General features: G+C 31.0%; 3 protein-coding genes and 2 long non-coding RNA genes across 19 annotated transcripts; 2 read left to right on the forward strand and 3 right to left on the reverse strand.

The window, feature by feature from the left end:
- Positions 1 to 940: 940 nt before the first annotated feature.
- LOC142333395 (dynein axonemal heavy chain 12-like) lies at positions 941 to 125,067 on the reverse strand. Of its 15 annotated transcripts, XM_075380435.1 has the most exons (9): positions 124,673 to 125,067; positions 99,189 to 99,360; positions 84,487 to 84,705; positions 29,465 to 29,564; positions 17,677 to 17,916; positions 11,537 to 11,724; positions 8,124 to 8,280; positions 6,150 to 6,351; positions 1,060 to 1,805 (listed from the first exon to the last, which is right to left on the reverse strand). In XM_075380435.1, the coding sequence occupies exons 5-8, from the start codon at positions 17,911 to 17,913 to the stop codon at positions 6,265 to 6,267; spliced, it is 669 nt and encodes a 222-aa protein (XP_075236550.1). In that variant the 5' UTR covers positions 17,914 to 17,916; positions 29,465 to 29,564; positions 84,487 to 84,705; positions 99,189 to 99,360; positions 124,673 to 125,067; the 3' UTR covers positions 1,060 to 1,805; positions 6,150 to 6,264. The 15 variants fall into 15 exon arrangements, with proteins under 15 accessions (XP_075236547.1, XP_075236543.1, XP_075236548.1 ...); XM_075380434.1 differs by lacking the exon at positions 29,465 to 29,564 and having other exon boundaries at positions 1,062 to 1,805; XM_075380440.1 differs by lacking the exons at positions 84,487 to 84,705; positions 99,189 to 99,360; positions 124,673 to 125,067 and adding an exon at positions 84,138 to 84,480.
- Positions 125,068 to 126,527: 1,460 nt separating this feature from the next.
- On the forward strand, positions 126,528 to 144,927 carry LOC142332957 (uncharacterized). The gene is made up of 3 exons (XR_012758453.1): positions 126,528 to 126,663; positions 136,464 to 136,585; positions 138,894 to 144,927. It is a non-coding gene; the product is annotated as an uncharacterized LOC142332957 (long non-coding RNA).
- A 9,993-nt stretch (positions 144,928 to 154,920) lies between these two features.
- On the forward strand, positions 154,921 to 179,557 carry LOC142333335 (uncharacterized). The gene is made up of 6 exons (XM_075380356.1): positions 154,921 to 155,030; positions 156,552 to 156,701; positions 162,709 to 162,858; positions 163,632 to 163,781; positions 169,642 to 170,110; positions 179,465 to 179,557. Exons 2-6 carry the CDS (start codon positions 156,555 to 156,557, stop codon positions 179,479 to 179,481), a joined length of 933 nt encoding a protein of 310 aa, XP_075236471.1. The 5' UTR covers positions 154,921 to 155,030; positions 156,552 to 156,554; the 3' UTR covers positions 179,482 to 179,557.
- Positions 179,558 to 199,140: 19,583 nt separating this feature from the next.
- LOC142333449 (uncharacterized) lies at positions 199,141 to 217,155 on the reverse strand. Its single transcript, XM_075380558.1, has 6 exons — positions 217,055 to 217,155; positions 211,991 to 212,142; positions 208,233 to 208,361; positions 205,772 to 205,913; positions 203,300 to 203,428; positions 199,141 to 199,511 (listed from the first exon to the last, which is right to left on the reverse strand). Exons 2-4 carry the CDS (start codon positions 212,039 to 212,041, stop codon positions 205,785 to 205,787), a joined length of 309 nt encoding a protein of 102 aa, XP_075236673.1. The 5' UTR covers positions 212,042 to 212,142; positions 217,055 to 217,155; the 3' UTR covers positions 199,141 to 199,511; positions 203,300 to 203,428; positions 205,772 to 205,784.
- Positions 217,156 to 247,787: 30,632 nt separating this feature from the next.
- On the reverse strand, positions 247,788 to 251,537 carry LOC142333242 (uncharacterized). Its single transcript, XR_012758564.1, has 2 exons — positions 251,251 to 251,537; positions 247,788 to 249,017 (listed from the first exon to the last, which is right to left on the reverse strand). It is a non-coding gene; the product is annotated as an uncharacterized LOC142333242 (long non-coding RNA).
- Positions 251,538 to 266,954: the final 15,417 nt, after the last annotated feature.

The following is a 266,954-nucleotide window of genomic DNA, read 5'->3' on the forward strand; positions in this document are numbered from 1 at the left end:
TATGGAAAAAGTAATTTTAACAGTATTATATAATTACTATATTTAGAGAAGTTAAATAGTACTATTTGACCTACTGAATTCTACATCTTTTTAAAAACCTTTTTTTCCTTTTCTTCTTACTACTCTTATCCTTATCCTCATTATCATTTTCTTATCCTCAAAATACAGTATCATGCAGCCACCTTCTAGCAGTTGGTAAGCCAGCTGGTTCTTTATTGGGGGGGGGGGGGGGTCTATATTTCCTATCCAGGAATTGAACAAGAAGCCAAAATAGTGGCCAAGATGCCAACTGGGTAACCTACGTTCCTCTACATCCCAAAATATTCAGCGGTTTAGATCTTCATACCTAATGGGTTAATAATATTCTTAACATTCTCTTCAGAAATGCAAACTGTATTCTCTAAATGTCAGTGTCTGAAAAGATTAAGGATGTTACTTAAGACATATCTAAGCATTAAATAATATCATAACATTATAACCATTAAATTATAATTCTGATGTAATTATTTACCCATATAATCATCTCTGGTTCCGTCAGGTGGTATAACATAATCACAGTAGGATCTCTGTAAAAATGGAATGGTTGAAAGAAATCAAATAAGAAATCACCCATATATTCATTCATATATGTTTTTACTATACGTCTATCAAAATCATCTATTACCCGTCCACCATACATAACCTGAAAAGAAATTCATTATATAAAAAAAAATATACAGTAAATAAAATCAACCATCGTTACAGTGTCACTTTTTATAGTTCTTCGGATGGTTTCAATCATCCTTAATTATCTTTGATTATCCTTTCTACAATATCATTTCTTCCACATGAAGAGCTTTGTGAAAATTTTTACGATTTCTTCAACTGAATTGTCTTATAAAAAAACAAAGATCTATGAAAAATTTTTAAGGATAATTAGTCATATAGTTTGTACAATTCAGTTGTGCTGAATTTTATTAATTATGTTTTATATAATGAGAAATTACATGTAACTGTTATAAGGATTATAATATACTTCAAAATAAAACATTAAAATTTTATATATGAACAAAACCTGAAAAAGTTACAAAGGTAATCCTACAAAAAAACAATATAATATCCATCTCTACATAGCAACTAATTAATTACTTTGTTTTCAGAACTTTTAAAGTAAATAAGTTAAAATTTGAATACTTAATAAAACTTATTATTCTATATTACTTTTCACAAATATAATAAGATAAATTTAGGAAAACTTATAAAATTTAACAATATATCCTACTCAGAGAGTATTAAATATAAGAAATTATTATATTTGCTATTTTCACATTATCAAGAATATTATAAATAAATACAATAAAAAATATAGGGCTTCATTACAACAAAAAATATAGGAACTCAGTAAACTTAAATAGCGGCACAATGAGTACAAGTATATATTTGGCAATATTTTGGTAAATATTTGGTCTCCAATCTGGAGTGACTAGAAGGGAAAGAGAAATTGTAAAAGAATTCTTAATATTAAGAGATGCTTTTATATTTAAATTTAAAAATAAATAATTAAATTTCAGTTTTGATAATAAATTTAATTTACAAAACATAAGATAATGGCAGAAATAAAAAAAATAAATTTTAAAAGTTATAAGATAAAATAATAAAGTGACCTCTCCAATTAGGTATTTGAGGCTAGCCCATGGTATTCGTTGGTCTGTACTCATCACAACTCTTTTCAGATATGTTTCAATTATTTGAGTACATACAATAAAGTCCATTTCACCAAAATCGTAGGCAATATTCCATCCAATTTTACCATATTTACGTCGTTCCTAAGGGAAAAAGTGAAAATTAATATTATAACTGTAATCTGAAAACAATTTTATTGCCATGTCATTATTATGATATTATTCATAGAACTTTCATTATTTCAATAACTACAATGTCCCACAAGGAAGCTGATGTGCTTCGGTTTATTAATAAAAATACTAAAAAAGTGAATTTTTAATTTCAATTTTTTTATGATTTATAACATTTATATTGGAAACTATCAAACACAGTTCTATGGGCCCAATAAAAAAATGTTCTCGGATCAAATAACATACAAGTCACTAATTTTTCTTCATTTATCTCCATTCCAAGTATTATATAGCATAGCATCACTTCACCTTTGGAGCAGTAATCAGAAAAGATTTTCCGCAAACTAAAACTTGAATGTTTAGCATTTTTGCACCTACATTCATTTAAGACACGTTTTTGTTTATTTTGACCTTATAATGCACTCCTGAAGTTTATCCTCTTAAGTCATGAGAAATTCAGTATAACTGTATGAAAAATACAATAGAATATATCATTATTTTAAATTACAACATTCTTATAATATAAGAACTTGTCCTTCTGTAGCCATATTATATGTAGTGAATATCTGTATAAATATATTTCATTAACTATATGGCAATGAAACAAGTTCAAATAGTATGATATATACATAAACGTATGAAGTGTGTTGACTTATATTTCAGTCTGCTCAATAAATGAAGAACCATGCACAGTTACAGTTTTTGCAGATGTAAGTTTGCTGTTAAGAATATGATGAGAAATAAAAGACCAGTGGTCTCATTTCAATAAAATTCATTAATAATTACTGTTAATTTTTGTAAATATATCTTTACATTTATGTTTACTTTATATAGACATATCTTTTTCTAAAGGCTGTGCTTAAGGTAAGCATAAGAATAAAGTTGTAGTTATTATTGGTTTTATTATGAGACTAACTCATAAGAAGCTTATTTGTACTTCTGTTCCTTAAATTAAATTAAGAAAATTTATAAAACATAGAAGCAACAATAACAACGAAAACAATCAATAAATAAATTTATTTATTTCTAGTAGTGAAAGTCATTTGATTCAGTATATTGAAAGATATTTCTAGATAGTGTATCTTAATAAAAAATAAAATATTCACACTACCCATCTTGTTATGACCTAGCTGAATAAATTTTGAAATTTGTATTGTACCTACTTTGTCTTTCTACATACTCAAACTTAAGACAACGCAAAAAAAAAGGTTACTATTGCTTGAAAAACACAAAAAAGTGAATTACATGCTGCTTCAAACTATTCAAAACTATAATAAAAATTTATGTAAAAGCTGTAAAAGATTTAAATAAAACAGATTTTTAAAGCATAAAAAAGGGAAAACAACTGTTAAAAAAGAAACAATTTTTAAATGTATAAACTATATTTTTAAATTAATAAATTAATCATGAATAACATTACCTGAACAATAGCATGAAAAAATGCTAATACATAAATTATAGTTTTAAATTTTGGATGAGAACAGCTATCCAATAATTCAGGTCTCAATTTAAAGTAAGTATTTCGTAAATTCAATTGAGACCATTTGGAGGCTAAGTTACAACTATAAGAAAAATTAATACGAAAATGTTAATTCCAATTACAATAATCAAATGCAATAAATCAGTCAAACTATAACTGCTATCTATAAAATATTTTTAACAATTATAAATTTTTAAATACACACTGTCTTGTGTTTCTAATAATCTCACACAAAATCTGGCTCTAGTGTACTAATCTAAAACAGGACCCAATTCAGAACTTTGGAAGGTAAATAAATTAAAGGTAAACAAAGATAAATAAAAAGTTAAATAACTAGGAGCCGTTTTTGTGGAAAACTAAAAACAAGGTAAAATCCTAATTTAAAGTTAAAACTTAGTTTAAGCTAAACCTAATTCCTAGCTTTCTATCAAGAATAAGAAATGTAGAAGTACTTCCAGTTATCAGAAGAAGTTCAGGATTAAATATTTATTAAATGTAATATTTCCTACTTTTTGACAGCAATTTTATCATGGACTTATTTATTTTACAATAATTCAGTTTTTAGAAAACCCTTCCAGGTTACACATATATTGTAACTATCAATTAACTTTCTGTTTTTCTAACCATAATTGAGCGGTATAATTAATCTTTTCACCTTCACATAACTGTACAAGGAAGATGGCAGAGACTACTTTATTCAAGTCTCAAGTAACTAAGGTTGTTCATGAATTTCAACTATGCAGTAGTTTACCATTATATTTCTTTTATTTATTTCTTTGTAATTATATTTACTAGTGCATTTAAATTCCTTACCGCTTTCATAAATTAAAATAAACTCATGTCTAAAAGATCATCTGCTAACTAGCAACAAAGTTAGCAGACGGTAACCTGTAATTTTAATTAATGCAGTTTACACAAGCTGTTCAAAGAATTTCCCTTTTGTTGACCATCATTGAATGTTGGCATTTGTTCTATAACCACCGATACTTAAAAACCTTTTTCAGGTTTCAAAAATATATCCCCCCTAACTGAACAAGTAAAATCAAATAATTAAGTTTGTGTAAGAATTTTATGCATCTTGGTATTTCCAGCTATTTGCCTGTAATTGATCGATACCTATAATTTCTTAGCAAGAAATTTAATAGATAGTATCCTAAAATCGTTAATACAATCTGTATATAAATTTCAACCATCCAACTGATCAGTACCAGTTTATTTCTTAACCATTCATATTTTTTTTTTAAATCACTACCAATTTCTTATTCAGTTGATTTTATCTTGAAAATCTAGTAACTCTGGTTGTATATAAATTACATATATACTTCAATATCAATACTTTTTATTGATAAATTAGCCTAACATTATATTTTTGTGACCAATAGCATATTTAAACAAATTTGTTGGTAAATTAGGTGCTAATAAAACAAGTTGAAGATGGTACCCTAAAACAATCCAAAAAATTACTTTTTACATTCCAAGGAGAAAGAAGAGAAGGAAGTGATAGAGGAGTTCTCCTTCACCAGTTAACATGGAATGAACAACCAGGTGAGTTATTATCACATAAAAGTCATTAACAATAAAATACTGTAAGTCAGATGAACTACATCTAATAAAAATTTTCAGAAAATGAGTAAGAGAATAAATAAATATAGTGATAAAAATAAAATCTTTCAAAGTAAATGATAAAAAATAATATATAATTACACATTACAAAGAAACCACCACAAACAGACATCAGTAGACAGAATGTTGATCAGTGATAACTAATGTTTACCTATTTTTAAGTGGTTATACAATTTTTAAATTTATATAACTCCATAGTGTCATAGTTAGCTATCACAAAATGATATAAATTACATAATATTACATCATCATCATCATCATCATAATATCATTACATGATATTACATCACAAATGATGTAATATCCTGAATATTACAAAGTTTTAGCAAAATTTGCCATAGTAGCATTGTTTAATGCATTCTGTCAATGTACACAAAGTAAAAATGTGAAGAGTATAGAAAAAAAATATTGTAAATGGTGTTATAATACTTACGTATTGTACAAATTACAGACTGGTTTTTTTTATTGGCAGGAAATGAATCATTTTACTAGGGTATAAAAAATCATGCAAGCAAACTAGGGTTACTGCCATGGTAAGCTGAATTTTTCTGTTCAAATTCAAATGAACAAAAAAATAATAATTTAGATCCTTCTTAACAGGTGTCATATAAACTTATGTTTAAATATTAATTTATTTATTCACACATCAATGTTTTCTTCAGTACTTACATGTATATATTTAAGTAAATTACATCTAACTGAAGTTAGAGCATAAAAGACTTTCACCAATTGCAAAACTAAAATAGTACAAAAATTTAAAAAAAAAAAAAAAAAAAAAAGATTTTGGGAATTTAATAAGGTTGAGGAGGAGAAAATCTATCCATCATTGGAACAATATCGGGAGATAAGGGTCACGCCAACTGTGACATGACATTGTAAAATAAAGGAAAACCATATATATTAAATATAGAATTATAAGATAAATGGCTAACATCTTTTCCCTTTTCCTTAGAACCACACTAACAAGTTAATTTTTATAAGTAAATATGCTGATAAATAGTTACCGGTAAAACAATATAACTAATTTACAGGGTAAAAACATTACTTATGGCACTATGGTTTCCACTACATCAAACAGCATCCAGAATCATATCATATCAAGAGCCATTTATAGTTAATATGTATTTAAAAAAATTATAGTAGTTTTTCCAAAAAAAAAGGAAAAAATTGAAAATGAAATACCATATTGATAAGTCAGTTTTAAGTAAACTTACCTTTCGTTGACCTCTGAAGGACACTGATAGGAAATGACGGAGTTGGATCAGTTGTAAGCCATAACCTAAAATCAGGATGTGGTTTTGTATTTTTGTCTAATATCTTTTCTAACGTTCATATAAAACTGATCGGCAAATGACAGTTTTGTAACATTAACCAATTCCCACGATTTATTGCATTTACTAAAAGCAAAACTGCCGCCTATAACAAAAGAAAGTAAATTTATACAAATATTTATAAGCAATAATGCTTTTTATAAGTAATAACTGCAATTTATAAGCAATCATATACTTTTAGTAGGATAAATAAGTCATATTGAAGAGAAACTGGAAAAATAAGAATTGGAAAGGAAGCAGTAGGAGAGAAGATAGCTCAAGTATTGAAGGAAAGAAATACATAAAATATTAACAAAAAACCTGACCACAACAAAAAGTACATTAGTTTACAAGAATTTATATCAGGTGCCCCAAAAAAAGTAAACACTATTTTACAGCTAATAACTATCATCTTGATTTCAGGTGTGATTAAATAATGACTGAATCAAGGCTAAGCTTTGAGGAAAGAAAATTTATCCTTAAGGCTTACTGGTAGATAGAGAACATAGTTGCACTACAGAGAGAGTATAGAAATCAGTTTCAACAAGATGCTCCAATGAGATCCACTGCCTGTAACTGGGATAACTTTGAAACAGAAGGAACTACTAACGATGCTCACAAGAAGCATTCCTTAACTCTGGCTCCTTAATTCAGTGAATGAGGATAATCCTTGTTTGACAGTGGAACACCATGTGAAAATTAAATCAACAGAGACAAGCGAAAAATTAAGTGGAGAGTGAATGTATAAAATTAAATAAAGATTCTAAAATAATTTAAAATTACTTTTGGCGGTATACTTCATTAAATTACATCTCAGAAATTTTACCAAACAGTTTAATCTAGTGCTTGGTAAAGTACAAAATTAGCTTTTCTATCTCTTTAGCTTTTCTTCAACTCACTGTAATCTAGTATTAAAAATAGTAAGCAGGAATCAAACATCTATTCTGTATAACCAAATTCCTTTTAGATCCTGTAGCAATTCTAGTAAACTAAATTCAAAAATAATCATTTTAATGCAATAAGCCTGCATCTTATCAGTATAGAACTCTATCATACCTGAGCTTGAATTAAATTCAAATAAAAAAGATAACAATAAACATACAGAATGTTTTATAATAATATTGTAAAATAGGAATATATGAACATAGTTCATATTCTCATTTTACACATGAAAACACAACATCATGCACATACTTATTGTTTAACCTACTATTTATTTATCTTAAATATAGTTCTAATTTATTTGAATATGCTTATATGTAAAGCCAAAATTTTGTCTGTTTGTTCTCGCACCATTTGAGAACAGATATAAGTTATGAATTTTTCATCGTCAAAGGTGTGTGTACTTCAGTTACCATAATTACTAATAATCTGCCTTTTGTAAATAAGTTTCTTTTTCAGGTTTCTATGCCTGAATACTTTAATTGTTATTTATCAGTATTATTCTCACAACCATGATGATAATGAACACTGCAGGGTCCAGGGGGCAGAGCCCTCTGGGTAGATGGGAATGACTAGCAAAGCAAGCTCTGTGGCAGGCCCTGTGGCCCTGGGAAGCTCCTGGGTCAGCTTTGGGGTTTGTCTGAGCTAATCTGGGCCCTGTAGTCCAGGGGGTAGAGCCCCAATAGGCTAGTAATAATATATTTTAATATAATTCTTCTTCTTCAATCTTTGCTACGCATGAAGAATTTTATTTCTTAAACAAATTTTTTTTGTTTGAAAAAGATTGTTAAGGAGTTTTAATATCTTTTACAATGTTCTAAGTAACATTTATTTCAATAGACAGTATTTGTAACATTTGTTTTCATTTTTGTGAAAACTAATTCATAGTAATATTATTATATAAACATACATCACAGTATCTGTAATATACCTTACCTTATCTTGTCCTTGACCTAAAGAAAGGTACTTAAATTTTGGTCCAGCTCCCCATCGATCAGCTAGTTTCATTAGTTCACTAGTTGGATCTGACCCTGGACTTAAAATGAAAATTACTGGGGTGCCAGGAGAACTTTGATCATATATCATGTCGAAACTGGAAAAATAAATAGCTTATCAGTAAAGAATTTAATAAGAATATTGATGTTCATATAAAATGACAAGATAAAAATATTAAATGAATGGTATAAAATACTTATAAAAATAAAGGTATGCACAATAAAACCATAAAATGATCACTGCATCAGCTGAAAATCTGCTCTCAATGAAAAGATCCAACCAAGTGTACAATATAAATACCTTTGAACACTTTCTGTTTGGATGTATGCCGTGACAAACATCCAACCAAATCTATCATCTCATACTTAGAAGTATGAAATCCAGATTCCTAAGTAATGGAATAGTTTGTACCACACTTCAACCAGCATGTCTAGAGCAATGGAAGCGACAGCTACTTCAATCCAGTGCATCAAATTGAGTAGATCGGTTGGTAACAGAGGCACATGCACGAGATCCTTTAAAAACCCCAAAAAAAAACAAATCACAAAGAGTCAGATTGAGTTATCTAGGCCACCAAACAAGCTCTGTCATCAGGACCACACTGATCGATACAGCACTAGGCGAAAAGATCATTCAACCAATCCTATACAGAGTTATGCCAGAGAGTAGGCGCCCCATCTTGTTGTCAAATAAAATTCTCAGATCCATCTTGTAGTTGAGGAAAGAGCCATGTACACAGCATATTCAAACAAGCAACTCCTGATACGCTTGCATAATGCATACTTGCATTAGTGCTAATGTTACGCATAATTTCCATTTATAATATTTCATGAGTTTTAACTCATAATATCATTTCCCACTAAGATGAAATTTTGATTCATTTTGATTCATTGTTAATTTTTTATGGCACAATATCCTATAGTCATAAATATTTAGTTTTTAATAAATTATTTAGATTAACAATTCAAGTTATAGAGTAAAGATCATATCTTATTCCCTAAAAAAACTATTATAAAAATTTTACTGCATATACCTTTCTCTTTGTAAAGTTATTTATGATCTCATGCAATATTAATTTTTAGAAACAATAGACTAACCACCAAAATTACTGTTACATATGAAATATAAAGTATGGTATTGTTTGAAAAAATGTCTGACCAGGAATCAAACCATAACCTTCTTGATTAAAAGCAGAGACACTACCACTCTGCCAAAGCGGTAGTGTTAAAAATAATTACTTGTGGAGTAATGTGAATACTACTTTTCATCCCACACTGCAGTGAAGAGAAGCTGAAGTGTTATCCATATTGAATGAAGAAGGTTTTCCATGAGCTAACTAATACGATTATGCTAAAAGGGTTCATGGCAATCAATGGTTCAAGAACTTCATTAGAGGCTTCACTGGCTTTTTAAATCAAGTGTTTTTAACAGATGAAGCATGGTTTCATCTAGTTGAGTATGTTAGTTGTCAGAACTACTGAACTTGGGATACTGAAAACCTGCACATTTTCTTTGAATCTCCCCTACACTAAAAAATAGGTATATTGGTGTGTGGTTTCAAGGGGATGAAAATTAAACCCTTGTTTTTTGAAAAAAAAACTGTGGATGCTGCCTTCTACCAAGAAATTATCCAACAGTTCCTAGCCTTACTGAAAGAGAATAAGCGTGACTGTTGGTTGCAACTGGACAGCACCATTTGCCATATTGCTTGCCCTTCTATGTAGATGCTACAAAATGTTTTCTGTGGAAAAATCATTTCTAAAGGATTGTGGCCATCAAGATCCCCTCATCTGACTAGTCTACTTCTTTCTGTGAGGTTATGTAAAAGAAAAATTTTTTATAAGAGCAGTCCTCACATCTTGCAGGAATTGAAAAAACATTACTAATGTCATCCAGGAAATAAGACAGGATAGAGCTAACAAGAGTAGCTGCAAACATGGTCAAACATGTTGTGCATAGAAGTAGATGGATATCATTTTTAACACCTTCTTTAAATTATTATGCAAGTGTTTGATAATAAACTATTCTTTATAGACTAAACTAAGTGAATAAAACAGTGTTCAAGTTAAAAGAGGCCACTTATGTGGAAGATGTTGGTACGACTGAAGCTGAATGGGGAGGACTGGTTATTGCCTGTACATTTAAGTATTGCCACTCTGTTGAGCAATAGTTTTTGAACAAGGTTGCATAATTATGTGTAGATTATGGGATCTCCTTTAACTTCAATACTGTAGAATAAGGCTGGCAAATAAATGGCACTGAGTGCCAGGCTTGGGAAAACTTTATGATGGGATGTACATATGTGTAGAACTTACCTCCACATTCAATGAAAATTTGTAAAAAGCACAGGCTATTCAAAGCAATCCTAAATAAGAAGTCAGTAAAATTGAACGTAATAACAGACATTTATCTTTGGGGTTTAGAGCAAGTTCTGTGGCTCATTTTTCTAGCTTAATTTTTTATTAAAAATATATCTAATAAAGACGTAAAAATATTTTATCATTTCTAGTGCTCATTATTTTTTTAGTTTTAAATGGTTTTTTGATAATATAATTATAGGCTCCAAAAAAATAGCAAAAAACTGGAAGGTATATTTGAGAATGATAAATGTGTTTTTGATGAGTGCAAGTTTTGGCTTAAGAGAGAGAACAAGAAAGTCCTTTTAAAAACCTGCAAAACAAAGAGAGATGGTAAATTTAATCATTGTAAACTAATATACAAAACCAGGTAGCAGCATAATGACTGATGGTAAGTGAGTTTTCAATGTTTCACTCATTGCTAACTTCACAAACAATGCTATCCAAGAGTAGAACCAAACTGGTAAAAATAAAAATAAATACGAGGAGGACTAGGTCAGAGATAATTAGATTAGAGAATTATTTTGTAAAAAAATTGGTAAAGAATGCACAGCTAAGGTAAAATTTTGTATTTTTCACTCATTCTAAAAACAATGTAAGAAATGCTTATTTTATAGTTTTGTAGGTTCTACTTATTTGCCAAAAGTATTATTAACATTATTTTATTTCTCATTACTTATTAATTTATTTAATCTTTTATGTATAACATTTTCCCATTATCTATTATTTTTTAACAATTGAAATGGACATTACTTTTATATTTTAAATCAATTTTTTGTAAATGTTCTTTTGTTCTCCAGTTTACTTCAATAATGTGTAGCATAGATCCTTTTTTCTTACCACATTATAAAAAATCTATTTATTTATTAACTGCACAAGACAATGTTACAACTGAACATAAAAACTGATTTAATGCCTACCCATTATCATTATGTTGATGATAAATTAGATGTTGACATTATAAGAGCAATATTAATTTAAGAAACAAAAAATTACCGTTTATTTACAGAGCTAAGTCCAGTTATTAATTTATCAGCAGCAATAAGACGTCTTTGCATAATTTCTGTTTCCTCTTGTAAAATCTGACGTTCTCTCATTGCTTCTACATAACTGTAATTCAGACCTTTTAATGTATTTTCAATTCTCTGCAGTTCTTTATTAATATTGTCTAAATATTTTTTTGCCTACAACAAATAATTTTAATTTATCAGTTCCACACACTATTTTTAGACATTAATAGTAAAGGACATGATAAAATATCCTGACATATAAAATGAAGGCAAGAAAAGTCCTGTACAAGCTGAGCAATACTTGATGGTTTTAATTTATAATTGAAAACAGTATAAAATTTTTGGTGCTTTTTAAAAAAAAATGTTTTTGAGATAGAGTCTTGTTTAAGTTTTATTTATTTTAAAACTTTATTGCAAATAATATTTAAGACAAGTATATTTTTATTATCTTTATTTTTTTTTTTTTAAATAAAAACTAAAGAAGTCAAACTTACTTACAAAAAAAAAAAATTGTATTCAAACTGAATCAGAACTGAAATACAAAACAAAATAAATGAAAATGATACATTATGAAACAGCTGTAATTTAAATAGATTACATTAACTATAAATTCAATGGCCTTTAACTTTGATTAGTTATTCCTCAAACTTGTGAAACACAAAGGATAAAAAAAATTTAAAAGGTGGCAGGATGTGTGACTATAATTTTATAAGCATGAGTGGATATCTAGTGTGTGACAATGAGGCACAGCCTGAACCTCTGCCACGGCAAATTATCTGCAAGACACTAGAGTCCTTGATAATGGTGGTGCTGCTGTCAACATCACAGACCCACTCACTCCCAGTGGCCAATGCTATACTTAGCTCGTTGCAGAGCATGAAGTCTGGTTTTTCCTTTCTTGCAATCTCTGATACCAAATCATAGACTCTCCAGCTCCTGTTTGTATTGATTTGGAAGATTTTCATTTACTTTTATGGCACTCTTTACTACCAGTCCTGTAGCTCAACTTCCCAGGCTGCACATTTTGTATTTCTTTGCACTTCGACAAAAAGTGCTGGTTGGTCAGGCCTCTTGCAGTTTACAGGCAAGATGGCTTGTATCCCAGCATCTAAAACATTTGGATTCTTCCTCCTTCTGGTGACATGGCAACTGGCTTACCAGATTTGGATCCTGCCAATAGTGTGGAGCTGACGAGCAGCATGCAGCATCCACTAGCAGCTCCATGGTTGTCTTCTGGGTACTGCAAAGAGCCAGCCTGAGGGACATAACCAACACTGAGGTTTTATCCCCTAAATCACTTGCACATCTCGGTACATGATCTCACCAATAAAGTCCTTTATGTGGGTGAAAAACTTCTAATCGACCTACCCTTTGAAGGTCACATCAGCTCTCACAATCTTTTTCTTTATAGTTTTCCATAATGACTCGGCAGCATTGCCCGCATATCTTTAAACAAGGATACTAAAATTTCAAAATACAGAAATCAAAACAAAAATTTAGTTAAATATTTTAGCAGAGATGGTTTAATTTGTTCCTGCTATGATATTAAGGGGCCAATGTCTGAACTGGACATTGAATATGTTATTCATGATTGGTGTTTATCTATACTCATCAAAAAGAATCTTAAAGGCAGTGTTGTTGCATTACTCGAATAAGTTTTCTTCTATACCAGTAGCACATGCTGTAGAAATGAAAGAAACAAGAAAAATATCAAAAATTTTAAAACTCATGGCGAATTCATTGCTGACCTAAGTGATATGGCTTCTCATTCTCTTTATAAAATATATATTTCTTGTGTTTGTGTGGTGGTCTGGCTGGAGATAAACGTTACACAGTTAAAGACTGGCCAAAAATAAATCAGTTTACCCCACGAAAGGAGAATGTTGTCAATATCCCCCTTGTCAAAGCAGACTATTATTTTACAACCTCTTTACATAGACTTGAGGATTTTGTAAAAGCATTAGATAAAGATGGAAGTGGGTTTAAATATTTAACTGAGAGTTTTTCACAATTAAGTGAAGCCAAATTCACTCTTAGTGAACTACAAAAATTTAGGCTACAGAATGTCATTGAAAATTCTTTTTTTACATTCTGGATTTTTTCCTTTTACACTTGGAGAAGGTTCCACCATGATATATTGCAGATGGAACAACATTATCAAGGCAGATGGGATGAATCTATGATGAATGACTTGTTGCTTGATAAAAAGAGAATTCACTCAACACAAAAAGAAAATAAGAAAAAAGAAATGACAAACATAAATGTCTATAAATAAAGGTACGAATTTTACTGTAATTATTATTTTTGTATTCTATTATGTCAGGGAGTAATACACCCAAATTAAAAAAAAATTTCCTTCAATGCAAAACACCTGTAACCTTGGTAAATAATTCCTATTGTACAAGCATATTACTCACCAGAAAAATTTCAACAACTCTTATAATTTCAGAACATCATATGTTACTTTTTCACCAGGTCTAATGATTTTTTTTTTGAATGTAGGGATAATGTATAAACTATAGTATATTTTTTTAATTTCTACCTGTATTAAAAAAAAAATTACATAAAAAATAAACTAGAAATGACTAAAAATGAAACTAGTATCCACATTACTAAATTACATTTTAAGATTTTTCACTGACATTGTGTGCGCCCTTGGGTATATCATTCCAACAATGAGATCAACTAATCTGATATATTGGGGCAACATATCTTAAAAACTATTGTGTTGAGTGGTGTGTGGATATTGTCATTATGACTTCCGGGTTTTTCACAATTAGCCAAGACTCATGTAGAAACACCTACTCTCATTGCCTACAAACATTTCATGCGCTTTGATTCTTGTTCAGTGGAGGCAGAGGTGTAAGGTAGCCATTATTACCTGTTTCACGTCCTTACTAATATTTGAAAAAACTGCAGTTTTATAAAATCTTGTTAATTTAATAACATTGCTTTCTTTTAAGTTCCCATAGGTTTTACCAGCTATGTTACTTTTTGAGCACAAGTTTTTATTAATTTTCTCAGAGGTGTAGCCAGATGTACATGCCTGTTTTTTTTTTAATTTAGTTTTGCTACCATACACATTCAAACTGAAGATTCGCCAACAACAGTGGATTACCGTAACTTATAGGAAAAAAACAGCTTCCACAGAATCTCTGCAGCAACAGTCTCCATATTTGGGGACTACCCATCATAATTTTGGATACATTTAGGATGATGCCCCTTATACTTAGAAGAAAAACTCAGGCCTGTTTTCTCCTAACTGATTTTTAGTTACGGCACAACTTTGACAATAGTGTAACACTATAGCATAGTGTTAACACTAATTATATTATGTTAATTATTAATCAATTAACATACACCCAACTCCATAATTTGATGTACCCTCTCTTATGCCATGTACCATCATAGCTAATAGCAACATCTAAAGTTTTGTTAGCAACAAGCTAACAAAGACTGGATTCAAATTAAATTTACAAGCTGAATAAATTACATGCGATTGTGAAAAGTTTGGTGGGGAATTATTTGACAAAATTTCTCTACACCATTGTGGTTTATTTTTCTCAGAATTATAAGTATTCTTTTCTTTTTTGGTCGATTGTTTTTGACCCATAATGAAAGAGCAACTGTACTACTACCAAAAACCTACTGATATGTTAGACGAAAAACTAAATCTGTAAATAAACTACAACAAATATTTAGTTTGGTAATTGTGGTTGGCAGTTACATTTGAAAACACATGAGGACCAAAAAAAAGAAAACATGCCTACCAAACATAACCTAACTTGACTACTTTCGTTTACAGTTTAGCCTCTGGAACCACCATAAGGTATTACTTCAGAGGATGAATGAGGATAATATGTATCCATATAAAAGGTCCATTATAAGGATTTGAACCTTTAATTCTTGACTTTGAAATCAGGTGATTTGTGATGAGTTCACCAGTAGACTAACCCCGTGGAGTGGGTTAACCTAATTTACTAACGCACTAATAATTGACCACGAATTAGAAAGGAAAGACCTCGAATTACACAATACACTATTAACATTCACAATAAAGAAGAAATTTTGCTATTTTCGACAAAAAACAATATGTTTTGCTATCCAATACAGTAAACAAACAGATGCAGAACAGTAACTGGATGCTAAACTAATTCATAAAGAAACAATCTTTAAAATGATTTTAATTAAACCACCTGTCTTATCCTAGATCAAAAATTAGACTTCAAAAATCTGTTTTTTACTGTTTTTACCGGATCTTTTGACTGTTTCTGATCAGTAATTATTTTTTGTCCTTGAAATATTAATTTAAAAAATGAATCTTATCACAAGATTAAGTACACAAGTATGATGAAAATCAATGGAAAAATTTTATGAAAAAATTTTTTGCAAAATATCAAGGTTGATTAGTCCCTTAAGAAGTTATTTTAAAGAGTCATAATTAAAAATCTCAGGGCGATGTAGAATAAAAATTTCATTTTAAGAATCAGCATAAAAAATACATTCTGATTCACCTACTTTTATCAAGTTCAATTATTTTTTTTTTGTTGACTTGTGTGTAAACTTTTACAACACAGATCAATGTATTCACCTGATCAATAGCAAAAGACAAACTGGGTATTAGTTTTTATTTGCCTTTACAAATTACAACCTCTGTTTTAATGTAAATTATTTTTCAATATTAATATTATTTATTATTATACATTTTTATGGTTTCAATACGATCTTACTGTACTACAATATTTTCAATATATTATAATTTATTATATAACATTAATAAAATTATCCCAGTTGAGATTGCTTCAAGTTATTTAATTTTATTCAGAACGAAATGAAAACTGGTTTTTTAAACTAGTGACTTACTTCGAGAAAGTTACTTCATCAAAGTTTGTTTTAACTTTGTTATTTATGAATGGATTTGAATAAATAAGGTGTTATTTTCTTTATCATGAGAGGCTTAACATTTTTTTTTAACAACATTTAAATAAACCAGTGGTTGTAAATATATTAATTAAAAAGTTTTTGGAGCCATAATTTGTAGGTTCAAATGAAAAACCCATTTTTTTCTTTCATTACACATTAACATTTGTACCTAGAGAACTTCTAGGTACTCTAGCAGTTTTCAGCTTAATACAATTAACCGCTCAATTTATATGTTTAAAATACAAAATGGCAGATTTTGTATATGTTGGGAACATAATATAACTTTGGAACATAACATCCTCTGAATTTCTGAAGGTTTTTTCTTACAAACCAAAAATCCTATATAAATATATAAACAAAGTTATTTTATTCCAACCCAAAAATGTCTATTTTCTGACAAAACGGTTTTGTGTTCTACCTTCTTAAAACCTAAGCAGGACAGAGGTATGGGACCACTTTATTCAATTTCTTAGATAAAAAACATAAGGAAGCACCAAAATTATCCCTAGATTTGTATTGTAAGAATTTTAGTAAAATTGTTTAATTTCACAGAGCGAACAAAAAGCAGAGCTAAATTTTTTGCAAGCCAAAACCCACTAATGAACAATTTTCTAGCCTACGTTTATATGAACATTTTTCCTATTTTTGGCTATGGAATCATCTTCCAAGAGACTGATTTGCAATTTTGAATCACTCTGTTTATCAAAATTTCTTTAATAAATGACTAATTAGCATTAAACAGTAATGATGAAATAAATATACTATTTACAATGTATGTTATGCCTCGAAAAATGAAAGTGAAGAAAAACCAACTTATTTATACAGATATAAAACAATAGAAAATAAAATTCTAAACATCGAATGAAAAATAATTACTGAACAACTTTCAATATCATGTAACACTGTTTTCAGTACAATTTGTCAATCTTTCAAACTAGCAATGAAATGAAATACTGATTTGCTGTCATCTAGATTAAGTATGACAAAGTCTGCAATCAAGGCGCTCAGATAAACCGGGTACTTGACACAATGTAAGAGATGGATAACATTCCTGTGGTTGATGCAGTAGGATATCACCCAAGGAAATGTACACACAGAATGAGATTTATAGTGGTCCAGGAAGTCCACTTGGCAGGAGTCAAAGCTCAGGAAATACGATACTTAATTTAAGCTCAAAATTAAAATAAATATATATTTACTTACCACAAAACCATAGTTGTGCAATATATCACATTCAACCACAATGCCATATTTAGCAAACAAAGCTGTCACTTGTGGTGCTTTAGTTTTATCAGATAGATTACCGACGAACAATTTAGTAGTAGCAGTCTGAGGTCCCTTACAACTAGTAGCAACACTTTTAACAATCATAGCAGTTCCCTTTATTAGATACACTTTAAGATTTTGAATGGCATCATAACCAAATTCCTGATTTTCCATATGCTGTAACACAATCACAGTATAACATATAATTCTTTATAATCAAATATGAACTGAGCAGCTTTTTATTTCTATTTTTTTTTTATATTATTATTTTTCCAAAAAATGTAACTCTGCATTTTCATTTAACAAAGATGGAGGCACCTTCCTTGGTAAAATATTCCAGAGGTAAACTAATCTCCTGTTTGGATCTCCAGATAGGGGACTACTAGGAAGGGGATCACCAGAAAATTAAAAAATTAACATTCGAGTCGGAGCGTGGAATGTTAGAAGTCAAAATTTAAAGAGGAAATGTGTAGGATAAATGTAGATATAGTAGGAATTACTGAAGTTCAGTTGGAAGAAGAAAACGACTTTTGGTCAGGTGATTTTAGTTATCTCAGCTTGGGCAGGCAGGCAGTAGGTTAATGAACAAGAAGGTAGGGAGAAGAGGGTAGGGCATTTCAAAATGCCTAGTGATAGAATCATTGTAATAGATAAAATAAAAAACCTAAACCGACATTATTAATTTCTATATGCCTACAAGCACCCATGATGATGAGGTAGAGTGTGCAGACAAAGAAATTGATGAAGCAATTGAAAGGGGATGAAAATTTAATAATAGTTGGAGATTGGAATGCAAGCATTGGGAAAGGCAAGGAAGGAAATAGTGGGTGAATACGGGCTGGGCAAAAGGAATGAAAGAGGGGACCTCTTTGCTAACATTTACAGGAACCAAACAGCAACAGTAATAATTATTATTATTAACATAAAAAACATAAAAAAGAAGCCGTAATAAAAAAAAAGTGTCAAGGATGTTCCCTATCCCCCATTACTTTTTAAGAACAATTTAGATCCAGAGTAACAGTACAAGGTGAAAAGATAAAGATGCTATGATTTGCTCATATAGTAATTCTAGCTGAGAGCAAAAAAGATTTAGAAGAACAATGAACGGCATGGAAGAAGTCCTACTCAAGAACAACTGCATGAATACAAACAACAAAACAAAATAATGAAATGTAGTAGAAATAACGAAGATGTATTACTGAATGTAAAAATAGGAAGAGAAGATTATGAAGAGAAGAATTTTGTTATTTGGCAAGTAGAATTACTAAAGATGGATGAAGCAGGAGCAATATAAAATGCCGAATAGCACAGGCAAAACAAGCCTTCAGTCAGAAATATAATTTGTTTACATCAAAAATTAATTTAAACGTCAAGAAAAGATTTTTGAAAGTATATTGAGTGTAGCTTTATATGGAAGTGAAACTTGGAACAACCTGGGTACCTGAGAAGAAAGATTAAAAGCTTTTGAAATGCGGTGTTACAGGAGAATGTTAAAAATCAGATGGGAGGATAAAGTGACAAATGAAAAGGCGTGGCAAATTGATGAAGAAAGAAGAATTAGGAAAAATATAGTTAAAAGAAAAGCAAGACTTATAGGCCACATATTAAGGCATCCTGGAATAGTTGTTTTAATATTGGAGGGACTGGTAGAAGGAAAAAATTGTGCAGGCAGGCAACGTTTAGAATACGTATAACTGTTAGGGATGTATGATATAGGGGATGGTATATACCAAAATGAAACGACTAGCACTAAATAGGGAATCTTGGAGAGCTGCATCAAACCAGTAAAATGACTGAAGAAAAAAAAAGATAGAAGTTAAAACCGTTGAAGTAAAATTTATTTTAATCACATCAGAAAAAAGAATGTTATTTTATGAATACCTGAAGAATCTGAAGGGTACTGAGAGAAAGAAAAAGAAGCATGTGGATATGCTTTGGGAAAACATATGGGCATTTGGACTTGCATGTTGATGTTAAGAGAAAGACTTTGGGAAGCGGCTCTGTAAATGTTACACTGTAACTTTGTCTATTCTTGTGGAATTAAACTAGTTTTCATATGAAGCTCATAATATTGCAGAATACGTATAGCCTTGAAGGAAATTTAAATCATGAGACTTATGAAAAAGGTAGTTGCAATTAAAAAATTTACAACCATAACTTGTTCAAGCCCAGTAGGAAGGAAAAATGGTTTTTTGCTCTTGTTCAAGAGTTTCTTTTTATACAGTTTCATTTATCATAAATCTTTATTCTGCGCCTAATTAGGCACAGGGTTCACACATCCACAAATGGTTGATAAATTATTCATGTCTGAAGAAGCCTAAGGAAATGTGAAAGCTGATAATAAACCGCTGATAAAATTGTCTACTGAGGTAGGTTTTGCATCAGTAGCATCCTGAAAGAGGTCTAGCTGATGAATCCAATATGTAATCGGTCTTGACTTGTTTTGCTGACCCTCAGTCAATAAGTTGTACTGTACTATGGTGTACTGTCAGGCTGGCTCATTAGGGTTAGGAACAGAGGTGATGTAGAAATCAGAATCACAACAAGGTGGGGGTATCTTCTCCCTAAGGAGTCAGGATGGTGACTATTAATCCAAACATATATTACAACATACCACTGGTTTTTTAACATCTAATCACAATATATTAATGTTTATATTGCTATTATTTAATGGCAGTATATCTAATGAGCAGATACTATCAAGTTGTTGATTAATGCTATTTTTGTTTAAGCAAGATTTTTTTTCATTTATTATTATTATTAATTAATACATCACTGGAAATTCTGTAATCAAAGTATGAAATTTCAATTCCCTAAATAATAAAAATCACACATTTTCAATCAAGTGAAAGTTGCCAAAACATTTTCTGGCTAAACAGATAAGGAAAAGCAAAGCAATCACTAATAATATGTAAAAACATGTTCTTGCAAACAAAAATAATGAAAGATTACTATTAAAATTAATGAACATTGTAAAGAAAATGCAAAAGATGAAAGTACATGTCAGAAAGGACAATCCAATTTTTCACAGTAAACATAGGTACAAATATTTATTAACATACCTGATGTATTATTTTCACCAATACCAGGCAACAATACAAATTACACTATGTTACTGAATCGGTCAAAAAAATGAATTATATTGATGAAAACTTAAAAATTAGTAAATCATCTACTTAGTTGTGTTCAATCTATTAAGCTGTCCCTAATCATCAGGGAATGCTACATGGCTTCACTTTAAGCATGCCAAACATTATGCAATAATTTTGGATAGGTAGCAGTAAACTGTTGTATTAGTAACTGAGGAAAATAAAGGATATATCAAAGCATATTTAAAAACTTACTAAAAAATATATATCTGAGACTACGCAGCTGATTTTTTGGTATTTTCTGGCCGAAAAACAATTCTATGCTATCAGCCAAACATGATATATTTCTTGTAATAAACAAAGATATATCACAGTATATATCTCAAAATAATAAAAATACCATCTGCTTTATGGCAAATGGTATAAATAGCTGAACGTTACAGTAATTCAAATATCTGAATATAAACGTACAAGAGCAAGAGAGAGAGAGGGAGAGCGCTATCTGTCTCGCTCTCACTGTGAATAAGACACATGTACTAACAGAAAGCTCATGCACCCTTGTCCAACTGGATGGTGTGCAAATTGGACAAGTGCAAGAATTCAAATATTAGGGCTCACTGGTCCAGAAGAAAGTAGCTACAGTGAAAATCCAGTCAAATTGGTCAAGCAAATGCTGCATTTGCTTCCCTTTAGTGGTGTTTGTGAAAACAAAGCAACATCTCGCTGATGAACCAAGTGTGTCTTTTCCAAACCCTGATCCTGCCGATTTTATTGTATGGAACAGAAATCTGGACATTATTTAAGAAAGACCTGAGCAAACTTTAAATGTTCCAAATGCGATGCCTACACCAAATCATCAGTCTCGCTTCATCGCATTAAAAATGAGGATATCCACCTTTGCTGTGAATAGTAGCCAACAATCGAGGAACAGATTCAAAAACAGACTGGAATGGTTTGGCCAAATCTGCAGAATGAGTGGAAACCAACTACCATACAAACTCCACTGGCATAAACAACCCGCCCGTTGGAGAGTCCAACAAATAGCTCCAAAGAAAACATGGATCAAGCGCATCAATGATGATATAAAAAACAGTAGGCTAAACCTTAATGAGGCCAGGACAACAACAGCTATGGACCACCATGCGTGGAAGTGTTTTATTTGTTGAAATCAGAAAAACATTGGCATCCGCAGCAGCATACAGGCTGTATGCTGCTAGTCAATCCGATCCAAATGCCAGCTAGGGATAAAAAACCCAGTAATTATTTTCTGTGAGCAAAATTCAAGTTACCATTGAAAGTTATTATTTTTTTTTTTTGATGTTATTCACATCCAGTAAAATAAGATGTATGAGTATTACACAGCCACATGAAAACTAGACAGTGTAATCTCCAGAAAAAAACATGACATGAGAGTACACGGTCATACCAAAACAAGATTTGCAGAGGGTTCATTTTTGCTTATATAAATACTTTTGCTTCATTTTTTATTTTATTTGAAGAATGCGTCTTTAAATGCCCAAAATGACACACTTGAAAGTTTTCACCTTTAAACTACTGACCTCTCAATAGTCTGGAGTGGTTCAAGCAACTAGTCTGGAATGTACTGCAATTTTTTGTTTGATTGCTGCAGCAGTGTGTGATTAAGCATTGCTGTATAACAGGGACATGTTATAAATGGTACACCAAGCTACCTTGATCTCAGTTAAAATTTCACTACAGCATGCAACATATATATCACTTCATAAACAGAATCATCGTACATAAACAATTTATAGTTATAAAATAGAAGATAAATAGATTATAAAATGGAGTGATAAGTTAAGAAATAAAAAGCCAAAATACAATAGCAAGGATAGCTTAACCAACATCTTATCTCCTGATACGCCTAATTGATATTGTAATATAAAAAACAAGAATATTCCTATTAAAAAACATGCCATGGCTGGGAAACATCAAAATTAACAGATTAGAAAATATCTAAATTAACAGAAAATATGAAAATGCCTTAAAAAATCAACAGCTCCACTTGTCAACAGTCAATACACAAAGAAAATTTTGTTAATGTCAAATCACAATAGTCATAAGTAAGTTGCAACTTAGAAAAGATTGCAACTTATAAATTGCAAAAGATTGCCAGATTAAACTTTTTTATCATTAGTGGAGGTAGATGCAAACTTTGCTTTTTTTTTAATTTCTGCATCAAATTACTCATTAAAACATCAGTGTTGTGTACATTTTACAATTAAAATCTTATCTGTAGTTTTATGATTTACTATAGCTCTGAACTTGGTTCTTATCTTATTGACCTTGTAAGGAACTCTCATACTCAATGTTCAAAATTGAAAAAGCTGATATTTTAATGTATTTTAAACTATTAGCTGGTATCATCTTTTTTCCCACTCAAGCCCATTGCATGTAGATCCTTTGCAATTTCTCCAGAATCTTCTTTCTGGTTGAACGTTTCAGAAATAGAATACCAAAATATTGATAGTTACATAAATATTTTCCTGAATAAATAACAGGTGTTTAAAAAAGGATGCAACCACTTTGACATGTATTGATTACAAAAATATTAATGTTAATAAAAGGCATACAACAATATTCAAAATTACCTATAATAACTTTGCAGTAGATGTTCAAAATGGTTTCCTGTGATTGCAATGCAGGTTCATACACATTTCATAACATTTGCAACCACTTTTCAGAATGTTTGCTTAGTAATGTTTGAAATCTCGCTTTCAAGTTGTCAAATGTATGAGGATTATTTTTAAAAACTAAGGTCTGCTGGTGTAAGATCTGGGAGGCCACAACACTTTTGATATCAAACTATGGCCAAAAAATTATCAAGCGTTAAAAAATATCCGTCATTTCATTAGCAGTATGACACGTTGCGTTACCCTGCTACAACCAATATTCTCATTCATGTAAATCTGATGGAAATTAAGTTGCAATAAACCATACCGTCTACAGATTGTCAAAAAATAAAGGGTTATATAACACGATGCCACAAGATCGCACACCAAACACCAATTTTACATACGTGTAACATGTGTGTTATGGTAACCCATGAAACGAGTGAAGATTTTCAGCGCTACATATCCGGAGGTTTTGGCTTTAATGTAGCTATCTGAGGGAAACCATGCCTCATTACTGAAATAAACACGATCCAAAATTTCAATACAGTTGTCATCAACAAAAGAACAAAACTGTAAACAATTTCCACGGTCTACTTTCTTTCAGTTCTTGAACAACACAGATACAATAACCCTTTGTCACGAGTTTTTTAGTAGCCCTGAAAGCAGTAGATAGTGAAAGCACAGCCTGAAGATAACTTTCTGAGCGACATAGTGGGCAAGCAAGTCAGACAACATTCTTTCACATCCTCCAGAACTTCTACCTTAACAGTAACAGTCGTCCTGTGCTTTGCCAATTGTGTACACTTCCCAGTCTCACAAAATTTATTAATTGAACGCAATACCTTATTAAGAACTGAGAATTGGAAAATTCTATCCGAAACTCGCCTTTTACTCGTCTATAAGATTTATATGTGCAATAAGTCTCAATATTAAACACGATAAGTCTTTAACACAATAGATGAATTTATACGGTAAAGCACTTGTGCATAATAAGTATGTTACAACAGTTTTACAAGCTGTTAACTTGAGTACATAGTTGCCAACTGACAAGTAGGGAGAAATAAAATTTACCTAAGTGTGACTTCTATCTTAATCTAAGGGTTGTATTCTTTTTGAAAAACCTGTTATATTAAGAGGTAAATTTTTAATAAAAAAAATAGTCGGGAAAACAAAGCTTCTACAGAAAACAAAGGTAGTCCTAGAGAAGGGTTGTGAGTGCAGGAGCTGATCTCCAGCAAAGCCAGCTCGTTCATTGGAATCAGACCGAGCTTCCCCTCAGTGGCAGTTGGCAATCATTATGTTCAGTTCATCATCATTTAAAGCACTAATAGACATCAATGAACCGACAACCTGCTTGTTCTTCATACTGTAATTTCTAACAAACAAATATAATATGGCATCAACTTTGTTACTATCATCCATATGCAAACAATGGAACACTTTTAATTAGATTGAGATATTTTTGGGTAGAAGGGTGGTTTTTTCATATCTGACAACCATTTTCTCTTATCTCACTCTATGGAAACATCTAATAAATGAATGAATCCATATCATCATAACTACTGATCTAATGAATAATATGTTCTAAAAGAACTAAAATAAACTAAGCCTTTGTACTATTATCTTCCTTTAAATACTAAAATTGATTTGCTTTTTTTATATGTATAAATACTGTATGTTTTCAACCAACTACCTCTTTAATAATTTCTCTTTTCCAACAAGGGAAACCAAAAAATCAAAAACAGTACAAAAACATAAGACCTCCCTACTCTAGATTCAATATAAATAAAAGATTTGAACACAACCACATTCAAATGAATGAACTGTATAAAATTAACTCTCTACTTGGTACTCCTCAAAATTAACTGGTACTCCTTGAAAAGATTAGGGAAAAGTTTGTATAATGCACCATCAACAGTAAATCAATAATTTTTTTTTTTAAATGCATTAGTCATAATATTTTACTCTAATGATGAACACAATTTCATCTGCAAATTAAGCACAAAAGAATTTGCATTTACAAAGTTAAAATGAGAATTTATCAATAATGTAAAAAATTATAAAAAACAACTAATTTTTAAAAATTGCAGGAACACACTTGCTAGTTGGAGAACTAGGATTCTTCTGGTACACATGCCCAGGTTACGTTCAATGTGTTGAATTAAGATTTCTTCTTCACTAACAGAATATGGTTCTTGCTATGCAGCAGTATATGAAGTAATATTAAGGCAGTGATGAAGTGGTATATAAGCACAAAAACATTCAAGCAAATTTTCTGTGGCTGGAAATCCTACCAATCCAAAATCTTTGATGATATTCTCTCTGTGCAACTCATGCATGTATTACCGCTGCACAACACAGAAATAAAGTGATGTATGTGTATTTGTTCAGTGGTGTTAACTGCGTTCATCATAATTGTCATATTTGGGGTAGCAAGAACCCTTATGCCATTTTACAAACACAATTTGATAGCCTGAAAACTAATAAAAAATATTTTTTGGCCACTACAAGGTAGGTTAGTTATATACCAAATATAATCAAAAATAGTGATGCATTGATCATTTGTTGAATTAAAATGGAATGCACCAGCAATATATATTATTTACAGAGTAAGTAACTTGGTTTAAGTGAAATTCAACTGAGTTTAGTTAGGTTTAGGTCAAGGTTGAGTTAGTGACATTAAATTTGTACAAAATACATTATTTTCGATTAAATAATGTTTGTGATATATAATTATGAACTCGACGTAAGAATTGGTCAATTTAATATTTAAGGTTAATTAGATGAAGTTGATGAGCAATGCAAGCATTAGGGTTATGTTTATATTGTACAAAGTTCAGTACACAGAATCACCTAACCTAACCTATCAATTGAATTTTCAAGTTATTTACTTTGTAAAACAATGTATTTTACAGTTATGCACTGTTAAATTACAAAATATTTGGAGGGTACTGTGTAATTTAGAGGGATGTAACTTGTGAGAAAGGAGTTGATGAAAAATCTCAATTGTAACGAATAACTTGGTTCTAAATAATATATATTCCAAATTTCGTCAAAACTGGAGGTGAAACTGTAATTGTAAACAATTACCCTATGACTAATTACACATTATTATTGATAAAGTATATTTCACAATTGTTTATTTGCATACATTTTTTAACTAGTTTCTAACAAATTTTATAATAGTTTCAAATAAATGTAGAGCTACAGTCAACTGATCTGGTTTTCAGTATTTATGAGCAAATTCTACTTTATATATTTCTTTCAGTTCGACCATGTATCCTTTACTGAATTTACAGCACCTTATAAAGCCCACTCTTTTGACTAAATTTAATTTCATCTTTGGCACTTCTAGTGACAGAAACCAATTTCCTAAATCTAGCCAAAGTAACATTAAAAATCTTATTGTGAAAGTTTACAATCGTGATATACAAAATAATATCCCATCCTTTACATTTTATGATAGGAATATTTCTTTAGTTTAAGGTTCTTTTTTTTATCTACTCGAGTGGTATGCATTAGATAATGGCAGGCAATCTGATTTGCAAGTTTCAATGGTTTAATGATTTTAAGCTAAATTTTTTTTGATGATTAAAATATAATTATAAATTTTTCCCTCTACTTATTCCTTAATTAACTGAAGACTTAACAACTGAAACAGTTTTCAGTTTTAAATTCTATGAAATATTTTTAATCCTTTCTGAGATTATAATGATAATTTCAATTCATTTTTAACTGTTTAGCATCCAGCTCTTTGCTTGTAATATGTGTAATGCTTCAATTCGACATGATATTAAGTGAATTAATTTGTTAAAAAATGAGTGGAAACAATATATTAAATGTGTTATGTTAGTTATACTGTTTTCATTAAGTTGAGAATATATGTTTCGTGAATTTATCTGAACACTTTGGGTTTGCTAACATTTCACTTGAATTATTCGCTGAACCAGCTTTATAAAACATTATCCCCACAAACAATCAACAAAATAAATTTAATAAAACAAAGTTTGAAATGAAACAAAACCATTGTAAATTAATCGAATAAGTACAATAATAAGAAGCACAACGCATAATACATTAATGTTAACCACTGAAAAAAAACCATAGTTGGGTTAGATTTACAAAAATATTTCCAAGTAAAATTATTTTCATCAGCCTACATTATTTTTTTAACAATACGAGGCTTTCAAAAATCATCTTTGGTCAATAGTTCTGAACTCACTAACTTGAAAATTTGATGACCGACAGTCGTTTACAAAATGTTTTAAGGTGAAAAATTAACTAATCAAAGTCTAATGATACAAAACACATCAACTTACTCTTTGCGAAAATTTGTTAAAACTCACTTTATAACAACTTAACAAAGTACCCTCTGACAACTGCCTAAAGTCACAACAGATACCAGCAACGCACGGGAAGAAACGACACAATGCTTTCTTATCCATTATCAACATTATTTCTATAAATGTTTCATAACAAAATGGTATAAATCTCTGAAAAATGTTTTCTAATATTCAAAAAAATATTTAAAATTTCAAACCTTCAAAGAAAAAAATACATTTTTCAGGAAAAAACAAGGAAATACTAGTTGAGGTTATATTAATATATAGACTTACTATCCTAAAATAAATATAACTGTAATAAGAACTAATCTGAAATTAAATATCTCAACAAAAAAATTGTCTTCGATAGTATTACAGCTTTGTCATGTTGGTAATGATAATAAATAAATATCAGCTGATATCCAATGTAATTAGTACAACTTGGGACTAAGCCGTTCATTTTCTTTGTTCTTGAATAGTAAAATTCGTAAGAATTTTGGCATTATATTATTAATCGAGAAGTCATTATTACTTTTTTTTTAATTATGACGAAACAAAAAATTTGATTAAGATTATATTTTTAACATCTTTTAATTCAACGTTCCGTTCCATCATGACTACCATTTCATTAAAAAATATGTTTCTTTTAAATGACTGAAAATTGTTACGTTCTCGCTTCTACTTTTAGAACCACATAGTATTCCAAACTGATTCATATAATTTCATTGTTGAGAATTTAGTCACTAAATCTGTTATAATTTTCTTCATATAATAACGATTTAGTTTGACCCTACAAATAATAGGTCATTGGTGATATATCCATTGGTTTGTAAATTCCATATTCAAATAATTCCTGACTAATCTATGTTTATATGAACATGGAGTAATTATTTATTTCCATTCGTAAAACATGCCCTGGTATTCTTTATTTTTTAATGATATATATATATATATCTACCTCTATTAATAAAAAGCCAAACCAATCGTCCCAGAAAGCTCTGAAATGAATGGTTGACTTAGATGTACTCTTTCTACTTTTACTCCCTACTCAGGCTAGTCATGCTTACTAGTGTTAAATAAAATATAATCTCAATAAAGTGAGGTAACAAAAATTTAACTACATTACCCATATTAATTATGTTAAAATTTAAACAAAAAGGTGTTTATTTTTCTTTCTCAATTAATATTTTTCTGAATATATTTAAAATTGAAATCCTGAGGTTACTGAAGTTTCCTGATTGAGCCTATTCTTCAATGACATTTAACTAAAATTTGTATCTAATTAATCTATTTTAGAACCAAATTATCTAGCAATATTGGTCTCCCTTACTTAAAATTGTCAAATTCCCATTAATTCTATCTTCTTTCTTTCTTTTACACAGTTCTTGTATCCTAAATTTTAGTCTTTGTCTTCATAAATTAATATTAAAGTGTCTGCTGTTTTGAAAGATTTATTTTTATCCTTACTGCTATTTAGGAAAGAGGCCAATTTTCTATACATAGTTACTAAAAGAGATATAATATGAGATAATATAGAGATATATTTATGTTAAAAACATAAATATATCTCTCTCAAAATAATTTTAAGCAAAGATATATTCATAAATATAAAAACCTGGAAATTTTACATAATTTTTTTACAATTCTTTGCTTAAAAAACATAAATTTTAGTACGTACTTTGCTTCTAACGGTTTGGTCAGCGCGTTTGACCTTTCTTCTTGCAACGTTATCCAAATCTTTCTATCCTGATTGAACAAGCTCCGTTATAGCTGCTGTACTGTAATGAAGAGACTCCAAAATTGCTTTAATTTTTTTATATTTAAATTACTCTTTTATCAGTTTAACATATTAACAACAGATATTCAAGCAACATTAATCATATCAGAATAACTGAATAGCACCGCAAGTTCTCAGTGCAATCCTGCATTTAGAATTTTACTGTCAATTTTGCCACACCGATTCTCTGTTATTTGTCATTACCGAATTAAATCATGCACTTGAACTAATAATGCTTTCATGAAATCTATTCTCCATTTAACTATACATCAGTACGTTAGATAACAATACATACAGTTTTATTGGAAGTACATTTTACCAAAGCTTTTTCTAAGATAAATATTAAGCTAATTATTTTACGTTTTTTGTTAATATTATTTTAAAAATAATATTTATTATATGATAAATTTTTAAATAATTAGCTTAATATTCGATGTATACTTAAAATGGAGTTCTAATTTTAATGAAAACTTAGTTATGTGCATGATTAAATTCAGTGGTGAGAGATAATGGAGAAGATCAAATGCTTATATACTGAAGAAACGGTTTTCATATTTGGAATTTCCCTTTCAGGAAATCTCTCCTAATATTCATGTTGAGCAGCTTCTAATTTCCATTAGAAAATCCATAAACAAAACTTACATTGGCATATTCCTTGTTAGAAAATTGAAATGGCCATCGTAGTGGTTTTACACTATGATAGGATAAAACTACACTTCTTTAATCTGTATGATAATTTATGACAACAGATCCAAACAAAGTACACAATTTTCATTGTTGACCAGCTTTCCCATGCATTCCAGTACACATTCCCGTACATTCCAACTTAGTTTTTATGTATTTATTCATTTTACCTCTGTAAATTATTGATTATACATAGATAAAATATTGTTTTATAAAGTTTGAGTTTCTTTTAAAATTATTTTCAGTAATTAACTTTTTTGGTTTTTAAAATAAATGGTTTTTAAGTACAGAAAGAATATAATATGATGTTCTGTCTATTTTACATCAATAAAAAATAAATTTTTAAAAGTTTTTATTGGGTGTATTTATATTAATTTTCTCAGAATTAAATTTTCTGGTTTGTTACTAAATATTCCGCATTTATTAGTCATTTAACAAAGCTATTGTTCTACAAACCTAAAAAAAAACCTTGTTTTTTGACACCGAATTTTGAGTTTTACATTGAATATCTTAAAAACTATTGTGTGAATTAAAATAACTTTCAAATTCTTAAGTCATCATGTAGCTGATTTTGATTCAGGTAGCTCTGTCTCCTTACAGACTTCTGTTTTTCTGAAGCAATTACCAACAATACTTTTTGTGATGACCTACATGCTTTGTCAATCCATTCTCTTTTCTGAAGAATATTTTTTTTCACAAAATCTTATGCTGCAAGATGTTTTTGTATTTTTTGAAAAATATTTTTGTTAAAACCTTTTATGACAATAAAACTTATTTTATATACTGCACTGTTTTGCTTAATATAAGTTAAACTTTTTGAATGCAATAATGCTTTTTTCCAATAAAAGCATTTGTTTTGTCTGCATTAAAAACATTTCCAGATAAGTATTCTGACAATTTTGGTGTGTAATTAACCCATTAATTTACATTTTTACTGCAGTTGCTTCTCTTTGACATTGTTTTAAAAGAAATAAAATGCCTATTTCAGTATTTTTCTTTGAAGTCACTTTTCCTTAAAAACATCAAGGGCCCTTTTTTTAAGAAATGGCTTAGAAAAGGAATTTTCTGTCTTACATATTACACCTACAATTTATATCATGAATATTTAAAAAAAATTTCTTTTGTAATAATTCAACCATGTTTTACCAGTCATAAAATATTCTGCTACTTTCCAAACACTACTTTTTTTTTCAATTACTAATTTTTCATTGCAATTTAAAAATGTTCACTTACTTTTTTCAGAGCAAAAAGTATTTCTACTACAACGAAACTGAAATTCTTCTCAGATGCCACTTTGAGTCAGAAAAAGAATTCAACTGTTACAGATTTTTTACTTGATTATATCAACAAAGTGTAGCTTTTAATTAAATTTAATAAATTTTCCCTTTATGTGGATAAAGTTTTATACTACCTATGTATTTGGCAGAATAGAAAGATTTTACGTCGCATAAGAGAATATTCTAACACCAAATTATGACAACATTCTTAAAGAACATGGAACATTTAAATTATTAGGAAAATACTGGAGGAGTTTTAAGTTAAAAAAAAAGAATGTAGTCTATGCTGACGATGAAGCTCCCAAATTTTTAATGTGGAAGCAGCAAGTTTCATTAATAAAAAAAGGAATAAAAATTTTTTTGACATGAATTCTTACCAGCTGACTTAAATAAGTAAGAAATAAAAAAAGACTTGTGTGAAATTGAAAGAACTGCTACAGACTGGTGAACTACATATAATAATATCAGTACAAAGAGTAAAAAGGATGACAAAGAATTTCTAAATTTTGTATCAAGTTGAAAGGCACAATTTTTCTACACGAAGCCTTTTAGTAACATCATAGTAATGACTCCTTGTCATATGATGACTCACCATCCAGCAAGACTACGAAGATAATTTTTTTTTACGTAAAAAGACAAACTTAGGACCACACAAGTATCACATATATACATTTCTCATTTTTTTGGCTTGGATTTGTTTTTGCTCATCTGTCCATTTTCTTCCTGTTTTTCTTTCTTCTGCCACAAGAACTTTTATACTGTAAATTATTCTTCAGATATTATCTCAATCACAACAGTCCTCTTCTTTCAAGCCTATCCTTTGAAAGTCACCTTCAATCTGTTTCAGGTAATTTGATTTGTAATTTACGTTCCATAGCTCATTACTTATTTAATCTATTTGGATTGATCCCAATTGTATGCTCCAAGAAATTTAACCTTCTTTTCTTCATCCCTGTTTCTTGATATCAGTAATATTCTTGTTAGATTTCAGTCTGTACCTTTTTTCAGTTCTTATGGACCATCGATTTTCCTCAGTAATCCTCTTTTGATCTTGAACAATTATTCAAGGTCAGTTAGGTGCAATGTTTCAGTGCCATATACGATTACTGGTATTGGTACAGTTGCATACATCTTAATTTTGTGATCTTAGAGAGATTTTTCTTATTTTAGATTTTTTTTGGTGATAAATCTAGACTTCTTCAGTTTTAATATTCTATTTTCAATTGATGATTTATCTATTCTGCTTATAATCTCTCCTGGTTACTAAAATTAGTTTGTGACATTTATCATTCTGTATTTAATCTCTATTGTCGTTATTGTTAATGAGTTGATGTTCAACTTGATTTTCAACTTGGAAAAGTATACCTGTAGGCCTGTTTTTTTGGGTTATCTTTATTAACTGTATGTTTCTTTGTTTCAAGTAAAACAGCCGGGTTATCAAAAGGACTAGGCATCTTATTTTGACATTTCAGTTTTTGGATTCGATTCCTGAACCCATATCATTCATCTACCAAAACCAAATTAAAGAGGATCAATGACAGTGCATCATATTGTTTCAACTTTGTTGTGGCTAGAAAAGATTTGCTTATTTTTTCCATAAATTTAAATTTAGACTATGATTGTGAGTTTAATGTGATTTAAAGTTTTCCAGTCAACCCTGTATTCTCTCAAAAGTTTGAAAAGGAGTCGTCACTCTGTTTTCTGAAACTTGATAAAAGATAGGTTTGTTCCTGGATATATAGTATTTTAGATCAGCATTCAAGTCCTAGTAAAGTCAGTTATTTTTATATGGATTTGAATACTAGATTGTGGATACAGGTGTTCTTTGAAGGTTGGGTTTCAATTAACCACACATCTCAGGAATGGTCGAACTGAGACAGTAAAAAACTACACTCATATATATTATCCTGATTCATCTTCTGAAGTTATACTTGAACAGTAATTCCCGGAGGCTAAACAGGAAAAAAAGAAGTATTTTACATCAACTAGAAACTTTGTATCTGTTCCAGAAATGATTGTCCCTTTCAAAAACGTCCTTGATACTTCCTATTTTGTGATCTATTTGGGGTTCTAACCTATTCAATAGCATTTTTAAACCGCAAAATAGAGTAATTCATATTTATGTGTTTGTCATTAATTTTCATTTAGAACATGTTTTTTTCTTTTTAAGAAGAAGACAAGTTATTATTAAATGGCTTTTATTTGTTACCAACTGTCAGAGTTGTTCTAGAAGATTTTCAAGTACATTAATATATAATTTATATAGACTGTAGAAGTGCGAATATATATATACACAAACACACACAGAAAAACACAGATTACCTGGGTTGACTTTTTGCAAGAGTAAATTCGTAAAATCAGAAATAAAGATAATTATAAAATTAAAAAAGGTTTATCATAGAAATTAATTAAAAGGTCATATCATTATAGTGTTAAATGAGTATTTAATAAAAAAATAAATATTTTCATAAAATCAAAAACATTCTCAGAACATTACATACAATGTAATATGATGTACAAACAAAAATTTATGTTCCCATTACTTTATGAATACACATCACATTATGTATTAACAACAATGGCTACTTCATAATCTAATGCAGAACTCTTTTTTTTGGGGGGGGGGGGGCGAAAAACGCTATTCCGTTATCATCACCTGAGTCAAAATAATAACACGAGGCTCCTTCTTGGACATTAAAATATTAGTGAAATAGCATTAAAACTAAGATTTATTTGTAAAACTAAGATACAATTCATTGTAAGAAACTGGACTTTAGGTTGTCACATCATGACAATGCTTCTCTCCATTCCTAGTGTCCAATTCATGATTTCTTTGCCAAGCAAAAATTTCTTTCGGTTTTGTGGGCTCCTTACTTTTCAAATATGATTTCTGATTCTTCCCCAAGGTAAAGAACCCTATGAAAGTGTTCCAATTTGAGGGCTGAGAGGACAAAAGTAAACGTGACAGCACAATTAACAACGTTACCAAAGGAGAACTTCCAGCAATGGAAGACTGGGTTAAGGAAATTATTTTTTCCTTGGCCTACAGCTAGTTTTTGAACAGAATTTGTATGTATTAGAGTAGAAATAAATTTAATAAATAACTCGTAGAAACAAGATGAATGACTTATATATAAATAAAACACTAATTTCATACGAAAATTTATTTAAAATAAAAAAATATAACTAATTTTAAATCATGCATCATATCTTAATCTTGGGTGAATTATATGTATACAATCTTATGAAAACAATTTTACACAATTCGTTTCTTCATTATGAAAATCAATATGTTTTAAAAATCTATCTTTTCTATTAAAAGACTTATCACAAAAATCACATGTAAATCTTTTCTGACCAGTATGAACAGAAAGATGTATTTTTAATCGATAATTTTCAAAAAATGACATTTGACAAAAATTACATGAGAATTTTTTCTCACCAGTGTGAATAGAGAGGTGTCTTTTCAAAGTATCACAGCGACTAAAAGGTTTCAGGCAAATACTACATGAAAAACTTTTCTCATTGTCATGAGTAGATAAATGTGTATTTAATGTACACCTCTGACCAAAAGATTTCAGGCAAATATTACACGAGTACTTTTTCTCACGAGTATGAGTGGAAAGATGTATCTTTAATAATCCATTCTGATTAAAAGATTTAAAGCAAATATTACATGAATGTTTTTTATCACTATTATGAATTGCAAGGTGTTTCTTTAAAGTACTACTCCTATTAAAAGACTGTAAACAAATATTACATGTAACTTTTTTCTTCCCTGTATGAATTAGAAGGTGTCTCTGCAAATTACGATTATTATTAAAAGATTTTCCACAAGTGTTACATTTAAATCTTTTTTCAGCGATATGAGAAGAAAAATGTCTGTTAAAATCACCTCTCCGATAAAATGATTTTTGACATATTGTACAATGGTAACTTTTTTTTTCGATATGAATATTATTATGATACTTAAGATTATATTTTGACTTGGAATGTTTTTTCACAATGATTACAAGTATATCTCTTAGCGTCATTAATATTTTGTTTATTACACTCCACTAATCTATCACTTACATCATTATTATTAATTTTTATATCATGTTCAAATACTAATGATTTGTCATTACTGAATCCATCACTACTAGCACTGTCAATTTCATTGAATATTTTATGTAGACGATTATCTAAAACGTTATCTTTACACTTGTCGAGTATCATATATTTTGCATTCTGAATATTATCCTCAATATTTTCTAAAACTGAATCGTCAATAGTCTCATCAGCAAGATCCATGGGGGAGTCCCATGTTGTCATGGGACTCCCTTTCTTATTACGGTTTCTTTCTTATGTTCTTCAATTGCTACTGTTGCTGTTTGGTTCCTGTACATGTTAGCAATTGTTCTTCTATCTCTGTATTTGAACCCTATATTTTTTTAAATGCTGAACATTTTATTCCAGTCTACGTTATCTTTTTAGCCTTTTCTAGGTCTATAAACGCCAAGTATGTCGGTTTGTTTTTCTTTAATCTTCCTTCTACTATTAATCTGAGGCCTAAAATTGCTTCCCTTGTCCCTATACTTTTCCTGAAACCAAATTGGTCTTCTCCTAACACTTCCTCCACTCTCCTCTCAATTCTTCTGTATAGAATTCTAGTTAAGATTTTTGATGCACGACTAGTTAAACTAATTGTTCTGTATTCTTCACATTTATCTGCCCCTGCTTTCTTTGGTATCATTACTATAACACTTTTTTGGAAGTCTGACGGAAATTCCCCTTTTTCATAAATATTACACACCAGTTTGTATAATCTATCAATCGCTTCCTCACCTGCACTGCGCAGTAATTCTATAGGTATTCCGTCTATTCCAGGAGCCTATCTGCCATTCAAATCTTTTAATGCTCTCTTAAATTCAGATCTCAGTATTGTTTCTCCCATTTCATCCTCCTCAACTTCCTCTTCTTCCTCTATAAAACCATTTTCTAATTCATTTCCTCCGTATAACTCTTCAATATATTCCACCCATCTATAGACTTTACCTTTCGTATTATATATAGGTGTACCATCTTTGTTTAACACATTATTACATTTTAATTTATGTACCCCAAAATTTTCCTTAACTTTCCTGTATGCTCCGTCTATTTTAGCAATGTTTCTTTTCAATTTCTCTTTCCACTTCTGAACACTTTTCTTTAATCCACTCTTCTTTCGCCAGTTTGCACTTCCTGTTTATAGCATTTCTTAATTGCCGATAGTTCCTTTTACTTTCTTCATCACTAGCATGCTTATATTTTCTACGTTCAAACATCAGCTGCAATATATCGTCTGAAACCCAAGGTTTTCTACCGGTTCTCTTTATTCCGCCTAAGTTTGCTTCTGCTGATTTAAGAATTTCCTTTTTAACATTCTCCCATTCTTCTTATACATTTTCTACCTTATCTTTTTTACTCAGACCTCTTGCGATGTCCTCCTCAAAAATCTTCTTTACCTCCTCTTCCTCAAGCTTCTCTAAATTCCACCGATTCATCTGACACCTTTTCTTCAGGTTTTTAAACCCCAATCTACATTTCATTATCACCAAATTATGGTCGCTATCAATGTCTGCTCCAGGGTAAGTTTTGCAGTCCACGAGTTGATTTCTAAATCTTTGCTTAACCATGATATAATCTATCTTATCAGATAGATTATATCTGATTGCAGTATCGCCTGGCTTTTTCCAAGTGTATATTCTTCTATTATGATTTTTAAATCGGGTGTTGGCAATTACTAAATTATACTTCATGCAAAACTCTATAAGTCGGTCCCCTCTTTCATTCCTTTTGCCCAGCCCGTATTCACCCACTATATTTCCTTCCTTGCCTTTTCCAATGCTTGTTTTCGGTCAAGGTCGCAGAAACAACATTGTTTGGGAACCAACAGTTTAGTCGATGTCGCAATACGGCTAGAATAATTCAACAAACCCCGTTGTTATCGAAAACATACCACGAATTACATCATCGACGTAACGCAATATTATTTATTACTATATCAATACTGTGCAGAGTGGGGAGTGACGATGGAGCTCTCGGTGTGCAGTCAGATTACTTATCGGTAAATCGTTTCGGGTGTGTTTCATAATAATTCTGTTTCGTTTTTAAGACGTGCTCGCATAACTGTTAACAAAATTAAGCCGGCAGTACAGAAAATATTTTCTGAGATGTTTCTTTAATTATATTTTTCTGACCCGATACATATTATTCGGCAACTTGACTTTATTTAATCGGGTCGAGCGATACGGCGGCTATCTTAATATGTTGTGATCGCAATCCTGTATTTTGTTGAATTTGTACTTTTCATAGCGGTTCTTATTTAATCGGAGTAGGAAAAAAGAAGAAAACCCCTTTTCTACCGATATTTGAAGGTTACTTGATTTTTCGTGTGAAATACGCCCTATTAACTAATCTTTCTCGTTTTCCTAGCCAAATTTAGGCGCTTTTAGACCTAACATTTTCCGAACATCGGCTATTTTAGTCAGAAATGGCTATTTAAAAAAAAATTAAAAGACTTTTTTCTTATTTTTTATAAGTCGAGGAAGCGTTTTATAAGCTAATTGATATTTATAAAAATCCATTAACCGATAACGCTAAGCGTTAAAAAGTATCGGTTATTTTAAAGGTAGCGTATTTGATTCTGGCTTGGACCGGTTAAATTTAAACCGCACGTATAATTTCTTTCCCCGATCAAATGTATCAAAAGTAACCTAATATAATACACAAGTAAGGGAAGCAAAGGAGGTCGTATACGGTGTTAATCGCGTCTCCATCGTGTAACTTTTCAAACGAGGTCCTTTACCTTACTCGTTTTCGTACTTCCGCAGAAGAGTGAAATTTTATATTTCAAGATATAACTAAAACCGTCTTTTTACAGTATATATTAAATCTAGCGACTTGCAAACTTTATGTGAATTTAGGTGCACACTTAAATCGACCCACCGGGTCGGTCTAGTGGTGAACGCGTCTTCCCAAATCAGCAGATTTGGAAGTCGAGAGTTCCAGCGTTCAAGTCCTAGTAAAGCCGGCTATTTTTACACGGACTTGAATACTAGATCGTGGATACCGGTGTTCTTTGGCGGTCGGGTTTCAATTAACCACACATCTCGGGTACGGTCGAACTGAGAATGTTCAAGACTACACTTCATTCACACTCGTACATGTCCTCTGAAGAATTATCTAAACGGTAGTTACCGGAGGCTAAACAGCAAAAAAAAAAGAAAGAAAGGTGCACACTTAAAAGTTTAACCGAGGTAATATGCACACACGCGCGCGCACACACACAAATTCTTACACGAAACTGAAGTAACATATTAAGAAAGCGTAGCAGTAGCAAGTTGTTATTACGTTCAACAAATTTTAAGGAGTATCAAACTGACAGAATAATAGCGATCACAGTGACTTAGTAAACTGCTAAATTGCTAACTCTACTTAAAAACTCTACTCTAAAAATAGCTGAAAGATTACTTTGAAAGTTATAAAAATAGTGTAGTACACTGTTCTTAACTAAAACTCGATATCGATTATTAGTTAAAAACAAAATTCTGATAATAAGAATAGCTAATATACATTTTAAAAGTTAAATTCTCAATCCCGTATGTATTTTTCAATAAACTTTCAAGCCTTCTCTTCATTAAACTTAAATTTTTTATTCTGTAAAGGAAATTCCCGATTATAGTTTTCTCCTTTTAGCGGAAAAATGTCTAATCGGTAAATTACATTTTTTAGATAGACGATGTGGAGATATTATTTTTTTTTTTATAACCGTATTTTCTTACGATTATCATCAAATTGTTTCAGAGTAACGATAAAAACCCCGATGTCGTTCTGATATAAATGGCGCGAAAACTCGAGAAACTTTATCGGAGGCGTTAGGGTAAACACGTTCCACAAAATTGTAGCTGACGCTTGTTAGAATTTTATCATTGATTTCTTTGCATTTGTTATTTCTATTAAGACGCCGGTTTAGGTAAGAGTAGGTGTTGCGATATATACGCGTGAGGTAGAGTAGAACGTGAAAAAATTTACTTTCGTAAAACGTTTGTGTTATTAATGTACAAAATACCGTAAAAATTAAAAACGGTAATTAATTAAAAGCGGAGTTTGAATTTGTTATTTGCCGCGATGCGGAAAATTTAACGTGAAAAAGATCTACTTACCGTTACATAACACAGAGTTTGTCATAGAACAAGATATTAAGTCTATACTGTACTCTCCTACCGTCATCTTTTTCACATACGTAGTACATATTTTTTTGCGTTATTATAATATACCTTCACTTTGTATTCTTTTCTTTTCAAAATGTCGATCAGATATCCCGAGCAATAAAAAATCACAAAACGATACGTTATTTAGAAATTCATGAACATTAATCCAGTCGATACGAGCGAATAGTAAATTTTTTTTGTGATCGAGGAATAAATGATATTAATGAAGTTTACAACGTACACAACTCGACTTGGACTTGCAAAACAGGAAGGCTGCAAAATGTTCTGTTTTATATGTATAAATTAAAAAAATATCTTATATTTATTTCAAGTACATAAAATAATTATACATCGTAGTTAGTAAATGCTATTAGGAATAAAAAAAAATCTTTAGGAAACAGTAAAAAAACCCAAATACGTAACGCGAAAGAAAAACTATTAAAGTAATAATTATAATGTAAATCTAAAATCGCAGCTTTTAAGTGTAATTTGGTTTTAGGACGATTCGAGTCGAAAGCGAAATCAGCTAAAAACAGTCTAAAGCTTTAATATTGGAAAGACAGGTAGAAGGAAAAAATTGTGTAGGCAGGCCACGTTTATGAATATGTAAAACAAATTGTTAGGGATGTAGGATGTAGAGGGTATACTGAAATGAAACGACTAGCACTAGATAGGGAATCTTGGAGAGCTGCATCAAACCAGTCAAATGACTGAAGACAAAAAAAAAGTCTAAGGATTAAACATTTTATCTCGTAAGATAGAATCGAGGTCGGGATTACTTCACCCTTTAAGTTTATTAAAATCATTTCCTTTATTCGAGCGATAGGAAACGTTTGTCCATTTTCATTAACGGTACAATTTTTTATTAATCGATACGTAATACAGCCGTTTGTTTAAAAATGTTTCCGTTTAATTGCCGACTAAAGAGAAAACCGTGTATTGTGACCGCTACTTAATAGAAAAGTATAATTTGTTTAAATAGACTTCGATAAATAATAACATTATTAGTTATTAATTTTGTCGTTGTTTTATATTAGTAATTAATTATCGTTTATTATAATTTTACATTTTGTAACAGTCGAGTGTCGCCGTACATATTTTCCAATGTTTTTAAAGCTTAAAAACTCGCCCCATAATGATGATAAAATAACAAGGTTGTTATGTTTTATTTTCTGGTTGTTTTTCTGCTTACCTATGCGGTTTCATTACGTTATTGAATCGCGTAAAAATTAAAGGAAAACTAAACAAAGAAAAATAATTACGTTTTAGTGTTCTTTTTAACCCGATTCGACTTTACGCCTTTGTAAAACTTGAACGGATTTTAAAATGTTAATAATATAATTAAAATTTTCTCATCACCCGATTTTTATGTTTCGGGTCGTTGACCTTTTGGCTACCGACGGTTATTATAGTGATAGCTGTTTCTGTCGGTTATATTTACTTTTAATAAGAAAAAAAACATCTTTATAAGCCGAGTAAGAAAATCTTTTTCATTATTATGATCGCAACAGCAACTTGACTCTTAAGTCAATACTTGGTAACTGAGATTCTACCTTTCCTAAACAGTAAGTATAGCTATTATTTTAAAAGAATTTAAAAAAATAGTTTCATTGTTTCCGTAATAACAGATATTACGAAAAGAATGAAACTATATATAAAAAAAAATACAGTAGGCAACTAATATTTATTTACCGAAGTCATTTTCTCATTCTGTTTATCTAAAAGAAGGTATTTTTTAAATTTAAAAATAATTCTGATCGAAAGTTATCGCTCGATAAATGGCCGGATTTTGATCGCCGTTCCTCTGAACAAACAGGAATAAAATTAGTTGTTAGACGGTTAATAAAACATATTTTGGAATTCTTTTGCGCGTTTCAGACGTACCTAAACTTCAACACCGATCGACAAACATTCCAAGAGTTATTATTGTTTCGTTTTCACTGCGCGAGTTGATTTTTCTGGAGGTTACTACGGAGTAATACGTCGTCGGAGAACAGCAGACTCTGTCCCTACATAATATTATGTCATTGTTAAAAAAACCGCCAAAATTACTACGAGTAATTACGTTGTTTTGTTCCGAGGTGAGGTGAGCGTTTTATAATTACGATAATAGCGCTTTGTATGTCACGCCGCTTCCTCATCTATTCCACCGATTCTGCTTATTCCCCTATTTTTATTGTAATCATTGATATATACCGTATATATATGGATTGCTGGCCGAGAATTGTAAATCTGGTCCTGTACATAGTTTCCCCCGTTCTCTTACGTCTAATCAGACAACAACCGATCAGGTTTTATTAGAATCCCGTTATTTACGAGTATTAATTTTCGTACGGTTTCTAAACTTCCGTTTGTGTAATATATTTACGTTTTAAATATTTAGTAAAACCGGTAATTAAATTCATTTATCCGTCGACCTCACGTCGAATTAGTTATTCGTATAAATAAGCGCTTAAATAATTTATTAAATTCTTACCGTAGTTTACCGTGTAAATAACTTCACAAATCTTTTTCGTTGTAGTTTATCGAATACCGATGAATACTACGTAAAGATAGTACAGATGAATAATTAAATACAGATAAAGCTTTCAGACTTTATATAACAGCAGTAATAATCTTTTCTTAAGCTAAATGATTGTATTCGATTAAAAAAATTATATTATCGATTACCTTGAAAAGTATGAATTTATAAGTCGCCTATTTTTTCAGGTAGTCGTTGAGTTACACGCTCGAGTTCACTCGCATCGGTTGCTGTTCTAGACAGTGTAACTGAAATCTCTTATACGTAAACTAAACGGTCTTCTGTAGGCCTTGATGAGCCTAATCGATCTACCTTTAGCGATAAAGTCTACCAAACTAGTGAACGAACTAAGATTTTTGTTGTCCGGTACAAGTTGAGAACTACAATTCTCGCACTGCAACTCGTCTTGCTGTAAATCCGCAGATATAACGTAGAATGTTATCTTGATAGTAAGAATGTTCGTAATTTTTTTTCAAGAAACGGCCTCAAAATCATCTTCATCTTTATTACCAAAGTAAAATGTAATGCACGCAATCGTAAAATAACTTTCACAATGTGTGTTTTGTGTGCTTACAGATGAAACGATATTCCGTTCCCGTTCTGTTTTTCTGTACATTTTTATAGTACAGATAATAACCAAGATAAGAAGTTATCGGCGAGTGTTGTCTTATCATCATCGATAAATTTATCGTTGAGAAGTGCAAGAGTAATTCCGTAAATGCATTCGGTAAAATTGTTTCGACAGTGTTTAGCTCTGTGAATTGTACGTTTCTCAGATGTACAAATATTCGGGCAGATGTTCAAATTATTTATTACGTAGTTTTTTCTTTTTCGTATTTAGCCTCCGGGAATTACCGTTCAGATAATACTTCAGAGGATGATATGTATGAATGTAAATGAAGTGTAGTCTTGTACAGTCTCAGTTCAACCTTTCCTGAGAAGTGTGGTTAATCGAATCCAACCACCAAAAAACACCGGTATCCACGATCTAGTATTTAAATCCGTATAAAAGTAACTAACTGTCGTTACTAGTATTTGAACGCTTGAACTCTCGACTTCCAAGTCGAGAGTACTTGGGAAGACGCGTTCACCACTAGACCGACCCGGTGGGTTTATTACTCGGTTTGATCAAATTATTTATTACGTATTCAATATTATTATTACATTATTACGCATGTAAGATTCGTTGCAAAGATTACAAACGGTTTGAAGGTAAACACAACACATTGGCAACATCATTGGATCGTTGTAGTTTGATGATTCATATTCTGTCATTCTTTTTTTAAAGGATTTTGCGCAAAACTCGTACATTAATTTATTGTTTTACATATTATTTCTATTTTTTCTAATGACTGTGATGTATGTAAAATATGTGCTACTATAATATTACTAATTAAGAGTAATATTTACTATGAAAGTAATGATGTTTATTAATTAGATAACCATTTGGCGATCATTATAAACATTTTGAATCGGTATATAAAATGTATATTCGTGTTTTGGTGAAGACAGAAATCTATTTAATTTCTCATTCTATATTCCCTATTAAGCCTGAAAAAAAGTTTTATTTATTGAAATTTTTTTTGTATTTGTTCGTACAAGAGTTATGTATATCTATCTATAAAGGAATTGATGAAACAACCGTAAAACTTTAACATATATTTATATATATGTTATATAAAACTCTTTTTATATTTACACTGCCGCTTGTGGTAAAAAAAAAAGAATTCAGTTAAAACTGACAATAGTTTAAAACAAAAAGACAGACGCTAGTATTTGTAATGCTTTCAAGGACAAGTGATACTATAGAAAAAAACTTAACAAATGGAGTGTACGTGACCGCTGCGCGCGCGCTCTCTCTCTCTCACTCTCTCTCTCTCCCCCACTGTTCATGTCGATTAGAGGGTGAGGCATGAAAATATTAATCATCGTATAAGTTTTTTTTTTCATCAGCCCGTAATGCTGTCTAAAGAGAGAGAACTAAAATTAAGTTGTATATAGTTAGCAAAGATAAATCATTAATTTTAAAATTAATCTTTTTCTTTTTTTTTGTAACAGCCTTTAAATGATTAAATTAAAATTTATGTATTTAAAATAAAGTAAAATAAGAATTTGAATTATGCTGCTTTTGGATTGCAAGTTTTTTTTAATATGTTTAATTTTCATTAGCGTATTTCCTTCATTAATGCGATATACTGCGGTGAAAGAAAGTTTTGTGATGAAATGTTTTAATAAGCGACAAATAAAATTTTATAAATGGATATCAGGCAAAACACGACTTTAATAATGTAAGTAGAATATACGAAAATATTTTGATTTTATTTATTTAGAAAATATTTATTACGTAAATGTATGTATTAATTTATTGATTCGTACGATTTCCTCGTACTGACGACACTCAGTCGTGTCACACACCATCGAGATATCCTTTTGATTTATTAAATCGGAAAACAAATACGATCCATTATTTTGGAAATTATGAACACCGTTTCCAGTTTATTCCATAATAATTTTTAATTACCATTTTTATCGCTAATACAGTAAGTTTGCTTTTTATCGCATAAGTATTATTGTTTAGTGAAAATATCCTTGTATATTCATTAGTCGGAATAAGAGCTAACTTTTCTAGTTTGTTATCTGTTTTTTAATCTTTAATTAAAATTAATAATTATTAATTTTAATTATGAACGTCTAATTTTGAAAAAAATAATAAAAAGGTAGAAGAATTTGAAATTGGTTTACTTATACTCAAAATGCCGTTACCGTATCAAATTACACTAACGCAAATCCATTTATCGAAATATACGTAGTCAATTTATAAATTTGCCTTTTGATTTTGAAACGAATTCATAGGTTACAGATTGTTTAACTAATACGCGATTGTTTTGTGCCGTTGAACCTAAATAAATCGTTCCTTGAAATTTCAAAATCCTTTACCGGTCTCGTAATAAAATCGATTTAATATTACACGTTTGTTTTTTATTTTATTCGAAATCTAAATATTATCCCAAAAAACAATATAATAATATACACCAGAATTAGAAACACTACAATAAAATATGCCACATTTTTTTTTTTTTTTTTTTTTTAATCGGTAGATTGTATACGGATAGATTAATTAAATATTTTAAATTGAACTATTAATTTATTACCTTAGTTATTATTTTATTATATAAAGCTACCACAAACATTAAAAAGTACAGTATAAGTTGACCGATCAATAAATATATCTGTAACAAAATGCAAAAAGGAGCCCTTAAAAAAAACAATTAAATTAAATAGTAAAATAATTTTTGCGTCTAATTATCGACATCGTAAAACACATTCGCTCGTAGACACACTCAACACTCTCTCTCTTCTACCGAATAGATTTAATGAGGTTTTGTGAATTAAGTAACCGTACCTGATTAAGTAAGTTTTCATCCCTAAATGCAGCGTTCACTTTCAGTAAATCTTTTATCTTTTCTCGTACGTTAAACAGAAATAGAATGCAAATGTTACGTAAAATTAGTATTGCGATATTATTTGATAAAATGACCCGAAGAAAACTATAAACAGATATAGATGTTTTTATAGCGAAATAGTATTATCCCCTATAAAGACTGTAAAACGGATTAAAAAACCCAAGTAAAAAACGATGAATATTATTTTTTTTCAATCGGTTGGTTCAATCTGATGCAATATTAATAAATAATTCGAAAAAAATGGATTGTTTGATTCTCCCTTGTCCAATGGAGACGAAAAATCAACCGATTTATAGTCAACCGACTATTTGTAGCAACTTTCAATTGTTTTTTTGTAAACTGGTTTTCGTTTACTAGGTAGGAGGCAAAATCCGATTAGAAATTATGTTGAATATTCCTACCGTTAAACCGATCGATTTAAAACTTATTTAATACGTACTTTCATTCTACTAAATCTCAATTTTCTACAATCGCTATATAAAAATTCAAAATAACGAAAACTAGCCCTCCCTCGACTTTGTTTTTCAAAAATGTAATCCTATCAATACCTCATAAAGAACATTTTGAGTCGTTTTCCAAGTGTTTATGTCGAGTCTGTCTGAAGTAATTAATAAAAATACAGGTATGCTACGAACATACAATTCCAGAAATTTCTATTTTGAGTTTTTTTATCTAATAGCGCTTACAAACTTCAGCATCTACAAAAGCCCCAAAACCCAAATCGTTATACTATTTGTTTATAGCTATGCTGTTTCAGCATCGACAGAATTTTAGTCGGGAAGTTAAAATACAGATGAGTTCAACGGTATTACTAAAATAGTCATTAATACGTGAACGTAGAAAGGAAATCGACCAAATTTTTTTTCTACAAACAATCTTAATTTTAAAAAGATTGTAAGGACAGAATAATAATCAAAAAACAACCGCTTACACTTTTCGTAAAACAAAAGAATACAGACACTGAAAAAAATAAATAAATAAACGTAATTTTAGCGTTAACGAGATCGCGTTAAGCAAACTAATCTCTAAGATTGGAAATATTAAACGTAAAATTAATTTTGTCAAGACGGTGCGAAATTATTCTTTAAAGAAAATAAAACCGGTTACAGATTCCTACGGAAAATTTATATTGAAATTAGAATAAAAACCAATTTGGTTCGTTATAAGAAAAGAGAAATACGCCTTTGCGCTAGGCGACTGAAAAAAAAATAAATTTAAGTTAGAAAACAATTATCGGAAACTTATTGTAACAGCAATGCAGAAAACTATCGTTAAATAAAAGTACGGAAACACCGTTTAAAAAACTTTAAAATTAAAATTTTTTTCTTTTAATTTTTCTTTCTCGCAAAAGCTTCTAGAACGCTAAACGTTACTCTTAACGGTTGACGATATTGAATCTTCATGTCATCGAGTCTTGAGTTAAAATCTTTTTTTATAATACCAAACTTAAAATAAGAAAAGTGAAGTGTAGCGGCCGGTTACAAGGTATCATTTTATAAATTCATTTTTTTAAATTTAAATTTCTATCTTTGCATTTACAACGCTTATTACCGATGTATATAAATATATTTTTATTTAATTACGATTATTTTATTCGGCATAATCTAATTTTTATTAATGATCACAAAGATTAGACGCATAATAAATTGTTGCCGGTATCGCTTTTGAATAATAACTGTAAATTCTATTACGCTGGAATGAATCTTCATTAACATCGGGAAACATTGTTTCCCTTTGTAAAGCTATAAGGAAAAAAGAAATTGTGGAATAAACAAATAGATTTTGAATATTTTTTTACAAACCAATTTCTATTTTTTGTTATATCCGAACACTTATTTAAATAAAATAATTATTAAAAAAGAAAATATAATTTTATAACCAAGAAAAATCCTTTCCGATCGTGGATTTATTGCATTTCATTACTTTTAGTTGTAAATGCAGTAAATTACAGAACGTTTTAAATTTTAAATATTTTTATAATCTACTAAAGTATATTTTTTTTGGCATTGAACACATTTAAAACATACGAGGTACAAGAACCGTCATTCAGATAATACTTTTTCTGATAGTAATGATGTTCATTACATCCGCGATCATAGCGATCATTCGGAGAGATGTCATTTGTAGAGCTGATAATCACCTGCATTTTATTTTAACGCAGGTATATAGCAGAAGCTGTTCGTTCAGCTTTAACGAAGAAGGAAACAGGAAACCGCTTCACTCCTGAGGTTTCCTACGTAAACTTGGTATGTTTTGATTGTTGTTCTTAAGAATGTATTTGAAGTTGCGGCTTTTGGCCGGTGTCAGGCTGTTTTAATATTTTCGTGACACCGGTTAATTATTTCTATATAGTGAAAAAATAATGATTCAAGAAAAAAGTTTAAAAAATTCGTTATTTTATTACTTTTTCTGCTTTCCTACCCCCAAAATCACATCCCAAGAAAATGTTTAGGTTTATTTTTATTTAGTATGTTAAATGGAAGAAATAAGAAAATTTCACTGAAAAATGTACAACAAAAAGTTATCTAAGGTTTCTTTTTTACGGGTGGGGGTGAATCATGATGATTTTTTATTGTAATATTATTAATAAAGATTTAAATAAACTAGAAACTTTTTTAAAAATTCCAGAATTTGATATTTTTAAACTTTGATCGATTCTCCCATCACCAATATTGTTTCCAAAGTTACGAAGACAAAAAGAAAAAAAAATACCGTGGACACCGCATGACTTAATTGTACGCCTATTAAATTACATATACACATTTTTTTAGAATGAAAGGTAAATAAAATTTTATTTCATTAATAAATTCGGATATTTTTTCATATTCTTTATTTTATTTAATTATTATTTATTGTAAAAATCGTTTTACAATCAGAGGTTAATAATTGTTTATAAATCAATGTATTTAAATTAAAAAAAGAGATGAAGTCGGATTGGAACCGACCCGATTAAATAAACAATTATTATTAATTAAATTCTGAATAAGTGCTCTGTTTCTGTCCAACCTATGGGCCCAAACGGACGCAGCATAAAAGACCATACTTTCGAAGACACCTCGGTACACCGTGTACAAATGACGGCCCGATAGCCCGTAATCCTTCCCAGCAATCCTCCTAAGCTTGTGCATCAGAGACACTTACGTACTTATGAACTCTAACTCGGCTGATCACACAGCCTTTATACTTAATGTGAGGGTCGCCTGGGCCGTGACCCTTTCTGCGAATGTCAGTCTCAGAAATCCGTCAAATACCAGGTTGCACAGCAGGTGAACGAGAACAGAACCCTGCGGGCTTCCCCTGGTGACGGACGTTTCTACAGCCAGGTATGTATCTCTAAACAGAGCCGTACGCTTATACAAATAAGCACTACGGCCTGCAGGGCTACGGGAACATTGCGGCGTTCCAACTCATAGAGGACTGAACTCCAACACATGCCGGTGTTCTTTGGTGGTAGGGTTTCAATTAACCACACATCTCGGGTACGGTCGAACCGAGAATGTATAAGACTATACTTCATTTACACTTATACATATCATTCTCATTCATCCACTGAAGTATTATCTAAAAACGGTAGTTACCGGAGGCTAAACAGGAAAAAGGAAGAGAATTCCAACATAAGGATGGAAATGCTGCTTCTATGTCAGTAAAAATTGCCAAAACATATTTACAGTCGGCGCTTTCCACTTCGGCAAGAGCATTTAAGATGCGATCCTTGGTTCCAACCCCTTTAACGAAGCCGTACTGGCCTCGATTAAGAAGCGAGTTCATATCGATGCTTTCCAGAGCCGTTCCACAACCAGCCTTTCAAGCAATTTGGCTGACGGGTCGATAACTGCTGATCTCACTCGGATCCTTTCCTGATTTTAAGAGCACCCTCACCAAAACCACCTTCCAACAAGTCGAAAAGCAACCCTAGCTTAGGCACCCCGAGAACAGCCTGCCAAGCGGCTCTGATAGAAAATAGCAACATATGATAGAAAATATCCGAGTCAAGTTGATCAGTCCCCGGTGCCTTTATCTGTGTTATCCTGATTTTTGAGCAAATTAGGGTTAAACTAGACAATAACTCGATCAAAATTTTTATGAATGTTAAAGCCACCAAAGGAAAAACTGAATAGCAACCGCATTCGTGTAATTTGAAGCCTACAATTTTTAATTTTTTTTTAAACAAAAAAACACGGTATTTCCTTTAAATACAAATGACCCGAACAATTTCAAGCTTTTAAATATTTGTTCTGACTTTATAAATCAGAATGAAACTTTATTAAAAATAAAAGATATGTACTTCATCGGTTAAACGCTGTATGAACTCGTAAGAACAGAAAGACAACACTCTTAACACTTCTTCCGATGTGAATTGGACATAATAAAACCTTTCTTTATTAACTTTTTTCTAATTAGTAAATAGTGAAACAGAATTTTTGTTCACCTGGTCTAAGATACCCGCCTCAGAATTGTTTCATACTATCAAGATGTATTATTTACACGCTTAATAACACATTTCAGCCAGGTTTCTATGTTGTTTGCACGTACCGCCTGTAATTTCATGTAAAAAATGTTACATCACATCGATTATTATATTCAGCATTCCTGATGCTCAGTATATATACAAAATTTGACTTAAACTTTACTGGATGACCGATAACTAGATTTTTGAAAAAATCTTTAGATTCGACCAAGTCGATATTCAAAATGTGCGTTTTCAATTTTTTCTAAAAATCTTAATGAATATTACTAACACCGATTGTAAATGCCATGTTATTTCATAAGATATCGATTATTGAAATTTCCAATATTAATATTTTTAAATTATTTTATTTTTCATGACAGTACATGACAGGTAAAGTCGATAGATGGGTGGAATATATTGAAGAGTTATACGGAGGAAATGAATTAGAAAATGGTGTTATAGAGGAGGATGAAATGGGAGAAACAATACTGAGATCTGAATTTAAGAGAGCATTAAAAGATTTAAATGGCAGAAAGGCTCCTGGAATAGACGGAATACCTGTACAATTACTGCGCAGTGTAGGTGAGGAAGCGATTGATAGATTATACAAACTGGTGTGTAATATTTATGAAAAAGGGGAATTTCCGTCAGACTTCAAAAAAAGTGTTATAGTTATGATACCAAAGAAAGCAGGGGCAGATAAATGTGAAGAATATAGAACAATTAGTTTAACTAGTCATGCAACAAAAATTTTAACTAGAATTTTATACAGAAGAATTGAGAGGAGAGTGGAAGAAGTGTTAGGAGAAGACCGATTTGGTTTCAGGAAAAGTATAGGGACAAGGGAAGCAATTTTAGGCCTCAGATTAATAGTAGAAGGAAGATTAAAGAAAAACAAACCTACATACTTGGCGTTTATAGACCTAGAAAAGGCTTTCGATAATGTAGATTGGAATAAAATGTTCAGCATTTTAAAAAAAATTAGGGTTCAAATACAGAGATAGAAGAACTTGCTAACATGTACAAGAACCAAACAGCAACAATAACAATTGAAGACAATAAGAAAGAAGCCCTAATAAGAAAGGGAGTCCGACAAGGATGTTCCCTATCTCCGTTACTTTTTAATCTTTACATGGAACTAGCAGTTAATGATGTTAAAGAACAATCTAGATTTGGAGTAACAGTACAAGGTGAAAAGATAAAGACGCTACGATTTGCTGATGATATAGTAATTCTAGCCGAGAGTAAAAAGGATTTAGAAGAAACAATGAACGGCATAGATGAAGTCCCATGCAAGAACTATCGCGTGAAAATAAACAAGAACAAAACAAAAGTAATGAAATGTAGTGGAAATAACAAAGATGGACCACTGAATGTGAAAATAGGAGGAGAAAAGATTATGGAGGTAGAAGAATTTTGTTATTTGGGAATTAAAATTACTAAAGATGGACGAAGCAGGAGCGATATAAAATGCCGAATAGCACAAGCTAAACGACCCTTCAGTAAGAAATATAATTTGTTTACATCAAAAATTAATTTAAATATCAGGAAAAGATTTTTGAAAGTGTATGTTTGGAGTGTCGCTATATATGGAAGTGAAACTTGGACGATCGGAGTATCTGAGAAGAAAAGATTAGAAGCTTTTGAAATGCGGTGCTACAGGAGAATGTTAAAAATCAGATGGGTGGATAAAGTGACAAATGAAGAGGTATTGGGGCAAATAGATGAAGAAAGAAGCATTTGGAAAAATATAGTTAAAAGAAGAGACAGACTTATAGGCCACATCCTGGAATAGTCGCTTTAATATTGGAAGGACAGGTAGAAGGGAAAAATTGTGTAGGCAGGCCACGTTTGGAGTATGTAAAACAAATTGTTGGGGATGTAGGATGTAGAGGGTATACTGAAATGAAACGACTAGCACTAGATAGGGAATCTTGGAGAGCTGCATCAAACCAGTCAAATGACTGAAGACAAAAAAAAAAAAAACAGTACATATATGTATTATTACACATCCATAATATTTGATTTAATATTTTACAGCAAATACGACTATGCGTTCTTTTGTACGATTAAATTAAAGGGCATAAAGTTGTAGATGACCTGAAATGAATCCCAGTTACTTCTAAAAATAGTAGAGCCATCCTCAAGAACAATAAAAATCATGTGCCAGATTTACCAAAAAATGCGAGAAATGATATGTTTCCTACGGCCTTCTTCATCGAGTCAAACATATCAGCGTGCAGAGTCTGCAGAAAAAATTCAACTAATATTTAGCTGACAATGGATTTTAGTAAACATCACTGCTCTCATAGAAGGCTGCTCTAACCGGTATCTCTTGTGCTTTGTTATCTTTACATGCATTACAGTTGTAAAAAGAGACCGGGACAAACAGTCCAACGCTACATGTTAATTTTTTCCTTTCTATTTTGAAACGATTGATTATAAACATTGCTTTAACTCGGTAGGAAATATTCATGCGCTCCTGCTATAGCACTACGTAGATGGGAAAGTGAAAACGCTAATATTGCACAATATTAGCGTTTTCACTTTCCCATCTACGTAGTGCTATAGCAGAGCTGTAGCTCTACAAGGGAAAGTATTATAATCGGTCCGATTCGGGCATATGTGATTTTCAGCCGATCTTCAGGTTTTGACATCTAAGGAATCCAAAAAACCAAAATCCAAAACAAATTTGATTTTGGACTTTTTCTTAACCGCAGTAATAAGCGTTCATCGAGAGCTTTTCAATGATATATCACAAGTGATACTTTTTCCATCGGTTCTAGAGTTGAACCTAAATGAAAATTCAATTTATGAAATATCTCGATCTATAACGGGAAGGCATATCGGTTCGATCAGACATCTCCTTTTCCATTTTTTAACATTTTTTTATTTAATTAAATATATTGATTTATTAATAATTATTAACCCGTGATTGTAAAAAGAATTTTACAATAAATAATTATTTTCAATAATAATAAAAAAATATGGAAAAAAAATTAAAAGTTATTAGTGAAATAAAATTTTATGTACTTATAAAAATGAGTAGACTATATGTAATTTCACAGGCATTATTACATGTGTGTGTACGTAATAGAGATGGTGAAACATCTGATTATTTAATAATAATTGAAAATTATAATTTAGAATCATATTATTTTTGGAAAGAAAGGAATGAAAAAGAAAGTGTAACTAAAGTAAACTGGTACAAGGGATTTATTTAATAAATTCAAATATAAAAATATTCAAATTAAAAAAATATTTAAAAAAAAAAATGATTGTAGATTTTTTAATAATTCAAATAAGTGAAGATATTTTTGAAGAAATGTTATTGTATTTATTATTAGAAAGAATATAACTGATTTAAGTACATTAGAAAAGAAAGATATGAAGCAACTGCAGACTACAGTAGTATAATACATTGCCGTTAAAAAACAAAGTGACACCGCATACAACCAAAAGACATAAATCATTATTAATAGACAAATAACGACAGCTGTCCAGTATATTAAAAACAGTTTTGTAACTCATGTTAGAAAGAGAGAGATGATAGTGAGTGAGCTAGTAATATTATGAACAACTAACAAATCTGTTCGTTTCTTTTATTCTCTTGGTCTTTTGACTATGTAGGCAAGGCAAATAAAATGTTTAGACTGCAGAATTAAATGAAATAACTATTTAAAACTACATTATCTATACGAATATAATTTTGTCTTTGATTAAATGTTTTTAAAATTTTTACATTTCCAAGCATATAACTTAGAAGGGATACGAGGGCTTTTAAAATATTAAAAGTTGATAATTTTTATTACATTTAAAGGAGGTAATAGAAACAGAAAAAATAATTATCAGCTTCCATTACGGTCCAAAAGCGTACTGCCCCGGGTTGTCTGCTACAACTTGATTGTTTGTCAACGGAATTTTAAAAGTGAGGTGTCATTTTGTTCAAAATAAAATGCTTAATAAATTTTGTAATTAGTAAAAATGTTATCAAACAATTACAAAGATATTGACGAATAAAAATTATGATGGCCGCCATTTTGAAGGTGAAGTTTTCAAAATTTTTATTTTGTAAAATAAAAAACTAGATTTTCTAAATTTAATTAATGTAGGTTTACCCGCTCCTGAGAAATATTTTTTTTTTTTTTAATATCACAAACCGGCGTCCGAAGGAAAACAAAGCTGAGCAAGACTTATGTTGATATGATTATTAAAAATTTGAATCTGAGAATTTGGAATTTGAATTTTATCTTAACATTTTACTTTTAACAAGTAATTGTGAATAGCGATAAATCTTGAGATCAACAGTCCACACGTAATTACTAAAAATCTATTCCAAATGTTTGAAGTTCTTTACGCATATAGTACGGGCGAACCCGCGACGAGGGATGCTAGTAATCAAATAAAATTTGAACGCGAATTCTTTTCGTAAAAATACCATCACCAAAGAATAAAAAGTAAATTTAGTAAACAGTAATAAATAACATTGTACGAATTAACACGCAAGATATATTAACAAAAACTACTGATTGAGAATGAGATAATTAAAATGAAACCGCAGCATTTGCTTATTGCGGCGCCAATAACCCGTAGACGGTCAAAACATTAGAGTATTATTCAACAGTAATTAATCTTATTCGATGTTTGTACTTGTGAAAAAAATAAGTAACATTCATATTTCAAATGAGCCGTCCGATTAACCTCAATTCGATTATGCCCGTCGCTAGACGAGAGTAATAAAATAAACAATTAATAGTGGAGTTCGTAGTAGCAGCAATGTTAAAAGTGACACTAATAATTACAGTTCGAACCGGGTCGGTTGGGTTTTAAGTCTGTCATCCTGTACATATGAAAGTAATTTCGCTCACTAGTAGTTAATTTTCGGTACGGTTTTGGAATAAAATAAAATTTAAAACAATCGCATACAGAATTCGTAAACCAAGAGTAAACTATGCGAGGTATATGACAACTGAATTTCGTCGTAATAAAACAGGTTTAGCTAATTATCCTTTGAATTATTTATTAAATTAAAATCTATCGGGAATTCGGTAAAAATAGCGTTTGATAAATTTAGTACGTATCACATTCTACCTTCATTATATAAAAACTAACAAAATAGAAAAATTCCAGTACAGTACTTAACATACAGTACATATTTAATACCTAACGCAGTATTTGGAACTATCTTGGATTTAAAATGCATTACGATTTTGATTCGACAAAGTAGATGTCCACATTACGGCGGTGAAAGAAACTAGCACCGCGTGAGAATTCAGATAACCGTACTAAAAGATCAGCGAAATCGTAAAAATATAATATAAACAAACTTTGTTGCACAGTTAAATTCCTCAATTAACAAAATAATCTGCTAATTACGCAAAAATGGTAACGTAATTTTTTCCATACAAAAGTAACAAGTGAAATCGGTCAGCCGAATTCAAAAATTAGTCGGATCCAAAGTTCTTTAATAATAAACTCCACTGCCCGGTCAAGGTAACCCAAAATATATTTTCATCATCGCTTGAGAGGCGAAATAATAGTAAGTACAAAACCATAAAGTTAAATCGAGTAAATCAAATAACTATAAGAAAATTCATAAACATTAAGGACTTGGAATTTAGCGTTTGAAATAAATTCAATGCTTTTTTTATCGCATTTCATTCAACGTACACGTGTAAAAATTACTTACGGCAGAAAAGTAGAGAATAATAGAGGAAAAACCTTCGCTACATCAAAGAGGTTAACGAATATATATATTTATTATTTGTAACCCGATAACAGGAACGTATAGTAAATTTCATTACATTCTGATAGTTCATTTAAAATAATTAAAATATTAATAATAATAATCGACGTTTTATTTTTTTAAACAAAATCAGAATTTTGATAATTTTCAAAATTATGTTTTAACAGTAGATTTAAATTACAATTTTACTGCACAAAGATAAACGCAGTATTTACATCTACATTAGTAAACCTAAAAAAAAAAACATAAATAATAATAACACACACCTCATCGGGTGCAATAAAACTAATTTTTATCTTTCTTTAAACAAAAATATATCGCTTAGAATAAATCCTTTTCTACTTCAGCCTATCACCTTGAATTGATTTTCTTTATTTGTACAAATATAATTTCAAGAAATGCGATTGCAAATATTTTTTTGGAAATTTTGAACCGAACCGAAACTTTTTTCATATAATACTTTGAAAATAGATTTAAAGAACATTTCAAAGGACATAAATTAAGAAAATTAATTTTTTACAAAATTTGTTTAACTTAAAACTAGCGTTTACCTCATTTCCTCTTCTCAAAGAAATCCAAAAAAAAATTATCTTATAGAAAAAAAAGGGTCTTACACTTCGAACGGCGTTCTCCTCCTTTAAACAAAATATTTGTTTAACAATTAACTCGTTGGATATACATTATAGAACAGTTACTAAATAAAGACTGAACTATTGCGTTAAAAGCACGAAAGCGTTTTCATGGGGTTTTTTAACCCTCGAAAATACAACCTGGTTCGCGAATGAAGTTTTTTTTTTACAAATCTTACACTTTTTTGTAATGTCGTAATAAATGTTACATTTAAAAAAAATCATTCGGTCGTACTTCGACTGATTTAAACATTAATTTTTGATGAAATTATTACAAAAGTTGATCGAATGACAAAAATGGTGTCCGATTCTGTATTCGGCTCAACGAGTAGGGAACGGGAAAGTCACGCGCTACTCTTCTAGTACTCGTGGTATGAAATATTAGAGATACTTACGCTTTTTTTTTAATAACTAAAAAAGTTTAAAATCATGGCACCGTCTACCGTTTGGTTACAGAACGTAACAAACAAAACTTTCTTAGATTTTAAGATACCCTGACAAAAATGCTCAAAATATTATTGAAAATTTTCTGGCAGGTCCTTTAAAAAGTAATATTTTATTAATAAAGAAACACTTGAGGGCACAAAAACACCGACCGATTGTTCTCGAGAAAAAAAAGAAACAAGCAAGCGATCGCGGTAAAATTTAGACGTTAAAATTAGCCTAATTTGATAGTCAACGGTACACAAGGAACTATTTTTAGTAAAGGAACATGCCTGATCTTAAACTACCACCATCAATGTACCCTTTGTGAGTTAGTCGGAGAGTTTTCGATTTGGTTTACAAATTTTAACCTCTCGCAGCAGGTAGTACTTGAACCGGCAAATCTCACATCATAAAACTAATTATTATAGATAAACCTTCATTCTGATCGAGACACAATAATACATTATATAGATTACGTCTAAAAAAATTACAAAAACAAATTATAAGATAAACAAGAGATGAATATTAAAAATTAAAAAACACGACTGCCCAAAAGAAACTGCTGACAAACGTTGTTCTTTTTCTTTTGCTTTGGTTCCATTATGATTTTCTATACTAGTAAACACCCCGCTTGAATTCTGAAAATCGGAAGATCGGTTGCGAAGATGTAATATTTCCGAATAACCGTTATTTGTTAAATCGAAAGTATTTGATAAACGCAAAAGTTAGCTTTCAATCTACTAAGTAACAAATTTTGAAAATCGGACGATTGTTTGCAAAAATATTATAAGAAGATCCCATTGCACCTCCCAAAACAGCACCCTACGAGCATTATACGTGTATTACCAATCGATGATCCACGAGGTTTCTGCATCACTTCACCAGTAGCCTTACACTCAGTCCCCCATTGGAAGCCATATTATTAGATAGATAGATCTATTTATTTTATTTTTTTCTATTTTAATATTAAATAGAAATCTTTATTAAACAGAATTTTTTTTAATCTATTTAATATTAGTCTATTTTATTTAACGTAATTTTCTTTCTTTCCTGTTTAGCCTCCGGTAACTACCGTTTAGATAATTCTTCAGAGGATGATATGTATGAGTGTGAATGAAGTGTGTAGTCTTGTACATTCTCAGTTCGACCGTTCCTGAGATGTGTGGTTAATTGAAACCCAACCGCCAAAGAACACCGGTATCCACAATCTAGTATTCAAATCCGTGTAAAAATAGCTGGCTTTACTAGGATTTGAACGCTGGAACTCTCGACTTCCAAATCAGCTGATTTGGGAAGACGCGTTCATCACTAGACCAACCCGGTGGGTCAGGAATGGTCGAACTGAAAATGTACAAAACTACACTTCATTTACACTCATACATCCTCTGAAGAATTATCTAAACGGTAGTTACCGGAGGCTAAACAGGAGAAAGAAAGATTAAGTTCATCATAATTTATTTTATCGATAATATTATCGGTTGTTGTCTTATCTTTTACAAAGTTTATAAGTGTCGTATGAAAAAAAGTATAGTAATGGTCAATGACGTCACTCTTCCAACGGAACCGCTATTAAAGAAAATATTGTCTATGCAGCTGGTCGACAGCATTACGTCATCAAGACTGTTTTGTAATCGTATAGATTTGTTTACACGTGATTTAAATTCATATAATTGCACAATACTAAGAAATGAAATTCATTTATTAGCTTATTATTATCAATAATATTCAAATTCGTATCCCCCTATTAAAACTACGTTATCATCCGTCTTTATATTTCGTAGATAAGCATCTAAGCTAGTCAGGCAAGAACGTATGTTCTGGAAAGGCGATCGATAAACGGCAATCAGTTTACGGTTCCCGTTATTAATTCTAAAATTAATACCGACTGAATTCGCATTTTTTAACTCTTTTCTTTCATTCTTTTTTCCTGTTTGTCCTCCGGGAATTACCGTTCAGGTATTCAGAAGATGATATGTACGAGTGTAAATGAAATGTAGTTTTGTACAGTCTCAGTTCGACCGTTCCTGAGATGTGCGGTTAATTAAAAACCCGACCGCCAAAGAACACCGGTATCCACGATCTCGTATTCAAATCCGTATGAAAATAAGTCACTTTACTAGGACTTGAACCTGGAACTCTCGGCTTCCAAATCAGCTGATTTGGGAAGACGCTTTCACTACTAGACCGACCCGATGTGTTGCATTTTCAAACTCTAGTTACACTATTTCGTGTTTAATATTTTTATCTACAAATAAACATATACCAGTCACTCTTTGCGAGTTCATTATTTTGAATAATAAATACGTTATAACCTAAACTGAAATTAAATTCAATGTCATCACCGATCCAAATTAGGTCGATATAATAATGTGAAACTTAACTTTACTATTACTTAAGTAAAACAAAATTTCATCAAAATGTTTTCTTATGTTCATATGAATTATATTTAGTTCATATTTAAGGTTAAAATCTAATCGAGGATTAAAATTTAAAAAAATAGTTTACTTCTATTGTATCATAGCAGTCATAAAGAATACACCAACTAGCAACGATCTAATTTCACCAGACATATTTTGGAACATAATCGTAATAATAACCCAAACAATTTTATTAATATTCTCAAATATACTGTAAGCCGTCGCACCCCTTAAGAAATCCCGAAAACTGTATTTTCGATATATATATGAAGGAACTATCGCATGAAAATAAACAAGAAGAAAACAAAAGTAATGAAATGTATTAAAAATAACAAAGTTGGTCCAATGAATGTGAAAATAGGAGGAGAAAAGATTACGGAGGTAGAAGAATTTTGTTATTTGGGAAGTAGAATTACTAAAGATGGACGAAGCAGGAGCGATATAAGATGCCGAATAGCACAAGCGAAACAAGCCTTCAGTCAGAAATATAATTTGTTAACATCAAAAATTAATTTAAATGTCAGGAAAAAATTTTTGAAAGTATATGTTTGGAGTGTCGCTTTATATGGAAGTGAAGCTTGGACGATCGGAGTATCTGAGAAGAAAAGATTAGAAGCTTTTGAAATGTGGTGCTATAGGAGAATGTTAAAAATCAGATGGGTGGATAAAGTGACAAATGAAGAGGTATTGCTGTAAATCGATGAAGAAAGAAGCATTTGGAAAAATATAGTTAAAAGAAGAGACAGACTTATAGGCCACATACTAAGGCATCCTGGAATAGTCGCTTTAATATTGGAAGGACAGGTAGAAGGAAAAAATTGTGTAGGCAGGCCGCGTTTGGAATATGTAAAACAAATTGTTAGGGATGTAGGATGTAGGGGGTATACTGAAATGAAACGACTAGCACTAGATAGGGAATCTTTGAGAGCTGCATCAAAACAGTCAAATGACTGAAGACAAAAAAAAAAAAAACAGTACATATATGTATTATTACACATCCATAATATTTGATTTAATATTTTACAGCAAATACGACTATGCGTTCTTTTGTACGATTAAATTCCATAAGGGCATAAAGTTGTAGATGACCTGAAATGAATCCCAGTTACTTCTAAAAATAGTAGAGCCATCCTCAAGAACAATAAAAATCATGTGCCAGATTTACCAAAAAATGCGAGAAATGATATGTTTCCTACGGCCTTCTTCATCGAGTCAAACATATCAGCATGCCGAGTCTGCAGAAAAAATTCAACTAATATTTAGCTGACAATGGATTTTAGTAAACATCACTGCTCTCATAGAAGGCTGCTCTAACCGGTATCTCTTGTGCTTTGTTATCTTTACATGCATTACAGTTGTAAAAAGAGACCGGGACAAACAGTCCAACGCTACATGTTAATTTTTTCCTTTCTATTTTGAAACGATTGATTATAAACATTGCTTTAACTCGGTAGGAAATATTCATGCGCTCCTGCTATAGCACTACGTAGATGGGAAAGTGAAAACGCTAATATTGCACAATATTAGCGTTTTCACTTTCCCATCTACGTAGTGCTATAGCAGAGCTGTAGCTCTACAAGGGAAAGTATTATAATCGGTCCGATTCGGGCATATGTGATTTTCAGCCGATCTTCAGGTTTTGACATCTAAGGAATCCAAAAAACCAAAATCCAAAACAAATTTGATTTTGGACTTTTTCTTAACCGCAGTAATAAGCGTTCATCGAGAGCTTTTCAATGATATATCACAAGTGATACTTTTTCCATCGGTTCTAGAGTTGAACCTAAATGAAAATTCAATTTATGAAATATCTCGATCTATAACGGGAAGGCATATCGGTTCGATCAGACATCTCCTTTTCCATTTTTTAACATTTTTTTATTTAATTAAATATATTGATTTATTAATAATTATTAACCCGTGATTGTAAAAAGAATTTTACAATAAATAATTATTCAATAATAATAAAAAAATATGGAAAAAAAAATTAAAAGTTATTAGTGAAATAAAATTTTATGTACTTATAAAAATGAGTAGACTATATGTAATTTCATAGGCATTATTACATGTGTGTGTACGTAATAGAGATGGTAAAACATCTGATTATTTAATAATAATTGAAAATTATAATTTAGAATCATATTATTTTTGGAAAGAAAGGAATGAAAAAGAAAGTGTAACTAACTAAACTGGTACAAGGGATTTATTTAATAAATTCAAATATAAAAATATTCAAATTAAAAAAGATATTTTTGAAGAAATGTTATTGTATTTATTAGAAAGAATATAACTGATTTAAGTACATTAGAAAAAAAAGATATGAAGCAACTGCAGACTACAGTAGTATAATACATTACCGTTAAAAAACAAAGTGACACCGCAGACAACCAAGACATAAATCATTATTAATAGACAAATAACGACAGCTGTCCAGTATATTAAAAAACAGTTTTGTAACTCATGTTAGAAAGAGAGAGATGATAGTGAGTGAGCTAGTAATATTATGAACAACTAACAAATCTGTTCGTTTCTTTTATTCTCTCGGTCTTTTGACTATGCGTTCTAATTGTGCGTCCATATATCTCAATCGCATAGGCAAGGCAAATAAAATGTTTAGACTGCAGAATTAAATGAAATAACTATTTAAAACTACATTATCTATACGAATATAATTTTGTCTTTGATTAAATGTTTTTAAAATTCTTACATTTCCAAGCATATAACTTAGAAGGGATACGAGGGCTTTTAAAATATTAAAAGTTGATAATTTTTATTACATTTAAAGGAGGTAATAGAAACAGAAAAAATAATTATCAGCTTCCATTACGGTCCAAAAGCGTACTGCCCCGGGTTGTCTGCTACAACTTGATTGTTTGTCAACGGAATTTTAAAAGTGAGGTGTCATTTTGTTCAAAATAAAATGCTTAATAAATTTTGTAATTAGTAAAAATGTTATCAAACAATTACAAAGATATTGACGAATAAAAATTATGATGGCCGCCATTTTGAAGGTGAAGTTTTCAAAATTTTTATTTTGTAAAATAAAAAACTAGATTTTCTAAATTTAATTAATGTAGGTTTACCCGCTCCTGAGAAATATTTTTTTTTTTTAATATCACAAACCGGCGTCCGAAGGAAAACAAAGCCGAGCAAGACTTATGTTGATATGATTATTAAAAATTTGAATCTGAGAATTTGGAATTTGAATTTTATCTTAACATTTTACTTTTAACAAGTAATTGTGAATAGCGATAAATCTTGAGATCAACAGTCCACACGTAATTACTAAAAATCTATTCCAAATGTTTGAAGTTCTTTACGCATATAGTACGGGCGAACCCGCGACGAGGGATGCTAGTAATCAAATAAAATTTGAACGTGAATTCTTTTCGTAAAAATACCATCACCAAAGAATAAAAAGTAAATTTAGTAAACAGTAATAAATAACATTGTACGAATTAACACGCAAGATATATTAACAAAAACTACCGATTGAGAATGAGATAATTAAAATGAAACCGCAGCATTTGCTTATTGCGGCGCCAATAAGCCGTAGACAGTCAAAACATTAGAATGCCCGTCGCTAGACGAGAGTAATAAAATAAACAATTAATAGTGGAGTTCGTAGTAGCAGCAATGTTAAAAGTGACGCTAATAATTACAGTTCGAACCGGGTCGGTTCGGTTTTAAGTCTCTCATCCTGTACATATGAAAGTAATTTCGTTCACTAGTAGTTAATTTTCGGTAATAAAATAAAATTTAAAACAATCGCATACAGACTTCGTAAACTATGCGAGGTATATGACAACTGAATTTCGTTGTAATAAAACAGGTTTGGCTAATTATCCTTTGAATTATTTATTAAATTAAAATCTATCGGGAATTCGGTAAAAATAGCGTTTGATAAATTTAGTACGTATCACATTCTACCTTCATTATATAAAAACTAACAAAATAGAAAAATTCCAGTACAGTACATAGTATTTATTTAATACCTAACGCAGTATTTGGAACTATCTTGGATTTAAAATGCATTACGATTTTGATTCGACAAAGTAGATGTCCACATTACGGCGGTGAAAGAAACTAGCACCGCGTGAGAATTCAGATAACCGTACTAAAAGATCAGCGAAATCGTAAAAATATAATATAAACAAACTTTGTTGCACAGTTAAATTCCTCAATTAACAAAATAATCTGATAATTACGCAAAAATGGTAACGTAATTTTTTCCATACAAAAGTAATAAGTGAAATCGGTCAGCCGAATTCAAAAATTAGTCGGATCCAAAGTTCTTTAATAATAAACTCCACTGCCCGGTCAAGGTAACCCAAAATATATTTTCATCATCGCTTGAGAGGCGAAATAATAGTAAGTACAAAACCATAAAGTTAAATCGAGTAAATGAAATAACTATAAGAAAATTCATATAACATTAAGGACTTGGAATTTAGCGTTTGAAATAAATTCAATGCTTTTTTTATCGCATTTCATTCAACGTACACGTGTAAAAATTACTTACGGCAGAAAAGTAGAGAATAATAGAGGAAAAACCTTCGCTACATCAAAGAGGTTAACGAATATATATATTTATTATTTGTAACCCGATAACAGGAACGTATAGTAAATTTCATTACATTCTGATAGTTCATTTAAAATAATTAAAATATTAATAATAGTAATCGACGTTTTATTTTTTTAAACAAAATCAGAATTTTGATAATTTTCAAAATTATGTTTTAACAGTAGATTTAAATTACAATTTTACTGCACAAAGATATACGCAGTATTTACATCTACATTAGTAAACCTAAAAGTGAGTTTGAACTTAAAAAAAAAAACCTTAAATAATAATAACACACACCTCATTGGGTGCAATAAAACTAATTTTTATCTTTCTTTAAACAAAAATATATCGCTTAGAATAAATCCTTTTCTACTTCAGCCTATCACCTTGAATTGATTTTCTTTATTTGTACAAATATAATTTCAAGAAATGCGATTGCAAATATTTTTTTGGAAATTTTGAACCGAACCGAAACTTTTTTCATATAATACTTTGAAAATAGATTTAAAGAACATTTCAAAGGACATAAATTAAGAAAATTAATTTTTTACAAAATTTGTTTAGCTTAAAACTAGCGTTTACCTCATTTCCTCTTCTCAAAGAAATCCAAAAAAAAAATTATCTTATAGAAAAAAAAGGGTCTTACACTTCGAACGGCGTTCTCCTCCTTTAAACAAAATATTTGTTTAACAATTAACTCGTTGGATATACATTATAGAACAGTTAATAAATAAAGACTGAACTATTGCGTTAAAAGCACGAAAGCGTTTTCATGGGGGTTTTTAACCCTCGAAAATAACACCTGGTTCCCGAATGAAGTTTTTTTTTTACAAATCTTACACTTTTTTGTAATGTCGTAATAAATGTTACATTTTAAAAAAATCATTCGGTCGTACTTCGACTGATTTAAACATTAATTTTTGGTGAAATTATTACAAAAGTTGATCGAATGACTATTACAAAAGTTGATTCTGTATTCGGCTCAACGAGTAGGGAACGGGAAAGTCACGCGCTACTCTTCTAGTACTCGTGGTATGAAATATTAGAGATACTTACGCTTTTTTTTTAATAACTAAAAAAGTTTAAAATCACGTCACCGTCTACCGTTTGGTTACAGAACGTAAGAAACAAAACTTTCTTAGATTTTAAGATACCCTGACAAAAATGCTCAAAATATTATTGAAAATTTTCTGGCAGGTCCTTTAAAAAGTAATATTTTATTAATAAAGAAACACTTGAGGGCACAAAAACACCGACCGATTGTTCTCGAGAAAAAATAGAAACAAGCAAGCGATCACGGTAAAATTTAGACGTTAAAATTAGCCTAATTTGATAGTCGACGGTACACAAGGAACTATTTTTACTAAAGGAACATGCCTGATCTTAAACTACCACCATCGATGTACCCTTTATGAGTTAGTCGGAGAGTTTTCGATTTGGTTTACAAATTTTAACCTCTCGCAGCAGGTAGTATTTGAACCGGCAAATCTCACATTATAAAACTAATTATTATAGATAAACCTTCATTCTGATCGAGACACAATAATACATTATATAGATTACGTCTAAAAAAATTACAAAAACAAATTATAAGATAAACAAGAGATGAATATTAAAAATTAAAAAACACGACTGCCCAAAAGAAACTGCTGACAAACGTTGTTCTTTTTCTTTTGGTTTGGTTCCATTATGATTTTCTATACTAGTAAACACCCCGCTTGAATTCTGAAAATCGGAAGATCGGTTGCGAAGATGTAATATTTCCGAATAACCGTTATTTGTTAAATCGAAAGTATTTGATAAACGCAAAAGTTAGCTTTCAATCTACTAAGTAACAAATTTTGAAAATCGGACGATTGTTTGCAAAAATATTATAAGAAGATCCCATTGCACCTCCCAAAACAGCACCCTACGAGCATTATACGTGTATTACCAATCGATGATCGCACGAGGTTTCTGCATCACTTCACCAGTAGCCTTACCACTCAGTCCCCCATGGGAAGCCATATTATTAGATAGATCTATTTATTTTATTTTTTTCTATTTAAATATTAAATAGAAATCTTTATTAAACAGAATTTTTTTTAATCTATTTAATATTAGTCTATTTTATTTAACGTAATTTTCTTTCTTTCCTGTTTAGCCTCCGGTAACTACCGTTTAGATAATTCTTCAGAGGATGAATGAGGAAGATATGTATGAGTGTGAATGAAGTGTGTAGTCTTGTACATTCTCAGTTCGACCGTTCCTGAGATGTGTGGTTAATTGAAACCCAACCGCCAAAGAACACCGGTATCCACAATCTAGTATTCAAATCCGTGTAAAAATAGCTGGCTTTACTAGGATTTGAACGCTGGAACTCTCGACTTCCAAATCAGCTGATTTGGGAAGACGCGTTCACCACTAGACCAACCCGGTGGGTCAGGAATGGTCGAACTGAGAATGTACAAGACTACACTTCATTTACACTCATACATATCATCCTTATTCATCCTCTGAAGAATTATCTAAACGGTAGTTACCGGAGGCTAAACAGGAGAAAGAAAGATTAAGTTCATCATAATTTATTTTATCGATAATATTATCGGTTGTTGAAGTTTATAAGTGTCGTATGAAAAAAAGTATAGTAATGGTCAATGACGTCACTCTTCCAACGGAACCGCTATTAAAGAAAATATTGTCTATGCAGCTGGTCGACAGCATTACGTCATCGAGACTGTTTTGTAATCGTATAGATTTGTTTACACGTGATTTAAATTCATATAATTGCACAATACTAAGAAATGAAATTCATTTATTAGCTTATTATTATCAATAATATTCAAATTCGTATCCCCCTATTAAAACTACGTTATCATCCGTCTTTATATTTTGTAGATAAACATCTAAGCTAGTCAGGCAAGAACGTATGTTCTGGAAAGGCGATCGATAAACGGCAATCAGTTTACGGTTCCCGTTATTAATTCTAAAATTAATACCGACTGAATTCGCATTTTTTAACTCTTCTTTCTTTCTTTTTTCCTGTTTGTCCTCCGGGAATTACCGTTCAGGTATTCAGAAGATGATATGTACGAGTGTAAATGAAATGTAGTTTTGTACAGTCTCAGTTCGACCGTTCCTGAGATGTGCGGTTAATTAAAAACCCGACCGCCAAAGAACACCGGTATCCACGATCTAGTATTCAAATCCGTATGAAAATAAGTCACTTTACTAGGACTTGAACCTGGAACTCTCGGCTTCCAAATCAGCTGATTTGGGAAGACGCTTTCACTGCTAGACCGACCCGATGTGTTGCATTTTCAAACTCTAGTTACACTATTTCGTGTTTAATATTTTTATCTACAAATAAACATATACCAGTCACTCTTTGCGAGTTTATTATTTTGAATAATAAATACGTTATAACCTAAACTGAAATTAAATTCAATGTCATCACCGATCCAAGTTCGGTCGATATAATAATCTGAAACTTAACTTTACTATTACTTAAGTAAAAAAAAATTTCATCAAAATGTTTTCTTATGTTCATATGAATTATATTTAGTTCTTTTTCTTATGCTTCTTATGTTCATATGAATTATATTTAGTTCATATTTAAGGTTAAAATCTAATCGAGGATTAAAATTTCAAAAAATAGTTTACTTCTATTGTATCATAGCAGTCATAAAGAATACACCGACTAGCAACGATCTAATTTTACCAGACATATTTTGGAACATAATCGTAATAATAACCCAAACAATTTTATTAATATTCTCAAATATACTGTAAGCCGTCGCACCCCTTAAGAAATCCCGAAAACTGTATTTTCGATATATATATGAAGGAACTATCGCATGAAAATAAACAAGAAGAAAACAAAAGTAATGAAATGTATTAAAAATAACAAAGTTGGTCCAATGAATGTGAAAATAGGAGGAGAAAAGATTACGGAGGTAGAAGAATTTTGTTATTTGGGAAGTAGAATTACTAAAGATGGACGAAGCAGGAGCGATATAAGATGCCGAATAGCACAAGCGAAACAAGCCTTCAGTCAGAAATATAATTTGTTAACATCAAAAATTAATTTAAATGTCAGGAAAAAATTTTTGAAAGTATATGTTTGGAGTGTCGCTTTATATGGAAGTGAAGCTTGGACGATCGGAGTATCTGAGAAGAAAAGATTAGAAGCTTTTGAAATGTGGTGCTATAGGAGAATGTTAAAAATCAGACGGATGGATAAAGCGACAAATGAAGAGGTGTTGCTGTAAATCGATGAAGAAAGAAGCATTTGGAAAAATATAGTTAAAAGAAGAGACAGACTTATAGGCCACATACTAAGGCATCCTGGAATAGTCGCTTTAATATTGGAAGGACAGGTAGAAGGAAAAAATTGTGTAGGCAGGCCACATTTGGAATACGTAAAACAAATTGTTAGGGATGTAGGATGTAGAGGGTATATTGATCTGAAACGACTAGCACTAGATAGGGAATCTTGGAGAGCTGCATCAAAACAGTCAAATGACTGAAGACAAAAAAAATATGAAGGGGTATTTGCAAGCCCCAATCTAGTGATTAGGTATCTCAATTAATATAGTCGAAAACGGGGAAAATTTTCAAGGATTGATCAAATATTTCTTTTTTTTACTTTTCTTATAACTTTCAAGGCTGACTTTCAAAAGAAAATGTAGAAACTTTTTTTTAAATCTTTAAATGAAATTTCAAAAATCAAGTTGATATCTTCATTTGTTACCGACAAATTAAAAAAAAAAAAAAAAAAAAATACTGTTTCATTGTTACTTTGTTTTCACTCTTTTATATTCGGAATGTTAAAAAATCCATTTTATTGAAATGGAACAGCGCAAGAACATGTACTCAAATTTTCATCCATTTTTCACTATTTTTGCTGGACGTTGATGAATCAGTCATTCAGGACATGTTCTTTTATACACTCCGGGTGATATTTAAGTACGGGAACAGCTTTTTGCTGTGTATCTGAGAAGTATTTGGAAACGGGAAGAAATGGAGTTCCACATTTTTAAAAAATCAGCATTATTGTTGGTTTTAAAATTTTATCCGCTATGTTGAATCACTTATTTTTTTTAAATAGGAAGGTGGACGTATGACGGATGATTTCGATTTAAAATTTTACAAGAAAAACCAGTGGTGAAACCCGTTTTTCTGTTAATTCCTTCGTTGTCGAGTTATAAGCAATCAAATTTGCGATGAAGGAAAAATCGTGTTAACAATAAAACGAGGTAAAACGCGCTTTTCCATTTAATACAATAAATACAAAATACTATAATCTTATTGTATTTTACATTCATAATGCATACAATAACGAATTTTAAACAGTGCTATAATATATATAACAAAAAAAAAAAAACAGATATTCAGTAGAAATTTCTGGGCTTGCAAATACCCTTCAGATAAATATCTAAAAACTGTTATCGGCATTTTTTTAAATTCTGATTTTGTAAGGAATGCGACGTTGTACAACATGACGGCTGAACTAACACAGCCCTTGTTAGTGTTACTGTATGTTCGATACGAAGAGTAGTACACGCCTTCCGATAAATTGATTAAAAAACATACATAAAATTAGAAAAATTGACTGCGTCGGGAAACGCAAGTAAGCATATAGTGGGTAAGTAAGCATATAGTATATATATATAGTATATATATATATATATATATATATATATATATATATGCTGTACTTTTATGTTGAAACAAGAAGCCGAAATGAGAAATTAATAATTCGTAATGTTGTAAAATAACAACCTATTTACCTTATAAATCTGTAACAAATTTTTTAATTTCAAAATTGTTAAATTTTTTTCAAAGTTTGCCGTATTAAATAATTTAGAACTGAAAACATTTAACTAAATTTTTAAATTAAATATTGTGATAATTTAAGTAAATAATACCTCGCTTTATGTAGCCGTTTAATTTCTAGTAGTATTCCAAATTATTATTTTTTATTATAATTATCGAGAAGGCTGTTGTTATTAGGGTTTGGGCCATTAATTCCGACATGAACTGTTTACAGTTTGTTATCGGATGTAATTCTGAAGGTAATATGTAATAAAAAAAGTTACAACGGGGGATTTTAACTCGTTTTACTTCTATCGCGATTTTTCAGTTTTTCCAACTTTTATTGTTCATAAATAAAAAACGAGGCGTTGAAGAGAAATGGTTTTCGACACTGTATTTTGTGTAAAACATTAAATTAAAGTCGTGTATCGTTTCCTATTTAAAAAAAAAAATTGTTTCAATATGGCGGATCCAATATGGCTGTCAAAAGATTTCAAACGCATCGTAAATAGAAATTTTCTTACTACATAGATCCGTCTTTGTTTCTACCTCCTAATATTCCACGTTTCATAATATGAATCCGTTTCCGTAGTTTAATTTTAATCTGTACGGTAATATCGTCAGGCGAAGCAAAACAAAAACCGTTGAAGATAGAAAAGGAACGTGAACGAAACACTATATATGCTTGCGAAACATACGTTACAAACTTCTTTCATTAATGCGGTTGAAAATAATGTTATTCTACACTTCACTTGTGTAATACTAAACGTATTTTAATGTATTAAAATAATTCTCGTAGATCTATATTGCAGTTTAACCGAATAGCTCTTAAGCTCTTAAATAACGGGTTTATTTTCATACCGGATTAGAATTGCATGACAAACGTAACATTAGTTACAGTTGTTACGGACTCGTCTCAGATTTTTATAAAATTTGAAATATAAAGACGTAAGTTACGAGTTATAAAACAACTTTTTTTTGTCAAAAACCCCTTTCACCCGAATTAAATCCCTCCTAATTTATGCAGTACCCGCACCAAAAAGTCTTTATATTGCACTATACGCGTGTAATACACATATAAACGTGAAAGATCGAAATTAGAGAATGTCGATCGACATTTCTTCAGCGAATGAAGACGCACAACAAATACGTCGGTGAAAGATCTAAATGTTTACTATTTCGTATTATACATTCGGAACTTCACCGGTATATGTCGATAAACACAGATAAGCTGTGGCGGGGGTCGAAACGATAACTAGAAATTAAAATTAAAAAAAAAAAATTACCCGAAACCAATCTCTAAGACTAATAGATTACGAGAAATCCTGCTAAAAAACCAAGTCCTAAAAAAAAAAATAATTACACTCGCTTTGCTCGCTAACCTCGTTCGGTTAACGTTAAAAACAATTATTGCAATTAAAAATGGTCGGGTTGTACGTATATAATGCGCTGATTAAATCGCTTATAAATCTCGTATAGCACAAGCTAAACGAGCCTTCACTAAGAAATATAATTTGTTTACATCAAAAATTAATTTAAATGTCAGGAAAAGATTTTTGAAAGTGTATGTTTGGAGCGTCGCTTTATATGGAAGTGAAACTTGGACGATCGGAGTATCTGAGAAGAAAAGATTAGAAGCTTTTGAAATGCGGTGCTATAGGAGAATGTTAAAAATCAGACGGGTGGATAAAGTGACAAATGAAGAGGTATTGCGGCAAATAGATGAAGAAAGAAGCGTTTGGAAAAATATAGTTAAAAGAAGAGACAGACTTATAGGCCACATACTAAGGCATCCTGGAATAGTCGCTTTAATATTGGAAGGACAGGTAGAAGGGAAAAATTGTGTAGGCAGGCCACGTTTGGAGTATGTAAAACAAATTGTTGGGGATGTAGGATGTAGAGGGTATACTGAAATGAAACGACTAGCACTAGATAGGGAATCTTGGAGAGCTGCATCAAACCAGTCAAATGACTGAAGACAAAAAAAAAAAATCTCACTTAACTGTGGAAATACCACAAAAAATAATAATTAGAATAATGGAATTCAAAAGCAGTTTCAACCTATCTCTTGATGTTTCCAAAAAACTGAATGTTTTACCCGAAGAATCTATACGTATAAAAATTATTAAGAGTATTTTTCAATAGTTGTAAAAGTCATAAAATAATGTGTATAATACAAGAAGTACGGATGCAGAAGATTCACAAATCCCGGCTGTATTTAAAGAACAGTTTCGAAATCATTTATCTATTTAAGACCTAAAATTTATATCACGTTAGACGATAGTATAAAGCGTATAACTGTTGAAAATGTCTTCATAAAGAGGTGAAGAAATGGATTACCAGTATTCAGGACACTACTGTTACGTTTTCTAAATTACATCGAATAAAATTAATATAGAACGAATAAAATTAAAATACGTTCAAATTTTCACGGTTTTGTGCTCCTGTTGATGAATGAACCTCCACCTTACAGGTAACGAGTAATAATATGAACTAGACTCGATGCGACAAACCTTAGATTAATTGTACTTAGATTAGGCTAGATTTTTGTATTACTGGCTGTAGAGACCTGCCGTAGGCACGCCCTTCGCAGCTAGACCCCCCCGGACGGGTTGCTCTGGCGGGCGGCGTCTCGGAATGGGATTATTAGGTGTCCAAAATCGATTACCTCTTGTGCGAAAATATTTTTTTTGAATGATGAAAACCGATATAACGAAAGTTAAATTAGAAATTTAACTCTAGAAAGATACTAACGAATCGGAATTTTCCTGTAATACAGTAACGACAAAAGTATTTGTTGTCAAATCCATTCTTAGATACAGTCCTAATTTTTTTTATCGTTAAGCGTGTTTAATTTAAGGAGGTTTTTAAAAAGTGTTTTTAATATATTTTTTATTTTCTACATTTTATCTTCATAAGTTTATACGTTACGGCTGCGCTAGAGCACATGTTTGAGCGTATTTAGCGAAAGATCGTATCGGTACGTTTTACCGACTGCAATCTGAACACAGGGTAAACTATTTAATTTCCGTATAACTAAGATACAGCGGAACAACAGTGTATCCGATACGTTTAACAGTTAGCGTTCAACCGGCTGACGATACGTGCGCCGTTTGAATCGTGAAAATCGGACGAGCGGTTGCCGAAATACTACGGTGGAAACTCATCACACCCCCTCACCGATTTCCGAACGGCGCCCCGGGGGCGCTTGAAAATATTATCATCCGATGGGTACCGCTGGGAGCGGATAGATTTACTTCCTGGGGGGTTCGAAAAAATCTTTCAGAGCGCTAGGACCAACCGATTTCGAGATATTTACGATTTTCTTACCGAAATTCAGATGCGGTTAAAAGGTATTAAATATTCCCCAAATATAACGTATATTAATAAGGTATATCGATAAATAATAATATAACAAGTATACATCTAATCACCGCTAGACATGTACTAACGAATCAGGAGTTTCAGCTAGTGAACAGTACATTCCCGTGCTAAGCTAAGGGGATACACACACACATACAAATGCCGTTTAGTAGGATAGAATTACCTGCGGCAATGAAGCTTTTAAGCGGTCCTCTGTGGTAGCGTCTCGACCTTTCATCCGGAGGACTCGGGTTCGAATCCCGGTCAGACATGGTATTTTCACACGCTATACAAAAATTGTCATTCATCTCATCCTCTGAAGCGATATCTAAAGGTGTTCCCGGAGGATAAAAAAATGTAACTTTAGGTATTCCAGAGAATGGAACTCCGTGTATTTATTTGTTAAAGTATTATCGGAATAAATTTGTATTTTAAATCGAATATACAAATTATACATCACTGGAGGCGATTAATTTGACTCACCGCATTCAGGGTACGCTGATAGCGACTGGACCTTTTCATTTATAAAATTCTGAAAATTTGATTAGATTGTTTATAAATGCGGGGAATTTGATTAATCGCCTCCAGTGTGGGAGAATAACATATTTAATTTGTAAATTTAACGTTGATTAGACGAGATTAGCAAACGTAGGTTACATATGGCGAAAATTTAAACTTCCTTCTTTACGAGCATTTCTTGTAATCTATTTACCGTAAGCGTGGTATCGAGTGACTTTTTTTTAATATTTAGTTATCGTTTCAACCCTCTACCCCAGAACTTATCTGTGTTGTCACATATTCTGGGGAAGGTCTGAATAAGTAAATATTTTGATATTTCACAGATGTATTTGGTGGGAGGCGATATGTACCGGAGAAAATCCATATTTGTCAGATATCGAGCATTCACAGTAACATACAATAATTGTCGACTAAAATTTTGTTTCGTATAAATTTAGTTAAGAATAAGGTTAGATTTGCTTAAAGTCGAGTCGAACAGAAATCTTGAAATGCGAATTAATCGGATAAACTACGGAAAATTTCAACCGACTTACTCGTAAACCTAACATTAACCTTGTTCTAAACTAACTATACTCGATTAAATTTCATTTAAACCGAGCGTTTTACTCCGCAAATAATGTATATCGTACGTTTACCAAAACCCACATCGTAAACTAAACCTAAATTAATTTAACCTTAAGTGAATTTAATTTCATCGAAACCGATTTATTCAGTCCCAAAATAAAGTTTATTTACACTTGTAATATTTCGAAATTTCGGTAAGGGTGCTGCGTAACTTGCAAGGGACGTAACTCGATGGAAGGCGTTTCCCACTAATAATTTTAATAGTAACGAATAACTTTCTTTTACGTAAGTTATATTCCAAATTTCATCAAAATCAGTGGCGAGACCGTAACTTATATAATTACCAAATTTATTATTAAATGTGGACATAAAATATACAGGAACCAGAGATAGTTAAATTTAAATTTTGCATCTGTTTCATAAATAGAACGATTTTCCTATAAATAAATTTATTAGTGCACCTTTTTAATTAGAATAGTCGATTTATTATACGTCACACAATGTCTAACAGTACAAACGCAAAGAAGAGTTACTAAATTACCTTTAACTTTCCCGTCTCGATAGCGCTACAGCCCTAGAAAGTATTGAAATCGGTCCGATTTCGCCATATGCGGTTTTCACCGGATCTTGACGTTTTGACGCCTAAGTAACCAAAAAAACCGAATGGAAATTGTCCTGTTGTTAATGTTCGTATAAACATGTGTTCGGTGTTTGCATATAAATCACCTTATATCTCCAGAACTATTGGACCGATTTAGACCAAACTTGGTCTGATTACTTCTTCGTATGAGGCGCATGCCATTAAATTTTCAACTTAAAAGTTCAAAGAGATGAGGCTGTGAAGCAAGGTCACCCTCAGTCTCGAGATTTCGCCTAATTAAGGTCATATTTTACTTAGGCGCATTTGTTAATAATTAAAAAATAACAATATTTGCAAAAAAACTTTTTTTTAAATCGCATGCCCGCCACAAAAATTGCTCTAATTTACTCCTATGTTGTGACGTCACAGGTGAGCGGTAGAATTAAATAAATGAATAATATTTAAAGTGTAAAAAGTAACTCGGTCTAACGGGGAAATTTGTTTCTATGTAAGTTGTGAAATTACATTAGTTATATTATATATCATTTGGTAATTCTGAGCGATTATTCCCCCGACCTCAATTTTTCCCAGATTGCAATACGTTATATTGGAGGTCAACACGAAGACGAAAGAAGAGACACGATTTGCCTGAAAGTTCGTAGATAACGTGAATGAGCAGTTGAAGATAACAAAAAGGGCAATATTCGTGTTCGGTTATGAGATAAACAAATAAATATATATATATAATAAATAAATTTAAAAGCATAACCAAACTTAACCTTCGCTAGTCAAAGTTAGCGAGCGAAGCGAGCGTAGGTTAAGTACGGTTAAATTATATTCATAGTTATATTGGTAATGTTCTGGAAAATTTTTTCATTTTTATTTTATTATTTAATTATGGTAAATCATTTATTTACGTACGTCTACGTTATATAGAAAAACCGAATTTTTTTTTAAGTCGGTTCAGTACCTCCAAAGTGTGATAAGAAAAAAATAATTTTTATTTTTTATAATTCACAACCGGTAGACTGAAAAATATATCATAACTAGTGTGTTAAGATCGGCTTGACTTATGACAAAAAAAGTCAAAATTCATTCGTTTAACAATCAGTTAAAAGAATAAATTAAATACATACACATACATAGATGTGCGCGCCCGCACGCAAACTCGCACAAAAATGCAAATAAAATCAACAATAATCAAACAAAAATCAACAATAATTTGATGATTATAAAGGATTAATATAAAAGCAATAAAGGATTAGGACGCGCGCCCACACACACACTCACGCACACATACAAACACACACTACAAGCAGGATTGAAACAAGTTATTCAATACTATTTTTTAAAATATAATAAAAATGGTAATACACTACATTCTATATTAAGTATATTTACATTATTAAGTCTATATTAAAAAGCACATACCATGATGTTAAAATAAAGACGTTAATTTTGTTTAAATAAAACAACACACATTGATGAAACGTAAATTTTAATTTCGTTTATCGCCCGTAACGCTAAGCGACTGGATCGAGTGAGTTAGGCTGTATACATGTTCGTCCATCTCCGCGTACAATCGGTGATCTTCAGTGTATACACGTCTTCTTAACTCTTACAAAATAGATTAATATTACGGTTGTTGTTTACAGTTTTTTTTATTATCAATTACGTAACACGTACGCGCACCCTCACATATACATTAAAAATCTATTTAAAACGACTAAAATAATAAAATAAATGTTAAAATAAACAGTTAAACATAATTAAAAATTTAATTTTATACATAAATATTTTTATTTATTATCAAAAGTTAATAAACTAAATAAAGGTTTATTTAAAAAAGAAAATAGATTAATATTAAAAAATGTAATTATAAAACCGTTTAGAAATCGAACTCAGATTTTAAAAATATACTGATTTAATAAATTATATTAAGGTTACCACTCTTCCGATCACCGTGGCGGTGTGGTAGCGTCTCGGCGTTTCATCTGGAGGTCCCGGATTCGAATATCAGTGAGGTGTAACATTTTGCTTATGCTAAAAATTTCCATTTTTACATTCCTTTGTAAACTTGTACGGTGAATCAATTCATCAGTTGTAGAAAAAAGAATCGATTCAATCGAATCTCATTTAATTTCAATTAAAATTTTATCTTCCCGGTAATGTATTATCTATTACATATACAATTATTTATTATATATACACAGTGTATCACGAATTTCTTCCGGGACTTTCACAACCTACTCGCGAAGATAATGGAGAAAATTTATAATAAAAATTTGTCCTAAAATGCTTCGTTTGCGAGTTACGTCGGATTTCAGCTATCCCGGTGAAATAATGTCACTGAAATTTTTAAAACATTAATTAAGGGACAAAATTAGTGAATCGTTTTGTTTTTGACCGGAAAAATCGAACAAAAATATATCCTAGAACCGTATCTGCAGTAGTAGTAGAAATCTAGTGTGAAATTAATAAATCGGGGTAAAAACCCTGTTTTTAATGTTAGAGGTACAATAACTTTGTTAAATAACTTTTAAACAAAACTTGTAGAGGATTTAATTCTAAACAAAACGGTATAGAGTAAGTTGAATCAAACAAAGAAAACTTTTTCACGTCTCTTTCATTAGCCGTAAATCGCAAACGAAGTATTTTAGGACGAATGTTTAAATGAAATTTAAACGAGTAGATTATTTTCACGAGTAGAAAAGGTTATGAAAGAGCCCGGGAAAACTTTGTGATACAATCTGTGTAAATATATAATAATTTTTATGAGGCTGTTATTCTTTCACGCAAAATCTACACGGCCGATCGAGGTGAAATTTTGTACTAACATAGGTTTTATAACCGAAAAGAATTTACGACTATTACCGTAACGAAATATTCCATCGTTTCATGACGGTAATCGTTTAAATTGCTTGCGGTAACAACCGGATTATGTTCCTTTCCTATATTTAAATTTACTACGGTCAAACCGTTGATCGATCGAATTCTGACACCATTTACAGTTTTTGAAATTAAATTTTCTACAAAAAAAGGTCTCTCTCTATCTTTTGCGATACTATTTGGATTATCGGTAAATATACCTTTGAATCTTCGGCGTACATTCCTTTAGACTTGCCCTTTAGATTCAAACACCTTCAGTTTTCAAATAAAGTCGCTTGCTTTACGCTCATGTAGAAAACAACGTATATATACATATTCCAGAGAGAAGAACTGTAATTCTGTATGCAATTTCAGCGTTTAGATTAAAGAAAATTGGTCATTTTCTTGCGGTGTTTGTCGGATAACGCTATGAATCGTGCAAAGTACATTTTTACCCGTACGAAAGAGCGTAGAAATAACGCTCAATTACAGTTATTTTTTTTAATAGCTTTCTTATGCTCGAAATCCTATTTAGATGAAATTTAGTAACTGAAATCTGATAAACTTCCCGTTATCCAATCAAGCTGAAATTTCACGTGTGTCATCTAAACAGGATTTCGAACATAAGAAAACTATTAAAAAAAATCATACACGTTTGGCACGAATGATAATATAATATACCGTATTTAATATCGTTCTAAAACAAACATGTCGAACATTTGTAAAAACATATTTATTTGTTTACTTACGGGTAACAAATCATATGTTTCGGTAACTAAGGGTGTGTTGTGGCAGCGAAACGATTTTGTTACGATTACAAAATGGATTTGTTACTATTAACTATCGTTACTGATTTTTTACTGTAAGTTATCTGATTTTGTTACGACGACAAACCGATTTGTTGTAAGTAAATGAATTCTGTTACTATAACAAAATCATTTTTCTTCGTGTAGTGTATTTTCTCATCGGAACAAAAAGATGAAACTAGAGTACAAAACAAAAAAAAAAACTGCAACACACCGTAAAATACGGTTGGAGAAATAGCATGAAAAGCGAGCGAATGAAAGCGAAAAGGCAAAACGGGCGAGATTTGGCGAGTTGATTTTTAGCGGGCGAAAGTTGAGTTTTTATTTTATTTATTACGCGCCCGCTACTAGAGTAAGAAAGAATGAGAAAAAATTATAAACCGATGTGAACGAATCGATAGCATTTGAACGAACAAGCGAATGCGGCAGACCAAAAAGTAAAAATAAATAAATTTAAAAAAATTTCTCTAAAAAGTAGGAAATAATTTTTCAGTAACTGTAATATAATCAAAGTAATTTTCAATATTTGTAAAAAGAAATCCATTGCGGCTCATAAAATTTTACTGAAGAATTGGAATAGGTGTTCTGCGAGGATTAATAAAGGTAAAAATTGAACAAAAATTAAATTGATAAGACAAAGTAATATTTTGTGAGCGCAAAATTTTTACTAATGTTGAAAATTTTTACAAATTACAAATATTTTCTAGTTTTTAGAGCAATTTCGTTTTAAAAGAAACCCGTTGTTTAACAATTTAAAAAATTTTTTGTACGTAAATATATCAAAAATAAGATACAAACCCTTTTGGGGCATAACTATCAATATTCCTGCAGAAGTAATTTTTAAAATGTTATCAATATCCTCTTATGTAAAATTTTACATACACGCGCGCGCGCGCACACACACACACGCATGTTAGGATTCAGTATGTAGAATATGCAAGCATTATTAGTGGTATGTATTCCTGGTTGAAGTCTTTGTTACGTATGTTATTTTATTCAGTTTTAATTAAAAAATCACTGTTAGCATTTACACTTAACATTGGCTAATATAATATAATTCTGGAAGAATATTTATATTGAAATAATTTTTTTATACGTATAATAAAATAAAAAGTTTGTTTTTAAAAAACATATTTTTACACGGATTTGAATACTAGATCGTGGATACCGGTGTTCTTTGGTGGTTGGGTTTTCAATTAACCACACATCTCGGGATTGGTCGAACTGAGAATGTACAAGACTACACTTCATATACACTCATACATATCATCCTCTGAAGAATTATCTAAACGGTAGTTACCAGAGGCTAAACAGGAAAAAGAAAAAGATGTACAGTTAAACCTGCAAAATATTCGACATAATATTGATATGTTTATTTGATGATATATTTTAACAGTTTGTTAGTTATAAAGTTTAAGTTTCTGCAAATATCTTTTTAATAACATTTTTCATTATCCATCATAATGACTTTCTCCGTTACTTTTACTATAGTTTTATCAGTGCTTTCTTGATGAGTAATTAAAATCATAATCCATACATAGTTATACCTAAAACAATATTACCCTAAAATATGTAATTGGTTTTTATACTGCAAGATAAAAATTATTAAAAAAAAAAGAAGACTAATCCTGATTGTACACATCTACCTAGAATAACAAAAAATAGTCGAGCGAGTTTTTCTTTATTTTAACGGCATTTTTTTCAGATTCATTAGTATAAAAAAATTAGGGTTCACATACAGAGATAGAAGAACAATTGCTAACATGTACAGGAACCAAACAGCAACAGTAATAATTGAAGAGCATAAGAAAGAAGCCGTAATAAGAAAGGGAGTCCGACAAGGATGTTCTCTATCTCCGTTACTTTTAATCTTTACATGGAACTAGCAGTTAATGATGTTAAAGAACAATTTAGATTCGGAGTAACAGTACAAGGTGAAAAGATAAAGATGCTACGATTTGCCGACGATATAGCAATTCTAGCCGAGAATAAAAAGGATTTAGAAGAAACAATGAACGGCATAGATGAAGTCCTACGCAAGAACTATCGCGTGAAAATAAACAAGAACAAAACAGAAGTAATGAAATTTAGTAGAAATAACAAAGATGGACCGCTGAATGTGAAAATAGGAGGAGAAAAGATTATGGAGGTAGAAGAATTTTGTTATTTGGGAAGTAAAATTACTAAAGATGGACGAAGCAGGAGCGATATAAAATGCCGAATAGCACAAGCTAAACGAGCCTTCAGTAAGAAATATAATTTGTTTACATCAAAAATTAATTTAAATGTTAGGAAAATATTTTTGAAAGTGTATTTTTGAAGTGTCGCTTTAAATGGAAGTGAAACTTGGACGATCGGAGTATCCGAGAAGAAAAGATTAGAAACTTTTGAAATGCGGTGCTATAGGAGAATGTTAAAAATCAGACGGGTGGATAAAGCGACAAATGAAGAGGTATTGCGGCAAATAGATGAAGAAAGAAGCATTTGGAAAAATATAGTTAAAAGAAGAGACAGACTTATAGGCCACATACTAAGGCATCCTGGAATAGTCGCTTTAATATTGGAAGGACAGGTAGAAGGGAAAAATTGTGTAGGCAGGCCACGTTTGGAATATGTAAAACAAATTGTTAGGGATGTAGGATGTAGAGGGTATACTGAAATGAAACGACTAGCACTAGATAGGGAATCTTGGAGAGCTGCATCAAACCAGTCAAATGACTGAAGACAAAAAAAAAATTAGTATAGTCAGCGATATGAAATTTAATATTACTTTTATGCGTTATCTTGTACTCGGGAGTTACCACCTCATATAGCCTACACAGGCACCCGACTACATCAAATATAGAAATAATATTAAATTTCACATCGCTAACTTACTATATCATGAAAATGTGCTTGTAAGAAAAGAAAGAAAAACAAATATTTTTTGTCGTTTTTCATTATTATTCTAGGTAGATTTTTGTACAATTAGAGTAGTCAGAATTATTTTATTTAGGACTTTTTTGTTGTTTACATAACTTTACCTGGCGTACATTTTTGTTTTTATCTCGAGAATGAAAAATATTTCTTTTTTTATCGTTTTATGTTCAATTAATGAAATATTTTGCTTTTACAAGGGGAAGGTACATCGGTTCGAATCCGACTTCATTTCCTTTTTTAAAAAAAATGGAAAGTACATAAAATTTTATTTCATTAATAACTACTGATTTTTTTTTCAAATTTTTTATTATTATTGAATTATTTATTATAAACCTTTTTTACAATCAAGAGGTTAATAATTATTAATACATCAATATAATTTAAAAAGAAGTTGAAAAAAAAGATTTCACCGGTGCTAAGGAGGGAATAAAAAAAATTCCCACCTTACAGTTAAGAAAACTTCAAATTTACTCAATACGACAATGTGAAAAAAGTTTCACATGTTTAGCTTACGACAAGCCCCGTCTTACAATTCCAGCAACACTCCGGTCATCCCTTGCCGTACGGGTTGGTTATATCAAAAATTGTGTCTGACAATGTTTTACGTAACGTTTAGACGATTAAAGAACACTTTAAAGCGATGCGATACTGTGCCTATTAAGGGAGGTGTGATTTGTTTTTTGTCTTCAAAACTTCATTTTTTCTACCCCCTGAACCAATGATTGGTGATATCAAAAAACTTTACTTACAAAAGTTTTAGGCTCTTATCCAAAGAATCGTAGAAACATAAACGAATTCGATATTTTACTTAATAAAAAGGTTATAGCAATATTTTGTTTTTTTTTCGAAAAAGCCCTCCATTTCCATCCCCATCGTCCGATTTTGGCCGTTAACAAACTCGTACGAGATTTTGGGTCGCATCTTTTTTTCAGGGAACAGTTTGAAAGTGATTTGCGGAAAATTACGGCAGTTATCTTGTCCATGAGAAAGTTAAATATATATATATATGCTTTTGAGCTGAAGGTGGCTTTGGAGTCTGGAGGATGTGAAACGCGAAGATATATCAAAATTTTCCCGAAGTCGAATCACGGTATCCATTACAATAGGTTGCTTTCTAATGAAATGTACCTAATAGCTTACCTACCTCCCAACACATTACGAATATACTAGTTGGAAATCAGAATAAAATTAACCTGTTTATCTTATTTATTCAACTAGTTTAGAGGAACATATATCAAGACTTGAACATGTTTTTGATAGCGTTTTTAAAACCCCGCATTTAAAAATACATATGTAAAATTATATAAATGTGAAATTCGTTTAAAAACAAATCGTGAAAGAATTCCTTTAAATTCAGAAATGAATTTGACTCCAACACCTAAACCACTAAAAATACTTCATATCGATAGGCTTTGTTTTTTTGTTGTTGAAAAACAAAAGATTTTGTCAATTTAGATAGTTTTTTAGGTATACACAAGTATAATGGATTGAAAGATCACAATTAACAGAAGCAGCTGATAAATTATTAAATTAATCTACCCGTCATAAAATACCTGAAAAAATTTATTTCTAATGATACCGAATTCAATAATTCAAAAATGAATGCGGATATATAAAATTAAAATATATTTTACAAGCACAACATCCATCGTCAACGTGAAAGATTTCAGTCTACGGTAACTGAACATATCAGAATCTTTAATAACCGACAAGAAATTAAAAACGATAGTTTTAAAAATGAAATAAAATATGCAGTTATTGCGTACAAGAGTAGTATTTATTCTGTTACCAAATTAAAACGGTTTGAAAATTTTACGGACATAACCCAACTTCATTGTTAGAAGCAGATATACAGCGGCAGATAATAAACGATTACGTCAAAAATCATAAAGTAAAGATGATGAAGTAAAGAGAAAAATAAATATGATAAAGGAAAAGTCAGTTCGGTGAAAAACAGCACGACATATACAAAAAGTAAAATACATTTAACGACCTCGAAAGGTTAAACAGATACAACAGAAAAATCCTCCGATACAGAAACTAATCTGTATTTAAAATATCTTGCAGGTCCTAACTATTAATTCGGAAACGGGCCCGATAGAATTAGATTTAGCCAGATTAGAGGCTTTTTACCGGTACATTTATTCATTATGATAAAGTAGTAAATCTATTTATAAAATTTGAATAATATTTAAGAATATTTATTAAATTGTTTTAATTATACCTTTTAATTATAAATTGTATAATGTAAGTAAAAACAGTCATAAGTCTAGAGATGGAAGTAATTATTTAAAATTTATTACTCGTTCGAAAATGAATAAGTTAAAAATAGTCTTGGTAAGTAATAAAGTAAGAAATAAAAGACGAATTGTTAATGGTCTCGGTTCGATTGTTTAATTCTTTACTACCAATTTACATGCTTATGATGGAGAAAAATATAAAAAATTGTTAGAAGAAATAAAACAAAATGTTATTGTAAATCAGATTAATGACCGGTAGTCTCTTAGTACAGATATTATGAGTTTCATAAAACAGTTAGTATAATTGAAGATAATTTTATGGAATTACGTAATATGTAAATCGTTCTGTTGAATTAGAAAAATTAAGAAATGTAACAGAATTAATTAGTAAAATAAAGTTTTTTTTTCAAAAATATTATTCGTTAAAAGAAATAACTTATGTAAATAAAAAATATAGATCGTCTTGTAAATTAATAAAATTAAAATTAGATTTTCAAAACTTACCTTATTTTACATCCGATATCCAAAATATAAAATTTTGAAAAATGTAAATTAATTATACACCTTTATCCACTGTTACAAAATGTATTTGAGTTTATTTAAATATTTCTCCCGATTATGAATTCATGTCTGCTACTTTCAAAATGCTATAATTACTGTGAATGTTTATTTTCTAATAATAATTTTTAATGAACACTGTGATACAGAATTTATAAATATTTAATTATTTAATTTTTAAGAACGTGCCTTTGATAAAGATGCTTTGGTTAAAGATGTAGTCCAAATACTGAAAACTTTAACCTAGATCAGTAACCAAAGAAATTTTAATATAACCGTTTTAAAATGAACCCACCGTGTTGGTCTAGAGGTGAACTTGTCTTCGCAGATCAGCTAATTTCGAAATCGAGAGTTCTAAGGATTTGAACAGTAAGATCGTGAATAACTGTGTTCTTTGGAGAGTTGGGTTTCAATTAATCAACACACCTCAGGAACGGTCGAGCTGTGACACTGTCTGTACAAGACTACACTCATTCATCCTCTGAAGTAATAATACATTATGCGGTTCCGGAGGCTAAACAGAAAAAAAATTAAATGATTATTTTTTTATATAAAAAATGTTAAAATTAGGTTGTGTTTCAATCGCTACTGAGATACATATTATTCGATAAAACTGCATACTACTCCTTCCTGTAATAATCCGACTGGATTTGGATTCACCTTTGATAAACATGTACATATTGCCAGTTAAAAAGTAAAAATCTACTTTTTGCAAGGAGAGGTTTGCACACTCGGTCCTGAGTTCCATTCCCGGTTTGACTTCATGATTATTTTATACATATAAAATTTAGTTACTTTAATCTCGTTTACTTTATCTAGTGAAAGGTTACGCTGTTATCTTAAAATTTAAAAATAAAAAAAATATAAAATAAAATGATCGCAGTAGGATTAGAATCGCTGAAAAGAAAATATTACAATATAGAAATATAATAAATTACAAAATACCTAAATTTGAAGCAAAAAAATGAATTATTTTCGTAAAATAACCGACGTAATATTTAAATTGACAGGTATATTACCTCCGATAAACGATCTATGAATGTTCGGTTAATCGAAATTTCAGATATTAATTTTAAAAAACAGTTACTTCAATTTAGATATTTTAATGTTATTTCAGCTGCAGAAAGAGAAACAAAGAGATTTGTTTAACGTTAACTTAAGAATACTGAAAACAACACGAACGTTCGGATAAATGAACGAGAGAAGTCGGTAAACCGAGAATCTTATAATTAAAATACCTATAATAATTCGATTTTAAATAACAAGATTAATCCACAAAATAAACCGGCTTTCCTCTTTTTATTGTACTGGTACTTAAAATAAGTTATTTTACTTTGTAATCTTAAAAGCAAATTTTTATCTAGCGGACCGGCATTAATTTGTACGAATTAAATAAATTATTGTATTATATTTCACAACTTATATTATGAAAATAATAATATTAATTCGCTATTACTTTTCTTTCTTTCTTCTTATGACCCCCGGAATGTTTACTACAGTTTAAACCTCATTACTATCACTACTATATAAATAAAAATAAAAAACAAAAAACCTGTAAATAAATAGCCTAAAAAAAACTTTTTTTACTAGATTTAATGTAGTTGTATATATCGAGAGATATCGCCTAAATCGAATGTTTATGTCTAAATCGATCGGTTTACAAACCAATTTGGTAATTTGTAAAAAAAAAAATTAAAATATTTAGTTCATTTAATTTTCACCATTCCCGTTTATTCTGTCACCACATTATTTAGTACCGTGCTATTTTTCTTAGTACAAAATACTAATATTTAAATTACTTACCGAGTTTGTGTAGAAGAATCCTTTTCTATTTCGTTTTTGTATTTATACAAAATATTCGTAAAACGCAAGATAAATTAACTACAAATAATGCATTTTTCATCGACGTAACACGATGTTTTGTTGCATGTAGTAAATCAGATCTGACTGTTCGGTACAGAAAGAGACAAATAACGTATGAGAAAGACAGCGAACGAGACGGGTACAGCAGCTAGCCGGTAAATAACGCACACAGCAAACGCAATATAGACTACTTCACTTGTGTCTTAATACATCTCTCGTAATCACACTACATAAAGTTACCCCGCTCTTTTCTTTATAGTTTATTTTGATTTAATGTCGTTTTTTGTTACTGATAGTTCTATATTAACGTAAAATTATTTGGTTTAAATTTTCGAATAAACATTTCATTATGTCCCATAGTTTTAAAATATTTACAATAATAATATATTTAAAATGGTATTTTTTATTTAATAAATAAGTTTTACAACAAATAAATCGGTTCGTTTTAATCGATCAGAATCGCACCATCTGAAATAATTTTTAACTAAATTGATTTCCGAGGTGTTAACGAATATTGAATACGATATTTAACATTTTATTTTTGAATCGGAAAATTTTCAAGTTTCGGAACCGTCTAAATTTTTTTTAGCTCTTACCGGTAGTTTACATAGTTTAATGCCCACAGGAACTCTTTATAACAGTATTTGTAAAACAACAAAATTTGATGTATTCAAATATCAACCGATGAACCGAGTAAATTTATTGATTTATTCAGCAATAAAAATATTACTTATTTTAAAGACATTCTGGCGGTGTTTAAAATCGTTATATATAGTTAGTCATGTATCATAAATATATGTGACAATGTTATTTATGATAAAATAATCACAACTCTTCTTCGTAAACGTACAAGCCTATCACTCCCTCTCTCTCTCTCTCTCTCTGTGTGTGTGTATGTATGTATGTATAAAATTCATAAACCTAATGGTTGATAATTCATTTATCTAATGATATCTGACATGACACGAATCACAAATCGCTTCTGAAAACGACGCAGCCAACTTAAGAATAACAAGTTCTCATGCTATCTCCCAAATAACAAAATTCTTCTACCTCCATAATCTTTTCTCCTCCTATTTTCACATTCAGCGGTCCATCTTTGTTATTTCTACTACATTTCATTACTTTTGTTTTGTTCTTGTTTATTTTCATGCGATAGTTTTTGCGATAGCTTAAAAATACCACGACGAATGTACTAGAAAAGTACAAAAAAATATTTACGAATGCACCGTTCTATTCTGCGTCTGTTACGAAACAACGGGGAAAAATCTGTAGCGTGTTAAAATATACCTGCTGCGTTGTTTATAAAGATTTACTGTATTATCGTTTACGGGCAAATTCTCTTACTAAAAAACTAATCGGATACAAGATAAAACTCGATAAAGACAAGCAAAAAAAAAAAAATTAATACGCTACATTTTAAACGGATTTAGCTTTAATATGCTGCCGATAAATTTGTTGGAAACGGAAGAGAAAAACAACAAATTAAATATTTTCTACTCCGCTTACGTAAAAATAGGAGAAACTTTTTTTTTCCGGTTATAATTTTCTATTTAGCGCAAAATGTAAATACCGGACAAACGGGCTTAATACAAGATATTGTAAACCACGATTTCCAGAGAAACAATCGTCCCTTAAAAACAACTTAAATTTCTACAACAGCCAGCAAATCGTGCCGATTACAGGTTGTGTTGTTTACGGCGTAAAATTGTTGGAGGAATTATCCAAGAAACAAGAAAGAATTTCGAACAAGCTGAAAAATCTCTAGATATCGCCGGCGCATTAGAAGTATTGAAAATAAAGAATAACGAGCAAAAATATAGCGCTGAATTTTATAAAAATTTACACAAAGGTAACCGGATCGAATTACCTGTAAATTCTAGCGTAGAAGTGTTTGGTTTTATAGTAATAACAACAGAGAAATTCCCTATTGTTGCGATTTACTGTAGAAAGCTAGGAGAAAAAACTTTATAATTTACTGTTAAGGGACAATTTAAGCGCAGATTAATAGAATTTAATGGAATGCAAAGTTGGGAGGAGTCTATTACTCCCTACTTTATCGCAGAACCTGGACAGAGTCCCTTGCTGCTGGATCATTCTAATCGGGCTTGTTTTTTTAAAAAGGTTATTTTTTAATCTCGGATCTAATTTTTCAAGTTTTGTCTATTATTATTTTAGTGAATTTAAGACGGATTTAATTGCATTCCAATCCGTTGTTAAACCAGCGTTATCGAACCCATTTCATGGGCCGACCGCGGAAGGCTAGGCTTATAAAGCCTCTCCTCCCGACGTAATTCCCCTTCAGACCGTCCACTTAAGTCCTTTCGGTGCTAACTCTTAATAGGCTAGCAGGAATACGCCACAACGGGGCACTACCTGTAAGGAGGGAGCAATGCGTCCCCTTTTCCGGAGGAGTCGCAATTGCTGGGTTATTTTATCTTACTGTAAGTTTTGAAATAGGAGAGGTTGTGTAGAAGCTCTTCATCCTATCTGGTATGGCTGCCCTTCAGGACGCATCTTTGCTGGGCTCTGTTCCGGACTCCAGTCCGTGATGTTGAGGCGAGTGGTTGGTCTTCCTTCTTCTTCTCCCTCTTCTTCTTCCGAAGACCTCTTCGTTCTTCTTTGGCCTGCACTTTCCAAGAATTGGTAGTAACCGAAGTTACATACCATTAACCTTGGAATTCCCGAAGCCCCGAAGGGCTGAACGGGGGAAAGTGCAGGTTTCTTCGTTCTTCTGTGCTGTCAGTGGCTGCTGGGCAGGTGGCTGCTGGGCTTGTGACAGCTGGGCTGATGGCTGCTGGGCTCGTTCCCTCTTTCTTCTTTCTTGAAAGGAAAGGAAGGTAATAGGGAACTTACAAATGGTGACACCTATTCGCGATCGCATTTTTGGGGCGGCGATTTTCTGGAAGAAGTAAACAGTAATTATTCACTCCACGTAATCATTAACCTTCAGACACACGTGTGTCTGAGAAGGGGTTGGGGGGACCGCGTGGCCGCAGTGAAGAAACCATTTGTTTTTGTGGTGGCTGTAGAATTTAATAAAATCGCAAAACAAGAGGGATTTATACAGATGTCTTATAAAAACAATTATTTCCACTACTGGCCTAAAGAAACACCATTTTTCAAAATACAATCTAAAGAACATATGTGTACCACAAAGGTTTTTAAGTACGTGGATATTTCTGTTACTAGTCCCTTCGAAAGCTTAACGATTGGGAAAAAGAAAATATACAGAAAAAAGAAGAGAAAGTAAAAATATCTAAAGAAATAGTAGAAAAAATGCTGCGCAGACGTTTTACTTAAGCGCTAATTTTACTGTATCTAAATGTAAAAAATAGAGGATTTAGAAGAGGGCGTTTATACTATTAATTCTATAACAACAGATTTTAGAGAAAAAACACGTTATGCCTTTACTTTAGAAGAGAAAGGGACCGTAGAATACGTTTCCAATTCCTTTATGGAGAAAGAACCAGACTTTAATTTTAGGTTTAAATTTTTTTTTTTTGTCTTCAGTCATTTGACTGGTTTGATGCAGCTCTCCAAGATTCCCTATCTAGTGCTAGTCGTTTCATTTCAGTATACCCTCTACATCCTACATCCCCAACAATTTGTTTTACATACTCCAAACGTGGCCTGCCTACACAATTTTTCCCTACTACCTGTCCTTCCAATATTAAAGCGACTATTCCAGGATGCCTTAGTATGTGGCCTATAAGTCTGTCTCTTCTTTTAACTATATTTTTCCAAATGCTTCTTTCTTCATCTATTTGCCGCAATACCTCTTCATTTGTCACTTTATCCACCCGTCTGATTTTTAACATTCTCCTATAGCACCACATTTCAAAAGCTTCTAATCTTTTCTTATCAGATACTCCGATCGTCCAAGTTTCACTTCCATATAAAGCGACACTCCAAACATACACTTTCAAAAATCTTTTCCTGACATTTAAATTCATTTTTGATGTAAACAAATTATATTTCTTACTGAAGGCTCGTTTAGCTTGTGCTATTCGGCATTTTATATCGCTCCTGCTTCGTCCATCTTTAGTAATTCTACTTCCCAAATAACAAAATTCTTCTACCTCCGTAATCTTTTCTCCTCCTATTTTCACATTCAGTGGTCCATCTTTGTTATTTCTACTACATTTCATTACTTTTGTTTTGTTCTTGTTTATTTTCACGGGATAGTTCTTGCGTAGGACTTCATCTATGCCGTTGATTGTTTCTTCTAAATCCTTTTTACTCTCGGCTAGAATTACTATATCATCAGCAAATCGTAGCATCTTTATCTTTTCACCTTGTACTGCTACTCCGAATCTAAATTGTTCTTTAACATCATTAACTGCTAGTTCCATTAAAGATTAAAAAGTAACGGAGATAGGGAACATCCTTGTCGGACTCCCTTTCTTATTACGGCTTCTTTCTTATGTTCTTCGATTGTTACTGTTGCTGTTTGGTTCCTGTAGATGTTAGCAATTGTTCTTCTATCTCTGTATTTGAACCCTAATTTTTTTAAAATGCTGAACATTTTATTCCAGTCTACGTTATCGAAAGCCTTTTCTAGGTCTATAAACGCCAAGTATGTCGGTTTGTTTTTCTTTAATCTTCCTTCCACTATTAATCTGAGGCCTAAAATTGCTTCCCTTGTCCCTATACTTTTCCTGAAACCAAATTGGTCTTCTAACACTTCCACTCTCCTCTCAATTCTTCCGTATAAAATTCTAGTTAAGATTTTTGATGCATGACTAGTTAAACTAATTGTTCTGTATTCTTCACATTTATCTGCCCCTGCTTTCTTTGGTATCATAACTATAACACTTTTTTTGATGTCTGATGGAAATTCCCCATTTTCATAAATATTACACACCAGTTTGTATAATCTATCAATCGCTTCCTCACCTGCACTGCGCAGTAATTCTACAGGTATTCCGTCTACAGGTTTAAAATAAAAGCAGATATACTAAAACGTGGGGAAAACAGGGAAAAAATCGTGTTATTTTCGTCTTGGGATGAAAATCTAATCGAAAATTATTTTTAAGAGAAGTTCTTTTAAAAATAACTTCTACAGGAAACCACCAGCGGTGTCCTTTGTGCCACTTACATTCGCACAAAACAGTTCATTTATATATATTTAAAAAGAAATCGGTTAATTACGTGTTTCCACCTTTTGCTTGCATACCTCGCATTTAATCCATCCCCAGAAACAATGTAAAAAAGTAAGGTGATCTAGGTAGCGTCCACCTTCATTTACCGGTAAAATTTTTATCTAAGAATTGTCTTGGTGTATCACGAATGAATTAAGACGATTTTTAGATGAAATATTTACCGGTAAACGGATTGAACGTAGCCGTGAATATGTTGTTGTTCCGTCAAGTCGATAGATTTCAGTTCGTTTTATCGATGAGAAATTTTCAAGGGCTTTACGTTTAAAACATGTTTAAAAATTCCGGATAATTTCTACTTTTTGTTTTAATATGAAAGGGCCTATTAACCGGTTGTCGATCGTGCCGCACCAAACGTTGTCCGAAAGCGGTCGCTGGAAATTTAATTCGACTACAGGATGCGGGTTTTCTTCAGAACACCGATAAGTATTCGGTACGTTGTTTACGCCATTAAGAGGAAAAGTAGCTTCGTCCGAAAATAGAATAAATGGAATTAAGCGGTAACAATTATTAACCCGTTGATAAAATTGCAGTCGTCTGGTATTGTCACCGAGCCGGAAGGGTTGAACTTTTTGTACATAAGGAGTCATAATGCCGTAATGACTTCCATACACGATTTTGAGGAATATTACGTCGTGTAGAAATTCTTTAAGCTGTTAGCCGGTTGTAGCACCTGATGAATGTTTTTTGTTGCATCGCTGTTTATCGGTTGACTTTCAGATGAAACATGTGCTCTGGGATTAAAAATTCCTCTAAAATACTTTACTAATCGTCCAGGATACCTACGTCGGTATTCTTCCGCTGAAGCCGGACCATTTCTATCGCAAAAAGCCGTACACAAAAATCATATCGGCATATTCTGCGTGACTGAAGAAACGCCGTATTTTTTCAAAACAAAAAATTCCAAACAGAATTTCACTTGTTTAAATTCAATATCAATTGGAAAAATGTAGGTACAGTTTAGAGTACAATAAACAAAAATACTACATAATATGATTTTCAAAAATAATTTAACGTAATCAAATTTTTGTCAAAAACAACTAAATCGCTAGGAATTTATATATATATATATATATATATATATATATATATATATATATATATATATATATACATGTATATACAGAGGCATATCTCTCCTGGATTGCACATACAAAATCCTGTCGAGAATCATATACAACCGATGCAAAGACCAACTTGAACTGGAACTTGGGGAATACCAAGGGGGATTTAGGCCATGGAGAGGTTGCCCGGAGCAAATAATATCCCTAAAACTTATGATGGACTTATATAAAAAACGGAAAAAACAACTAATAATCACCTTCGTCGACTTTAAAAGGGCCTATGATTGTATACACCGACCATCCGTGCTGAATATTCTGAGAAACCTGGGCCTTCACCCTAAACTCGTAAACATGATAAAATTAACTTTAACCGATACCCAGTCCAGAGTGAAATTCAGAGGTGAACTCTCTCGACCCTTCTACATAAAAACTGGATTGAGGCAAGGAGACGGCCTCTCACCACTCCTTTTTAACTGCGCTCTCGAATTTGTCATGAGAAAATGGTATGAAATAAATCCCAAAAATATAAAAACGGGTACTAAGAAAAACTCCGTCACACTAAATCGCCTAGGATTTGCAGATGACCTCGCTCTTTTAGCAAATAATATTCAAGAAGCCAAAACACAAATCATGAGCCTTCAAAACCTAGCACAAAAGATAGGGCTTCATATCTCTTTCGAAAAAACTGAACTGATGGCCATAGATCCTCTGGTAATAGAACACATTACAGTAAACGATCAGAAAATTAAAATAGTAAAACGATTTAAATATCTAGGGGAAATAATAACTTATAAATTAAATGAAAAAGTGACATGGCAAAACAGGACAAATAAAATGATTAAATCCCAAAAATTAACTCGGTCAACATATAACAAAAAATGCCTTTCTGCTAAAACAAAACTTAAACATTATAAAACTGTAGTACAGCCAGAAGTCACCTACGGAAGCGAGACACTTTTCAAAATCACTCAGAAAAACCGAATTGAAAAAATTCTGAAAATAGAGAGGAGAATTGTCAGAACGTGTATCGATAAAAAACACAAAAAAGAAGGCCGATGGTGGATCGTGCCAAACGAGGTGGTGTATCGAGAAATAGAGCCTGTTACTGATACTATGCGGAAAAAAAGAATCTCTTTCTTCGGTCATCTCATAAGGACACCGCAAACAAGACCGTCAAGAAATATCATTGAAAAGCTCTGGTTCCAAAAGCTAGAAGTAGGATGGATCAAAGAAATTAGAGAAGATATGAAAGAATCGGGAATTTCCCTGACCGACCTACAGAATAAAACTGGAAAAATTACAAAGCTAAAAGATAAAAGCATTAGATTTAAACAAAAGACAGACAAACGACAAAATACAACGAAGAGGGTGTTTACGGATGAAGAAATACTGGGCAGCTCGGAAGAGTAAAATAACACGCTTTTCTCAGAAAAGATCCAACTAAAATTGACTTAAGTGGTCCCATGTTGGCCGTAAAAGCATAATAATAATAATAATATATACATGTGTGTGTGTGTGTGTGTGTGTGTGTGTGTGTGTGTGTGCATGTCAGAATATCGTATTTAGCGTATGTAAGCACTATTCCGGTTTGTATTACTGGATTAGTTCAGGGAAATGTACCGATTGCTAGGCAGGGGGTGGCAATTATCATTATCGAACAAACAGTTGTGTACAACAATCCTAAATCCAATTTGGAATGGTAAAATCCTGCTGTGAAGTACTACAAGTGAGAGTAACGTTGACATCGTTCAGCGATATCGGAATAAGTTACTGAGAATTATAACAGAGGCTCCGTGGTTTACAAGAAACTCTAAGATACACGGTTATCTGAGAGTTCGGAGCGTTCGAGAGGAAATAAAAAGATTCATTAACAAGCACAAAATGAGACTGAACATCATACGAGCTAATTCGCAGTTCGAGTAATAGCGACAAAATTCGACATTTAAAACGACTGCATTTATTGGAGTCGTAAGGTTCTTCGAAATTTGGATTAATCTACTACATTAGGTCATTATACTTTGTCAAAATATCTCGTTTTGTTTCGCCGTTTCATTTTGTTTTCATCATTTATTATTTTTTTTATTTCCTTGTACGAAGTAAAGGATCGCGAAAAATTTTCGGTTATCAGATCTCAATAGAAATATGCATTTTGACCATCCGCGAATTCATTTTGACTAGTTTCGGCGTGACGTCTGTGCAAACGTATGTACCCTTTTTTTTTTATAGAGGTGGAGGACCCCGTTTACGGGCGCCTAAGCAATGTCGGGCTCGCTAACAGGTTCCGCCAGTTATAACAAAGGGCGTATGTATACCTGCGCAGTACCGACTAAACCTCCATCCCTGGCTTCCCCCTTCCTGGGACTGCTTACGTATGTACCTCGCATATCTCAAAAGGTTAGCTATAGGATGTTGAAATTTTTAATTTAGGATTGTTGTAACATCTAGTTGTGCAACGTCCCTTTTGATTGCGATCGACCTAATCAAAAACGTCCAAAAAAGCACAAAATCCCCAAAACTGCAGGTCTCAGTGAAACCTTTTCGGCGATATATCATAAGCGGTACTTATTTTCACCGGTTCCAGAGTTATAGCCAAACAAAATGTTCATCGATGAATTATTGGGATGTTACAAGAGGAAGGCACATCGGTTCGAATCAGACTTCATCTCCTTTTTTTAATTTTTTTCTTTCTTTTAATGTAAATATATCGATTTATTAATAATTATTAACTTCTGATTGTAAAAAAACTTTTACGGTAAATAATTATTCGATAATAACAATAAAAACAAATATCAGAATTTATTAATGAAATAACATTTTATGTACTTTTCATTTTTTTTTTAAATGCGTATATGTAAATTTAATAGGTGTACAAGGAAGTCATGAGAGGGTCCACGTCAAATTTTTTTCTCTTTTTTCTGATATTTCTTTGTTTCGTTTGTTTTTTTTTGTGATTCCTTGTGTAACTGGGGGTATACTTCTTGGTATTTCTTTTTTTCCTTTTTACGTTACGGACTTAATCAATTTCTCGGACTAATCGGTGTATTTAACTATTTATCTTTATTATATACTTTAATGAACTATAAAAGATATGTATACATAAGCGTACGTGTATTTTTTACAATTGTATCGTATTGTATTGTATTTACAATTCTTAAAAGGATTCGATGGAGACCTCTCTTTGCACGGCTTTTGTTTATTATAATCAAATTTATTTGCGGTTCAGATTGTAAATAAAAATAACTTGCTTTGAAACAAAAAATTAAAAAAAAAAGTGTAATTTGATTCGAATGGATTTCTAGTGAACTCCAGCTATTTGACGTTTATAAATGTACACGATACGTGTACATTTATAAAATCTATGCTCCTAAATGGAAATTCCTGTATTCCTAAATCATAATTTATCTTCATTACATTTTATACGTAAAAATTTTAAATATATTTAATTAAAATATATAAATAAAATAATTATCGAGATCGGATCAGGAGTTTCTGATATACGAATAAGATTTTTACAAATATGCAAACAGACGGATATTCTATTTTATAGGGTTATAAAATCGACCGTCTATAATCATACATACGTCTTTTTGAAAATATTTTATCTTAAAAAATTATTCCAGATATAATCTACTAAAAATGTTGAACATCTGCAGTATTTAAAAAATAAATATTATATAGATAAAACGTAACATAAACCCCTCCGCTCGTAAAATAACAGAGATAAAAACTATCGTAAAAATGTACTTGAAACCAACACGTCCAAAAAAAAAGTCTTAGAACAAGAGAAAATCAATTATAATAATAAATTTTGTCAGCAAAATTTTGGGTTAGGACTATGCGAGAGAGGAGAGGAAGAGAGAATAAATTTTATATAATATTCGATTAAAAAAGTTAATTACATTTTCTATTCGGGTTATAATCGAAGATCGATCGGAAATTAAAGAGATATACGACAGTAGAAAAATTATTATTTATTCAATAATGAAATTAAAACTATTTACCGACATAATCCCCGCTAAATGTAGCCATCTTTCCGTGAACTAAGGATTATTCAACTCGGTATCTAACCCGTTCTTCTACCGCAATTTTTGACTCGATGGTTATTGCCGAATTTGGTGCTACGTAAAAACTTTTCGAGAGAACCGAACGAAAAAAAAACCTAATGGTGCGAGATCAGGACTGTAAGGTTAATGTGTCAAAAACTTCTGAATCGATTTCTGAATGACGTCCCACGTCTTTGAGAACTATTAAGGACTTTATCGTACAGATGAATTACGTTTTTTGTGAAAGAACAGGAACGATTCCTTTCCTTATAACAGAAGGAAATCGACATTTTGCAATAATATCTGTCGATAGTAAGTTGTTCTTTCAAATTAGGGACAATAAATTCAGCCTTTGTAATATCAAAGCAATTTTTTTTCCAAAAGAGTAACGGAATGAAAAAGCGCTTGAATGTCAATCCTAATGAAAAGTAACATCGTAACTTCCATTATTTTTAAACTGATTAATTTTAATTTCGATCATCTAAAAAGGATAATCACAATTTCATTTTTACTTCCTTGTACGAAGTAAAGGAATCATTATTTACCATCCCCGATCCATTTTGACTAGTTTCGGCGTGACGTCTGTGTCTCGCATAACTCAAAAACGATTAGCCGTAGGATGTTGAAATTTTGGATTTAGGAGTGTTGTACTGTCTAGTCGTGCACCTCCCCTTTTGATTATAATCGACCGGACCAAAAATGTCAAAAAAGCCCAAAATTCCATAAAATTGTATTTTGGACTTTTTCTAACTGCAGTAATAAGCCCTCATCGGGGGAGCTTTTCAACGATATATCATACGCGGTACTTATTTTCATCGGTTTCAGAGTTATAGCGAAATAAAATTTTAATTAATGAAATATTTGGATCTTACAAGAGGATGGCGCATCGATTAAATTACGACTTGATATGCTTTTTATTATTAACTTTTTTTTTTTAATTTAAATATATCGATTTATTAACAATTATTAACCTCCGATTGTAAAAAAACAACTTTTACAATAATTAATAATCCGATAATAAGAATAAAACAAAAACAAAAAATATGAAAAAAATCAGAAGTTATTAGTGAAATAAAATTTTACGTACTTTTACTTAATTACGGGTTTATGTACTTTTTTAATTTTATGTACTCACCACACACCTACTTGAGCGTCGTACTAATATAAAAATGCTGTTACGGACAAATAATGTGAAAATACGGAAATAATCTGATGCGATGTGGCGCCTACCCCGATGCAATTATGTAACCGTCAACTTTATTATAGAATTCGAAAATCGTATCTTATTTTCAAATGAAGTGCGGCATAAAATGCGTATACGTTATTTAATAGGCGTCTAAGGAAGGCGTGTGGTATCCGTATCAGATTTTTTATAAATAATCTTTGATCTCATTTCGACTTTTTTTTGTCTATTTCAATTAAAAAATACAACAGATTAAAGATGCGATGAATGTAAAACCTGAAGCGTATATTTATTTATATTTACATATACGCGAAAAGAAACTCGTATAAAAGTTCCAAAAAGTAAAAGAAATATTTTTACGGCAGTTCTAAAACAGCGAAGAATTTTTATCGAAGATTATTTTAGTACAAGTAAAAGTAAAAGAGAAAGTTAGGTAAAGAAAATTTTCCGATGAAAGGAAACAAGAAACAAGTGTGGAGCATAAAAAGGTAACGGGAAACATAGCTGTTAAAAACAATGAACACAGAAACGATAACCTAATTTGAACTGTGTAAACAAGCCGAGACTGACCGCTGTATTTCATAAGCTTCGTTCTGTCACCACGTAATTTCTCTGCGCTCCCCACCCCCGCAACAAACGTCCGGATAAACAACAAACCTTCAACCGCCACAGCAAAAATAAATTACGAAAACTAGCCCGCCCTCTAAAGTGCACTTCCTAGACTGCATTGTTTCATCTCTCGTAACACAACCAACCGACCAACGACAGCTTAATATTTATGTTTGTGTTCGCGAACACGAACTCGCAAACACACATTTAGTATGGATTTAATTCAAAAATTATAATTAGAGATCACAAAGTAACATATAATTAACAGAGCTGCCATACAGCTCTGAGCTGAGTTACAGCTCAGGCATCACTCCATAATCTGTAATACTTATATGAGTTTTACGCGTTAAAAAAAAAATAATACGCAAACGGGGGTACCGCACAGCGCTACTAGTTTAACCTTGACCAAAGACTGGTGTGGCGGCGATTGGAGAGGGTGACTCGCATATCACATCGCAAAGTAAAATGTAGACAGCGCGTCGGCATGTAGTTTTGTATATGATTGCAGGATGTTTATAACGTTATCCGACATGAATTAAACGGACATTTATAATCGGTTTTTTTTAAGTTAATTTATTTTACTCGCAATTACAACATCCAGAGTACCCGCATATTTTTTTTTCTTTTCCTCCGGACCAACCGTTATGTATCGCTTCACAGAATGAGATGAAATAGCAATTTTATAGCGTGTGAAAATATCATGCCTGACCGGGATACGAACTCGCGACCTCTGGATGAAAGGCCGAGACGCTATCACTCGCACCACGCGAGTTAACCGCTCACTATCACGCGCATTTTTTTTAAATTGTTTTTTTTCACGTTATGAATTTTGATAATAATGTAATGTAAGCGTAACCCGAAATCGAACCCAGAAAGTTTTATCCGACAGTACTATCTTCTCGCAATTATTATTTTCATACTGTTTACTATAATAAAATTAATATTAACCCGTAATTTAACAATCTGTTTTATTTTATTCGTTTATTACAATAAATGAAGCTAAATGTATTATAAAAATGACATTAGAGGTTACATATTAATGAAACGTGTAAATAGATTAGATTTTTTTTTACCTACGGGTCCACAGTTAAGTTATCGCTTCAGAGGATGAGATGAACAATTTGTAGCGCGTGTGAAAATGCCATGCCTGACCGGGTTCGAACCTGGGACCTCCGGATGAAAGGCCGAGACGCTACCACTCGCGCCACGGAGGCCGGAAAATAGATTAGGTTGCATAATATTAACCTAAAATACAGAAACATCTTATATTACAGATCTAAATTACAAAATAACTACAAATAAATTGAAAAAAGTAATAATTTAAATTTTTACTGAGGGCGGTAACATATATAATGAAGGGTCGGAAAGAAAAATGATGTATTAATTTAGTAATTAATATTTCTGAAAATCAAACAAATTCATGATGATCTTTTACTCTTTTTTCTATTTTCTTTTAAAAGAATACATTTTTTGTTATATAAGAGAATAAGTGTTTTTGATAAAAAAAACCTTTTTTATCAGATACATTTTTTATATAAAAGAAAACTGAAAAAAATCGGTTAAGATGACACAATGTAACGATATTTTTTTTAATATAATCGATTAAAAAAAATCGTCGATTTCGGAACAGTTACAATGAAAGAAGTTTCTAAAATTCTGTCATATTGGAAACCACATACTGTATTCATTCCATCAAAGTGGATTAATTTTTACCCCCCTATAAATCTCTGATGCGAGAGTAGTCTACATACATTTGACTAGGGACTAATAGCTCTATCTACGCTATTATCTATTTTATACCTGAATATAAGTTTTAAATATTTAACTTTAACAGTAAAATGACTGCTAACTAAGATCCAATTAGCAACAGTTCCAAAGACTGGACTGCAGGTCTATATGCCATCATTAGGTAGCCTAACGAGGTAGCACAAGAAAAATTAGTTAAAAAATAAAAATTGATTCATTAAATTTTAATCTCCCTCATCTAGAGTTGAAAACGATTTGTTTGTTTACGTCACTTGTATGAAAGGGACAATTCTGTTCATACATTTTGTAAATTAATCATAGTAAACGATATTTTCTCATTAAAGCACAATAATTTTTTTGATTTATTTATAACTGGAAAATAACTGATGTTTTTTTTTTGTTGCAAACCCCAAAATACATATATATGACAAATATCAGCACGCAGGAACCGATCAGAATAGATTACGTAATTGTAAATTTCTATGTTTGAGTTTATCGTTCAAAGAACTTTTATTCTGTTAATCCATATATCGATTGCATTCATTGTAATTTTCCTTATATTATATAAGCCTTTTTTAATATTGTATCAAAAATGTATTCATAATCGATCGTTAGAATTGAAGTAATATACTCGTGCTTGTAATGAACCACCGTGACACATAATGTGTTTTTTCATTCCATTCTTTTTATATTCTCTTCTGAAGACGGGTGTAACAGGTGAAAACCTTTCGATATATTTTATCGATAAGAGATTGTAGATTGTTGTTATTATTATATAATTTTTATTTCTTTTTGCAGGGAAAAAGGATGTATATCATCAGATGTGGAAGAAATTTATAAATCATAAAGATTTATTATAATTGAAATTGTAATATTATCGTAATGTATAAGTCGTTTTTACTATATTATAAGCCTGTAATGTGATATGTATCGTAGACATAAATATTGTTAGGCTGTTCTTATCAAGGTTTTGCCACGGTTTCCCTTGATACAATAGGGCAAATGCCGGAACAGTTCGTTTAGTTTTCCGTGGAATTTAATCTTTGATATCATTATTCTCATCTAAAATAATAAAAATAAATATTTATTTATAATTTTATTTTTTGTAGTTTTTTTTTTTCATTACCTGCTTAACGCCGAATTAATGTGACCCCATTTAACCACTAAAAGTTGAAATTTAGCTCAAATACTTTTTACTTCCTTTACTTCGTACAAGGAAGTAAAACGGATTAATTTTCTATCGGCTAAATGGCGCTCTGCGGTATTACAGCAACCGTGTCCGTGCTGCATTATACATCGGTTTCAAAACAAGCGGAATGGCAGAGGAGGGCTGATCGCACGGCCACCAAGGAACCTAACCTCATTAGATTTCTTTTTGGGAGGGCATGTAAAAATCATTATTCGGAAAAAAATCCGCAACATCAACCATCTACAGAAGAGGGTTGTTGCAGTGCGACGGTAGCATACATTACACTCGACATCCTGACGAGTACGTGGGAAGAGCCGGATTACCGTCTGGACATTTGCAGGGCAACGAACGGTACATATATCGAAGTACACCAAGAAAAACTGCAGAATCTACCCGTTAAGAGTAGACACTAATGTACAGTAAGTAAGTTATACTACCTTAAATATAATGCCGTTTAAATCGTACTTGAAATCAAACAGTTCTTATATAAACACTGTATGTATATTTATTTGCGAGTAAAATCATATTTCTATGGTTTGCATAATTTTTCCATACGCAACAGACATCCACACGTGGATCTAACTTACGAAGGATATCTCTAAAGTAAATTTAAAGTAAAGTTTTAAGCGATTCAACGGAACATTTTGGCTGATAGGTTATATATAGTAAATACAATTTGATGCTGTGTTAATAAATTGTACTAAATCGCATTAAGGTTGTGTTTATTTTTTAGTATAATACAATTTTTAACTGATTTTAATTTTTTTTTTTCATTTAATTAAATATTTTGTGACAATCATTGTCATGAATTTATCACGGTTATGTATTTATCATGATTTCCCTTGATCTATCCAGGAAAATCTTGAGCGGTTCTTTTACTTTCCCGTCTAAATAACGCAATAATAGAGCTGTAGTTCTAGAAGGAAAAAGTATCGTAATCTGTCCGATTTGGGCATATGCGATTTTCGCCGGATCTTGACGTTTTCGCATCTACGGAATCCAAAAAAACAGGATGGAAATTTTCCGAATGTTAATGTTCGTATGTACGAGTGTGAGAGTTCGTTGTTGGCCTCTAAATCTTCGACCAGATCAACCGGACCGATTTTGACCAAAGACGGTCAGTTTATTTCTATATATGGGGCGTTGATGCGTTAAATTTTCAACTTAAAAACTCAAAGGGGCGAGGCTGTAGAGCAAGGGCACCCTCAGTATCTCGAGATTTCACCTAATTAAAGTCGTATTTTTTTTAAAAATATAAATATTTGCGAAAACGCACACCTCCACCCCAATAAATGCTTTAAACTACTGCTATACGAGTATATTGTGGCGTCAAAGGCGAGCGGTAAAATTAAATAATATTTAAAGTGTAAAAAAAATAATTCGGACTGGCCGGGTCTCGAACTCGATCGCCCGGTTAATTAAGTACCTGGTGCGTTAAGCCTCACAAGCTGCAACAATCTTCCGACGATATAAGCGAAATTTGTTCTGTAACTTGTGAAATACATTAGTGCCGATTGTTGCCTCTAGTACCGTCACACCTGCGCGAATTAAATACGGTATGCGCGCGCGCGCGCTTTAGTTAGAATCATTGAATTAAGTAAACGAATAAATATATTTAAATAAAATAATAAATATTTTTAATTAAGTTGTGTGTGTAAGCCGTGCATCAGAATGTGAATAAAAAATTCACAGTCCGTTTATTTTATTCTATTTCTATAAAAAATTTTTTTTTTTTTTTGAGTAAAATCAAAACTAGTAAACGGTCGCATAACTTCCCCAGATTTCCTCTCGACTGATTTTTATTTCAAATACGCCATTGATATTTAGAGTACAATCGCGAAATATTTTTAAATATCGAGTAATAAAATTCGAGTCAGATTTGAACCCCTTTGTCAAATTACGTTTTTACTATAAAAATTATGCAGTATTGAAAGTATATCGAGGAAAAAATCAAATTTCTTAGTAAAACATTTTGTTTCCTAGTCGATCTCCCCTTTATCAAATTATACTGCTTTAGATTATTTAAAATTTAAAAAATATATATATAAAGCTGTAATGAGGATTACTTGAAATTACAAAAAAAAAACCTCAAGAAGAAAATATGTTTCTTCAATTAAAATTTAGATATGCTTAAATTCAAATAGTTGGCTGGCCAGGTAAAATTCAGCCAGACTGTAGATCCAAATAAAACGCGATGGTTTTATTTTCTTTATGAAATCTGAAGTGAAAAATCGAAAGAAATTGGTTTGAGAACTGTATTTTTAGTAGTTTCTGAGAAATCACGGTTAAAAGACAAACGATGTGTTGTACATTTCCCGCATTATATGCTTCCGTTACTGACCCGTTTCAAAAAGAAATTTAACATAGGTTGTTTATTTAAAAAACGATTAAATTATTTCATTCTACATAAACAATATTACTGTGCCGATAAACTCTTAAATTATACCGATTAGAAAAGTAAAAAAAAAAACTCAATTTCCTGTATCCTGTTAACCGTGTAAACAAATATAAATAATTTTCATTAACGCCTTTTGAATTGTGAATTATTATATATTTAGTCGCTTAATTTAGTTATCTCGATATTATTTCATCTGTTTTTATATTTATGGACTTTAATCGAACCTAACTTTATTTTTTAATCGATAGTGAAATTTGTCATGCCGACCTGATTAAGGTTTTACCACGGTTTCCCTTGATCCATCCACACAAATGCCGGGACAGTTCCTTTTTTTTTATTAATGAAATAGCGTATTTACGCGTTCCCGAGTATTATATACTCTTATATAATATATTATTCTACACTAATCTGAATAAAAAAATTATTTATTAACTTAATTAAACCCCAAAAGAAAAATTTATAGAGGTATCTTTTACTTTCACGTCTCGATTGAAAGTAGATGAATAACTTTAGGCGACAGAACAATCAAATAGTGTAGTGCGGTGGTGTGTAGCTTTTATTTTATATATAGTCAGTTCGATTCACGGTAAGGGTGTGACATTTTTTATCATATGATCAACATCTACATTGATTCACTATAAATGTTGAATATCTCTCTAGAGAGACTAAATTTGAACCGCAGTTCTGCTACGTCAAACATTAGACGTAATAACAACTTCCTGATAGCCGTGCACGATGACCGAATCGGTCGCTGTTACCATCTATCTATACCATGTTTATCGTTCATTTATTTTTTTTTTCGATCGACGAATTAATTCACCGCAGAAGCTTACAAAGAAACTTCTAAAGCGGGAACGAGAAAATGGAAATTTGTAGCGTATGAAAAATACAGTTTCTGGCCGGGATTAGAACCCGGTACTCTGAATGAACGGCCGAGACAGCTACCGCTCGGCTACGGAAATCGAGTAATTAATTTTATTTTTCGCTTTTAAGTCGGTTCAGCTATTAATTGATTGTTTTGTTATACGTTTACCATAACTAGGCGGCAATTCAGCCCACGACTTTCAGTGTAACAGGGGGAGCAGTTCTTTTTCCGTTGTTACAATCTTCATTCGTTTTATTTATTTAATTTTAAATATTTAGCGATATTTGGTATCAAACTTCTATGCGCGCGCGTGCGATTGTTTCAATGTGTACTTTTATATTAATAATAAAGTCACCCGATTTGAGGTTTGTCCGAAATGGAACGTTAAATAAACGGTAACTATCAGTTCTATTTTATTTATCGTAAATACAGGGTGATTTAGGAGGAAAGGGAAATAATTTGGTAACCGATTCTAGATTTTGAAATAAAGGAAAAAGTTCACGTACAAACATATGTCCGAAAACGCTTCTTTGTAAAGTTACGGCTAGCATAGATTTCGCTCGGATTTCAGTTCCCCGGTGAAATAAGTCATACTGAAATTTTTAAGTCGTTATATAAGGGGTAAAATTGATGTTTTTGACCTGAAAAATAGAATAAAAAAAAAAAAAACAGAACTATCATCCCTTATTTTCACGATATCCAGCGTAGAACAGAAAAGTTCAGTAACGAAAAGCACGTTTTTTTAGGTTTGAAGTAGAATAACTTTGTTAAACAAACTTGTAGACCGTTTAATTCTGAAAAAAATCGTTGTAATATACTCTATGGAAAAAAAACTTTAAGGATTTGTAAAAATAAAAACAACAGTTTTCTTTTTTTTAGTAAAATATGTTTAACCTTTGAAAAAATAATTTTAATTTACTTTTTAAAAAAAATACTCACTGCGGTTTATATATTTTTTTAAATTGGAAAATTCCACCCCAAAAATTTCTCCCCGTGACACGTTCTAGTAAGAAAGGGCCTAATTTTTTGTCGATCGTGCCGCATCAAACGTTCACCGAAAATTACGGCTGGAAATTTGATCCGACTGGAGCGTGTGGTTTTCTTCACACCACCGATGTGAATTTCACGTGTTGTTTACGCCGTTACGGATACAAGCAGCTTCGTCCGAAGATAGTACGAACGAGATTTAAAAGTAATTATGTTAACCCGCTGAAAAAACTCATCCGGCACGGTCACCAAGCTTGAGGTGTTGTATTTTCTGGCCGTGACAAGGATTCAGTCCTTGACCGTGTAATGTCATCCGTATTGTACTTTGTAGAATTGTCAAGTAGCGTAGAAATTCTTCCCGAGCTCGTTTTGGAACTAAACTGTACTACTTGAAGAATTTATTTCTTTTCATCGGCTTGTAACGGTTCGCGTTCAGATGAAACACGAGTGCTGCGAAGTATACTATTCTCATGAAGATTATTAAATTCTACAAATCAGTTTGTTGTTTGCGATCTAAATTTATTACGCTAAAAAGTTGTTTTTAATTTTCATAAATTCATTCGCTGTTTTCTGTTAAATTTTGTTCCGTTTTGTTTTTAATAATAAAATTTGATATTTTTTTTTGTTTTTCGTAACTTCATTTCATCAATTTTCTCAAAATTAAGTTCTCTACATGTTTTCTTAATAGAATTTAAGCATTTTTCAGTCGTTTAACAAAGTTATTGTACTTCAAACCTAAAAAAAACCTGTTTTTCGTCACTGAATTTTTCTGTTTTACGGCGGTTATCGTAAAATCTATGGGAGATACAATATTGGACCTGCTTTATTCGATTTTTCATAAGAACCCGTCAAGTTTACTCCTTTCATGACCCCCTTAAAAATTAAGACGTTTCGGTTAGTCTGATTTGCTTAGTTTTTACACGATAAGGTTTCCGATTTAAGTCGTGAAGAATCTTACAAGATGTGTATTTTACACGATCTTGGTGCGATAATTTACCCTATAGATTTTTTTCGGACCGGCAGATATTCTTTTTTGAATAATGGCCTACGGAGTCCTGACGAAAGGTGGCCTATTTCGTTTTGAGTTTGAAACGGACTCCGTTGTGCGTCGTTTTTTAACCGAATCGTGTACTACTACTATTTATCGGGATACTGACCAATCCAAAGCGTCCTCGATAGCAGCCCTTTCCTCGATGGAATACTGTATTTTAGAATAAACATAATCGTAAAGAACGAAACTATATCGCACTGTAGCTGGAACAGTTTACAACCGACAAAAATAGACTATTAGTAATAGCAGTGTTAAACGCGACGCTAAAATAACTGCAGTTCGAGCTGATTAATTTGATTTTAAGTCGCTCGCCCGGTATTACAATATTGAAAAAGCTGCTTCAGAAGACCTTGTATTTTTCTCAAAAGTCTGTATAAGTGTATATTTATTTATACATATATTCAAATATTAATCCTTTAGGCCTTTTTTTGAAAAAACGTGCTTAAATTAAAATATGAATTTAAATAGTTCTATGTGAATTTTTGTTTTGTACCGGTAAATGATTCGTGTGATTTAGTAAATTAAAAATTCTGATGTTTCCCCGCATTTACGAACGGTAACATTTGTTAAGAAGTAAACGTATATAATATTTAATAAAAATTAAAAATTGTAATTATGTAGTAACGAATTTCTTCATTTGCGCGCGCGGGTGTGCGTGCGTGCGAACTCTTGCATTACTGATAAAGACATATACACATATAGTTTTATCAAGCTGCAACATTAGATTTTATTAAATAATAGAAAGCTTCATCAACAACCTCTTGTAAATAAATTTGTACCTTCAAAACTAGATTGTATGTTAGTTAAATCTAGTTTTGAAGGTACAAATTTATTTACTGTAATACATAATTTGTGCTAGATTTAAAAAAATTCAGATTATAATAAAAGCGAAGTGTTTAATAAAAAAAAATTAAATATAAATAAAATAAATGTAATAAGTAAATTCCTTATAGTAATAAATGCTTTAATAGAAAAACAATAGTTCGATAGGCAATGATAAAATAAAACAATAATTTATAAAATTGTATGGTTCATACGCTCTCAGAGGTAATTATTTTTTTGTTTAATTTTATTGGGATGACGCATAGTAAAAACAACTTGTCAGTCTGACTACTGCGATGACGGTGCGGGGGCGAGAGGGGTGATGAAACAAATGCAGCAGGTGGCTAACTTCACTCTGATTGGCTACCCTCGGACAGTACTGGTCACGCGATGGTACAACAATTCAAATCAACCGTAAATGTGCGTACGTGTGTGTGTATTGAGGTCGAATAACAAAGTTAATAAGCCTAAAATATTTCTTATATAGACGTTCCATATAATTAAATTAAATCAAGATTTGTCGATCATTTTATATCTATTATTACATTTTATTTAAAATAATAATTAATCTCCCTTAATTTTAATAATTTTTTTAAAAATATTACGATTAAATTTATCAGTTTTGTAAAGTAATTAAGAGAAGAGAGAGCGAGAGAGACCCTCTGTCTCGCTTCCTCTCCATCACTGATCCCCCTACCATCCCCTCTCGCAATTTCTCTCCATCACCCTCGCTCTCTCACACTACCCGTTCTGTCTCTCACTCGACCCCTCTCTCTCCCAGTCACTCTCTCACTCTCCCCCTCCGTCAATCTCTCTCGCTGTATGCGGTGGGCTACTTAAACATGTTTGTATTTTTTCAATTTTCTCACTCAAAGTGCATTTTTACAAAAACTTTGTAATAAAAAAATTGGCCGTTAAGGTTTTCGACACTTTTTTAATTTATTAATGCCTTTCCGTTCGTGAAAAAGCTTTAAAAAATTTCTCGTTGGAATTATAACAAAAAAAACGGTAACTGTAAATGAAAAATTTACGTAAAATTTAACCTCTGATCCAAAGATTTTTCCCGACGAGAAGAAAAGTTACAACGTCGTTTGTAGTAATAAAAAATTACGCGTATAGAATTTTATTTCGAAAATACGAGTACATCGTTAAATTATGTTACTTCAATTTTTTTTTAATTTCAGTGCTCCTTTGATCAGCCAAATAAACATAGTTTATTTTGTAATTTCTTTATTTTGCGTCGTTTATAATTGTACGTAAAGAATTAGATGAACAATGTTAGATCAACAATGTTGTGATTTTTTTTAATTTAGCTTAAAAAATATAAAGTAAACACGGGAAATGTTAAATATAAAAATTTGTAATGACTGTTTCTTGTATATATGTCGTACACTTTTTACGAATAATTTCTGCTTTAAATACTATGTACGCATAATTATTAAGATATATGACAATTACTCACATAAATTATAAATATCGGTCGCCTTCTACAAACTCACTACCTATGTTTTTTTCCTTTCTTACTTATATTATTAAATATATATATATATTAAATAAAAACTACGCCGATAAATTTCTAAAAATATTTTTACAAATTTATTAAAACGATTATTTGTTACTTTCTTTCCTATCAAAAAATATTTCTTTTTTCAAATTTTTGTGTTATTCCCGAGACATTCATTTATGAATATTTAACGACATTAATTGAGATCGGTGAATAAACTGTAAGCTATTTAGGTGTCGAACCCAGGACACTCCAGTAAATCGGTATATTCTTTATAACGATACAGATGCGAATTATTTTCTTAGCTTCATTCTCGTTACCCGACTTAAAACATAATATATTTAACACGAAATACATCTAATATATCACTCACGAAATACTCTTACAAACATATAACTTGTTTATTTTTTCGATACTGTTTAGCCGCTATTAAGAGATAAATAAACAAATTTATTATTATTAAATTTATTTTGTAAAAATAGACGAGAGTAAATTGGGTTCTAACATTTTTAATCTAATAAATAATTTGAATAACACATACACAGATAAAACAACTGCCAATAATAATTGGCCAATAATATTAAAAAAATAAATACAACTCACCTTAATCAGTAATAAGAAATATCTCAGTAAAAAGATGTAAATTGGATGACGTCAATGTTAACTGGAAGCATTACGTATTCAGTCGGCTATCTACCGATAATTCCCGCCAATAACTAACTACAAAACAAAGCATCTCGGTGAATTTCTTTAGTTAGACTCAATTCTCTATCGCATAAGGGATTTATTTATTAAAGCGCGTCAGACTGTTAAACTTGAACCTTTGTAGTCGGCTGGAGTGAGTAATATTTTACATAACTGTGTTCAACAACGGGCGCTGGCCAGACAGCGCGGGAAGGAACTTGTCGTGATCTTAATACGCATTATTAAAACAAATATTCATAATCTATTTTATATTAAACAATTTATTAATCTAAACTGCCAACAAATTAATATCCGGTTATTTTTTTCTCTTTATTTATGAAATGAATTTTTAGCCTATCTGGGATTAGGGATTCGAAACCAGAACCTTTTGCAACATATCTTTATTTTCAAACGGTTTTTTTAATACAAGAATCAACAGTGTAATTTATTTATTAATCTATCTTATTGTACGCATTTTAAAATGTAACAATTGTATTTGTTAAAATGGAATATTTGACTAGACAATGATTTATTAAATACAATGATACGTAGTTTGTTTATTTTGTATAAATAAGGAAAGGAAAAAGACGATTTTCGAGTTTAATATCGCACTCAATAGTCTCTAAGGGGAGGGTGTGTGTGTGTGTGTGTGTGCGCGCGCGCGTGTATGTGTGTGTTTTAAACGATGGCAGATTGTGTAATGGAAAACTACAGCTGCTTTTTTTCCCAAGAAAATGTGGCTCTCTACATTTTCATATAGCAATGATGGAGGCGCCTTCCTTGTTAAAATATTCCGGAGGTAAACTAGTCCCCCGTTCGGATCTCCGGGTGGGGACTACTAAGGAAGGGGTCACCAGAAAATTAAAAAATAACATTCTACGAGTCGGGGCGTGGAATGTTAGAAGTTTAAAAAAGATTGGTAGGCTACAAAATTAAAAAAAACAAATTGTTAAGGATGTAGGGGGTATACTGAAATGAAACGACTAGCACTAGATAGGGAATCTTGGAGAGCTGCATCAAACCAGTCAAATGACTGAAAACAAAAAAAAAACATCATTAACCAACCACTACACAGCCATAATAAAAAAAATAATAATAAATGTATTGTCTGACGATCAGTTCCGTGAATCTGTCGACAACGTTCATTTTGTTGTCCTTGGATGATTGCAAGAAAAAAAAACAGTAATATAAAATTCAACTAACATGTTTTCAAACACTTGCCGAAGGTCACATATTGCTGGAGGACAACTGGCATACACACTACCCAAATTAGTTTATCACGTACAAACTGCTGACACATCATAATTTGTAATATACTGTACGGTAAACACGCGCGCACACCACCATAACATGAGTAACACAAAAGAAATTTATTTATTTATTTTCTGATATCAAGATTTACTCAAAACTACACACCAAGTAGTTTTTTCTTTCCAGAATTTTTATTTTTAAAAACAAATGTTAGTAAGCCTTAACATTGATATTTTTGTCTAAAGTTTTTAATCGACGAACAAATGTTTTATTTTTTCTAGTATTTCACAAATATATATTTTTTTTCTTTTATATGTAAAATTTTCCACCCGTATCAGCTTCCCCCAATATCTGTTGATGATAATTTAATAATCGATTAAAAGTTGTCAAAAATAGTTGTAATTTAATTTTTTTAAATTCCACTTTTTTTGAAGATTTTTTCTTTAATATGATTTTATTCAAAAATAAATTTGATAAAATAAAGAAATAAAGGCGTATTTTTTCAGAACAAAACATTTTCAAATAACAAAAAAATATGGAAAGAAAAAAAGTTTCTCATAATTTGTAATAACCAATCGTTTTTTATTTTTTTATTTACAGTCGCATCAACAATTAAAATGCTGATATCCGTGGTGGAGTGGTAGCGATTCAGCCTTTCATCCTGATGTCCTGAGTTCGAATCCCAGTCAAGCATGGCATTTTTTCATATGCTACAAATTTCCATTATCATAGGGCGAAATGACTAACACAGTCGATGCCCTTCATCTCAAAAAAAAAAGAAGTCATTGGCAAGACTGGGGTGTAACAAAAATCGCAAAGGATTGCTAAGTGAACCGGTAAACGTGTAGTCTTAAATAGACTCAGGCCTACCGCGCACCTACCCCTCGGGGTTGTCTAGTGGTGAACTCGTCATCGCAAATCAACTGATTTTGAAGTCGAGTTCTAAAGTTCAAATCCTAGTAAAGGCAGGTTACTTTTAAACGGATTTGAATACTATATTCAAATTGGTATATTCAGTCGGGTTTCAATTAACCAAACACCTCAGAGACGGTCGACCTGAAATAAAGTTACTAGTAAACAAGTTTCTAGTAAATTCAAGTTACTAGTAAACAACACATAATTATATGAACAGCTGATTTATATTAGGTATTAATACCTTTAGTTTATTGTTGCCCCGTGAGACGTAAACAAAGTTTTGTGAAACGAGTTTTTGTTGTTTTACAAAAATGAGTGATACTAATTATAAGCAACGTTCTCCGATCAAGTTTTACGTTAAACTCTGTTAGAATGCTATTAAAAATTACCAAAATTGAAAAGGGCATATGGAGATGACGTTCTGACACGAGCCCAAGTTTTTGGATGGTTTAATGCATTTTCAGATGGCCGAGAATCAGATGCGGACGATCCACGCTCTGGAAGATCGTTAACGTCAAAAAGTGACGATAATGTAGAGCGAATCAGAGACATGATATGGTACGACCGGCGATTAACAGTCAGAATGATTGCAGAACAATTAAATTTGAAGCATATCATAGTCCGTCAAATTTTGACAAACGAATTGGACGTGAAAAAAGTTTGTGCAAAATCGGTCCCAAAAAACCTCACTGTTGAAACAGAAAAACAACAGGGTGGAAGTGTGACGGATTTTCTAGAATTGAAACCGATCCTGATTTTCTAAAAATATGTTATTATTGGTGATGAATCTTGGATATTTGAGTACGACCCAGAAACAAAATGCCATAGCAAGGAGTGGCACACTTCAAACTCATCGTGTCCCAAAAAAGCAAAAATGAGCAGATCAAAAATCAAAACCGTGCTAATTTGTTTCTTCAATAGTAATGGCATTGTCCATAAGGAGTTTTTGCCTACAGGACAGACAGTAGATCAATATGTTTACAAAGAAATTCTTGAAAGACTGCAGAAAAGAGTTGCTTGCATGAAACCAGCCATCAAAAACAACTGGATGCTGCATCATGAGAATGCACCTTGTCACACTTAATGAGTTTTTGACAAAAAAAAGCATTCCTGCAGTTCCTCAACCACCTTATTCACCTAACTTGTTCCCTGCAACGTTTTCCTATCCCCGACTTTACAAAGCATCTCAAAGGACAGCATTTTTGAACAGTAGAAAACATTTTAAAAAATGTAACCGACTATCTGAAGGATATTCTGGTTTCTGAGTTCCCACACCGTTATGAAGAGTGGAAAAACCATTTGAAGTGTTGCATGGCTTCCCAAGAGAATTATTTCAAAGGTGATAGAGTCCATGTATAATTGGATTGTAAATAAAAAGTTTTTCTGAACCGGTCTCATTACTTTACTTACAAACCTCATATATCTACCGATCTGACAGCCAAAATACATCAGAAAATGCTGAAAGACATTTCCTGAAGTGATCCAAAGATAGTGATCACAAATGTCCTAGACTAAATTACAGTTATACTATTTCACAAGGTTTTCTAACTGTGATGAGTTGAAATATGGCAAAATAGGTTTTTTCTTGGTAAATAATTAGATTTTGTTTATTTATTCTCAACCGATTAATTCCTTTCAACATGAATATTTATATTGAGTATTATATTTGGATAGGTAATAAGAAATAGTATGCGAATGACTGCAAACACCCTGTTCTTCAACTCTACTATTGCTTGTGTGAAGTGATCTAAAATGACTTTAAAAAAAAGAAGTTTGTAACCATAACAGACTATGTAAAATCAAAATTAATGGGTATCTATAAATCTATACTATTATATAAGAGAAAGAGGGTTTTTGCTTGTTTGGGATAAACAAAAAAAACTACTTGATCAATCGCAACCAAATTTTTAGCCATGTTTCTTGGCATGAGAAGGTTTTTAGATATTTCATCTCGAAAGATCTCAAAAATAAAATATATATATTTTATTTTTGCAAACTCAAAACGCGTGTTTGCGTTTCTATCACTGTGTAAACCGGGTTTGAACTGAATGATTCAAATCAATCTAATTATATTTTTATAAAAATAATAGAATTAAATTTACATTAAATAAAATAAAATAATATTAAATAAATTAAAATAATTTCTGTTTAACAATAATGGGCTTCCTGTGGGAACTGTGTGTGAGGCTAGAGTGATGAGGTACGCAAACACCTGGTGAGAGGCTAGACCAATCTTCACCATCAACTGGTAACAAATGGAATGCTCCTGGGGCACTGTTTTGGGAGGTGCAATGGGATGCTATTATAATAACTCTCCACACAATTTTATAATTTTCAAAATTGTAACTGGGTATTTGTACCGCATTAGTTACCGTAGTTATTATTATTCTATCTTTTGTAATTTAGTTTCTTTTTCAGGTTTCTATACAGCCTGAATACTATAATTATTATTTATCGGTATTATTCTCACAACCATGAAGATAACGTACACTGCACGGTTCAGGGGGTGGAGTTCTCTGGGTAGATGGGAATGGTGACCAAAGCAAGCTTTGTGGCTATAGGGTAGGCCTCAAAGCCCCAGGAAGCCCGAGGAGCCCCTGAGTTGGCTCCAGGATTTGTCTGGGCTGACCTGAGCCTCAAGGTTCCAGGTTCTGGCTAAACGGCTAATTACTTCATACTTTACATACTCATATAATTAAATATAAACCATTTTTTCTTTTAATATGGACTTATTTTAAATTATCTGGTTTTCTTTTTCAGTTGGATCGACTTATTCTTCCTCGAATTATAACTTCAAAAAGCTTTTTACTATTCAGATATTATCTATTAAAGATTATGTTTATTAACAGAAATAACGGGCGAAGTAAGAGTAATATCGCTTATCGGTATTTCTCACGCCTGATTTAGTTAAAATGAATGAGTGTCAACTGCAGACCACAGTTATTTCAGCTGGAACTTGTCATTCGTACATTTAAAAAATCTATTTACTAAAAAATGTCTCTAGAATAAACAAAACAACCTAGGAAAATACTCTGAATTTCCTAGGTAACATCCTAGGAAAATGTCCTGCAAAATTTGCAGTCTGACAATTTTGTGCTCATTTTCTCTTCCTTCACTATTGTGAATTTAAAATAATTAATTATTATTTTTATTTTTAGTAAAACAAGTGAAAACCATTAACGAGAGCTGTGAAAGCTGCTCGGAGGAATTCTAGACGAGGCAATAAGCTCCCCTTGGTAGCTGCACTGGTACTCTTAGGGTTTGCTAAATAGGAAAACAACCCTTCTATTCCGTCAAAACATCATGCATTTGGAAATGCCACGATTCTATCGGGTAAAAAGATTTAAAGAAAAAATATTTTTGGAAAATACGTGAGATAAAAATATTAACATATGCACATAAATGCAATAAAAAATAAACTAAATATAAAGAACCACATATGCTTGCGCAGATATTACTTTCAAAGTATACGGTACTTGTTTTGATGGAAATATTTATTATTTTCGTTAAAATAGGACGAAATTAAAAAAAAATTTTTTAACAGTAATTCTTTCATAGAAAGCTTAGGATCACTGAAGGGGAACATAGTTTAATATAATGTACTTCAAGCTACACACACACACACACACACACACAGAGAGAGAGAGAGAGAGAGAGAGAGAGAGAGAGAGAGAGAGAGAGTGAGAGAGAGATTTTATTAACCCCCTCTTAGAAACTGTTGAGTGCGTTATTACAGCCGAAAACCGACTTTATTCCGTTTGTTATTTACACACTATAAATAAACTATCTGACATAGTAGTTATTAAATCTGTGTCTGTTCAAATATTTCATTTTAACCATTGCAATGTTAAATTTTTAAATACTATAGAAATAATACGATAGATTTAATAACACCATATTGATTTGATTTAATAACATGTGATTCTGTGTTTAAAAAAATAAACCGTTTGAAAATAAAAACATGACTCAATATTTTTACATCCTCTTCATTTCATAATTAAAGAGAAAAAAATTAGATATTAATATGATATCAATCGAATTAATTAATTATTAATGACGAACAGATTATGAATATTTGTTTTAGTAATGGGGCGTGAAGACGATAACCGTTAATTGCCGCGCTGTCTGGCCTGCGTCTCTTTGTTATGTAATGTTGTGTAACCCTTCCTCGCTCCATCATAGTATAAACGTTCAACGTTCAAGGTTAGACAGGCTACCACGTTAATACATCCCAGAATAGAGTTTGCTGTTTTATAAAATAATTAAATAAAATCAACAATATCAGATAAAACGTTCAACTTTTCGCTTTCCTTCGCTTTCACCGTCTGATTATTTTTATTTATTTATTTTTGAATTTGTTATCTTTATATGCAAATTAAAAATGAGGATATTAAAAAAAAAATCGCTAATTCAAAGAGTGGAACCCAATACATTTAGTTTTTTTAATCTGGTTAAACTGTATATTTGTGAGCTGATGTCTAAGTTAACAATCGAACCCGAGACCTTCAGCGTTTCAATCGGTTCTTTCCAACATATTAATCAAACTTGTTTACAGATGATACTTAAGTAAATAAAATTGAACTGTGAAGAACAAATCGATTCCGTAATTAATATTCACATGAATATAAGCGATCTGAGGCAGAAGCATTACGCAAGTAATTATTTGTAGCGACCAAGAGTCAATCCCGGGGCTTTAAGATCATGAATAGTGCTTTTTAAAGACGATACTCGGATAAGCATATTATATGTGAACTGTCTCCAAGCTGAGAAAAAATCCGGACAAAATCGTTTGAGTAACCGTTTTTTAATAGCTAATATTCAAACAAGCATTAAACATATAAGCTAGTGTCCAAGCCGAGAATAGAACCCAACACCTTCAGTACATCATTTGTTTTTTATATTACGGAGGCGACAAAATAGATTATAAAAATGAAAATGAGACCCAACAAAATCTAATTTCATGTCGCTTAATAGAATCTTTGGATTAAAGTGTTTCATTCATCGATAGCCAAGTATTATTTAAAAACAAAGAATTATATTTTAAAAGATCTAAATAAAATTAAATTAGGCTTTACGTGTATACTAAAGTTCATTTATAAGTAGATTCGTGTACGTGTATGCACGCGCGTACACACACATCCATTTGATTTGAATATTGAATGTTGCTGAACTGTAAAATATGGAAGTCGGTTAGATATGTTAACTTTGAACTTTAGAAATAATATTAATCATTACCTCCTTACGTACCATTCATGATTTTTGTAATCTATGTCATAAAAGATGCCCTGTTTTTTTAATTCCTGATTAGAAAAAAAAAAATAATACTGACACTAAACAAAAATTATTGATGCGCTTGCAGGTCTGTATTGACATGTACGAAATGAGTTTGATTACATACATAACAGTTTGTTAGATATAATTAATTAAGTAAAAATGTCATTATAACGCTGGCTGTTTTAGTGCACATTTATAAAAGATATTTTAATATTTTATGTAATTATAAGTTCGTCAAGTCTGATAAATAATAACAATATAGTAAAACTAATTTAATATTAGACAACCTGTGTGCTGGATGGTGAGTTGTTAAAAAAAAAAAAAAATTAGATGGAATAATTTTTTCATTACTTTAATTTTTAAAAGTACTCGTTAAAAGATGTCTGTTGTTGGCGGTCGCGCCGTGGTGGGGAGAAGACAGACAGTGTGAACACAGATGGCGAGTTAAAAAATAAATTAGATGGAATAATTTTTTCATTACTTAAATGTTTAAAAGTAGTAGTAAAAAGATGTCTGTTGATGGCGGTCGCGCCGTAGTGGGGGGAAGACAAGCAAACATAATGAGTGCAAACAGAAATAATATCAAGCCAGGAACTCTAGTACTGGACTGGCGGGAAATTGTCGGTAGATAGATTTATTACGCATACGAATTCAGTTAGTGCCTCGAGTCTTCACTCTTTTTTAACATAACCTAATCCAGTTGTTAACGTCATCCAGTTTATATCTTTTGTATGAGACGTCTGTTATTATTGACAAAGTGATTTTTATTTTTTAAATTAATATTATTACGGAATATTATAACATCTTTGAAACAATAATTCCCATTTATTGTATTCAAATTATTTATTAGATTAAAAATGTTAGAACTCAGTTTACACTCAATTTATTTTTACAAAATAAATTAATAATCATTTACTGTCTTTATCTGTTGACAATGTATCCAAATAGTTCTAAATAGTTGGGAACCAGAATCGGAAAAATAAACAAATAAAAATGAAATGCGTTATATGCTTGGCTATATAGGTTATTTGGCCATTAACTAGGGAAGTAAACTTTATTGTATATAATTTACTGATGTAAGCCAAGTGTATTTCACGTGTTAGAAAGAGGTTTTCAACATGAAATTTATCATATCTCATTTTAGATATATTAATTTTTAAGTCGGATCAGTAAATAAAATCATCAGTAACTACATTGAAGGTTGATTCGTTATTAGGAGGGACCCTAATCGGAATCAAACACGGGGCCTTCTGTTTAACAAGCAAACATACTTATGCCATCGAACGGATAAAAAATTAACAATCTTTAATTATAGCAATTTTATCACAAATTACATGAATAATTTTTAAAGAAAAGTGGTGTATTTAAATTACAAAATAATTTGTAGAGAAACAATGTTCACTTTTCGCAATCATAAATAAGCATAAAAATATTGTTACAGATAATTTTATTTTTTTTATGTTTTCTATTCATTCGTTTAAATGAAAGAATGTGTGTTATTTGTACTGAAAAGATTAGTAACATTCCTAAATAATTATTCACCTCTGTAAAATTAACAGAACCAGATTTTTTTTTGCTGCACAATACGAGTTTACAAGAGCCTCATTTTACTTCCCGATAACTTTTTTAAGAAATTACAAAACTATTTAATAGGTAATAACCTATTCATTCAAAATAAAATTAAATATCTTACTTTACAGAACCGATGTTAATGAATTTTAATGATTAATTATAAAAATAAACTTGAATATTCTGCATCTTCAATTAATATGTACAAATGTTATATAGCTAAATGATTTTCATTACCGCTTTCTAAATATATATATTTTATAAACATAATAACTTCACATATTTTTAAAGGTAATTATGCCATTCTTTTTATGCGTCGTTGATTGACGTATTACTCAATTCCGCTGTATTCTACTTATTATATACCAACCAAAATAAAAAAATCATTTAAATTATTTGTTCTGTTAAAAAAAACCTAATCTTATGAAATACAATAATTAAAAGAGAGTGAAGCATGTTGTGTGTATATATATATGAATGCTAAGCAAGAAAGGAAAACATTCCCATCGGTAGCGTTGTCAAAAATATACTGATCTGAAGCTCCTTATAAAATTCTTATAAAATTTATATATAGATTACTTTATACATAATAAAAATAATTTGCTTTCAAGTAAGTTATACATTTCTCTTTTAGTATACACTAAAAGAGAGGTTTCCGATTCTTTTGTAGACTAAATTTTTTCTATTTAATTTCTATTTAAATGTCCTCTAATAATTGCTACTTATTAATTATTTCGGGTGTCAATATTTTATTTAAATTCTGTTTTTTGTTTTTAAAAAAATTTAGATTTCTGTTAATAACAAAATCTTTTATCCGTGTCTGCATTCGATGATTAATAAATTAGCTATACATTTTAAAAAGGTAATTTGGCCTTTATTGTTACATGAAATACTTTAAAAATATTTTCTCGCTTTTTTTAAACTTACATTGATGTGTTTTGCAGATCAAAACGGTCGGTTTTTATGTTAGGTGGTCATATTTATTATTAATTTTTTTTGCAACAAAAATTTATTTTGATTTTTTTAAATATTTTTTATTAAGCGTGATAACTTACAATTGTACAATGAATCCAACTTTTAAAATTCACCCGCATGATTAGCTAAATAACATAGCCAACAGTACATAAATGATGAGGCCTTCAATTATTTAATTTTATGTAATATTCAGTATGTATATATATAATTACAACCGCGCACGTAAACATGATTCCACATATACATAAAAGCACATTCGGGTGCGCGCTTCAATTATTTTTTTTTGCCAAAAATGACAATTTTTTATTTTAATTTAAAGCAGAAATTTAAAAAAATCGAGTAGTGTAATTAACTCTAAATCTTGTAGCGTGTGAAAATGCCATATCTGACCGGGATTCGAACCAGAGACCTCCGAACGAAAGGCCAAGACGCTACAACTCGCACGGTAGATGCCCGCTAAAAAGTTATATTATAAATTTTATCGTCTCATTTTCATTTTCATAACAGATTGTTGCCTTAACACAGTTTGTAGAGAAACAGTAGAACAAATGACTGATGTACTAAAGGTCTCGGCATCCATTTTTAACTTTGACACCTCTCAGATTACAAGGTATTCCCATATGAGTATCGCTCTCCTCTCAAAAAAAAAAATCAGAAAATTCTAGATTCGATTCTTGGCTTGAATTATCATTAAAAACCGACGATTAACGTATTGAAGATTTCGCGTTGATTTTCGTTTTGGGCACAAATTTGCGTTCGTAATCCTTACCCGCATGTCGTTCATCAAAAAAAAGAAATATTACAAACATTAGAATCACAATCTATTGGTATCTTGTAAAAATAAATATATTTTTACATCGACATCTATATATAAATTCATAATAAAAGATTTTAAAAACCTACCGATATACTGAACGTCTCAGATTCGAGTCCCATGTTAGAACACCACCATCGACAATTGTTTAGCTAGGTTTCATACACAAAAAAAAAAACGTAACATGTCTCAATTCAATTCCTGACTTAAAGCATTTTTTTCAATAATTTCAATCGAAACAATGGTCACAACGAATATAAAAAAAATAAATAAATCATTGATAAAGGCGTTGGTGATAAATTGTAGTATATGGAACACATTAAAAGTGGTAACTGTTTAACCTTGAACGGTTGAATGTACATGAAGCGAGGAAGGGGGCCGAATCCCCTTCCGATGGAACAGCAACCGTTGCTAAGACGTTGCCAGATAGACAGCGTGTCAAAAAAATTGTTATGTCTTCCGCGTACTAAAGAAATACTCAATTGACGCGTCAAATTCCATCTATTAACAAATTTGAATCGACATAAAATTATTTTTAATTTTTTTGGCATGTTAAAAATACAAAGGCTGATTGGGGATTCGGCACCTTTCAGCAGCGCTTTATTTTAAAACCGATTAGTTTTGTAAACACAAGACTCAAAATTGTATTAATCTTTCATATTCTCGTATTTTAAAATTTATGTAATTTAACATTACATATTATAATTACATTAATTTAAAATTTAACATACAATAAATGGAATACTCGAGCGAATACAAAATTGGTAGTTACAGTGATAGATAACTTTTTTTTAACCAACATAGCATGGAGGACCGAGTCGTATTAAAATGTACAACAAAAAAAATTATCGTGCAAAAGTGTTGCAAACTTCAGGCTTTATTTTGGTCTTATTAGGCTTCAGAATTTTCTTTTTTTGTATGAAACGACAAAACCTAATGAGAAAATAATAAAAAAAACATGAAATAATTGTTGACATTGATCTCAAGCGCACGCGCGCGCGCACACACACACACTTCATGGCGGGTAGTAGCGCCTTTCTCTGCAATCCCGAAAAGTTTTGAATTCAAATTAAAAAAAATATATATATATTTTTTATCTTCAAAGATATGAACCACCCACCCTTATGCTGAGAGGAAAAAAAGGAAATATGGCCCACACCAATAAAGAAAATGCTGAAATTTTGGCAGAAACCTTCAATAGACTCCTCCCAACTGTGACGACCCTCCAGAGCTTTTTGAGATTGACACTGAAACTCTAGTTAAAACTTCACTAGTAAATATCAACCCGCCAACAATTCAAGAAGTTCTCGCAGCCTTAAATGAAATAAAAAACTACAAAGCAAGCGGAGAAGACCAGCTTTTCGCAGAACTCTGGAAACACTCATCGGTTTATTCAGTCAAAACTTCCCTACATCTATGCCTCGTGAAAATATGGAACGAAGAAAAACTTCCAGAACACTGGACCACAGCCCTCATCCATCCATTAAAATCATTAAATCCATAGTAAAATCTTGTACGTGTTCATCCGTTTTAATGTGTGTGTGTGTATATACATACTGCAGAGAGAGATATATAATAAGTGAGTAAGCATGCTCTGTAATATAAACGATTTATAAATAACTAACAAATTTCTTCATATTCTCTCTTTTGTTTTTTGTGACTGTGATATAAGTGTGCGTCCATTATGCTTCAATACATATACACACACACACACACTCACGCATAGGCAAAGCAAATAAAATGTTTCGACTGCAGAATAAAAGAAAAGAACTATTATAATATATTAACGTAAAATTATCTGGTTTACATTTTGGAATAAATATTTCATTACTTTCAGAGAAAACAGTTCTGACCATTACATTTAGTATCTGAGGTATTTTAGATGTATTGCAACTACAGTAAAATCTGGGGCAGATATAACAGCAAATTAATGTGGCCGTTGCAAAACAAGGCGATGTAATATTGCTGTTTTAAACCGATTTTACCTATTTATTTAAAAAATGTTCGCCAGACTGGGATATATTGTTAATGGAACTCGACAACAGAATAATGCCGGTCACTTTTGAGGAGTCATCGGACGATAAAATGTAACCGATTCAGCAAAATAACATCCGAGTGTTAATATTTTATATTCATAGAAATACACATTTTTGTAATTTTTTTCCGAGCTGTTGGTGAATAAATACTGAAGTAAAAAAAATAAATAAATAAACATCCATAGTTGTAATACTGTTTAAATTGTCTCACTCCCCTTTCACTAGTATTGAATACTAATACACTCTCTCTCGCCGCTAGATTATTCTCTCTCCTCTCTCTCTGTCTCTTACATAGCCAAGCACGATTTGTAGTATCAGGTAATAAAAAAAACTATTAGATAATTTAAGTAAAAAAAAAAAAAAAAAAAAAAAATTATTTATAATCTGTACTTAATAAATTTATATTCATACGAACAATGACCACGCTTTACTCCTAAAAAAATGAATATACTATTACGTTACCGCTCGGATCACCGTGCTACAAAAAATTAAATGATACAATTACTATAACACTTAGTTATTTTACTAATCCGATTCTCAATTACCCGGACTTTCGTGTTTAATTTATCCGTAAAATATGCGTAGTTTTATTGTGCAATTCGATTGTTATATGAATTAATTATGAATAAAAGCTAAACAAAAATTTCCTTCGTTGGAAAACGGAAGAAATAAATCTATTCAAAATAAATATATTCTACGATTGACGTTTATCAAAATCTCGATTATCTGACCTCTATTCTCAAAAACTTACAGCAAGTAATTCAAAATGTATAATTATAGATAGCATATAATCCGTTCATATACTCGTTCTGAAGATTATTTCGATTTGAATTATTGAAAAGATCGTTGTAAGTCAAGAATTGAATTCAAGACCTGTTAATTTTTTTTTTAATGTATGAAACCTGGCTGAAACAATTGTCGGTGGTGGTGTCTAACATGAGAATCAAACCGGAGACCTTCAATACATCAGTCATTTGCTGTACTGTCTCTACTAATAGTGTTACGATAACAATATATTATAAAAATGAAAATGAGACACGGTTAAATGTTTTGTACTATGTTAAAATAGCTCATTACTATATAAGAACGAAGTATAACTTAAAATCTGAACAAACACAGAATAAACTTCACACATTACTTTTTGATAGTATTAATAAAAAATAAATCTCTCTGTCTCTCTCACTGTGGGTGTGTTTTTGTTTGTTTGTTTGTGTGTGTGTGTGTGTGTGTGTGTGTGCGTGTGAGGGCGAACGCGCGTATTTGTATTGTAGATGTGGTAAATTTAGAAATAGTGAAATCATATCATTACATCCATACGTATCACTCGTTAATCGTTTTTATAATCTACAATAATTTGTAGTTCAGTTATTTTTCTTTAAGATGATTAGCTATTGAAGTAGTTACAGTCTAGATGTGGAAAATTCTTCAGATACTAATACGTAAATAAAACCCAAGACCTTTGGTGTATTATGTAGCAAGGAAGTACGCTTTCTGTGACACGGTCGCGGCGACATTACATTTTTATTGTTAATTACAATATTCGATTTTTTTTTAAATTTCTGCTTTAAATTAAAATAAAAAATATTTAGTAAAAAAAAAATTATAAAACCGCGCACCGCGAATGTAATTTTATATAAATGTGCAATCGTCACGTTTACGTGCGCGGTTGTAATTATATATATTAATTGAATATTACGTAAAATTAAATAATTGAAAGCCTCATTCATCATTACCCTTTTATGTACCGTTAGCTATGTTCTTTAGCTAACACGTAGAAGTGAATTTGAAAAGTTGTATTCATTTATTACGTTGTTCAATTGTAAGTTATCATGGTTAATAAAAAATAAAAACGAAAATAAAAATCAGAACAAAACTTTTGGCTAAATTTTAAAGTTAATAATAAGTCTGACCATCTAACATAAAATCGACCTTCTGCTTTGATCTGCAGAACATAATGAAGGTTTCAAGAAAAGTGAGAAAATATTTGTAAAGTATTTCATACTAAACAACAAAGGCAATTTATCTTTCTAAAATAGATAGCTAATTTATTAATCACCAAATGTAGACACAGGCAAAAGGTTTTGTTATTAACAGAAATCTAAACAAAAAACAGAACTTCAAAGAAAAAAACTAGAATATTGATACCCGAAATAATTAATAAGTGGAGCACTTTAAATAGAAATACGTAAATAAAACGTTTAGTCTACAAAAGATTCAGCAAAACCCCTGTTCTAGTGTATCGGAACTTACTTGAAAGCAAATTATTTTAGTTACATATTTTTATAAAGTACTTAATTTTAATTAAAATAACAAGAATAAAAATATATTTGACTAACCTAAAAATAATGATTTTTGCCAAAACAAAATGTCCAAATGTAAAACGTTTACTTCATTACATTCCCATAAGTTAACCAATAATCACATTATTTGTGTACCATTTTTCTTATTACAAAATATTATTATTTGAAAGAACTTACCTAGTTTACACGTAGAATTATTTTCTAAACGGTTTTCTAGCTTCACGTAAAATACATCTAATACGATAAATACAAATAATAAAAATTTGATACGATTTTTAAAACAATAACACACCTACAGAAAAGAAATAAAGCATCATTTACTGTATGACAACGTTATTCGTTAACAACACTTTTAATAGATTAATAAATTATCAGAAAAAAAATGTAAGCTAATATTATTATTATGTAAGATTGTTTATTTTTTCTCCATCGCTGAATGTAATGGAAGCAGCTAATATTATAAACTAATAAAATTTTTCATCAACTTAACACACATTTTGACATACGCAGTTTGATGAATTTCGACACAACTAAGAGAACGAGAGTCAAACGAGGTGGGAGAGTCTCTGCACTCTCCCCCACTCTTAATATACGGAGAATATTAATCTTAATAAGAAATAGATCAACATTAGTAACTACACAGGTGCTATGTTGCTATGTTGCCAATTATCCTGAATTTTCCTTCCCCCCTCGCACTTTGGCTGCTAATTTCGGCATCAGGTAATTTACTCCGTTGTGTTTTCTACTTATAACACATTTGCATAGAATAAACGTTCCAAGCAATAACCGTTAAGGAAATGAAAAAAAAAAAAAATTAATTTTTACGGTAAAATTTTTTTATTTATTTTTTTAATTTTATTAACGAATCAGCATATTATAATTTTACTATTATTTATAAAAAAAAAAAAATTCCTAAAATATTTGAAATCGATGTTATATTCTCCATTTGACAGTACTATTAATGAACTTTATGATATTTCTCGTTTTATGTAGTAGTGTTAATAAAAAAATCATACTTAATAACTTTTTTATTTTTACGTTGTATAATACAGTTAGTAAAATAATCACTGATTTTATACAACCGACCTCCGGACTTACATATTTTATTTATCCGTAAAATTTACATAAATTATTGCTTGTTATAGTATTCGAATTATTTGAGAGATTTTCGTGTTAGAAGATTCACAGATTAATTATGATTTAAATTAAATATAATCTGAGATTACTGTTTATTAAAACGTCGATTATTCGGACCTCCATATCTCAAACATTACGTGACAAATCTGAGAGAAAAATAATTATAAAAATGCTGAAAAAAATCGCTTGTTGAACCATCCATAGACAAAATTTACATTAGAAAAAGGGAACTTTATAGCGATCAAATCGAGTCTAAATTTACTTGTTTTTTTTATAAGGACTAGCGTGAAATTAGTAACATCTCTAAGTGTTATTGAGCTTATTTGTATTACAGATGTGCTGGGTTGTACTGTGAAATACGGTAGTCGACTTGATATGAGGTAAATTTGGAAATAATCGTTTTATATCATAATCCCCATGTATTAAAAAAATATTCATTAATATTTTTTTATCATATGTATTAATAGAAATGATCCTGTTGTGTGTTTCTGATTGATTACTAATGAGAATACGGTCTAAGTTGTAAAATTGTGTTGAAACTAAAGTACTGAAAGTATGCGTGAGTGTAAATTATTTAAGGTAAATTAAATACTAGCTAAAAAGAAATAATTGAGAACCTTACTACCGTTTGGATTGCTTGGTTACGTTCCTTTGTTAACGTGTATATACGTTTTAAAATTTGGTTTCAATTATTTTTTATGATTATAAGTTATCAAATGTTTAAAAAAATTAATATTAAACTGTCGGTCGGTCGCTTGCTCTGAGAGAGCTGCCGTGTAGGAAGTTTAGATGGGGTGGTTATTTTCACGATTAATAACTCTGGCGGTTGAAGAAATTTGTTGGGGAAAAGACGGTTATCCAGTGGTGGGGAGAGACAGTGTGATTACGGGCGTGACATAATATGAAGCGTATGGATCCAGCGGCCATCTTGGGTTTATTGCGCAGTCTAGATTCTCATGTCTGTGGTCAGACTTAACTATTAATATTATATCTTATACGTTTATTTTAGATAACCCTCGTTGTTGGTCGGGGTAAGCATTTTTTATATATATTATTTTAATGTAGATTAAAATAAGTGTCATTATTTTTGTTTGCCTATTGTATCCAAACTTATCACGTACTGAATTTTAAAATACAATTTGCACTCTCCTATTTTTACAAAATAAATTAACTATTTCGTAAACGCAAACGTTTCTGACTTTGTTTTCTATTTATAATACCGGCGAAATAATATCTGAAAAATAAACAAACAGAAACAAATTACGCGACTGGTTATAAATTTTAGGCTAATTGAGCAATAAAATAATTAACCGAGGAAATAAATTAATAGAAAATAATACTTAAAACTTTATGATGAAGGATATTTTGTAAAAATTACTATAATTTCAAATATGAAACTTTACTTTATAATCTGTACTTTATATATCTTAAAAATTTTTGATTCACATCAATTTTATCCATTTTATGAAAAATAAATTGCATTACATTTTTCCACAGTCGGATGATTTTACAGAAGTAAACGGGCATTAATCGATAACACAGGAAATTTTTTGTAACTTCCATGTTGTGGGTACTGCTTGACCAAACTCATTAAGTTGTCTGTGTAATGTGAGGTTATTAGATATTCGTTATTTAAGTTGTCATGTTTTTTGAAAATTTATTTCATTCTTTATACAAAATTTTAAATTGTGTTTGACAATGGTTTCTCTCTAAGCATATCAGTTGGACATGACAGATAGCTTCTGTGTGTTGTGTTGGTCAAGTGTCAGTGAATGCTATTTTAAAACAATTTAAAGAAAACGGTTAATTTTCATCTCAAAGGAAAGGAAAATTTGTCAAAATTTTTATCTCCAATTGCAATGTGCTGATTTAACAGAAATAACAGGTAGCCTACTGACAAACCTACAAAGTTTATTTGAAACTTTAAATATCCTGTACTCCAAGAAACCAAATTAGGATATATTCTTACGTTTGTTTGCTATTAAAAATTATTTCTATGTCGATGATCTAATTACCAGTTCAGATTACCCAAATGGAGTTATTCTATTAAAGAACGATATGTCCAAATTATTACAACAGTATGGTTTTTCACTTCACATGTGGTATTCTAACAATTGCAGTTTTTCTTTGTCTTATCATAATTCATCCATACTATCTAATCAAGAAGACAACATATGTACTCTTAAGAGTTCTAAGGAACAAAAAGTCAGATTCACTAAATTTCCAAATCACTCATTCTAACAATTTACAAATTTATACTAAAAGGAATACTCTTTCCATCACAGCAGGTGTCTGTGATCCTCTAGGACTCATTGGCCTTATTATTATAATCATACAAACAGTTTATGTAGTAATTATGACAACTCAAAGTTGACTGCACAAACCATTAATACAGTGGCTTTCATTGTATAATCAATTACATCTAATAGTCATGTAAGATAAGTAGATCCATTAGGTTTAATAAAAATAGAAAAATTCATTCTATTAAATTACATGGATTTTCTGATGCCTGTATATGGTTGTTATATTTATATAACAATGGCTATGGTTGTTATATTTATATACACACTTATACTCCAACCATGTAATTACTAATTTACTGTTCTAAGTCAATGTTAGCCCCTTGTAACAAATCATATTATCCAGACTTGAACTCTTTGGTTGTTTACTATTTTCAAGTTTATTTGTGTATAACTGCATTATACACTTTGATGAGATACACTTATACTCTGATTCAATCATAGCACTTTGTTGTATTCATGGACATTCTTCGAATCGGAAAGTATTTATAGGTAATAGTTTCTGACATTCAACAAAACACTTCAATTACCAATCGGTATTACATCAAATTCTCTGATAATCCAGCAGACATATTGTCTAGAGCTTTTCACCAAGCAGGCTACTTGATATGTCACTATGGTGGCGTGGTCTTCCTTAGCTATTACAGTCTTCTTCTCATTAGCCAAGGGATTGTAATATTACATTAAATGATGATAATTTAAATCCTGAATGCGTATTAGAAAGGCGTAAAACTACATTAACTTCATGTATATCTAATGTTGTATATGATTGAACACAAAGATTTTCATCTTTACATACAAACAGAAACATTTAGTTTCTGTTTCAGATTCATTCACCATATGAAATCCAAACAGTCTGAATGTAATTTTACTACTAAGGAGTTAGATCATACTCTGTACTTTTTTACATGTCAATCACAATCCATGTAATTCAGTGAGATAAAGAATCAGGTTACTGATAAACAAAGTAAGCTTATTTCACTAGATCCATGCTTGGATGATTTACATCTAATCTAATCTAATTGTCAACTCTGAACACTTAAGACTCTTACACTGCGACAGAGATACTGGACAATAATGCAAAAAGAATCATTTTGTCAATCTTTCATGTGTTTAATTTGCTTTAGATGTGATGCAAAACTCAATCACAACAGCTTTGTCAATTACAGCCTCTAAAATGATTTTTAAGCTTTATCTTAAATTTTTGTAGCTTTAAATTATTAGCTTTAAGTTTGGTTTCACCTTTTTGGGCTGTAATTTTTTTATTATAACTTCAGTTAGGGGTAGCTTCGGTGTTATAATTTTGCTTAAGGGAGGAGATCCTTTTTTGAGTGTATTTTGTTTTATTAGTTGTTTATATTTGTAGTTTTAAGGTTCCTTTTAATATATTTTTTTTTTTAAAATTGATTTTTGTTTTAAAATTTGGCTTTAAATTTTTAACGCATGTAAATGTTTGTTAGGTTAAATATCCTTAATGGTTAATTTTTATTTTCAGTGTTAAGGATTTAATTATATTTTGGTTTTTATTTTTTTTAGGATTTTTTTGTTTTTCATTATTTTAAGGTGATAAAAAGTTAATAGTATTTTATACTTTCTTATAATTTCAAGTTACATTGCTTTGAGGTTATTAACTTATAATTTATCTCATATCCTTGTGGACATGGGGTAAATTGTTGTTAAGATTTGTCCTGTAATAATATATGGTTCTTCAACTGGTCGTGCTCCGATTCATGTAAGTAGAATAAATGTATTTACTATAATTCAGAATATTATTTTATTTATCGGTTAGAATGATCTTGTTTGAAATTTTATTTTTATTGAGAATGATATTGATATAATAATTATAATTGATATTATTAGGGCTACTACTCCTCCTAATTTTCTAGGGATAGATTGTAGGATTGCGTATGCAAATAGGAAATATCATTCAGGTTGAATATGGGGAGGAGTTCTAAGTGGGTTTGCTGTAGATAATCCTACACTAAACCGATTCTTTACTTTTTACTTCATTATACCCTTCATTATATCAATAATAGTAATACTACATCTAATATTTCTACATGAATCCGGATCCTCTAACCCACTAGGTATAAAAAATAACATTGACAAAATCCCATTTCACCCATATTTCACAACCAAAGATATTTTAGGAATAGCAATAACAATAATAATTAATATAAATCCATTCCTCACTATAGATCCAGAGAATTTTACACCAGCAAACCCACTTAGAACTCCTCCCCATATTAATATCAATTAGCCCTAATAATATCAATTATAATTATTATATCAACTAACTTAAATTATATAACTAACTTGAAAATTAACTTGAAATTATAAGAAAGTATAAAATACTATTAACTTTTTATCACCTTAAAATAATGAAAAACAAAAAAATCCTAAAAAAAATAAAAGCCAAAATATAATTTAAATTAACAGCTAAATAACTCCTTCAACATATATATATATTTGTCATAACGATATCGAGGAAAGGAACCACGAACCCAAACAAAAAAATAAATAAGAAAAATAACCTTAACAAAAAAAAAAAATTTATACAATCGCCCCCCAAAAACAAGTAAAAAATCTCATAAACATTTTATTTCTATATTCAGATAAAAAAAATAAAGAAAATCTAAATGATCTATACTCAACATTAAACCCAGAAACCAATTCAGACTCGCCCTGAGAAAAATCAAATGGAGAACGATTAGTCTCAGCCAAAATACAAGAAAGAAAAATTATAAATAGAGGAAAAGAAAAAAAAATAAATCAAACATTCAACTGAAAATAACAAAAATAATTTAAATTAAAAGACTCACAATATAAGATAAAACAAAAAATAATAAAAAAAAAAAAAACAACTTCATAAGAAATACTCTTGAGAAATTCTAGAATTAGAAGATCATCCAGCAATCATAATAAAATGAACCCCCAAACCAGAACAACAAAAAAAAAAAAAAGGCAAAAAGAAAACCCAACAAAATTAAAACTAAAAGGAAATATTAATCAAAAAATTAAAGATACAGAAAAACCCAAAATAGGTACAAAAAAATAAACTCATAAAAATTTAAAAAATAAACTAAAAAAAAAATTTAAAACCAAAGTAAAGATCTATAGGGTCTTATCGTCCCTCTCCTAAATTTAAGCTTTTTAACTTAAAAATAAAATTCAAACTAAATTTTAAAAATAAAGTATAATTTTCGTCAAACTCTTCATTCCAGACCTCAATTAAAAGACTAATTATTATGCTACCTTAGCACAGTCAAAATACTGCGGCTATTTAAATCATTGAGCAGGCCAAACCTTAAATAAATCACAAAAGGACATGTTTTTGATAAACAGGCGAAATTATTTTTGAGATAAGTCGTAACTTTGTTACGACTTATCTCAGTTTATGAGAGTGACGGACAATATGTACATAATTAAGAGCAAAATTCAAAAAATTAATTTAAAAAAATTACTATTAAATCCAAAATTCAAATTTAATCAAATTAAAAAATCAAAAAACAAAAATTAATGTAACCCATAATAACCTCTTTATAACTGCATCTTGACCTAACATAAATCTTTAAAATGAAAAGAAAATAAATTTTCATTACACTCAACGACAGAGATATACAAGAAAAAAAAGGTACAAAAAATCATGGAATATCATTAAATTACAGGTTCCTCTAAAAAGATTTAAAAACCGCCAGATCTATTAAATTTCAATTATAAAAAATAAACTACCTTAGAAAAAAAATTACTAATTAAGAATAACAGGGTATCTAATCCTGGTTTAAATTCAAATTTATATAAATTTCACCTAAATATAAAATATTAAAACTAAATAAGACTAAATTCTAAAAAAATTAACTTGAACCTGAGGAATAACCGCAAATGCTGGCACAACATTTTTTGGTTCTAAAAAATATAACTTAAATTAAAAAACCTTAACACTGAAAATAAAAATTAACCATTAAGGATATTTAACCTAACAAAAATTTACATGCGTTATAAATTTAAAGCCAAAATTTAAAACAAAAATCAAATTTAAAAAAAAAAAAATATTAAAAGGAACCTTAAAACTACAAATATAAACAACTAATAAAACAAAATACACTCAAAAAAGGATCTCCTCCCTTAAGCAAAATTATAACTTCAAAGCTACCCCTAACTGAAGTTATAATAAAAAAATTACAGCCCAAAAAGATGAAACCAAACTTAAAGCTACAAAAATTTAAGATAAAGCTACCCCTAACATTATCATGATTTTATATTAAAAAAAAACAATGGTTCAAAATAGATGGAAACAAACTTAAAAGCTAATATAATAATTAATCTTGACTTTCAAAAATGACATTACTATAATAATAAATTTGTTTTTAAAGAACCAAACATAAATATTTAAATAAAACATATGTAATTATCTTATTAAACTTAAACTTAAGATAAGAATTAAACCATGAGTTTTTTTTTTAATAATTATGTATTTTTAAATATACTTATTCTAATATAATTATTTTTTTTAGGTCTTTTAAACTTTAAAATTTATTTCAATGTATTAAATTATTTTAAATAAGATCTTATTTAATTTAATTAAAACTAAAATTGATTTTAATTAAATATCTAATTGATGCATTTAACTAAATAATTTATTTTAGATGATTATTTTTACAAAAACTATTTTACATTAAAATAAAAATCTGTATTAAATTAAAATCTTTATTTAAATAAAAGATGGTATATATTATATAATAATTTTTTTAATTTATATAACACTTATAAATTAAAATATTTTATTTTATAAGATTAAATATTAAAGGGTGAAATAGTTATATTTAAATAAATATATTACTATATGTTGGGTAAAGTTAAAAAATAAAAAAACACAGCTAGTATTTGCCAAAAGAAATTGGACTTTAATTATGTAAAACAACTGAACTTATGTTAAAGCATAACCTTAAATTAAATGAAATTATGAAATAAACATAACTTAATTTCACATAAGAAATATCAACTGAAATCAGCATATCAGTAATAATATTATTAAAATGAGATTTACAATTATATACTTAGAAAAACAAAACATCAATAAACATAATATGACTGGAAAACTATTGCATTACTGACAAATGCTGTAATATTGAAAAATTAGCAATGAACAAATGTCATAAACTTAGAAAAATAAATTAAAGTCAATCTTGATTGGCATTGGCCTTTCCTGATTTATGAACCGCAAACTTAACGTTAAATAATGTAAAAATGTAATTCTAGTTTGACGTAGAAAAAGACACAATAATATTACAGTACAAAAGAGTTAATTACAATATAATCACACTGAACTTAATTGAGCACATGAAATGGGTTGCAGCTGAACAATGACAGCCTTCTGTAAGTGACCTGTCGTGACTGTACTAAAGTGAAATTGAAACTTGAACGGCATAGGTAGGATGAACTGAATGTTCCACAAATTTGAATAACATAAAGGTTTAACGTAATGAGTAATGAAAAACTGAACTTGCCTGTAGCTCACAAATATTTGCCAGAGATGAACTCGTAACAGCAAGTACAGAAGAATACCTATGTAGTCCTGGGCGTAGTCCGCACGGTGAATCAGGAATACAGCGGCGTGATGTGGTTTAGTGGTAGAATGAGGCGTGGAATCTCAAATGTGTAGTGATGAGTTTGAAATTCTGCTTGAGCGTGAATGTTACCACAAAGTTTGCCCTAGGCGACTGCAGTGGTGAGATGTTGGAGGTACTCTGCCGAAAAGATGGCGAAAAAAGGCGGGGGTAACCAGATCCAGGTAGTGGACAGGAGAGTCTGTGTGTAGTAAGGGGACGAAAAAGTAACGGGTGTATGAAAAGGGTAGTCAGAAATTACTCGATAGAATAATGGACGCGGTCACAAAGGTGACGGTGGGAGGGTCAAAAACAAGAACAATAATAGAAACATGTGGGCTTTACAGACCCAGCAAAACGAAACCAAGTGGAATTCAAACATTCCTTGTAACAAAGCAACGGGACCCATCCTAGTTTGGAATTCGTAGAGAATAACGGAAAAACTTTATGCCAGAATGTCGTAAACACTATATATAATATATATATTATAATATAACTATCTTTTTTCTTTTTTGTAACATAATAATTTATCAATGAATGATATAATATAAATATCTTATTATAACGAAAAAATTTTTGTTGAAAAATTAAACTCAAAAATAAAAAATTGCAAAAAAATGAATTAATGGAATAATGTACCGTAAAAAAAATGATAAAATGATTTTTCAGGTAGTGATTCCTACCTGAACTTATACTTTCAAAAATCTTTTCCTGACGTTTAAATTAATTTTTGATGTAAACAAATTATATTTCTTACTGAAGGCTTGTTTCGCTTGTGCTATTCGGCATTTTATATCGCTCCTGCTTCGTCCATCTTTAGTAATTTTACTTCCCAAATAACAAAATTCTTCTACCTCCATAATCTTTTCTCCTCCTATTTTCACATTCAGCGGTCCATCTTTGTTATTTCTACTACATTTCATTACTTTTGTTTTGTTCTTGTTTATTTTCATGCGACAGTTCTTGCGTAGGACTTCATCTATGCCGTTCATTGTTTCTTCTAAATCCTTTTTACTCTCGTCTAGAATTACTATATCATCGGCAAATCGTAGCATCTTTATCTTTTCACTTTCTACTGTTACTCCGAATCTAAATTGTTCTTTAACATCATTAACTGCTAGTTCCATGTAAAGATTAAAAAGTAACAGGGATAGGGAACATCCTTGTCGGACTCCCTTTCTTATTACGGCTTCTTTCTTATATTCTTCGATTATTACTGTTACTGTTTGGTTCCTGTACATGTTAGCAATTGTTCATCTATCTCTGAATTTGAACCCTAATTTTTTTAAAATGCTGAACATTTTATTCCAGTCTACGTTATCGAATGCCTTTTCTAGATCTATAAACGCCAAGTATGTTGGTTTATTTTTCTTTAATCTTTCTTCTACTATTAATCTGAGGCCTAAAATCTCTCTCCTCTCAATTCTTCTGTATAGAATTCTAGTTGATGCATGACTTCGGTTTTTGATGCATGACTAGTTAAACTAATTGTTCTGTTTTCTTCACATTTATCTGCCCCTGCTTTCTTTGGTATCATGACTATAACACTTTTTTTGAAGTCTGACGGAACTTCCCCTTTTTCATAAATATTACACACCAGCTTGTATAATCTATCAATCGCTTCCTCACCTGCACTGCGCAGTAATTCTACAGGTATTTCGTCTATTCCAGGAGCCTTTCTGCCATTTAAATCTTTTAATGCTCTCTTAAATTCAGATCCCAGTATTTTTTCTCCCATTTCATCCTATTCAACTTCCTCTTCTTCCTCTATAACACCATTTTCTAATTCATTTCCGCCATATAACTCTTCAATATATTCCACCCATCTATCGACTTTACCTTTCATATTACATATTGGTGTACCATCTTTGTTTAACACATTATTAGATTTTAATTTACATACCACAAAATTTTCCTTAACTTTCCTGTATGCTCCGTCTATTTTACCAATGTTCATTTCTCTTTCCACTTCTGAACACTTTTCTTTAATCCACTCTTCTTTTGCTAGTTTGCACTTCCTGTTTATAGCATTTCTTAATTGTCGGTAGTTCCTTTTACTTTCTTCATCACTAGCATTCTTATATTTTCTATGTTCATCCATCACCTGCAATATACCTTATCTTTTTTACTCAAACCTCTTGCGATGTCCTCCTCAAAAATCTTCTTTACCTCCTCTTCCTCAAGCTTCTCTAAATTCCACCGATTCATCTGACACCTTTTCTTCAGGTTTTTAAATCCCAATTTACATTTCATTATCACCAAATTATGGTCGCTATCAATGTCTGCTCCAGGGTAAGTTTTGCAGTCAACAAGTTGATTCCTAAATCTTTGCTTAACCATGATATAATCTATCTGATACCTTGCAGTATCGCCTGGCTTTTTCCAAGTGTATATTCTTCTATTATGATTTTTAAATTGGGTGTTGGCAATTACTAAATTATACTTTGTGTCAAACTCTATAAGTCTGTCCTCTCTTTCATTCCTTTTGCCCAGCCCGTATTCACCTACTATATTTTCTTCCTTGCCCTTTCCAATGCTTGCATTCCAATCTCCAATTATTATTAAATTTTCATCTCCTTTTACGTGTTTAATTGCTTCATCAATCTCTTCGTATACACACTCTACCTCATCATGATCATGGGCGCTTGTAGGCATGATCATGACGTTAACAATCGTTGTCGGTTTAGGTTTTGATTTTATCCTTATTACGATTATATTGCTATGCGTTTTGAAATATTCTACTCTCTTCCCTATCTTGTTCATTATGAAACCTACTCCTGCCTGCCTATTTGTATCAACATAAAGTTAATTTTTTATTAAATATCTGCATTGGGTTTAATTTGCTTGCTTAAAATAAATATTTAGCATTTAAGATTATTTTATTTTTAACGTCCCATCATTCTATTTTAACTTTATGTTTTACAGGCATGAAAATTTATCAATATTTAAGCAACTTGGGTGTAAGAAACTGTATTTATTATTGTTCTGAGTGAAACAAAATTTAAAATGAGGTTAAAAATGAAGTGTTTAATTTAAAAACAAATCAGGTTAGTGAAATTGCATTTTGTTTTTTTATAACAAGATAGTACATTATAATTTTTAGTGGTATCAACAAAATTTCATTAGTACTAATTACAAAATTATTAAAGTTCTAATAATAATAATAATAATACCTATTCTTTGATTTCATACTTATCTATTATTATATAATTGATTAAAATAAATTCACACTCAAATCTATGAATTTAAAAAGGGCATAAATACAAACCTCTTCAGGATTAGAAAACCAGAATATTGTAATCCTTTCTGTTACAGACAGAGAAAGATTAGAAAACAAGTATGAAATTATTTCACTGAAAAACATAAAACATAATTATAATTTGTTATTTTAATGTGCGGTTTTTGTCAATTGGCAATAGAAATGAATATTACTGTAAATTTGTTAGACAAGCCAGACATTTTATAAATAGTGGAATTATAGTAATGTATTTCTAAACAGTACCACTTTCCATCATTTTTAGTTACTACTGGTGTTGTTCTCCCAGATAACAGGGTTAAGATGACTTGTCTCCTCAGTTCAGTATGTTAAGACTCAAATCCTTGATGAAAATTTTCGGTTCAAGGAATGTAGCAAAAAATGCTGATGCTTTGGAATCAGTCATTCATCCTGATTGGGGGGGTTTAATTACCCCCAATCCTTTACAAAGGTGTGGTGTCAGTGAGGCAGTTATGCTATATGCTGCACTTGTCTGGGCTCACCGCTTGGGTTTTAGGTGTTATGCATACATTTTGCTACATGCCCAGTGACTCCTCTTTTTGGCTGTTATAAATGGTTATAGAACAGTCTCGCGGGAGGCAGTCTGTATTATAGCCGGAGTCAAACCAAGATATCTTGGCTAATGAGCGTAAGGAACACTGCATTCCAAGGTAAATAACCTATTGATATCAGACGAAAGTAGGAGATGGAAGATTGGAGCCTTGTTTCTTGGCAGGTCAGGTGGGACGAATCCCAGACAGGTTGCTACACGCATGGTATATTTCCTATAGTGTCTGTTGTAGGTGCGATTAGATGGGTTTCCCCCAATCAGTATATCGATGAGTTTGGCTAGGTTTCATTTGGTGGTGGATTCGAGTCAATGCCTGGATTTTGGGAGTGATGATACAGTGAAGCACGTCCTGTATGTCTGTCTCTATATGAGGTCAAATATTCACGAGCTGTTAGGGAACTTGAGAGAATGCATTCCTTTCTGGATCTCCATATTAACTGGATGATCCGCAAGGTTTTGTTCCATCCGCTTGGTTTTCTTCCAAGCCATTTGCTTTGGTTTTTTTTTAAAGAGGTGGAAGAGAACCCCATTTTGAGCAGTGTCGAGCTCACTAACAGGTTTTGCAAGATGTTATTAAATATGTATGTGTTCCTGCACACTACAGACTAAACCACCCCTGGCTACCCACCCTTCTTGATACAGTTGATGTGCATTACTCATGGAAGGGGGAAATACACCCTCACAGACATTCAAACACCACAGTCAACAGATACGGTTGGTTTTGTAGGTCTGCAGAGGGAGTTCAGTTGAGGTATTTGATCACGGCAGGATCCAGGGTGGCTACGGTTCCGGCCTAGGCATGGATAGGTTGGAGGTAGGCGTAATGGCATCGTGCCACGGTTATATTGTTATTGTTTGATTCGATTTTGGGCTTTTACATCGGTGGCATCCTGACAGGCCTGGCCGATTACTGTGAGATGTAATCAGAGGGGTCTAAAGACAACATCCAGTAAAGTCCCTCGGGGCTCGAAACGGAGGGTGTGGTGTGGCGACCGGTGACGTTACCGTTCTTCCCCCTACAGGGTTGGGATGCCCAGATAACAAACACTATTATTGAATTTTTTTTTATTGAATATGAATAATATATCGTAATATGATGGGTTAGGGATTGTGATTGTTTTCTAGTAAATTCTAAAGAATTTCAATCACAGTATAGCTACTATCACAGCTCCTTTTAAGGAAAACAGGTGCTGAAATATTTTGTGATTGACATGGTAGTGTCCCTTTTGAAGAAGTTCCAGGTCAGTAAGTTACTTTTTTGAGTAAGTTTGTGAAATTTAGTGCTCTCACAACCAGTATAGAGTATTTAACAAATAAGTAACATTCCATCTTGGAGATTTAGTAGTAATTAATTTACCAATGCAACGGCAAGAATTGTTATGATTTAAACAAAAAGTTATTTATAAATTACTAGCAATCTGTATTCAGTTCATTATTTTAAAAATATTCTAAATGTTTTGTATATTCTTTTAAAAATAATTTAATTATTTATTTTAATTTAAAAATTACAATTTTTTTTTAATTTCAGTACTGAAGAAGTTTATGAAAGGAAATTTTCTGAAGCTAAATATGACAATTGATTCAGTAAATTACTGATTCGGTTACGGTTAAAAAAATCAGTATAATTACTGAGGCAGTTTTTTTTTGTAGCATGAAAAAACTTTCGCATTATCGTCCAGAACAAATATATTACAGAGGCGTTATGCACAGATGTCCTCTCTGATGTAGATTAACATCGTGTTTCGATATTTTATTACTTCTGTACTTTAGAATCCTTATTATAACTACTGAATCAAGTTTCCAAACAACATAAGTAAATTAAATGTAAAACACACCATAAATTAATATCTTATTTTATATCGAACAAAAAAGTACTACAATACAATAAGGTAATTTTGGCTTAATTTTCCAAATTTTACATGCAATGTGATCAAATTGTTTTAATTGGAATACATTTCTTTACATAAATTTTATGATTTTTTTTTAAATTCCTATTTTCACTTTATTAATTAAATTTTGTTTAAGAGTTCATTTAAGTTCAATACTAGGTCTACTATTCATGTAACATTAGAATACCACACTATTCAAAAATAGTCTAATATTGTTTGAACGGGACTAGTAGTTGGAAAAAGTCTTATTATCTTAATCTTATTTTTAGGTAGATTTCATAAGAAAGCTACCTATTTCAATGGGTAAAAGTTCAAAAAGTGTATATATATTATTAGCAAAACCAATTCTTTTGTTATTGTATTTGTCCATATTCTCTCCTGTACTAATTACACCAAAGACAAAAAGTATAAACAGTTTACCACTAAGTGTACAGAATTCAATAATGCTTCTTACCTTATGTGCTTTCAAGGGTTCCCCTCATCTACAGTCTTTCTTTTAAACAATCGCACATTAAATTAGGAATAAAATTGTAAATGTGTAAAAATATGTAGTCATATTAAATATTATAAAATTAAAAAAAATTTGTGAACAGTACTGTAGTGTGGCTACCTAGCTGCATAACAATTTTTTTTTAATTTTATAACCGATGATGAGGGAAATCCTTGAAAGCACATAAGGTAAGAAGCATTATTGAATTCTGTACTGTTGGTGGTAAATTGTTTATACTTTTGTCTTTAGCATATCTATATCTATGTATTTCACTTTCTCGTGAACATGGGCAAAATCAGACCATGGAGGTGGAAATGGGCAGGGCTTTCTAAAAAAAAACCAATATCGCTATAACTTTCTTATTAAGTAAAATATCAAATTCATTTCGTACTATTCTTTGAATAAGGGCCTAAAACCTATCTTAAGTAAAGTTTTTTGATATCAAAAAACTTTTTTTTGATAATGTGTTTACCGGTGAAGATATATAAATTTTTATCCTTCATTTCCTAGTTTTCCATTGCAGTTATAAAAATATGTTCGCATAAATAATATAGGGTTAAATTAAATTTTATTTTAAAAACTTTATTAATTTATTTAAAATATATTGGCTTTTGGCCAGTACAAATTTTTTTAAAATTTAATATAAAAAGATTCTGTTTTATGATGAAAGAAATTAAAATTCTTAATTTTCTAAGTTTGAATCGGTATCAGTACACGACAAAACATAAGTATACGTTGTATTTATTATAGTGGACGTAATTATTTATTTATAATAGAGACTGAAAGATGTATTTTTTTTAAATTCACTTTTCGGCAAGCGATCCGAATTATTGAAAATTTTTAAATTGTAAATTTCTATGGCGTTATTTAAGATTAAAGAATTCTATGGCTTTAAGATGTTTAAAGAATATAGATTTGCACTACACCTAGAACGAAAATTTGTTTAAGGTTTAAAGCTATTTTTCAATATATTTTGTTAGCATTTTAGTTTGTATTCTTTATTTCAATAAGAATTTATTTACTAAAACATACCTGTAGTTGAAATTTGATATCGATGATGAGAGACATTATATTTAAAACTGTGCACTAATTTTTTTGTGGTGGATATGTACATTTGTACATCTTATTTAACGTATTTTTACAACGTAATGCATTGACATTTATATATCTTAAATTTCATTTTACTTTTTGTTTTGTAAATTATTTATTATCGGTTGTTCTCTTATAAGAGTAACCTACATGTCGTTTTATATTTTACATTATTTTTTTAGTAATTATTTTTGTTTATAAAGTAAATTATAATGTTTTGTATTTTCGATATTAGTGTATTCAATATGAGCTTATACTTTGTTATCGATATGAATTTATTATGACTTATTTCATTAATAATAAGAATGTGTGACTGTTACATTAACTAGATATAAGTATATACAGAGTGATTCAGGAGGATAGGGCAATACTTTGATAACTCATTCTAGAGGCTAAAAATAAGAAAAAAGTTCATATAAACATAGGTCCGAAAACGCTTTGTTAGCGAGTTATACAGGGTGAAAGATTTCGCCCGAGTTTCAGTTCCTCTGGGTAAATTAAGGCTTTCTGAAATTCTGGGAAGGTCAATTTAGGGGCAAATTCAATTGTTTCTTACGGTTTTTGAGCTGGGAAATCGAAAAACATAGGTCCTAGAACTGTATGTCTCTTAGTTTCTAAGATATCCTGTGTAAAACACCAAAAGTAGGGTCAAAAACACATTTTTTTACGTTTGACGTACATAACGTTGTTAAATTGGTGATAAATCTTACATTTTTTAAACATAAATTGTAGAGAATTTAATTATAAGAAGATTGATGTAAATAATGTCAACCTTGCTGTGTGCCATTTCTATGACGTAAACAATTTATTTAAGCGAAATCATTTATAATAATTTTAAATATAAAAAATTGTTATGGATTTATGAGTTACGTTTTGTTTTAACCTCGTACAGAAAGTTACATTTATGGAAGTAGGAAAACATTTTAACGAATCTATGCAGATAGATTTGCATGGAACAGAAAAATCTAGAGATTGTCCAAATTGTCAACTGTTTTTTAAGTATCAAAAGTAATAATATTAACATGGAGTGGATTAAGGATATTTCATTAATAATTTTTCCATATAAAAAATTAATTTGTGACTGCAGGCTCTTCCTCAAAGATTCAAATACTGTATCATTTTTATTTTTGCAAGTCGCTTATTAAAATATTAATGAACAAGAAGTTTGTTAAAGAAAGAATGTTTGCTCAGGAAATGGAAACTGAGAGTTTTGAACTTCAAGATCCACAATGGTATGACAGAGAGACATACACCAACAATCAGATTGATATCAGGCATGATGGGTAGAATTGCATGTACTAGTATAGTATAAATGTTGTAATGATACTGCAAACTATTAATCACTGTCTGCACAATTCAATGGTTATAAAAGAGGTAACGAAACGTCTGTATGTATGTAGTTGTAAATTCCATTAAATAAAATAAATTATTACACAAAGTTTATGCAAATCTATCATTTATTCCATCGAGTGAATTATTCTATTGTTATTATTATTATTACTATGAACTAAATTCATTTGATAAATTTAACTGACTTTTGTCCTGTCAATAAAGTATATTTTACGATTCTTCTCAATAGTAGTGGACTGTATAAAGTAATTTGTAAATCTATGCCTATTGTGTGTATGACCTTTCACTAATAGTAATTAAATGAAAGAAAAAAATTTATTGGCTGTTATCTTACAAATCCAAACTGAAAAAGGTACGATACTACAAAAATAAAAATCAATTTTAGGTAATGAATTAAATTTCATATTGTGCATATTTAAAATAAAATAAACATGCTAAGCGAATGGCAATTGAATGGAAAAGAGTGAAACTCTATACACAACAAAGTCACAATTTAAGTACCTACAAAAAAAAGGCTTTGTAAATCCTACAGTGTTGACAGTCAATATATGAAGCGATTAAGCTATTTACTGTGACAGTAAACACCAAAAAAACTACAGGCTTTCTCTTTCTGATAAGGTAGTAATTGAGGTAATCTGTAAAGGCGTTGAATGTTAGGTGTAATCTGAGATACGAAAGAGTGAATGTTTCTTGTCACTGGTTAAATTTTTATCGGCTTTCGCTCTCTTATATGATATTTATAAAAGTAATCTGTAAGGGCGTTAGATGTGTGGTGTAATCTTAGATACGGAAGAGTGAACGTTTCATGTCATTGATTAAATTTTTCTCGGCTTTACCTCTTTGATAAGAAAGTTATAGAAAAAATCTGTGTGGACGTTGAATGTTTGGTGTAATCTGAGATACGGATGAGTGAATTTTTCTTGTCATCGGTTAAATTTTTATTGGATTTCTCTTTCTTATAATGTAGTTATTGAATAATCTGTGGGAGCGTTGAATGTTAGGTATAATCTGAGATACGGAAGAATGAATGTTTCTCTTCATCGGTTAAATATTTATAGGCTTTCTCTTTCTGATAAGATATAGAGGGTGTTGAATTTTCAAATATAAGTCCGTAATCAAATCATGATTGTTTTATTACATTCTCAAATATATTCTGTTAACAGTATAAAAAGTGTTTTGAAAGTATAAAAACTGCAAACCTAATCGATACAGGATGGTGATTTGATGCCAAGTCATTTGCTGTGTTCTGAAATTCTATCTGCATCTCTACTATTTTAAGTTATATCTTTGCAAATATCAATTGATGCTTGAAAATATATACTGTCAGAAAGTGTAAAAAAAATGTAATGTAAAATTACTCGACAAGGTAAAAACCTTCCTAAAAAAATTAAGAATTTAAACAAAAATCTTTGTTTCATTTCTTTAAGCAATTTTTTATTGTATATTTTAAGAGATTTATATTTAAGATTTTCTTTTTTTTTACTGATGAATTAATTAATTTAATTCTATTATGATAGTTTTAGAGATTTTGGTTTATTTTTAATACTTGTGAAACATTTGTTTTTTCGTTGGAATTAATCTATTCCTGGATTGTCCTTTTTGTAACCTAAACGTTTTGTTTCTACCACATTAAGTTTCAATGTTTTCCTCCATTCTTTTACGACTACCTAGAACACAATTAAAATCGATCAGAGTCAACATCTTGTTATATTATACCCTTTTTTGATTTTAATTGTTCCGACAATTCCAAATAATTTTAACTGTAGAAAAGGCATTGGAATTTTTTTTTTCCCAGCAGAATGATATACCTTTTTAAATTATAAAAATGTAATTGTATAATTGTTATATATCACCATTCTAACTAAGATTACTATTTTTACACAAGCTACCTGTTCTGCCAAGGTCTTCCCTTTCTATAAAACTAATATATTCTACAAATTGTTTATCGATGTCTGCTTCTCTTCTATTCTATTTACTACAACTTTTATAAGATTAAAAGGTTACTGAAAGAAGAGAACTTCCTCTGCGACTATTAACTTCTCTTTTTTCTCCTTTTTTATGTAAAGTATGAATAGCCACAGAAATAGCAGCAGTCTACTTGCCATTCTTTCGAAAAGAACAAAAAAAAAAGGTTCTAACAGTATAGCTTTTCTTCGGGTGCTTGCAATTTCAATATTTCTCAAAAAATAATTTTCTTAAATTTTGCTATCGCAAGTTTATATAATTTTTATATATAAAAATATTTTTTCTTAATTTTTTAGAAAATAATTTTCTTGGTGAAATAGAAAATATGTTATTGTAATAAAAAGTGCAATCGATTCAGTTTTAGAAATATGTTTATATCATAAATTGTGTTTTTTATGTGTTTTTAATAAATAATATTTTGTTCCCGATGTAAAAAATTTCAGAATGATGTAATTTAATTTTATAATGTGTTTGTTAAGATTCATTTATTATATACTGAACCAGCTTAATTAAATATTGTTAGACTTTATTTATTGTAACGCATTATAATTCAGTGTAGTGATTAAATTATTGTAAATTAAAGGTGAATAAAAGAGTGTTCAATAAATATTTGTGTATTGGCAATTACTTAATGTATAACCAAGGTATTACACTGAGGCTGGAATTGTACAGTGTCTGTGAAGTCTAAACTTTAATATCCACTTAATTATTAATATTGTCAATTAATTTTCAGGTATATATTGTAAATTATTTATTTTGTAATCTAATAAACAATGTTCCACGGAAAACAGGTTGATTTTTATTTAAAACATACACTATTCTCTTCCTAAAAACTAATGTGATCAGATGCAAGTAACCTAACCTACATTGTGACGAGTGGTAGAGATGTGTGTATACATTCAGGTTTTAGGTTTGAATCTTAACACGTAACATAAATAAAAGATAAAATGTGATCTATCTCTTGTATTTTAAAATATTTTAGAAATCTTACCCTTTCAGTTTAACATTTTTAGTGTTTTTAGTAATACATCGTGACGTCAAGGAATCTTTTCCTAAGGAAAAGTCAGGAATTTTTAGAAGAAATCAAGAAGATTGCAAAAAAATTCAAAGACGCATTTTTGTTACCAAATGTAGATATTTAATTTTCAGAAACACATTGTAAATTATTTATTTTGTAATCTAATATACAATGTTTCACAGAAAACAGGAGGATGTTTAAGTAGTGGTGACCCATTGCTCAGCACATTGCTACTACATGCAGCCTTTAACATGTCCTTTTCTTATTTACATTTTCCAATTATTTTTACGTATTAAAGGACTGTTATTGGAATTTATCTCAAATCACTATGATTTTTGTTTTGTTTAATATTTTACGTAATTGCTTTTAAATGGCATCTAAAAAGACTGTTTACTGGTGAGTGGTTAGATTAATCCCAGTACTCAGTCGATTGAGAACAGGTAGAGATGTTTTCTATGACTTACACAGTTTATAAGTTTTACTTAAGTTTATATGAAGATATTGGTGCGACTTTTTAAATTTTTTCCTGATGGTTGTATAGCATCAAAATCCATGGTCTTGAACCAAACTTTGATGACATCAGCAAATACCTGAACTTTTTTTTGTCCACTCATTTGACTGGTTTGATGCAGCACTCCGAGATTCCCTATATAGTGCCAGTCATTTCATTTCGGTATACTCCGTACATCCTACATCCCTAACAATCTGTTTTACATATTCCAAACGTTGCCTGCCGCACAATTTTTTCCTTCTGTTTGTCCCTCCAATATTAAAGCGACTATTCCAGGATGCCTTAATATGTAGCCTATAAGTCTGTCTCTTCTTGTAACTATATTTTTCCAAATGCTAATCTCTATCAATTTGATGCAACAACTTTTCATTTGTCAATTTATCCACCCGTCTGATTTTTAACATTCTCCTATAGCACCGCATTTCAAAAGGTTCTAATCTTTTTAATTCTTCTCAGGCACTCCGGTAGTCCAAGTTTCACTTCCACATAAAGCTACGCTCCAAACATAAACTTTCAAAAATGTTTTCGTGATGTTTAAATTAATTTTCGATGTAAAGAAATTATATTTCTGACTGAAGGCTTGTTTCACCTCTGCTATTTGGCATTTTATTTTGCTCCTGCTACGTCCATCTTTAGTAATTCTACTTCCCAAAGAAAACAAAATTCTTCTACCCCCATAATCTTTTCTCTTCCTATTTTTACATTCAGTGGTCCATCTTCATTATGTCTACTACATTTCATTACTTTCCTTTTTTCTTGTTTATTTTCATAAGGTACTTCTTGCGTAGAACTTCATCCGTGCCATGTTTTAGTGGAAATTTACTTGACTGGCAGCATTACTTTAATACATTTAATGACGTAATTCATTCTAGAAATGACCTATCCAATATTCAAAAATTACACTACTTAGTCATCTTTAAGAGATGAGGCCCTTAATATCATCAAAGACTTACCAATTACAAGGGAAAATTATTCAGTCTCCTTAGATCTCCTTAAAAAAAGATATGATAAATGCATGATCTCTGTTCATCTTATTGAAAATATTTTAAAAATTGGTTTCATTGAAAAGGAATCTGCAGATAATTTAGATCATTTTATTAATAAAATTAATTCTTGTATAAGTTCATAGGAGGCAATGAATTTACCTGTTAATCCTAATGAGCTCATTGTTATGCGATTACTAGCATCAAAATTAGACAAAAATACTTACAAAAATTGGAAAGAAAGACTTTCTGATGAAAACTTTCCTAATTTCAAAAACTTTGTTGAGTTTCTTAATAATAGAAGACAAATACTTGAAAATGTTGCAGCTAAACTTGAGTATAATTTGCAATCAAATAACACTCACTCTTTTAACAAACAAGTATTTAACAAACCCTTTAAAGGTCAAGGGAAATATAACAATACAAATAAAATTTGCAGAAGAAATTTAGTTAGTTACCATGCAAATTCAAAAATTATTCAATGTACTATGTGTAAATCCGATCTTTATTTATATACATGTAAAAAATTTCTTGATTTAACAGTAGATGAACGCAAGGAATTTTTAGTCCAGAATAAGTGTTGCTTTAATTGTTTTCGAACAGGTCACTCTGTAAATAATTGTATGAATAAGCATGTATGTAAAATATGTTGCAAAAAGCATCATTCCTTAATCCATACAGAGGAAATTAATAAATCTAGCTCTAAGCCTGAAAATAATACTTATCGTGCATTAAAATTACAAACAAAAATGTTTTATTGTCTACTGCTGTGTGCAATACTGTGGACAAACATGGAAATTATCAGACATAGAGTGTTGCTTGATTCAGGCAGTCAAGCCAATTTCTGCACAATGGAATTTGCTCGTAAAATTGGGCTAACTAACAAAAAATAGTCTTCCAATTTCTGGAATTAATAACTCATTATGTCAATCAAATTACAGTGTCACAGTTAAACTATACTCTCGCATTGAAAACTTTACATTACATTGTTTGTGCTGTATTACCTAACCTAACTGACAATCTTTCTGCTAAATCATTTTATTCATCATCTTAATTTACCTGAAAACTTATTTCTTGCAGACCCAAACTTTAACATTTCTTCAAATATTGATGTCCTTTTAGGTGCACAATACTTCCTAAACCTTATTCTGCTGAATAAATTTTTACGTAACCAGCATTCTCCCTTGATACAAGAAACAAGACTAGGATATATATTAGCTGGAAACCTTCCTTTAAATGTTACACACAACAATTCCGTTTCTTCCCTTTTCATTCGTAATGACAATAAACTTCTTTCATCACAGATAGAAAAATTCTGGGAGGTAGAAGAACCTATTTTAGTCAAACAAATCTTTCATGATAACTCATTATGTGAAAGAAATTTCATAGAAAATACAATTAGAAATAAGGATGGTAGATTTATAGTTACATTACCTCGTAAATCAGATAACATCAAACTTGGTGATTCTCTTAATAACGCCAAAAATAGATTTTTGTCTGTAGAACGTAAGCTTATTCAAGACCTAGTTTTAAGAAGGGATACTCTAATTTTATTAATGAATATATAAACCTTGGTCATATGTCTGAACTTAATTCAAAAAATTTATTGATACCTGACTCAGAAGTTTTTTATCTACCTCATCACGCTGTTTTCAAGGAAACAAGCTTAACAACCAAACTAAGAGTTGTGTTGATGGCTCAACCAAATCCAGCAATGGTCTATCTCTAAATGATACACTAATGATAGGACCTTTGGTCCAACAAGACTTATTTTCAATAATTTTAAGATTTAGAGTCCATAATTATGTTATCACATCTGATATCACAAAAATGTACAGACAGATTCTAGTTACTCAGAAGGACAGTAATTTGCAAAGAATACTGTGGCGTGAAAACCTTGAACAAGACGTAAAGCATTATGCCTTAAGAACAGTAACTTATGGTACAACTAGTGCCTCATTTTTAGCTACTCGTTGTTTAGTTCAAATTGTCAATGACAATAACGATCAATTTCCTAATGCCTGCAGAGCCATATTAAATGATTTTTATGTTGATGACCTTATTGCAGGAGCTGATAGTGTACATGAAATTAAGCAGTTAAAAATTGATGTATGTAACTTATTAAAACAGTATGGCTTTCCCCTTCATAAGTGGTTCTTCAATTGTCAAAATATTTTCTCCACTGATGATACTGTACTATTATTAAATACACCTACCTATATCATTAAATAAAAATGAAAACATACATACTTTAGGTATATTATGGAATAATTACTTAGATAAATTAACTTATGAAGTCAATCAAAGGAAAGTTAAAATATTCACTGACATATTTTATCAATTATTTCTGGTATCTATGATCCATTAGGTCTTATTGGACCCATTATATTTTTATGCAAACATTTAATGCAAAGCCTTTGGCTAGTCAAGTGCAATTGGGATGATACTTTACCCGATAATTTACTATTGCAGTGGCAAATTTTATACAATTTTAAACAATCAATTAAGTTTCGTTAGTTCTATAAATGTTGACATATGTGTAAAAGTTAAACACTGATAGTAGCATCAAATCCTTTCAACTCCATGGATTTGCAGATGCATCTCTTAAGGGTTTCGGATGTTGTATATATATGTTAGAATTACTTACTGTAATGATAAAGTTTCATGTAATTTATTGTGTTCCAAATCACGAGTTGCCCCTTTAAAACAAATGATTCTTCCAAGACTTGAACTCTGTGCTTGTTTGCTCTTATCACGCTTACTTAATCAAGTTACATTACCTTTAAATGAAAGAATCAATGAAATTCATTTATATTCTGATTCCATGATTGCTCTCCATTGGATTCATGGTCAATCCACCAATTGGAAAGTGTTTGTAGCCGATCGAGTTTCAGAAATTCAACAGTTGACTTTTAATGCGAAGTGGCATCATATTGAATCACCTTCGAATCCTGCCGATATACTCTCTCGGGGATGTCTTCTGGAAAAATTAATTAATTTTGTATTATGGTGGCATGGTCCAAGCTGGCTTTTGCAAGATTCTTTCTGTTGGCCAACTAATCATCACTTTAATTCTACTGAAACAAAGGTTGATCCTCAATGCCTTGTTGAAAAACTAATTTGTCAACTTCAGGAAAGAAAAACCCACAAATTTATACCATCTTCTGCCAAAGAATTGCTATACACTCTAAAAGAAATTAATGATGTTCAGGAACAAATATTCTTCTCAAGCGTAGACAATTTTTATAATCCTAGTATCCAGTACTTAAGAGTTGTGGAGAACAAGTTTTGATAAAGTTAGTAATTTTCAGTGGATAAATTTATGGACTGAAATTACCTGCTCTGATTTAGAAGAGAGTGCACAAGATGTTAATGAAATTATAAAAGAAGATTCCATAAATATTGGTGACCTATCTGATGAATGTATATTGTCGAACCAGGTAATTCAAAACTAAAAGGTAGGTTTTGGTTCAAGTTCTGAAAAATACCAGATATTATTGAAGAAAAGTGGAATGCAATTGTTAAGGTGTTTTGGAAGACCGATATTTTATGTTTGTGATGTCTTTGCCTGGGACATCTACTCCAGTTGAGAGTTTTTTCAATTACAGAAAACATTTGGTCTGTAGAAAGGAGTAGACTATCAGTATCTACTGCTAACCATCTGCTAAATGTTAAAATTAAGTCAGAATTTTCTTGTTATGAATTTTATGATGTAATTAAAACAAATCTTTTCTGAAAAAGACATGTCTAGTAAAAAATACAACTGAGTAAATAAAGTTTAATGTTTCAGTAAACTGCTAAGACTTTTAAATTATTTCAAAAATATGTTCTGGGTCGGACCCAAAAAAATATGCCAAGCCTAATTTAATTTCACGTAATACACACATTTGTGTAAGTAGACGGTTATGCTGCTAAACTCAACACAGTTGAATATCTGATATAAGTTGGCTGAACATTATTTTTGTAATCAAACTACTATTAACAGAGAACAAAGTCATGATTACATAGTAATATATTTTAACTGCCACAATGTTCAAGGAAAAAGGTATCCATGCAGCTTTAAAACAACACAAAATTCATGAACTTCATAAACAAATTTACAAAATATAGTAACTCAGGAGTGTATGCCGATTGAAATTTAGTAACTTCACAAATATAATATTAGGTAGATTGGATGCAAATTTATTTTCAGATATTTGGAAGATATGCTAGCAATAATGCAGTATTTTTTTAATGAATTTTGTAATTAAATTATAACCAAATATAAATCTGTAGTAATAGTTGATTTTGATTGAACTGTATTTAACTGCAGTTATCTCGCCCCTCACATATTAATCGCAGCATAAATTGAATTCTTTGGGCCATGAACTAACAGATATCTTATGCTGATGTTGTCAGTGGAAAATCTCATTAGACACGATCACAAAATACGAGGCGTGAAAATTCTGGCAACGTTAGGACTGCTACCTAACAAATGTTTTACAGATTTGACGTATTATTGAAGAATGATGGATCACATAATTGATCTTGCGGAAATTATTTCCAGCAAGTGAATCGGGACAATCATTACTAATTTCACTGTAAGATGCAAACAGCTTGTTAGGAGGAAAACTATATTTTTTTAAATATAGCAACATTGATGTAATTTCCTAAGCGAGGTTATTTGCAGAATATCACCCTTAAGTATTTCAATTTTATCAGTCTCAAATAGTACAGAAGGCAATAACGAAAACAAATTTCCTTCCTAAGGTGTCTCTGCCAATGAAACGTTATAGTCCATGAGAAGTTCTGAAAGTGATTGATAAATAAATAAATGCAAATTTAACTCCAGGTTTCAATTTAATCACCAGTCATGTATTAGAAGCATCACCAGAAGCACGTATTAGAAGCATTACAGTCTAATTTTCTATCTTTAAATATATATAAAAATAAATCTATTTTTTAGTTAGTTATTTTCAACATCATTTTATGAATCTGACATTTCTGCAGACTTTTGAAAATACCATAACTATTATGATTCATAAGCTGGTAAATATCTATATGGTGTGAAATCTTACGGATCCATTATTCTCCTTCCAGTGTTTAACTGTTCTTCAGAAGCTGAAATCATTTTTCTTTGATTTTATGAAAGGACAGCCATAGAGCAAGTTTTTCCATGTTGTCAGATCGGACAACATTATTTTTGAATCAAAGGAACTGTTTTGACTGTATCTGGATGTTTGATAAGGTGCGGCATTATTTTAAAATGTAAAAAGAAGAAAGCCCTACCATAATGTTTTATAGATAGTTCTATACCTTGAAGTAAACTGTTTTTAAACTAGATTTAAGATTTTCTCACAGATTTGTACGATATAAAATCCAGTATTCAACAAGGAAGTGTTCTTGGCCCAATATTGTATTAAATGTACACTGCAGATTTGCTTTAAACTGACAGCCATTCTTGTTTATAGAAATCCACGTGTTACCTCAGAGAAACTGTAAATTTTTTAAATAGTCTTTGAAAGCAGTCAGGTTTACTTATGTCACGTTTACAGTATCTAGAAACAACTTCCTATACAGGAATACTCAACGGTAAGTTTTGTTGACATCACTCAAGCAGATGATGTACATAGGATTTTATCTTGACCATCACCTGTACATGAAGAAGCATATACTATCTAAAAAGGAGCATACATCTAAGTCTACAAAAATTTTATCGGTTACTTGGACGCAAATCTAAATGAAATAATTGAGCATTTGAAAGCAAAAACGCTCACAAAAGTGTTATCAGCAACAAGCATATCAAGATCTTAAAACGATTACTGTTATGCATGAAATAATCTAATTCAGTTCAAATTATCAATAAAGAGTAATCAGTTTATCATCAAGTAAAGTGTAATAAAAAAAAAAGAACTAGGTATCTTTCAAATAAGAGTGAGTAATGATTATGAAAAAGGAATAATAAGGAAACTATTTTGAAAGATAAAAAAACAAAAAAAGGAACAACAGAAGGCCAGAAGAAGAAAAACAAAATTGAGCAAAATGTACGGGGAAGAAAAATATAAAGTATTTTTTTTAATAAATATAAATAAAATATTTACCACAAATAATACTGTCACGAGTAAATTTAGAAATAATATAGAAGAAAGAAACTATTATAACAAAAATGGAGTATATCAAATAAAATGTGAGTGTAACAATGATGTATATAGGACAAATGAGATGACAATTTAAAACAGGATTTAATGAAGTATAAAATCATATAAATATGGAAAAAAGGATTCAAATAATGCAACGCATTTGGTACAAAAAAGGACATATTACCAGTGAAATGATAAAAATCCTTAAAAAAATTACACGCAGATAAAGGAAAACTTTTAAATATTCTAGAAGACATGGAAATATTCATGCTGAAATTTAAAGATCAGCTGATAATTAATGTACAAATAAACACTCGATTTGATGTAATTTTTTTATAAAAATTTAAAATTGTTAAAATGAAGAATCAGGATTATTTTCAAGAAATTATATAACTATTAGAGCAGGAGGGACAAAGTAGAATAGACCATGACAGTAGTATGGATGGGTAGTGGGAGTGATATTTATTCGATGATCCCATCTCAGGAAGACTCAGTGCTAAAAGTAGTTAAGAGAATGGAGGTACTCTGAAATGCGTAAACTACAAATGCTAGAGTAACAATGCTAGGACGGGCAGAAAATAACACTCAAATCAATCAACAAAGGCTAATGAACATCCAAATTTTTTAGCACTTAACCTCGCTGATAGTAGTTCATTTTGTAAGATTAAAAAGATACAATTTTATATAATTATAAGATTTTGATTTGACGGTTAAAATTTTGGGTAATTATTGTGTGTAATGTAAAAGTTTTAAATAGTTTAATTATATTAATATTGATGTTGCCATAACCGTGATGACATATCTTATCATTGACACCCTATTCTTCAACTTGTATAATTGCTGTATAAATAGCAAAAATAGTTCTAGAATCAGTAATGGATTTGATAATAAAAAAGTGGGATACATGTACACTTTTAAAGAAGAAGATAATATTGAATAATGTATCAGTGACCAGATTTCACAAGTCTTTTGTTACAGGATTGTTTTTAATTTCCTGGGATCATAGCTAAGAGCTATGCTGCAAGAAGTTAAGTATGGTAATCAGTCAAAAATGGGGTATGGGTTTTTTTGCATTTCTTGATGTTCCATGACCCAGGGACCCCAAAAAAAGTGGGGGGTAACATTTTATGTACATATGTACACGTGGATATACATACGATATCTTCTATCGGATCAATATCTCCACAGGGGTGGGGAAGATAGTTTCTTTGGGATCAATTTTCTCAAAATTTTGCCAACATAATCCCGCTTCATATTAAGCTCAGCAAATGTGTGAATGTGTCTCAACCATTTAAAAAGAAGTTTGCCCCCAAATTCTAGCTCTTTCTAAAAAATGCGTATTTTTTAATTGGATTTTTTAAATTTTCAATTAAAATATCGACTCTTAAACTTTTTTCATGTATATTTATTTCTCCACTATGTAGTAATAAGAACCGATGCCAGGAAAGTATAAAACTTTGTCGCCGAGTTTTTTTTATTAGTGAAGAATTTTTATTTCATTTTTCTGTACAGGCATTATATCGGAGAGCAAAAGATGAACTCTGGGTTCACTATAAACCTTTTTTATTCCAACATATTGGAACACAATCTTCTTTAGATTTTTAATGAGAAAGAGAATAAAAAGAAAGAGAAATTTCTGTAATGAAATTTCTTAGCGGCTAATGCATCAAAGAAGATTGCGACTAACCGATTTTTGAGAGTAATTGTATTAATTTTAATTATACGCTTTGTTCAATATCAACTAACAGGATACATAGATTTAAATAAATAATAATTTTCATTATATTAATATTATTAATATAGCAAAATATATAAAATACTAAATAACAAATTATTAAATTTGTGCTTAAATAGTTGGCAGCTCAAAAACATCCACTAGAAACTGTTGATTGGGAATGGTTGCCCCAACAAAACCAAGTAATTATTATTTTGTATTGAATATTGATTCATATTAGAAAAGCCAGGAGGTAAGTAAAGTATACTTATTTTTTGTGAAATAATGGGACCGAATAATAACTGCCCCGTTGGAATATAGGAAATTAGTCATGATAAACAACAGTCAGATATTCAGAATGATACAGAAGGCATGGGAAACTCATTGGTTCCACACACGTTTGTTTAGTAGAAGCCTTGAGAATCCATGGTGGTTTGCTAACTTGCTACCCTATTTCATTGTTTTTACATATAAGGTGGTTGGTAGTCATTAAAGTTATTTTTATTTAGTGAAAGAAGTGCGTTTTATATACGTGTCGTAAGTATATTAATATAACTAAATATAATAATATAGAAAACTCTATAATAACACATTTAATAATTAATCACATTTGCATAGCCAGAAGGTAAGAAATACTTACGTATTTTTTGTGAAATTATATAAGCTCACCGGTGATGGAGTCAGACTTTCTAATTAGCTAACGGGAAATTAGTCGTGAACAAGAGACAGATATTCAGAATTATTCTGGAGGCGAAATATTTTACAAGTATAATAAAAACATTAAACACATTTATGGAAATAGGCAGATTTCGATGTGCTTGTGTTTTTTCAGTTGAAATCATATCCTGCATATATATAATATTTTTGATTAAATTTGATGTAGTGGGGTCATGATTGTACAATTCTCTGAAAGATAGTTGTGGAAGGTTCTTGTAAACTTTCTATAAAAAAGATAATCTCATATTTTCCTGTTAAATTTTTAACTTTTCCACAATGGCTTCTTTGTACCACAGAAAATTAATGCAGTTTGGCTTTACAAGAAACAGTGTAATAAATTTAGATGTTTAGTTAATTGTATGCTTCTCCTGAAATTTTCATGCAAAAAATCAGTAATGTCTTTATTAATGGTGCAAAGGGCTTATGAGAGGCAGTTTTACAAGTTTTCATGTCAAATGTTACTATGTCAGTTAATTAAAAGGGAAAGACGCTTGTCAATTACAGTAGCCAAATAGTATGCTTGTGTTAAAGTATAACATTGAAATGTCATATTATGCTAATCGATAAGTATCAACTCTGGCGTTTGTCAGTCGGACTTGTGTGACAGAGTTATAACTAGGGTCAGCTTAGGACACTCCTTTTTGACTCGTGTTCTTCTAATAGTTCATGGAAGACAGCCTTATTTTATGTTACTGGCATCTTAACTCTTGAATAATCTTTTTACCTAAAATTAAACTAAAAATTAAATTTTCATCTTTTATACAAGTGAATTTGCTTCCATTAATACTTAAAAAGCATGCAATAATCTTTGTTTAATTTAGCATCGAAGTCTATATACCTTGCCTTAAATAAAGGTGACTAACATATTCATTTTATACCCACATTTAACATCGTTTATGAAAATATTTTATTAAAAGAGTTCAAAGCTATCCTTGCCTTTATCAAGCATGTTCAGTTACGAGAAACTTTGTTATAGGTTTCGATAATCCTTATTCTGTGTCGCTGCATTTTTGTTTCCAAACAAGGTTGATTGTTTTTTTATATTTACACCAACAACCTGTTTCTTTTACCAAACCATTTAGATTGTGGTTAAGATCATTTTTCTATTGATCTATTAATTTACTGCAAATGCCTACAATATTTCACTTTTCTGGAACTATCATGTGTGATTATATATTGAAAGGTTCCAGTTGAATATTATTATAGAAGTACTCACATGGATGAGTTATTTCTATGAAAACCAATTTGTTTTATCATTGTAAGAAAAGTAGATATATTTTTAATATTTGTTAATTATATAAAGATAATAAATTATTATTATTATTTTATGTTTTGCTGCAGAGTATGGATGCACAAACTGATAGTTCATTTTTTGATGAAGATCCATTATCTTTGAGTATTAAAAAAGAAATCAAGCATGAAACAGAGCGAACAGAACATTTGATTGCTCCTGTTGCTATGACAGATGATAAACCGACAACATCTAGACAAGTAAGATATTTTCATTTACTTTTTGACGGTTTACCTAATATTTAGCATTCTAGTTTAACACTAGATATTTTGATTAAAAGCTTAAAAAAGTGATACCAAACTGTATGTGAAATGATAAAACAGTATGTGTAGGATTGTACGATTGACAAGTCACTCCTGAAAACTCGTGGCTTTTGATAAAGAATAAACATTCCGAGCGAGGTTTTATATAAGGTCTCTTGTTTCTTTCTTCCTAGTGCCAAAATATACTGTTCCTCATCACACAACAAACCTACTGAAATGCAGCTGATATATTCTTGCAAGTAAATTTATAATCTATTCACAGAAACCAGTTTTATGAAGAACATTGTTGTCCTCAGAGAAACTACTTCATTGTGTCTCTTATGGTACTGTAAATGTGGCACAGCCATAACAAATTCTGTAACATATCAAACTGTTTACTACCTCCCAACAGACAGCATGTAATATTATTGCTGTTAAAACATCCGTAAAACATAGAAATGAATAAACATAAGAAATATTGTACTTCTTAATACCATTCTTAATGATCTTTGATAACAGCCATGAGGCTACTCTTCCAGGATCTATAATTCATGCATAGTTTTTAGTATGGTATTTATGAGGGTTCCTTGTGATTTTTAATGTGGTTTTATGCCATTTCTCTAGGATTTTTCAGTATTCCTTGATTAGAATCTTTTTTTCATGTGTTTTAAATTATAATCGGTAATTATAATAAAATGATTATACAATAGTAATAATAGTACTGCATGATATAAACCTGAAAATTAGTAGAATGTATTGATATGCCACTATTTTTTAGCAAAAAAATTGCTTTTTTGAAGCCATGGTGTGCAATCAGCTTACTCAAAACAATTTCGTAGAGTTTCTTTGGACAGATAATTTTAGAAAACTTCTGTTTTAAGTACATGAACCAGGAGTATTTTCAATGTCCTTGACGAAATTGTTCATTAATCCTAGTTTGGTATGTAACAGAGGTAGATACACATTTTTAGGCTTTTCTTTTCTAATAAATGGTTTTCTGTCCCTACTATCCCATTCACACAATAAACAACAGTAGTTTATGTAACCAAGCCGCAAACCACTAAATATAAATGCAATCGCTTTCAAATCACCACAAATACTACATTTATATACTGCATATTGAAGCTTTTCCAATATAGATTTAATATTTTTATAAGTTTCTTTCATAGTAGCAGAGTGGGCCACAGGTACTGACGGGAATTTATTGCCATTATGCAGAAGCCGGCTTTTAAACTAACTTTAGAGGAATCTATGAACAAGTGCCATTCTGTTGGGTTATGTTCATTACAAAGTGGCTGCATAAGAGAAGAAATGTCATTACAAAACGCTAAGGCATTTTCTTCAGAAAAACAACTTTAAATTCAGAATGATGATTACGATAAGTGCTACATTTCATTGTATTCCTTTGAAGAAGATTCCATCCTTTTTGCCGGGAAGCAAGCATTCCAGACTGTTTTTTTGATACTTTAAATCTATTATGAGTTCGTTAAGATTTACTTTAATCAGTAAATGAGGCTCAGATGAAATGCTTTGTTCATAAGTTGTATCACCAGAATCTGTTTATTTTTCTTTCTTACTTCCACCAGACTCTGAGCTCCCTTCATCTAATGTCACATGTTCTGGAGACTTTGGTGTTGTCAATTCTTTGCAGTATGGATCTGTTCTCATTGCGGATTGTAAGTTTGATTACAACACTCTATGTTTTGATTTTGATGTAATCCCTTTAATGTTTCCTAAGCAGAAATAACAGTCAGAAGAGTGATTTTTGGGTTCCTCCAAATCATAGGGATAGCAGTGGCATATGGCGTGTGGCATTTCTTCACACAGTGAGAAGGAAGTGGGGAGCCTAGATCATGATAAACAACAGATATATGGGACCCAGGCCCTTGTTTTCATGTTCAAGAAAGTAAAGTGATTTAACTAACATAATACAGATTCCTCTCCAGTATCTTAACATCAATTTTTTTTCATGAAAATATTTTTGAAAACCCTATTCAATAATTTGGAAAACTGCTGCCAGTGAACATTGCATTAATAATTTTTTAATCCATAAATTTGCAAAAAAGTAGAAGTTACATTTTGCACAAAACCCCTCAAAGAATGATAACGAGATAGAGATCTAAAAGTACTCGAGTAAAACTCAAAATTATAAATATAATTTATTTTTTAATGATTTCTCAATTTAAGTTGAAGCTTAACAGATAATCATATAAACACATCACGAGATAACTGAATTTTAATGAGTGGTAGTATTTTAAATCTAGTTTTAAAATAACTATTTTTTCTTACTTAGTTTTGTTAGAACCAAGCGTTTTACAGAATTGTAAAACAGCTTATACTAACAATGCTGAACATGTGCCTCACCTCATCCAGTGAGGTGATTGCAGATTCTTCTTTCCTTTTATTCAACTGAGTTTTGTAAACAATAAACTAACCCGTGGTACAATGAGATGTTGTACTATACAATTCCTTAAAAAAATCTGGTTTTCTTTAAATTTGTATTTCTAAATTCCCTGCCCTTGCAGATCTGAAATCGCCATAAAAGTAGCTATAAGACTCCATTGAATGAAAGCAACATGTAAGTGGCATCAGCCACAATAATTACTTTATTCAAATTAATAATACTCACTATACAATTAGTTCCTTTCAAGGTGTCACTAGTAGGGTGGATTTACATTTTAGTAGGTTTGACATATAAATTTACAAAGAAGTATGATTAGCTCACAGAAGAAAGTAACGGAATACAACTTCACTTTTAAATTTCTTAAGGAAGCTCATCATGGGATTCTTTTATCATGAGATTGATTTTGCAAATTCAAGTGCCAAATATCTCATGTAATGTTGCCAATAACGATGGTCAACATGATTTTTGTCTCATGAGTACCAGTAGGTGTATTTAATGCAATTCTTTATCCTGTTTTCAAATATGTATTCATAATTTCTCCATTACCTACAGCTTCTTTGTTATTTTAATTTGTATAAATATTGAAAAAAATTTTTTTTCATTGTCAACTAAAAGATCCTAGAGAATTATAAATATGATTGAACCAAATGAGCTAACTCAAAGAGTAGTGTTGTTATTGTTGTGTAGATTTAGATGTGTATAAATATGTACAAATGTTACCTAGTGCAGCATTCATTCATCAGAACAATGCCAGTTGTGAGATAGTGAACCAGGAAACATGTCATTGTAAGTGCTTTGTGTGTTACATATTTACAATTTTATTTCTTTTAATTAGTCGTTAGTTACAAAATGCCTAGAGTTTTTTTAAATCTTTTAACTTCTTTTTTTATGTATGTGGTGAAGTAGTGCTCTAGTCCCAAAGGCGAACTTTATTTTGGGTGTAAAGTCAAGACCAAACAAGGGCCTGGGTCCCATATATCTGTTGTTTATCATGATCTAGGCTCCCCACTTCCTTCTCACTGTGTGGAGAATGCCACACGCCATATGCCATTGCTAAATTTACTAAAATTACTCTTTTGACTAAATGATTTCTTACAAAAATTACATGTGAATTTCTTCAACAGTAGGAATAGAGAAATGTGTTTTTAAACTACAGCTTTCATTAAAAGTTTTTTTGCAAAAATTAAAAGTGAAATTTTTCTCATCTGTATTAGTAGAGATATGTGTTTTTAAATTACTGTGTCGAATAAATGTTTTTTGTTTTTTTTGACAACATGAATATTTAAGTGTGACTCTAAAGTAGAACTCTGAGTGAAAGACTCCTAACAAAAAACACATGAGTGAATAAGAAGATGAGAAGATATGACATTCCTTTCTGTAACATGTTTTTCTGTAATTTGCAAGCATGTTTCTTTAAAAGTAAAAGTGTTGAAATCATCATATTCTTCATTGAAGACAATCACAAATGCACTTATAATTTAATTTATTGCAAATCACACATTTTAATGTCTGTAAAATACTTCCAGTAATTCTTTCTTCCACATCATCGATAACTTCTTCAATAAGATCCTTAAAAAAAAATGTAGCTGTTGAGTTAAAAATCTATCGTAAAAATTTGTTATTTTAAATAATGCCAACTACAAATTGAACACTTTATACTTTAATATTAAATATCTTATGTTCATATTTAAGCAAGCACTTTATATTTGTTTCAAAGTAGCAAAAATAAAAATTTTGTTAGTATTAGCAGTTAAAATACAGAAAACAAAATGTAACACAATCAAACTATATGCTACATAGCGCAGAAATTAAAACTGGTCAGTCAACAGGCAATTTCATAATACCAAATAAAAAAAAAATTTTTTTTAATTTACTGTAGTTTAATTCTGTTAATATTAACTGAAAATAGAACCCTGTAAATAAATGTAGATATTTTCCAAACTCATCCCCAGATTAAGTGATTGGTCATTACATTTGTTCTTAAAACATCAAAGACAGCGAAGAGTAATAAAATTGGTTTTATCATTTTTATTAGATATTCATCTACTGGAAGAATTGAATGAAATGAAAAATAAGAGAAAACAGGCTTAGTACTGGATGGGTGAGTCAAGTAAATAATGAAAGAATTATATACTGAAGATCCAAAATTATATTAATTGACCATGAAAATGTCAAACAAATTATTTTAATTTCTCTTTAATACATTCTGATGCACAAAAATGAGAGTGCCATGAGAAAAGCAGTGTAATAATTGTATGTTATTTATCTACAAGATTGAGCTACACATTTCTAGAGAAATGTTATCATCATGTTTCTAAATCACATATATTCGGATACATATCATAAGTTTTTAATGCAATTTATAACCTGCTGAGAAATTTCTTAAAATATTTTTAAATGTGTTTTGATTTTAAGAGAACTCTATGAGCAACAACGTTAGATCTTTAAAAACATATAAAGTAAAAAACGATTTAATAATTCATCATATTTGCATAGCCAGAAGGTAAGAAATACTTATGTATTTTTTGTGAAATTATATAAGCTCACCGGTGATGGAGTCAGACTTTCTAATTAGCAAAACGGGAAATTAGTTGTGAACAACAAGAAACAGATATTCAGTATTATTCTGGAGGCGAAATACTTGGAAGTATTCTGAAACAAGTTTAATAAAAACATTTAACATATTCTTGGAAATAGGCAGATTTCAGTGTGCTTGTGTTTTTTCAATTGAAATCATATCCTACATATAAATGATATTTTTGATTAAATTTGATGTACTGGTCTTGATTGTTCAATTGTAGAAGGTTCTCGTAAACTTTCTATAAGAAGAGATACTCTCATATTTTTTTGTTAATTTTTCACTTTGCCACAATGGCTTCTTTGTGACACAGATAATTAATGCAGTTTGGCTTTACCAGAAACAGTGTAATAAATTTAGATGTTTAGTTAATCGTATGCTTCTCATGAAATTTTCATGCAAAAAATGTGTGATGTGTTTATTAACGGTTGGTTGATAATGGCATATGTGAGGCTGTAGTTTTACAAGCTTTTCATGTCAAATGTTACTGTGTCAGATTAATTAAAAGGAAAAGAAGCTTGTCAATATTTTACTGGCATCTTAACTTTTGAATTATCTTTTTACATCTGAAAATTTTTTGATTCTGTAAAAATTAAATTCTCTTCTTTTGTATATACAAGTTAATACTTAATAAAACTTGCTATAATCTTTGTTTAATTTAGCATCTATACCTATTACATACCACGTAATAATAATTATACCATTATAATTTAGTCTATATACCCAGTGAATTCTTTTCTTATGAAAAATATTGTATCATTTTTAGTAATAAAAAATGATGACCTCTACTGTTATTGTCTACTCATGTATATTTTTTGGAGATTAAGAAATTCATTTGTATCATAAACTTTGGTTTTCATGTGGTGTTAGTTATAAATATAGATTATTTGTATAAAAAGTCATTTCCAGACATAACCGACACATATTAGTGCTTTAAAACCCGCTTTGATAGTCACACTATTAATATTACTTTTTTTTTGCAGAGTTTGGATCCACAAACTAGTGATTCAGTTTTGGAAGAAAATCCATTATCTTTGCCCATTAAAAAAGAAAAAATGCATGAATCTGTGCAAGAAGAACATTCTTTTGTACATCTTTCTAAGACAGATGATGGTCTGACAATATTTAAACAAGTAAGCTATTTTCTTCTTTATCTTGTTTTAAGTTAAAAACATAAAACCTAGTTATTGTAAGAATTCTTAATTATTCTATTCATTATGATATTTTTATTTGCTGTTTGTTGCTCACATATAATCATTTTGCATTTATGTCTAGCTTGAGATATTTTGATTTATGGTGTAAAAAACATTTTAGTAGAGTATAGGACGGTAAATAGCTTTGTTTAACCGATTGCATCTAACATTTTGTACAGCAATATGTAACAAATAAAATACAGTGAGCAGGTGCCTCACGCCTTAAATGAAGGTGACTAACATAGTCATTTTATACCCACATTTAACATTGTTTATAAAAATGTTTTATAACAGTACAAAGCTATCCTTGCTTTATGAACCTTGTTTAGTTTGTTACAGAAACTTTGTTATAGGTTTTGATAATCCTTATTCTATGACATTTTTGTTTCCAAACAAGGTTGATGTGTTTTTTATATTTACACCAACAACCTGTTTCTTTTACCAAACCATTTAGATTGTGGTTAAGATCATTTTTCTATTGATCTATTAATTTACTGCAAATGCCTATAATATTTCACTTTTCTGGAACTATCATGTGTGATTATATATTGAAAGGTTCCAGTTGAATATTATTATAGAAGTACTCACATGGATGAGTTATTTCTATGAAAACCAATTTGTTTTATCATTGTAAGAAAAGTAGATATATTTTTAATATTTGTTAATTATATAAAGATAATAAATTATTATTATTATTTTATGTTTTGCTGCAGAGTATGGATGCACAAACTGATAGTTCATTTTTTGATGAAGATCCATTATCTTTGAGTATTAAAAAAGAAATCAAGCATGAAACAGAGCGAACAGAACATTTGATTGCTCCTGTTGCTATGACAGATGATAAACCGACAACATCTAGACAAGTAAGATATTTTCATTTACTTTTTGACGGTTTACCTAATATTTAGCATTCTAGTTTAACACTAGATATTTTGATTAAAAGCTTAAAAAAGTGATACCAAACTGTATGTGAAATGATAAAACAGTATGTGTAGGATAGTACGATTGACAAGTCACTCCTGAAAACTCGTGGCTTTTGATAAAGAATAAACATTCCGAACGAGGTTTTATATAAGGTCTCTTGTTTCTTTCTTCGTAGTGCCAAAATATACTGTTCCTCATCACACAACAAACCTACTGAAATGCAGCTGATATATTCTTGCAAGTAAATTTATAATCTATTCACAGAAACCAGTTTTATGAAGAACATTGTTGTCCTCAGAGAAACTACTTCATTGTGTCTCTTATGGTACTGTAAATGTGGCACAGCCATAACAAATTCTGTAACATATCAAACTGTTTACTACCTTCCAACAGACAGCATGTTGAAACATGCTGTTGAATTATTGCTGTTGAAACATCCATAAAACAGAAATGAATAAATGTAAGAAATATTGTACTTGTTAATACTTCATGTATAGTTTTTAGTGTGGTATTTATGTGTTTTCTGGGGGTTCCTTGGGATTTTTAATGTGGTTTTATGGGGTTTACAGTACTCATTGATTAGAATCTTTTTTTCATGTGTATTAAATTATAATTGGTAATTATAATAAAATGATTATTCAATAGTAATATGACTATTGCATGATATAAATCTGAAAATTAGAATATATTTAAGTGCTATTATTTTTTAGCAAAGTATCAGCTTTCTCAAAACAAGGTTAATTTCTTAGTTTCTTTTCACAGAGAATGGAATTCATATTTAAATGGTAGTATAAATTAAATAGTTGGCAGCTTTAAACATCCACTAGGAACTGTTGAAACCATTCCCAGTATTGAATTCACTTTGCACAGTCTCTGGCCAATAACTGTTGAATCGCTTTATATTAAGACTGAGCTTATTACAAGTTGCAGTTGTTTTTCTGTTAAGCTAACTTTTGCATGGATTTGTTAAGACTACATCACATAGTTGTCTATACGTCTTCATCAAGTACTTATGGTGTACCACTTCACTCATATTTCTTTACTGATCCTATCTCCCCAAAGTCTTCGATTAGTATTCGTACGCTATATCGATTAGGAACCAGTATACCTGGAAATCTAATAAAATACTAATCTTTCACTGTCTGTATATACTCCTTATGCTTATGAAGATGTGTTAAATGAGAAATATCCACTGTTCAGTGTGCACATGGAATGACAGCTTCAATCATATCTTCTTTAGTTGAGACACATATTCTTGTCGCAACATCTTGATCGGGTCATGGAAGCTAACTGCATTCAATACAGAATTACAAACCTTTGTAGAAAACATTACTCATATTAACACAGAATAAAATCCCTCAACCTATAATCATGTTTATGTTGGTATGTAGTTACTTTTCGAATGCACTGGATTATGAACTTCCTGTTAGAGCTCGCGCTTTAGAATGGTATATTTTCATCAAGTTAGATGGTACCAGTGAATTTAATTGACAGAATCTGATAACTGCTGAATATTTTGTCTACAAAGATGCTAATGTTGTTACCAAAATAGCTATGAAAAAAATATGTTTGGCTTTGTGTGAGTTGTAAAGGGTGAGACAAATTCAGTCTCCTTCTTTAAAAATTGACCATAAAATACAAACAACTTAGTGATTGATTTGCCCTGTTAACCAGTTTTAGAGATCTTAGCAATGAAATTTATATAATTTATTTATAAAGAGATGGTTTCATCATTACTCGAAATTTGATCAATATTGACTGTTGAAGAAAAATAAGTAACTTCTTAATAATCAACTAATTTTTTCTAAACGATGTGTTACTGAATTTGGATCTCAGGTGTTAATTACATGCTAAGATGCTATTGTACTGTTTTATCACATTGTTTGGCCAAAATTGTGCAAGAATGTTTCCCAAACATTGATACAATAAACTGTAGCTTTGATACTGCAATAAATCCACAATTGATCCGAAGTGATGTTCACTTTTTTTTTGTCTTCAGTCACTTGACTGGTTTGATGTAGCTCTCCAAGTTTCCCTATGCAGTGCTAGTCATTTCATTTCGGTATACCCCTACATCCTACATCCCTAACAATTTGTTTTACATATTCCAAACGTTGCCTGCCTACACAATTTTTTCCTTCTACCTGTACGTCCAATATGAAAGCGACTATTCCAGGATGCCTTAGTATGTGGCCTTATAAGTCTGTCTCTTCTTTTAGGTATATTTTTCCAAATGCTTCTTTCTTCATCTATTTTCCGCAACACCTCTTCATTTGTCACTTTATCCACCCATTTGATTTTTAACATTTTCCTATAGCACACCATTTCAAAAGCTTCTTATCTTTTCTTCTCAGATACTCCAATTGTCAAAGTTTCATTTCCATATAAAGCGACACTCCAAATGTATACTACAAAAAATCTTTTCCTGTAATTTATATTAATTTTTAATGTAAACAAATTATATTTCTGACGAAGGCTCGTTTCCCCTGTGCTATTTAGCATTTTATGTTGCTCCTGCTTCGTCAATCTTTAGTAATTCTACTTCCCAAATAACAAAATTCTTCTACCTCCATAATCTTTTCTCCTATTTTCACATTCAGTGGTCCATCTTCGTTATTTTTACTACAATTCATTTCTTTCGTTTTGTTCTTGTTTATTTTCATGCAGTAGTTCTTGTATAGGACTTCATCCGTGCCGTTCATTGTTTCTTCTAAATCCTTTTTATTCTGAGCTAGAATTACTATCATCAGCAAATCGTAGCATCTTTATATTTTCACCTTGTACTGTTACTCCGGATCTAAATTGTTCTTTAACATCATTAATTGCTAGTTATATGTAAAGATTAAAACGTAACGGGGATAGGGAACATCCTTGTCGGACTTCCTTTCTTATTATAGCTTATTTCTTATGTTCTTCCATTATTATTGTTGCTATTTGGTTCCTGTAAATGTTAGCAATCATTCTTCTATCTCTGTACTTGAATACTTTTCCTGAAACCAAATTGGTCTTCTCCTAACACTTCTTCCACTCTCCTCTCAATTCTTCTGTACAGAATTCTTGTTAAGTTTTACTGCGCAGTAATTCTACAGGTATTCCGTCTATTCCAGGAGCCTTTCTGCCATTCAGATCTCAGTATTGCTTCTCCCCTTTCATCTTCTTTGAAATCCACTTCTTCCTCTATAACATCATTTTCTAATTCATTTCCTCCGCATAACACTTCAATATATTCCACCCACTTGTCGACCTTTCCTTTCATATTATAAATTCGTGTACCATCTTGGTTTAACACATTGGATTTTAATTTATGTACCCAAAAATTTTCCTTAACTTTCCTGTATGCTCCATCTATTTTACCAATGTTCATTTCTCTTTCCACTTCTGAACACATTTCTTTAATCCATCCACTCTTCTTTTGCTAGTTTGCACTTCCTGTTTGTTGTATTTCTTAATTGTCGATAGTTCCTTTTTACTTTCTTCATCACTAGCATTCTTATATTTTTTACGTTCATCCATCAGTTGCAATATATCATCTGAAACCTAAGGATTTGTACCAGTTCTCTTTGTTCCACCTAAGTTCGCTTTGCTGATTTTTAAGAATTTCCTTTTTAACATTCACCCATTCTTCTTTTACATTTTCTGCTTCATCTGACACCTTTTCTTCAGGCTTTTAAACAACAATCTACATTTCATTATCACTAAATTATGGTCGCTATCAATGTCTGCTCCAGGGTAAGTTTTGCAATTACTGAGTTTATTTCTAAATCTTTGCTTAACCATGATATAATCTATCATCAGATAGATTATATCTTGCAGTATCGCCTGGCTTTTTCCATGTGTATATTCTTCTACTATGATTTTTAAACTGGGTGTTGGCAATTACTAAATTATACTTCGTGCAAAACTCTGTAAGTCGGTCCCCTCTTTCATTCCTATTGTCCAGCCCGTATTCACCCACTATATTTCCTTCCTTGCCTTTTCCAATGCTTGCATTCCAGTCTGCCAACTGTTATTTAATTTTCATCTCCTTTTAGGAGTTTAATTGCTTTGTCAATTTCTTTGTATACACACTACTTCATCATCATCGTAGGCGCTTGTTAACAATCATTGTCGGTTTAAGTTTTGATTTTATCCTTATTACAATGATTTTATCGCTGTGCATTTTGAAATACTCTACTCTCTTCCCTATCTTCTTGTTCGTAACAAAACCTACTCCTGCCTGCCCATTATATGAACCTGAGTCAATTATTCTAAAATCACCTGATTAAACGTCGTTTTCCTCTTCCCACCGAACCTCGCTATTTTTTACTACAGCTACATTTATCCTATCCATTTCCCTCTTTAAATTTTCTAACCTACCAACCTTTTTTAGACTTCTAACATTTCACGCCCCGACTCGTAGAATGTTATTTTTTAATTTTCTGGTGACCCCTTCCTTAGTACTCCCCAGCCGGAGATCCGAACAGGGGACTAGTTTACCTCCGGAATATTTTACCAAGGAAGGCACCTCAATCATTGCTATACGAAAATGCAGAGAGCTACATTTTCTTGGAAAAAAGCAGCTGTAGTTTTCCATTGCTTTCAGCTGCGCAGTACTCAGTCCTCTGAGTACTGCTGATATGACTGATAGGACTGAGTGATGTTGATATGACCATTTAAGTCGTCCTGACCTACACCCTTAACAACTACTGAAAGAGCTGCTGCCCTCATTCAGGAATCATTCCTTAGTCTGGCTCTCAAGAGATACCTCTCCGATATGATTGCACCTTCAGTCCAGCTACTCTGTATCACTGAGCACTCAAACCCCTGGCAAGACCTTGCTGAAACGGCAAGGTCTCATGATTTATAGAGGGAGATGTTCACTAGCTAACACTAAATGTCATTACTACGTGTTAATTAATTTTGTTATTTTTTTAAAGATCTATTTGTTGCTCATAGAGTTCTCTAAAATCAGAACACATTTAAGAATCATTTAAACAAGACAAATTATTTCTCAGCAGATTATAAACTTATGGTATGAATCTGAATATATGTGATTTAGAAAGATGATAACATTTCTCGACAAATGTGTAGCTCACTCTTATAGGTAAATAACATACAATTACTTCAGGTTTTATCTCAGCATACATTGCTTTTCTCATGGCACTCTCATTTTTGTGTATTAGAATGTATTAAAGAGAAATTAAAATTCTTTGTTTGACATTTTCATGGTCAATTAATATAATTTTGGATCTTCAGTATATAATTCTTTCATTATTTACTTGACTCACCCATCCAGTACTAAGCCTGTTTTCTCTTATTTTTCATTTCATTCAGTTCATCCAGCGGATGAAAATCTAATAAAAATGATAAACCGATCGTATTACTCTTCTGCGTGTTTGATTTTTTAAGAACAAATGTAATGCCCAATCACTTAATCTGGGGATGAGTTTGGAAAATATCTACACTTATTGCCAGGATTCTATTTTCAGTCAATATTAACAGAATTAAACTACAGTAAATTTAAAAAAATTTGTTTTTTTTTATTTGGCATTATGAAATTACCTGTTGACTGACAAGTTTTAGTTTCTGTGCTATGTAGCGTATAGTTTGATTGTGTTACATTTTGTTTTCTGTATTTTAACTGCTAATACTAACAAAATTTTTATTTTTGCTACTCTGAAACTAACATATTGTGCTTGCTTAAATATGAACATAAGATATTTAATATTAAAGTATAAGTTGTCAATTTGTAGTAGGAATTATTAAAAATAACAAATTTTCCGATAGATTTTTAACTTAACAGTTACGTTTGTTTTTTAGGATCTTATTGAAGAAGTTATCAATGATGTGGAAGAAAGAATTACTGAAAGTAGTTTACAGAGATCAAAATGTGTGGTTTGCAATAAATTAAAATATAAGTGCATTTGTGATTATGTCATCGATGAAGAATATGAAGATTTCAACACTTTTTCTTTTAAAGAAAAGTGCTTGCAAATTACAGAAAAACTTGTTAAAGAAAGGAATGTAATATCTTCTCATCTTCTTATTCACACGTGTGTTTTTTGTCAGGAGTCTTTCACTCAGAGATCTACATTACAGTCACACTTATCTATTCATGTAGTCAAAAAAAACTTAAAATGTAATTTTTCTAAAAAAACCTTTAATCAAAGCTGTATTTTAAAAACACATATCTCTACTAATAGAGATGAGAAGAAATTCACTTGTAAATTTTGTAAAGAAACTTTTAATCAAAGCTGTAATTTAAAATCACATCTCTATATTCATACTGGTGAGAAGAAATTCACTTGTAATTTTTGTAAGAAATCATTTAGTCTAAAGCATCATTTAAAATCACATCTCTTTATTCATACTGGTGAGAAGAAATTCACTTGTAATTTTTGTAAGAAATCATTTAGTCTAAAGCATCATTTAAAATCACATCTCTTTATTCATACTGGTGAGAAGAAATTCACTTGTAAATTTTGTAAAAAAACTTTTAATCAAAGCAGTAATTTAAAATCACATCTCTATATTCATACTGGTGAGAAGAAATTCACTTGTAATTTTTGTAAGAAATCATTTAGTCTAAAGCATCATTTAAAATCACATCTCTTTATTCATACTGGTGAGAAGAAATTCACTTGTAATTTTTGTAAGAAATCATTTAGTCAAAAGCATCATTTAAAAAGACATCTCTCTATTCATACTGGTTAGAAAAATTTTACATGCAATTTTTATCTAAAAACTTTTACACAAAAGTTAAATAAGGTTGACAGAGTGGTATAAATTATCTCTTATTTAGTATAGGGTCTTTGCAGTTTGTAGCTAGTTTTTTTCTTCTTTTTTTTGCATTGCATATACACTATTATTAAAACTAATTATTTTATACATCAGATCATTTGGAATGATTTATATAATGTATGTACAATTCTTTTAATAAAAGAAACGTTTTAATAACTTGTATATTAAATGATTCATATTTCCTTTATTTCAGTTTGTCTAAGAAATTTGGAGACATTGTATGCCAAAATTGTGAATACATTTATGGTTATTGAAAATTAACATTTTGAGACCGCATGCAACATTTTTTTCGATAAACTTATACAATTTTTGCGTCCACACAATAAACCCTACACTATAGAACTTCTACGGTTTCTGTTCACCGACCTTTTGGTGTACGGCTTATGTTTTTCACAGACCTTTTTTGAAACTAATTTAACACCATTCAGGTTGTTGTTGCAGAGACTGAAACAAATCGATTATTCTGATAAGTAGAAATAATAATAAAGATAGATTTCTAAAAATCTTTATAATTTATTTTTTTTATTTTTAACGAGCTGATAAACTGCATTTGAAACACCGAAACACAAAATTTGAGTTTAATAATATTAACGTATTTATCTGAGTGTTGAGAGTATGAAATAACCCCTCCCTATCGTTTACGCAAAACATTTAACGGGATAAACCGTTTTAAATAGTTCTAGGTATGTCAAAATGAATAAACGAAAACAGAATTTTCACACGGTTATTATCGCTTGACTTGCAGTAAATAGTTTATGTTCAGCTTATGGTTTTTTGAGAAAAATATTATAATACACAGAAATAGATACACGCCGATTTAAAGTTATTTTATATAAGACATAGGCATTTGAAAAGAAAATAATAATTAAATAATATTAAAGCCTTTTGCTTTAACGTGAATATAATTTATTTTAAACAAAAAATATTGCAGCAAGATGTTCTAATAAAATGTTATTTTTATTGAAATTACTTAAATTGTATTCCTAACAATCTATAGACAATCAGAAAAATGTATTGGGATTTGGGAAAAAGATTCATAGTACTCTTCTGATCGAAAATACTCTTTAAAGATTAATCGATGCAAAACTCTATTATTAATTTTACCTATAGAATAAAAAAAATTGTTTTTATTGTATAAAATTAGGGTATTTTTAAAAACCGTGTGAAAAATAGTAATAAAATTCTTAAAAAAATGTTAGAAAACATTTTTTTTTTCATTTAATCCATTTATCTTAAAAATATAGTTTTATGTTATATTTAGTTAATCGTGTTTCTAACTTACTAGAAATTTTATAACTCGTTGAAAGGGGTCCATTAAGTGTTGCTTTCACAATCTTTATGACTGTAACGTATGTGAAACATGTGTTGTACAAATGATATAGTTTAAGAGCAGTAATGCCGATCTGTATACCCAGTCCATGCGCTGTCCCAGTCCCAGCGCTGAATACATCATCTACTTTTGAACGGCATTGTCATGCTGATACGTGAAAGTAAATTTGGTTCAGCGAAGAAGGTATGGAAAAGATAATTCATGCCTCGTTTATTTTAGTAAGCCTGACACGGGATGTTTGTAATTATCGGGAACGGCTACTTAATTTTTAAAAGTGATTTTTCCTGTGTCAGGTTGTCTATAATCCTTTTAATTACGATGCCCGTTATAACGGGTACCGAATTAAAAGAGAACCGCTAACGACTAAACCCAGTCACCGCATGTAACATTTTACGAATGAAATGAAACGATGAAGACGTAAGTTAAATTAAATTCTATAACTACATTAGCAAAAGTTTATATATTTACCAAATTTTTACAAAACACGTTCGAAATAACCGTCTGACGGAAGCATGCATCTTTGTGCTCGAAAGAGCTTATTGAGAGACGCGTGACGCAAAATGTTGTTGAAAATTCATTTTCAGTTCATCGATAATGGTGGAGGATTTGGTTCGTAAACTCTTTCCTTGAAAAAGCCCCAAACGAAAAACTGAAGAGAAATCTGGCAAACGCTGAATCCATCGTCCTCTACTGACAATTCGTTCTTTTACACAAAAAAAAACCGTACGAACGGGTGCTAGTGAATTTTTTTATGTTTCTCCGTCGTATTTGAAGAAGCCGTCCCCTTTTCACCATTTGTTAACCGATAGTAGAAATCTACAAATATTGTACGGTAATACTTCTGTATCGACAATCCGGTCTCAAAATGGTGCTGTTCGATATCAGAATCGTATCGTACACCGAATTTCTCATCATGAAATGGACGAATAAACATCCGCTGTGGCTTTTCAGTCATCCTGTACCTGGTGCCAATCGAATTAACACGCCCGGTTAAATGAAACCGTGTTTCGACCGACATGAAATTGAGCATCATCGGGTCTATTTCTTCATCGGTTTTTAAACACCGGATAGAACAATTAAAACTTTTCGGTTTCTATTCTCTTAAATTTTTGCAAAATCGTTACACGATACGATTTCAAATTAAAATCGTGAAGATTCTTACGGCAAGATCTGCATTTTTTACCACTTTGTTGTGATAACTTAAGTATAAATGTTTTCCGACCGGCAGAAATTCTTTGAATATCAGCTTTTGCCTCCGGAATCGTTCATTTCGTTTTGCCTTTGAAACCGATCCCGTTGAACGCTACTTTTTAAACAAATCGTGTACGCTATTCTGCTGAGCTACTGGCATTCGGAAATCTTTCCGCGAGTATTTGACGCGTTTCCTGAAAGGATCCAGAACGCACTTACCGTTTCCCTTTAAAACCCCTTCCCTCGACCTAATAAGGCGTTTTAGAAAAATATAACGGTAAAGAACAAAACTATACAGCGCTGAAGCACAAACGGTTTGCAACCGACAGTTCAGACGTAGTAGTAGAAAGAAGCAGCGTTAAAAGTGACCTCAAATAATTATATTTGGAACCGGGTTCGGTTCTGTTTTAAGTCTCTCATCTTGTGCATATGTATGTAATTTCGCTCCCTAATAGATCATTTCGAACTAATATAAACTGTAAAATAATCAAATACAGAATTAGTATACGGAGTAAAATATGTGAGAACTTATTAAATGAATTTCATTATGCTAAAACAAGTTTAAAAAATTATTTTACGAATTATTTATTAAATTAAAATCTGCTAGTAATTCAATAAATATAACGTTTGATATACGAAATCTGTTGAGAAAATTACCGAACGCTTTTAATTACTTGTCAACGGATATATTTAGTGACGTGCGGCTGGCAGAATTTGTTTCGCATACCCTCCTCTGAAACCACATGTTCTTGGATTGTTATTTGAGTGCAACTCAAATAACAGTAGAAAGAACATCGAGTGGATGTTTGTCGGCGATTTCTTGAACAGACCGATCACGTCAATTTCGAAGCAATGTTCACTTTTTTCGATTTTAGTGAATTCTTGCCTGTATGTGAAACAATGTGTTTTTTGACCCTATTTTTGGCGTTTTACATGGGATATATTAGAAACTAAGAGAGATACAGTTCTGGGACCTATTTTTTTCGATTTCCCAACTCAAAACCCATAAGAAACAATTGAATTTGCCCCTTATTGACCTTCCCAGAATTTCAGAAAGCCTTAAATTTACCCGGAGGAACTGAAACTCGGTCAAAATCTTTCACCCTGTATAACTCGCTAAAGAAGCGTTTTTGGATCTATGTTTATATGAACTTTTTTCTTATTTTTAGCCTCTAGAATGAGATGCTGAAGTCTTTCCCTATCACTCTGTATAACGGAATTTCGAAATAAAATACAATACTATACTCTTTTTTTTTTCCCAATTTGTCACTTAGTTTATTTCTACTTTCCGGCTACAGCGATATATACTGCTACAACAGTTACAGCTGCAACGGGAAATTACTAGTAAATCGGTCAAAAAAATGTCTAAAAAATTAGTATTTTTTTTTTTTTAAGTTTGGTGCCTTAAGGTAACGTTAAACCCCCCCTCCCTCCAAATAAATTTTAAATAATCTGTTTAAATAAATTTTATATAATCTGAAAAATAAATTTTTTATTCCAATGCTCCAAATTCAAAAAAAATATTTGTATCGGTCGGACGTTTGTGCGTGTGTATGTTGGCTTGTGTTTTGTCTTATAATTTTGGAACCCGTGGACCGATTTTCTTTAAACTTGGTAGACAACAGGCACTATCTTGGAGGGGGAAATGTATTAAACGTTTGCGAAAACTGGAAAACGGGATCAGGGTGTTTGGCCGAAATAAAATTTCAAATTTTTAACCGAGGCACTTAAACAAACAAAAGTTGAAAACATTTTTAATCGATATGAGAAATAACAAAAAAAAATTTTATTTAATATTTTCCCCCAAAGAATTTTTTTTAATTTACTTTACTTTAATTAGGGGTACGGCCGGACCGGGATTAAATTTAATAGAATTACACTTATGCAGAGAAATATTTTTCCCGTTTTATGAATTTTTAGTTACCCTTTTTGGAAATATATTATAGAAACTCTATAACAGTTAAGCTACAGACTATCGACTGACAGACTTCAATACTGCAAACAACTGGTATATACAGCACTGTACCAAATTTTTAGATCCTATAATGCCTCTACAAAAATTAAAAATTTTTAAACGGCGATAAATACCCAGCTTTTTTAAATAAGTACAAAATTTTATGTTATCAATGCCTTATATTTATATGTAGATAAACCGCAATATTTGAGCTAAATTTCAATTTTTAATGGATAACGGGGTCACATTAAGTCGGCATTAAGCAGATAATGAAAACAATTACAACAAATATAATTATAAATACGAGGGTTATTTTTTTTTCAAGGTCCAATCACTCACAATGGTGCACCATTGGTGAGAGACTTCAATACCGCAAACTGTGTGCGAGATGAGTTCCCAAGATGCTGTCCGACCATCACAAATAATGAGAATGGATGCCTCCCTAACGTTTCTCCAGCACTACCACAATGAAGGAGAAGTTTTTTTGAACAAAATTGTCACAGGGGACGAGACACGGGTCCATTTCGAAACTGAAGAAACAAAAGAACAATCCAAACAGTGGATGCATTCTCCTTCTCCCAGTAAACCGAAGAAGTTCAAGCGAACCTTCCTTCTCCAACCGAAAGTGTATGGCTACTGTGTTCTGGGACCAGAATGGAGTTCCCTTGGTGGAATTCATGGAACGTGGCACGACCATCACTGCGTGACTCTTCAACGTCTACGAAGGGCGATTCAGAATAAGGGGAGAGGAATGTTGTCATCAGGCATTGTCATTCTCCATGACAATGGTCGGCCGCACACTGCAAAGAAGATCCTGCAGCGTTTTCATCGGGAAGTGTTTGATCACCCACCATACAGCCCGGACTTAGCTCCATCTGATTTTCACCTCTTTACTCACATGAAACGCCGGCTAGGAGGACAACATTTTGGCACAGACATCGAGCTGCAGACCACCGTAGAAACATGGCTGAAAACAGGCAGCTCCGTTCTATGACGAGGGTGTCGGAAAGTTGGTACCTCGCTACGACAAATGTCTAAATCGGAGTGGCGACTATGTAGAGAAATAGCGTAACTATGTAAGTACTTGTTACAAATAAAAAATTTTTTATTTTCACTGTGTTTTTAATTTCGTGACTGATCGGACCTAGAAAAAAAATAAACCTCGTAAATAATATTTGTTTTTCTTATTTTAAATGCGATTAAGGATACCAAAGTATGCCATGTTCCGGCATTTGCCCTATTGTATCAAGGGAAACCGTGGGAAAACCTTGATAAGAACAGCTTGAAAATATTTTTGTCTATGATACATTATCAGATTACAGGCAAATAACATAAGTAAAAAAAAAACTTATAGGTTATGATAATACTAAAATTTTAATTATAATAAATCTTTATGATTTATAAATTTCTTCCACATCTGATATCCATCCTTTTTCCCTGTTAAAAAAAAAAAAAAACAAAAATTATTGTAATAACGATCTACAATCTCTTATCAATAAACTATTGTTACCTGTTATCCCTATCTTCAGGAGAATATACAAAGAATTGAGTGAAAAAACACATCTATAATGATGGTTCATTGCAAGTAAAAAAAAAAAATCAGTTATTTTTCCATTATAAATAAATAAAAAAATTATTGTGCTTTAATGAGCAAAGATTGTTTACTATGCTCAATTTACAATGTATGAACATAATTCTGCCTTTCGTATGAACAACGTAAACAAGCAAATCGATTTCAACTTTAGATGACTGAGATAACATTTAACGAATCAATCTTTTTTTAACTAATATTTCTTCTGCTACCTCTTTAGGCTTCGTATTGATGGCATATAGACCCACAGTCTGGTCATTGGAACTCTTGCTAATTGTAATCTTACGTAGCAATTAATTTACTGTTAAAGCTAAATATTTAAAACTTATATTTAGGTATAAAATAAATAATAGGGTACATAGGCATACTAGGAACAGACTTTCCTTTTATAACTAGACTGATTTGGCTCTTTGATTGATTTGGCTTTATTCATCTGATTTGGCTTTATTCATCTGATTTGGCTTTATTCATCTGATTTGGCTCCTAATGATTACTTCCCTTCCCAAACCTGATGAAATGGCTCGCTTGACAAACATTAATTTCAATGATGCTCTAAGGTGAGGGAACAGCTTGCATCACAGAGTTAGAAAAATCACATGATAATGAAAGTATTCAAAAGTTGAAAAATCTGAGTAAATGTATCGAATTGTAAATGAACTAAGTTGAACGTTTGAAGAACTTATTGCAAAATTTTCGGTTTTCTTTATCAAGCTATAATTTTTCTGAACAACCCCTATATTTGTTTTAAGTTGACTTATAATTTCTCAGAATTAAATTTGTAATAACTGTGTTTCCTAATTTTTTTTATCAGTGATTTACAAATAATTTACACTTGTCATGTGTAAAACAATTAATTTTGCCTCATAATTTATACCAAAAAAATTTCAGTGTATTATTATTTTTCATTACCTACAACTAAAAAATAATATGTTAGTGGTACTGACATGTATCCGAGTGCATGAATGAATTACAAGGGACTAGTGGAAAGATTAAAAGAATTTCCACAAAATTTTGGGTTATCTTTATCAGAACAAGAGTAGTTAATATTCGTCGTAATATTGTAAAATGACTCTTAGAGATGCATTTGTCTAATGGAGGTAAAACATGTATGAATTATCTCGTACAGCCTGAAAGTCGTTTTCTTTCAACCATTTTAAAATGTTATCTTTCAACTGTTTTAAAATAATTTAAATTTCTCACTTGTCTCTTACTGTGATATGTAGATTAATCTTTTCAACTATGAGTAAATTAAAAATCGTGAAGAATTAGATTTTTATTTGATAAGTGAAAAATTAATTTACGGTATAAATATTTTAACATTTCTGGCAACATAATAATTTTGGCAAGAGACATAGAGATGAAAATCAAAATTCAAGATTTAGAAAATTGTTTAAACAAAACTGGTACATATTGCATACAATTAAACAACATAGTTTCCTAATAATAGAAACAAAATCCCAATATTGAAAATTTCAGAAGGAGAATAGATAAAAAAATCAAAAATTTTAATATTTAAATATCAAAAAATTACATATTTAGGTGAAATGATTATCATTAATGTATATCCAAAAATATCTGTATATTGGACAGTGGTGGCATTACATTTTGGAGATTACCGAGGCTGAGGTTCAGCAGGTTACTTGCAGTTTTGCAAGACATAAAATGACTCCCGGGTATGATGGGATCACCGTGGAATGCTTGTTCGCTCATTAGGTGTCAGCAGTGGTGTTCTCACAAGAGTTTTAGTTTTGAATAGGTTAATAAAAGGTCACCAACTTGGTGGCCCTCGGCCTTGTATCAGTTGCATCGTTGGGCATGTACTGTTGAAGAGATAGGGAAGAGATGCTACAAAGTTACTTTTGTAACCGAAATGTATTGCTTCATGATGGTGGCATTGAAGTGAGCAAGATGCTGTCCAAGGGGTGTCCCTAAGGCAGTGTGCTGAGCCCTCTGCTTTGGGTTGTTTATCCTGTTTTTTTTTTCACGTATTCCAGATTGTTGTGGATTATTATCTATTAAAATAGTATAGTATTTATCTGTTAAAATTTTATTTGGCTATAACTCTGGAACCGATGAAAATAAGTACCACTTATGATATTGTTGAAAAGCTCTCGATGAGAGAGTTTATTACTATCGTTAAGAAAAAGTCTAAAATCCAAATTTTTTTGGATTTTGTGCTTTTTTGACACTCTTGGTTCGGTCAATTGCAATCAAAAGGGGAGGTGCACAAGTAGATGTTATGACATCCCTAAATCCAAAATGTCAACATCCTACGGCTAATTGTTTTTGAGTTATGCGAGATATATACTATACGTATGTACGGACATCACTCCAAAACTAGTCAAATTGGATTCAGGGATGGTCAAAATAAATATTTCCATTGAAATCTGAAAAGTGAAATTTTTCATGACAATACTTCGTTTACATCATACAAGCAAGTAAAAAGAAAAAAAAGACGAAAAATCACATACTTTACTAAGATTCAAAGAATCAGTGAGACAAGGTCTGTGTGACATGGTCTCACAGACAGATTTAATGTGAGCCACATGGCAATCAATATGTTAATATTATTTGCTTGTTCTTATATTTTTAATAAAGAAAGCTTGCATTAGAATCAAGTATAACCTCATTCAAGCCACCATAAAGCATAAACCAGGACAATCGTTAAGTAATTACAAGTGAGATGCTTATGAACATTCTTTTTTTATACATATATTTTTTTTATTATGGATGTTTATTTTAATCTTTGTTTCTGTTTTTTGGCTTTTTTGTACAGATAATGAATGGGCCTGAAAATAATACTTTTATTAATGAATCTATTCCTCTTAATAAAGATATTAAATTAGAGAGACCGATCAGCAGAAACGATATGCTTTTATTTACCACATTACACAACTGAAACTGATGCATCTGTGCGTGTAAGCTTTTTTAATTTTATTTTGTATGTTTTGCTGACTGAGGACCATGAAGTAGTATTTTGCATTCATTTCTTATTCTTCTATTTATTTTCATTTCTTGTTTTCTAAGAGTTCTTCATTCTTTTGCTTTAAAGAAATCAAACAATTCTTTATCTAAATCATTCATTTATTATTTCTCCGACGTATATTTAAATTTTACTTATTGATTTTTCCATATTTTGTTTTTTGGGTCCTGGGGGGGATCTTGGTCGGTTACAAATTCTGCCTTTTTGAAATAAATTTTTAGCCTTATTTTCCGTGCAATTTATTTTAGCTGGTTTTCTTGTTCTGCTGCCTTTTTGAGGTTCTCCAAGAAAATTGTAACATCATCAGCTAAGGTTAAGCAGTTAATTGCAATTTCTTTCTATTTCCAATCCGATTCTATTTAGGTTGTCTCAACTTTTTTCATGTTCTTATCCCATTCTATTATTACTTTCCCTAGGACACAGATAAAAAGAGTTTATGTTAAACCGATTTGTTGTCTTCTGTTTTAATTTCCAATTATCCTGATATTTCAAACATGAATTTTACTTCTGAAGTTCAGCTTTTTTTTTTGGCTGTTTTCATGATTTTTTCTGTAATTCCGGTTCAATCAAGCTTGCGCCGTTGCCTTGTTGTTTATTTTCTGGATGATTTTTTCATTAGGTGGTTTGGATTTTTTAGTTCATATTGCTGAATTTGGAATTGAAATCTAACCTCAGATTCCTGATAGTTTAATAATTTTCAAAGTACTTGTTAGAATTTTGTGATTCCTAAACCAAAGGCTGGTTGTTTGGTATTTGGTAAGTTTATAAATTTTGGAAGTGTTGTTAATTTTAATTCAGATAGACAAGCATAAAACCCATCGATACAAGATCACATTAAAAAAATAAAAAAACATAAGTACATAACAAAATTAACATTCATAAGCAAGGATAGCTCTGTAATAAACACTTCAATTGTACTAATCAGCTACGTCAGAATATTCCGTCAGAGTGGTAAGGGGTTAATAATAGTAATTATAAGTACAGTAGAAAAACACTTTGAAAATTGTGTTTTTTTTGTAAGTACTTTTGGTGCAGGACAATCAAGAACATTTTTAATTTCAAATTTCAAATTTTTAATTCAGTTCTGCAAACTTTTTCCATCCAGGATATATTACTCACACATTACAAACATATGCAGGTGTGTACATATGCACGCTCAAACATTTGCAGATTTTTCATTACATATATACAAAAATTTACACAGTAAGCTTTATAATTTTACCTACACACAAAATATTTCCATAATAATACATTTATATACTGGTATATTTATAGATAATTTCACTTTGTACAATATAATACACATATATACACATTTGTATAAATATGTATACACACACACATATATATTCACATATGTGTGTATATATATATATATATATATATATATATATTTTACACATGAAAATCTGTCATTTTATACTATAATAAACAAACAGTTGGTGTTATCTATTATTGCAGAATACTACTAAAAAAAAAAAAAATTATGAAATAATAATTTATTATTATGACAGAACGAATTGTCACCAGACAAAAAGTAGACATCACATAGTTCCAATAAACACTTCAATTGTACTAATCAGCTACGTCAGAATATTCCGTCAAAGAGTGGTAAGGGGTTAATAATAGTAATTATAAGTACACTAGAAAAACACTTTGAAAATTGTGTTTTTTTTGTAAGTACTTTTGGTGCAGGACAATCAAGAACATTTTTAATACATTGTTGCAATTCATCTGCAAAAATTTCTATTTGAATATCAAGTCCCAGTCAAGCATGGCAATTTTCTTTTCCTACAAAATTCCATTTCCACGTTCCAGTAAAAAAGCATCATGTTTAAGTATCTGTAAAAAAATTAATATTATTTAGAACCAAACTCATCAAGGAAATTTTGTATCTTCCAAAATTTATATTTTTATAATCTGGTATATATTTTTCAGATATGAGATAAGAATTCAAATTATGGTCAATGTGGTAAATGATATTTATCACGATAAAATATTTCACCATAAGCAATATTAACACTAATGTCAGTAAGATTAGAAAAAACTAAATCAGGAGAATTACTGCAACAGTTTAACACTTGTTTGATTGTAAATATTACAATTTGTAGCATAAGTTTTAAGGTGAGTAGCAGCACTTTAAGACTTAAATTTGGATGTTAAAATTTTACAAAAGAAACATTTTAGTGGTTTTCCCACGCAAAACCTTGCACATTAAAGTCTAATAATATAACAGTCGCTGAACTGTTAATATGTGTTGAAAGTGAATTAGAGTTGCAATTTATTATTATTTTATAAATTATACAAATAATCATAAATATATTTACTTTATAGCATTCAAATTTTGTTTTGTATTACAGGAATTAGGTTTACTACAACTGAAAGAGGAACCGCCAAATGTTATTAATGGTGATATTGAAAAAGATCCTTTAGCAATTGAAGAGATGAACTTGATTATATTAGAAAATTTAAAAGTTGAAAATGAAAGAGTAAGGATACATATTATTTTTGCTAAACGAATTACAAAGATTCAGTTAAAAAATCCAGTAAAATAAAGATTGATAAAAAAAATCCTTTTGAAAAAAATATTTATTTGAATAGTCTTTAAATTTTTAAAATAATGTATTAATTTTTTTTTAAATTACTAAGAAGTGTAGTTAGTTGGATATCTGGAAAATTAGTGCTCCACTGCGTTAACTTTTTGTTATGTAAATTTTGGATTACATACAGTTTATGTAAGCTTGTTTGTGTGTGTGTATATTTAGTCTACCAAGCTGATCTAATAGTTAACTCTTTGGAAATCAGTTGTTTAACAATTGAAAATTGTTTAAAACAATTCTTTTTTGGCATATTTTTTCTTTTAATTCTTGGATTATTCATTCAATTTTGTTTTATGCCTTTTTCTAACTGAATTGTATATGCTGCTCTTAGCTGGGATTCTATTATTCAGAAATTTTTTAGCGAATATTTGATGTGTTCCTGGAAAGGATTTAAGAACACTGATTAGCAACCCATTCCTTGATCTATTAAGGCGTCAGAAAAGCACAACTCAAGGAATGAAACTTATTGCAGTGAAGCATGAATAGTTAACAACTGACAGCAGTAGGTTAGAGTAGTAACATACGCACCAAAAATGATGTTAATAGAAGCAGTGATAAAGGTACATTTAAATAACTGCAGTTCAAGCTCTCTCAGTTCAGTTTTATGTTTCTCACCCTGTATGTGTAAATATACATATTAGCGCTCTTGCAGTGTGCACCACTTCATCAGACGTATTAAATACATTGATGAAAAGTTGTGTACCACACAAATGCTAATTTGTAAGAATTAAAAAAAAGCAAACAGTAGGAGGTGTTTTTATTTTAATTATTATAAATTTATCATTGTATTATTTATATATATATATATATATATATATATATATATATATATATATAGCAATAACTAATCTTAATATAATTTAATAACTTTCTTTCTTTTTTTTAAAAGTAAACTTAGCAAATTGTCATGTTTTAATGTACGTTAGTCAACTTCAGTGTATGCACTTTTTTTTAGCTGGTCAGATGCCTAGACAATAATCTACCTCTTGCCAGATGTTTGGGAGCATCTGCGGCATTATAAGACCTTTTTTTTTTGTCTTCAGTCATTTGACTGGTTTGATGCAGCTCTTCAAGATTCCCTATCTAGTGCTAGTTGTTTCATTTCAGTATACCCTCTACATACTACATCCCTAACAATTTGTTTTACATATTCCAAACGTGGCCTGCCTACACAATTTTTCCCTTCTACCTGTCCTTCCAATATTAAAGCGACAATTCCAGGGTGCCTTAGTATGTAGCCTATAAGTCTGTCTCTTCTTTTAACTATATTTTTCCAAATGCTTCTTTCTTCATCTATTTGCCGCAATACCTCTTCATTTATCACTTTATCCACCCATCTGATTTTTAACATTCTCCTATAGCACCGCATTTCAAAAGCTTCTAATCTTTTCTTCTCAGATACTCCGATCGTCCAAGTTTCACTTCCATATAAAGCGACACTCCAAACATACACTTTCAAAAATCTTTTCCTGACATTTAAATTAATTGATGTAAACAAATTATATTTCTTACTGACGGCTCGTTTAGCTTGTGCCGGCATTTTATATCGCTCCTGCTTCGTCCATCTTTAGTAATTCTACTTCCCAAATAACAAAATTCTTCTACCTCCATAATCTTTTCTCCTCCTATTTTCACATTCATGGTCCATCTTTGTTATTTCTACTACATTTCATTACTTTTGTTTTGTTCTTGTTTATTTTCATGCGATAGTTCTTGCATGGGACTTCATCTATGCCGTTCATTGTTTCTTCTAAATCCTTTTTACTCTCGGCTAGAATTACTATATCATCAGCAAATCGTAGCATCTTTATCTTTTCACCTTGTACTGTTACTCCAAATCTAAATTGTTCTTTAACATCATTAACTGCTAGTTCCATGTAAAGATTAAAAAGTAACGGGGATAGGGAACATCCTTGTCGGACTCCCTTTCTTATTACGGCTTCTTTCTTATGTTCTTCAATTTTTACTGTTGCTGTTTGGTTCCTGTACATGTTAGCAATTGTTCTTCTATCTCTGTATTTGAACCCTAATTTTTTTAAAATGCTGAACATTTTATTCCAGTCTACGTTATCGAATGCCTTTTCTAGGTCTATAAACGCCAAGTTTATAGACATTGTGACTCACGCCCCTAACAACTACTGAAAGAGCTGCTGCCCTCTTTCAGGAATCATTCCTTAGTCTGGCTCTCAACAGATACCTCTCCGATATGGTTGCACCTTCGGTCCAGCTACTGTGTATCCCTGAGCACTGAATCCGCTCACCAACGGCAAGGTCTCATGATTCATAGAGGAGGTATTAGACCAACCACCTTTAAAATATTTTGTATTAAATCATTCAAATCTCAAACTTATCTTTGCTGTAACTTTCAATAAAACCCCAAGCAAAAACGTCCAGAGAAGTGATATCTGAGAGATGTAGGTGGCCATGCAGTTGGACTTCGTCTGATCCAATATCTGGAGAAGTGTTTTCCAGGAACATGCTAATGTCATGATAAGTGTTGTGGAGCACCATTTTGTTGAAAACTGAATCTTCCAGGAATCTTAGAAACAGCAAACATCTGAAACATGTAGACGCATGTGTGCCCTGTCACAGTGGACTCTATGAAAAAAACACTTCTCCGACACCATTTTTTCCCCAACATAGCCAACACTTACTTTCAGTATGTTCCTTTCATTCTTGATTACTGTATGGGGTTTGTTTTCGGTACAACAAATTTGACAGTTGTCTTTAATTATCCCAAATGTATGAAAAGTATCCTCATCACTAAATAAAATATTATTAAGATTCTTTTTAATATGGTAATTATCTCTGCAGCAAACTGATATAATTGGTGGTAATCATTTGGTTTAATGTGAAGAAACAGTTGTAATGTACACTTCCAAATGGAGTGCTTATGACCGATGTCGTGAACAGTAGAAAAAGGAATCTTCAGTCCGTAACTAGATCGCGTAATAGACTTATCGGGCAGTGAACATATCGCTTACTTTATGCACAGTCTCTTAACTAACTGAAACCTTCTGATGATTTCCAGTTTGTGAAACCCATCTTCTAGTCTCCAGTTCATATCCTTGGAATACAATAGATTTAGATGTAGGAGAATTGACATTCAATTCAGTTCATACAAATGCGTAATTGATTGAAAGCAAAGCATGAACTGAATATTTTTTGTGGGGGTCTGCATCTTGATGGACTACTACAATTGCATTCAATTCGGTTTGTATATGCTGCTGACTCTAAGAGTATACTGAACAAATTTTTGAGATACATTCTGTCATTTGACCCTACATTTAAGAGATTACTATGACCGTTTTCTTAAATGTAGGCAATTAGTTTTGGATGCTTTCAGCCCAGACTTCCTGTATATAAAACGCATGGGTAGGTCTGATACATGCATATTGATAAAACGTATATAATAAATATATTTACCTGTTATAAATTTGCAAAATAGTTTTGTTTTCCTAAAACATACTTGTGATAATAAAGTTTCAACCAAATGTGTAAATATAAGATAAGTAAAGTACCTTATTATAATTAAGTTAACTCATTGATGATTAATTAATATCCAAAACCACTTTGATTATGAATATATCTTTAAAATATTCAATTTTTTTATACGTGTTAATGTTATTGTAATTCAAATAGTTTTACGTTATTCATAATTACCTTTGAATTATTAGTAATTTTTTATTTACAGGTTATTATTGATAAAGGAACCTCCAGGGGAAGTACCAAGAATCGCATTACTCAAAAGAGATGTGTAAATAAATAATTCAGTATATGATGGAATTATGAAAGAAAAATCCATTGAATATAATCAAAGTTATAATTCAAAATCACATTTAAATATTCATACAAAAACGAAAAATTATGATTGTAATTTCTGCCAAAAATGTTTTAGTGATGTTTCTTAATTAAAGATGCATATTAATTTACACACCAAGGAGAAAAATTATGTATGTAAATTTTGTCAAAAGTCATTTAATATTAAAAAGCAATTTAACGACACATCTTAATATTCATAAAAATGAGAGAAATTATGTTTGCAACTTTTGTCAAATGTCATTTAATTGTAAAAGCTATTTAAAGAGACATCTTAATAATCATACAAAAGAGAAAAATTATGTTTGTACATTTTGTGAGAAGTCTTTTAATCAAAGTTCTATTTTAAATATATTTAAATACATAAAATATAATATTTAAATTACATTTAAATATTCATACAAAAGATATAAATTATGTTTGTACATTCTGTCAGAAGTCTTTTAATCAAAGTTCTAATTTAAAATCGCATTTAAATATTCATACTAAGGAGAAAAGTTATATTTTTACGTAATTATATTTGAAAAATTATGTATGTAAATTTTGTCAAAAATCAGTTAATGCCAGAAGCAATTTAGAGACATGTAAATATTCATACAAAAGAATAAAAATAATGTTTGCAACTTTTGTCAGAAGTCTTTCAGGGAAAGTTATGCTTTAAAAGTACATTTAAATATTCACAGAAAAGAGAAAAATTATGTTTGTAACTTTTGTCAGTAGTCTTTTAATCAAAATTCTACTTTAAAATCACATTTAAGAATTCATACTAGGGGAAAAAATATATTTATAATTTTTGTCAAAAGTCGTTTAATAATAAAAATCATTTAAAGAGACATCGTAATATTCATACAAAAGAGGACGATTTTACTTGTAACTTCTGCCAAAAGTTGTTTTATCGCATTTGTGATTTTAAAAAACACATTTATTTCCACTCTAAAGAAAAAAATTAATGCTTGTAACATTTATCAAAAATCTTTTAAGTTTTTTAAGCATGGCACATTGGTATGTAATATTTTTATACATACAAAATCTTTTAATAGAGTTATATTTTAGAAAGACATCTTAACGTTATTCTTATAAGAGAATCGTTATGACCTTTAAAATTCTTATAGTAAGAGAATTGATTAAGAAAAAATTAATAGCATTCTTTCAAGTGTGTGTAATTTAAGATTCGGATAACAAAATTTATTTAATGTTTATAATTTATTTAACATTACATTTTTCTCACTTTTATATGTTGCAAATAAAGGTGGAGAGGTTTCAATTTATATATTACTGTATTTTATAATGTGTGGGTATGTTTATGAACATTTTAAGTCCAGAACCATGGCAATCAGAAAATTTGGTGTAAAGAGGTGTGTGTAAAGTTCTTAAGTGAGACTTGTTATACAAATCACAAGTTACATGTGTTTTTCTTGAACATTTTTTCCTCAAGTGCATTTTCACAAATAACAGTGACATGAATGAATTTAAAGTCTCATTGTGATTTTATATTAAGTTAACTTATCTGATATCTGTGCCGCAACTAGTTTCACTGTTTTCCTCCATGCTTTTATGAATACCATCGTTTAATTTTAATGGTTCTGAAAATTCAAAATAAATTAAACTTTAGAAAAGGCAATAGAAATTGTTTGTTCAGTTTAAAAGATTATAATTTATCCAGCTTATTAATTTTACACATACTATTTGTTCCGCACAAGATCTTCCCTTTCTAAACCACCCTGATGTATTCTCAAAGTTGTTTATTGATGTGCAATGTGTATTCTCTACAACTTTTGTAAGATTTTATAGATTACTGAAAGAAGAGAAATTCCTTTGAAATTATTAACTTCCATTTTGTCTCTTTTTTCTGTGTCCCAAATGTTCTAAAAATAATTTCTCTAATAGATCATATATTAATTATCTAATATTCATAATTTTAAAAATTGCATTGTTATTCTCACCAGATGCTTTATTATTTTTTAGAAATATGATTATATATTCTTTATTTTTTGTTTATTTGGGGGATTTGAGTTTTTTAGTTAAGTTACTGGTTTCAAACAGTTGAGCTTTTCTTTGGGGTTCTTAGCTGTTTCAATAGTTTTTCATAATAATTTGCTAAAGTTTTTCTATCACAAGTTTATTCGACTTAATTAAAAATATTTTTACTTAAATTTTATCTGCAATTAATTTTTTAGAAATTAATTTTCTTTGTGAGTAGACTTATTTTATTGTAATGAAAATCTCAATTTATTTAAATTTCAGTTTTAGAAATACACGTATAAAATATAATTGTAATTCTTATGTGATGGTAATAATATTTTGTTTATAATATAAAATATTTCAGAATTATGTATTTTGATTTTTTAATATATCTGTGAAATTGAAACTTATGGATTAAATGATAATTTATATATGTTTATTTAATTTTAAAAGTTGTATTATCGATTAATTTTCAAATGTACATTCCACGTGCTTCATTTTTTAATCTAATAAACAAAGTTTTACAGAAAACAGATTGTTTTTTTTATTTAAAACATTCCTTTTTATAAAAATAAATAGATTGTATTAGTGTGACTGAATGCAAGTTTATTAAAAATATTTTGTGTTATGATCATTAAAACTAAATTAAGCTACCCTTTTTGCCCAACCTACATGGTGAAAGTGTTACTAAAGTATGTGTACATCCAGGTCCTTGGATTTCTGTAACCTTAACCTTTCCATTTTAAATGTTTAGTGTTCCAACTGTGGAGTTCTGATTTTGGTGGCATCTTATCAAAAAATGGATTGTTTTGAGATGCAGCATTTATAAAAATATCATTTTTTTATCTTTAGTGATCAAATAGTAATTAAGTGTCTTTAGGGGCATAATATTAGAGGTTTTTAGGGGCATCGAATACTTCGGTCATTAGCCCCATCCCACTTCAAAAAAAAAATTAAAAAAAGGTTCAATAAACACATTCTCATGAAAAAATGATCAAAATTTCACATTCTTCTATAATTTCAAATCCAAAAGTTACCGCCTAGGCTTTCCTTTCAGCCAACCTTTCTTGCGTTTTTCCATTCTGCGAACGGCCTCAACTTCCGATGACAGTGTGTCTGAGGCTTCGGACATGGCATCGTCTTCTCTTTCTGATGCCAATGACGTTCTGCCGGCTTACATCAGGTGATGAAAGCTTCATTGGTGCTGTAAGCATCGTTGCAATTGAATCTAAACTCGCAAGCGATGCACTTTTGGCGGCTGATGAACTTGATTCAATGTCTAAGGCTGTGCTTGGGCCGGCTGATACAGATGCTCTCGCCACAGCTGTTCTCTGAGCTTTTGGAGCCTCTGTACGTACAGTTTTATTATCGTCTGAGTCTGGTGCTTTTTCAATAATTACTTGCACCTTCATTTTGGTTGACTCAGATTTTTCTTGTACTCTTGTCACAGTATCACTTTGACTCGTCGTCAGAGTGATCTTTTGATCTTTGTCAGATAAATCAAGACTTTTCTTCATTACGTCTATTGATGGCGTTATAATCGAAGGTTTTGCCAGTTTTTTAAACTGCACTGGTACGGGTCTTATGTCAACGATGTCATTCTGGGAATGAGCCTTCTCATGTTTACTTAGTTGTGTCTGATGAGTCGACTCGATCTTGGAATCGATGATTCTTTCTATCATTGTTGTGAGACTTGGTGCCATCGTATTAAGCAACTGCTCCACGTTGATTTTAGATTTGGGGGGGAGCAGCAGCTGCTTCTGCGAATGTAGTCGATGGTCTAGGTGTATGTAGATTGACAATCTTCTTTGCTTCAGGGTAGCTAACTTTTTGAAGCGTTTTAACTTTCTGAATGGCTGTTTCTAATTTGTATACCGGGCAGTTCCTAGATCGACAGTTGTGGTACCCTTTACAATTAATGCAGACTGGAGGGTCTTTACATGGATCACCCTCATGTATCTTCTTCCACATATGCAAATTTCCTGCGCTTCACATCTAGCTGCAGTGTGTCTGAAACGTTGGCACTTAAAACATCTCATCGGTTGCGGAATAAATGCCCGTACATCAAGCCGATGGATGCCAGCTCGTACCTTTTCAGGAAGATTTGGCCTATTGAATGTCAAAACATGCGAGGCTGAAGGAAGAATCTCACCATTCTGTCTCGTAGTAAGTCTGCGACAATGTGTCACTCCCTGACTAGACATTTCCTGCACTATTTCTTCTTCAGTACAGTTAAGAAGATCACGGCAAACAACAACTCTGGATGTATTAAGTGTACTATGCAGTTGGACAGTAACCGCAAATTCACCGATCTTCTTCAACGCCTGGACTTTCTGGCTTTGCATGTCGTTGATAGTTTCGACATGTAATCCATTAAACGTCTTACAGATTTTCTTGACAGGACCACCAGCACAATTAGTAATCTTTCTAGCAATTAACAATGGACTTACCTTTTGGAAGTTACCATTCTCTTTCATAATGACCAAAAATCTTGGTTTGGGAACATTATTTCCAAACAAAGCTCTTCTTAAATCTTTACTGATTTTATCAGCATCTTTTCTCATCTTATCACTCTCCTTACTTTTTTCCTCCTCGCTTGTGGCGAATCGGCGGTTTCTAAACGAGGGTGTTTACGTGCACCCTCTGCCATGTTAGTTTGTTCAGGAATATTTATCCCTTCTGTAGCAAGGCTAGCCACCGAGGTACACCCCCACTCCAGGGCTACTAACCTTGGAGGTCCGATCCGGTACTCCGGTGGAACCGGCATATGTCCTGGCAAAGAGCGGATGCGCAGTCTCTGCACTGACTCCAGGCTCCTACTCACCGAAGCCTTCAGAGCTCCCATGCACCGACATACATGGGCACCATTGCTACATGCTTGCCATCGCAGGGGGCATGTGGACAACAGAAGGGTCTCTGTTACATCTGCAATAACATTGACCCTGGCCGCCACATCGCCAGCTCTAAGTTTGGTATGTATCCACTTCCTAATCAATAAATTGTTCATATCCTGCAGGTAGCCGAAAAATCCAATCCGTCTGTTGACCTGAAGATGGAGACAGGCCAATAAAGTAATACATCCGAGGAATTTACTCGTTAGCCCCGTTAGCCAGCTATATGTATTGTACATAAGTACAGCTGTTGCCGCCCTGGACGTGGAATGTAGATGTTGTGTTCCGGACGTGGGGATTACCTACCTCAGGGCAAATCTTTTATTTATCATTATTGTAATGTTACTTTATTTTCTTGTTATGGATAATAATTTAAAGATAATTTGTTCCAGCATTTTTTTTTTTTTATTTTTGACTCATTTTCATTCTCTTTTTTTCAGTTCGTTTCTTGTTTACATGTGTTGTTTTTACACAAGTTTACATGTGTTTTAACCTAACAGAAAGTACATCAATGAAGTACTGAGAAAGTTCTTTTTGTCGGCTTCAAAAGCCTAAAATTTTTGTATTTTTTTAAAGTAAATTCCAACCTTGCAGTCTTGATCCTAACAGTTCAGCTTCATCTTTTCATAAATTTAAATCCCAAATCAAGTCATTTAATTCCGGTGCATTTAATTTAGATCCGGTGCATTGTGATCACCGTTCCGCTCCGGTACAGGCCCGGATCGAAACCGCATCCAAGTACTTCTTGGCAATCCTGACCTCTTCGCAATCTCCACATAGCTGCCCGAACTTTACCACTAAATCGAGTGGAAGAGCCTTTCCCAATATAGTGGTAGCCTTGTAGGAGGTTGTTTTAAAAATACCAGTGCATACAATTAAGGCTCTGTGCTGGGCACTCCTTAAATTTCGACAAGTGCTTTATTCATATGCAACCTAAGCGCCCAAACTGGCGTCGCGTATGAGGTCATGCTTTCGAAGACTCCTCAGTACACCATGCCCAACAACCCATAGCGTTTCCGAGCAATCCTCCTAAGTTTGTGCATTATTGAGATGGCGTCCGCCGCTACTTGCCTAATGTGATTGCTAAACAGTAACTTTTCATCAAACAAAACACCTAGGTACTTATGAACTCTAACACGGCTGGAAATGTCAATCCCAGAAATCCATCGAATACCAGCTTCCACAGCAGGGTACCGAGAACGGAAACCTGCGGGCTTTTGCTCGTGACGGATTTTTCCACAACAAGGTACGCATACTTAAACAAGAGCCGTAAGGTTGACAAATAGTCACGTACCATGGACTGCAGGGCTACAGGAACATTGCGTTCCAACTCGTAGAGGACAGAACTCCAACACAAGGAAGGAAATGCTGCCTGTATGTCTATAAAAATTGCTAAAATATGTTTACAGTTAGCGCTTTCCACCTCGGAAATATAATTTAAGATGCAATCCTCGGTGCCAACCCCTTTCGTGAAGCCATACTGGCCTCGATTTAGAAAACAGTTCACCTCAATGGTTTCCCAGAGCTCCACGGGTTGAATATAGCTGATAAAACCGGTTGTAAGAGGAAATTTGAAATTTAAAAAGGAATTTTTTTTATTCGTGGACACACAATGAAGAGTTGTAATTACAGACCGGATACAATATTATTATTATTATTATTATAAGTTAACAATATCAAATGTAAAACTTAAAAATTGAACAACCATAATACAAAACAAATAAAATTAATAATTAAAACTTGCAATATCACAATGAAATAGCAATAGTAAAAATCTAGATTAAAACAAAATTACAATCTGGTATACGCCAAATAACATAAATATACAAAACACTACAATAACAAAGTATTCGAATACAGATGCAAGGTCTTAAGAAATTACAACGCAATCTATAAAACTGACATATTATTACCTGAAATATTTCTAAATATTTTATTTAGTTAGCCCTAATTTAAATTTCCGATGCAATGCTGCATAACAAACACAGCCATAAGGGATGTGGTATCCCTTACTGTTCTTAACTGGGTGAAGTTTATTGCTGATGGTAGCATTCCACTCGCTTTCCCTCCACTCATCATGAACCATCCTCTTCAGAAAACAGACAAGATCATTCAAAACAATGCGATCAGTGAAAGCAGCCTGCAAACAAGCTGCTGTTGTGGGCTATCAACGTGCCCATTGGCTGAAATTGTGTTATGGCTAGGGAAGCAGCAGAAGCTCACACTTGTATTACATTAAATCATCCCAGAAATAACAGATTGAATCTCACAGGGAACAGGTAGTTGAAAGTACAAGTTACTAATTGCCTGAAAGGAACTCATGGAATCTGAACAGAAAAGTACGTGACGATATGTTTGTAATTATATTTAAGCCTTATTAATAGCACAGCTCCACAACAAAACACTGACGATGCTGGTAAGGCCAAACATGTATGTTCTATGTCAATAGACATGCTTTCATAGTTTGACAACTACAAAAGCATTACCGTGTTTAGAGCGATCTGTATAAACTATAGCATCCGGATTTATATTATTTAAAATAATATAAAATTCTTGTTGTAAAATAACCTGATTCATATAACTTTTTATGATATTGACAAAAACTAAAGCAGTAATTTATAAAAAAAGAAGAGAGAGAGAGAGAGAGAGAGAGCTGCCAAAGATAATAATATTGAGATCTGTAGATAATTATATATCTTCAGAAACCTACGCGGTAAGCTCTGATGCCTAGCAGGGCACTAGTCTGGGGTGTTCCTCATATTGATTATGATGTGGGATGGAGAACACCATGTCAAAGGGGTTGGACAAGCCATATAGGAGCACATCATTTAGTTTGTCTATACCAAAGAGTTGGCTTACTACTGTTCACTAAGAGACATACAACAGTGCTTGAACGAAACGCACCAGTAGCAAGATGGGCAAATGAATGATGGACTGCCGTGAGCATCCTCGTTCGAGTGGGGGCTTGTGTAGACAAATAAGCCACACAAACATACTCCAAGAAGGAACGGACCAGAGCTTGGTAGTATCGTAACATTCATACCTGATCAGCCACCCAACAAGTATTAGACAGAAATCTCAGCATGTCTAGCATTTTTAGATATTTTACCTTCAGCTCCTTTATGTGACAATCACTGGTCAAAACAAAATCTTAAAATTCTAATCTGGATGCATGGTTCAAATAGTTCACCACATAAAAACAGATGAGGTCAACATCTTCACTCAACCGAGAAAAGCAGATGCATTTTGTTTTCTCTGGGAAAACAGGCAATGTTTTAATAGATCCCTTCACAGAGATCATTGTTGTTTGCTGTGTTAATTGGTGTATTGAATTTTATATAATAGCGATTGATTGAAGTGGTTTTCAGTAAACCAGTATTGGTCTTAGTAGCAGAAGTAACCATTCTCTCCTTGCCTGTGCTCAATGTTACATTAGCATATGTGTGAGACTTTACTTAGTCTAAAAAACCCTTTACCATTCTGGTTAGTTTTTTGTACATTGTTAGAGAGAGCCTGGACAAGACTAACACCAGGTTGTACAAGATTTCTCATGCTGGGCGATTTTCTGTATTCCTGATGAGCCAGAATTTAGGAATGAATTAATTTTGTTCAGTCTTATTGATGTCTTAAGTTTATTAATAGTGCAGTGTCATAATGCCTCGAAATTGTGTATATGATGGGGGTGGCCTTTGTTATGTATGTGGCGAGTTTACCGTAAAATCAAATAGAAAAAAACATTTACACCTTTAATTAAAAAAGCATGTCAATTGAACTTTCAGTGTAAAATTGATCAGGATAAGATGCAGGCTCCTCATATAGTATGTATTAATTGTTCTGTATGTTTAATAGGATGGCTGAAAGGTACACAAAAGGCTTTGCCATTTGGTGTACCTATGGTTTGGTGTGAACGATAGGATCATGTAACCGATTGTTACTTTTTTTTAACAAGTGTGTCTGGAATTTGTAAAAAATTCTAAACATACTGACTGTAAAATACCCTTCATTGCAATCTACAATCAGGCCTGTACCTATAGTGAAATTATTCTGGTTCCTGAGCCATCTGAGAATGTATGTTTGGAAAGCAGCGATGAAGAATCAGGCAGTACTGAAGAAAACAACAATGATTTTGATTTTGAATTATCTTCCAATAAGACACATCTTATATCACAACGTGAATTAAATGACTTGATTTGAGATTTAAATTTATGAAAAGATGAAGCTGAACTGTTAGGATCAAGACTGCAAGGTTGGAATTTACTTTAAAAAAATACAAAAATTTTAGGCTTTTGAAGCCGACAAAAAGAACTTTCTCAGTACTTCATTGATGTACTTTCTGTTAGGTTAAAACACATGTAAACTTGTTAAAAACAACACATGTAAACAAGAAACGAACTGAAAAAAAGAGAATGAAAATGAGTCAAAAATAAGAAATAAAAAAAATGCTGGAACAAATTATCTTTAAATTATTATCCATAACAAGAAAATAAAGTAACATTACAATAATGATAAATAAAAGATTTGCCCTGAGGTAGGTAATCCCCACGTCTGGAACACAACATCTACATTCCACGTCCAGGGCGGCAACAGCTGTACTTATGTACAATACGTATAGCTGGCTAACGGGGCTAACGAGTAAATTCCTCGGATGTATTACTTTATTGGCCATGTCTCACAACAATGATAGAAAGAATCATCGATTCCAAGATCGAGTCGACTCATCAGACACAACTAAGTAAACATGAGAAGGCTCATTCCCGGAATGACATCGTTGACATAAGACCCGTACCAGCGCAGTTTAAAAAACTGGCAAAACCTTCGATTAGAATGCCATCAATAGACGTAATGAAGAAAAGTCTTGATTTATCTGACAAAGATCAAAAGATCACTCTGACGACGAGTCAAAGTGATACTGTGACAAGAGTACAAGAAAAATCTGAGTCAACCAAAATGAAGGTGCAAGTAATTATTGAAAAAGCACCAGACTCAGACGATAATAAAACTGTACGTACAGAGGCTCCAAAAGCTCAGAGAACAGCTGTGGCGAGAGCATCTGTATCAGCCGGCCCAAGCACAGCCTTAGACATTGAATCAAGTTCATCAGCCGCCAAAAGTGCATCGCTTGCGAGTTTAGATTCAATTGCAACGATGCTTACAGCACCAATGAAGCTTTCATCACCTGATGTAAGCCGGCAGAACGTCATTGGCATCAGAAAGAGAAGACGATGCCATGTCCAAAGCCTCAGACACACTGTCATCGGAAGTTGAGGCCGTTCGCAGAATGGAAAAACGCAAGAAAGGTTGGCTGAAAGGAAAGCCTAGGCGGTAACTTTTGGATTTGAAATTATAGAAGAATGTGAAATTTTGATCATTTTTTCATGAGAATGTGTTTATTGAACCTTTTTTTAATTTTTTTTTTTGAAGTGGGATGGGGCTAATGACCGAAGTATTCGATGCCCCTAAAAACCTCTAATATTATGCCCCTAAAGACACTTAATTACTATTTGATCACTAAAGATAAAAAAATGATATTTTTATAAATGCTGCATCTCAAAACAATCTATTTTTTGATAAGATGCCACCAAAATCAGAACTCCACAGTTGGAACACTAAACATTTAAAATGGAAAGGTTAAGGTTACAGAAATCCAAGGACCTGGATGTACACATACTTTAGTAACACTTTCACCATGTAGGTTGGGCAAAAAGGGTAGCTTAATTTAGTTTTAATGATCATAACACAAAATATTTTTAATAAACTTGCATTCAGTCACACTAATACAATCTATTTATTTTTATAAAAAGGAATGTTTTAAATAAAAAAAACAATCTGTTTTCTGTAAAACTTTGTTTATTAGATTAAAAAATGAACCACGTGGAATGTACATTTGAAAATTAATCGATAATACAACTTTTAAAATTAAATAAACATATATAAATTATCATTTAATCCATAAGTTTCAATTTCACAGATATAATAAAAAAAACAAAATACATAATTCTGAAATATTTTATATTATAAACAAAATATTATTATCACATAAGACTTACAATTTATATTTTATACGTGTATTTCTAAAACTGAAATTTAAATAAATTGAGATTTTCATTACAATAAAATAAGTCTACTCACAAAGAAAATTAATTTCTAAAAAATTAATTGCAGATAAAATTTAAGTAAAAATATTTTTAATTAAGTCGAATAAACTTGTGATAGAAAAACTTTAGCAAATTATTATGAAAAACTATTGAAACAGCTAAGAACCCCAAAGAAAAGCTCAACTGTTTGAAACCAGTAACTTAACTAAAAAACTCAAATCCCCCAAATAAACAAAAAATAAAGAATATATAATCATATTTCTAAAAAATAATAAAGCATCTGGTGAGAATAACAATGCAATGTTTAAAATTATGAATATTAGATAATTAATATATGATCTATTAGAGAAATTATTTTTAGAACATTTGGGACACAGAAAAAAGAGACAAAATGGAAGTTAATAATTTCAAAGGAATTTCTCTTCTTTCAGTAATCTATAAAATCTTACAAAAGTTGTAGAGAATACACATTGCACATCAATAAACAACTTTGAGAATACATCAGGGTGGTTTAGAAAGGGAAGATCTTGTGCGGAACAAATAGTATGTGTAAAATTAATAAGCTGGATAAATTATAATCTTTTAAACTGAACAAACAATTTCTATTGCCTTTTCTAAAGTTTAACTTATTTTGAATTTTCAGAACCATTAAAATTAAACGATGGTATTCATAAAAGCATGGAGGAAAACAGTGAAACTAGTTGCGGCACAGATATCAGATAAGTTAACTTAATATAAAATCACAATGAGGCTTTAAATTCATTCATGTCACTGTTATTTGTGAAAATGCACTTGAGGAAAAAATGTTCAAGAAAAACACATGTAACTTGTGATTTGTATAACAAGTCTCACTTAAGAACTTTACACACACCTCTTTACACCAAATCTTCTGATTGCCATGGTTCTGGACTTAAAATGTTCATAAACATACCCACACATTATAAGATACAGTAATATATAAATTGAAACCTCTCCACCTTTAGTTGCAACATATAAAAGTGAGAAAAATGTAATGTTAAATAAATTATAAACATTAAATAAATTTTGTTATCCGAATCTTAAATTACACACACTTGAAAGAATGCTATTAATTTTTTCTTAATCAATTTTCTTACTATAAGAATTTTAAAGGTCATAACGATTCTCTAATAAGAATAACGTTAAGATGTCTTTCTAAAATATAACTCTATTAAAAGATTTTTTATGTATAAAAATATTACATACCAATGTGCCATGCTTAAAAAACTTAAAAGATTTTTGATAAATGTTACAAGCATTAATTTTTTTCTTTAGAGTGGAAATAAATGTGTTTTTTAAAATCACAAATGCGATAAAACAACTTTTGGCAGAAGTTACAAGTAAAATCGTCCTCTTTTGTTTGAATATTACGATGTCTCTTTAAATGATTTTTATTATTAAACGACTTTTGACAAAAATTATAAATATATTTTTTCCCCTAGTATGAATTCTTAAACGTGATTTTAAAGTAGAATTTTTGACAAAAGTTACTAACATAATTTTTCTCTTTTCTGTGAATATTAAAATGTACTTTTAAAGCATAACTTTCTCTGAAAGACTTCTGACAAAAGTTGCAAACATTATTTTTATTCTTTTGTATGAATATTTACATGTCTCTAAATTGCTTCTGGCATTAAATGATTTTTGACAAAATTTACATACATAATTTTTCAAATATAATTACGTTACAAATATAATTTTTCTCCTTAGTATGAATATTTAAATTAGAAATTTCATAAAAACACTTCTGACAAAAATTACAAATATAATTTTTCTCTTTTGTATGAATATTAATATGCGTGTCGAAACAAGTTTTATTATTAAATGACTTTTGACAAAAGTTACAAATATAACTTTTCTCCTTAGTATGAATATTTAAATGCGATTTTAAATTAGAACTTTGATTAAAAGACTTCTGACAGAATGTACAAACATAATTTATCTCCTTTGTATGAATATTTAAATGTAATTTAAATATATTTAAAATAGAACTTTGATTAAAAGACTTCTCACAAAATGTACAAACATAATTTTTCTCTTTTGTATGATTATTAAGATGTCTCTTTAAATAGCTTTTACAATTAAATGACATTTGACAAAAGTTGCAAACATAATTTCTCTCATTTTTATGAATATTAAGATGTGTCGTTAAATTGCTTTTTAATATTAAATGACTTTTGACAAAATTTACATACATAATTTTTCTCCTTGGTGTGTAAATTAATATGCATCTTTAATTAAGAAACATCACTAAAACATTTTTGGCAGAAATTACAATCATAATTTTTCGTTTTTGTATGAATATTTTAAATGTGATTTTGAATTATAACTTTGATTATATTCAATGGATTTTTCTTTCATAATTCCATCATATACTGAATTATTTATTTACACATCTCTTTTGAGTAATGCGATTCTTGGTACTTCCCTTGGAGGTTCCTTTATCAATAATAACCTGTAAATAAAAAATTACTAATAATTCAAAGGTAATTATGAATAACGTAAAACTATTTGAATTACAATAACATTAACACATATAAAAAAATTGAATATTTTAAAGATATATTCATAATCAAAGTGGTTTTGGATATTAATTAATCATCAATGAGTTAACTTAATTATAATAAGGTACTTTACTTATCTTATATTTACACATTTGGTTGAAACTTTATTATCACAAGTATGTTTTAGGAAAACAAAACTATTTTGCAAATTTATAACAGGTAAATATATTTATTATATACGTTTTATCAATATGCATGTATCAGACCTACCCATGCGTTTTATATACAGGAAATCTGGGCTGAAAGCATCCAAAACTAATTGCCTACATTTAAGAAAACGGTCATAGTAATCTCTTAAATGTAGGGTCAAATGACAGAATGTATCTCAAAAATTTGTTCAGTATACTCTTAGAGTCAGCAGCATATACAAACCGAATTGAATGCAATTGTAGTAGTCCATCAAGATGCAGACCCCCACAAAAAATATTCAGTTCATGCTTTGCTTTAAATCAGTTATGCATTTGTATGAACTGAATTGAATGTTAATTCTCCTACATCCAAATCTATTGTATTCCAAGGATATGAACTGGAGACTAGAAGATGGGTTTCACAAACTGGAAATCATCAGAAGGTTTCAGTTAGTTAAGAGACTGTGCATAAAGTAAGCGATATGTTCACTGCCCGATAAGTCTATTACGCGATCTAGTTACGGACTGAAGATTCCTTTTTCTACTGTTCACGACATCGGTCATAAGCACTCCATTTGGAAGTGTACATTACAACTGCTTCTTCACATTAAACCAAATGATTACCACCAATTATATCAGTTTGCTGCAGAGATAATTACCATATTAAAAAGAATCTTAATAATATTTTATTTAGTGATGAGGATACTTTTCATACATTTGGGATAATTAAAGACAACTGTCAAATTTGTTGTACCGAAAACAAACCCCATACAGTAATCAAGAATGAAAGGAACATACTGAAAGTAAGTGTCGGCTATGATGGGGAAAAAATGGTGTCGGAGAAGTGTTTTTTTCATAGAGTCCACTGTGACAGGGCACACATGCGTCTACATGTTTCAGATGTTTGCTGTTTCTAAGATTCCTGGAAGATTCAGTTTTCAACAAAATGGTGCTCCACAACACTTATCATGACATTAGCATGTTCCTGGAAAACACTTCTCCAGATATTGGATCAGAGGAAGTCCAACTGCATGGCCACCTACATCTCTCAGATATCACTTTTCTGGACGTTTTTGGTTGGGGTTTTATTGAAAGTTACAGCAAAGATAAGTTTGAGATTTGAATGATTTAATACAAAAAATTTTAAAGGTGATTGGTCTAATACCTCCTCTATGAATCATGAGACCTTGCCGTTGGTGAGCGGATTCAGTGCTCAGGGATACACAGTAGCTGGACCGAAGGTGCAACCATATCGGAGAGGTATCTGTTGAGAGCCAGACTAAGGAATGATTCCTGAAAGAGGGCAGCAGCTCTTTCAGTAGTTGTTAGGGGTGTGAGTCACAATGTCTATAAACTTGGCGTTTATTGACCTAGAAAAGGCATTCGATAACGTAGACTGGAATAAAATGTTCAGCATTTAAAAAAAATTAGGGTTCATACAGAGATAGAAGAACAATTGCTAACATGTACAGGAACCAAACAGCAACAGTAAAAATTGAGGAACATAAGAAAGAAGCCGTAATAAGAAAGGGAGTCCCGACAAGGATGTTCCCTATCTCTGTTACTTTTTAATCTTTACATGGAACTAGCAGTTAATGATGTTAAAGAACAATTTAGATTTGGAGTAACAGTACAAGGTGAAAGAAAAGATAAAGATGCTACAATTTGCTGATGATATAGTAATTCTAGCCGAGAGTAAAAAGGATTTAGAAGAAACAATGAACGGCATAGATGAAGTCCCATGCAAGAACTATCGCATGAAAATAAACAAGAACAAAACAAAAGTAATGAAATGTAGTAGAAATAACAAAGATGGACCATGAATGTGAAAATAGGAGGAGAAAAGATTATGGAGGTAGAAGAATTTTGTTATTTGGGAAGTAGAATTACTAAAGATGCACGAAGCAGGAGCGATATAAAATGCCGAATAGCACAAGCTAAACGAGCCGTCAGTAAGAAATATAATTTGTTTACATCAATTAATTTAAATGTCAGGAAAAGATTTTTGAAAGTGTATGTTTGGAGTGTCGCTTTATATGGAAGTGAAACTTGGACGATCGGAGTATCTGAGAAGAAAAGTTAGAAGCTTTTGAAATGCGGTGCTATAGGAGAATGTTAAAAATCAGATGGGTGGATAAAGTGACAAATGAAGAGGTATTGCGGCAAATAGATGAAGAAAGAAGCATTTGGAAAAATATAGTTAAAAGAAGAGACAGACTTATAGGCCACATACTAAGGCACCCTGGAATAGTCGCTTTAATATTGGAAGGACAGGTAGAAGGGAAAAATTGTGTAGGCAGGCCACGTTTGGAATATGTAAAACAAATTGTTAGGGATGTAGTATGTAGAGGGTATACTGAAATGAAACAACTAGCACTAGATAGGGAATCTTGAAGAGCTGCATCAAACCAGTCAAATGACTGAAGACAAAAAAAAAAGGTCTTATAATGCCGCAGATGCTCCCAAACATCTGGCAAGAGTTAGATTATTGTCTAGGCATCTGACCAGCTAAAAAAAAGTGCATACACTGAAGTTGACTAACGTACATTAAAACATGACGAGTTGCTAAGTTTATTTTAAAAAAAAAGAAAGAAAGTTATTAAATTATATTAAGATTAGTTATTGCTATATATATATATATATATATATATATATAAAAATAATACAATGATAAATTTATAATAATTAAAATAAAAACGCCTCCTACTGTTTGCTTTTTTTTAATTCTTACAAATTAGCATTTGTGTGGTACACAACTTTTCATCAATGTATTTAATACGTCTGATGAAGTGGTGCACACTGCAAGAGCGCTAATATGTATATTTACACATACAGGGTGAGAAACATAAACTGAACTGAGAGAGCTTGAACTGCAGTTATTTAAATGAACCTTTATCACTGCTTCTATTAACATCATTTTTGGTGCGTATGTTACTACTCTAACCTACTGCTGTCAGTTGTTAACTATTCATGCTTCACTGCAATAAGTTTCATTCCTTGAGTTGTGTTTTTCTGACGCCATCAAGGAATGGGTTGCTAATCAGTGTTCTTAAATCCTTTCCAGGAACACATCAAATATTCGCTAAATTTCTGAATAATAGAATCCCAGCTAAGAGCAGCATATACAATTCAGTTAGAAAAAGGCATAAAACAAAATTGAATGAATAATCCAAGAATTAAAAGAAAAAATAGGCCAAAAAAGAATTGTTTTAAACAATTTTCAATTGTTAAACAACTGATTTCCAAAGAGTTAACTATTAGATCAGATTGGTAGACTAAATATACACACACTCAAACAAGCTTACATAAACTGTATGTAATCCAAAATTTACATAATAAAAAGTTAACACAGTGGAGCACCAATTTTCCAGATATCCAACTAACTACACTTCTTAGTAATTAAAAAAAAAATTAATACATTATTTTAAAAATTTAAAGACTACTCAAATAAATATTTTTTTCAAAAGGATTTTTTTTATCAATCTTTATTTTACTGGATTTTTTAACTGAATCTTTGTAATTCGTTTAGCAAAAATAATATGTATCCTTACTCTTTCATTTTCAACTTTTAAATTTTCTAATATAATCAAGTTCATCTCTTCAATTGCTAAAGGATCTTTTTCAATATCACCATTAATAACATTTGGCGGTTCCTCTTTCAGTTGTAGTAAACCTAATTCCTGTAATACAAAACAAAATTTGAATGCTATAAAGTAAATATATTTATGATTATTTGTATAATTTATAAAATAATAATAAATTGCAACTCTAATTCACTTTCAACACACATTAACAGTTCAGCGACTGTTATATTATTATTATTATTAGACTTTAATGTGCAAGGTTTTGCGTGGGAAAACCACTAAAATGTTTCTTTTGTAAAATTTTAACATCCAAATGTAAGTCTTAAAGTGCTGCTACTCACCTTAAAACTTATGCTACAAATTGTAATATTTACAATCAAACAAGTGTTAAACTGTTGCAGTAATTCTCCTGATTTAGTTTTTTCTAATCTTACTGACATTAGTGTTAATATTGCTTATGGTGAAATATTTTATCGTGATAAATATCATTTACCACATTGACCATAATTTGAATTCTTATCTCATATCTGAAAAATATATACCAGATTATAAAAATATAAATTTTGGAAGATACAAAATTTCCTTGATGAGTTTGGTTCTAAATAATATTAATTTTTTTACAGCCACTTAAACATGAAGCTTTTTTACTGGAACGTGGAAATGGAATTTTGTAGGAAAAGAAAATTGCCATGCTTGACTGGGACTTGATATTCAAATAGAAATTTTTGCAGATGAATTGCAACAATGTATTAAAAATGTTCTTGATTGTCCTGCACCAAAAGTACTTACAAAAAAACACAATTTTCAAAGTGTTTTTCTAGTGTACTTATAATCACTATTATTAACCCCTTACCACTCTTTGACGGAATATTCTGACGTAGCTGATTAGTACGATTGAAGTGTTTATTGGAACTATGTGATGTCTACTTTTTGTCTGGTGACAATTCGTTCTGTCATAATAATTCACCATTTCATAATTTTTTTTTTTTTTTAGTAGTATTCTGCAATAATAGATACACCAACTGTTTGTTTATTACAGTATAAAATGACAGATTTTCATGTGTAAAATATATATCTATATATATATATATACACACATATGTGAATATATATGTGTGTGTGTGTATACATGTGTATTATATTGTACAAAGTGAAATTATCTATAAATATACCAGTATATAAATGTATTATTATGGAAATATTTTGTGTGTAGGTAAAATTATAAAGCTTACTGTGTAAATTTTTGTATATATGTTATGAAAAATCTGCAAATGTTTGAGCGTGCATATGTACACACCTGCATATGTTTGTAATGTGTGAGTAATATATCCTGGATGGAAAAAGTTTGCAGAACTGAATTAAAAATTTGAAATTCCAAACGCAATAACTTCACCAAAATTGAGTTGCACCTAAATACGGTCCATCTGGCTATATCTAGCAGAATTTTGGACGTTCTGTAATATATTATACAGAGCTATCCTTGCTTATGAATGTTAATTTTGTTATGTACTTATGTTTTTTTATTTTTTTAATGTGATCTTGTATCGATGGGTTTTATGCTTGTCTATCTGAATTAAAATTAACAACACTTCCAAAATTTATAAACTTACCAAATACCAAACAACCAGCCTTTGGTTTAGGAAAAACAACAATCACAAAATTCTAACAAGTACTTTGAAAATTATTAAACTATCAGGAATCCGAGGTTAGATTTCAATTTCAAATTCAGCAATATGAACTAAAAAATCCAAACCACCTAATGAAAAAATCATCCAGAAAATAAACAACAAGGCAACGGTGCAAGCTTGATTGAACCGGAATTACAGAAAAAATCATGAAAACAGCCAAAAAAAAAGCTGAACTTCAGAAGTAAAATTCATGTTTGAAATATCAGGATAATTGGAAATTAAAACAGAAGACAACAAATCGGTTTAACATAAACTCTTTTTATCTGTGTCCTAGGGAAAGTAATAATAGAATGGGATAAGAACATGAAAAAAGTTGAGACAACCTAAATAGAATCGGATTGGAAATAGAAAGAAATTGCAATTAACTGCTTAACCTTAGCCGATGATGTTACAATTTTCTTGGAGAACCTCAAAAAGGCAGCAGAACAAGAAAACCAGCTTAAATAAATTGCACGGAAAATAAGGCTAAAAATTTATTTCAAAAAGGCAGAATTTGTAACCGACCAAGATCCCCCCCAGGACCCAAAAAACAAAATATGGAAAAATCAATAAGTAAAATTTAAATATACGTCGGAGAAATAATAAATGAATGATTTAGATAAAGAATTGTTTGATTTCTTTAAAGCAAAAGAATGAAGAACTCTTAGAAAACAAGAAATGAAAATATATAGAAGAATAAGAAATGAATGCAAAATACTACTTCATGGTCCTCAGTCAGAAAAACATACAAAGAAAAATTAAAAAAGCTTACACGCACAGATGCATCAGTTCCAGTTGTGTGATGTGGTAAATAAAAGCATATCGTTTCTGCTGATCGGTCTTTCTAATTTAATATCTTTATTAAGAGGAATAGATTCATTAATAAAAGTATTATTTTCAGGCCCATTCATTATCTGTACAAAAAAAGCCAAAAAACAGAAACAAAGATTAAAATAAACATCCATAATAAAAAAAATATATGTATAAAAAAAGAATGTTCATAAGCATCTCACTTGTAATTACTTAATGATTGTCCTGGTTTATGCTTTATGGTGGCTTGAATGAGGTTATACTTGATTCTAATGCAAGCTATCTTTATTAAAAATATAAGAACAAGCAAATAATATTAACATATTGATTGCCATGTGGTTCACATTAAATCTGTCTGTGAGACCATGTCTCACTGATTCTTTGAATCTTAGTAAAGTATGTGATTTTTCGTCTTTTTTTTCTTTTTACTTGCTTGTATGATGTAAACGAAGTATTGTCATCATGAAAAATTTCACTTTTCAGATTTCAATGGAAATATTTATTTTGACCATCCCTGAATCCAATTTGACTAGTTTTGGAGTGATGTCCGTACATACGTATAGTATATATCTCGCATAACTCAAAAACAATTAGCCGTAGGATGTTGACATTTTGGATTTAGGGATGTCATAACATCTACTTGTGCACCTCCCCTTTTGATTGCAATTGACCGAAAGTGTCATCATGAAGCACATTTCGGTTACAAAAGTAACTTTGTAGCACCCCTACCTCTTCAACAGTACATGCCCAACGATGCAACTGATACAAGGCCGAGGGCCACCAAGTTGGTGACCCTTTATTAACCTATTCAAAACTAAAACTCTTGTGAGAACACCACTGCTGACACCTAACGAGCGAACAAGCAGTTCCATGGTGATCCCATCATACCCGGGAGTCATTTTATGTCTTGCAAAACTGCAAGTAACCTGCTGAACCTCAGCCTCGGTAATCTCCAAAATGTAATGCCACCACTGTCCAATATACAGATATTTTTGGAGCCATTTTCAAAGTATTTATGTGGAGCCAATCTGGAAGTATTAAAATGCTTTCCAATATGTGTATACATACATCTTCCACAAATCAATATGGTTTTTTCTGTATTCTTTGGATTAAATTTTATGTGGTTTTATTTAAACCGCTCACTCTGTTCTCTCAAATATGATAAGGCTTCACAATTAGCCAACGCAATTGGAAACATTGTTCGACAACCTTGACTGTTGTTTCATTGCACTACTGGCTTGTTTCACAAGCACTACATTATTATTTGTGCACTTCGGATTAACATGTACTTCATCGCTAATGATGTCAAATTTATAACGATCTCATGATAAATATATCACTACAATATATATTTTAATGTAATTTTTCAGGAAAATGTTTATCATATTTTCCCTGGATGGGTTAGATAAGTTATTTTATAATAAATTACACCTTGCAAAAAAACTATTATTATAATTTTTTTTTTTAATATGAATTTATTATTTATGGAGTATTACAAAAGACATTAACAATATATACATTTTATTTTTTTTAATGTGTACGTTGCAATTTGTCCGACTAGTGAACAATAAAGTAATTCTACTATGATCCAATTAGATGAGGATGATCTGTAATCTTTTACACTTAGGCCTACCATTCCTATCCCATTGACGTATGGTTAATTGAACCCCTACCACCAAAGCAAATAATTAGTATGCACGGTTTAGTTTTTAAATCCATATAAAAGCAACTAACTTTTACTAGGTTTAAACCTGAGAACCTTTGACTTCGAAAATCAGCTGTTAAACAACTGATTTATGAGTTAACCACTAGACCAGCTTGGTGGGATAAATATATATATATATATATATATACACATTCACGCACACTTGAGTTAAGAAATTAACTATATGGAATCCAAAATTTATTATGTAATAATAATGAAAAGTTAACAGTAGGGCACCAATTTTCCAGATGTCCAACTAACTACAATGCTTAAATTCAGAGTAGGTAATTTTTAAAAAAAACTAACATTACTTGAAAAATTTTAAGACAATTCAAATAAATATTTTCCTTAAAAGGACTTTTTATCAATCTTTATTTTACTGGATTTTTTTAACTGACTTTTTGTAATTCATTTAGCTAAAACAACGTGTATATTTAGGCCTTTGTTAAACTAATTTCTACACACTGGTTTTTTAGTAGCACTTTACAGTTTTTTCTTACACTACATATATTCAAAAATTTATTTTAATATTACTGAAATACATTTATTTTTCTATATTTTTTTCCATATCGTATTACTTATTAAATATTAGAATGATATGTACAGTATGTATAATAGCCATTTTATAAATTACCCTTTCCAATTATCCAGCTTTGGCCTTGCAAAGATCCATCTGGGTAATTGGTTTTCTATTGAATACAAAATCTAATACACTTACCCTTTCATTTTCAACTTTAAAATTTTCTGATTTAACCAAATTGATCTCTTCAATTGCTAAAGGATCTTTTTCAATATCACCATTAATAACATCTAGCGGTTCTTCTTTCAGTTGTACTAAACCTACTTCCTGTAATACAAAACAAAATTTCAATGCTATAAAGTAAATATATTTATGATTATTTGTATAATTTATAAAATAATAATAAATTGCAACTCTAATTCACTTTCAACACACATTAACAGTTCAGCGACTGTTATATTATTATTATTATTATTATTAGACAACTTTAATGTGCAAGGTTTTGCGTGGGAAAACCACTAAAATGTTTCTTTTGTAAAATTTTAACATCCAAATTTAAATCTTAAGTGCTGCTACTCACCTTAAAACTTATGCTACAAATTGTAATAGGTACAATCAAATAAGCTGTTGAACTGTTGCAGTAATTCTAAATCAATCATAAATGCCATGTTCCAACTAAGAGAGAAATAACTACGATAAATATAAAAAAAAGTCAAAGATTTCTGGGAACTCCAGAACCAAACAAACCAAAGAAATAGAAATTGCACAAATTCAAATAGGAGGTTTTAATATCCAAATGGGCAGAGAAAGAAGGTACAGAAATATCATCGAAAAAAGGACACCACAGAAAAGGACCAACAAATATGGACAAAAACTTGTGGCACTCTATAAGACATATCACCTCATATCTAAATCAACATACTTTAAAATGAAAAAGAATAAACTTAAGACATGTAAACACCCAAAATGGACGAAAGGAGAGTGGCAACTAGAATATGTATGCATAGACAAGGAATTAAGAAAGCCAACGTCTGACAGAATGAAGAAATACTGTGAGAACAGGAAACTAAAACATCTTAACTAAACTTGACTAAAGTGGTCCTATGAAGGCTGTAAAGGTAGGAAAAAAATAATACATTCTGCATGCCAAAAAAATTGTACTTAAATTATAAAATTACATATTAGGTAATTATTAGTAAAAATACATACATTAAACAAAAAAAACAAGATACATTCATTTCTGTAAAAAAAAAAAAACAAAAAACAAAGAAACTGGTAATGGGCTAATAAAAAAAGCTCCATAAACTTCATAAAACTACTTATTATCAAAAATTACTTAATAACAAAGTGTACGAGAGGGTGCTGAAAAGTTCCTGGCTTTGATGCCTTGTGGTTGAAATAGAAAAACAACTTTGGGCTCATCTGAAAGTTTGAAATCTTAGTACGTGCAAATATCAGGTGTTCAGGAATCACACATTTTTTTATTTTGTAGGTAAAACCCAAGGTGGCAGGGTTTCAAGCAAGTTTCTCGTCAGTGGAGTTACGGGTCCTCATGAAGTTTTTGTTTCTCCAGGGAAAGTCAGCAAAGTCATTCACAATGAGATGTTACAAACACTGGGAGAGAAGCGTGCTTCCTACAGCACTGTGAAAACTTTGATATCCTGTTTCAAGACTGGCCATTTCACTGTGTAAGATGAGCCCCACAGTGAGCACCCTCAAATCACAGCTGACACTGCAACATGCAATGCTGTTCACGAGCTCATTCTTGAGGACCGGCGAATATCTGCCAAAAAGATACCCAGATACTAGACATCTCCAGGGAGCATGTTGGTTTCATTAGTAATACAATCCTAGACATGCGCAAGCTTTCAGCGAAGCGGGTGCCCAAATGTTTGAACTGTGATCAATGGAAGGAACGAGTTGAGACATCCAAAGCTGTTTTGCACAATTCTGAAGTTCCAAAAGCCTTTTTGGCTAGGCTGGTGACCGAGGATGAAACTTAGCTTCACATTTACGATCCTGAAACCAAGGAAAAGTCAAAGGAATGGTACCACAGCGGTTCCCTGCAGCCGAAGAAGTTCCGCACCCAGAAATCGGCCAAAAAAGTGATGGTATCCATTTTTCTGGGACAAATACAGTTTTCTGTTTGTGGACTATTTACCTCAAAGATCTAGTATAACCAGACAGTATTATGCTAGCCTGCTGAACCAGTTGAAGGAGGTAATTAGGAAAAAATGTTGAAGAAAGTTGGCCAAAGGAATCCTTCTGTTGCATGAAAATACACCTGTGCACACGTTCAATGTTGTAACTACCAAACTGATAACCTTGGGCTTCCAACCCGTTCAATCATCCTTCCTACTCACCAGACCTAGCCCCTTCGGAATATTATCTGTTTCTGAACTTGAAGAAACGCCTGCAAGGTATTCATTTTGAAGACATTGAAGATGTCAGACTGCTGAGAGCTGGTTTTGCGCCCAATCACAGGTATTTGATTTGCACAGACCAGAAAAGCTGCAACAACGATGTACTAAGTATATCAGTCTCAGGGAAGAATATATTGAATAAATAGATAATTTCAAAACTCTGGCTCTATTCCTTCTAGGCAAAGCAAGGAAATTTTCAGCGTCCCCTCGTACGTAGTACTCTTATAAAAATAATACTCTATTTATAAAAATTAAAATAAATTGCAACTCTAATTCACTTACAACACACATTAACAGTTCAGCGACTGTTATATTATTATTATTATTATTAGACGACTTTAATGTGCAAAGTTTTTCATGGGAAAATCACAAAAACCTTTCTTTTGTTAAATATTAACATCCAAATTTAAATGTTAAAAATGCTAAAGACAGTAACAAAATTCTAGCAAGTACTTTGAAAAACTATTAAACTACGAGGAACCTAAGGTCAGATTTCAATTCCAAAATTCAGCAATATGAACTGACAAATCAAAAACACATAAGGAAATAAAAATAGACAAACTCATCAAGAAAATAAACAAGGTAACAGGTGATGGCTTGATTGCAGCAGAATTACTAAAGGATCATGCAAACAGCAAAGAAAAAACTTAAGTAAGCGATATGGAAAACTCAAAAAAATTCCACAAGATTGGAAAAAAGCATTAATACATCCACTACACAAATATGGAAATGATACAGAAGTAAATAACTACAAAAGGATTAACCTCTTACCTATGACATACAAAATCCTTTCAAAAGGACTTCAAATTAGAATTAATTAATCGCAGACTAAGGCTAAAAACATTTTTCAAAAAGACAGAATTCATAACCGTCCAAGATTCCTTAAAGTTCCTAAATAACAAAATATGGGAAAATCAATAAAGTCAACAAATTTAAATATATGGGAGAAATAACCCAAATTAGTGGTTTAGATAAAAAAGCCAATCAAGCACGAATGAGAATATTAAAATAAGCCTACCAACTAACAAATGATATCTTCAACAAAAAGAATATCTCAGAAGATGCCTAAATCAGATACTAAAATAATCAAGTAGAAATAAGTACAGATGTACCTGTTACATCAGATGCATATTCAGTTTAAAAACAGACAACTTAGTCCAACAGAATAAAAGAAGGTAAAAACTTGAGAAAAGTCCTATGACCAATAAGAATACAAGAATATAAATGGAAATTACGAATACAATGAAACCAAGAAAATGCCAATATCCACCTGAAAAAGAAGAGCAAAATCATTTTTAACCCTCACAAAACCGATCTTCTACCACATTTACAGCAAAAAGAATGGAAATCAACAATAGATTTCAGTGGTTTCAAATGAAATGAAAATATTTGAAGGCGATAGTACATTATAGAAAAATGTTAAGATTTCAAACAGAAGGATAAACAAAAAACCAGTAAAACACAAAGAATGAGAAATTAATGCAAAATATTGCTTCATAGTCCTCAGATGGCCAAACATAAAAAAAAGCTTACATGCTCAGATGATTTATCAGTTTCAGTCACGTGGGGTGGTAAAAAAAGCATGTCATTTCTGCTACATTTTCTTGTTCAGTCTCTAATTTAACATCTTTATTAAGAGGCAGAGCTTCATTAATAAAAGTATTATTTGCAGGTGCGGTCATTATCTGTAAAAACAAATAAAAATAAAAAATATATCCATAATAAAAATATACATTTACAAATACTGTTATAAACACTCTCTTGTAATTACTGAATGGCTGTTCTTGTTTTATGGTGGCTTAAATGAAGTTATGTTTGATACTGATGCAAGTATTCTTAGTGAAAAGAATAAGAACAGCAAAATAATATTAACATAATGATTACCACGAGCACCTCACCTTAAATCTATCTGTGAGGCCGTGTGACACAGCTTGTGGCTCACTGATTCTTATACAGAGTAAAGACGTTACTGAAAAACCCAAAATGACTAGGAAATAATTTGATTTCTAAAGAAGAAACAACAGCTGAAAATTTGATTTCACATGCAGTAGCAACAGATAATAACGAGGATAGCTACCAAAACCTTCCAGTTATCAAAAAGGGTACTGGTTCTCTTTTTCAAGAAACACTTTCAAATCATAAAGAGGCTATATAGAATGTCAAAGCATCTGAATGAAATGAAGCGATAGGTAAAGAAATAAATTCTTTTCATCAGAATCAAACATAGCAGCTACCGAAGAAATATCCAGATTGCCAAGGGTGGATAGGTGTTTACTGTCAAAACTGATTTGGATGACATAATTAACTATAAAGCAAGACTCATTGCTAAGGGCTATATCCAACTTCCAGCAAACTTTTCGTTTACTCCTCGGAAAAAGGATGGAACATAACGCCGTTTCATGTAAAGACATTGTTCCTCAATGGACAACTAAACAAGAATGTACTCAAGTGATAACCTCAAGGATATGAGATTGAAAAAATATGTATGCAAACTATGAAAAAGTTGTTACGGCCTTAAACAAGCTTCAAAGTGTTGGTATAAATACTTAACGTACTTCTTATAATAGTATGTTCTAGAAGAAAGCAAGAATAGAAGCAAGAAATAGAAAGCAAGAAACACTACAAGTCCTTCTTCAAAGATCATGGGCATAATAACAAAGTTTAATTCTGAATTTGAATTATAATCACATGAAGTTGACAATTATCTTCGGATCAAGATTACTTTAATGGAAAAATTTATACAGATAGATAAGTTATGCAATAGATATGACCATGCAAATATAATTTTACAAAAATATAGTTTTGACAACTGTAAACCATTACTTTTACCACTTAAATTTGGTTGTAAATCTGGAAACTCTCCTCTAATCTCCCGGTGGACATTACAGGGAAATGGTTGGAAACAAATTATTTAGCTTCAGGCACACACACCAGACTTAAGATTTGCCTTAATTATTGCATCTAGAGCAGTCAGGGAATAAAGGACCATTTTAATTTGGTAAAAAGGAATTTTCAGATATTTGAAATTATTTCTGAAGATGGCATTAGATACAGTAAAACAACCAGTAGAAAATTGAGGCACACAGTGATGTAAACTATGTTAGTGACAAAGTGACTTCAAGATCAACTAGTGGAACTCTCCTTAATTCTTTAAAGACCACCTGACAGTTCTTCATCAGGTTCAGTTTATGCTAAAAAGACCAACAGCTGATTTTTTGTCAATCTCATTTTGAGCGAGAAAGAAGAACTGATGAAATTTCATCAGTATCAAAATGATGTTTCTACTGATCACATGTTTGGGTGTCAGGACAGTCCACTTGATAGGAGGTTACATTTGTTATTGTTCAAAGTCAAATATAACATCGCAATTAATATTCAGATTGTAAACAAAAATAATTACTTTGAACTTAACAACTGTTTATGCTTTTATTTTTATAGAACATTTAATCATGTTTGTTGTGTAATATAACAAACAAATAATTGTTATTGTATTGAGTTGGCTGTGAAATCATAGTTTGTTCAGAATGAAAAGGAAGCTTTATTACAACACAGTATTCTTGTGCGAACATGGCAGGTTCGCACAGGATGAGGTGATTGCCGCAATTAACAAGTTAAATAACAAGAAGAGTCCGGGCCCAGATGAAGTTCCGGCAGCGGTCATTAAAGGCCTGGCCAGAATAGTACCGTGGGAGATGACGGAAATTTTGAGTTATGGGCTGCAACACCGCACTTCCCTCAATGCTGGAAGGAGGCCAGAACGGTTTTTCTTCCCAAACCGAATACAAACCCAGGCGTTTGCGAGTACCATCCTATCAGCCTCATAAATAATATGGGTAAGGCTGCTGAGAGACTTCTTGCTACCAGGATCCAAGAGGAGCTGGACCTAAACGGAAGACTACATTTGGAGCAATATGGATTCCGTAAGGGCCTTTCGACACTGGATGCGATAAACAGGGTGGTTAGCTGGGCGGCAGAGGTATGGAGCGGTACTTGGAGGACCAGAAGGATCCCATTGATGTTCCAGTTAGATATCAAAAATGCGTTTGGCTCGGTACCGTGGACGGCCATTGTAGCGGCGCTCAGAGAAATGAATGTTAGTGACCACTTGCTAAACCAGGTTGACTGCCTGATAGATGGACGGAGGTTCGCACTTTGGAGGGGGTGGTGAAGATTTCCGGTCTTCGGTGGAGTTCCGCAGGGGTCTGTGTTAGGCCCCTTGCTATGGAACATCTTTTACGACCGGGTGCTCCGGTTGCCTTATCCGGAGGGAGTCAGCGTAGTCACTTACGCTGACGACATTGCACTATTGGTGGAAGATAAGGAAATTGGTGATGCAGAGAATAAAGCAAAATCGCTCCCTCCAACTCATAGACAACTGACTAATAAACAACAACATGGAGGTATCCCCGGCAAAAAGCAAGTGTATCCTCTTCACGGGTAGGAGAAGACTGCGCGGCGTTCTGGTCGTGATCCATGGAGAGGTTATAACTGAGGTCAAGGATACAAAATATCTAGGGGTGACAATAGATAAAAGTCTCAAGTTTGGTAGGCATATAGAAAATGTGTGCAAAAAAGTAGGGCTCACCATAAAAGCCATCAGGAGATTATTCGTGGAACACACAGTACCGGGGGCCTCTAAACGGAAACTGATTGCGTCGGCGGCGGTGTCTGCGGCGTTATACGCGGAGCCAGTTTGGGCTGATGCAATCAGGATACAAAGAAACAAGGATAAACTGCAAAGAATGCACAGAACGGCATTGTTGAGAGTGGTGGCAGGGTATCGTACTCTGTCATATGAAGCTATATGTGTGCTTGCGTCGGTCCCGCCGATAGAACTTCAGATCAAGAGCAGGAAAGCGAGAGCGGAAGGGTGTAGTAGAGCTGAGACCGAGGCGATGACCCGACAGTGGTGGAAGGAAGCAGAGACTAACGCTGAGGCCTTGACCGGAAGGTTAATAAGTGATTTGGACGCATAGCTGGATCGCCAACATGGCGAGGTGATCAGAGATGATGTCGGGTCATGGATGTTTTGGTTACTATTTAAAAAGATTCGGCAAGAGAGTCACACCCAACTGCGACTACTGCCAGGAGGTGGACGACGCAGAGCATACGATGTTCGAATGCCGAAGATGGGCACAATACAGACAATTCATAGCAGTCAATAACCTGAACGCGAATAACATAGTAGTGTGGTCGCTAAGGAGGGAGCAGAACTGGAACGTTTTTAACAATTTCGCCGGTACGGTTCTTCGCACTAAGGAAGAGGAAGTGCGACCAAGGAATCGTTAGGTTCAATCGTAAATAGGGATAGGTGGACAGCCCCGTCTCTGAGAGCCTGTATGCCCTGGCGTGCAGGTTTCGGTGAGGGGACGGGGACTCCGGGGAGATTTCGCGGAGATAAAATTAAAAGACCTAGACCCGACCGGCGTGGCTGGTTTTGGGGGTGCGCGCGCTCCTTGTGCTGGTCGCGCCGGTTTGAGGAAAATGGCATAAAGACCGAGATCGGGTTTCTGTCGGCGGGGGTGGGGAACGGCATAGCCGGGCTTTGCCCTCGTCGGCAGGAATTAGAGGCAGGCAAGAAAAGATCTAGTACCGGGGCGGTTGACCTGCCGCGCCGGGTGTAAAACCGGTGGGCGGGAAGACCGCCTTAGAGTCAAAAGACACGTCTCTGAGCCGAGTATACTTAATTGGATGTCCGGCCCTGGGATGTAGGAAAAAAAAAACACTGTATTTATTGGCCTGTGGTATAGTTTATAGATAAGCAGAGAACACTGTACGTTTATCATTGTTTCTGATGTTTGCTATAATACATAAAATGGGAGGTAAATTTCAAACACGATTAAGATTGATCAGAATCTTAGGAATGTTCAATCTGATAGTGATTTGTGTACTGACAGTTCTAAAAAAACTTAATTTTACAGATTTGAATAAAATTTATCAATTTCTAGTCAAAAATCATGAAATTTTAAGGTTTAGGCACTGCACAGTTTTTTTACAAACAATAATATAAGCATTTTTTTTAAACAATCTCCAAAAAATGTTCGAACCTCAAAGGGTTAAAACTGTGGCAGACCAGTTGTGTGGTAAAGTAATTGCAGAAATGAGCATCACTCTCTTCTATGAAACCTGAATGTTGCTGCAATAGAGACAACCAAATGGTTGGTTTGGCTTGACATCTAGTTAAAGGAAGTTTGTGCACTTGATGTTAATTCAAAGCCATATTAATCAGAGTGCCATTAAAGTTAAAAAAAAAAACCCGATGTTCCACAATAAATACAAATCATATCGAAACTAGATACGACCATTATGTGAGGAAGCTTGTGAAAGCGGATAGCTTCATTGTCTGAAAAACAGGCAGCAGATACATTCACAAAAGGATCATCATCTGCTTAAAGGAATGGAGATTCTCATCGGTATTAAAATTCAGTATGAATTATAAAATTCCGTGAACTTGAATTATGAACAACGAGAGGCAATGTCATGGAATAAATATTTACGTAAAATGATTTACATCACAGGATTACGCCCACATTATCGATTTTTCATTAGAAAAAATAAATCAAACTTAAATTCTAATTATAGTATAAAATTACTTACTTAGTTAGATAAACAATTGAGAACCCCAACGAAAAATTAGTAAATAAATTAAATATATAAGTTTCTGTCACAATCCTTCAACAGAAATAGTAACAGTGATCAATGATGCCAAAACATAAAACTTTATACTACAATAAACGATGAGTTTGGGGGAAAAAAAAAATATATATAAAAGATAATGCACATCAGAATTAATAAATAAACGTTTTTCACGAACATTTAAAAAAGTTCAATGAAAAAAAATGAATTTACTGAAATTTTTAAACATTTTTTTTAAACATAAAAATCAAATAATATTAACGTTAATATATTAAACAACCGTTAATAATTTTTAATTACTTTACAGATACATGTCCATGATCGGAGATCTGTATAGCGACAAACTGACCCAAATTTTATATATATATTTTTTTATACTTCAAATATTTTATAAGAAATTAGTTTTTAGTTTTTTGGGTTTTTTTACGTCGTTGAGGACATCTACATACGCAAATAATAGCGTCCGGTAGGCATCGTGAATACCAGTGCTCTCTGGTGGTTGGGTTTCAAATAACCAGACATCTCGGAGCCGGCCCTGATGTGCGAGTGGTAGCGTCTCGGCCTTTCATCCGGAGATCCCGGTCAGGCATGGCAGTTTTATACGCTACAAATCGTTCATATCTCATCCTATGTAGCAATACCTAACAATGGTCTCGGTCGACCTGATTGTACAAGACTATACTTCACTTACATATCATCTTCTGAAGTAATACCTTACGGTGGTTCCCGAGGCTAAATAGAAAAGGAAAAGGCATGAGACTATCGACTAAATTCTTTAATCTATTAATTCGTCGGCGATTAATTTTTATAATCGACTACTCCGATTAATATTAGTCGGGAAAAGTAAGTATTAAATAAGGCGCACTCATACGCAACAAAGATGAGGCCGGTTTTATTCATCATTGTACAATTAATTACAAATAAGACATTCACTCACATTAATATTCCATCACATTCTCTATTTATCTGCATAAATATTTAGTGCAACGCATTTTATACTAAACGACGTGTTTAATTGTAATATCTGCTGTTTGTCTTTGCTGGACGGTAATAATCTTAAGTAACTATTTAAAATACTGGATTCATTCTTATTTTATAATTCTCTTTCTATGTAGTTTATTAGGTCCGACACATAATAAATAATTTTTTTTTCGTAATTGTAAGTTAGTTACTCTGTCCCGTTATAGTCGTTTACGAATTTTTTGGTTTGCTTTGTATTTCTCCCATCACCACCCCAATCGGTCGCCCAAAAGCATAAGACTAAATGTCTGTGCCAAAAACTGCTACTGGGCCTCGAAACAGTTTAGCGACCAGTGTCCTAAATAACTCCTAGAGCTTACCTAACAGCGTGAGCGGGCTAAGCGCGGTGCCATACACCACCGGCTTACGTTTCTCAACTGCTCACTTGTCATATATTTACTAAAATGGGTAGGCGCACCCTGTCAACTACTAAAAATAAATATGACATCCATAAATTAAAATTTACTTCATCTAGACAGCAATTCGTTGCAACACCTAGATCGCTGTATGCAAGCAAGTACCTGTCCACCATATTAAATCGCTTGGAGCCTTAATTGGCTCCAAGCGATTTAATATGGTCAGCCATATACGTCTCTAGGTTAGCTTCACACAACAGTGCGGTAGGAGCCTTTTCCCTTAGGTAAACTACTGATGTCGGTTCAACGTAGAAACCGCACCAAGGAACTTACACACAGTCCGACAATGCGGCTCTCGCCGCTTGTGAGTGGCCAATTTTACTCTTGACCTCTTAAGTTCCAGGGTGGCCCGGTCTCTGCCCTCCTCCCGTCCAAAAAGAGCAGGGCAATCAAACATCAGGTGTTCATTTGACTGGACCTCCACGCAGACGCGTAGATCATCAGCTGCAAGAAGCAACCGAAACAGATATTGGTTTAAATTAACATGGTTGGTGAGGACCCGGGCACCCGTTGTCCTTAAAAACGAGCTCCAGGGAAATCATCCCCCCAGATCCTGTATAAACTTATACAACGATCTTCTCTTAGTCGTAGTGTGCCATTCCAGCTGCCATGCTTCCATCACGAGGCTAGCAGCTTCTTCCGCGGGCGGGAGACGGGTTTAAATGAACGAAATTTAGATCCGGTGCATTGTGATCACCGTTCCGCTCCGGTACAGGCCCGGATCGAAACCGCATCCAAGTACTTCTTGGCAATCCCGACCTCTTCGCAATCTCCACATAGCTGCCCGAACTTTACCACTAAATCGAGTGGAAGAGCCTTTTCCAATATAGTGGTAGCCTTGTAGGAGGTTGTTTTAAAAATACCAGTGCATACAATTAAGGCTCTGTGCTGGGCACTCCTTAAATTTCGACAAGTGCTTTATTCATATGCAACCTATGCGCCCAAACTGGCGTCGCGTATGAGGTCATGCTTTCGAAGACTCCTCGGTACACCATGCCCAACAACCCATACCGTTTCCGAGTAATCCTCCTAAGTTTGTGCATTATTGAGACGACGTCCGCCGCTACTTGCCTAATGTGATTGCTAAACAGTAACTTTTCATCAAACAAAACACCTAGGTACTTATGAACTCTAACACGGCTGATTTCACAGTCTTTAATGTGAGGGTTACGACTGTACGATAATTTGTCTGCATCCTTGAGAAACATAAACAGTCTTGGGCACAGAAATCTTTAAATTTTAAATGTTCATCCAGCCCTCTGCGATTGACAAGGCCGCCTGCGCCCGGTCTTTCACCTGCGGTCGTGAATTACCACGAACTAAAAGAAGACAGTCATCAGCGAAAGACTGGGCCGTAACCCCTTCTGGAAATGTCAATCCCAGAAATCCATCGAATACCAGCTTCCACAGCAGGGTACCGAGAACGGAAACCTGCGGGCTTTTGCTGGTGACGGATTTTTCCACAACAAGGTACGCATACTTAAACAAGAGCCGTAAGGTTGACAAATAGTCACGTACCACGGACTGCAGGGCTACGGGAACATTGCGTTCCAACTCGTAGAGGACAGAACTCCAACACAAGGAAGGAAATGCTGCCTGTATGTCTATAAAAATTGCTAAAATATGTTTACAGTTAGCGCTTTCCACCTCGGAAATATAATTTAAGATGCAATCCTCGGTGCCAACCCCTTTCGTGAAGCCATACTGGCCTCGATTTAGAAAACAGTTCACCAAATTGGTTTCCCAGAGCTCCACGGGTTGAATATAGCTGATAAAACCGGTTGTAAGAGGAAATTTGAAATTTAAAAAGGAATTTTTTTTATTCGTGGACACACAATGAAGAGTTGTAATTACAGACCGGATACAATATTATTATTATTATTATTATTATTATAAGTTAACAATATCAAATGTAAAACTTAAAAATTGAACAACCATAATACAAAACAAATAAAATTAATAATTAAAACTTGCAATATCACAATGAAATAGCAATAGTAAAAATCTAGATTAAAACAAAATTACAATCTGGTATACGCCAAATAACATAAATATACAAAACACTACAATAACAAAGTATTCGAATACAGATGCAAGGTCTTAAGAAATTACAACGCAATCTATAAAACTGACATATTATTACCTGAAATATTTCTAAATATTTTATTTAGTTAGCCCTAATTTAAATTTCCGATGCAATGCTGCATAACAAACACAGCCATAAGGGATGTGGTATCCCTTACTGTTCTTAACTGGGTGAAGTTTATTGCTGATGGTAGCATTCCACTCACTTTCCCTCCACTCATCATGAACCATCCTCTTCAGAAAACAGACAAGATCATTCAAAACAATGCGATCAGTGAAAGCAGCCTGCAAACAAGCTGCTGTTGTGGGCTATCAACGTGCCCATTGGCTGAAATTGTGTTATGGCTAGGGAAGCAGCAGAAGCTCACACTTGTATTACATTAAATCATCCCAGAAATAACAGATTGAATCTCACAGGGAACAGGTAGTTGAAAGTACAAGTTACTAATTGCCTGAAAGGAACTCATGGAATCTGAACAGAAAAGTACGTGACGATATGTTTGTAATTATATTTAAGCCTTATTAATAGCACAGCTCCACAACAAAACACTGACGATGCTGGTAAGGCCAAACATGTATGTTCTATGTCAATAGACATGCTTTCATAGTTTGACTATGTAACTACAAAAGCATTACCGTGTTTAGAGCGATCTGTATAAACTATAGCATCCGGATTCATATTATTTAAAATAATATAAAATTCTTGTTGTAAAATAACCTGATTCATATAACTTTTTATGATATTGACAAAAACTAAAGCAGTAATTTATAAAAAAAGAAGAGAGAGAGAGAGAGAGAGCTGCCAAAGAGAATAATATTGAGATCTGTAGATAATTATATATCTACAGAAACCTAGGCGGTAAGCTCTGATGCCTAGCAGGGCACTAGTCTGGGGTGTTCCTCATATTGATTACGATGTGGGATGGAGAACACCATGTCAAAGGGGTTGGACAAGCCATATAGGAGCACATCATTTAGTTTGTCTATACCAAAGAGTTGGCTTACTACTGTTCACTAAGAGACATACAACAGTGCTTGAACGAAACGCACCAGTAGCAAGATGGGCAAATGAATGATGGACTGCCGTGAGCATCCTCGTTCGAGTGGGGGCTTGTGTAGACAAATAAGCCACACAAACATACTCCAAGAAGGAACGGACCAGAGCTTGGTAGTATCGTAACATTCATACCTGATCAGCCACCCAACAAGTATTAGACAGAAATCTCAGCATGTCTAGCATTTTTAGATATTTTACCTTCAGCTCCTTTATGTGACAATTACTGGTCAAAACAAAATCTTAAAATTCTAATCTGGATGCATGGTTCAAATAGTTCACCACATAAAAACAGATGAGGTCAACATCTTCCCTCAACCGAGAAAAGCAGATGCATTTTGTTTTCTCTGGGAAAACAGGCAATGTTTTAATAGATCCCTTCACAGAGATCATTGTTGTTTGCTGTGTTAGTTGGTGTATTGAATTTTATATAATAGCGATTGATTGAAGTGGTTTTCAGTAAACCAGTATTGGTCTTAGTAGCAGAAGTAACCATTCTCTCCTTGCCTGTGCTCAATGTTACATTAGCAGATGTGTGAGACTTTACTTAGTCTAAAAGACCCTTTACCATTTTGGTTAGTTTTTTGTACAATGAGTATTCATTCTCTTTTTGTACATTGTTAGAGAGAGCCTGGACAAGACTAACACCAGGTTGTACAAGATTTCTCATGCTGGGCGATTTTCTGTATTCCTGATGAGCCACAGAAAAGGACAATTTGTGCTAAGTACAGATCTTTAATATAGGCTTTTCTTCCTTACAAAGGGATCGAGACCTTACCAAATGTGGACCTACACATTTAATACATTTTTCTATTTCAGCCCATGTGCTATCATCATGTCCGGTACACTTGCAATGCACAAAAATTTGTTCCTTCATCTAACCAATTTTGTTGTGAAAAAACTCCTGACATTGAAACAATGTCTGGGGTTTGGCGTACATAATCGCACATGGACAGAGAGGTAACCAACTTTTATTCAGTCACAGTAGAAAAAGCAAGGATGTTGGCACATCAACACCATTCTCCTTCATAATGCTCTGCACAGACATGACTGACAGCAGTAGTAACTCTTCTGTAATTTCCGAGAACTCAAAACATCCCTTCCATGCTGAAATTTAGCGCCTTATGGGGCTTTCTTTCTTTTTTTTGTGTTTATCTCTGCACCGTTTCATTATATTTAGTTCTACCACTCATTTTATGGCGCTAGTTTATGCTTCAACTTTTACAAACTTCAATATATGTTTTCCAGTTATATAATGATTAGTAGTAAAAAGGTAAGTAATGAAATTGAATTTACTCGTCAAGTGGTAAACTCGTCATCGTAATTCATTTGTTTAACAGCAGAGGTTCGCTGAAGGCTCAGAAGTTCTAATCCTAGTAAAAATAGTTTTTTTACTTTTATAAGAATTTGAAAAATAGGGGATACAAATTTGGCTAAAATATTTCTATATATGAGGCATTAATCATATTCATTTTTTTCAAAATTCATTAAAGTGGTTGTGGGATATTGTGAAAAAAAGAATTTCAATTTTTTTTTTTCGGAGGCATTTTAGAGAACATTATGAAAGAAAATTTATTACCTACAATTCATATCCAATAATTTTTTTAAAAAATCTTCCCAAAAAATCAACTCCCCCTCTTAAAATTGAAATAGGTTTTTTTGCTCTATCTGCCTTTGGAGATAGAATCTTAATATTAAATTTGTCAATTTCAAATTCCCTATCGCATCTAGTAGAAACTACAGCTTTGAAATTTCTCACACATTTAAATACAACTTTATCACATCAGCTGATACTTTTTCATATTACTAAATTTAAATTTTCTAAAACTTTTTATCAGTTTTTTGGAATTGAAAAAGATTACATGTCAAAAAAAGTATAACTAGCTGTACTAATACACTACATAGTTTCTCAGAAAATTTCATTTTCCAAGTTGAATGGTTCTCATGAAAAGGGTACAGAAAGTTAAAAAAATCTAATTTATGGAAAACGTGAATTAAAAGCGGCTGCTTATCTTGTTTTAGTGTATCCCTTCACCATATGACTGGTCATTTGGATTATCCTCTTCAGGAACAACAAATTATCTGCCAAATCTTTAAACACAGGCTTAACAACTTTGGCTGTAGCAAGTGGTACTGGTTTTTTTACAAGCACAATTTGCACCCTACCCTACATATATTTTTTCTTTAATCTCCAGGACCACCGTTACGTATTGCTTCAGAGGATGAGATGAATGATTTGTAGCGTGTGTGAAAATGCCATGCCTGACCGGAATTCGAATCCAGGACTTCCAGATGAAAGGCTGAGGCGCTACCACTCGCACCACGGAGGCCGGCTACCCTATATTTTTGCTTTATTACACTACACCAAGTTTTTCAATAACTAGAGCACAGTTCAAATAAATAAAAATTAGTAAAGTCTCAGTATTATGTTCTACGTAGCAGCTGTGACAGATAAAAAAATATGAGTTTTTTTATATTTTGAATATATTTTTGGACATAATATGAGTTAATTCAATTCATATAAATTAAACTGAGAATCCAAAAACAATTCATATAATTGAAAATTGATTTTTACAACCAAAATTGTCATGCCTGTTCCCCTTAAGCATAAAATATCTCTCTCTCATATTATATACACAGACAGATATATCTGAGTAGTATACAGAAATACATTTGGTTGCTATCTATCTCGAACTGCATAGTCCCCTGTTCCGTGTCCAGTTGTCTGACATGCAAATAGTTGTTAATGGAAACTACAAGATATTCACTAATTCCATGCACCCTTGTGCCTCAACCGCCACGGACCAAGGGCTATTAAAAACACACCTGACCCCATTTCACTTTGTTTTCTGTTAACTCTTAACCTCAACATATTTATCACAACTACATCCTAAATTATATGTTTTATTTATCCAGTTTTTTACCTTCTACATGTTACAAAGTTTAATCATAAAATTAACTAAACGTAGATTATTTAATATGTGACCCTAGCTAATATAGTTTTTCAAAACTCTCACAAATTTGATCATCTCTTATTCATCTTAACACCTTTTCAGTTTGGATTTATCTAATATTAGACTTACCTTAATAAACGTTTTCCTGTAATTGCACATTTCAAAGGTATCTATTTTTTTCCTCTTTTTATCTATTTACCTTTCACTATCATGAACTGCTACACTCCATACAAATAATTTAAAGAATCTCCTTTTAATACTTAGGTCTATATTTGATTTCAGTAGAGTTCTTTTGGTCTACTGAGGTCTGAGTGACTACCCATTTCTTTGAAACCGGTGAAGCTCATATTTCACAGTAGAAGTACCTACATGTGGGCGATATCTATGTACAGAAAATAGTAGCAGCCTAGAAACTGGTTATAAACAAAGAAGTAAGGTATTATGCCAATGGCTGAAACCAAATTTAATAAACCAGTTTCTCCTACAGATTACCAAAGTTAAATAATATTAAGTTCTATCTCATTGGATGCTCTTGTAATTTTATTATTCATCGCAACAATTGACTTTTTTAATTGCTGGAGCAGTTTATATAACTAACAAAATAAAAACTTTCAGCTTTTTGGATGGTCCTTTATCTCGCTTATCTAAAAGTTGATTCAGAATCTGTCACTTTTCTTAAGTCTTTGTTCAGAATTATTTATTTTTTATATCAAATTAACAGGATATTCCATGAAAACAAAAAAAAAAATTAATAATAATACAATCTATAATAATAGAATTGCTGTAAGATAGTAGTACAAATATAAAATGTCTTCTTATAGTAATTAATCCTAGGATTTGTTTGCAGCAGTCTTCCTCCTCCAGGCAGTTCTATCTTGTGCTAATTAAGGTTTTTCCATTTACATATTATACCCAATATCTTGTATGGTTTGTTCCATATACGCTAGCGAAAAAAAAATATTTGCCAGCACTGAAGCATTTTTCAAATACAAGACATTACTAATAACAAATTTAATTTATTTATTCTCAACTGCAACATGAATACAATACGTATACACAAAAGACAAGTAAAACAATGTAATGCATTATATAAAATATAAAGCACTTAGGTAATTAAAAAATTTAGGTCGCACTGATATTTAATCACATTAATATGTAAATAAATTAATATTCCGATAAAGATATTACTGTAATTGCATATGAAAATATATTACCTGCAAAGCAAAAGCTTACAATTTTAATTAGAAAAACACTAAAATAAAATAATAACTTCTTACACACACCCAGTTTTCTTCAGTTATCTTTTTTCTCTCACATACACACTTAAACACACAACACAATATTGTTGCCAACCAGGTATGAATATAAGTATATTAAGATCCCATTTAGATTTAAAATTGGTAACTTTCATGACTAAATCACCACTGAATACAACGCTTTCACCTCATCGATTGCTAAGCAGAAATTCTATTCCTTTAAGTTAAATTTAAATTGATTCAGATTACAGGTGCTTCTTACATTACCAGGCAGTAAACTAAAGAACTTAGGTGTTAGAAAAAGAAAATTATTTTATACAGTATACAGTAAGGCCTAGGAACAGTAATATTTTCTGTAAAAATCTGCTAGTTATATAATAGCTTTCACCCTTAGCTATCACCACTCTGACATTACCACTTCTTTTGTAAAAGATTAGAAGCACCTTATAAAGAAAGAAATCTAATGGAAAACAAAGATATTTTCTAAAAAAAAAAAAAAGAAGTAATGTTCTATCACACCACACATTACCTGTACAATAACTTCTTACAAAATTATAATCAGATAAAAATAAGTGATGTAGATTGAGCCTCAGCAATGCAATCCATAATTTAATTTCGAATGAACTAGAAGCAAGTAAATTTGATTAAAAATATTTACTGGAAAAAACCTTTTTAATGCTTGAATTAAACTAATCATGATAATTCTGCATCATTCTATCTTTCACGTACCAGTGCCGCTGATAACTTCATTAGATATTGTAACAAAGATTCATTAAAAATATTAGTAGCATCACCTTCAACACAAACAACATTACTATCTACACATTCTTTAATAGTAGAAATACCAGCAATCATTGTTTAATTCGTTCATCAAAGTGAATGATAATTTTCTTATTGATGAAAGCATCTCTGCTTTCATCAATATCATCCAGTCTTCCTTCATTTAGTTTTTAACACAAATCTTGATCTGCATTAAATGGTAATTTCATTAAACATTTTTCCCAAGAACAATTTTCAGCATTGGTATCTGCACCAGAATCAATCAACAATTAAATAACATCGATATCATCACCGCTAAAAAAATTACTTACTGCTAGCAGTAAGTAATATTGAATTTCCTACACGGTCATATGTTACATTAACATCTGCACCCATTTCTAATATTTATTTTATGAAATTTAAATTTCTTTTACTCTTCATAAATTTTAATGATAGTGAAACATATCTTACATTTGTAGTCCAAATATTGTTAAACTTAAAATAGTATCTATATAAAATTGTCTCGCATGACTCCATCATATTTATAGCATGGAAAATAGGTACAATTGGAAGAAAATTTCCTATATGAAGTAGAATTACTTTCAAACTGGCCTTGGAAGCATCTTTAAACAATCGCCATTGTTTTGGTTTATGTTCACATTTCAGATTTCATAATTCCATCAATGTCTGTGGCAAAGGTCATATTAAACTTTGAAGAAACGAATGTAGTAAATGTTTTTCACAATTGCGATAAACAGATGTTTTGACATTTTTCTGCAATAGATGCCTTTCCAGTAGTCTGGAAGCTAGGAGCTCTGCTTTTTTTTCAGTTCCATCTGAGAAATTAGGTGGGTGGCAAATAGTCCTCTGCTCCCAACTGGTCAAACCGTGAATTCTAATTTCTATTTGGAAGTAATGAGACGCCTCATGGGTCGCATTTGTCAAATCCGGCCCCAGTACCGGGATCTGGGCAGTTGGACTCTTGCACGATAATGCCCCGGTACAAATGACAACAGTTACTATGTCGCAAATCAAATCACCGTCTTATCCCACCAGACTTTGCTTGAGCAGACTATTTTCTGTTCCCAAAACTCATGCTGAAGATGAAGGCCGCTTTTTCGATGACATTCCGCCCATGCAAAGGGCTTGCACCGAACAGTTGAAGGCGATCCCACAAATTGATTTCTCCAGAGCATTTGATGGACTCTACCGGTATTGCAACGAGTGTATAACTACAGAAGGGTTCTATGTAGAAGGCTGTTGTGAGTAAATCTTTTTATCTTTAAATCTGTATTTTTATTTAATATAGTTTGGGAACTTTTCAGGCATACTGTGTGGGCACAGCAAAAGGCATTGAGCTTCTTTTTCCAGTATGCTAAGCTCTAAGGTCAGTTGCATAAGTTGAACAACACATATGTGGAGCCCATGGTTTGTCTTGACTTCTAACTGAGCAACCAAAATAAAGTTTATAAGCTTTCTAAATTAATGAAGTCACTGACCTCCTCTGAGATTTCAACATAAATTGTTCACAAAAATAACAAAAAACATTGCTGTTATTTACACACTTTCAAGAAGACATGTTGAAGCACTGACAATAGTATTAATATTCACATCTGAAGAAGCTGTTTTTTATACATCAATCCAGAAGATGAGAAAAGTAGAATTAACAATATTGCTTTTTATTATTTATTTGCAACATTTTGTGAAACATCATTGCGCATCACAGATATGAATTACAAAAACCAAAAACCGTATAAAAATGTATTTTTTGAAAATTGAGGGTGATGGGAATAAAATTTAAGGATTTTTGGCATTTGGCGGTTATGTTTTATTTATTTCAGTTGTAGTTTTACAGGAAGCAAAATTATTGTTCCACAGTGTTATCGATAAGAAAAATAGACAAGATGAAGTTGGTTTATAAATGCATCATTTTATTAAAAATAATAATAGTTTTTACTAATTAGTGAGTTTAAGAAACTTGTAGCTGTTGTAAAAATATATTCTTGTTTCAGGTAAATATAAAAATAGATTTCATTATTAATGACAATGATAAGATATTTTCTTTATAAAAAAAAATAAAAACATATTTTATAATAAACAGAAGTGGAAAACCACATCACACTGATATTTTTATCTCTTGAGGTAATTTTGATTCAAACTATTTTATGTGCAACACTTATGCTGCTTGGTTCAATTGCCTTATCATCTAGTAAAGGATATTTACTTTTAATTGGCCAACAAAAGTAGATGTTCTAACTATAATTTGGTAACTGTTAAAATTTCACTGAATATACTTTGATAAAAAAAAAATGATCCAAGGTGTATTATAACTTCATGAAAATTATATTCGTTGAAAACTGAGATTTTTTTTAAAGATCAGTGCAGGTAAATGTTTAGCATATGTTAATTTTGTGAAAATAACACCCCAAAATGTATTTGTTAAGAGTTAACATAACATCTTTATGAAGGAAACCCAATGTAGTAATTAATAAAAATGAAAAAAATATAATCAGTTAAAAAGTAACACAGGAAAGATATAATTATTGAAAATTTTTTAATTTATTTATTTACTACAAAATTTTTTATGTCTACAGATAATCAATTAGCAGAAATGTAATTGTAACATTAAAATGTAATACAAATATGTTGAAATTGTTGAATCTGTTAACAATTTAAAAAAAATTAGTAATCAAAGAAAACAAGAAGATATTTAACAAATAATTTATTAATATTGCACAAAGTTAGATAAAACAAACCATTAATCATATAAGACTCTACATCAATATAATAGTATCTTATCACTCAGTCCTTTGAAATCTAAAATCTAAACCAAAAAATAAATCTACAATATCAGTCATTACTCAAATTGTACTCATAATATAACAGAATAATTAATTACTTTCTATCAAAATTATAATGAAGCAAGCAATAAATTAACAACATGTCTATCGTACAAATATTTAGAAATACAATGTAATATGTCACAATTAAGAAACACACTCGCATAACTTATCAGAATGTTCAACACTACAACAATTATTTAAATCGGCTTCATATTTCTTAGGATCATACGATTTAATAGTTCTATTTGATATAATTAATCTCTCTAAAGCATTTATTAAATGTCTTTTACTTAAATATTTTCATAATAATTATATCATAATAAATTGGAAATAGTTGTTTAATTTTCTCATCGTTATAAACACAAAAATTATCAGATTCTGATATTAGATTCATCTCATATTTAGATAATTTACAACAAAATTTAAAAAACGATAAATTATCTACTATATTTATAGATTGCATCTTTATTAATTCAGCATTACAAAAATTAATAAAATTAGTATATTGTAATTTTACTTCAGTGTATCTATCCAACTCTTCAGGAAGAACTAAAAGTAAATGTTTTATAAATGATTTAGCTGCATCATGAGGAAAGCCACCAGTAGCTAATAATACTTGGTGGCATGTTGTTTCTCCATTATTATTTCTTGCAGTAACATCAGCATTACCATTTATAATTAATGCATTTATAAGTTCGGGACCAATAGTGTAATGAAGTAGTGTATTCGATTCACAATCAACCAATTTTGCACAAAAACGTTTTCCTAAACAGTTATCATTTTAACTGATATTTCTTCATCTATATCCACATATAATAATGATCTATAGAAATCGAAATAGTTTATATCTAAGACAATACAGTAAAATATTTTTTCAGCGTAAATCGATTGACGACTTGAAAAAGTATCGAAAATTAGTTAATTATTTTTCTTTACTAAATCTGAATGATCAAAGATAAGCAAAATGGCAAGTTCAACATGACGAGAATATAATCGAGATAAAAATGATGTATGAAATGCATCATCATTCTCATTAATATCTTCTACACCATATAAAAGTTCAATTAAAATTTTAACATCTAAAAAATTATTACAAACAGAAATTAAAGGTGTTTTACTTTCACGAAGATTTGTCAGATATTTACCAACACTCGCTCCACTATCTAATAGTAAAACCAGAATTTCATTATAAAAGTGTCCTTGAAAAAATGCATGGCATAAAGCTGTTCGACCATCTTTATATAGGCACCATTTTCAATTAATGTAGATATAATTTCTGTTTTAATACTTTTTTCACTATATAGTACAGCATACATTATTAGCGTTAAACCTGTGATGATGAAGGTTTTGTTTTTTGGATATGGTCTTATAGGTGATAATGCAGTTAATCTAAATTGTTAAATTTTTTTAGGCTAATATCTGAAACCAAACAATTTTTTTTTTTTTTTGCAAGATTGCATTTATTTTATATTTAAGATTCCCTTATGTGTTCCATTGTTTTTATGCATTTGAATTTTCTTATTTAATTACTGTACGTGATGTATTGTTTAACAGTTAATATATTTTAATATATTGTATTAAATACCTATTTTACCTATTTAAAATTATGATGTTCTAAAAGTTACATACATATGAAGAAAATAAAAAATTGTGGTACTTTTTTAAACATACTTAGCTTCAGTGTGGTAAATTTTGAAACAGTCAGGTATACAAAAAGGTACTGCACACTCAGAACACCACCGAGTAGTTTCCTTTTTTCTAGCTTTCCCTGAGGCTGCCTTTGTTTTTTCAGAGCAGACTTTACAGACCTTTTGAGGACTGCACTTTCTTTTCAGTTTGGGGTATTTTCTAAGGAAAGTGATGACCTGTAAGTCTTTGTATTTACTGCTGTTGGTGTGGTTTACTGTGCAAGAACTCCTGCCTTTTATCCTAAAGACATTCCAATTGATATAATAAATTTTTCTAAATGACATTTATTCCCCACGGGTGATGGTCGTGATTCCCATGATAAAATAAAGGCACTGGCAATTTTGTTGATAAATAAATGGAAAAATAATTTTTTCAGCCATTTATTTGCTTACATCAGAATGGATAGTATGAAATAATCTGGTCATTTTTATCCATCAGTTTTATTTTTATTATAATTGATAATCATATACGGTTTTTTTTTTGAAATCAAAAACTAACATGTGCCCAAGAACGCATATGTACTTCACTTTGTCATTCTATGAACTGAAGATAAGTTAAATACATCTCTAGTGTCTTCAATTTGACACACAAGAGATGATTTCTTCTCGTGTAGACTAGTTTCTTTTTAGCTTTTTTTTTTACTAAATTTATTTTTGGCAACTCTTTCCAATAGGACATCCATTAGTCTGTCACTGCCATAAAAAAACCAAAAGCAGCTGGTAACTGTAAAACCGGTCCGTGAATATTGTATGTCCTTTGTCAAGATAATCAGAAAAAAGTTTTTGGAAAACAAAACTTATGGAATTTTTGTTTTTTTTTACCAGTGAAAATTTCAAACTGAAGTACATATACGGTTGAGGAATCACAAACAATATATAGTTTTATGCCATAAACAAGAAATCGTATCCTGACTGTAAATCCACATACCTCATCATCAACTGTCAAATTTTCCCTTTGAGAAAAGGGTGATGGTTATTCAGAGATCAAATGGTTCAAAAAAAAAACCTTGGTTCACAGTCCAAATCTTCACAAGAATGGGATTCAGGTAACGTTTCACAAATTAATCTGGATCGTGAATATACATATTTGAAGAGAAAACTATATAACTTGGCACTAAAATATGCACTAACAATTATTATTTTTACTTACGAATAAAAAAAAATTACACACAAAAACGTAACTGCTTTGTTTACACTCAATTCCACACATTTTTGAACTGAATGACTACATTATGTTTTGGGTTGATGCAGATTGTGCATTTAAAATGATCCAGATATGAATAACGGTTCAAGTCCTAGTAAAGTCAGATATTTTTACACGGATTTGAATACTAGATCGTGGATACCGGTGTTCTTTGGTGGTTGGATTTCAATTAAGCACACATTTCAGGAATGGTTAAACTGAGACTGTACAAGACTACACTTCATTTATACTCATAATTATCATCCTCTGAAGTATCTGAACGGTATTACCCGGACGCTAAACAGGAAAAAGAAAGGGGGGGGAAATATGAATAAGGGAAAATGTAATAATTACATTTTTTTTTTTTGAAGAGAATTATTCTCCTCTTTACTCAGTAAAAGGAATCCTCCTTAACATAGTTGTACAGTTGTACAACTAATAACATTGTTCTAACTCATGTCTATAAAGCAAGAGATTTTCAATTTATTTCATTATTCATTTACAGATGTCTAGGCTTCAACAGAAGGATGGGGTCCATTTTTAAAAGAGAATATACATTAGTATACTTTTATAACAACCCCTCTGTATACAAAATATGATTTTATATAGCTCTGGGATTTTTAATCCACGTCATGATCAAGGCACTGCCATACAATGTGTCCAACAATGGTCTCAAATTTGCTTCAAACATTGATTCCAATGTTTACTACTGTACATTCCGTCTCACCATGTGCTTAAAATTGGAGGCAATACAGTCTGAAAAACAGAAAACAGACAGCATTGCCTCCAATTTTATAATACAATAGTCATCGCAATGAAAATTATACAACTGGCTTCTTACCTTTTTCTTCGTCTTATAAGAAATATGAAGACACTTGACCATGGAGATAACCAAATAATGTGTTAAATAGAATAACACTACAAGCAAAGAAGAAATGGCTTTTTGAGACCACTCATATATAGAAAATTCAGAAAAAACAGATTAGTATGAACCGATGTGATAAAATGTAAAAACAGTAACATGAGATAAGTATAGGAATGGTACATGCACTAAAGAAATTGCCAGTAAAAATTATAGTGTTATAGGAAGAGGGAAAGATATTTAAAAGGTGGAATAAGTGTATAAAGGAACAACACTGTTCAAAAGAAAGCCAAATGTTCTTATAAAGGCTGGAATAAAATGAAAACCTGAAGTAGGAGAAAAAAACTAAAATTGGAAGTTTTATCAGCATCAACAGAACTGATTAAGTCTTAAAGGAGGAGTTCAGGAGATAACAAAATTATGCAATGGGATCTACAACAGTGGGATGTAGTCAGATTTTCTTAAAACAATCATCATTTCATTTCCCAGAAGTGGTGTTAAATTTTAATCTTCTCTTCAACAAAAAGACTAAAGAAGAAAAAAAAGACAATTTTATATACATAAAACAAAATAGATTTACAAGGAATATAGGTATTATAGATGCAATTAGGCTAATCAAAACTATTAGTAATAGGTAAATAGAAAGAGATAAAGGAATAAAATACTGTGTCAAATAGAAAAACTAATGTAAATAATTAAAAGACAAAGAACACATATACAAGATTAATTACAGAATTGCACCTGAATTGGAAAATGGTTACTAAAATACTCAAATTGAGTTTAACCTAGGATGCTGCCTTTATTTAATATGTAGTTGAAAATATGATCAAAAATGCTCTAGAAAATGAAAAAATAAATTGTAAAATGTTTACAGAGATTATACAATTTATTTTTTGAAATGAAGCAAATGACATTAAAAATTGGAATACATTATTGCAAAATAGAGTAAAATGAATATTAAGCGAACAAAAATAATGAGATTAGGATAAAATAAGCCCATGAATATCTGTACTAAAAAATAAGAAAACAGTTGAAGAAATACAACAGTACTGATACTTTAATATGATGTCAACAAAAGATTGCAAAAGTGAAAATGAAATAAAAACAAGAATAGCAACAAGGAAGGAAACATTTAATAGAAAGAAATGGTTATTATGTGGTAAGGTGGTTGATGAAGTGTCTTGTGTATATACCTCCATGTGCATATGAATCATGGAAACTAGGGGAACGGGAAAAAATTGCTAGAATTAGTTAAAATATCTGTAAGGAGGAAACCGGAGATTAAATGGATGTACTGAAAAATGAAGAGATAATAAGATTCTACAAGAATAACTGACTGGGATACATTCTGAAAGGAGAAAAATTGGTTAAAACAGCATCGGGCCATTCAAAACAAAAGAAGAGAGTAGCTGAGAAAGGGAGTCTATCTACTGCATGATAATGTTCTGCCCCACACCATAAGCAAAATGATCAATCTCTTCAACAGTTTTTGGTTGGGAAATTCTGAACCGTTCAGCCTGTAGTCCCACCCTGGCACCAAGTGACATCTTTATTTTCACCCTTTTGAAAGACCGTATGGGTGAAACATTTTTCAACTGACAAAGGTAAAAAATGCTGTACAAGAATGGTCAAAGGAGATGGGAGCAGGGATGTGTGACACAGGAAACGAAAGTTGATACCCCTAAAGTTGACCAAATCCTTGGAACTGAATGGCAGATATGTAGAAAAATAATGGTATACTTGGGTATATGAAATATATAGTTTCATTAATAAATACGCATTTTTTGATTTTTGTAAAAAATCTATCTAATCTACTTTGTTCTATTTCAATTCTTCTTTTAGTTGAAATCTCCCAAAGAAGTTTAAATAAATAAAAAAAAAATGATGTTGACAACACATGACTTCCTTGTACTCCTATTCAATTACATTTACACATTTTTTTTTTAAATGAAAAAGTACATAACATTTTATTTCATTAATAACTTCTGATTTTTTTTAAAAATTGTTATTGAATTATTAATAATAAAAAAAAAAATAATTTTGAGTGACATGTTACATACAAGTTCTCTGTAGTTACTGGACTTATGGTTTCCAAGGAAGTTGTTTACCACATTTTGAAATGATTTCCATGCAGCAACCTCAGTCATTCAAACATTCTTCAAATGCCTACACTCATTAGTTTTCTTATTTTGATAAAAGAAATACATCTTCCTTTATTATAGCATTACTTATATTACAGAATTTTTTAAATACTAGAACCCGGCACCATTACGATCCATTGCTTTAATGAAATGTTTTAATAAACCTAGCTTAATGTGTAGTGGCGGAAGATAAACTTTTTCGGGTTTTAACTAATGCCTTTCTTTTTCTTTTTCCTGTTTAGCCTCCAGTAACTACCGGTTAGATAATACTTCAGAGGATGATATGTATGAGTGTAAATGAAATGTAGTCTTGTACATTCTCAGTTCGACCATTCCTGAGATGTGTGGTTAATTAAAACCCAACTGCCAAAGAACACTGGTATCCACGATCTAGCATTCAAATCCATGTAAAAATAACTGGCTTTACTAGGACTTGAACGCTGGAACTCTCGGCTTCCAAATCAGCTGATTTGAGAAGACGCGTTCACCACTAGACCAACCCAGTGGGTTTGGGTTTTAACTAACTTTCTCTGGCTACTCTCTTTTATGTAATGTTGTTTCCTATCCCTGCTGTCCCTCTCAAACAAAAAGCAACAGAACTTAGTGTATCCAAGTAAAAGTGCTATTACTTTCAGATCCCACAAATATTCCATAAATATTTCTCATACTGATTCCTGCTCAATAAAGGTTTCATATTTTCATAAGATTCCTTCATGTGAACAGTGCATGCTAACTGTTCTGATTGTTATTTATTTCCAGTGTGAAGTAGAAAGCTTTCAAACTAAGCTTTGACGAGTCAATAAAAAGTCAGGATGGTGGATATGTTCCAACGCTTCCAGTCCAAATCATTATAATAAGTTTTTGTACAGAGAGAAGAAATGTTCAAATGCTGACTTACAGAAAGCACATATTTTACTGTTTGGTTGTAAAAGATGCATCCTTTAAGTCTTGATGCTAGTATTTCTACTTTATTCTTTGATCAATTTAGATCATGAACCAGATACTTTAATTCAAACTTATTAATTAAATGGGGTTCAGTATATCTATCTATTCTCTTAAAGGTTTGGATCTCTTTCTTCATCGCCTGATAAGTAAGCACAAGATTTGATATTTTCATCTTCATCTAGGCTCCAATGTTTCTGGTGGTAATGGAATTGGAAGCTCTTGGCTATGTGGCACTGGCCGCATGGCAGAGGGAATATTAGGGTACTTAAAATACATCTAGTTTTATCTGTTATCCCAAATATCTTTTTGTCCCAAAAATAATAATCTGTAGTGTGACCCTTTGGTTCTCTCCAAACCATTGGAATTGCAAATGAAATGTGAGAAGATCCATTTACCCAACCGGTCAGCAGTTTCACAAGAAGCACAGCAAATATGAGGAGCCCAAGATTTGTCCTGATCACCTAATTTACATCCAAAATACAGTTCATAAGACTTTATCAGTGAAGTTATTTCTTTTCTGAGACTTCAATGTTACCTCACCACAAGTAGCTGAAATTGTTTGGTTGATTAATTCAACTGTTGAGGCATTGTTAATACATTACAATAGCTAATATTGTTTAAAAAGAACACTTTATGAACACACTAATTTAATAAACATACTCACTTTACTGAACAACATAACTGCAAATATGAAAGCAAACTAACTGCAAATATGAAAGCAAACTACAAAACTGAATGTTACACACACGTGAATGAGAATAAAAAATATTTCTCTAGTCTGCACAACAGTGTGTGTAAATATAATGACAGAAATAACTAATGAGTGGATATGTTTATAGTAAGATGAAAATAGGAAGAATGAGTTTTGTTCATTTTAATTAGTGTGTAAATGATAAATATAATGACTTTCTAACAAATCAATGTGACAACAATTAAGGGCCTGTAATAGATAAAGAAAAGGTATTTAACTGACAAATAATATAATAAAAAACATTCACAAAATGCTATGTTTATGGAGTTCATGCAAAGTGACTATCTGAAAATAAAAATATTTATAACAAAACAAAGTCTGATAGAAGAATTCTGGTTTCATATTTGAAATCAGCATGAGAAATACTATAAGAATTGGTTATAAACGAAATGAGATATTACATTTGTAGTTAATTTGGAGCAAATGTTAAGACCCAACTTTTTTTGTACATTTTATCTGAAACTTTTGTTTGCTCTTATTGAACTTTTATGTTATTGCCCCCCTTGGTGGCCTATACAGTAAAACTTTCATGATGTTTCTTTTTTCTCTTAACTTTTTTTAACTAGTTACATAATATAGAACATTAGTTGTAACATCGTAATTCAATTTCTCAACTTGTTTCCGTGCATGTCAGTTATTACTGCAAAAAAGTGTTATGTTGCTAACATATATGTATATAAATATCTTTTTTTATTTATTTGTTGTTAAAAAAAAATTATCATATATTGCTGAGGTCATGAAATATTAATAGATGCCACAAAAATTATTTAAATCAGATGAGATGTAAAAAAAAAGTTATTAAATGTCGTTGTGTTTTAGGTTATTTAATACTCTTCAATTAATAGAAAATCTATTTCTCATTTATGAACACATGTAATATATTTTGAGTTACACACAAACACAATTAAAATTATAATTATTGTTTACTTTTAGATTCAATTTTTTCCCTATCATGCCATTTGATAACATCCCTAGTTCTAAACAAAATAATATGCCATCAATAAACTTGACATTTTTATTTCTATTCGGTATAATGTTGCTCTGGTTTAAAATTTTTTAGTCCATTTATTTTTTCTTCATCAGAAATTAAAAACCACTGCGGACAGATCGGATCTATATGGGAACTTACTTTATAAAGCAGTTAGTATACGGAATAAATCACAATATTAACCAGTATGTTGTCTTAGACATGATGGTAATATTTTTTACAGTATTAAGTTAATATTTGATAGCTTAAAAAGACTAAGTAAAAAATAAGTTTCCAAATATGTTTTCTATCCATATTCCCCCTTTTGGATATATATTATTATTTATGATAATATTTCTTGCGTTTTTCATTACGTCACTTTTGGTTTTTTTTAAAAATTTAAACTGAACATTTTTACACCTACGTATATATATATATATATATATATATATGTATATGTGTGCGTGTGTGTGTGCAGAATTTTTTTTTTTTTCATGTCATGCTCCTCATATTCATCTAAATGCAGTTCATTTTAAATTTATCACATATATATATAATCCATAAAAAATCTGTCTTGTACAGTCTGAGGTCGACCATTCCTGAGATGTGTGGTTAATTGAAACTCAACCACCAAAGAACACCGGTATCCACGATCTAGTATTCAAATCTGTACCATTACTAGGACTTGAATGCTGGAACTATCGACTATCAAATCAGCTGATTTGGGAAGACATGTTCACTGCTAAAGTAAAACGGTGGGTTTTCCTTTACTCACTTATAACAAGTCTGTGCTTTTATGGAAGCTCTTTTAATTGGATATTGGATAAAAAAATAACTTGGGTCTTTTTTTAACTTGAAGAACTATGCAACCTAGAATACTAAATTTTCCATTCCTATCTAAAATTATGAATGATTGTATACAACTATATACACATTTACTTAGTGTTCACAAGTATGGCAACTCTTAAATTTTTACTCCTTAAACGTAGAAAAATAAAATTTAGTTATTACTTTTCCTTAAAACAATTCAGAATAAGACCACCACCACACCTTGAAGCACCCAAAGGGCTTAGGGTTTAATCAAGAAACTTTAATGGGAAGGGTAGGGTTATGACACCTCATTTTGAAAAGCATTAAAAAAAAGGCTATGAAAACATCAGGCTACAGCAATTCTAATCAAAATGGCAGCCATTTAATATTTTTCAAAAGTGGCCAGCAGTATAATCTATTTCTGTGGTATGAGACCACCGCTTCTTATGTTTGTAAGCTACTATTGAAACTAGCTGTGAAAGGTATTAAATGGCCTCCATTTTGGTCAGAGCTGTCTAATCATTTTTTATGTCAAAACTTTTGTTTTTCTTTGTTCTTTAAAATGTGTCATAACCCTTTTCCATAAATTTTTTCAATTATCCCCATTGTGGCTAGAGATGTGGTTTATGAAAAGTTATTTAAAATTATAATTTGTGAAATATATGTAATATATTTATTGTGTTTGTGTATGTGTGCCCATGCACACATGTTATGAACACATAATAAATGTTTGTGAGTGTGTATTCATATAAATATGTAATGCTTATATCACATACATATTTTATGTAATAAAAGCAAGTATTCTGTCCCCCACCCCACCGAAAAAACACATAATTGAAACTGCACATTGATACAGTTGCTAGCTACTTTAAGATCAGCTACCAGTGTAATTATCTTCTATTACTAAATAATAAATAATTTTCTTCATGAAAATCTTTTTCTTTCCTTATTTTTTCACCCATCCATAGTCCTGACTTCTTTCTTTTTTTAAATTCTTTCATTTAACCTCTCTCTCCTTCTTAGGTTCATTCACTTCTTTGAAAATTTAGATTTATCTACTAGTTTTATTTGTTAAAAAATTATTTCATTGGAAATATTTAATAATTTTAAATCTTTTTCAATTTCTTAAGTAGCTTATTTTGGATTTTTCATAAAATAACTTTTTACTTTTACTAGATTTTTCCTAAGAAATTCTGTAGGCCTTCAAACTGAATAAGACTTCAGGCAAAGCTACTGCTTTTTAGTGTCTTAATTTTGCTTTTTTGGATAAGGATGTTTTATTGTAACCGTTTCTTTAAAATGATAAGCCACTTACATTTTTTGTTTTGGCTTTTATTCCTTCTTTTTTAAAAAAAAAAGTCTAAGAAAGTTAAAAAAGTTTTACATAATTATCATATTTCTTTTTGTATGAGTGGCTTTTTGACATTGTCAAGAAATGGCCAGAACAATTTTCTTTATTACAAGACAAAATGGTGTTGTAATAATTGAGGCATATCAGAAATATTGAAAGAAAGCTTACACCAGTTGTTTGATGACATTTATAAAAAATATTAGTAACATTATAAATAACAGAAGAATCATCTTTTCAAATATCAACAGATTATACTTCTGTTCAGTTCATTCAAGAGTTGCCTATAGATTGAAATTTGTTTAATAGCTTTCTTAATTTTGATCAATTACCCGATTATCAATTCTCTTGGTGCTTCTAAAAATTATAAAACTATATCAGTGTTAAAGATTCGTTGACTCTATTAATAGGACATCAGATAAATTGAACAATGTCTCCATTTATTAGTGTTTGAACAAACAAATTAATATTAGTATAGTGGAACCAGGGCAGTTTTGTTATTTGACGAATATTTTTGGCCCGGAGTATGCATATAGTCATAATTTATTTCATATAAAATCATTTATAATAGATTTAACAATAAAAAAGCTGATTGGAAATTGATGTCAAGCTCTTAATAAATCGTAGTGTGCAGTATACTTTATTTTAGAGAGAAGACATCTTATGGAATTAACAGTATCATTGTTGAAATGGTACATTGGCAATATTATGTACTTTCAACATCCTAGCCCTCAAAGGGGAAGACACCTGATGATCCTGGTTAGCATACCACCCCCTCCATTTCTAGCCAGAAGTTGCTTTACTGAAGGTCATCATCTTTTAGACCCTCTTAAACTTGATAACTCAACACAGTCGTCAGTTTGGCGTCTTTCAGGAGGCCACCGATGCAAATGCCTCGGCAGACATTTCTATCAGTGTATTTACACAATATACAACTGGCTCTTCCAATCACAACCGGCTACTGTAACTTACAACCCTCAACTATCAAATTAACCAATTTGTGATTGTGCGACCCGCACGCTATCCTCCAACATCAAAGGTTTCACACTAAAACTCTTTCCATATACAGAATCATCTTTTGCCTGTTCTACCAGTTGTAGAAATATTTTATAGCCGACAATTGCGGGTATTCAATCAGTGTTTTTTATTTAGCATAAAGAGAAGATTCAACAATCTATACGTACAATGAATCTAAAGCAAAAAAGGAGGCAAACAAAACAATATCATTCCTGCGAATTTTTACTGAAAATGTTTTAAACTCCAATATAAAAACTGTTTTCATATTCAATCATTGTTTTCAAATCGATAACACTGTGAGACTGGGAAAGGGAAAATAAATTGGAAAAGAGAAAAAAATTAAGTGGTTCACCTGAATCTGATAGGTTTAGAATAGTTGATATAAAAATGATAATGGTTTTTGTAAGAAAGGCATATGGGCCTGTAAAGGATCTTCCCTTGTTCAGAATAGACATAAGGTTTTTCCCTGTATACTAACTTTAAAAAATTGCAAATCTTGTCATTTAAAAAGTTTTATCCCTTCATTGTTTTACCATTAGATGGTAATGAATTCCATAAATAAAATGAAAGAAAAAAACAAAAAATGGATTTATAAAATTCTCTGCCGGTAGTCTACATAATATTACATAAAAAAAATTATTTAAAAACAGTTTTATCAGTAAGTACCTGATCAGAGTTCGCTTCACTCACCTTCCTGTTGTATCTCATTCTCTTCGCCAATTGTTATATCTCTACTTAAATAAACACACGTGTTTTCAAATCAAAACAATATCGTGTTTATTATAACGTGTATTATTCGTGTTTTGAAAACGTGTTTTCAAAACAATATCTATTTATTATAATATAATGAACAATGATGAAGAAACATTGAAATGCATATCGATAAAAACTGTCCACATAATCACTCCCATTCTCGATACATCGTTAGCTTATATCGATGTACACCAAATGTTTATAGCACTGGATCATCCACTACCTACGGGCTCGCTGAACACAATATACAGACTTTCAAGCAAAGGTTACTACAGGCAGTGACTTCATTCAACAGGCAACTACTTATTCAAAGGAAAATTCACAAAATCTTAATGCAATATAGATCTAAACCCCTCTCATCTGGTAAATCTCCATCAGAATTATACCTAAAACGAAGATTACATATTAAACGAGACTGAAACCAACACAATCACCTTCCAATATCACTCCCAGTGTACATCAACTAAGCGTGGGAAATGAAATAACATAGTGGTACCTCTCCACTGGCAAACTAATGTAGAGACAAGGATCTGTAGTCCAGAAGCTGGAAAACTTCACTACATGATTAAGGTTGATGGTGTCAGATATTCCCTGAAGAGATACATTGATCAACTACTGCAAGGTGGAGGGTCTACTAACTACTTTGTGCGAGGTTACACCTACCTCGGTGTGTGTGTTTATTTATATAGGTGTGTGTTTATTTATATAGAGACATTCCCATCCAGCCACCATCTACGTCCTGATTGTATTCATTATCCTTGTGCTTGTGAAAATAATACAATACATAGAAAATAGAAATGTAAAAACCATTTTCTCAATCACGTACAGTTTTTGTAAACATAAATGAATACTTAAAAATAGAATTTTCCATTGTGATAAAAGTTGAAATTTAAAGTAATCTATTAATTGTGATAATTAGTTTTAAATTATGAAATTTACAATAATTATTACATTATCTAGTCTTGTAAGTTTTATAAAAAATATTTATTACCACGTACGTGGTAGTTTATGTAATGCAGCCCATAGTATTCTAAAATATTTATAAATTGTAAATTATAATGAAAAAGCAGTTTGTACCACCCTTAGTAACAATGGTTATATTACATAATATACAAAATTAATGTTTTATTATGTACAATATCCCTCAGTAAATTAGTAATTATTATTGTGATGTAATATTTATTATTATATTAGTAATATTAAATAAAAATTAATACTTTTATTATTATGAATTAATAATTTTTAGTAAACAGAAATTAAAATTTGGTAAACAAATTTATAAAATATGTTTCAATTCTGATTTTTAATATATCATCTAGACAAAAAATATAAATTATGACTCCAATCAAACCAACTACTAAACATTTACATATTTAAAAAAAAAATAAAAGATACAGGTGAAATTATTTGAAGGTAAAATTATTCAAATTTTACTGCAATAGAATGTATGAATTCCAAATGTATACAATTATATCGGTTGTAAAATAAAAGGAATATTGGGACTTCAATTTGTTGCAATATCTCTTGGATAAGATGTACAGTGCTTAATTTAAGGCTAGAATCAAAGAACAAAAAGAATAGTTTTAGTTGTGCGCATGGAGACTTGGAAACTTGACCCCATAAAATTTAATTATGATCTCATCGTATGTAATAAAGAATTAACAACTCTCATCTTTCAGCAAGAATTTTACCATTTTCTATCACAGACAAACCCAGATGCAATAGTATACACAGATGGTTCAAAGCGGAATGATACCGACGGAACTTATGTGTTTGCTGATATTACAAGCGTTTACAATTCTGAACTGTACGCCATCAATATGGCTTTGAACATCATTGTCAAAATATCATCACATCTTTAACCGCAGTGATTCGTGTAATGCTCCCCAAGCTTTAGAGGATTTATCTAGACATCTGTCGTTACTGATATTCATAGTACAATCTCTAAATTGAATCATCATTACACATAAGTGAATTTCTGCTAGATCCACGTGGGAATCCTGGGTAACGAATGAACAGGTTCTGCTGCTAAAGATGCATGTACCTGACCACCATTCACCACTCAAGATACAACTACCGATTTTATTATAAACATTAAACATACTCTTCAAAGAAAGTATAAGCATTGGTCCAAGGACACGACAGAAGTGAAACTTCTTATGCAATATTATATGAATTATTGGTGTAAAATAATGTATACACGAATGATAAAGTTTTTTATTAATAAGAAATCTGAACTAAAAATAAATTAACATAAAAAAAATATTTATTTACATAAAACATAGAAAAATTTCAACATAATATCGAAGTTTAATCATTGCATTTTATCACAGAAATTATTGGTTTGTCGTAACTTAAGTAGATTTTATTCTATTTCTAGCAAGTATACGCTTTCTTAAAGATACGATTTGATATTCATTTTTTCTCCATCATGTCAAATTATAAGAGAAAAAAATTAAATGAAGAAAACAGAACATTTAATGTAGAGTGGGAGTTAGAACTTTTTGTTACTTCTGTGAAAGATAAAATGGTGTGTTTGTTGTGCAATACAATATTAACTACTTTGACTCGTTAAACATAATTATTTTAATTTAGAAGGTGAATCTTGACAAGCTGCGCTTTAGAAATTGAAAAATGAAAAGCATCAGCAGGCGTTTTTTGTGCTTTTGTAAAGAAAAATACCATTCCAATTGACGTTACTTATAAAATAGCACATATACTTGGAAAAAGAGGCAAACCAATTAGTGATGCAGAAATTAGAGAATGTGTTGTTGAAGTGGTGGGTATGTTAGATCCAGAAAAATTTGATAAATACAAACAATTGCCTCTTTCATGAAAAACTGTAACAGATCAATAGCAAGAATTAGCTGAAAATGTATCACAACAACTTCGTACAATTGTACAAAATGAAGATGTTTACTTTTCAATTGCTTTAGATGAAAGCACAGATAAAACGCAAGTTTTACGTTTTATTCGTGCTGTAACTGAAGATTTTCAGTATTACGAAGAACTTCTTCCACTGGGTACACTAACTGGAAGAACTCACAGATTTGACATTTTTGAAAACTTCAGAGAAGTATGTCATCGATTACAATTAAATGTCAGTAATTTAGCCAGTGTCTGCACTGATGGTGCACTTTCCATGAGAGGTAAAAAAGTAGGATTTGTTGCTTTATTAAAACAGGAAAACTTAAACTTGAAAAAATTGACTTCATTTCAATGTATTTTGCATTAGCAAAATCCATCATTTTGCAAGACGTTCTGGATAGAACTATTGCGATTGTCAACTATATTTGTGTAAGTGCAATGTGTTATACTGAATTTAGGCAGATGCAAACTTTAGACTAGGAAAACGTAGTGTTAGCCTACCTGTTATTGCAGTAGTGCAGTAGATCAAGAGGGCAGGTTTTGATAAAAGTTTTAATTTTATGACGACAAATTTTAAACTTTTATCAAGAACAAGAAAAATGTGATCTATCAGATGAAGCATTGAAAGATTGCATCTTTTTCTGATGTCAAGAAAGAAGCCGTAATAAAAAAGAGAGTCCGACAAGGATGTTCCCTATCCCTGTACTTTTTAAACTTTACATAGAACTAGCAGTTAATGATGTTAAAAACCGATTTAGATTGGTGCAAGGTGAAAAGATAAAGATGCTACGATTTCCTGATGATAGTAATTCTTACCGAGAGTAAAAAGGATTTAGAAGAAACAATGAACGGCATAGATGAAGTCCCATGCAAGAACTATCGCATGAAAATAAACAAAAATAAACAAGAACAAAATGAAAGTGATGAAATGTAGAAGGACCACTGAATATAAAAATAAGAAGAAAAAAGATTACAGAAGCAGAAGAATCTTATTCTTTGGGAAGTAGAATCACTAAAGATGGACAAAGTAGGAATGACATAAAATGCTGAATAGCACAGTAGAAATGAAATATATTTCAGTCAGAAATATAATTTGCTTACATCAAAAATTAATTTAAATGTTAGAAAAACATTTTTGAAAGTATATGTTTGGAGCATAGCTTTATATGAAAGTGAAGCTTGGACGATTGTAGTACCTGAGAAAAAAAGATTAAAAGCTTTTGAAATGTAAAACAAAACAATTTTAATATTTTACGGCACGGTAAAATGAAGCATATATATGAAATGTGGCAAAAAGTCCAAGCGTTTCAAAAAAATAACATTTTTCAAAACATTGCTATCTCGCTCATATATATCTGCAGAACACTTCACGCAGTGTAAATTTCAGAATGGTTAATAATGGCGTCAATGCACATGATTTGTACCTATTTTGAAAATTCATAACTTTATTCAGAATCAAATTTTGAAATGTTTACTCTAGTTTGTTCTTATATAGACTTATATATATTATGTGGAAAAATTAAGATTTTTGTCCCAAGCCTGTCAACACAGATAAAAAACTAAAACTTTCAAAAGTTTAAATTTTTTAATAATAATAAAAAAAGAATGAAAAGCTTTTCAGTTCTTACTCAAGAACTGAAAATGTATGGTACCTTATGTAATAATAATTTAAAAAAAATAACTTGATATTTCACCCCTTCATTGCAAATTTAAACTGTAATAACGTAATTTGTTATTAGATATAAAATTTTAATGATCATTTTTACTTATTAACTTATTAAGGGTTTCAATGTAAAGGACCAAATTAAAAGGAGAATTTGATGAAAAAGAGATGTTTATCTTGCAATGTTTTGGCATAATCCAGTCCAAAAGCATTAAAGTTTATGCTAATGTCTGCAAAGCCAAAAATGAAACGTGCTGCTAAACAAACATGGCCACCAGTCACAAGCAGGCTGGGATAAAAATAGAAAAAGACCTGTTTTGGATTGCCAATTTATTAGGGAATAACTTATAAAAAAATTTAAAAAAAATGATGAAGTAACCAAAAATATTTGGTTGAATGACTTCATATGGATTGATTCATTATAGTAATTTGCCATAACAGTATTTCTGACTGAAAATACTACTTTATTTCTCATCAACATGTTCTACATGATACACTGATTATAATGGAAAACTAACAGAACTCATTTTTATAGTTACAATATCCTGAAACAGTAACATTTCTGCAAAGTCTATAATAACAAAACTACTTGCTTTATAAAAAAAAAAAAATGATATTGATATAACTATCTTTTTAGTGACTTAATATATTTTTAGTAATATTTAACAAATACGCTTGATTTTTCCTCAGTTCACTCCCCATCCTAAATCTGCATTAAGAAGCTTCGCTTCAAAAAATTATTTTTGATGTAAAATAATACGCAGTGTAATAACAAACTAAAATCATTTTATGTAAATAATATATCTAAATTGTTATTACTCTATTATTATATGTTATAAAAGCCTGTTTTACAATACTGAAAAGAAATCAAAACTACTTACCCTTTAATGAAACAGTTTTTATAAATTACGTGTTAATTTTACAACCATGAAGTATTTATAATGAACATATCTTTTTAAAAGTATTATAAGTGGTGATTTTGTTTTTTGATGAGAAAAAAATTGTAAATTACCTCATATGTTAAAAAGTAAAATTGATGCAAATGTAAAAAAACACTCAATATACCATTAAATTACTCAGTAACTCTGAATATAATTTCCCTCGATGCTCTTGGCATATTTCAGTGGCTAAGGATCTTAGCAGACAATATCATCAAAAACAAAGAAGATACTTATAAATGATAAATAAAAAAACAAACTTATTTTAGAGTAAGTAAATACATTTTGCAAATAAAATTTTTCATGGTTAATAATATTAAATGAGGGAATGGATCGGGAGACCACAGAAAACTATAAATAAAGATATAATAAATGCATACAAAAAATAACTTTACTAAAAATTACCAAATAAATCAGAAATTAAATGTTTTTGGCTAAGTATAATTATATACCAAACAAAAATTATCTGTTAAACAATAAACCATATTCAGTAATTAAATAAGAAAATTCAAATACATAAAAACAATGGAACCTGTACAGGAGTTGAAGGGAATCTTTGACAGAAAATAAAAACCAAACAAAAAAGCCAATAGCTTAACAAAAATACTAATTCTAATTATTAATACTACTGTTTTGTGAAAAAGCATTTGAGAAAAACAGTATCAAAGACAACTCTCATTTGTGAACTTTACATATCTACACCGCTTTTGCTGAATCGGTGGAATTCCTAAGGATCTACCAAAATATCTGATCGGCATGGTTCTCGGCTTAATATGTTCATAAATGTTATTCACATATTACAAACCAGAGTAATAGAAAAATCTACATTTTATTTTTTTTAAAGAAGTTTATAACCTAGGCTGGCCTCTGTGGTGAGAGTTCTAGTATCTCACGCTTTAATCCTAATGTCCTGGGTTCAAATTCAGTCAGGTGAGGTATAGTATTTTTAACAGTATAAAAATTGCTATTTCATCTCATCCTCTGAGGTGGTATTAATATATCAACCTTAATCAATCTTAATATATGATTTTTAATGGTCAAAACCATTCTCTAATATTGATATTTCTTTGTAAAGTGTAGCTCTCGTTAAAAATTTTTGACAAACGTTACAAACAATTTTTCTCTTGGTGTGTAAATTAATATGCCTCTTTAAATTACAAAGATCTTTTAAGGTTGGTAAAAAACCTTTTGAGAGAAGTTACAGACATAATTTTTCTTTTTCATATGAAACTTATTTTTTCCTCTTTTGTATGGGTATTAAGAAGTGTCTAAAGTGTCTTTGAAGTAATGTAATTTTAAAGTAGATTAAAACTTTTCTGACAAAATTTTCATTATGAGTAGTAGGTGGGTTTTTAAATCATTATCATGAATGAGAGACTTTATTTTTTCTTTAAATAAAATTTACATCTGAATCTTTTCATCGCAACATTCACAAACCAATTTCTTTCCTTTCTGAATACGTAACTACTTATATTTTCGACTAAATTTTCTTCTGTTGTTACATCATCACCATATGCACACTTACATTTTTTTTTTTTTATAATTCCATCACGCACAGAATTATTTATGGATTGCAACGCTTGGTACTTCCCTTGATAGTAACCTGTAAAATTAAAAATAATTAATAATTACCAAAGGTCAATTATTAAGAAATCTGTAATAATACAGATTTTTTAATGTCTGACGGAACAATAATGGCATCATCATGGAGCTCGCTGTTACAAGGCACACGTAACATTTTCGACATTTGAAAACTTTGCTGTTCCTCAGATTCCTGCAGGATACAGTTTCCAACACCAGGGCACTGGGGTGCACAGTATGGGAATCAGTGTATTAGAGAATAATAATACATTAGCAAGACATCTTTTCATCGATATTAAAAACCTTTTAAAAGAAGGCTGTGTTCATCCTTAGCCAGATTATGAAACTCAGATTTTTAACACCAGATTATTTGACTGACTAATCCTTCCTTTTTTAATTTTTATTTATTTTTATTAAAACGTTTTATATATATATATATATTTGCATACATTATCAGTCGTGTATGTTATTAATCTAATCAGTTAATAATATTACGGCTGTAAGTGTCGTTCCTCAAAGCCCTGATGGATCGACAAATGGGTTACTACAATGGAAACTAAAATCGGTATTCTGGAATCCTTTGTATGATTACTTTAGCATTAATGCATCGGCTCAACAAATGAAAAAAGGATTAAAGCGATTAAAGTCGACATTAATTGTTTATAAGAAACAAATGAAATAATGTTAATGTAAATATATAAATATACAAAAATCATCATTAAATAATTCACAATTCAGAGGGTGCTAATGAAAATTATTTTAAGCATATATTTGTGTATATTTTGTTCAGAATGCGATTCAATTGAATCGTTAAAAACGATTCAGCAATTCAGGCCCTTACTTGTACAATGAAGATTGTGTTGAGTTATACAAAAATAGCAGAACTGCTGTCGGGTTCAATTTAGATGGGATATTGTTATTTTATTTAAAATGTGACAATTTTTTTTTGCAAAGAATTGCATATTCATAAATAAACACAAGATAAAAATAAGATATTTAATTTTCTAAATATAGGTCTACACGCATACTTATAAACACCAGTAAACACCAGAGAATGATATGAACCCTAACAGGGTTCAGCAAAGAACATTTGCTATGAGAAAGAATTTCAAAATATCTGGTTTCCAAGAAAAACAAAAGAAATAACAGGACTAGGCTGAAGAATTACAGCAGACTTTTTTTAACGATAAGAAATGAATTTTGTACTGTATTATGAAATCATGCCAACCGTGATCAGGATTCAAACCTTCTCGATAAAGTTCATGATCGCTGTCACAGATGGCAACTTCGATGAACTGTAGTAATACCGATGAAATCTTAGCTACTATCGTGAAAAAAAATTTTTTACATTAAAATAGAAACAATAGAAATGATAGGTTATCTGTTATTTGCTACAATTTGTAAAGTAAAAATACAGTAGTAAGTTAATAAACCTAAACTTTAGAAATTATATAAATAAGAAATTTCCTGTTATCTGTTATTTGCTACAGTACAAACTAAAACTTTGCTTCATTAACATGCCAGCAAAATTTTTTAACCAGTGCTTAACAGTTTTCCATTCTTTACAATTAAAGAAAAAAAGAAACCTATACTTTGTTCATAACCACATTTATGAACAAACGAACGTATACCTTGATAAAAATTGGAGTGTGAATTTTGCTTCTATAAGTAGGAGCTTAATAAAATACATTTTTTTTAAATACAGATTTATCAGTTAAAATTCTACTTTCAAACTATACAACACAACTGTTTTCTTATAACTAAACGCTTACAAGAAATATTATGCTTCCACTGAAATTTTTAATTTTTTTACAAAATTTGAAAAATCTTTCCACCAATTTATTTAAGATGCCTCAAGGATTTTCTTTTGTGTAAATAAATATTATTCTATCATTTTTAAATAATACTAATTAAAAGATAATTAAAAAGAAACTGATTTATCTGCATCTTGTTCAGAATGTACGTAAATTAATTTCCAATTGCGACTTCTGAATTGTGAATCAATTTGTGGTAATTTTTTTAAATCAAATCTTTCTTATTATAATCTGGTTATATTAATATAACCAGATATAATATATATTATATTAATTATCTTACACTGATTTCTGATTGATCTGTATAATATATTATTCTGATCAGAATAAAGACTAATTTATTTACTTAGTGGAAATGAAATAAAATATTTTATACGGTTAGGATACACTAAATGACAATAATTATGTTCAAACTTGGATAATTCTAACATTGTTACTTACTTGTATGAGCAGTAATGATAATGATAATATATATTTACCACTCATAGAGTGAAATTTCTGGTTGTTATATTAGATGGCAACCTCTTAGGATTCCTATTCTTTTGCTTTAATAAAACTTGTACCCATGACTATATTATGTTTATGAATATTCTTATCCGAAATATGTCATCTGTTTTTGAAGGAGGCTCCTTCAAAAAGTCAAAATAATAAGTTTCTAGGATGGGTTGTTAGATCGTTAAAACTTGTAAACCATCATTAGTTAGTTAGTTAGTTACATTTCTAACCTAAACCGAGTTATTTATTTTGTAAATAAGAATATTGCCAACAGAAAACAACAAAAATCAAAATTGAATCCCCGTTAACACAGAAGTTCAAATTTTATTATTTGTTATCTCTTTTTTTTTACAATTTTTTTCTACAAATATTAAATATTTTTAAAAAAATAATGGAGGATAAAAACCGAGGATAATTAAACAATTTCTTATAATATTATCTACAAGTGTCTCTATATGCGAGTGAGGCTTGCTTGGCTAATTTTATTGTAAAACAATTGTCAACAATGAACTGTTCTGATCAAGGCCGGGAGAACAATACATCATAAACGAGTTATTTCATCAGTCTGTGATTTCCACTAAAATTTATTCAACTTGGATGTCTTAGATGATTTAATGTCAGTTTATATTATAATTATTATGCAATAATAATTTAATTATAAATTATATAATTAACACAATAAAAGTATACAACCTAAAAAAGTGCAAGAGCAATCAGATAGTAAAAAATTAAAATTTATTGTTTAAACATTATATCAGGCAAACAGGATGTATAATCTAATCAACATATTCTGAGAACAAAAACTACACCACTTAAATAACCGTGAATGTAATTTTTTTAGTGACGTTTTATTGCCCAGTGTGACCAACAGCAGTTGAGTAAGTAAAAATTTATCAGACCATCACACTAGTCATAAACATCATACATACATACATACATAACATGAACGGTATTTATAAAAGTTTCCACGTCACCTACGAACAATTGATCTAAAAACCAAGCGTACTAACCGCATGCAGTAGATCAGCTGCTTTTGATTAATTGTTGTAGGTAAATAAAAACATTTATTTTTCTTTACTATTTAACCGTTTTCTTTGTTTTTCTTTGTTATTTGTGGTATTCTCTGCTTTGGCTATGAAAGGCCAACAACACGAGCAGCCAGTGTTACCAGTGTTATTTAAATTTTGAATGTTAATATTTCATTTATAATCTTTTCTACAGCTTAAATAAAATAATTACGTAAACAATTTTTATTTATAATTTATTTATAAACAAGCAGAAGCAGAAAAATCATTTGTTAAATTTTCTTCTATGTTGTTTCATTGTTGAGAAGTTATATAAGAGGTACTATACACAGTTTTTGCAAGACATTATTAAATGGCGTTATTATGTTAAGACTGTTGTAACTTGAAGTTTGTATGTCAAAACACTTCTGTTTAATGTCCTTTTGAAGTCTCATACCAAAAAAAATAGATCATTTTGAGGTAGAAAATATAAAATATATATATATTTCATTTTTTATATATTTATTTCATTTCATTTCAACAGTTGTACAGGAGAGATTTACTTTCATCTAGACAAGACAAACTTCAGTAAACACTAGATATAGTGTGCTGCTCAAACATTTCAAGTAACATTAAAAAAGAAGAGGTAATTATAGGTAGGTAAACCTTTAGGATTTAGGTAGGTAAGACAGAAATCTATCTCCATATACAACACTTTGGACTGAAGAGCAATAAATAAGGATGCAATTATATTCAATTATTGGCATAATATACATTTAATCTATTTCACCTAAAGACCATAAAGTAGAACACCTTTCTCCAAATAAAATTCCATAACATTTTTGAAATACAACATAATTTTTAAATTACTTATATCAATAAATATATTACTTATAATCAATTACTTATATTTTCTATATATTACTTTTTTCTATTTCTGGAAGTAAATAATAACAGGAAAAATTTAATCGTTAATTAAAATAAAAGACCTGAATTCATTATAGAGACAGACCCTTTCACAATAAATCTAAGCAAATTTTGAAACTTTTTATTTTATAATATTTATATTTCATGATAACTAAGAGATCCTGTTACTACGTAAAAGTTGTAAAGCTGTAAAATAAAACACGTTCAAAATTGATTTCTCATTTGATACTGGAACTTTTTTTTTGTAACATTTTTAACCGCTTAGAGGAACTGGTAATTTTGCCTTGCAGATATTGCCTCAGTCGACCCTAAGTGACATGGCTGTAACATTTGTCAATGTTAATTTTCTATATATTTTCAGTTAATACAACGGTAAAAGTATTATTCAGATTTGCCTGGCGGTTCATAAGTTTTATTAGAACCCGATCAATAATTAGAAACAAACACATAGGCACTGTGATTTACAAATAAATAAATAATCATACGCTACAGATATATTAAAACATACCGGCAGTGAATAATCTCTCCATGATTGTTTTAAACACTATATATAAATAAAAATGATCTGAAGAAAACTTCCAATAACTCAGAAACATCACGGTGTAATTCAATTTTCAAAATTTCCTTCTAACTACCTGAAATATAATACAAAATATAAAAATATTTTATTGTTTTATTTTATAAAAAATATTTATAAATATGAAAAAAAATGTTTATACATACATCAAATAGCAAAGGAAAGTAATAGCGTTATATTTTAGAAAGCCTTTCTACAATCAACAGGTGCTTTAACCATTAGGCTTGCGTAAATACTGTATAAAATACACAATTCTTAAATTCACAAACAATATTTGCCTACAAGATTAACTTTAAACTTTAAAAACATCAGCGAAACAACAATTCCAAAAGAAGGTTAAAGAAAAGAGGGCAGTGAGAAACCATTGATGGAGAAACCACATTATGAAGTAAACACTCTAATGATAAATGTAAATAATAAATGATTTTACATTGACCGGTCATAAAATTGTACAAATGCGACTAAAAAATTAAAAAATTCCAGCACTATAAAATAAAATCCTTGAGTTTTGACTGCAATGAAAAGACAAAGCATCATTTCTCTATACAGTCAAAACTCAAGGATTTTATTTTATTTCTACAAACACTTTAAAGGTTGTCTCATGTTTTTACTATTATACTGATTATACTAAATCATGGATAGTGGGGTGCTCTTTGGTAGTTGGGTTACAATTAATTTGGTAGTTGGCATCTCAGGAATGTATTCACCTCATTCATACGCTTTTTTTTTAAATTTCAAGTTTTTTAATAAAAGTTTTGTATAGACTCATATAAATAAAAGGGCAGCATGGATCCCTATCCAACACAATGTTAACTAACATTGGTACACTTACCTCTTGAACGAAATAAGGTATACCTTCTTTTTTTTCATTTTATACGTTGGTATAATTGAGCGATTGTAAGTTCACGGAGAGTACATTTATCGGTCCCCAAATCAAAACTATGCTTAAGGATATAACTTTTCAGGATAAATTTAGGGAATGTGAATTAGCTGCATGGAAGTCCTTCAAAGACATTGTTTAAGCATTTTTGTGGCAACAGAAATCATGAAAACTATGTTTTTATGGTTAATAAGCGGTTAAAAACCTACAAACATTTAGCATGTAGGATGTTATTAAAAATTCATTTCCTACACTCTCACGTAGACTTTTATCCTGAAAATTTGAGCTTTGTCAGTGATGAGAGCGTTTCCGGCAGGATATTCTGACTGTGGAGCATCATTACCAAGGAAGATGGGATCCTGAAATGACGGTTGACTATTGTTAGTTTTTATTTACAGAAACCGATCAAACATCGTAAAATCGAAAACATTTGTCAACGTATTTTAAAAATTCGGTTCCGATGATGTAAATGTTTAAAAACTGTATCGAATATATTTCAATTCATCTGTATTTCAATAAACAGAAATTTAGCAGATTTAAACAAATTATAAATGAATAAACACAAATAATAACTTTTTTGAAATATTGTTATCACACTGATTATGCATTAATCGGTATAGTATGTATCTAAAAATGCGATGTATTACACAAAATTTTATTATTTTTGAATTCAGCACCCAAAATTTGTTAATCACCATGTACAATTCTAGATATACATATTTTTTTTTTATGTTTTGCTGCGTTTTAAAAATTCTGTTAGACATTTACTGTACTTACTTTTGATTCAATCCGGATTTGAAACTACGGTTTCAAATTTTCTTTATCTTTCATAGTCATTTTCCACTTTCAATATTACATTTGAGAATCGGTAACCTTTTTTTTGTCACAGCTTCCGTGAGTTTGAAAGTACCTCCAGTACGGAACCTACAACTCAAAATCACTTGGCAAAAAGATTAGTAATGTACATAATATGAATAGGTAATTTTTTTTTTTTTTTTTTTTTGTTTTGCGTAGGAGGAGGGAAAAGCTCTAACAGCCACCGTCTGCGCCCGCAACAGACGGTAGTGTCGGGCTCGCACCGACTAAAAACCCTCCCCCTTTATGAAATAGGAACTGGACCTAACCACAAGGCACACGGTTGTGTGCCAAATACATTGATAAAATTATATTCTATCGATGGGGAAACCTACTGGGACCCTATTAGGGATTGGGATCGCGGACGCGACTTAACTAAGTAATAATAAAATAATATCTATGTTGAACCTGAAAAAAACATACACAACATATACAAAATTTTACATCTATTTTCATAAAACTTAATTTATACTACTTGTCTAAGTAATTCTAATGTAAAATTTACGTCGAACCTGAAACAGAACATACACAAAAGTACACATAAAAATTCCTACAGATAAGTTCCTATCAGGGAACCCTACTGGGACTTGGACCTACTGCGATTTTATATGAATATTATACTATCAACTTAAAAACTACACAACTTAATTGTAACATGCAAATTTATAATATTAAACAATAATAACAAAATGTAAAATTTATGTCGAACCTGAAACAGAAACATACACAAAAATACACATAAAAATTCCTACAGATAAGTTCCTATCAGGGAACCCTACTGGGACTTGGACCTACCGCGATTTTATATGAATATTATTATACTATCAACTTAAAAACTACACAACTTATTTTTAACATGCAAATTTATAATATTAAACAATAATAACAAAAGTAAATACCTTTAGTAGAAAATTATCCTACAGTAAAAGGGAGTACCGCAATGTAAGGAGGGCCACTTACATGGCAGCTCTCCCTTAGAATATTAAATGAACCGTTGAGTTACCTGAAACAAAAGAAAATAAGACAAATTCAATTAGCGGTTGTGAAATTAATATAGTTTAAATTTAATATAGAAATAGAATCGCTAGCTAGGTAGGTACATAAGATAAGCTATACCCTCTTCCACTAGATAGATACCAAGAACACTGAATTTTTTACATCTCCGACATCGTTAGATATCCTGTGAGAAATCATTGAAAAACACCATTTTAATAGATCAAGGTGGAAGAAAATAAAGGAATAAAGTGATGTTAGAAAGGCGTAATCCACAAGGATCGCTAAACAAGACAACTCACTCAAAGAAATTCTAAGCCGCTTTTAAGGCAGCAGGGATTCCTCTCTTACAAGAACAGAGCGCTTTTACCAAGAATAGAAGCAAAAAAATTATTCTGAATTAAGCTCCACTGATGTAGATGGTAACAGATCTATATCCGCATCCAGGAATGTGTGTTATATGAACCTATTTGGACGAGCTAAAATTTTCAGCTAAGAACAATGTCGAATGGTAACAAAAATCGACACAGGATGTCTGTTCAGTACACCATCTGATCCTTTTACTAATTTTTATATATATATTATTTTTTTAAATTATACTTAATATTTTTATAGAATGAACTGCATCATTTATTTTCTTATTATTTTTACAATTTTATATAGGTTTCCACTTGTTTTGATCGCTCTGGTATTTAAAATTCATGAAATATTTATTTATGTACCGTCTAATTTGAAAGTATATTCTACAACAAGTTTTGACAATGAGGTGCGAGCACGGTTTCATTCAATTTTCAAACCGCTGCCAGGCAAGAGATTCATCGCCAAAGCAAGCAAAACAATAAAGGACTAAACAAAATTTCTATGTCAAAAAAGAAAAAAAACTTATGAAACCACTTCTAAATTTTCACACAGTATATCTTCTATTAAAATAATACGTTAAATGAAGATATCGCTTTGTTTCATCTATCAAAACCCCGTTCTCTATCTGTAAACGTACATAAAATTCATTTTTATTATAATTAAAAGTTTGGGGGTATCCAAGTGAAAAGATGACTGTCACGACAATAGTTTGATAATTATTTCATTCATTTTACACGATGAAATCTCTCAATATCAATTGTTTTTCACGACTATTCTTTACATTAGAAACAAATAATTGTTGTCAACAAAAAGAATAATTTAGTTAAATTATATATTGCATTTCAATTTTATTAACAACGATGAAAAAATCAAGTGATTTACTGCTAACCGATAAATACTCAAAATATTATTAGGAAGGTTAAAAATATGAATAACAGTCCCTTGAAATATAAGCCAACAAATGTACAAGATAATCTTATGAAGTTTCATTGCAGTAACTAACAAAATTCATAAAAATTTGTGTATATATATATATATATATATATATATATATATATATATATATAAAATTTTAACATTATATGAAATATAAACCACCTAAACACAGTAATTACATTACTTATACACTTACCTTATTTATTTCCAATAACTAGTTTGTGCAGTCAGTACCTTAAACCTTCAGTTTGTATTAAATTGTAACTTATTCTTTTTAATTGATTTGTATTTTTTTTTTCATTATAAATATTTCCACAGCTACATTTATGTTCATAATATAATTTAAAATTTCACAACAGGTAACATTATAATTTATGGTAAAAAAGAGAACTCCTTAAAAAGAATAAGTTTTAATGCGATAAAAACAGAATTTAATACAGACTGAAGATGCAGGGGTACTGCGAAAAACAGTCAGTGCAAACTTATATGGCAAGTTTATTTTATCTAATTATTGTGTTTTGGTGGTTTATATTTCAAATAAAATATATATGAGAGACAAATTAGGCATTGACCGGATACTGGCACTTCTCTATATGTAATGCTACTAAGTTTCGTCTCTTTATTATTCTGATGTTTCCTTTATTGCATTTATATTGTAATTTGCCACACAAAATTTCTGTGTCCCAAATGACATTTAATATCAGATCTACCTAAAATTTTTTTAAAAAGTTAGAAATAAAAATAACTGCAGTATCACTAATGTCCTGACCTTCTCTTTTTCTGTTTAGCCTCTGGAACCACCGTAAGATATTACTTCAGAGGATGATATGTATGAAAATTTAAATGAAGTGCAGTCTTGTTCAGTCTCAGGTCAACCATTCCTGAAATGTATGGTTAATTGAAACCCTACCGTGAAAGAACACAGATATCCACAATCTAGTATTCAAATCCATTTAAAATCTTTACTAGGATTTGAACCTTACAACTCTCGACTTTGAAATCATTTGACTTGCAATGACGAGTTAACGACTAGACTAGACCGGTCGGGTAATGCCCTAACCCTGGCCCCTGGTACAAGTTAAGTGATAATGGCTGGTTGAAGCCACAGAGAAGCTCCATTACTTGGTCGTTCTAACTGAAGCTAAACATTACATAAACGGATGGAATCTTTTAATAAATACTAGTATTATTGTGAAATATATATAATGTAGTAAAGAATTAATAGTACCTTAATATTATACCATTTGGCTACACAGCTTTACATTCATCACCACGGCTAATCCAAGGATCAAATCCATCGAGCAGCTGAAAGAATCGATCGATCTGGTACTCTGAAGATGTAGGACGCAGGATGAAGTGATGAAATGTTGAATATAACCCGGTAATCTGTATTATTTCAAGTCTCATTTTTATTTATAGTTTGTAAATTTTTATAGTGAGGAAGATAACGTTCACACTTTGATCTTGATCGCACTTTAATTTCACACTTTATTTACACCAATCACTTTATTTACCCCACAATTTCAGAATATGAAAAAGATAAAATAATTACATACTAAAAACCGGGGTCAGTTCACGCCTTTTTAATATGCAAGGCAAATATATTATATATAAAAATTATTAAATTTTGAAGTAATTTGGATTACTGTTATGCTAGATGGATTTTTTCAAATAATCATTCTCCTTAGGTGTTTACCACAAAAAAATAGTAAATGTTGCAACTAAGTTAATTTTTTTAATAAAAAAATAAGCAAATAAAGTTAAATAATTTATTATGGCACCTCTAAAATCGGCTGACCCTGGTTTGAAAAAATTAAACTAACATGCAAGCATGCATCTTCTTTGAAGCAGGTGGCTGGCTGAATGCTGATTGGGAAAAGCAAAGGGGTATTCAAAATTTAAAATACTTCAAATAAGATAAAAAATTCTTAAAATTGTAATTAGATATAAATATGCTCTAACCTTCAATTTGATTAACACCTACCAAAAAAATTTAAGAAAAAGCTTATGTAATATAATAAATATAAAATATATATATAAATAAATGTATATTATATCCTACGTGAACCAGATTTAAAAGCTACAGTTAATTAAGAAATTGCTTCTATATCTTTACTTATTTTTTAAATTTCTTGAACTAAATGATTAATTTTGTCAATGAAATGAATAAAATTTAAATAATTTATAAAAAGGGTAATTTTAAAAACCTACTAATTAATATTTCAAATAAAATTTTATAAAGCAATTAAAACTACAAAAGGAATTTTTACGTGATGTAATACTAAAAAAAAAATGTAAATTGATTTATAGGGAGGACTTCAGCCACTGGTCTGGTAGTGAAGTGATGAGCTGAAAAGACAAAGAAACATAATAAACATAGAGCAAATATAAATAAACTATATCACCCCCCAATATATAGACACATTTATATACACAGCACCCCCCAACCGAAACCCGATGAACGATATCGGGATGATGAAATACGGTCGCGACGCGGTTGACACGGTACGAATATTTTATGTACCCAGCACTCGCGAGAGCTATTCATTGCATACAACATAGATATTTAAAATGTCAATATGTAATCAAGAATAATAATTAAAAATAATTCTGTATCATATTAGGTACCTGATAAGCTAAGATGCGAATAATACACCCGGAACTGTGCATGAGCACATCGAATCTCCTACCCGTTAAGGAAAAAGTTTAAATAATACACCCCGAACTGTGTCAGAGCATATCAGATTTGCTATCTGTAGAGGAAAAATCTAAAATAATACACCCCGAAGTGTGTCAGATCATATCAGATTTGACATGTGTTGATCAAAAATCTAAAATAATACACCCTGAACTGTGTCAGAGCATATCAAATTTGCTATGTGTTGATCAAAAATCTAAAATAATACACCCTGAACTGTGTCAGAGCATATCAAATTTGCTATGTGTTGATCAAAAATCTAAAATAATACACCCTGAACTTTGTCAGAGCATATCAAATTTGCTATGTGTTGATCAAAAATCTAAAATAATACACCCTGAACTGTGTCAGAGCATATCAAATTTGCTATGTGTTGATCAAAAATCTAAAATAATACACCCTGAACTGTGTCAGAGCATATCAAATTTGCTATGTGTTGATCAAAAATCTAAAATAATACACCCTGAACTGTGTCAGAGCATATCAAATTTGCTATGTGTTGATCAAAAATCTAAAATAATACACCCTGAACTGTGTCAGAGCATATCAAATTTGCTATGTGTTGATCAAAAATCTAAAATAATACACCCTGAACTGTGTCAGAGCATATCAAATTTGCTATGTGTTGATCAAAAATCTAAAATAATACACCCTGAACTGTGTCAGAGCATATCAAATTTGCTATGTGTTGATCAAAAATCTAAAATAATACACCCTGAACTGTGTCAGAGCATATCAAATTTGCTATGTGTTGATCAAAAATCTAAAATAATACACCCTGAACTGTGTCAGAGCATATCAAATTTGCTATGTGTTGATCAAAAATCTAAAATAATACACCCTGAACTGTGTCAGAGCATATCAAATTTGCTATGTGTTGATCAAAAATCTAAAATAATACACCCTGAACTGTGTCAGAGCATATCAAATTTGCTATGTGTTGATCAAAAATCTAAAATAATACACCCTGAACTTTGTCAGAGCATATCAAATTTGCTATGTGTTGATCAAAAATCTAAAATAATACACCCTGAACTGTGTCAGAGCATATCAAATTTGCTATGTGCTGATCAAAAATCTAAAATAATACACCCTGAACTGTGTCAGAGCATATCAAATTTGCTATGTGTTGATCAAAAATCTAAAATAATACACCCTGAACTGTGTCAGAGCATATCAAATTTGCTATGTGTTGATCAAAAATCTAAAATAATACACCCTGAACTGTGTCAGAGCATATCAAATTTGCTATGTGTTGATCAAAAATCTAAAATAATACACCCTGAACTGTGTCAGAGCATATCAAATTTGCTATGTGTTGATCAAAAATCTAAAATAATACACCCTGAACTGTGTCAGAGCATATCAAATTTGCTATGTGTTGATCAAAAATCTAAAATAATACACCCTGAACTGTGTCAGAGCATATCAAATTTGCTATGTGTTGATCAAAAATCTAAAATAATACACCCTGAACTGTGTCAGAGCATATCAAATTTGCTATGTGTTGATCAAAAATCTAAAATAATACACCCTGAACTGTGTCAGAGCATATCAAATTTGCTATGTGTTGATCAAAAATCTAAAATAATACACCCTGAACTGTGTCAGAGCATATCAAATTTGCTATGTGTTGATCAAAAATCTAAAATAATACACCCTGAACTGTGTCAGAGCATATCAAATTTGCTATGTGTTGATCAAAAATCTAAAATAATACACCCTGAACTGTGTCAGAGCATATCAAATTTGCTATGTGTTGATCAAAAATCTAAAATAATACACCCTGAACTGTGTCAGAGCATATCAAATTTGCTATGTGTTGATCAAAAATCTAAAATAATACACCCTGAACTGTGTCAGAGCATATCAAGTTTGCTATGTGTTGATCAAAAATCTAAAATAATACACCCTGAACTGTGTCAGAGCATATCAAATTTGCTATGTGTTGATCAAAAATCTAAAATAATACACCCTGAACTGTGTCAGAGCATATCAAATTTGCTATGTGTTGATCAAAAATCTAAAATAATACACCCTGAACTGTGTCAGAGCATATTGCTATCTGTAGAGGAAAAATCTAAAATAATACACCCCGAAGTGTGTCAGAGCATATCAGATTTGCTATGTGTTGATCAAAAATCTAAAATAATACATCCTGAACTTTGTCAGAGCACATCAGGTTTGCTGTATGTATAACACACTCTAATCTGTGTGTTTTTACAATTTCATAATTTGAAACTATTTCTAAAAATGAAACCGAATTAGAAGATCGAACTAGGGAAATATATGAGTTAACCAGAAGATTTTAGTTTTATAATTTCAACAAGAAAATATTATTGATTTGAAGAAATATAACTATTAATATATAATATATAACTATAATATAACTAAAAATAGAAGATTTTTCAAAGAAATCAATTACTCAGAGAGTTTTCAATCAATGAATTTACTTGTATTTTCCATATTTCTTTTTTCCCCTTTTGTACTTGTGTAGATGTTGCATTACTATCCAAACCTCTTAATTACCCCTTTTAAGATTCTCTTAAGAATGCATTTTCACAGCATAATATGGCCAATCCCGGTTGTAATTAAAAAAAATTGATTTATATTATTGAAAAAAAGGTGAAGTTGCTAATGAATAGCAAATGGAATCAAATTGTGATCGATGACAATCCAAGTGAAAAGGGGGTATTAAATAATGCAAATACTAAATGTAATATTGAAGTTACCTTTATCTGTAGGATTATAGAAAAAAATTAAAACTTATTATTAAGTAATCCATAAGGAGGTCTTTTTTCATCAACGATGTAATATAAGTACAAAGGAATTCTATATGTGAACACCGGGTGGTGCAGAATGATTAATAGCAGGTGACAGGTACCGATTAAATCACAAATTCTAATCTTGTATAAGAAAAGAGAAGGTGCTCGATTTCAGTTTTACACGGTTTGGAAAAATGGTTTATAAAAAATATACATTTATAGAAATAAACGAATAATTTCAGTGGATAACCATCGGGCAAGGGCATATACTCTAGAAGACTAAAACCAGCGGGTTTATATATTTAGTTTGCTCATACAAAAGGTTTAATGTAGTGTATTTTTAGGTTTAATATTCCCGTAAAATTATCAAAGGTAATAATGATGGGTCTTTTAAATAGAACTAAAATGATTCCTGACCGATATACTGTAATAGTTCCTTGATGTTTCTGGGCCGAAGACTAGTATATGTTCAAATACTGTGTGACGGTGTCAAAAATAGATTTATGTAATGTTAGATGCTTTTAGAATAGTTAGGGCTTTTAGAATACTTAGAAGATGTTTTTAAATGAAAGCTAAAAAAATCTGATGTGTTGTATCCTTAAATTTATTTATATATAGATAATCAAAGGGACATTTCGGATTTAATTTTGTTGTTAAATATGATTATTTATTTAAGAAATTACTTCATATAATTATAAAAATAAAGACGAATCCAGAAAGAAAAATAAAATGAGAGACTGTTTTACATAAACAGATCTAATACGATTGAAAAAAGCCAATACTATGAATTAACAAATCATAAATTTCTATTTATTTTTAAAAAAATGGTAAAGTTGTATAAACAGTCTTAAGTGGTTTATATATACCCTCTTACTTAAGATCAATCATATTATAATTTAACCTCTTTGAAGACACATTTCTAATTTAATACTTGAAAATCAAATTATATTACTTTTAAACTTAGATATTCGACTCAAATACAGCAGAATGAATGATATACATAAAATACCCATCATCTAAACTTAAATTAGTGTAATTAATGTTAGTAAGTTAGTCGATGTTACCAAAACAATTTTTTATGATAAAACAGTTATATTTGTAAGCTACATAAAAAGAACATGCAATTACAAGCTACATAAAGAAACATGAAATTACTAGCTACATAACAAGTACATGCAATTACAAGCTACCTAATTATTTTATGTATATTATTAAAATTACTGTATTTGGCCAACAAAACCTGTAAACATAATTTGTATATGAAATAGTAAAAACATTTATCTCTCTCCAAAGAGGTTAAAGTTAAATATTTAATTAAAAGGTTAGGAAAATAATGCTTATTGACATTTTTGAAAAATTGTACTATTCGCATTACATTAAAAAACAGAGAATTCACATAAAGAACAAAATTACAGTGTACTACTTGTTATTTTGAAAATAAATAAAAACCTTTGCAGTATATGATCATTTGACTACTTGCTTAAAGGCACGAATATAAACCGGGATTGTATTTTTCTTCCTGTATGAAGTTTTTCAAACAGCTATACATAATTAAATAAATTGAGTAAAACAATCTTAACTGAAAAGAAAAAGCAGAATAAAAAATTGTAAATGATTTCAACGAAGAAATTATTTGAAATAATCGGCTAACGTTTTGATATAAATGTAGCGACAAGGGAGGTACCATCAGTATCTTAACCACCAAAGTACCTAACCTAAGAGAGTTAAGAATTACATAAAAAATATATTAAAGGGTAGACAAAAATTCATTTAGAAGAATAAGTAATTAAAAAAATTATGCCCTTATTTTTTCTTTCTACCTAGTCACCTGTATAAACAGAAAAATAAAAAATTTGCACCTGCTTGAAAATAATTAAAGAATACGATTAAACTTTTTTGATTGTATTACATACAGTATTCAGAAATTTGCGTGCCTGTTGGCAATTCACTAAACACGGTAATAAATCAAATGAAAATGGACGGGGAAAATATTGAAAATGGATTAGAACAAGTTTTATTTAGATTAGAGTATACTGTTGGTATTTATTTGTGAACTGAAGGAATTAGAATAAATTTTGGCAAAAAATCTGAAACAGTATTGGTTGATTACACTGTGAAACAGCTTTACAAAAGATTTCTTTATCAGGTTACAATCAAGAGACCCAGAAATGAATGCGGTTAACTACAACTGACGTCCAGGAAAAATTTAGAAATATAGGAAACAAAAATAAATTTAAAACTATGTTTAATTAACATAAAAGATAATTTCTTATTAATATGAATTCTTGAGAAAAAATGAAGAATATATCTTCAATAGTGGAAAATATTTCTAGAAGAGATAATTGGCTTTTATTTCTAGAATTTTTTACAGAATTACAGAAAAAAGAAATTGAATTACATAGATGTGAAAATGTGTGGATGTCCAATAAGATTTGGTTCAATGATTTTGTATGAAAGAAGATCCAGATTGTTCTAGCGGGGAGATAACACAATTATTATGATCTAAAAAACTAAAAAAGAATAAGTGTATTTTAAATATGCACAATATTGTTTTTCTAATTCAAAATACAAACTGTTCCTTAATACAGTTTCTAAAAAATATTTTCCGTTTCATCAGTAATAATTAAAGTGTTCGATACATCAAACAATAAAATTTGATAGTTCCTCCGAGATATTCATTGTACTAAGGTACTTGTACTTATTTTCAGTAGACATTAAAGGTAGCAAAGCGCAAGAAAAAACATGTCTATTCAACACATATAAATTACATTTACTATTTATACAAATAATGTATCCAGATGTAATATAAAAATTAGGCATTTCCTGTAAAATTATTGAAACATTTTATAGCATTTTCTTAATAAAATTCATTTTAGTTCCTACATAAAATTCATCGGTAATTAATTTTATAAAAATTTTGCCACGTTGATGTATCCATTTCAAAAAAAGGTTACATCACCCCTGTTTTTTTTAATAAAACAAATTTTGTAAAATGGAAGTTAATTATTAATCTAGAATAGATTTTAAATTAAAAAACAAAATTTCATGTAAATAAGATCATCATATAAACTGTAGCAACGTGCTTTAAAAAATCTACGTTAAATTTGAAAAAATGTTTAATTTAAAACAGATATATTAAAAAAAAATAATAAATCTATGTTGCATACAATAAAATAAATGTCCCTCACTTTAAAATAATGTCCTAAATTGTATGGGTTTTCTTTCTAGAAGATTGTTCGTAGTTACCATACAGAAGAGATGTTCACTTTTAGACGGCAACGACGCAACTAAAATATGTCTTACTTCGTATAAGGTTACAAGATTGAAAAACAAGTTTCTGCGTCTCTGATTGGTCAATGATATCGGAGTGTTTCGTCATAGACCCGAGCGGCTACCTCGTGACATCTCTTAATCCGTTCAACGTTAAAAGAATAGACCAACTCTGTGATAAGAATTGAAAAACAAGTTAATTACATTTCTGCGTCTCTGATTGGTCAATAATATCGGAGTGTTTCGTTACAGACCCGAGCGACGTCTCTTAACCCGTTCAACGTTAAAAGAATAGACCAACTCTGTTATAAGAATTGAAAAACAAGTTAATTACTTTTCTGCGTCTCTGATTGGTGAATAGTATTAAAAATTGTTTAATCGTTCT

The sequence above is a fragment of the Lycorma delicatula genome, chromosome 12, assembly GCF_047948215.1.
Source record: "Lycorma delicatula isolate Av1 chromosome 12, ASM4794821v1, whole genome shotgun sequence".
NCBI lineage: Eukaryota > Metazoa > Arthropoda > Insecta > Hemiptera > Fulgoridae > Lycorma > Lycorma delicatula.

Excerpts from the sequence above, each read along its gene's own strand:
- LOC142333335 (XM_075380356.1), top strand. The coding sequence starts at position 156,555 with ATGGATGCACAAACTGATAGTTCATTTTTTGATGAAGATCCATTATCT. Across the intron at positions 156,702-162,708 it reads AACCGACAACATCTAGACAA|AGTTTGGATCCACAAACTAG; the intron begins GTAAGATATTTT and ends TTTTTTTTGCAG. Across the intron at positions 163,782-169,641 it reads AACCGACAACATCTAGACAA|GATCTTATTGAAGAAGTTAT; the intron begins GTAAGATATTTT and ends TTTGTTTTTTAG.
- LOC142333449 (XM_075380558.1), bottom strand. The coding sequence starts at position 212,041 with ATGCTTTTTTTACCACCCCACGTGACTGAAACTGATAAATCATCTGAG. Across the intron at positions 208,362-211,990 it reads CTGATAAATCATCTGAGCAT|GAAGTAGGTTTAGTACAACT; the intron begins GTAAGCTTTTTT and ends TTTGTATTACAG. Across the intron at positions 205,914-208,232 it reads TTAAAGTTGAAAATGAAAGG|ATAATGAATGGGCCTGAAAA; the intron begins GTAAGTGTATTA and ends TTTTTTGTACAG.
- LOC142333395 (XM_075380428.1), bottom strand. The coding sequence starts at position 27,918 with ATGTTGATAATGGATAAGAAAGCATTGTGTCGTTTCTTCCCGTGCGTT. Across the intron at positions 11,725-17,676 it reads TGCACAACTATGGTTTTGTG|GCAAAAAAATATTTAGACAA; the intron begins GTAAGTAAATAT and ends TATTTGTTGTAG. Across the intron at positions 6,352-8,123 it reads TAGGTCAAGGACAAGATAAG|GCGGCAGTTTTGCTTTTAGT; the intron begins GTAAGGTATATT and ends CTTTTGTTATAG.